Genomic DNA, 288,358 nt, shown 5'->3' with positions numbered 1-288,358 from the left:
GGCCTAAAAAAGACCGCTGTCCGTATGTCCGGCCTTTGAGCTTTCACCAGCTTCTGATTGTCTTGCTCTGCTGGTGGGTGCATAAAGGTGCTGTTTTTGAGTGTAGGAGGTCCTCTCATCGAGCTCCTTCTTTCTCCTTCCTGCACCCCCTGCACACTTGTTGTTTGTTCAGCAAACCCCTCTTCAGGGTCAGCCCAGAATTGACCCCCAGTACTCCCCTCTGACGAGGGAGATGCACTGTGCAGCCCTACATAAGGTGCTGCTGTGGGTGTTTTGTATAACCCATGGTGACTAGACTCCATCTCCCGGAGTCTGTCACATTGGAACATCTGCTCCATAAGCCGCTCCATTTGGCCCCAGCAACGCTGGTCCCCGCGGCATTTCTTGCAGTCCGACTTGTCAGAGTCAACGGCTCTGTTCCGTATAGCCTTCCCGCCCGGCCGTGGTGTTGATCTGGCCGGCGCGGGTGCCAAGTCGGTCACAGCTGATCCCACTCGCGATGATCTGGTGCCGTCAGCCGCTGCTAGCTGCCCGCAACTCCGCGGTTCTTTCCAGCCAGTGCAGCCCTTGTGAACTCTCGTCCATAGTTTCCCCTGTGAAAAACAGCACGGGAAACAAAAAACGACCGCAGAGTAATTCCCTTACCCGTCGGTCTCGGTTTTAAACTTGCCGCTGCGGGGGAACGCTCCCTCCGCTTGCCGTTTTGACTTGTCAGAGTCAACAGCTCTGTTCTGTGTAGTCTTCCCGCCCGGCCGTGGTGTTGATCTGGCCGGCGCGGGTGCCAAGTCGGGCACAGCTGATCCCACTCATGGTGATGCTGGTGCCTTCAGCTGCTGCTGGCTGCCCGCAACTCCGCGGTCCTCCCCAGCCAGCTTTAGACGCAGCCCTTGTGGACTCTATTTTTGTCCAGTTTCCCCCTGTAAAAAACAGCGCGGGAAACAAAAAACGACCGCAGAGTAATTCACTTACCTGCGGTCTCGGTTTCAAAATTACCGCTGTGGGGGAACGCTCCACCCCGCCTGTTGTTTCGCAATGCGTGAAGCGATATGACACGCATGCGTCCTGGCGGGTTCTTCATGTAGTCACTCACGTGACTCCGAAGTAAAATTACTGAGCTTGAAAGCTTGCACCACCAGACTCCGGAACTACTTCTTTCCCCTCTGTTATCAGGCTTTTTAAATGATCCTTCCCTAAGCCGGAATACAGACTGATTCTTCTCTCTCATTGTGGACAGTGGACATTGGACCTTGTCTCTGGAACACTTACATTACAACTGTGAGAATTATATTCTGTACGCTAAATACAGTATTTCCCTTCACTCTACCTATAATACGAGTTTGACTTGAATTGTATTTATGTCCAGTATCTGATTTGATTCGAGTCCATGCAAATCACAGCTTTTCACTCTACCTTGGTACACGTGTTAATAATAAACCTGAGCCTGAAACATAGCCCACATGAGATGAGTTGGTTTTATTTGTAAATAAACATAAATCTTAAGCTGACGATAGATACAAAATGCTGGAGTAACTCAGCGGGACAGGCAGCATCTCTGGAGAGAAGGAACGGGTGACATATCAGACTGTCTGAAGAAGGCTCTCGTCCCAAAACATCACACATTCCTTCTCTCCAGAGGTGCTGCCTGTCCCGCAAAGGCTCTTCATCTTTTTGTATCTATTTTCAGTGCAAAATGGTATCTTTCCATCCTACACATAGATCTTGAGCTGGCAATTTTGTGTGTTAAGCATTCTGGGTTGGGAACTGGTTTGGAGATGACTGATTTATGCTATTTTCCCCATGTAGGAGGAATAGTATTACTGGTGATAAAGGTCCCTGCGGCCCATGCGTTCCTATCTCAAGCTCATTCAGAACTGTCTGAATAGACATCAGCAATAACACTCAAACCACACTGCGATAACAGTGAGACCGGTTGTAACATTCCTCAATACACTGGTCGTAAATGGCAGTCGGTGCTGCCTCTCGCATGCTGGTGCCTTGATTCTGATGGCAAACTGATGCTCCAGAGAAGCAACATGATAAATGATTCATGCCTTTGCTCCGTAGGTCACCAGCCACTGCAACAACCCGCATGAGCATGGGCACATAAACAAGCACTGGGCAAGCATCAGATGCTCAGTCTGACCACATCTCTGCGAAAGGCAACTTGACCTGAGCTGCAGTAATGAAGAAGAATAAAGTGAGCCCAGTTTTGCATGTGTTGGGGACATAACCAGCAAATGAGCAGGGTGAGAGGAAAACTTTGGTGGCCTGTATGATCTGACCATTTACTTCCTTAAGTGAAATGCTGGCTAGGCTTAACTTGGCCGACTTCCTGAGGCTATTATTATTTCACATTGGCTCCCACACCCTTTGCCACAACATTTAATCTCTCCATCGTTTGCTGCCAAGCAGAGTGTCTAGTACTACTACTCAAGCAGGACAATTGTCCTTTGCTGCAGTTCTTGCTGAGATTTTATATACAGTAAGAATAGAGTTGCTCTCCATCACTGACCAGCCGGAGTAAACTTTGTTCCCAGCGTCTTTGAAAGGGGCCAGAAGCTTTTAACAGATGTGGCATGCAACATTTCAAAACCCTCTCCCCTGACTACCTCCTGCCCCATTGACAGCAAGTCCCTGAAATCACCCACCATGGAGTAGATGCTGTCTGTATCAGTAATTCAGACAGTTGTGGGATATCCCACTAGTTCGACAGTATGAGCAATGTTAACTTTGCTGATCCATAGGCAAAAAAAAATGGATGGGCGTATGGATATGCAGGGAATGGCGGGATATGGATCATGTTGGTTTTGGCATTATGTTCAGCACAAACATTGTGGACCGAAGGGCCTGTTCCTGTGCTGTACTGTTCTCTGTTGGCTGATCTATCTCTCCATCCTAACCCCATTCTCCTGCCTTCTCCCCATAACCCCTGACACCCATATTAATCAAGATAGTGGACAATGAGGTAGGGTATCCAATTTTGCAATAGGATATTGGTCAGTTTGGAAGATGGGCCAAGGAATGGCAAATAGAATTTAATTCTGACACGTGTGAAATGTTGCTCTTTAATACGTCAAACGTTCTATTGTGCTTGTGTTGCCACATATGATTGCACCAGTTACTGTGCTCTGAACTAGCCTAGTGCTGCTTCATTATGAATGGTGATTAGACTAGTATAAATATTAATAACGTTCTGGGTCATTGAACCTCTGCCACAAGGAGCTGGAAGTTCAAGGTGTGCTGATGCTGGGGATGAGAGGTGATGTGTGAGGTGGTGAGGTGGGATGGGAAGGGGATGGGTATTGTTCGGCCCAGTTGCTACAAAGTGGTGATAATTCATCCTGGAGGCCTAGAATTTGGAACAGATCAGTTACACCAGATTTAGACCAGACTCTAAAGTCTTGAATCAGAACTTCATCTGATACTTACTGAGTTATTAGTGCTGGGCCCCGTCGGAATAACTGTACTCGATACCTAATGATCCATAACCAGGTTAGTAATCCAGATAATAAGGTATAGGTTCAAACATCAATCCCTGGACAGTAATGACTACCATAATGGAGACAAAGTACTCATGAATGGTAATGATGGGTGTAGACAGGTTCTCTGGCTGGGAGGTACTTTTCCAACTCACCTCGAGTCTCTCAGCTAACAATTGTTTTTTAGCTTCCAGATCCTTGCAGATAGAACATTTGCTTTCCATGTTCTGGCTGTTCCAAGGACATGTTTTTCAATTGATTGGTGTCACAGCAGGTCATGTTGCTGCCTGGGATGCAAGCAGAAGCCTCCACGTGGCGCATCCTGGGCAATGCTGTTGACAGAAACTGTACCACAGTGACTGACTGAAGTAGCCAATTCTGCAACCACAGATGTGATATGGAAGATGGCCGGACACGAGGATGGAAGGATGTTGCTGCCTTACAGCTCCACTGGCCCAGATTTGGAAACATAGGGAATAGGTGCTGGAGCTGGCCATTCGGCCCTTCGAGCCAGCGGTTTGTGACCTTGAGTACTGTCTATGGTGAGTTTTCACATTTTGCCTTCGATCTTTTGGGTTCCACCAGGCAGCTCCAGTTTCTTCTCCTTTCATGATATTTTGCTGGTATTTTTAATTGAGCAAATTGCCCATTGGTGTGGGTAAATGGTTAAAGAGAATGAAAGAGAAGTTCATTGGGCATATGAGATGGAATAAGTTTCTGGTCTACATGGAGAGGGTATATGGAAGAGGCAGAGGTGAAATTGGACTGATGAGAATCAACATGAACCTGATAAGACAAGTGGCCTCTTACCATATGAAGCCATATGGTATGCTGGCCTTCATAGGTCAGAACATTCATAGGTCAGGTCAGGTTCACGAGGTGAATTCCCGGGATGGAGGGACTGTCATATGTTGCTAGAATGGAGCGGCTGGGCTTGTATACTCTGGAATTTAGGATGAGAGGGTGTCTTATTGAAAGATATAACATTATTAAGTGTTTGGACACGCTTGACGCAGGAAACATGTTCCCTATGTTGGGGGAGTCCAGAACCAGGGGCCACAGTTTAAGAATAAGGGGTAAGCCATTTAGAACGGAGATGAGGAAAAACTTTTTCACACAGAGGGTTGTGAATCTGTGGAATTCTCTGCCACAGAAGGCAGTGGAGGCCAATTCTCTGGATGGTTTCAAGAGAGAGCTGGGTAGAGCTCTTAAAGGTAGTGGAGTCAGGGGATATGGGGAGAAGGCAGGAACGGGGTACTGAGTGTGAATGATCAGCCATGATCACAGTGAATGGCGGTGTTGGCTTGAAGGGCCGAATGGCCTACTCCTGCACCTATTGTCTATAAGATCAGGATGTATGATGCAGCTATATAGGACTTTGGTTAGGCAACTTTTGGGATAGTATGAGCAGTTCTGGTTGCCTCATTACAGGGAGGATGTGGAGGCTTTGGAAAAGATACAGAGGAGTTTACCAGAATATTGCCTGGATTATCGACTATTATCTACAGGGAGAGGATGGACAGACTTGGATTGTTTCCTCTAGAACGCCGGAGGTTGTGAGGAGATCTGATAGAAGTGTATAAAATTATGAGATAGGGAAGACTGTCAGAACGTTTGTCCCAGGATGGAAGAGTCAAATACTAGAGGGCAAGATGAGAGGGGAAACGTTTATAGGAGATGTGAGAGGCAACTTTTTTTTCCGCAGAAGGTGGTGAGTGTCTGGAACATGTTGCTATGGTTGAGGCAAATACAATAATGGCGTTTAAGAGGCTTTTGGATAGGCATATGGATATGCAGGGTTTAGACGGAGATGGGAGGTAGACACAGAATGCTGGAGAAACTCAGTGGGACAGGCAGCATTTCTGGAGAGAACGAATGGTTGACGTTTCGGGTCAAGATCCTTTTTCACCCATTCCTTCTCTCCTGAGATGCTGCCTGTCCCGCTGAGCTACTCCAGCATTTTGTGACTATCTTCGGTGTAAATCAGCATCTGCAGTTCCTTCCTACACACGTAGAGGGGTATGGATTATGTGCAGGTTGATAAGAGATAATATTGGCATCATGTTTGGCACAGCCGAAGGGCCTACTCTTGCGCTGTGCCCTTGTAAGTTACCGTGTTGTAGTGAGAAAGAAGTCCCTGGATATTGGCACTAAAGATGACTCGTAACTCTTGCCATCTCACTTTGTCTCTGGCTTTCAAAGATACCATTAGTGTTTCCATACAAATGTAATATCCATCCAACAACTTTCCTTTTGGAGCACGTCGCAGAAATCCAAGCCAGCCAGTGAATTATTCAGAGAGAAATGTAAGTGTCCATCTGAGAACAGCCCCTCAATCAGAAAAAGGCAAATTAAATAAAACTTTATATTGGAAGGCTGGAACAAAAGCTTGCATCGAAACATAGAATCATAGACAATATGTGCAGGAGTAGGCCATTCGGCCCTTCGAGCCCGCACCGCCATTCGATATGATCATGGCTGATCATCCAACTCAGTATCCCATCCCTGCCTTCTCTCCATACCCCCTGATCCCTTTAGCCACAAGGGCCACATCTTAAGGGCCACAACTCCCTCTTAAATATAGCCAATGAACTGGCCTCAACTACCTTCTGTGGCAGAGAATTCCACAGATTCACCACCTTCTGTGTAAAAAATGATTTTCTCATCTCGGTCCTAAAAGACTTTGCTCTTATCCTTAAACTGTGACCCCTAGTTCTGACCTTCCCCAACATCAGGAATAATCTTCCTGCATCTAGCCTGTCCAACCCCTTAATAATTTTGTAAGTTTCTATAAGATCCCCCCTCAATCTTCTAAATTCTAGCGTGTACAAGCCGAGTCTATCCAGTCTTTCGTCATATGAAAGTCCTGACATCCCAGGAATCAGTCTGGTGAACCTTCTCTGTACTCCCTCTATGGCAAGAATGTCTTTCCTCAGATTAGGAGACCAAAACTGTATGCAATACTCCAGGTGTGGTCTCACCAAGACCCTGTACAACTGCAGTAGAACCTCCCTGCTCTTATACTCAAATCCTTTTGCTATGAATGCTAACATACCATTTGTTTTCTTCACTGCCTGCTGCACCTGCATTCCTACTTTCAATGACTGGTGTACCATGACACCCAGGTCTCGTTGCATCTCCCCTTTTCCTAATCGGCCACCATTCAGATAATAGTCTACTTTCCTGTTTTTGCCACCAAAGTGGTTAACCTCACATTTATCCACATTATACTGCATCTGCCATGCATTTGCCCACTCACCCAACCTATCCAAGTCACCTTGCAGCCTCCTAGCATCCTCCTCACAGCTAACACTGCCCCCCAGCTTCGTGTCATCCGCAAATTTGGAGATGTTGCATTCAATTCCCTCATCCAGATCATTAATATATATTGTAAATAGCTGGGGTCCCAGCACTGAGCCTTGCGGTACCCCACTAGTCACTGCCTGCCATTCTGAAAAGGACCCGTTTACTCCTACTCTTTGCTTCCTGTCTGCCAGCCAGTTCTCTATCCACATCAATACTGAACCCCCAATACCGTGTGCTGTAAGTTTGTATACTAATCTCTTATGTGGGACCTTGTCGAAAGCCTTCTGAAAGTCCAGATATAACACATCCACTGGTTCTCCCTTATCCATTCTACTAGTTACATCCTCAAAAAATTCTATAAGATTCGTCAGACATGATTTACCTTTCATAAATCCATGCTGACTTTGTCCAATGATTTCACCACTTTCCAAATGTACTGCTATCCCATCTTTAATAACTGACTCCAGAATTTTCCCCACCACCGATGTTAGACTAACAGGTCTGTAATCCCCATTTTCTCTCTCCCTCCATTTTTTAAAAAGTGGGGTTACATTAATTACCCTCCAGTCCTCAGGAACTACTCCAGAATCTAAAGAGTTTTGAAAAATTATCACTAATGCATCCACTATTTCTGCGGCTACTTCCTGGCCCTGGGGATTTATCAGCCTTTAATCCATTCAAATTACCTAACACCACTTCCCGGCTAACCTGGATTTCACTCAGTTCCTCCATCTCATTTAACCCCCGGTCCCTTGCTATTTCCGACAGATTATTTATGTCTTCCTTAGTGAAGACAGAACCAAAGTAGTTATTCAATTGGTCTGCCATGTCCTTGTTCCCCATGATCAATTCGCCTGTTTCTGACTGCAAGGGACCTACATTTGTTTTAACTAATCTTTTCCTCTTCACATATCTATAAAAACTTTTGCAGTCAGTTTTTATGTTCTCTGCCAGTTTTCTTTCATAATCTATTTTCCCTTTCCTAATTAAGCCTTTTGTCCTCCTCTGCTGAACACTGAATTTCTCCCAGTCCTCTGGTAGGCTGCTTTTTCTGGCTAATTTGTACGCTTCATCTTTTGTTTTAATACTATCCCTGCATTGCAAGGTGCCTGCTGAGAAAACAATTGCTGGCAATAAGTTGGGAATAGAATGTGATAAGCTCTGGAAATGCCCTGAGAAGCACCAAGAAAACAAGTATTAAAAACCATTTCTTATCTGCTGTCATTTATTTCTGGTTAAGAAATCTATTACCTCTCTTAAGTTTAGGAATATTGCACCAGACAACAAAATTATAGTTGTGAGTGTTTTAAGCACGGTGAAGCATAACCATTATGATTATAAACGGTGTCGTAAAGATTTAGAGTCATAGAATGATACAGCGTAGAAACATGCCCTTTGGCCCAACTTGCCCACACTGGCCAACATCTCTCAGCTACACGAGTCCCACCTGCCAGCATTCGGTCCATATCCTTCCAAACCTGTCATAGAGTCATAAGAGTGATACAGTGTGGAAACAGGCCCTTCGGCCCAACTTGCCCACACCGGCCAACATGTCCCAGCTTCACTAGTCGCACCTGCCTGCACTTGGTCCATATCCCTCCACACCTGTCCTATCCATGTAACTGTTTCTTAAACGGTGCCATCAACTTGTTCCATACACCCACCACCCTTTGTGTGAAAAAGTTACCCCTCAGATTCCTATTAAATCTTTTCCCCTTCACTTTGAACCTAGGTCCTCTGGACCTCGATTCCACTATTCTGGGCAAGAGACTCTGTGCATCTACCTGATCTATTCTGCCTTAAGCAAAGCAAGAATTTCATTGTCCTATACAGGGACACATGACAATAAACTAACTTGAACTTGAACTTGAACTTGAACTTAATTTGACAAAAGGAAGCAACTGACAATTTTGTCAAAATCGAGTTATTGTTTGTTTTAGGGTATTTGCGATATGCTCTACACAATGGTGAACAAAATAAGTCTTCTCTGAGTACAATTTGAAAATATTTATACCAGAGAAGTAGGAAATTCCATCACAGAGAGCTGAAAGAAAAACACATTTTCCTCATTTACAAGAAAACTCCTTTCTGTCAGTTGTTTCCTTTCGTCAAAGTAGGGCAGTATTACTCTCATGATTTTGTACACCTCTATAAGATCACCCCTCATCCTCCTGCGCTCCAAGGAATAGTGACCCAACCGACTCAACCTCTCCCTATAGCTCACACCCTCTAGTCCAGGCAATATCCTCGTAGATCTTTTTTGAACCCTTTCAAGCTTGACAATATCTTTCCTATAACATGATGCCCCGAACTGAACACAATATTCTAAATGCGGTCTCACCAACGTCTTATACAACTGCAACATGACCTCCCAACCTATATACTCAACACTGACTGATGAAGGCCAATGTGCCAAAAGCCTTTTTGACCACCTTATCTACCTGCGACTCGACCTTCAAGGAGCCATGCACTTGTACTCCTAGATCCCTCTGCTCTACAACACAACCCAGAGGCCCACCATTCACTGTGTAGGTCCTGCCCTTGTACGACATCCCAAAATGCAACATCTCACTCTTCTCTGTATTAAATTCCATCAACCATTCCTCAGCTCACCTGGCCAATCGATCCAGGTCCTGCTGCAATCTTACACAACCATCTTTAGTATCTGCAAAACCACCCACTTTTGTATCATCAGCAAACTTGTTAATCTTGCCCTGTATGTTCTCATCCCAATCATTGATGTAGATGACAAACAGTAATGGGCCCAGCACCAAACCGTGAGGCACAGCACTAGTCACAGGCCTCCATTCTGAGAAGCAATCTTACGCCATCACCCTCTGCTTCCAATTTGCTGTCCATTCAGCTATCTCTCCTTGCATCCCATGCGATCTAACCTACCACGTGGAAACTTGTCGAATGCTTTACTGAAGTCGATGTATACAACATTTACAGCTCTGCCCTCATCGACCTATTTTGTCATGTCTTCAAAAAAATTAAATCAGATTTGTGAGACACGACCTCCCACGTACAAAACCATGCTGACTATCCCTAATCAGCCCTTGCCCATCCAACTGCCTGTATGACCTATCCCTCAGAATACTCTCTAGTAACTTTCCAGCTGCAGATGTTAAGCTCGCCAGCATTTTCCCTGCAGCCCTTCTTGAAAAGAGGCACAACATTTGCCACCCTCCAGTCTTCCGGCACCTCTCCTGTATTTAACGATGATGCGTAAACCTACGCTGCACTCCCTCAATAACAAGAATGTCCTTTCTCAAATTAGGGGACCAAAACTGCACACAATACTCCAGGTGTGGTCTCACTAGGGCTCTATACAACTGCAGAAGGACCTCTTTGCTCCTATATTCAATACCTCTTGTTATAAAGGCCAACATGCCATTCGTTTTATTCACTGCCTGCTGTACCTGCATGCTTACTTTCATAGACTGATGTACAAGGACCCCCAGATCCCGTTGAACTTCCCCTTTTCCCAATTTTATGCCATTTAGATAGTAATCTGCCTTCCTGTTTTTGCTACCAAAGTGGATAACCTCACATTTATCCGCAAATTATCATTTGTGCCAACATGCACAACAACCTCCGGCTGCTCTCCCTCTCTCCCAAGGATGCCGTGCAGCCACTCCAACACGTCCTGGACCCTGGCACCTGGGAGGCAACACACCATCCCAGAGCCTTGCCTGTTGCCGCAGAAACTCCTGTTCGCACCTCTGACGATGGAATCCCCACCACTACGGCTCTGCACGACGTCACTCTTCCCCGTTGAGCCTCAGCACCAGAGTCACAGCCCTGGCTGCCACAATCTTGTCGTATCGTCAGCTCCCAAGAGGGTGTACCTGTTTTCAATAGGTGAAACCTATTCCCTTCTCTGCTGCAAATAGCCTCCTTCAATAAGTCACTGCAATAAGTCACAAATTGAAATATCGGAACACACTCAGAACGGATTCAAGTGTATCCTTCTCGCCTCAATAATAACTTGATCAATGAAAATAAAACACATAATTAAAATTGTTTCCCTTGCGATAATTACAAAGTGTCAACCCCGATTTCAAATGATTTACAGTGGCATGTACAGTACATACTTGTAACAAGCAGGTTACAAAATGCAACACACTATTTGAACAAAATGAAAATATAAAATGAAGTGGAGAGATATAATCATAATTTAATAACAGATTTTATTTCTCCTACTTAAAATTGAGTGCTGCCTTAAACTGATTATATTTCAAAATACAATAATCTATGAAATATATCTAATATTGATTGTGGTGTATTTACTGTAAGTAACCTTTAAATGAATGATGATATCAGAATATTCCAAGGCCAGTTGACAAGTTACCTCATCAAAGACAAAAAATAAATGAAGGCAAACTTTATTAAATTAGAATGGAAGGAAATTTGTTTCAAAGATATAAAATAGTAAGATTAAACGAGAACTTACCAGTTTGAAGTTTGATCTTTATTTTATGAGGAGTAACGTTGAGGGATTACGTGAAGAAATTGCCAGGACGCATACGTGTCAATCTTCAAAGCAGCGGTGTGAAATCACAGATAACAATAAATGGACTGAACATAGTAAGATTAGAGAAATAGGATACCAGTTGAACTTTATGATCGAGGGTGGGCGTGGAGGGCATGTAATCCCTCAACGTTACTCCTCATAAAATAAAGATCAAACTTCAAACTGGTAAGTTCTCGTTTAATCTTACTATTTTACTTCGGAGTCACGTGAGTGACTACGTGAAGATTTTAACGCTCTGTGATTTCATGCCGTGGAAATGAGTCCAGGCGTCATACACAGCATAAGTGGGCCAATGATGAGTGAACATTAATATAGCATTCAGACATGACATAGATATAGACATGTTGATGCTATTAATGAACAATAGTGGGAATCGTAACCTCCCTCAACCTGGAGGAAGTATGAACCATACCTACCATAGAGTTGACAAATAACCCCGATCTGGCAATGGGTTTATTCTGAATATTGTACAGATTAATAGTTTGACCATCCTGCAGCCGCTAGGATGTGGTCCATAAGCCTGCTGCTGAGGTATAGCGGTCCTGGTGGAGTGGGACTCAATTTCAATGTACACTCCTGTATATGCCAGACCCATTTAACCCTCTGGAGAAGGTTCGTAGTGATTCCTTCTAACGAAGTTTTATGTAACTAACAATATTGCTAGTCAGAGTCTATGAGGCTCTTAGGGACCTTGACATACTGGTGTAGATGCGTGTTCACACGCAACCCAAGGTCCATGGGATATGCAACATCTAGTTTAGTCTGTGTCCCTGTCTACTCTGCTTGACTAATCTTAAACAAAACATGTTATTATAGTCCACAGATATGATCATTCTATCCAGTGTAGCAATGACTGGACCCGTAGCGCTGTACTCAATGCTATGGCATAACCACTAGTACGTGAGTTTGACCAAGGACAGGGATGTTGCTGGTGCCTATCGGCGAAGTGACGTAGCACAATGTTAACAACCCATATCTCTGCGTCCCTAGGCCTAGGAGGTTTTTAGTTGACGATACCCTTCATAATCTAGATGTCAGAGGGTGAGACCGGAAAGAGTGGTTTATATACTCCGCAGCCAAATGATGAGGAGGCACTTCAGGCACAGTAAATGGAATTTTAACTTGATGTTATAATCCCATAAAACTGAATTTTAATGTTTCAGTAATCCGTGCCGAGTTAAACGTAAAGAAGAATAAACAATACTTCCCATCTCCTATTCGGTTTGTTGCTATTTGGTGCTATCCCTGCAATCTGCAGTGGGCACTCCTAATGCTTATGGTTAGACAACCCGAGCCGCAGGAACGGTCTCTCAGAGTCTGTAAGTCTATGAATTGATTATATCATGCAGAGGATGGTTTCAACATCACAACTGAACCAGCATCTTTTTTATCCGGATATAACCATGTAAGGTTTTATGCTCATTCCCCACATCAGCGGGAATCATGGGTATATAACCCAGGCAGGGACTATGAAACCTGGAAGTGGGAATCTTGCTGAATTTTGCAAGACCCGTCTATTGAGGCCAAATGGAGGCAGACATAAAGAACATTCCTCCCTTGTGTAGCGAGAATGCACCCTTTGCCACTAATATGCCTTGTATATTTTGCAACTGTTGATTGAATCTGGATGCAAGCATCTCAATCGTTAGTGTTCCATCGATCCACAATGTTATTAAATGCTTTGTGATCACACATTCATTCTGTGTTGTCATTGATTTTGCATGATAATACACCAGTGCTAAATGCGGTTAGGTAAAACTATCACAGGATACTTTGATTTGATTGTACCTTTGTGATTAACATATACCACCACCACCAAAGTGTATCACCTTGGACTTGTGCATGCAGGTTATGCATATCCACATGCCCTTTAATGCACAAAATGCACCTTGTGTCCATTGGCAGTTGATACCATAACTGAACACTTGATAACTCATGCTAATCCCATCAACCTCCGTAACTAGAGATGGTATTAGTAGATTTCCCATCTTTGGGCAATAACATCAGTTTGGAAATGACTGAAGATTTACAGATGAGAGGTTTTTAGAGGAGCAACACTGAATACTGTTCGTCCATCATTGTGACTTTGTTAGTTTCAGCTGAGAATAGCAGAGGTCTAATCTTTTGTCTCAGAGCCGATCCCAGACAAATAAATGGTTTGATTGTATCCCAATAATCAATAGTTTCAGTTGGTATCAACTTAATTTGAATTTAACTGGACGGGTGAGAACCTCAATTTCTCAAATATAGCTATGTGGCTGATAAGGCTAATTTAGTAAAATACAGTATGTTCAATATCATCCAGATTGGCCAAGCCACTTATTTGTTAGCTCTGTGCATTTAGTGATTTAGTAATAATCTGGAAACTAAAGTTGGCCCATTTTGCAATGCTACTGAGTGTATCATTGCCTCATCCAGTTAGTGTTGAAAGGCAAACTCCACCATACCTGTTGTGCAGTATAAACTAATCTTATGTTATCCCAAACCAGTGTAAATATTCAAACCAGTTTAAGATTATCAACTTGTATCAGTGACGGGAGACGTCATCGATGTGGCTCCATACCTTTATCCGGATGGGAGGACTTATGCAACCCGACCCAGGAGCTGCCTCAACCATGTGTGCTTGATTTTGCTCTTCTGCTCCTAGGAGGTAGAGGAGCTCGAGTACGGGGTTGGCGCATCTTCCAGGAAGGCCGTTCTGGGCTATGGCCTAAAAAAGACCTTTGTTCTGGTTGTACGGTCTACAAGCTTTCACCAACTTCAGTGCATCGTGCTTTGCTGGTGGGTGCGTAGGGGTGCTGCCGCCGGAGATGTGAGGTCTTGTGTGATGATGTGGCCTTCCTGAGCCCGATGGCCCTCGTCGAGCTCCTGCTGCTGGTTGTGTTGTTCCTGCACCCCCTGCACACTTGTGTCTTCAGCCAAACCCCTGTCTTCATAGTCAGCCCAGAAGTGATTCCTAATGCTCCCCTCTGTCGAGGGAGATGTATTATGCAGCCGTCAATAAGGTGCTGCCTTGTGCATCCTAGGGCCCCATGGTGACTAAATTCCATATACCGGAGCATGTCACATTGGAGCTTCTGCTCCATCAACCGCTCCATGCGGGATATGCGATCACAGTTACTCCCGCCGGCGGTGAGTCTTCACAGCCCGACTCGTCCGAGTCTTCGGCCTGTCCGACTTCTGCTTGGCCTTCCCACCAGTCTGTGGTGTCGATTCCGACTGTGCAGGTGCCAGGTCGGAGACTGCTGATCAATAGCGATCCAGGTGCAGTCTAATGCTGCTGACTGCCCACAATTCCGCGGTCCTCCGCAGTCAGTCTGGATGTGGATTCCTGTAACATATTCTCACAAAATAGCATAAAACGACCTTCGAGTAAGTAATTTACCTGCATGTCCTTTTTAAACTTTCTGCTGCAGGGCAAAGCTCCTCCTGAGCCTGCTCTCGTGGTCGTAGTTTGTTACAGCTGGGGTTCCCTCTGTGGCCCTTGTAGAAAGGCTTCCATTGCGGGTATTTCTCCCCCGAGCTTTCTCTCCGCAGTTCCTTATAGCAGGGCTTCCCCCCTAATCTGGGTATCCCCGCAGTAACTGCAGCCGGGATATCCCCGCGGTCCCAAAAGATAGCCGCGTTACAAAGTTGGGGGATGTTTCCTGCTTCGGGGAATGTGGGGGGTGGGGGAGGGGGGTATATCAGTAGCGACTTACCGGCGCCCGCTCCTCGCATCCCCGGTCTACAGAGCAGGTTGTCCAGGTGCCTCCGGCTCCAATATGAAGCCGCTGGCTCCACCGCCAGCGGCTCAAAGGCGAATCCACCGCCGCCCGCTCCCCGTGTTCCGCGGTCTCCGGAGCGGCTTTCCAGGTGCCCCTGACACCAATATGAAGCCGCTGGCTCCACCGCCAGCGGCTCAAAGGCGAATCCACCTCCGCCCGCTCCCCGTGTTCCACGGTCTCCCGAGCGGGTTCTCCACCAATATGAAGCCACTGGTTCTACCGCCAGCGGCTCAAAGGTAAATCCACCGCCGCTCGCTACCCGCATTCCGCGGTCTTCCGAGCGCCTAGGTCCGTGGGCGGGATACCCTGTGACCGGGGTTCTCTGAAGTTCGAGACTGGGGTCTCCCCTCCTTCCCGACTTTGCCCCGGACTTTTAGCAGGACCTCCAAGTAGAGGTTCCTGCAAGAAGATTTAACCTGAAAAGTTTTTTAAAAAAGTTGCTGGCAGGTGAATCACATTCTTGCCATAGCGGGAGTACAGAGAAGGTTCACCAGACTGATTCCTGGGATGGCAGGACTTTCATATGAGGAAAGACTGGATAGGCTCGGCTTGTACACATTGGAATTCAGAAGACTGAGGGGGGATCTTATAGAAACTTACAAAATTCTTAAGGTGTTGGACAGGCTAGATGCAGGAAGATTATTCCCGATGTTGGGGAAGTCCAGAACTAGGGGTCACAGTTTAAGGATAAGAGGGAAGACTTTTAGGACCGAGATGAGGAAATCATTTTTTACACAGAGAGTGGTGAATCTGTGGAATTCTCTGCCACAGAAGGTAGTTGAGGCCAGTTCATCGGCTATATTTAAGAGGGAGTTAGATGTGGCCCTTGTGGCTAAAGGGATCAGGGGGTATGGAGAGAAGGCAGGGATGGGATACTGAATTGGATGATCAGCCATGATCATATCAAATGGCGGAGCAGGCTCGAAGGGCCGAATGGCCTACTCCTGCACCTATTTTCTATGTTTCTATGTAACCTGCCAGTCGTCACGCAATGCGATAGACGATATGACACGCATGCGTCCTGGCGGGTTCTTCACGTAGTCACTCACGTGACTACGGAGGTTAATTGGTAATGTTCCTCAGGGTTAGTGTCAGACCATTAACCAGACATATAATTTATATATTGAACTGATCTTCATTTGGACACAGAGTATCAGAAAAACATAGTGGAGCATGAAAAAACTCAGAAAGAGTGCAAATGATTGCAGTTAATGAACTGTTTAATTGAGAAAACAAACAGAGGTTAGATGGAGCCACAAGCAACTGCAGAAGATGGAATCTTGAGCAAAAAGATTCCCCTTTGATATTCTTTTCAACCATATTCTGACTCAGGCTTGCTAATCACTTGCTAGACTTAAAGCCAAAGTCAATTCTATTTGTCACGTGCACCCGAAGTTGCAGTGAAATGAATTTGCCAGCAGCGATACACTTAAACCAACACAAAATCTATATTACTAAAAGTCTCATCTTGACCACTTCCTGTTTGCACTGCATATTGATTTTAGAAAAAAACGCTACCACTTATGGTTGTGATTTTTGGCCATCTTACTCAGAGTCACCCTTCGTTGGACAGGACAAGAGGATTTTTCCCATTGATTAAAAATAAAAGACTTATTAATGTTTACAAAATGCTGGGATTCTCTCTCCTGTCGATCATGCCATAAAGGCCACGCCCCTTCAGGTGGGAGGGGGGAGGGACTATAAAACCCGGAAGTGTTGAGTGCCTCAGTCAATCTCTGCAAGATGGGGGAGCGAGAGGGTCACGTCTTTCCGTCTGAGCTGTGAATAACACTGAACAGATGTCTAATGAACTGTGAGTGCCCTTAATGTGGTTTGAAAATGTAGTTTGAAATTGCAGTTTGAAAATGCAAAAGTTGTTTTTGGTTTGAAAATGCAAAAGTGTTTGTTGCTTTGAAAATGCTAATGTGTTGCTTGCTTTAAAAATGCTAATGTGTTGCTTGCTTTGAAAATGCTAATGTGTTGCTTGCTTTGAAAATGCTGAAGTGTTGCTTGCTTTGAAAATGCTGAAGTGTTGCTTGCAAGAGCCCACAGTTCATCCAGGACTAACCTGAAGAGGGGCATCAAGAAGGCCAAGCACAGCTACAAGCTAAGGTTCGAGGAGCACTTCAAGAACAACTCCGTCCCCCAATGCATGTGGCAAGGCATCCAGGCCATCACGGACTATAAACCCACCAACACCACCCCCACATCCAGCGACGCCTCCTTCCTTGAGGAGCTTAACCACTTTTATGGCCGCTTTGACAGGGACATCAAGAGATGGCCATCAAGGCTGTGTTCCCTGCTGATAACCAGCCGCTCACATTCACTCCCATCGACGTGTATGTGGCACTGAGCAGGATTAATGCACGAAAGGCTGCTGGCCCTGACGGCATCCCCGGGCGCGTCCTCAACGCCTGTGCTGCGCAGCTGACAGACGTCTGGACTGACATCTTCAACCTGTAACTTGCCCAAGCAGCTGTCCCCACGTGCCTTAAAACCACCTCCATCGTGCCGGTGCCAAAACACTCCACTGCGGCGAACCTCAACGACTTCCGCCCAGTTGCACTTACTCCCATCATCACTAAGTGCATCGAGAGGCTGGTCCTGGCACACCTCAAAGGCTGCCTACATCCCACACTGGACTCCTATCAGTTCGCCTACTGCAAGAACAGGAGTACGGAGGATGCCATCTCCACGGCACTTCACACCGCCCTCTCCCACCTCGACAACAGAGACACCTACGTGAGAATGCTGTTTAACAAATTTAGCTCAGCATTTAACACCATTATCCCCTCCAAACCTGATCACCAAACTCATCGACCTGGGCATCAACCCCTCCCTCTGCAACTGGATACTGGACTTTCTAACCAACAGACCCCAAACTGTTAGGTTAGACAAGCACACCTCTTCAACTCTCACCCTGAACACCGACGTTCCACAGGGCTGTGTGCTGAGCCCCCTCCTCTACTCCCTCTTCACCTACGACTGCACACCTGTACATGGTACTAACACCATCATCAAGTATGCAGATATACAACAGTGATTGGCCTCATCAGCGACAATGATGAGTTGGCTAATGGGGAGGAGGTCCAGCTCCTAGCAGCATGGTGCGCTGACTAAACCTGGCCCTTAACACCAAGAAGACCAAGAAGCTCATTGCAGACTACAGAGGTCTAGGGGTGGCACGCACACACCCATCCATATTAATGGGACGGAGGTGGAACGTGTTTCCAGCTTCAGGTTTCTGGGGGTCAACATCTCCGATGACCTCTCTTGGACCCACAATACCTCAACACTGGTCAAGAAGGCTCACCAGCGTCTCTTCTTCCTGAGGAGACTAAAGAAGGTCCATCTGTCTCCTCAGATTCTGGTGAACTTCTACCGCTGTGCCATCGAGAGCATCCTTACTAACTGTATCACAGTATGGTATGGCAACTGCTCTGTCTCCGACCGGAAAGCACTGCAGAGGGTGGTGAAAATTGCCCAACGCATCACCGGTTCCTCACTCCCCTCCATTGTGTCTGTCCAGAGCAAGTGATGTCATCAAACACTGCTCTCACCCCAGCAACAGACTGTTTACCCTCCTCACATCTAGGAGGCTCTACAGGTCGCTCTGTTGCCAGACCAGCGGGTTCAGAAACAGCTTCTTCCCTGCGGCTGTTACCCTACTTAACTCTGTACCTTGGTGATTGACAGTCATGCCCCCCCCCCCAGGACACTCCTTCCCCCAGTGACTGATCTCTGTCCCGAAATTTGCACCGCTGCTACTGTATATATATCTATATTACTAAATCTCTGTTCTTGACCGCTTTCGGCCTTCTGAGCTGCAATTTCCGAGAGAATGCCGCCACCTACGGCCGTCATTTTTGGCCACCTCGCGCAGAGCCCCCCTCCGCCGCATGTGTGCCGAGGATTTTTCCCGTTGATGAAAAATGACAGAGATATTAATGTTTTTACAAAATTCCCCTTTCTCTCTGCTGCCCCTGCTGGAGGGAGGGGGAGGGACTATAAAACCAGGAAGTGGTGTGCCTCAATCAGTATCTGCAAGTGGTGTGCCTCCTTCAGTCTCTGCAAGTGGTGTGCCTCAATCAGAGCTCTGAATAACACTGAACAAATGTCTCCACAGCTGTGAGTACCCATAATGTGGTTTGAAAATGAAAATATGGTTAGTTTGAGGGTAAAAAGCACTGCCTGCAAATGGTTGTTTGGGTTGAAGTAAAAAGGCACCCTCTCTCTCTCTCTCTCTCCCCTCCTCTCTCTCCCCACCTCTCTCTCTCCCTAACCCTCTCTCTTTCTCTCTCTCTCTCTCCCCCCTGTCTCTCTCCCTTTCTCTCTCTCTCTCCCTCCTCTCTCCCCCCCTCCCCATCACCCCCCCTCCTCTCCCCCACTCTCCTCTTCCCCCCTCCTCTCTCCCCCTCCTCTCTCCTCTCCTCCCTCCTCTCCTCTCTCTCCCTCCTCTCTCCCCCCTTCTCCTCTCCCCCCTCTCCTCTCCCACCTCTCCTCTCCCTCCTCTCCTCTCCCCCTCTCTCCTCTCCCCCCGCTCCTCCCCCCTCTCCTCCCCCCTCTCCTCCCCTCTCCTCCCCCCTCTCCTCTCCCCCCCTCTCCTCTCCCCCTCTCCTCTCCTCTCGCCCCCTCCCTCTCTCTCTCCCCTCTTGTTCTCCCTCTCCTCCCCTCCATCCCCTCCCCCACCGTCCCTCCCTTAAACCCCCCTCCCCTCCACACACCCCTACTACCTTCCCTCCACCCTCCATCCCCCTCCCTCTCCCTCCCTGCTCCCCACCTCTCCCCCTCCCCTCATCTCACTCCCCTCTCAGCACACCCTCTCTCTCCCCCTCACCCCCCTCTCTCTCCCTCTCCCCCTCCCCCCCTCTCACCCCTCCTCCCCTCCATCCCCTCCCCTAAACCCCCTCCCCTCCACACACCCTACCCTCTTCCCTCCACCCTCCCCCTCCCTCCCCCTCCCTCCCCCTCCCTGCTCCCCACCTCTCCCCCTCAACCCCCTCTCAGCACCCCCTCTCTCTCCCCCTCACTCTCACGCTCTCTCTCCTCCCCTCCTCCCCCACCTTTCCCCCCTCACCCACCCTCCCTCTTCTCCTCCTCTCCACACCCCATCCCTCTTGCCCCTCTCTCTGTGTCTCTGTCTCTCTCTCTGTCTCTGCCCCATCTCTCTCTGCCCTCACTCTCTAACCCTGCTCCCCCCCCCCCCCTCCCTCTCTAGATGGGACTGCAAGTTGGGGGCTATGCGTCAGTAGATAGGGTGGTTTTGGGGTAAAAGGAGCAAATTAATAATATTAATATAATATCAAGGTGGGTAATTAGCGTGAGTGCGGGGGGGGATAGTTAGTGTGTGATGCTGCATGCCGCCACCCCCCCCCCCCCCCCCCCCCCCCACAACCGCACGTTGGGGGAACAGACCCAACGGGTCTGCACTTGGTCTAGTATATATATATATTTTACTGTTCCATTATTCTGTGTTAGCACTTGTGGCTGAGATGCTAACTGCATTTCGTTGTCTCTGAAGTTGTACACTGCTCAAAGACAATAAAGTTTGAATCTGAATCTGAATGTTTGAAAATGCAGAAGTGTTGCTTGTCTTGAAAATGCTGAAGTGTTGCTTGCTTAATGGAAAATGGAAAAGTGGTTTTTGAGGGGGGGGTGGGGGTGGGGGGGGGGGGGGAGGGACTATAAAACCCGGAAGTGTGGGCGTGGCTCAGTCTCTGCAACATGGCGGAGGAAGAGGTCACGACTCTCTGTCTTTGGTGGCCTTGCACCCTGCTTGAAGTGGCATGAAACTACACTTGAATTTGGTGGCCTTGCACCCTGCTTGAAGTGACATGAAACTGCACTTGAATTTGATGGTCTTGCGCCCTGCTTGAAGTGACATGAAACTGCATTTGAATTTGGTGGCCTTGCACCTTGCTTGAAATGGAATTTCAAGGAATAGCCGTGAGTCAACTGCCAGCCCATCAGCCATGAGTGAGTGAGCTGCTAGCACAACAGGCTTGAGTGACTGAGCCGCCAGCCCAAGAATCAATACGGCCCACAATATCCATACTATCCCTCTGGAAACCAGTCCCTTCAGCCCACAACACCCATACTAGCACTCCAGAAAGCTCCCCCCCACCCCCCCCACTGGCCACCAGAATTATTGGGGAGGTGGTATATTGCGTTGGGGGACCAGCCCTCCCGTGTGAAGTTGGGACCCAGCGGGTCCCACTTAGTCTTGTACACAATAAGATATGTGAAATCGTGTGAAACTGCACTTGAATTTGGTGGCCTTGGACCCTGCTGGAAGTGGCATGAAACTGCCCCATCCTGGGAATTAACCTTGTGAACCTACACTGCACTCCCTCAATAGCAAGAATGGTCTCACGTGTATCGTTCTTTCAGAGAGTAACTACTGTGCAAGAGGTAAATCAAGAACCGAAATAGGCAAGTTGGCTATTCCCGTAATCATAAGATCATAAGGAATAGAGTTGAATTAGGCATTCGGCCCATCACGTCTACTCCGCCATTCAATCATGGCTGATTTATCTCACCCTCCTAACCCCATTCTCTGGCCTTCTCCCCATAACCTCTGACACCTGTACTAATCAAGAATCTATCTATCTCTCCCTTAAATATATCCACTGACTTTGTTTCCACAGCCTTCTGCGGCAAAGAATTGCACAGATTCACCACCCTCTGACTAAAGATATTCCTCCTCATCTCTTTCCTAAAAGAACATCCTTTTGTTCTGAGGCTCTGACCTCTAGTCCTAGACTCCCCCACTAGTGGAAACATCCTCTCCACATCCACTCTATCCACGCCTTTCACTATTCTGTTCATTTTATGTGAGGTCCCCCCTCATTCTTCTGAACTCCAGCGAATACAGGCCCAGTGCCGTCAAACGCAGAGATTGTGGCTGACCTGTTGTCCTGTCCACTCACAATAATCATTGCTTTTGAAGTATCTATCTACCTCTGCCTTGAGAATATTACGACTCCGTTTTCACCACTCTGAGGAAAAAGGTCACAATTGCTCGTGACACTCTGAGAGAAAAACATTCAGCCTCATCTCTTTTATATGGACAAACTCATACTTCCTTCTATACCAGACAATTGCATTATTTTACTAGGTTGTACAAACATACCCTTCCAATATTAGCATTGTAAAGGATTAAGATGCTTGAAGTTCATGAAAATGACTTGGAAGATACCACATTCAGTCATTAACAACTAATCCAGAAAGATCCAGCCCTACATACACAACTAATTTCCTGAACACCTCCACTCAGCCTGCCTCGGCCTACACAATCTCTCGGTTGCTAAACACTTTAACTCCCCCTCCCATTCCCACACCAACTTTTCTGTCCTGGGCCTCCTCCACTGTCGGGGTGAGGCCCAACTCAAATTGGAGGAGCAGCACCTCATACTTTGCTTGTGCAGCTAACAACTAAGTAGTATGAATATTGATTTCTCAAACCTTAACCCCTGCATTCCCTCTCATTCTGTCCCTCCCCCATCCTAGTACTCCGACTAGTTTAACTGTCCTCCTGATTAGTTTTACTGAATGTATGCCTCATTGTTACCTTCCCCTCAGCTAACAAGGAACCATTCTACATTCCTTTGATCATCGTCTGTTTTGATCTGTTTTCACACCTTACCCTTCCACATCTCTAGTCTCCCTTTCCCCTGAGTCTCAGTCTGAAGAAGGGTCTCAACGCAAAACGTCACCCATTCCTTCTCTGCAGGGATGCAGCCTGTCCCGCTGAGTTACTCTAGCATTTTGTGTCTATCTTCCACCAATTTCCTTAACGATTCCACAGCATTAACTTCTGGAATACACTTCCCATTCTTTGTTCAAGAGGTTAAGAAGGAACTGCAGATGCTGGAAAATTGAAGGTACATAAAAATGCTGGGGAAATGCTGGAGATGCTGGCTCCATAGATGCTGCTGCACCCGCTGAGTTTCTCCAGCATTTTTGTGTACCCTTGTTCAAGAGGAGTTCCTAAACACCAGGGCTAATTTTATCAGATTACAGCAATTATTATGTGTGATATTACCGCGGTGAAACTCAATACCTTTGCATGAAATTGCTCGATCTGCTACTTTAATAATATTAAACCATTTTCCTTTAATGACACTTATTCCTTTATGAGAGCAAACAAAAATCTCTTGAAAATCAATTATTTCTTGAAAGCTGTGACGATGATGCCACGGATCAGCCTTGTGACCATTCTCCACGTCTCCAGGGGATGAATGGCTCCTTTGTGCCCCAATGACCCAATTGGAACTGTTATTCAAGCGTAATCTCCCCTTCTTCACGCTGTTGCTGAATCATTAAACAACAACATTTCCTACTCGCCCATCAAGGTGAATCAGGCTGATTTAAAACTAATAATTCGTTTGTGGCCATTCGATTTATTTTTATTCACGGATGCCACCAATCAATGCTGTCCGGCATTAGTTGTTCTCAAAGCCCTGTCCCACAGTACGAGTTCATTCCAAGAGTTCTCCCGAGTTTGCCCTGATTCGAACTCGGAGATTTACGGTAATGGCCACTCGTCGGTACTCGGGGCTCTCGTGGACATTTTTCATCATCTTGAAAAATCTTCACGAGTCTTCCCGTGCTTACCTGCCGTTAGCGAGTCTTCTCGAGTACCTGCCGTTACCCCCCGAGTACCTCCCGAGCTCCGACGTACCCGCTACATTCATTCTCCGTGCTTTCCACGAGTTTGATTTTTTTTAAACTCGGGAGAGCTCTTGGAATGAACTCGTATCGTGGAACAGGGCTATCAGCCCATGCTTGATCTAGTCCACTGCCTGTTCCCGCCATTCACCCGCCACCTTCAATTTACTCATGGCACGGTGGTGCAGCGGCAGAGTTGTTCGCTTACAGCACCAGTAGATCTGGGTTCGATCCTGACTACGGGTGCTTTCCGTACGGAGTTTGTACGTTCTCCCCGTGACCTGCGTGGGTTTTCTCCGAGATCTTCGGTTTCCTCCCACACTCTAATGACATGCAAATTTGCAGGCTACTTGGCTTGGTATAAATGGAAAATTGTCCCCAGTGTGTGTAAGATAATGCAAGTCTGCAGGGATCGCTGGTCGGGGCGGACTCGGTGGGCCAAAGGGCCTGTTTCCGCGCCGTATCTCCAAACCAAAACAAACTAAAGGCCTATCATTTACTTTTTGGGGGCACAGACACTAATATTGAGCAGGTTTAAAATGGCACCTGAAGCACAGAAATTTCTCACACTTAACAGAGTATTAAATAACTAGCTATGTTGAATCAAATGTGGGAAGAACAGCAGTCACGACCACCAGCAGGATTGTGCTATTTAACAGAGTGCCATAACTTGTCTCATGTCCACTAGAACATTCAGGCATGGAATCAGTTCAATGTGTAGGAAGGAACTGCAGATGCTGGTTCAAACCAAAGATAGACACACAAAAAGATGGAGTAACTCAGCGGGACAGGCAGCATCTCTTTAGAAAAAGAATAGGTGACGATTCGGGTCGAGACCCTCCTTCAATTTAATGCCCTCTCCGCATGGGGAGAAGTGTCCTGTCTAATAATAATTGAAGCAAAGCCTAATGCAGCTGTGGAAAGAACGAGTGGCAGCTTTGAGGAGCGAGGGGTTTGGCCGTGACATCAGGATCGATTGATCAAAGTGCATATGGGAGCAGCCTTGTTGAGGTGATGTGCCTTGGAGAGGTAAAGTATGAGTCTTCGGCGAGGAGGCTGAGGTAAAGAGATTACGTTTAAATCAGCTCTGTGTGTGTTCCAATATTTAATTTAATAAGTGGCATTGCAGTGATGGCGGGCATGTTGTTGCAGTGTGTTTGTTGTAGGATGTGGGAAGTCAGGGACACTGCTGACCACTACACCTGTGCCCAGATGCTGCTCCTCCAGGGCTGAGTTTGGGAACTGGAGTAGCAGCTGGATGACCATCTGGGGAAACGAAAGCTTCATGGACAAGATTTACAGTCAGGTCGTCACTCCAATAATACAGGAGGAGCGATGGTTTGAAACAGCAGGGAAGGGGATTAAACGAGTGCAGGAGACCTCAGTGGATGTACCTCTTGTAAACAGGTACACCCTCTTGGGAACTGTCGGGGCAGACGGCACTTCCGGTCCGAGCGGCGGACAGGTCTGTGACTCGAATCCTGGCGCTGCGGCTCAGCCAGAGAGACCGACGTCGGGCAGAACAATAGTGGTGGGTGACTCCATCGTCAGAGGTGTGGACTGGAGATTCTGTGGCAACAGGCGAGACTCGAGGATGGTGTGTTGCCTCCCTGGTGCCAGGGTCCAAGACGTCTTAGACCGATCCGATTGCAAGGGCATCCTCAAGAGGGAAGAGGAGCAGCCGGAAGCAGTTGTGCACGTCAGCACAAACGTCATAAGTAAGAAGGGGAAGGAGGTTCTGCAACATGAGTATAGAGAATTGCTGAAAAGTAGGACCTCCAGGGTAGTTACCTCTGGTGTGCTTCCAATACCTCGTGCTAATGAGGGTAGGAATAGAGAGATATGGGAGATAAATATATGGCTGAGGAGTTGGTGCAGGGGGCAGGAATTTAGATTTTTGCACCATCGGGATGTTTTGTGGGGCAAGGGTTGACCTATATAAAAGGGACGGGCTGCACCTTAACTGGAGGGGACCAACATTCTGACAGGCAGGTTTGCCGGGGTGGAAGATTGCAACCTTCACGTGGTCTGCCCTGTTTCGGCGAATGCAATCAATCTGGCATGCACAATCAAGTAAGATCAAATAGAACAAGTTGTCCTACAACTTTAGGCTGTGCACGCCATACGCAAGAAGAAAAAGGCAGGTTTGCCAGTGCTACACGGGTGGGTTGAAGTCCCCAGAAATAACAGGACAGGAAGAGAGTAAGGTCAGTTAAAATTGGGATGGTTATGAGAGGGGGGGGGGGGGGGGCAACACCAAATTGATGGTATTATATTTGAATGCACGTGGCATAAGAAATAAAGTGGATGAGCTTGTAGCACAGTTGGAAATTGGTAGGTATGATGTTGTGGGCATTATGGAGATGTGGCTGCAACAGGATCAGAACTGGCAGCTAAATATTCAAGGCTATGCACCCTATCGCAAGGACAGGCAGGTGGGTGGGCAGAGGGGGTGGGGTAGCACTGCTGGTAAGGAATGAAATGGTGGGCAGAGGGGGTGGGGGTAGGGGGTGAGTGTGGGTGGGTGTGGTAGGGGGAGGGGTGGGGGGAATGGGGGGGGGGTGAATGGTGGTGGTGGGGGGGGGGGGGGGGGGTGGTGGGGGTGGGGGGTGGTGTTGTTGTTGTTCTGGGATGCCAGAAGCAGCTGTTGAGTCTTCCCGAGGTGTCATGGGCCTAACTCAACGAAACACCAATGAAGGGAGGTGCCCACTTGATAACCCCAATGATATGCTTGCATCTACACAATCAGTTTTTTTTAAAGAGCTAATTAATATATAGGCAGCTGGGGTTTTTTTAAATATGGAGTCATTTACTGTAAATAGGTGTATTTGGTTTGATAATACTTTGGTTTTGTCTTGGTTTTCTTTGTTGAGCGCTTATCCTGGAGTTATAGCACAAGTACTTTGTGTTTTCATTGAAATAATGAAAGACATAGATAGAGTGGATGTGGAAAGGATGGTTCCACTGGTGGCAAATTCCTAATTCCTCATAGCCACAGAATTAAAGGGTGCTCCTTTAGAAAGGAGGTGAGGAGGAACTTCTTTAGTCAAAGGGTGGAACTCATTGCCACACAGAGGGCTGTGGAGGCCAAGTCAGTGGATATTTTTAAGGCAGATAGACAAATTCTTGATTAGAATGGATGTCAACGGTTATGGGGAGAAGGCAGGAGAATGGGATTAGGAAGCAGAGATCAGCCATGATTGAATTCTACTCTTATAACTTGTGGAAGCTGAGGTTGCAAATTAAACGTACGCCTCTTTCTCAGCATGGAATGCTACCAGACCACACAACTAAAGCATTGTTGTGTAGGAAGGAACTGCAGATGCTGGTTTACACCAAAGATAGTGTAGCAACACCTGCTGGTGCCTTGGGGTAGTCAAACCCTCAGATTGGCTATCTCAGTCACGTGGGCGCGGGGAGGGGGTTTTCGCGCGCTTTTGGGCAATCCCATTCATTCTGATCACCACCGTTGTGGTAGCGACATCGTTATTTAGCCGACTACAGACTCTCGTTGTTTTGTGTTTAACCTTCGTAATAAAGTTAATTGAAAATCAACCTACCGTCTAAGATAGACACAAAATACTGGAGTAACTCAGCGGGACGGGCAGGATCTCTGGAGAGAAAGAATGGGTAATGTTTCGGGTCGAGACCCTTCTTCAGAAGTAGTACCCGATGCAGCTGGCCAGTTGAAATAAGGTCCTGATTGCTATAGGAAAAGTGTACTGTTGTGTTGAGGGCAGACCTGATCATTAATTCTTTTTCAAAACCACATCTTGAACATACTTTTCAGAATAGAGATTGGGGTTCTTAGATGGACAATAGAAGCAGCAGTTGGCTCCAAGGTCCACCAAGAGGAAAACTGGGCAGTGTTGGAAAATCTGTATCGTCTCAGCAACTTCAGTGAAAAATATGTCCATTTAAGATGGAAACTCTGTCTAACTGGGAGGAAACCAGAGAGACGTTCCTTCCTACTGGTCAGTGCAAGGGTTTGGATCTATCTGATTAGATTTAGATTTTAGAGATACAGCGCGGAAACAGGCCGTTCGGCCCACCGGGTTTGCGCCAACTACCGATCACTCCGTACACTGAAACTATCCCACACACGAGGGACAATTTACAATAGTTAATTAACCTACAGCCCTGTACATCTCTCTAGTATGAGAGGAAACCAGAGCACCCGGAGAAAACCTTCATGGTCACAGGGAGAGGGTACAAACTCTGTACAGACAGCACCCATGGTCAGGATCAAACTAGGGCCTCAGGCCCTGTGAGGCAGTAACTCTAACACTGCACCACCGTGCCGCTCTATATGAGCCATGGTTATCGTTAAAGATTTTGAAAGCTCTCGTTGGATCTTTGAAAACTAGGGCCTGAAGGGTGTCTCTTGCTACAAGTGCTGGAGGGTCACACAGGCCTCCTAGTTCCCATAGCTTTGTACTGGCCAGGGAACATCTAAATTTACAGAACGCCTGGTATAACAAAACGGTGGCGCAGTGGTAGAGTTGCTGCCTTACAGCGAATGCAGCGCTAGAGACCCGGGTTCGATCCCGACTACGGGTGCTGTCTGTACGGAGTTTGTGCGTTCTCCCCGTGACCCCGTGCGTGGGTTTTATCCGAGATCTTCGGTTTCCTCCCACACTCCAAAGACGCACAGGTTTGTAGGTTAATTGGCTTGGTAATGTAAAAAATTGTTGCTAGTGGGTGTAGGATAGTGTCAATGTGTGGGGATCGCTGGTCGGCGCGGACCCGGTGGGTCGAAGGGCCTGTTTCCGCGCTGTATCTCTAAACTAAACTGAACTCCCAGCTAGTCAATAATTCCCCTTGTTTATATCAAGCCTGTTTGGTACATTGTTTAATAGAGTATCATTACACCAGTGTCGATCTAAGCAATTGCTTGTCACTTTCAATGGCCTCCCTCAGTGTAACTAGCAGCCCAAGCCCTTACAGAGACAGTAGTGACTGATTCACTATGCACTATGAATTCTCCATCCACTAGGACTGCAATCTGCTATAAAGAGGTGCATAATAACTAAAGTAAACTGTTATTCTCTACAGAGTAAATCTTTAACTCTCACTCATAGAAAATGGATTGGATAGCGCACAAAAATATGGAGTTACACCATCTAATTTCTACGCAAACATTTTGTTAAATAACCAATTGTGAGTTAGCTAACCCAGACATGGAGATAGAGGTCAGATGATATTTTAGACCTTAAAGCGGCATGGCGGCACAGCAATAGAGTTGCGGCCTTACAGCGTCGGAGACCCGGGTTCGATCCTGGCTACGAGGGTGCTTGTCTGTACGGAATTTGTACGTTCTCCCCGTGACTGCGTGGGTTTTCTCTGAGAACTTCGGTTCCCTCCCACACTCCAAAGAGGAACAGGTTTGTAGGTTAATTAGCTTGGTGTAAATGTAAAGATTGGCCCTGGTAGTGTTAATGTGTGGGGATCGCTGGTCGGCGCGGACTCGGTGGGCCAAAGGGCCTGTTTCCGCACTGTATCTCTAAACTAAACTAAACTTTGGACTGCCCTGCTTCTTTGCTTCCCATCATAGCTGATAAGTGATTCTGGTGACATTTGTCCTCCCTTTCCCAGTAACTGTCCTGCATTCATTGTTGCTGCTGCCAGCTAGTATGGAACCGGTGAAAACTGGGAATTTAGTCAATTCAATGCACAGCATCATATTTAGAGCTCCGTGCACTCAAGATATTGCATCACTGCGCCCATGCTTTCAAAAGAGTATTCCTTGTGCTCTCGACAAACACTTGCGTCATTGGGGTTTGATGTTTGTAGTTTGACTGGGATTTTAATCAGCTATAATGACTAACTGAAACATACTCTGGCAATCTTTAAATCTCTCTGTTGAAACACAGAGGTGTACAAATGGCCCATTCAAGGCTGCGTCTACTGGTCAAAGGAATCTGAAGCCTTTCTGCTTATTATTATATTTCTGAATAACACTGGAGATATAATTAAAACCGAAGGGGAAGGCACGGGGAGTAGATGGTGAACACACACACAGTCAGTTGGGGAGTGTGTCTGTTGGTTTTCTCTCCTCCTACAATGACAGAGCTCGCTGGGTCAATGGGAAGGCATTTTTTTCCCCAGCCAGTCCCATTTGCTGTTGGATATCATCTCACCAGGATCGATGGGTTTTCTTTACCTCTATTTGGCAACTTACACTTAGAGACCTTCAAAAATAAATATTTTCAATGGTGCAGAATGCTTCTCAGGAGATAGATGAGCTGAAATGTTACAATTCTAAACGTCACCTATTCCATTTCTCCAGAGATGCTGCCTGACCCGCTAAGTTACTCCAACTTTTTGTGACTACCTTCTGAGATTTTATGTTCTTATATAATTGAAAACTTCGCAAGGAATTTTGGAAAATTCCTCGTCTTCAGAATTGCCGCAATGCGCCCAAGTGGTGAAAAGCCTGCAGAATGCTGTGCCCAGCTATCTTAGAGTAACCCAATCTCTAATTGGGCTCTCAATTACATTAGTGCCACTCTTCAGTATATTCATGACCTAAGGGTCCTTGAACCAGATGATGAAATTCATCCAAAGGCAATAAGTACGTTACAAACGTTCTCAATGTTTGAGGAAGGACCCACAAAATAGTTTGCTCATTTACCTCCTGTCTTTCCACTCAAAAACTAAGCCCAGCAATCTCCAGTCTCCACTCCAAACCGCTGCTTAACCTCCTATACCAACTACAGATCATCTGGCTGGACAGTTCAAATGAAATGCTTGCATAGAGTTGATGTGGAGAAGATGTTTCCACCAGTGGGAGAGTCTAGGACTAGAGGTCAGAGCCTCAGAATTGAGGGATGTTCCTTCAGGAAGGAGATGAGGAGGAATTTCTTTAATCAGAGGATGGTGAATCTGTGGAATTCTTTGCCACAGAAGGCTGTGGAGGCCAAGACAATGGATATTTTAAAGGCAAAGATAGATGGATTCTTGATTATTACGGGTGTCAGAGGTTTATGGGGAGAATGGGGTTAGGAGGGAGAGATTGATCAGCCATGATTGAATGGCAGAGTAGACGTGATGGGCCGAATGGCCTAATTCTGCTCGTATCACTTATAAATGGCAGCTTCCAGGAGTTAGATTTCATTACATTCCCAAACACCAGCAAGGGGCAGTTTATGGCAGACAGGCAGAGTCTTTAAACTTAAAATGTGCATATATATATAAATGGTTTAAAATATTTAATGGATTACTTGAAACTCATGAAAAAAATCTCTGTATTTGTTGTCAACCATTTCTGCTTCATGATGAGATGGGGGGTCATAAACAGTATTCTACACAGGGAAGAATTGTTACATTTTTCAGCAAGTCTACCTGATGGTCTAAAAGATATCCCTCTTAAACATTAATGACAGTTAAACAAGGAATGAATTCACTTTCTGGAAACAACTGGTTATAATCAAGCCTAAACTTACTTATACATGAGGTGCATGCTATTTACAGCCTTACAGAATGAATGTGGCTCAGTTCTTTCTGCTTCTGAAATTCATTCTGAGAAATGTTTTACATTGCTTCATATTTTCCTGTGTTCTTGGGTTGCATTGAACAGCTGAAACTTTTGATAAATGAGCCTATTTGGAGCTCTGCGTTGTTCAATCAATTAGGCAGTGACATTGCCGGATCACATGTGAAGTCATCTGGCTTTGCAGCATAACCACAGCTTCTGCTGAGTGGAAATTGAGTTCAATAACACATGTAATAGGACTGGCCTCATACAGGATAGTCATGAATGCAATCAATAGACAATAGACAATAGGTACAGGAGTAGGCCAATCGGCCCTTCGAGCCAGCGCCACCATTCAATGTGATCATGGCTGATCATTAGACTATTATCTAAATGGTGGCCGACTAGGAAAAGGGGAGATGCAGCGAGACCTGGGTGTCATGGTACACCAGTCATTGAAAGTGGGCATGCAGGTGCAGCAGGCAGTGAAGAAAGCGAATGGTATGTTAGCTTTCATAGCAAAAGGATTTGAGTATAGGAGCAGGGAGGTTCTACTGCAGTTGTACAGGGTCTTGGTGAGATCACACCTGGAGTATTGCGTACAGTTTTGGTCTCCAAATCTGAGGAAGGACATTATTGCCATAGAGGGAGTGCAGAGAAGGTTCACCAGACTGATTCCTGGGATGTCAGGACTGTCTTATGAAGAAAGACTGGATAGACTTGGTTTATACTCTCTAGAATTTAGGAGATTGAGAGGGGATCTTATAGAAACTTACAAAATTCTTAAGGGGTTGGACAGGCTAGATGCAGGAAGATTGCTCCCGATGTTGGGGAAGTCCAGGACAAGGGGTCACAGCTTAAGGATAAGGGGGAAATCCTTTAAAACCGAGATGAGAAGAACATTTTTCACACAGAGAGTGGTGAATCTCTGGAACTCCCTGCCACAGAGGGTAGTCGAGGCCAGTTCATTGGCTATATTTAAGAGGGAGTTAGATGTGGCCCTTGTGGCTAAGGGGATCAGAGGGTATGGAGAGAAGGCAGGTACGGGATACTGAGTTGGATGATCAGCCATGATCATATTGAATGGCGGTGCAGGCTCGAAGGGCCGAATGGCCTACTCCTGCACCTAATTTCTATGTTTCTATGTTTCTATGTTTCTATCCCCAATCAGTACCCCGTTCCTGCCTTCTCCCCATATCCCCTGATTCCGCTATCTTTAAGAGCCCTATCTAGCTCTCTCTTGAAAGTTTCCAGAGAACCGGACTCCACCGAATTCCACAGAATTCCACAACTCTCTGTGAGAAAAAGTGTTTCCTCATCTCCTTTCTAAACCAAACTAAGCTCAAGTATCAAAAGAAAGCCAGAAGAGGTTTGAGGTCCCCACTTAATCCACACACCCACCCACTCCCAGGGAAATTCCGAATGATTTGCAAAGGTGGCCTGTTGACAATGTACTGCCAAGGTCTGAGATCCTATCTCAGATCAGATCCAGGTTTCTGATGGATGATGGGCACCTCCTCCAACATCATCTACTGCCCATTTGGTGCTCCCGATGTGGCCTCCTGTACACCGGTGAAACCAAGAGATGGACTAGGTAGAACGTTTGCACTCGATCCACCAAGGTCTGCTCGATCTCTCGGCTGCTAACGCTTTTAACTCCCATTCCCAGGCTGACCTTGCTGTCCTGGGCCTCCTCCATTGCCAGAGTGAAGCCACACACAAATTGGAAGAACGGCATCTCATATTCCGCCAACGTAGCTTAAAGTCTAACAGTATAAACATCAAATTCTTCAATTCTCCCACAAACTAACCTACTGTAACTCTCTGCATTCCCCGCCCACCCATCTTTTTCATCCTCTCTCTTCCCTGTGCCCCACTTAGATTTGCACCCATTTCTCCCCTTCCACTTACATTCTTTCCTCTGGTTTCACAATTCACACTTCTTTCCTTGTCCCACACTTTTTGTCTTTTCATCTCTGGCCTTTGTCCAACCATCTGCCAATCAAACATTCCCCTCACCTGTATCCAAACCAAGCCGTGATGCATCCCGATAAAATGCTTCCTACGGCGCATCTGTAGAAGTTGGTGAGAGCTCTTGGAGACATGCCGAACTTCCTACGCCATCTACAGGGCCTGTCCCACTTACGCGACCTTTACAGGCAACTGCCGCCACCCGTGATAGGCCGCCAAATTTTCAACATGTTGAAAATTCAGCGGCGACCCGAAAGACGCTACGACTCTTTGGAGACCTCTCACGACCATAGGAGACCTCTCACGATCATGCAGGCGACCCCTGGTGACATGTCGCGGGTGACCTCTTACGGCCATCGGAGACCTCTCATGAACATACCGCCTGTACGGTCGTGAGAGGTATCCTATGATCGTGAGGGGTCTCCAAAGAGTTGTAGCGTCTTTCTGGTCGCAGCTGAATTTTCAACATATTGAAAATTTCGGCAACCTATCACGGGTGCCGGCAGTCGCCTGTAAATGTCACTTAAGTGGGACAGGCCCTTAAGGAAGTAAAGGCTTTCTTGTGCTTTCTTGGTTGTTGCTTCAATATGGGTGGTCCATGGGAAAAATTGTTGGTGATAATGACCCCTAGGAATTTGAAGTTTTTAACCATCTCTGCTTCGGCGCCGTCAATGCAAACTGGGGTGTGTGCACCGCTTCACTTCCTGAAGTTGATCACTATCTCCTTTGTCTGGCATTTATCTGGAATCTGGCATTGATTTTGAGGAAGAATATGCTGGCTCTGGAGAGGGTCCAGAGGAGATTTACAAGAATGATCCCAGGAATAATGAGCATTTGACAGCACTGGGCCTCTACTTGATGGAGTTTAGAAGGATGAGAGGAAGGGGGGGGGGGGAACCTCATTGAAACTTACAGAGTAATGAAATAGTGGGTGCGGAAAAGATGTTTCCACTGGTGGGGGAGTCTAGGACCAGAGGTCATAGCCTCAGAATTAAAGGGCGCTCTTTTAGAAAGGTGGTGAGGAGGAACTTCTTTAGACAGAGGGTAGTTCATCTATGGAACTCATTGCCACAGAGGCCTGCGGAGGCCAAGTCAGTGGATGTTTTACAGCCAAATTTAGAACGGGTGTCAAGGGTTATGGGGAGAAGGCAGGAACATGGGATTAGGAGGAGGAGATCAGCCACGATTGAATGGCGGAGTAGACTTGATGGGCCGAATGGCCTAAATCTACTCCTATGACTTGTGAACACGTGATTGTGGAATAATCTTGGCCAGGATACCAGATAGAAGACTTCTGCCATTCTGTAAATGCTATCAACGATCCTGTACATCCTAAGAATGCAGACAACACCTCCGTTTAACACCACGTCTGATCATGTTGCACTGAAAAATGTCAGCCTTGACTTTTGTCCCCAATTCTCTGCAGCAAGACTCAAAGCCACAATCTTCAAATGTGAGAGTGTTGACCCTGAGCCATAACTGGCCATTGACTCAGCTAATTCTTTATTAAAAAATGGGTCTGAACGTGTTTATTATCTAAAATCAGTCATTTAAATCGAGTGTTAAAGCTAGGCTGTATGTCTCCTTCAGTGTCAATGACTATATAATTGCTACATGTTTACAATATTACCGTATGAAGCAAGATATTGACTTTTTAAGGTTGTCATGTTCATTTATTGGAATTACATGGCAAATTATGTAATTTATTAAAAAATATGAAGTGCACAGTACTTAGTAACGATTTATTTGTCTAACTTGCATTAACAAAGTTAACTATTTCTTTTGTATTTTAATAGCCTAATGCAATAAGAAAAATGATAATCTCAGTATATCATTGCGTTAGCCGCTTGATATGAAGAATAATAATCCTTCCTGTTTGTTCATGTCATTTGCTTTCTGTACCTTCTATTTATACACAAGGTAGTCAGACAACCTGGTATGTGTTGATTCTGTCGAGCAGGTGGATCATCTGCCATTGAGGGATGCTTCATGAGGAAAGTCAGCAAATTCCTGCAAGACAAGGTTCCTTCATATCAGATTGCTGCTTGGCCCCCATTTGGTCCTGCCCTCAGAAATCCAAATTAATCGCATTGCCCCAATAGATAAGTTATTTTTAGTAATTCTATATGGTGAAATATTATAATAATAATAATAATGGATGGGATTTATATAGCGCCTTTCTAATACTCAAGGCGCTTTACATCGCATTATTCATTCACTCCTCAGTCACACTCGGTGGTGGTAAGCTACTTCTGTAGCCACAGCTGCCCTGGGGCAGACTGACGGAAGCGTGGCTGCCAATCTGCGCCTACGGCCTCTCCGACCACCACCAATCACTCACACACATTCACATACATTCACACACAGGCAAAGGTGGGTGAAGTGTCTTGCCCAAGGACACAACGACAGTATGCACTCCAAGCGGGATTCGAACCGGCTACCTTCCGGTTGCCAGCCGAACACTTAGCCCATTGTGCCATCTGTCGTCCCTATATAAAGTACTATCTTTATACAGAGCTGGCTGTACTTGTTGTGAAGGCTCTGCTCCGTCAACGTCTGCAGTAAGATGATGCAGATGTTCTACCAATCAGTGGCTGCCAGTGCTATCTTCTTTGCCGTCATTTGCTGGGGTAGCAGGGCGGCAAACTGTGGAGCATCTTGGACAACACAGCTCACCCCCTCCATGACACACTGGACAACCTGAGGAGCACCTTCAGCAACAGACTGGTTCCACCAAGATACAGTGCAGAACACCACAGAAGATCCTTCTTCGATGTGGGTATCAAACTGTACAACTCCTCCCCCTTCTGTTGTGCGGTAGACTGACTCCCCTTCCCCCTTGTGTGCAATCACCCTGTCCATTCCCTTCATGGTTTTACACACCTCTATAAGATCACTGCTCAGCCTCCTGCACTCGAAGGAATCCCTAGCCAAACCTCTCCCTAGTTGTAAAGCTATGCAGCACAGAAAGAGGCCATCAGCCCATCTCATCCATGCCGACCAAATTGCCCAACCAAACTAATCCATACACCTGGCCCATAGCCCTCCAGACCTTCCCTATCCATGTATCTGTCCAAGTTTATTTTTCCTCAACTACTTCCTCTGGCAGCTCGTTCCATTTACACACCACCTTCTATGTGGAAAAATAAATGCTCCTCGGATCCCTTTTAAATCTTTCACTTATCACCTTAAACCAATGCCCTCTAGTTTTAGACTCCCCTACCCTGAGAAAAAGACTGTGACCATTCACCATATATACACCCTTTGTGATTTTATTTACCTCAACAAGGTCAACATTCACCTACCTACATATGGTGTGGGACCAGCATTCTGGCAGGCAGGTTTGCCACTGCTACACGGGTGGTTTTAAACTGAATAAGGGGGGTGGGGTGTCGAATGGGCTAGTGGAGGATGGAGTTAAAGGGAAAGGGTTTCTTAAATGTGTGAGCGTAGAGACAGAGGGGTGTAAAATGAGGGTAGAAGCAATAGGTAGCAAGGTGAAAAGTAAAAGTGGCAGGCCGGAAAATCCAGGGCAAAAATCAAAAAGGGCCACTTTTCAACAAAATTGTATAAGGGGTAAGAGTGTTGTAAAAACAAGCCTGAAGGCTTTGTGTCTCAATGCAAGGAGCATTCGTAATAAGGTGGATGAGTTGAATGTGCAGATAGCTATTAATGACTGTGATATAGTTGGGATCACGGAGACATGGCTCCAGGGTGACCAAGGCTGGGAGCTGAACATCCAGGGATATTCAATATTCAGGAGGGATAGAGAGAAAGGAAAAGGAGGTGGGGTAGCGTTGCTGATTACAGAGGAGATTAACGCAATGGAAAGGAAGGACATTAGTTTGCAGGATGTGGAATCGGTATGGGTAGAGCTGCGAAACACTAAGGGGCAGAAAACGCTGGTGGGTGTTGTGTACAGGCCACCTAACAGTAGTAGTGAAGTTGGAGATGGTATCAAACAGGAAATTAGAAATGCGTGCGACAAAGGCAAAACCGTTATAATGGGTGACTTCAATCTACATATAGATTGGGTGAATCAAATTGGCAGGGGTGCTGAGGAAGAGGATTTTTTGGAATGTATGCGGGATAATTATCTAAATCAACATGTAGAGGAACCAACGAGAGAGCAGGCTATTTTAGACTGGGCATTGAGTAATGAGGAAGGGTTAGTTAACAGTCTTGTTGTACGTGCCCCCTTGGGCAAGAGTGACCATAATATGGTTGAGTTCTTCATTAGGATGGAGAGTGACATTGTTAATTCAGAAACAATGGTTCTGAACTTAAAGAAAGGTAACTTTGAGGGTATGAGACGTGAATTGGCTAAGATGGACTGGCAATTAATTCTAAAAGGGTTGACGGTGGATATGCAATGGAAGACATTTAAAGACTGCATGGATGAACTACAAAAATTGTTCATCCCAGTTTGGCAAAAGAATAAATCAGGGAAGGTAGTGCATCCGTGGATAACAAGGGAAATCAGGGATAGTATCAAAGCGAAGGATGATGCGTACGAATTAGCCAGAAAAAGCAGCATACCGGAGGACTGGGAGAAATTCAGAGACCAGCAGAGGAGGACAAAGGGCTTAATTAGGAAAGGAAAAATAGATTATGAAAGAATACTGGCAGGGAACATAAAAACTGACTGCAAAAGTTTTTATAGATATGTGAAAAGAAAGAGATTAGTTAAAACAAATGTAGGTCCCTTGCAGTCAGAAACAGGTGAGTTGATCATGGGGAACAAGGATATGGCGGACCAATTGAATAACTACTTTGGTTCCGTCTTCACTAAGGAAGACATAAATAATCTGCCGGAAATAGCAGGGGACCGCGGGTCAAAGGAGTTGGAGGAATTGAGTGAAATCCAGGTTAGCCGGGAAGTGGTGTTGGGTAAATTAAATGGATTAAAGGCCGATAAATCCCCAGGGCCAGATAGGCTGCATCCCAGAGTACTTAAGGAAGTAGCTCCAGAAATAGTGGATGCATTAGTAATAATCTTTCAAAACTCTTTAGATTCTGGAGTAGTTCCTGAGGATTGGCGGGTAGCAAACGTAACCCCACTTTTTAAGAAGGGAGGGAGAGAGAAAACGGGGAATTACAGACCAGTTAGTCTAACATCGGTAGTGGGGAAACTGCTAGAGTCAGTTATTAAAGATGGGATAGCAGCACATTTGGAAAGTGGTGAAATCATTGGACAAAGTCAGCATGGATTTACAAAAGGTAAATCATGTCTGACGAATCTTATAGAATTTTTCGAGGATGTAACTAGTAGCGTGGATAGGGGAGAACCAGTGGATGTGGTGTATCTGGGCTTCCAGAAGGATTTCGACAAGGTCCCACATAAGAGATTAGTTTACAAACTTAAAGCACACTGCATTGGGGGTTCAGTATTGATGTGGATAGAGAACTGGCTGGCAAACAGGAAGCAAAGAGTAGGAGTAAACGGGTCCTTTTCACAATGGCAGGCAGTGACTAGTGGGGTACCGCAAGGCTCAGTGCTGGGACCCCAGCTATTTACAATATATATTAATGATCTGGATGAGGGAATTGAAGGCAATATCTCCAAGTTCGCGGATGACACTAAGCTGGGGAGCAGTGTTAGCTGTGAGGAGGATGCTAGGAGACTGCAAGGTGACTTGGATAGGCTGGGTGAGTGGGCAAATGTTTGGCAGATGCAGTATAATGTGGATAAATGTGAGGTTATCCATTTTGGTGGCAAAAACAGGAAAGCAGACTATTATCTAAATGGTGGCCGACTAGGAAAAGGGGAGATGCAGCGAGACCTGGGTGTCATGGTACACCAGTCATTGAAAGTGGGCATGCAGGTGCAGCAGGCAGTGAAGAAAGCGAATGGTATGTTAGCTTTCATAGCAAACGGATTTGAGTATAGCAGGGAGGTTCTACTGCAGTTGTACAGGGTCTTGGTGAGACCACACCTGGAGTATTGCGTACAGTTTTGGTCTCCAAATCTGAGGAAGGACATTATTGCCATAGAGGGAGTGCAGAGAAGGTTCACCAGACTGATTCCTGGGATGTCAGGACTGTCATGAAGAAAGACTGGATAGACTTGGTTTATACTCTCTAGAATTTAGGAGATTGAGAGGGGATCTTATAGAAACTTACAAAATTCTTAAGGGGTTGGACAGGCTAGATGCAGGAAGATTGCTCCCGTTGTTGGGGAAGTCCAGGACAAGGGGTCACAGCTTAAGGATAAGAGGGAAATCCTTTAAAACCGAGATGAGAAGAACTTTTTTCACATAGAGAGTGGTGAATCTCTGGAACTCCCTGCCACAGAGGGTAGTCGAGGCCAGTTCATTGGCTATATTTAAGAGGGAGTTAGATGTGGCCCTTGTGGCTAAGGGGATCAGAGGGTATGGAGAGAAGGCAGGTACGGGATACTGAGTTGGATGATCAGCCATGATCATATTGAATGGCGGTGCAGGCTCGAAGGGCCGAATGGCCTACTCCTGCACCTAATTTCTATGTTTCTATGTTTCTATGTTTCTACTCCAGCAAAAAAAGCCCAGGCCTATCTCTCCTCTTATAACTCAAGCCCACCAGTCCTGGTGAATCTCTTTTGAAGCCTTTCCAGTTTTATGACATCTTTTCCATAGCAGAGTCTTCTTCTTTTGTGTCCATCTTCCGTGTTTCAAATGTTGACATCGCTGTCATCGTCGGTCCTGAAAAGGACACAAGCTTCCGGCGACAATCAATGGGAGCCATCACGTGTTGCAATAGATGTTGGTGGTAGCAGAATTAGCTCAGGATACTTCCAGTCTCCAGCCCTGCGACGTGAACGCTTCTGTTATGGGGCCCATAGCAGAGAGACCAAAATGGTATACAGTGCTTTAAATGTGGCCTTACTAATGTCGTGTACAGCTGTGACATGATGTCATACCGACTGATGACTTCATGCCCTGACAGATGAAGTTAAGTGTGCCAAACGCCTTATTTGCCACACTGTCTATTTATGTTGTCACTTTCAAGGAACTATGTCTTTGCACTACTCTTCACTATGTTCCATAACACTCCGCAGGGTCCTGCCATTTACTGTGCAAATCCTGCCCTGGGTTGTCTTACCGATTGTCTTGCAAGGCAATCTTTCTTTAGGATGTCTCAGGAATCCAACCTTTCCTCGAAACTGTGAAGGAGTAACATTGTACAAAGCCAACATAGAACGGGTCTGATTATTTGCCATGTCTCACATACCCAAACCATTATTAGCATGCAGAAACAGACTGAAAGGTTGAGACACAGGGAACTGCAGATGCTGGAATCCTCCACAGATGCCATTGACCCTCAGAGTTACTCTAGCACTTTGTATTTTGCTCTTTGAAGGATTATGTGCTCTCTTCAAAATCCACCTTCATCAGAGAACAAATAGTGACTGAATTGTTATATGGAAGGAAACTTGGTTGGTCTATTAACTTATGGCCCTTATACAATTTTACATTATAATTCCTTACTGTGAATGTCTAGGGTTTCCCCAGAATATCTAGGCATTAGAAAATGGGCAGTTTTCAGGTGAGTTCAACAACTGACTAATATTTGAACTTCTCATTATCTGAGAACAAGATTCATTTTCACCAACACAGTTCAGTAGATCTTCTCATTTTGATTTATGTGTAACAAAAGTCATATAGCTATTCTTTAGAGAATAGGTTCATGATTTTGTTGTGTGCAGTGTGTGGAGATGTAGAAAATGATTCTACATTTTCCTTGATCTTGTTCCTCTTAGTCTCATTTTCACACCTTACTTTTCCTTGTCTCTGCATCTCCCTCTTCAGTCTAAAGAAGGGTCTCGACCTGAAACATCACGCATTCCTTCTATCCAGAGATGCTGCCTGTCCCGCTGGGTTACTCCAGCATTTTATGTCTATTTGGTAGTGATGATGCTGTTCTTCCTTGCCCCCAAACAATGACATAACAATATTACCTTACGGACCTTTGCTGCTCCCGGGTTGTTCTAAGCCAGACAAACCTGGCCCCTGTGATAGAAAATAGTAAGATTAAACGAGAACTTACCAGTTTGGAGTTTGATCTGTATTTTATGAGGAGTTACGATGAGGGATTACGTGAAGAAGCCCGCCAGGACGCATGCGTGTCATTCTTCAAAGCAGCGGTGTGAAATCACAGATAACTGTAATGACTAAACAAAGTAAGATTAGAGAAGAGATACCAGTTGAGTATATGATCAAGGGTGGGAGCGGAGGGCACGTAATCCCTCATCGTAACTCCTCATACAATACAGATCAAACTTCAAACTGGTAAGTTCTCGTTTAATCTTACTATTTTACTTCGGAGTCACATGAGTGACTATGTGAAGATTTTAAAGCTCTGTGATTTCATGCCGAGGAAAGTAATCCATGCATCACGTCTGCCTTGATGACTGTAGGAGGAATTGTGTTAACATAATTTGGACATGAATTCGACATTGAAATCATAAAATTTATTAACACAAAATTATAACCCCTTTTTATGGGTTTAAATTAATTTACAGAACTTAAAATTGTTTCTGCAAATGTTCCACGTTTCATTACTGGTTTGTTGTAAAATAGTTGGAATGTTTTTTCCCCCTGACCTTCCTACTGCCTTGAGCATTTGGTCCATTGGTACATCCAACTGTATCGCTGCCAATGTAGCTGCAGCCCTGGTGGAATGAGATTTTAAAATATTAGTATCCACCCCAGCCTGTGTTAGCACCTGTTTCAGCCATCTTGAGATGGTCTGGACCGTCACTCCAAAAAAAACGAGATGAGAAGAACTTTTTTCACACAGAGAGTGGTGAATCTCTGGAACTCTCTGCCACAGAGGGTAGTCGAGGCCAGTTCATTGGCTATATTTAAGAGGGAGTTAGATGTGGCCCTTGTGGCTAAGGGGATCAGAGGGTATGGAGAGAAAGCAGGTACGGGATACTGAGTTGGATGATCAGCCATGATCATATTGAATGGCGGTGCAGGTTCGAAGGGCCGAATGGCCTACTCCTGCACCTAATTTCTTTGTTTCTATGTTTCTATGTTTCTTTTGTGTGGTTGCTTGTGGCTGACCAGAAGTGCCTTCTCATTGCCTCTTATGAATTTTGTTTTCTCCATGTATAACGACGGATGTCTTATTATACACAGACGGTCATCTGTTGGGTATGACCTAAATTGTATATTGAGGCCTGCTGATCCCTGTCTGTTCTGCTTACTAATTCATAGATATGAAACGTAATATTTTCAGTTGAGGAAGTCATGTTGTCCAGTCTTAGTTTATGCAGTGACTGTACCCTCTGTGCTGTGACCAATGCCATTAGCATGACTGTTTTTCATGTCAGTCTGTGTAGGGACAGAGCTGTTGCTGGAGACCAATTCCTGAGCATCTTCAGGACAATACTTACATCCCATATTTGGGAGTACCTGGTTCTTGGGGGATTAGTATTAAAAATTCCCCTCATAAGTTTTGTTACCAGTGGGTGAGTCCCAACAGAGTAACACTCTGTCCCCTGCCATAGGTAAGTCGATAGGGCACTTCTGGCGCAGTTGATGGCACTGTAACTGAGCCCCTCATCATAGTGGAGGCCTGCCAGATATTCCAGAACAGACGGGATGTTCATGTCTCTGTGGGTGATGTTGTTTTTGTGACAATGCATCTCCCACTTCCTGATATAGACCAGATACTGTTTTTTGGTTGACTGTCTTTGGGCCGCCGAGATCATGTTCACTGTTCGGTCCGTCAGTCCCAGTTGTAGTAGAGGTATTTTTAAACTCTACAAATTAATAAGTTCAAATGGTTATGGCATGGGTGGCTATCCCATGTTACGGGATGTAGCAATAAATCTGGTCTATGTGGGATGGTGATACATGGTTCTAATACCATGTTTAGTACCACTGGGAACCATGGTTGAGTAGGCCAATCGGGTACTACCAAAATACCAGACGCAGAGACGTTGTATTTTCCTTAATACCCGACTGATGAGGCAGAAAGGAGGGAATGCGTAAATAAACAATTTCCCCCAATGCAGCGAAAATACATCTGTCGCCGCTGCCCCAGGGTCTGGTTCCCATGAAACATAATTTGCTAACTGGTGGTTAAGTCTGGATGCGAATAGATCGATATCTGGTGTTCCATATCTTGCTGTAATATCAGCAAATACTTTTTTATTCAACATCCATTCGGTGTTTTCATTAAATTTGCGTGACCTGGTGTCTGCCACTAAATTTAGTCTTCCTGGTAGGTAAGTGGCTGATATCCAAATATCGCTCTGGATACACCATTGCCAAATTGTATTAGCCAGATTGTCACATGATGTCGATTTGTTTCCACCCATGTGGTTAATGTATGCTACCACGGTGGTATTGTCTATCTGTAGTCTAACATGCTAGTGATATGACCCGGTACAATATGACTTTAGGCCATGGAATGCACCCAACATTTCCACGTAGTTTATGCCCAGTGTGAGTAATAATGATGCCTCCTGAGCAGTCCATCTACCTCCACAGCTGGTGATGGTATTGGTGGCTCCCCACCCAAGTGCACTGGCATCAGTTTGTAGTACCATGGAAGGGTTACTGACAATGATTAGATTGGAACAAAGCCAGATGTTATCTATCCACCATTTTAGTTCCATTTTAGCTTTGATTGGTAGTTTCATAGGTCTGTCAAAGTGACCTGCATTAATTTAGAGTGCTTGTATTTTTGCTCTCTGTAAGTTTTGGTAATGTAGAGGTCCAAATTGTTTGGCTGGAAAGGCAGCCACCATTTTGCCAATTACTTTTGCTACCAATCTGATGGATGGTTTGCTGATGTCAATGAGGTTATTGCAAGCCTCTATTAAAGCTCTAGCCTTTCCCTTAGGCAGAGTCACCGACATGTGAACTGAGTCAATGGTGAACCCCAAATAGTCCATAGTAGTGGAAGGCGTTAGTTTAGATTTAACTGGATGGATAATAAATCCCAGTTTTTCAAATAACTGTTTTGTGGCTGTTACGGTTTGTTTGGCCAATTCCAACGTTTTGCCCACAATGAGTATGTCATCTAAATATGCCATGACCATGTGTTTTCGTTTCCGTAGAAACGCTAGGGCTGGTTTCAAAATTTTTGTGAACAGCCTGGGGGCTGATGATAACCATTGGCAGTGCTTTATACTGCCATAGTTGTCCCATCCAGTTGAATTTTAAGTAGCATCTGTGGTCACCTCGTATAGGCACTGAATAGTAAGCATCTTTTAAACCGATGCTGGCCATGAAGTAACCTTTGGAAATTAATTGTTTAGCAGTAACAAAGGTTTCCATTTTGAAGTGAATATATTGTACAAATGTATTCAATTTTGTCAGATCTATGATGATGCGACAACCACCATCTTTTTTGTTTTTGGTAAATATATTGGACACGAATTCTAATGGTTCGTGTTGAGTTTGCTCAATTACACCTTTTACGTAAAGCCGCTCCAGTTCAGCTTGCGCTTCTGATTTTTCTTTATCAGAAAGCACGAACATTCGGAACATATGTTGAACTGGAGGGCTGTACTTGTGTATAAACTTTATTGTATATCCCTGGATACTGCTTAAGATGTAAGTATCGGTTGTTAACATGCTCCATGCATTCAGAAAAGAGTGTAATCTTCCACCAACCTCCATGCTCCCTGTATTTTGTAGGGAACCAGACCCACCTACCTCCATAGTTACCAGTGGCAGGTTTACTTCTTTTTGTAGGTTCTTCGCTGCTGTTGTTGCGCTGGTGTCTGGATTTGTGGTTTGGTTGGCGTTGGAGGTCCGCGCATCTTCCAAGAAGGCCGGCCTGGGCCATGGCCTAAAAAAAAGACTCATGTTTTGAGTACCGGGCCTTCGAGCTTTCACCAGTCATTCTTGTTCTGCTGGTGAGTGCGTAGGGGTGCTAGGTGTCTTGATGTGGTGTCCAGTACAGCCTGTTCTTGTAACTGATTTAGAGACATATAGTCTATACTGGCAGCTAGCTTTGGCTCCAGATTTTGACCAGTCTGGTCTGGCTGTATGAAGTTGGACACCATGTCCAGTAGGTGTTCTTGTTCCTGCACCCCTTGCACACTTGTCTTTCCTTCTGCGAACCCCTCTTCCAGGTCAGCCCAGAACTGACCCGCAGTGCTCCCCTCTGATGAGGTAGAAGCACTGTGCAGCCCTTCAAGAGGTACTGCATTGGGTTTATCATAGGGCCCACAGTGACCTGACTCCATCTCCCGGAGTCTGTCACGTTGGAGCAAAGCTCCATACACCGCTCCATCCGGCTCCAGCGCTCACGGTCGCTGGCCGCCCGCGGTTGTTCAAAGTCGGACTCCTCTGAGTCCACGACCTTGTTTGTATTTTGTCTCGCCTTACCGCCCGGCCGCGGAGTGGATCTGGCCGGTGCGGAGGCGACGTCGGGCACAGCTGATTCCATTATAGGTGATTCAAGTGCCACTGGCCGCTGCTAGCCCACCAGCTTTGTCGCAGCCCGTTGGTTTCTCCACCTGTAATCAGCATGGGAAAACACAAAAAGACCGCAGCTCTTACCTGCAGGTCCTGGTTTAAATTGTCGCTACGGGGGAACATCGTTCCACCCCGCCTCCTGCCGTTTTCGACTTGTCAAAAGTCGACGGCCCCATCTGAATAGACTCCCGCCCCGGCGTGGTGTTCTGGCCGGCGCGGGACCAAAAGTCGGCACAGCTAATCCCTTACGGGGCTTGTGCCTTCAGCTGCTGCTGGCTCCCGCAACTTCGCGGTCCTCCCCAGCCAGCTTCACTCGCAGCACTTGTGGACACTATTTTGTCCAGCTTCCCCCCCCGTGTAAAAACAGCGCGGGGACAAAAACTACTGCAGAGTAAATCACTTACCTGCAGGTCGCGGTTTCAAACTTACCGCTGCGGGGGAACGCTCCACCCCGCCTGTCGTTTCGCAAGCGTGAAAGCGATATGACACGCATGCGTCCTGGCGGGCTTCTTCATGTAGTCACTCACGTGACTCCGAAGTAAAATAGAACAGTTAAATGCAATGTCTTCATTAAAAGATCTCATCTCCTTCATCCTGCCTCAGTCACAACACAACATAAAAAAGAGACAGACCATTCGGCCCAACTTCTAGCTTCATCCTATCTTTGAGGAACATGTGGACAGACTGGTTTCTATTCAAGATCTTATTTTTACCTCAATCCATCCATTTTCCTAATAGGAATCCATTGATTCAACCTTAAGTCACCTTTGAGACTACCGTTGCCATATTAAAGCATGCCACTTCAACTAAATATTTACTGGGAAGAATACTTGCATTTATTTGGCATTCCAAAGAGTTCTACAGATAACAAAATATTTATATTTGAACTTTGCGACCAATTTGCACACAGCAAGATCCCACAAAACAACAATGTGATCAAGGATCCTGGTTTAACACTGCAACCAAAAGAAAAGCCTCTCTCCTTTATGTCAGAAAACGTTCTGCTTTTATTGTCCATTGTCCATGATAAAACATTGTTTTAATATCATAGTTTTCAGGGATATCCATTCACCCTACAAATTGTAAACATGTTCTAAAAGTACATCAAAGTATCAAATAGAAATTATTTACAATATACAAAACAAAGAAATTCTTATCAATTTCTAGATGGTCTAGTGAATATTAATAAAGCTTATGGAAAGGGCTACAAATGTTTATTTTTTAAATTTACAATAAGGGAGAAATTCTTGGAATTAGATAAATGAGGCTATTTCAGGGGGAAAAAAACAGGATAACAAAAGATACCTTATCATGAGAGATGTGGCAACCTAAAATTTAAGTTCTAAAATCTAATCTGCTGTTCACTGGACAGAACAGTCCAAAGGTGGGAGGTACACAAAATTGCTGGAGAAACTCAGCGGGTGCAGCAGCATCTATGGAGCGAAGGAAATAGGCGACGTTTCGGGCCGAAACCCTTCTTCAGACTGATCAAAGGTGGGAGTGGAGTTGGTGCAGAATTGACATTATAGAGCCCGCATAGTATAGTTTTCATAACAATTTGCAATTCATTTTGTATGTTGGTACCCATGCAACATAGGCTTGCCTTCTGGAATTCTGACCTTGGCATTCCCTTTCTAGGAGTCTAATTGTTGATTCACAGTTCTCTGACCATGCTGGGATTGATCCTTTAGCCCTGCCCATATTGCAGCATATTCATTAATATTTAACTTTTGGGTACTCCTACCCAGTCTGCCCATTTGGTTAGTAGTAGGTTTTTGATTATTGGAGTGACTTTTGCTGCTGATGTAATTGTGTTTCAAGAAGAAAACAACTTCTATCCTGTTATGGCTGGAATGGTTTGTTATTAATACAATTTAAAAAAAACTGTTTCTCTATAGCCCTGTCCCGCAAGACTTAAATCAGAATCCATTCTCTTCTGAAGTGTGGAGATTTAAAATCATTCCGAAGATTTAAAGTTGGACAAGGCTTCTGTATAATCATTTTTAGGTTTCTGGTTAAACCAATATTGTGCATTCTCTTAGATAGACCACAAATATTCAGCCCAACATCAGATTAAGTACAAAAAGGTTCAGGCGACTGATGCAATGCCATCCCAATTACCAACATGTTTGCTTATACTTAATTTGCACAAAAAATTCCCAAACTCTTGCTCTACTTCACTTCATGGAGATTTGTTTCTTGCTGTTACCTCTCCCCCGTTCCAGCCATTACAATTCATTATAAAAACTAAATAAAATTATTCACGTTTATAATTTTGCCCACTAAATTAGCGATGTCCTTCACTTTTCACACTTAGGATCTACACCAATGATCAAGGAGAGGCATCTTGTTCATTCTTTCCTTTAGGCCATTAAATAGAACATAATTTAGATTTTCTCCAATTTGTCCAAGCCTTGTCCATTATATGATTATTTTGGTTGCAGGTGTCCCATTGTTACATAATTGCTCTCCCACCCTCTCATTCCCCAAAATCCTAATTGGTTGCTAAATGGATTTGACAAGCAATGGTGTGAGATTTGTCAAAATGCTTATAGAATAATTGGGTGATGCTGTACGTGCTGGTTTTTGGCTCTTTAAGTAACAATTGATAAACAATCTATAGAAAGCTCATCATTGGAGTATCTCCAGCCTGAAGATCCAACAAAGGGTTGGTTTGAGGGTTGTTGTATTGGGACACTCCATTAAAGCTCCTTTGGACATTTGCTTTGCTGCTTTGAAAAAACCATGTATTAAAACATTGTATTAAAGACAGCAGTTTGAAATGTTCTGCATGTTTTCCCATTGCCTTGGTGCATGGTGATATTGTAGCACAATTAGGCCTTGGGTCAACTGGTAACAACCTAGTTTATTATTTCTGAGGCCCACTGAAAGATTTGCAGCCTCATCTCTAACCGTTTGGAATTGGCCAGTCACGGTGGCGCAGCAGTAGAGCTGCTGCCTTACAGCGAATGTAACACCGGGGACCCGGGTTTGATCCTGACTGCGGGTGCTGTCTGTACGGAGTTTGTACGTTCTCCCCGTGATCTGCGTGAGTTTTCTCCGAGATCTTCGCTTTCCTCCCACACTCCAAAGACGTACAGGTTTGTAGGTTAATTGGCTTGGTAAGTGGGAAATTGTCCTTAGTCGGTGTAGGATGGTGTTAATGTGCGGGGATCGCTGGTCGGTGCAGACCCGGTCTGCCGAAGTGGCTGTATCTCTAAACTAAACTAAGCTAAAAAAAAAAGCTATGCAGGTGAAGAGTGAGATAGCTGAATCCGTGAGGTGTTGCAGGAAGGCCCATGGACACAGTGTACTTCCCATAGCATCTGATTACTTGACATGGTGCTAACATAGGCCCTCATTCCACTAATTCACTGGAGATCTGCGCAATGCTAACAGCAAAGTTTTGTATTCCATACACGGGGCATGAGATTCATGGTTTCATGCATTCATCAATTGGTTTGCATCTCTGGAGTGCAAATATTAAGGTACATTTATGAATGGAAATATATTCTCTGCAGAGCTGTCAGAACAGATGGAATGGGTAGATAGACACAAAATGCTGGAGTAACCCGGAGGGACAGGCAGCATCTCTGGAGAGAAGGAATACAATACAATACAATACAATTTATTGTCATTTGAGCCTCAAACGAAATTCTGTTTCCACAGCCATACAAACAAAGACAATTTCCTAGACATACACACAATTTAATTCACACAAACATCCATCACAGTGGACCCACTGTGATGGAAGGCAAAGTCTTTTCTCTCCCCTGTTCGCCACTTCTCTCCCGATGTCCAAGCCACAGGCGGGCGATGATAAGTCCCACGGCCATTTTAGGCCATGCCCGGGCGATTTACGACCCTGCTCCTGGTCCAAAAGTCACAGAGTTGGAGCCCCCGGCGGGCGCTGGAATGTCCCACGGCCACGGTCCCACGGAATGGGTGACGCTTCAGGTCAAGAGGCAGGGTCTCGACCCATTCCTTCTCTTCAGAGATGCTGCCTGTCCCTCTGAGTTACTCCAGCATTTTGTGTCTACCTGAAAGACTAGAAACTGTTTCTCAAATTTCGCAAGAGTCACCCAAGGATCATTATTATAAGTGTATCTTGACTGGTTCTTCCATTTTTGATACTATTATATAACCTGTTTATATAACATAGGTTGGAATCATTTCACGTTTCACATCTCCTTCAGTGGGGCTACATGTTACAGAGTTTGATTCAACAAAGATCTCCATGCCGATCACTGATGTGTGTGGTTTGAATATTTGTGAATATACAGATTGATTTTCTCTTTGAGGATTTGAGTAATTTGACTGGATTTACCTTGGCACATGGGATTAGACAGCAAGGGGGTACATTTCTGGCAAGTCATGTGCTTGCCTGCCAGTCATAGAGTGATACAGTGTGGGAACAGGCCCTTCGGCCCAACTTGCCCACACCGGCCAACATGTCTCAGCTACACTAGTCATACCTGCCTGCGTTTGGTCCATATCCCTCCAAACCTGTCCTATCCCATGTACCTGTCTGTTTCTTATTCGTTGGGATAGTCTCTGCCTCAATTACCTCCTCTGGCAGCTTGTTCCATACACCCACAGCACCCTTTGTGTGAAAATGTTACCTCCTCAGATTCCTATTAAATCTTTTCCATTTCACCACGAACCTATGTTCAAGTATGTAGACAATTTTAATTTGGAAAAATGGTTGAATTTGGAATCAAATCAATATGGTATGGTGGTGCTTTATTTATCACCTGTACCAGGCACAGTGAAATTCATTTTTGTATAGAGTCCAGCACAAGTATCACTGTACATACGCACTTAGAAACATGGTAGATAAGCATCTAAGATGCAGTACAAAATCCCACTACTCCTTCTATCACCTTTCATATATTAACACAATTTGACCAAGAAATAAACTACAAATAAACGGCTCAACTTTTCATTATAGCACCCGAACTCTCACTGAAAAGTTCAAAAGATGTCGGACAAATAATTCTTAAGGCGACAAATATACCTTCTTTGGTGAAATAAAATAAAGTCACACTTGTCTTGCGAAACTGTACACAAACTATTCATTCATTTGTTTTCAATGTTGCTGGCTGTCTGGCAGCGTTTACCACCAGCAAGTTCGGTCAGGAGGGTGCAAATAAGTAAGGAGGCTGTGCAAAAGGAAGGTAAACAGATCAGTCTGAAGAAGGTAGACAAAAAAAAATGCTGGAGAAACTCAACGGGTGAGGCAGCATCTATGGAGAGAAGTAAAGAAGGGTCACCCCTCTATGTTCTCTAGAGATGCCGCTGAGCAGCTGAGCATATCGTATCTTTTATTTTGCAAACCTGCATCTGCAGTCCCTTGTGTGTGTGTGTTTTTTTTAAAGGACAAATCGCCTTGTTTGCTTTGGTGAGGGTTTTTGGATGTCCCGTTCATGGGCCAAACACCTCCTAAGCTCCCACGCTCCCTCCCATCAGCGCAGAGCGTCTCAATTGTCATCTCCGAGGAGCTGCTGCCTGTCAGTGTTCGCATTCCCCCACAGCCAGTACTAGTTTGCTGATAGCTACATTTTTTTTGGGGGGGGGTAACAATTGAATTTCTCCTCACATCCTCCCCACTCGCTATTTTTTGTCTGTGTTTTTTAGGCTGCCGGCTGGAAACCTCATCTTTCAAACCCGGCCTCTCCGCAAGTTGCGACGGGCGGATGCCCGGTGGACTTTTTCCTCACCAACTTGTTCACACACGGGGTTGCGCAATTAAACTGATACAACCCAGCCAGCCAGACGGCGAGCGAGAGGGCTCAGTTAGCAGCACATGGCTCGGGTCCAGTGCAGCAGCATCTGAGAAAAAGAGTGCGATTGCTTTCTCAAGTCACTCGTTTCGCAGAAGGCATCACTAGAGGACCAAGTGCATCTGCACAGACCCACACGCCGAACAAGAAAGCCATTGCGGAAATCGGGTGTCGTTGCTAGTGGGGGGAAGTCGACAAGCAGGCGGGTCAGCGGCGAAACCAAACCGGGTGAGTAATTCATCACCATGTCTGTTTCATTAACCGGTCGCTTACACGGGGGAGGAGGAGGAGGGGGGCAAATGTCACCAATTTATTGATTGTAAATCCAAATCACATGGCCTTTTTAATTATATTTTGTGAGCCGTTCTCAGTTTATTTTTAAATATTCATCTTGTTCCCCCTAACCTCAGACACTAACCAATTTGTCTAATCACACCTCAGATACTAATCAATTTCTCTGACCTAACCTCAGATAGTAATCGATTTGCCGCGCTTTATAATTTGCAAGTTTTGGAAGAGATGCAATATTTGAAAAAAAAAAAAATGAAATCCATAATCGCCGCATAAACTTTTCGCTCTCCCTTTCAGTCGGCCTTAGAGCGTCATGAGAGCGGAGAAAGCTATTCCAATAATCAATGGGAAGCCAGAAGATACGATGGAGATCGAAGCTTCCAACGTCAATTTAGTTCGTTCCAACGACAAGAGAGTGTCAGAAAGAGGCCAATGGAATAACAAAGTCGAGTTTGTACTGTCTGTGGCGGGGGAGATCATTGGATTAGGGAACGTCTGGAGGTTCCCCTACCTCTGCTACAAGAACGGAGGCGGTATAATCACATAGCTTTTCTTTTTAAAAATCCTAACTAACATTTTCAATGAACATATTAAAGCCAATCGTGTGGGAATTTGCACTGGTTGAAGGCGCCAAATGTGCAATTTAAAAAAAAAAAGCTCTTCGGATGTGTTATGTGGAGTGCGACTGGGAAAGTGTGGAACCGACAGGAAGCACTTTTAATCAGGCAGTCAGTCCCGAGTGATAGCTGGTAACATGTGGTTGGGTAGGAAGGAACTGCAGATGCAGGTTTAAACTGAAGGTAGACACAAAGAGCTGGAGTAACCCAGCAGGTCAGGCAGCATTTCTGGAGAAAAGGAATAGGAGATGTTTTGGGTGGGGACCCCTCTTCAGATTATAGTAGGGGTTGGGTAAACGAGGGGAGTGTACTAACCTTGTCTTTAACTAGTGGTGTCTAGTTCTCAGTAAAGGTTATTGTTCTCTTTACTTCCAGGGGCATTCCTCATCCCATATGTAATTTTTTTCATCGGCTGTGGTATACCTTTGTTTTTACTGGAGACTGCCCTGGGCCAGTACACCAGTGAAGGGGGAATTACATGCTGGAGGAAGATTTGCCCCCTCTTTGAAGGTAATCTTGAAGCATTGGTACTACTCTCTTCCCTCTGACCATTCAAGAATAATTTAAAAGAATAAGCAACAGCAACTAACAGAAGACTTATTCATTGGCAGGTATCGGATTTGCTACCCAGGTGATCGAGGCACATTTAAATGTGTTTTACATCATTGTTTTGGCTTGGGCCATATTCTACCTTTTCAATTGCTTTACAACTGAACTGCCTTGGGCCACCTGTGGACATTATTGGAACACAGGTAAGATGTGAGAATGCTGTGCCTTAAAGTAAACGTTAAAGGGTCACAAATCTGATATATATGCATCAACCTTCATTAGTAACTACTCTTTTAATCATGGATTGTCTCTTTAATCCCCTTGAAGAAAACTGCTTAGAGTTTCAGAAGCTGAATGCCACCAATTCCAATCATACAGCCGTACCAAATGCAACTTCGCCGGTCATTGAGTTCTGGGAGTAAGTATAGGATAATCTGATTAAAACAAAAATGTATTATGCAGTAATATTAAAACATTCTTGTTAGTATACAAACTTAAAGCACACGGCATTGGGGGTTCAGTATTGATGTGGATAGGGAACTGGCTGGCAAACAGGAAGCAAAGAGTAGGAATAAACGGGTCCTTTTTACAATGGCAGGCAGTGACTAGTGGTGTACCGCAAGGCTCAGTGCTGGGACCTCAGCTATTTACAATATATATTAATGATCTGGATGAGGGAATTGAAGGCAATATCTCCAAGTTTGCGGATGACACTAAGCTGGGGGGCAGTGTTAGCTGTGAGGAGGATGCTAGGAGACTGCAAGGTGACTTGGATAGGCTGGGTGAGTGGGCAAATGTTTGGCAGATGCAGTATAATGCGGATAAATGTGAGGTTATCCATTTTGGTGGCAAAAACAGGAAAGCAGACTATTATCTAAATGGTGGCCGACTAGGAAAAGGGGAGATGCAGCGAGACCTGGGTGTCATGGTACACCAGTCATTGAAAGTAGGCATGCAGGTGCAGCAGGCAGTGAAGAAAGCGGATGGTATGTTAGCTTTCATAGCAAAAGGATTTGAGTATAGGAGCAGGGAGGTTCTACTGCAGTTGTACAGGGTCTTGGTGAGACCACACCTGGAGTATTGCGTACAGTTTTGGTCTCCAAATCTGAGGAAGGACATTATTGCCATAGAGGGAGTGCAGAGAAGGTTCACCAGACTGATTCCTGGGATGTCAGGACTGTCTTATGAAGAAAGACTGGATAGACTTGGTTTATACTCTCTAGAATTTAGGAGATTGAGAGGGGATCTTATAGAAACTTATAACATTCTTAAGGGGTTGGACAGGCTAGATGCAGGAAGATTGCTCCCGATGTTGGGGAAGTCCAGGACAAGGGGTCACAGCTTAAGGATAAGGGGGAAATCCTTTAAAACCGAGATGAGAAGAACTTTTTTCACACAGAGAGTGGTGAATCTCTGGAACTCTCTGCCACAGAGGGTAGTCGAGGCCAGTTCATTGGCTATATTTAAGAGGGAGTTAGATGTGGCCCTTGTGGCTAAGGGGATCAGAGGGTATGGAGAGAAGGCAGGTACGGGATACTGAGTTGGATGATCAGCCATGATCATATTGAATGGCGGTGCAGGCTCGAAGGGCCGAATGGCCTACTCCTGCACCTAATTTCTATGTTTCTATGTTTCTAAGTATGCATTTAGGAAGTTTTGAATTGAAAATATGTATTTAACAATGAAATTAATTATTTTTCTTAAATTTTGAAATTAATTTAAAAGATTGTGCGTTCTATTTCTAGAATCATAGAGGGTTATCGCTGTAAGAGATGACTAATGTGTCTGTTAATACAGTTATTATTTGTTTATTGGGTCGTGTAGATAAAAAGTTTACTCATTTCATATTTTTCCTTTGTTTTATGGATAAAGTTAAAATGAACAGTAGAGGTCTTGAGAAACACAATATTTAATACAAAGCTAATTTTGACCCATTAAATTTTTATAAATAATTCATATCTAATTATGGCTTTTCAATGCACTATTATATGTTGTAATGTATTTAATCTTTTAGATAAAGCACCAGTGTTACCATTTCATTGTTAATTTATCCCGTATGTTTTTTCTTGGAGAGATTAGTGCACTTATGGAAAATCCGTATTTCAGGAAAGGAGTTCCATGGAAGTGCTGTGGTCAAAGAGACTTGTGCATTCATGTTTAAACTTTTCACCATAGATTACTTGGCATATCATTTCTCACTAATTCTGCTTAGGAAAATGTACTGCCTCTAAATGTTGGACCAGATTGGACTTGACCCATCCATACTTCATGTTGCCCCCACCCCCACCCCCAGCATAATACCTAAATTTGTATGACCCCTCCCCCTACGCAGATCAAATTGAACTCAAAGCCCTTGTGGTGTATCCATTCCATGCAGAAGAGCACTCCTTAGGCAGTGACCAAACCTCAAGGAGATGTCCAGCCTGTTGACTCCATGCATTTAATAACAGTTTGGTGAGATTTCAATTATTTTTAAGTTGGAAATTATTATTTTTTAATATTAGTTCCTTTATTTAAATACATGTTTAATGGATGCAAATCAATGGAAAAATATGAATATTACATTAAAGTGGGAGGAGTGAAACCAAGCAGTTACTTTTTTCCCATCCAGCTTAGCTGGCTGTGCCCCTGGACTCAGTGGTGAGTTCAGTGGCAGAGGGCAGATCAAATCCACTAGAATTTGACCTCCAGCTCATTATTTGCCTTTTGCTCTACACTACACAGATATTGAAGTCAAAGGTTTGCTTCACAATGGTGGAGAGGTGGGATAAGGTGGGGGGGGGGGGGGGGGGGGGGGGGGGGGGGGGAGGGGGAGGGGACTGTTGATGGGTGGCAGTATCAGGGGCGGAAAACCCGGGGGAGGCAGAGGGGACACATCCCCCCATGTTTTGAGAGGTGGGCGACATCCCCGCCAGGTTAACCTGCCTGGACCTGCGGGAAATATGGCCAGCGCGGAGAAGCAGCACTGGTGTCCCGTCAGTCCAGACAGGGCTGTAGTTAACCCGGTGAGACAGGCAGTTGAGCTGCATTTAGCACTGGATTGAGCCTCCGAAACCTCGCGCGCGTGTGTGAGTGTGCGCATGCGTGCGCGGGCCGCCAAAAAAATGTGTCCCCCGTCCCCTCCATGTTTTGATAGTGAGTTCCGTTCTTGTATCATGGTCTGTTTTGTGTTTTCTTAATGGCACCTCTAAATGGCATCGTCATTTTCTAACCATCACTTGTGAGAGGGGGTTCTGGGTGCATCGTCAGGTACGGCAGACTGGAGTCGACACCCTCAGGAGATCGAGCAAATGTGAACATTGTTTGAAGGAATCTGCAAAGTATTTTCAGAAATGCTCATCAGAGATCTGTCCAAGTTAATATACAAACAGTAGGTTCCTCTTCTTCTTCTTCTTCTTCTTGCGAATGAAACGTAAATAAACCAAAGGAATAGTTAGATCTCAAGCCGGGTGTTGAGCAGGCAGGTTGTTGTCTCTGCGTCAATGTCTGCCGGGCCCTGAGCTCCATTTGGTGGGTGGTAGAGCGGGCACCCAGAGATGACATGGTTGGCTGTCTGTTGTTATGCTCCGCATTCACAGGCTGGGCTCTGGCGGAGCCCCCATCTCCACACGCTGTCATTGAAACGCCCAACTCCAGTACCAAGTCTGTTGAGCTTCACGCATGCTCCTCTGGGGAGGTCAGACTCTGGGCAGCTTTTATCTGGTGAAGAGATGTAGCTGTTTAATGGAGATTAGGTTGCCTTCTACCCCTGTGACCACTTGGTTCCTCTGATCTGTAAATAAGCAAACACATTACACAGTTATCAACATACTGCTGTGTTCAAGAAGGAACTGCAGGTGCTGGAAGATCGAAGGTACACAAAAATGCTGGAGAAACTCAGCGAGTGCAGCAGCATCTATGGAGCGAAGGAAATAGGCGACGTTTCGGGCCGAAACCCTTCTTCAGACTGATGGGGGGTCTCCTCCCATCCCCCCGCCCTCGGGCTCCTCCTCCTCCCTTTTTCCTTCCTTCTACCCCCCACCCCCCATCAGTCTGAAGAAGGGTTTCGGCCCGAAACGTCGCCTATTTCCTTCGCTCCATAGATGCTGCTGCACCCGCTGAGTTTCTCCAGCATTTTTGTGTACCTATCAACATACTGCTTCTGTCTGATAACTTAGACTTGGACAAAAGCCAGGCTTCTTTATCGCTGGTAATTTACAGTAATTAAAGTGCGGTACTATCAAAGAAATTGACAAAGGACTTGCCAGATTAGTTGAAACTTTTGCTATTGTCTTAGTGATACTGTCTCGTGTAAAACAGTTTAGTCTAATGTCTTCTGAAAAGTAATTTTGTTACCTGGGACAAGTGCTATTTAAGCACGGTGAATACTGCCTTGTGTGTAGAAGGGTCCAAAGTGCTAACAGAGGTTCCATATTCTGTAGGGTGAATGTGATGAATGACTCGTTGATGATCAGGGGCAGGATGATGGGTCCAAATGTGAAATTGACATTTGGATTCGGGAAGATTTCATTAGTCTGTTGCGTGTTGCATTCGTTGGAGAAATGCAGAGTTGATGAAAATATTTTCTCCTTGTATTCCAAAACCACAGCCTTTTGGTTTGGTAACCAGAAAGCAGCATGTGTGCAGCTAGTGGAGGACAGTTAACAAATGGGAGAAATTGTATCTTTTGGAGGGGTTTATTGAGGAAGGGAAGCAAATGTGTTAAAGCATCAAAAAAATCTTTAGCAGCAAGCATGAAAAGCCTTAAGCAGCAACTGTCAAGAGCAGTGAGTTAATATGCCTTTCACAGCCATTCATTCTACTGTACTTAATTTACTGTGTGAGTTCAGAATGTTATAGACAAGTTGTAGATTGCAGTTCCTTTGTCCGATTAATTGACTGCCTCTCATCATGGTCTTATTTAATCATTTTTTCCCAGCAGCTGCAGTTCCTATTATTTTTTTCAATGCAGTTAGTTATCACATCACTTCCAAATTGATCACTAATGATAAAAGTTAAATTGAGATTTATTTTGAATACAAATGGTTATACAGGATGCCTCATTTCATTCATGATATATTAAGGGCCAGGGTGTCATTTCCGTATCTAACAGGTTATTCCACTTCCCTTAATGCTAATTTTGAGTGTGGGGGATTATTAATTCTGTCTTCTGAATGCACTCTTATTAGAAGCCATTTCCACAGTGACCCAATGCAAATCTTGAAGGTAATTTGCTAATTTTGTAATGCTTTGAGTCATCCAATTTGGCACTATTTTATGGTAGACATGCTGTTAACTTTGAACATCGAATTAGTGACAGAACTGATTCTCATTAAAATGTATTGACTGACAGCAACATGGCCAATTGCCATTCCATTCATGTTTGTGAATGAACAAGTTATGACAAGAGTTGTTTTGGTGTCGGTGGCAGGTTTGTGGAGTTTCATTGACTCCTAGGCAGAAGGTTATGGATTTGTAGCTTGTCCCAAAGTGTTTGTGCAGTTCTGCGAGAATGCTTTGCAATTGGGGATGCTGACTTTTACGTTGTAAAAAAACCTGCGAGTTAGTAATAAGATTCCATGCATAATTTCTAACTAGAGAAGAATCTTCCCACGGGTATACTGGTATCACTGAACTAATATCTCTGGATTTAGTCATTATTACTTGTAGAGGCCTAACTAATGCACACTGTGTGCCTTTTGTACCAACAAAGGCATTCACTCAAGCAGCAACATGTCTTCATGCCAGTAACTAATATCTAACTAGTTCAGCATTAAATGAGTGTATCATTTTCTGTATTACAAAAATCCAACCTTGCTATGTCAGTTCAGTCTGTTTCAATTCAATAACTGCAAAGTACGTTCAGGCAAGCTCCCATTTCTTTCCTAAATATGCATCACCTTGGCAGTCACAGTGTGAGCTGTCGGAGGCACAGTCTTGCGTTTGAATCATTGAGCCAAAGTCCTATCAACTCAGCTGTGTATGAGTTGACCTCTGCCTGAAGTTCTATTTTTGAACCAATGCAGCCGTGGGAAACAAAATCCCTGCACCTACCTTATCAAGCCCTGTAACTGTTTTTGTGTTAAAATCAGAGACCATCTCACATTCTTTTAAAGTCAAGTGTGTACAGACCAAGTTTACTGAAGCTCCCTTCATATAAGTCGCCTTCCTGGCCATCACTTGACTGCTTATCAAATCCTTTAATGTACCTTTTCAGGTGATGATAACTATCTACCTCATGCTTTGTTCGTTCGCTATATTCGGACCCTGGTTTTGGATTGAACTGAATCATTTTTTAATTTATTTAGCCCAGAACTAGATGTGTTCCTCTCCTCAAAATCCTACAAATTCTGTCCTTCAAGTTCAGATCCGGCTCCCTGCAAGTAAATCTACCTTAACGTCTGCCCTTGGCGATGTATTCCATACCCCAACCATTTGTTTCTTGTTTTTTTTGTTCTAGCTTCTCATGTCTAGTGCATATGGTCTGAATCTCCTAGTTATTGATCTGTCTGCTAATGGAACCAGTATCTCTCTACCTGCACCATTTACGACTTTAACCACCTATAGCAGATAACCATATAACCATATAACAATTACAGCACGGAAACAGGCCATCTCGGCCCTACAAGTCCGTGCCGAACAACTTTTTTCCCTTAGTCCCACCTGCCTGCACTCATACCAAAACCCTCCATTCCCTTCTCATCATATGCCTATCCAATTTATTTTTAAATGATACCAACGAACCTGCCGCCACCACTTCCACTGGAAGCTCATTCCACACCGCTACCACTCTCTGAGTAAAGAAGTTCCCCCTCATGTTACCCCTAAACTTCTGTCCCTTAATTCTGAAGTCATGTCCTCTGGTTTGAATTTTCCCTATTCTCAAAGGGAAAAGCTTGATCACATCAACTCTGTCTATCCCTCTCATCATTTTAAAGACCTTTATCAAGTCCCCCCTTAACCTTCTGCGCTCCAGAGAATAAAGACCTAACTTATTCAACCTATCTCTGTAACTTAGTTGTTGAAACCCAGGCAACATTCTAGTAAATCTCCTCTGTACTCTCTCTATTTTGTTGACATCCTCCCTATAATTGGGCGACCAAAATTGTACACCATACTCCAGATTTGGTCTCACCAATGCCTTGTACAATTTTAACATTACATCCCAGCTTCTATACTCAATGCTCTGATTTATAAAGGCTAGCATACCAAAAGCTTTCTTTACCACCCTATCTATATGAGATTCCACCTTCAAGGAACTATGCACGGTTATTCCCAGATCCCTCTGTTCAACTGTATTCTTCAATTCCCTACCATTTATCTTGTACGTCCTATTTTGATTTGTCCTGCCAAGGTGTAGCACCTCACATTTAGCAGCATTAAACTCCATCTGCCATCTTTCAGCCCATTCTTCCAAATGGCCTAAATCACTCTGTAGACTTTGGAAAACCTCTTCATTATCCACAACACCCCCTATCTTGGTATCATCTGCATACTTACTAATCCAATTTACCACCCCTTCATCCAGATCATTGATGTACATGACAAACAACAAAGGACCCAACACAGATCCCTGAGGCACCCCACTAGTCACCTGCCTCCAACCCGACAAACAGCCATCCACCATGACCCTCTGGCTATTAAAGATCCATCGGCTGGCCAAGTCTGCACCAACCATCAAGCACCCATTACACTAATGCCCCTGTCCCACTTAGGAAACCTGAACGGAAACCTCTGGAGACTTTGCACCCCACCCAAGGTTTCCGTGCGGTCCCGGAGGTTGCAGGTGGTTGCCGGAGGTTGCAGGTAGGGAGACTGACAAAAACCTCCGGGAACCGCACGGAAACCTTGGGTGTGATGCAAAGTCTCCAGAGGTTTCCGTTCAGGTTTCCTAAGTGGGACGGGCATAATACAACACTCCCATGTGATTCTCCCAATATTTTGGGCAGCACGGTGGCGCAGCAGTAGAGTTGCTGCCTTAAGGGCCTGTCCCACTTACATGTCCTTGGCACGCAAATTACGCGACCCCGTGGTTGCATTGAGGCGCACGGGCATTACATAGCCGCACGGGGCCGGTCCCACTTAGAAGTGCGGAGGGGTATGTAGTTGTGCGCGACATCGCGCAGGGCTCCGAAATTTTTGTAGTGAACAAAATCTTTGCGCACCAACGGCCTGTCGCGGAACTGACGGCCAAAGTGGGACAGGCCCAAGACCCTGGCGTGACGCAACGTCTCACCTTCAACAGCAGCAGAAGCAGGCAAATGATCGCCGAACTCGGCCTGGGGCTCACGGCCGTTGCGGTCCGGATCCGCCCCCATTTCTACTCCCAGAGCAAGGCTAAGAAAATTGAAGATAGTCGCAAAATGCAGGAGTAACTCAACGGGACCGGCAGCATCTCTGGAGAGAAGCAATGGGTGACGTTTCGGGTCAAGACCCTTCTTTCAGACTGAAGACGAGTCTCGACACGAAACGTCACCAATTGCTTCTCTCCAGAGATGCTGCTGGTCCCGCTGGGTTACTCCAGCTTTGTGTCCATCTTCAAATGATGTCACGTGCTCCAGACAGCTGTGCGTACGCATGTAATCGTGCCCGACCATCGCGGGACCGTTGCGGATCAACGTGCCAAGGATACGTAGGTGGGACAGTCCCTTTACAGCACCAGAGACACAGGTTTGATCCTGACTACGGGTGCTGTCTGTACAGAGTTAGTGCATTCTCTCCCTTAACACCATCTTACACACACAAGGGACATTATACCAAGCAAATTAACCTACAAACCTGTACGTCTTTGGAGTGTGGGAGCAAACCGCAGATCTCCGAGAAACCACAGGTTGAGAAGATACAAACTCCGTACAGACAGCACCCGTAGTCAGGTTTGAACCCGGGTCTCTGGCGCTGAAAGTGCTGTAAGGCAGCAACTCTACCGCTGCACCACCGTGCCTCCCATTCTGTGTTTCTGATTGGAGGCTCATGCCCAGTGCAGTGCTGCAGGGGTTGATGCTGGGTCTGTTGTGGTTTGTGTTATACACTAACAATTACAATGACAATTTGTTAACATTGTTAGTAAATTTAAAGATGACACCAACATTGGTGGTGTAGTGGACAGTGAGGACGGATATCCAAGGATAGAGAGGATTTAGATCAGTTGGGATGTGGGCTGAGGAACGAAAATTGGAATTTAACTCTTGACGCATGTGAAATGTGGCAATTTAGTATGTAAAATTGTGCAGTCATTGGTAGAACCCTGGAGTGTGTTGTAGATCACAGGGATCTGGGATACTGGTGCATGGCTCCATAAATGTGTGAGTCAGTTGGACTGTGTGATGAAAGCGTTTGGCATATTTGTCGTCATTGGGTAAGGTATTAAGTGTAAACGTGAACGCATCAAGTCAAGTCAAGTCACTTTTATTTCTATAGCACATTTAAAAAACAACTCTCGTTGGCCAAAGTGCTTTACATTGGTGGAGGTACTAACGTTATACAACAGTGGTTCATAGATTAAGTACATACATAAATACATACATCTTGAAATTTATTCGGAACCGCACAGGGAGCTAGTGGAGAGAGGCCAGGATCGGGGTGATGTGGTCCCTTTTTCGGGTGCCCATCAGGAGTCTCGCTGCGGCGTTTTGGACCAGTTGCAGGCGCGACAGGGAAGATTGGCCGATGCCAGTGTAAAGGGTTGCAGTAATCTAGGCGGGAGGAGATAAAGTGTGGAATCATAATGCAAATCGTAATGCGACTATAGAAGTTGTTGGTGAGACCACACCTGGAGTACTGTGTACAGGTCTGGTTGCCCAGCAATGGAAGGATGTCATTAAGTTGGAATGGGTGCAGAAGAGATTGACCTAGATGTTACCTTGGCTGTCAGCTTTGAGTTCCAGGGAGAGGTTGAATAGGTTGTGGCTTTTTTCTTTGACGTCTGAGAGGCTAAGAAGTGTAAGATCACGAGGGGCATGGATAAAGTGAACGCTCACAGTCTTTCTTCCAGGGTAGAGAATTCTGAAACTAGTGGGCACATAATTAAGGTGGAGGGGTGTGATTAAAGAGGAACCTCGGGGGTAACCTTTTCTCAGAGGGTAGATTGTATCTAGAATAAGCTGCTAGAGAAAGCTAGAAACGCAGATAGAATTACAACTTTGAAAACACATTTAGACAGGTGTATTGAAAGGGTGTTTAGAGGGTTATTGACCAAATGCCAGGTAAATGGGACTAGCCCCGTATGCCAAATTGGTCAGCATGGATAGGTTGGGCTGAATGGCCTGTTTCCATGCTGTACCACTCTACGATTCTATAACTTCCCCAGATTCTAGCGTTCACCAAGCTGAGATGTACAGTGGTCAACCAGTTTATACATCTTTGGAATCGGGGTAGAAATTGGAGAACCTGGAAAAAATCCACGTGGCAACAGGGGAATCATGCAAATTCCACATAGATAGCATTGGAAGTCAGGATTGACCTCTGTTTGCTAGTTGTGTGAGACTGCAGCATTGCTAACTGTGCCCCGAATGGCCTCCTGCACCTATTTTCTATGTTTCTATGGGTTATTGATTGGGGACGATCAGCCATGATCACAATGAATGGCGGTGCTGGCTTGAAGGGCCGAATGGCCTCCTCCTGCACCTATTTTCTATAACCTCCAATCAATGAATGAATGAATGAATACGTTTATTGTCATTGCACAATACTGTGCAACGAAATTCCATTACATCAATCAGCTTTGTTCCAAGGAGATAGATTTAGAACATAAATGGCTCCTCAAAAAATATGCCCCCGCTAACGTTCATTTCAATGCAATTGTTACCTTAGAAGCTTGCACCCCCCCCCCCCCCCCCCCCCCCCCCCCCCCCCAATAGCATTATCATTAAACCAATACTGGTTCAATGTGGAATGTACAAGATCACCAGTTAGGGTTAAAAAAAAGAGATGCTTTTCTGATGAAACTACAACACAGAACTATTAGTGTGCTAAGGCATTAAACTATTAAAAGAATTAAAAGATTTTGCAACCAATGTATCAGATCAAAGCTGTGCAGTTCCCTCGCATCTTGCAGTGAATGGTGGTGGCCAATTTTACTTCGGTCACGTGAGTGATTCCGTCCGAGCCCAGCCCCGCTAGCGCCTGAGCAGCGGGCTGGAAGTAAAGCCACGGAAGAGGCGTCCGGCCGGTGGCTCCGACTTGTCGGACGGGGACGTCTCTCCACCCAGGCGGGGGAGAGACAGCCGCCTGAGTCGCATGGAGCGGCTCTTGGAGCAGGAGCTCCAGCGAGGTGCACCCCAGGAGGGGCGCTCTCGCAGAGGGGGGTCAGGCACTCCCTCCACAGTGCCTTGTGGACTGTCCATTGCTTCCTCCTTTCCAGAGGATAGCTTTGGTGACCAGGACTGGGCTGGTCAAGAACAGGGGCAATGGCTGAAGATCTCGGGAGTATGCAAGGGGTGCAGGAACAGGAAGAGCTGCTAGGTGTGGTGGACAGCTACGTGGCAACCCCACGTGCAGGAGGCCGTGAAAATCCTGACGTCAGCCATCACATCGTTTTCCTCGTTCCATGAACAAATACGGAGATGACCACAACCTTCGTAAACAAGTCATAAGACCTGCCATAAAAATCCTACATTTGCGGGGTTGTGCATACCCCAGCCACTGAGCCAGACCCACTGCTCTTTGGCAAAAACCTCACAAAGCATATGAAGGACATGAAAGAGGTTTTACAAAACTTTCGGCTCATGAGGGCAGGGCCGGGACGAGCAAACCAAAAACAGTAATTCCTACGCAGCAGCACCCCATCGCATCCATCAGTCAACGTCTACCATATGGGACTGATGAAAGCTCGGGGTCCGCATTCTATCACCGAAAGTCTTCTTTAGACCAGGGCCCAGAGCGGACCCCATGGAAAATGTGCCACCCCCCAACGTCACCGCCACGTCAGACAACGTGCAATACTCGTTGGACCGGCAGGAAACAGATGAATACCCATAACCATGGAGGTAGGTGGGTCTGGTTCCTACCAGTATATAGAGTAATACTAACACATGGGAGTCTATCACGAGTGATCAGTATATACTCAATGGCATTAGTGAATACAAATACATTCATACTAGAAAAATGGCCACCAGGTCAACATTCACCCCAGAGGGTATTTTTCCCCTCTCCGTTAAAGAAACGAGAGGGACAAGCTGAACTGGTGAGACTAATTACAAAGGGTATCATGGGAAAACCTGAACCCTTGCAATTCGTATCAAATATATTCACTAAACCCAAAAAAGATGGTGGATGTCGCATCATCATTGACTTAACTTCACTAAATATGTTTGTTAAGTACATACATTTCAAAATGGAACCGGTTGTTACTGCCAAACAACTAAATTCCAAAGGATACTTCATGGTAAGCATTCATCTTAAGATGTTTACTATTTAGTACCATTCACAAGGATCATCGCAGATACCTGAAATTTACCTGGATGGGGCAGCTATAGCAGTTTAAAGCATTACCCAATGGGTTCACATCAGCCCAAGATTGTTCACCAAGACACTAAAACCAGCTCTGACAATATTCAGAAGACAAAAACATATTGTCATGGCATATCTTGATGATATCTTAAATGGTAGGCAAGACCATGGAATTGACTATGTTAGCTGTATCAGCTACCAAACAGTTATTCAAAACCCTGGGATTGTCTTACATCCAGATAAATCTAAGTTGAAGCCATCCACTATCATGCACTACTTGGGCTTCACAATTAATTCAGTCTACGTGACTGTAACATTGCCAAGAGAACGTTTGGCATAGTTTCAGCCTATTATCATCACTAACCCTACGTCAGTTATCCAAACAGATGCCAGTGCTCAAGGCTGGGGAGCAACTAACTCTATATCCAGCACAAGTAGTAGATGGACTAACCCAGAGTCATCGTTACCACTTACACTGGGCATTAATTATCTAGAGATGTTGGGTGACTTTTATGGTTTAAAAGCATATGCATAAATATGTATCACTTGCATGTACGGTTACAAATAGATAATATTACGGTGGTGGCCTACATTAACCATATGGGCGGCATAAAATCGGTATCATGCGACAAGTTGGTCAACACAATTTGGCAATGGTGTGTCCAAAGACATATTTGGCTATCAGCAACTTACCTGCCAGGTAAGCTAAATACAGTGGCAGACACCAGGTCACGTAAATTTAATAACAACATCGAATGGATGTTAAAACCCCCAAAAAAAAAAAAAGTTTTCGCAAAAGTTATCAAGCAATATGGCACGCCAGATATCGATTTATTTGCATCAAGGCTAAATTACCAGGTACCTATGTATGTCGCTTGGGAACCAGACCCTGAGGCAGCAGCGGTAGATGCGTTCGTGCTGGATCGGGGAAATTCTTCTTCTATGCATTTCCTCCCTTCTGCCTCATCAGTCGGGGACTACGCACAATACAAATGGACTCTGCTTCAGGTATTTTGATAGTACCCGACTGGCCTAAACAGCCATGGTTCCCAATACTACATGACATGGTTGTTGAAGCTCCGATGGTATTCCCCAGTGACCCAGAGTTATTAACACCCAGTGTCGGGCACAAGCCACCCGTGCCATGAAAAAATCAAACTCCCGGGTTGCAGATTCTGCACAAACCACTTCTGGGACTGGGATTATCATAACAAACCGTCGACACCATGTCAGCATCCCTCCGAACATCCACTAAAAAACAGCACTTGTCCAGCATCAAAAAATGGGAGAAGTACTGCTTGGATACAGGGACCACCTACTCAACCGCTACAGTTACCAACGTACTGGAATTCCTGGCGAACCTTCACCACGATGAAGGACGCAGCTACAGAGCCATCAACACAGCTAGAAGTGCCCTGCCTGTCTGTTTAAAACCAGCTCCAGGACAACAGGCCATGAGGTCGCAACCGCTGGTGGTCAAACTAATGAAGGGTATTTACAACTCTAACCCCTAGACCAAGGTACACCCATACATGGGATGTCAGTGTGGTCCTGACATACCTCAGGGGATGGCCACCAGCCAGATTCCTCAACCTGGAACAATCTATGCTCAAAAACACTCATGTTGATGGCACTTGTATCTGCACAGAGGGTCCAGTCACTACACCTATTGCGACTGGACAGCATGCTCACAGCTCCAGACCAGATCTCTGTCGTTATCCAGAGACTGATCAAACAGAGCAGACCAGGAACACCTAATCCAGTCGTGGAATTCCGGGCTTACCCACCAGAACCACGGTTATGTGCCATGACCCACCTACTATCCTACATAGACACAACCAAAATATTCGAGGGAGATGAAAAGCCTTGTGGGTCAGTCATAAAAAACCTTATGGTCAGGTGACCAGCCAAACCATTTCGAGATGGCTCAAGCAGGTGCTAAAAACTGCTGGGATAAACACTAACATGTACAAATTTTATTCCACCAGGGCAGCCACGTCGACGGCTCAAAGAATGGGTGTGCTTATAGACCACATCCTGGCTACAGCAGGATGGTGGGGGGGAAAGACCGTTCAGAAATTCTATAATAAGCCGTTGGCAAAACCTGTTTTATTTGCAGGAACATTTTTACAGACTGCGAATATTTAATTTAAGCCCAGGGGAGCAATTTAATTTCTTTGTTGTTATTGTTAAAAAATACCGTTGTGTTTTTCTACAAACAGATTCATTGGTTGATTACGATAACACACTTCCTCCCTCAAGGACTTCGGCAGTGAGTGAAATAATACCTGTTATACGGTTTGAAATCACAGAGCTTTGATGTCTTCACGTAGTCACTCCCGTGACTCCGAAGTAAAATAGTAAGATTAAACGAGAACTTACCAGTTTGAAGTTTGATCTGTATTTCATGAGGAGTTACGATGAGGGATTACGTGCCCTCTGCTCCCACCCTCATAATATGGGTCAAACTGATAAACTGATGTCTCCTTGTCTTTACTATGTTTACTTCAATAACTGTGTCTATCTGTGATTCCACACCGCTGCTTTGAAGTATGCCGCGCATGCGTGCTGAGCGGGTTCTTCACGTAATCCCTCATCGTAACTCCTCATAAAATACAGATCAAACTTCAAACTGGTAAGTTCTCGTTTAATCTTACTATTAAACAGCACAAGGAATGCCCATGAATATCCCAATCCTTAATGACTGAGATACATGACTGAGATTGAGAGGAGAGCGAGATCTATTGGAATTGAAGACCGTGCAATCATAGGCCAAAACATCTCCGGTAGTTGCAGTTTTGCCTGTCAAAAAATTGAACGTCATAGTAGCTGCAGTCACCCGTGGTCAATCACAGCCCCAGGACATTATTTCAGATGTTCCAGGCCATTGCTTAGGTCTTATCATCTTCTGCTAGTTCATCAGTGACTTTCCTTCCATTATAAAGTTAGGTGTGTTAGTATCCCATTTCATTCATATCACCTCAGATCATTACTGCAGAACCATCTCTGGCCGCCTCAAACCTACACGACCTGTTACTGCTGTGTGGTATTGCACCCCCTCCAATCAGAAGAGCAGTATCCTCAAAAGGGGAAGGCAGCAAGCAGGAGGATGATCCTCGTCACCCACTCTTCCAACTCGTCCAGGCACCAAAGTGGTTAAAATCCAGAAATAGCTTCCTACATGCAGTTCAACCCCTGAATGATAACCCCCGCCCGCACCTGTAGGATAGATGCTTGGGTGACACACCTCCAATCAAAACCCCACACACTGACTCTATACCCCAAGGAGACCCTTCCATTGGTAGTGAAAGAGACATGGTCAGTCTGGCTCTGCCTCAGTTGCCTCAGAACACGGGCCGGACGGTGCAAAGCCCTCATGCAGAAGTGGGCATGGGTCGAAATCCCGAGGTGGGGGGTGTGCGGGACAGGGACACACACGTCCCCTCCATGTTTTGAGAGGTGGGGGACAACCCCCCCCCCCATGTTTTGTAATCCGGATTTTGAAATTCAGTGAAATAAAATATATTAAAAACCTCCGCTTTCCGCGAGACAGTGGGGGTGGGACTGATGGTCGAAGGCGCCGATTTGACGAGAGATGCGTCAGTCAGCAGGCAATGGGGGGGGGGGGGTGGGACATGATGATTGGAGGAGGGAGGTGTCGGTCAGAGGCAGAAGTACGGGGGTGGGACTGAGGATGGAGCACGGTGATTGGAGGAAGGAGACGTCCTGGTGGAGCAAAGAATTGGCCCGTTCGTGGGGCCTTTCATCGCCCGGAGCTGCTTAAAATCGGCCGCGGGATCTTCCACCGCCCCGCGATCAAATTGCTGCATTGAAGCGATCGAGGTTCCTGATGTTGAAGCCCCCGCCGGGGGATGGAAATCCCGCGGCCAGTTTTAAGCCTCGTCGGGCTGATTCAAGCCCCATGATTCGGGGTGGACGAAGCTGCTGTTGCTGGAGTTCGGAGTCGATCACCCACCAGGTCAGCTCCCGATGTTATCGTCCACAGGGCCCACGGCAGAAGCCTTGCGTGTGTGTGTGTGCACGCGGCCGCCAAGAAATTGTGTCCCCCTCCCATGTTTTATAGCAATTTCCTTCCTGGATGTGGGGGTACAACAATGATGGGCCAACCGAATGTGACTGCGGGGAGGCAACCCAAACTATGGAGCACTTACTTACCTTCCCCCTCCTCCCAGAGCCCTGCAAACCAGAAGATCTCAAGGTCTTCAACCCATGTGCAAGAGCCTGCGTTATGCAATGGCTTGGAAAAGTCTGGTGACATGACGAAGAAGAAGACCTCAGATCATCGTCGATTTAAGATAAAGCTAAACCTTTAAAACTTGTGGTGATGTGGCAAACAACACTTGGAGTTAGAGAATCATTGAGATATACAGCGAGGAAATAGACCCTTCAGTTCATCTTGGTCCATGCTGACCAAGTTGGCATTCTGGGCTGCTCTCATTTGCCTACAATATACAATACAATACAATTTTACAATACAATACAATACAATACATTTGGCCCATTGCCCTCCAAATGCTTACTATCCATGTATCTTTTGGCCGTTGTAATTTTATCCATTTCTATAGCTTCTTTTGGCAGCTTATTCAAGATACAGACAACTTCTGAGTGAAAAATTTGCTCATGAGGTTCCTCAAATCTCACTCCTCTCTCTAGGGGAAAAACTCTGAATGATCACTTTATCCATGCCACTCATGATCTTCTACATCTCAATATAGTCACCCCACAGCCTCCTACACTCCAAAGAAAGAAATTCCAGCCTCTTCATCCTCTCCCTACAACTCAAGCCCCCCAAGCCCAGGTAACATCCTGGTGAATTTCTTCGGCACCCTTTGCATCTCGAGCCGTTCTCATCACCAACTTGTACATCAATGATGTGCCAACTTGGCATCATGATGTTCCAACCTCTGTGCTCGATACTCTTCGCCACGAAGGCAAGGGTGTCGAATGCCTTCTTCACCACCCTGTCCACCTGACTTGCCACCATCATAGAACCATGCACCTCTACTCCCAGATCTCTCTGCTAAGCAATGACCACCTGCAACATGAGACATTCCAATCACGACTCCTCAGGTCATATCAACACTGCTATTACTGAATCCCTCAGCATCAATATCTTGTGAGCTTGATGGTGTAGAATGCAACAAGGGCTCACAACCATTTCATGGCTGCAAGGCACGATTTTGCATTGTGGTGGAATATTCTGAACTGGCTTTGACGAGTGTGATTGCAGAAAACACTGAAGGGGTTCAGTTGAATCAAGGACAATCAGAGAAGTCTACAATCCATCTCTCACCTTAGATGGTTGGTCTTTCTGTCTTCACTATTATGCAACACAGGAACCCTTTTATAGCACATCGCAAATCTGCAATCATATGAAAGTCACGGGTTCAAAATCCTGGAACTCATACACGACTGTTTCGTGGGAATACCTTTAGCACAGAGGCTGCAGTGGTTCAGATGACAACTCAAACCACCTTCCAAAGGGGAGCTAGAGATGCACTCATAGTCTTGAATGTGACTTCTAAACCACATAAATGAACTAAAATATCCAGCAATTCTCAAATGTGGATCATGGATCTCTTGAACCTTGAAATATAAGAGATTTGCTCTTTGTCAATTTTTTCTGCGGTGCACTAATATAGGAATGTATCTCAGCAAGTGCAAAATCTTGCTCTTCTGCATTGCAAACATTCTTTGTAGGTAACATCACCTTTAGCCCCTATCACCAATAATATGCAACTTGGTAATTGAACACTTGGATTAGTTTATTGGCTCCAATAGCATGCTTCCCCGCAATCTCTTTCTGCTGTCATCATTAAACATTCTGTAAGGGTAATGTATATGCATTGTCACCATTATCATTGTAGCTTTATCTTTGGTAATCCTCCAGTCATTGCTTCCCAAGTCTCAGGTATCCTGGGATTCAAAAATGACACCATTGAGTAAAAGAAAACCAGGGAAATTATGTTGACCATGGTCAAACATTGCAGTGTTGCATCCAATTCTGATATTTTGTAATATATATGAAGGTTTTAGAAAGCGATAAATATAATAACAGGATAGGTCTGGGATAAGGGTTTCTGCTATTTTGTCTGAGTCGGGTACTCCTTCGAGCAAAGAAGGCTGAGAAGAGATTTGATAGAGATTTGATATTAATGTGTAAGAAGGAACTGTAGATGCTGGTTTAAATCGAAGGTAGACACAAAATGTTGGAGTAACTCAGCGGGTGAGGCAGCATCTCTGGAGAGAAGGAATTGGCGACGTTTCGTGCCGAGACCCTTCTGGCTGATGTCAGGGGAGGGGGCGGGACAAAGATAGAATGTAGGCGGAGACAGTAAGACTAGTGGGAGAACTGGGAAGGGGATGTAGAGAGAAAGCAGAGGCTATCTGAAGTTAGAGAAGTCAATGTTCATACCGTTGAGGTGTAAACTACCCAAGCGAAATATGAGGTGCTGTTTTTAGAAAAAAAAATGATATTAATGACTTGAACAAAATGCGTAACAAACCATCTCTTCATACAACAAAATACGTGTATTAAAATGCTAATGTCCTAAGTTCTAAAGCTACACAAACAGTATTGCATTATAGGGAATCAGGAATATTAGATTTTGGAATTGGAAATATCTAATTCATTATCGTATTATAGTCATAGAGCATGGAAACAGGTCTTTAATCCCAACTTGTCTGATGGCCAAGATGCCCCATCTAAACTAGTTCCATGTGCCCACATTTGCCCATATACCTCTAAATGTCAACCACCCATACACCTGTCCACACCTTCTATTATCTCATCATAGACGTCCATAAATGCAGATTTAGAATGTATTAATTTCAAATAAGTAGCAACACCAATTAAATGTATTTATAGAGATATTATGTTCATTTTTTTCCAGACACATAGCTTTTGGCTAAAAAAAATGATAATTGCCATATTGTTACTAATTTATCTGGTACTCTTTGCAGCATTTTATGCAAAATAAGAATGGTTGAAATATGTTTTTGATAAAATGTTATTGATAATTCTCAGACGTAGAGTGCTTGGATTATCTACGGGAATTGACAAGATTGGAAGTATACGATGGGAACTGGCTCTGTGTCTTCTTGCTGCTTGGGTTATCTGCTACTTCTGCATTTGGAAAGGACCAAAGTTCACTGGGAAGGTAGGTTTAAATTTACACACTTGGGTTCTATTCAATCCATGCGACTCTGAAATATGGGTGGCCCTGAGCACTGCATTAAAGAATTAATCGAAGAATCCAGTTTCCTCGTAGGACGTATATGTTGCCTTCTTAGCAATGGTATATGATGCAGTTTGCCATCACTGAATCGAGTTCTGCAGCAGGCGATGTTTAAGAAGGAACTGCAGATGCTGGAAAATCAAAGGTAGACAAAAATGCTGGGGAAACTCAGTGGGTGAGGCAGCATCTATGGAGCGAAGGAAATAGGCAACGTTTAAATGTTGCCTATTTCCTTCGCTCCATAGATGCTGCCTCACCCGCTGAGTTTCTCCAGCATTTTTGTCTACCTGCTGCAGGCTATGATTCTCTCAGTTATTATGGTTGTTTCTGATAATTTCCTTTGTGATACCAATCAGTGCAATGTCTCCTAGTAAAATGACATTATGAAAATGCTCAGTGATTGCAGTCTGTGCCCTTAAAGTAGTCCAACTTAGTGGAAATTACTTGGTATTGATTCTGATCTTTAACACTGTTAAATGTATTGCATCCTGCTTCCTTGTTAGTTTCTGGTCTTAAGGATGTGAATGTATATGGTATGATGCACTGATGTACAGTTTTATCATAGATTGGCCTCTCACATGTTTAATGTTGCTGCTGGATTCGCTAGGCCACTCAATGCTATCTCATCACTGCCAACCTTCCCTCTTTAGGTGGAAAGGAAGAATTGCCAAAGCTGAGCATTGATTCATGGCCGTGATAAATAGCATTCAGTGGTCGCACGGCCAACAGAGAGAGCCAGTGTTCCTCCTCGCCACGTGAGGAGTGTCCTGCTTCATGTCTAGTTCCCTCTGGCAGCCTGTTAAACTCCATCCCAACTTGCTCACTCAGAGCTGCCTGGGCCAAATCTGAAATATAATCCCCCTAACTCATTGCTTCATTGGTTTTTGGCTGTTTAATATAAATGGAAGGCTGAACATGTAACGTGAAGTATTATTTATGGACATTTTTTACAAGATCTATAGATGATAAAGAGCAGGGAAGTTACAAACCCTTTGCCAAATGACAGCAACTTATTACTTGCTTATGGATACACAACCCATAATTCTGGCAGCAGAAGGAGATGGAATGGTGACTTCAATCAGTAACTTTTACAGTATTGGTAGGAAATTAAATAATGGGCTGGTGAGAAGCAGTTTATAATAATTAGTTGAAAACCTCTCTGAGAGGACACTTATAAATGCGTCCACTGCAGGCATACTTGTGTGATGGTGCAGGGAAGCTTTGGTTGAACTCCATTCCCCATGTGCGTTTACAAGCACAACAATGGTGTGCTCTGCATGGAAGGTGCAGTAACTTGTTTGATTGCAGTGAAAACAACTGGTTGAGCTTGTGAAGGTTTTACAATGAGTCACAGCTTGAATGAATAATTCCACAAGAATGACAGAAACAAAATCTATTGTACTATCAATGCAGACATGATTTATAGGTTGGCATCACTCTTCCTACATGAACACCACTGGGCAGCCCTTGTGCCCAAATTAGGCCGACACGGTGGCGCAGCGGTAGAGTTAATGCCTTGCAGTGGCAGAGACCCGGGTTCGATCCTGACAATGGGTGCTGCCTGTACGGAGTTTGTACGTTCTCCCCGTGACCACGTGGATTTTCTCCGCGACCTTCGGCTTCCTCCCACACTTCAAAGACGCACAGGTTGGTAGGTTAATTGGCTTGGTATAAATGTAAATTGTCCCTAATGTGTGTAGGGTGGTGTCAATGTGCGGGGATCTATGGTCGGTACAGAGCCAGTGGACCGAAGGGCCTGTTGCCGCGCTGTATCTCTAAACTAAACTATTATGCCCCACTACTACTCGATCACTTGCTGTGTTGCTTCAAAATAAGGAAACGATGTTATCATTTCAGAGTTAGATAGAGCTCTAGGGGCTAGTGGAATCAAGGGATATGGGGAGAAGGCAGGCACGGGTTATTGATTGTGGACGATCAGCCATGATCACAATGAATGGCGGTGCTGGCTTGAAGGGCCGAATGGCCTCCTCCTGCACCTATTTTCTATGTTTCTATGTTTTTATCTGTGAAATTATTTCAACTGGGAAGTCCTTCCTATGTTAGGCAAGCTCTTGCTTGTATCTTTTATTCTGTATTTCTGTATTTGAGTTGACTGAACTGATCAGTTAAAACGTCAATTAAGTATAAACATTTCTGGAAACACACAGCAGATCTGGCAGTATATTGCAGAAAGTAGAACAGAGATTTCAGGTTAGGACCTATCATCCGAACAGTAATTGACTGATGTTTTAGTAAATTGAACTGCTTCATGTAGGGGGTAGCTCGGAGACCCGGATTTTATCCTGACCACGGGTGTTGCCTGTACGGAGTTTGTACTTTCTCACGATGATTGCATGGGTTTTCCACGGGTGATCTGGTTTCCTCCCACACTCCAAGATGTACAGGTTTGTAGGTTGATTGGCATTGGTAAAATTGGAATTTGTCCCTAGTGTGCAGTGTGTGCTCGACTAATGGGGGTGGCTAGTCGGTGCAGACCCAGTGGCCAAAGGGCTTGTTTCCAAGCTGTATCATCACCAAACTAAACTAATCTAAACTAAAAAAAGTTGCTTTAAATTACCTCCAATTCATAAAAGGTAGACAAAAATGCTGGAGAAACTCAGCGGGTGAGGCAGCATCTATGGAGCGAAGGAAATAGGTGACGTTTCGAGTTCCTCCTTCTTATCCAATTCATAAAACATCACTGATTTTGTGAACGTTGTGAAATTATTACATGCTTCTTCACTAGAATTGGGTTACACAATGACAACTATTTGAATCATGCCCTCCTTGGTCTGGTGACCCTGTTTTAGTCCTGACCTTGGCTGCTGTCCATGCGGAGTCTGCCTGTGACCGTATAGATTTCTGCCAGGTACTCCAGTGTCCTCAAAAAAGCTGGAGAAACTCAGCGGATGCTGCAGCATCTATGGAGCGAAGGAAATGGGCAACGTTTCAGCCTTCTTCATGTAAATAAAGAGAGAGAGGAACTCATGACATTGGAAGGCTGGTAGCCCAACTCGATGGGCTGAATGTCATCATCAGTAAGTGAACCATCACTGCCCAAGTATAGGTGGGTGATAGTATTTTTAAACACCTTAGAATGTGCTGCTGCAACCAAGAGAGAAAGCTGAACAGCATCCTTTGATTACCTTCAAATTTGTCCTGTTTCTCTTGCCTCAGAAGAAACCTTCCTTGCCTTAATGCCAGCAGTTCAAACTGGCTGCGTTGAGAAAGGGTTTTAAAAAGCACACTATAATGAGCTTAATGGATTCAATGAGGCATAAAGGAACACTGAAGAAAGGAAAAGAGATGTGTGAAAAAAACCCCGAAAGAGCTACATTGTAATGGCCGAGGAAAAGGAGCTAGGCAGCACTGATTATATCTCCTGAAGTGTCTTTTGTTTCCGTTTGCGGCAACCACAAAGAATGGCCCTTCACGGAGAGCCATTAATAGTAGGGCAAAGATTGATCTCTGCTTTCACAGGAGGGAAGATGAATGTTCATGAGATGCATGCAGAGTTTCTGCTCTCCAACCTCCCCTATGTGAGGAATTAAAGCAGCCTCTGAAAGATTTATTTTTTTCCGCTCCAGATCTAAACATTCAAGGCAGTCTCCAGGCTGTTTGCTGGATGTCTTTGTTTTTGTGATTGGAAAGGTTTGTGCATATTTGTTGACTGGGGAGTGAGCAGTAAAACGCAACTCTGAAGTAAATAACTCTGGCTTAACAGTCTAAAATACAAAGATATCGCACAGCTATCGTGGCTCTGACATCAATGCCTTTTAGATTAGCGGAAAAAAGTCAATCAGGGCTTTCAAAAACAAATTAGATGATGATTTGTAGGATTGGGAAGTGGTTGACTGGAATGCACCATGAATATACGGCCTAGATTCAGTGGGTCGAATGGCCACTTTCTCTCAATGAAAGCCATTTAGAACAGAGATGAGGAAACACTTTTTCACACAGAGAGTTGTGAGTCTGTGGAATTCTCTGCACAAGAGGGCAGTGGAGGCCGGTTCTCTGGATACTTTCAAGAGAGAGCTAGATAGGGCTCTTAAAAATGGCGGAGTCAAGGGATAGGGGGAGAAGGCAGGAACGGGGTACTGATTGGGGATGATCAGCCATGAGCACATTGAATGGCGGTGATGGCTCGAAGGGCCGAATGGCCTACTCCTGCACCTATTGTCTATTGTCTAAATGGAGTCCTGAACACTTGGCTGTTAATAATAGCTTTTAATAATGAGAAGTTATAAAAAGATATAAACTTCAAACAGGAACACTGTTGAGGACCGTGGGGAGCGGGCAAAAAAACAGGATTAAACGTGGTATATATACAAAGAGCCTGTATAGCCAGGCAGGGATAAATACCCTGCTTTTGCACTGTTGTTCCATCATTTGATATATGAAGCTACACGCCTTCAATTTGTAATACTCTGCTAGGGTCAAGTCAAGAGTCAAGAGAGTTTATTGTCAAGTGTCCCAGATAGGACAATGTACACTAGGGCCTGCAAAGTAGGAATAAATCGAGCATGAAACTAAAGCTAACATAACATGAAATACTAAATAATAGCATTATATAACAGGGTTGTCCAACTTTGAAATGCCAAGAAGGGGAGCAAGTTCAGCTGATAAAAACTGTGTGGCATCTAAAACAATCGGATATTTGCAGGTGGATCGGAAAAGACTGCCTGTGTGGAGTTTGCACAGTCTCCCTTTGACCGTGTGGGTTTCCTCTGTGTTTTCCTCCCAATCCCAAAGACGTGTGGGTTTGCAGGTTAATTCGCCTCTGTAAAAACTGCCCCAACTGTGTCGGGAGTAGGATGAGAAAGTGGAGTAACATAGAACTCTTAAGGGGTGTCCCACTTGGGCGTCATTTGCGCGTCACGCAGGTGGCGCGCGAGGATTTTGAGAATCCCATAATACTGGGGCGCCGAGCGCTACCGCGCATCACTGCCTATGTCACCACGTGCCATGCGCGTGTAATGCATGCCATGCGTGCGTCAAGCGTGCATTACGACGTGCGTGTCGTGACCATGCGTGAATGATGTTGCGTAAATGAAGCCCAAGTGGGACAGGCCCTTTATGAACAGACGATTGATGATCGGTGTGACCTCGTGGGCCACAGGGCCAGTTTCCATGTTGTAACTCCAAACTAACCTAATAGATTTAAGGTATAAAACTATTCTGTATTGTGTATAATGAATTGGTGCATTTTTTCTAATCACAAAATGCTGGAGTAACTCAGCGAGATAGGCTGCATCTCTGGAGAGAAGGAATGGGTGACGTTTCATGTCGAGACCCTTCTTCAGACATCTCACCTGAAATGTCACCCATTCCTTCTCTCCAGAGATGCTGCCTGTCCTGTTGAATTACTCCAGAATTTTCTGTCTATCTTCAGTTTAAACCAGCATCTGCTGTTCCTGCCTACACTGTGCATATTTTAAATAAATCTAATTAATATGTTTCTAAAAGCAATGAAATCACTCAATGTGTAATGTGAGAAATAGTTCCTCATTTACAGAAGGTAGCTGAGGAAATTTTTGTTGTTGTAAAATCTCATAGATACAGAGACAATTGTGTAGTTCTTCAAGCCTGCTTTGCCATTTGATCATGAATGAAGCTGAGCCTCAAGTCCACTTGGTGGTCTGATCACCATATCCCTGATGCCTTTAATGCCCAGACTTTCATTAACCTCAACCTCGTCCAAACTCAATGGCCAGACATTCACCGCTCCCAGACTTGCAGCATTCCAATGGCCATCTGAGGATGTGTTCTCTTATCTCAGTCTGCTCTTAGTTTTATTGATTTAAGACAATGCAACAGGGGGTTCAGAAGCACAGGAAAGTTTAGTCTTAGAGACTTTAGTCAGAGAGTTGTGAGTCTGTGGAATTCTCTGCCTGGTGGAGGCCGGTGGAGGCCGGTTCTCTGAATACTTTCAAGAGAAAGCTTGATAGGGCTCTTAAAGATAGTGGAGTCAGGAGATATGGGGAGAAGGCAGGAACGGGGTACTGATTGTGGATGATCAGCCATGATCACATTGAATGGCGGTGCTGTCTAGAAGGGCCGAATGGCCTACTCCTGCACCAATTGTCTATTGTCTATTAACCACCGTCACCAAGGCCGATGTGAGTTTTCAGACTCCCGATGGCAGGAGTGAGATGAGCAATTTGCCAGGATGGTGAGGGTGCTTGATGAGGGAGGCTAGTCCCTTTTTGAGGCAGTGCCTCATTAAATCACATCGATGGTGGGAAGCCCAGTACCTGTGGTGGACTGGGCAGTGCTCAGCACTTCATGTAATCTCCTTTGTTCCTGGGTGTTTGAGTTGTCGAACCAGACTATGATGCAACCAGTGAATATGCTCTCTGCCGTACACCTGTAGAAGTTCAAGTGAATATTTAGATCGTCATACTGAACTCAATATTCCAAGGAAGTAGAGGCCTTGGTGGGCTTTCTTCATGATTGCATCAATGTACTGAACCGATAACAGTTCTTCAGAAACATGCATACCCAGGAGCTTGAAGATGTTGCCTCTCTCCATCATCAACTTGGTGAAGAAGACTGGTTCATATTCCTCCGCCTTCTAAACTCAAAAATCAGCACTTTGATCTTATTGACTTGAGAGCAAGGTGGTTGTTCTAGCATCATTCAAGATCAAGATCAATAGATCAAGAGACATTTATTGGCATATACACCAATTGGTACAGTGAAATTTGGGGTCACCATACAGCCATGCGAATAAAAAAGATGATCGATTAGATGATCGATCTCCATCCTCTACTCTGACTCATTATTACCCATAATTTGTCAACAACGGTGGTGTCATCGGCGAATTTAAAGGCGGAGTTGCGACAGTGTCTGGCAACACGCTCATCGGTGTAGAGGGAATAGAGCAAAGAATAGATCACTCAGCCGTGAGGTGCTCCTGTGCAGATGGTTATTGAAGGAGGAGTGTTGTTGTCAATTTGTACTGATTGTGGTCTGTAGATGAGAAAGTCAAGGATGCACAGAATCCCAATTCCCTGCGCGTGGTAACGAGTAACCAAGGGGATGACGGTGTGGAACGTTGGGCAGTTGTGGATGAACAACTGCCTGGCATAGGTCTGTCTCCAGTCCTTTATCTTTGATAAGGAGTCCTCAGCTCCTATTGATGACACCTTTTCCCATTCTCCAACGTTCCTCCTCATCGCGGACTTTCCCTGCTGGCTTTCTACCCTCTTTGGACCTTTTAATTTCCAACTGATACTGCGACGTCAACCATCTTGACTTCTCCCAATGCTTTCTCTGTTACATCGACAACTGCAACGGGGCTGTCTCGTGTGTAGAACTAATTCATTTCGTTAATTTTATCGCTAATTTCCACCCTGCCCTGTCTCCATCACAGGGAATGGACTATCGACTGACGTCTACTACAAATCCATCAACTGCCACAGTTATCTGGACTACACCTCCTCCCACCCCGCATCTTACAAATATGCTATCCCCTACTCTCAATTTCTCTACCTCCACTGCACCTGCTCCCAGGATGAGGCTTTCCGTTCTCGGCCACCTGAGATGTCCCCTTTCTTTCGTAAGCATGGCTTCCCCCCCTGCTGTCATGAATTGATCCCTCACCCACATCTCCCCTGTGTCCCGTGGTTCTGCTCTTGCTCTCCCTCTCCCCAGATGGAACAAGAATAGACCTCCCCTGGTCCTCATCTTTCACACCACCAGCTTTCACATCCATTATATTTGACATCCCTGACATTTCCGCCACCCTCAACATGACATATCTTCCCTTCTCCACCTGCCGCCATCTTCCACAGAGACCGCGCCCTCCACAGTCACGGTGGGGCAGCGGTGGAGTTGCTGCCTTACAGCGAACGCAGCGCCGGAGACCCCAGTTTGATCCTGACTATGGGGTTCTGTCTGTACGGAGCTTGTACCTTCTCCCCGTGACCTGCGTGGGTTTTCTCCGAGATCTTTGGTTTCCTCCCACACTCCAAAGCCGTGCAGGTTTGTAAGTTAATTGGCTTGGTAAATGCAAAAGATTGTCCTTGGTGTGTGTAGGATAGTGTCAATGTGCTGGTCGACGCGGACCCGGTGGGCCGAAGGGCCCATTTCCACGCTGTATCTCTAAACTAAACTAAACTAACTGCTTTGTTCACTCGTACCTTCCCATCCAAACCACCCCCTCTCCAGGTACTTTTTCCCCCTGCAACCACAAGAGATGTCACATCTGTCGCTATCCCTTCCCCCACACATCCATCTAGGGACCTCAGGAGTCCCTGCAGGTGAGACAGAGGTTCACACACACCTCTAAACTCAACTACTGTTCCCAACATTGGCTCCTGTACATCAGCGAGACCAAGTGTAGACTCGCCGACCATGTTGCTGAAGACGCGCTCGGTCCACCAGGGCCTGCTGGACCTCCTGGTTGTTGACCATTGTAACTCTCCTTCCCATTCCCACACTGACAGTTCTGTCCTGGGCCTCCTCCATTCCCAGAGTGAGGCCACAAGCAAACTAGAGGAATAACATCTCATAATCCATTTTGGTAGCTTATGACTTGACAATATGAACATTGAATTCTTCAATTTTAGATATCCCACGAACCACCCATCCACTCTTTTCTCCCCAACTTTCCCGCTCCCCCTCTGTTCCCTGTGTCCCAGCTGGACTGACCCACTATTCCCCTCCCCACACCCTCTGTCTATATTCCTTCCTCTAGCTTCACAATTCTCACCTCGTCCATCCTCATTTCACTCCTTTGGTCTTTTCATCTTGGCCCATGTCCAACCATCTGCCTATCAAAAACCTCCACTCACCTGTATCCACCTATCTCTTGTCAAGTTTGTCCTGCCCCTCCTCTCTCCCAGCTTTCTCTTCCCCTACCACAACCAGCCAGAAGAAGGGTCCCAACCTGAAACATCCATGTTCTCCAGAGATGCTGCCTGACCACTGTTTTACTGCAGCATTTTGTGTTTTTTTGTTAGCCTGATCCATGCTCTTATTGTCGAAGTGGTCCAGTGCAGAGTGGAGAGCCAGTGAGATTACAGACCTTGTTGATCTATCGTGGCAGTAGGCAAACTGTACTCGGACCAGGTTCTTGCTAAAGAAGGAGTTGATGTTCTCCATAACAAACCAACTACCTTCATCACCACGGGCATTAGTGCCACCGGTCGGTTGTCAATGAAGCACGTCATTGCTTATTCTTCTGGGGCACCGGTATAATTCATGACCTTTTAAACCAGGTGGGAACATCAGACCTCAGCAATGAGAGGTTTAAGAATTCCACAAAAGCTTCGGCTGGTTGGTCCGCACGGGTTTTCAGAACGCGACTAGATAGTTTAGTTTAATTCAGAGACACAGAGCGAAGGCAGGCCCTTCAGCCCACCGAGTCCGCACTGACCAGCGTTTCCCCGCACGCTAACACTATCCTACACACACTAGGGACAATTTTCAATTTTACCGGAGCCAGTTAGCCCACAAAGCTGTAGGTCTTTGGAGTGTGGGAGGAAATCACAGTTCCGGAGAAAACCCATGCAGGTCACAATAGACAATAGGTGCAGGAGGAGGCCATTCGGCCCTTCGAACCAGCACCGCCATTCAATGTGATCATGGCTGATCATCCCAAATCAGTACCCCATTCCTGCCTTCTCCCCCTATCTCCTGACCACTATTTTTAAGTACCCCATTCCTGCCTTCTCCCCCTATCTAGCTCTCTCTTGAAAGCATCCAGAGAACCTGCCTCCACCACCCTCTGAGGCAGAGAATTCCACAGACTCACCACTCTCTGTGAGAAAAAGTGTTTCCTCGTCTCCGTTCTAAATGGCTTACTCCTTATTCTTAAACTGTGGTCCCTGGTTCTGGACTTCCCCCACATCAGGATGTTTCCTGCCTCTAGCGTGTCCAAACCCTTAATAACCTTATATGTATCAATGAGATGCCCTCTCATCCTTCTAAATTCCAGAGTGTACAAGCCCAGCCACTCCATTCTCTCAACATATGACAGTCCCTCCATCCCGGGAATTAACCTTGTAAACCTACGCTGCACTCCCTCAATACCAAGAATGTCCTTCCTCAAATTAGGGGATCAAAACTGCACACAATACTCCAGGTGTGGTCTCACTAGGGCTCTGTACAACTGCAGAAGGACCTCTTTGCTCCTATATTCGATTCCTCTTGTTATAAAGGCCAACACTTTCTTCGCTTTCTTCACTGCCTGCTGTACCTGCATGCTTACTTTCATAGACTGATGTACAAGGACCCCCAGATCCCATTGTACTTCCCATTTTCCCAACTTGACGCCATTTAGATAGTAGGAGAACGTACAAACTCCGTACAGACAACATCCAAAGTCAGGATTGAACTCGGGTCTCTGCCGCTGTAATACAATACAATACAATACCGTTTATTTGTCATTTGAACCTCACATGAGGTTCAAACGAAATTTGGTTTCTGCAGTCATACAAGAAAAGAACCAAGACACACTCCAACACAATTTACACAAACATCCATCACAGTGAATCTCCTCCTCACTGTGATGGAAGGCAAAGTCTTGTCTCTCCCCTGCTCTCCATTCTTCTCCCGATGTCAGATTCAAAGCCCCCGGCGGGCGCTAGCAAGTCCGCGGCCATTTAAAGCCACGCCGGGCGATGTAAGGCCCTGCTCCGGGTCTTGATGTTGGAGCCCCCGGCGGGCGCTAGCAAGCCCGCGGCAATTTAAAGCCGCACCGGGCGATGTAAGGCCCCGCTCCAGGCCACTCTCAACCCCGCAATTCGAGCGGGAGACGTCGTCGTTGCCGGTGCCCCGCAAAGCGGTCTCCCAGCAGGGACCCGCGAGCTCCCGGTGTCACCATCCACCGTAGTCGGGTCGCAGCTGCGCGCCACCGGAGCTCTCCACGCTCCGAACTCTCCACGTAAGGCAGCAACTACTGCTGTGCCACCGTGCTGTCCCTCTGCTACACCATCAGGTCCAGTTGCTGTCCGAGAATTCACCCTCATGAAGGATCTTCTGACATCGGCCTCGGTGACTGAGATTACAATGCCTTCGGGGGGGCTATGTGGGCCCGCGATTTTTGAAAGAATTTCCTCTACATCCACATCCTTGTGCAGTGCTCAGTAACTATGATGACATGATTTTTACTCGGCTCCTATCCATCAGCTGAGTGTTAGTTTTGATACATTATGGAAATGCAAAATTGATCTGCAGTTCCATGCTCACAGATTGAGAGCACTTTATATCAAATGGCTGTATGATGAGATAGATTGTGTTGAGAGCTTTTCCTGCTGTGATCATTTCTTCCTCTGTACTTTTGATGTATCTATCATTCCCACTTCATAGCTCAGGAGTAACTAAACCCAGTCATTACTCATGGAACTGAAGGTCGCATGTGATTTGCAAATTCATGGATAAGCTATAGATGGTTTTGGAGATTATAAATTTGTACAGCATGGAAACATGCCCCTCATTAATCCCACACTCATCCCACTTAATTCTCTCCATATTCAATCAACTCCCCATAGATTCTGTGACTCACCTAAACATTAGGGGCAGACAATTGACCCATCAACCCCCATGTCTTTGGGACGTGGGAAGGAACCAGAGCAGCCAGAGGAAATCTGTGCGGCCATATGGAGAATGTGCAAACTCCAGGTTAGGTCAGGATCGAATGCAGGCCACGGAAGCTGTGACGCAGCAGCACTGCCAACGGCAACTGGAACAGCATCATCTGGAGATGAAGGAAAGATGGCGTTCTTAGTTCAGACTTACCTGCACTCGTGCTTCCTAGATCATCATCAGATTCCTTCAGGGAATTGGGCATCATCACTCCCTGAATCTCAGATGCACTGGAGCTACCTCCCTGCTGTGTATAAACTGAGTGCAAACACAAAGGGGAAGCTGCCTGGGCTGTATATTGAAGACAACACATACATAACATAGTCAAAAGGAAGAACCATCACACACTGATCCATAGTCTGTTCTTTTTGTCTATCCAAAGCTCTGAGGGCCCAGTACAGGTTAATATATTTAAACAGCACAGCAACAGGTTCATCAGCTCCAGAGACAGAGGGAGTGAGAGACAGACAGAAAAAGAGACAGGGAGAGAGAGAGAGAGAGACAGAGAGACAGTCAGACAGAGAGAGACATTCAGAGAGGGAGACAGAGAGAGAGACAGCGAGAGGCAGAGAGAGAGGCAGAAAGAGAGACAAAGAAAGAGAGGCAAAGACAGAGAGAGACAGAGACAGAGAAACAGAGACAGATGGCAGAGGGCAGAGAGAGAGAGAGATAAAATGCATTTAATTATCATATGTACCGAAACAGAATAATGAAATTCTTACTTGCAGCAGTACAACAGATGCATAAACACAATACTCGGTAGATAATATAATCAAACAAAGATAAATAGAAATTCAATAAACATGAAAGAGCAATATAGTGTAAAACAAAACAAAAGCAAACATGACAGTTGGTGGTTAGAAGTTTAGTTGCTGTTTGTAGTGTTCAGTGTCCTGATGGTTATTGGGGAAAAGCTGCTTCTGAACGTGGAGATCACTTTTTTTTCAGACACCTTTACCTTTTTCCTAATGATATAAATGACATGTGAGCGTGGCCAGGGTGGTGTGGGTCCTTGATGATTCTAGCTGCCTTTTTGAGAATGCCTCCTATAGATCCCTTTGATGGTGGGGAAGTTAGGCCCTCGTGACGGGCTGGCTGGCTGGCCTGTGTCCACTGTTGCTTGTAATCACCTTTGTTTCTGGCCATTGGTTGCCAAACCAAGCCGTGATGCAATCAATGAATGTGTTTTCTACCGTACGCATGTAGAAGTTCAAAGGAGCATTTGTTGACATACCAAATCTCCTCAACCCTCGAAGGGAGTATGTTCGTCAGCAGGTTCATCAGCTCCAGAGACAGAGAGAGTGAGAGACAGAGAGAGAGAGAGACACAGAGAGAGACAGACAGACAGACAGACAGACAGACAGACAGACAGGCTTTCTTTATGATTGCATCAATATGCTGGGTCCATGACAAATCTTTGTGTATATGGATGCCCAGGAAATTGAACATGTTGACTGTCCACCAGTGACCACTTGATGGAGACGGGCATGTGGATCCTCGGTATTCCTCTTCTAAAGCATGGAAGACCCAGCCTCCAGGTGCCCCTATGCAGATGGTTATTGGTGCCAATTCATATCGATTGTGTTCTGTTGATGAGGAAGACGAGTGTCCAGTTGGAAAGGGATGCGCAGAGACCCAGTTTCCTGAGCTTGGTAACCCGTTTAGAGGGGACGTTGGTGTGGAATGCCGAGCTGTAGTCAAGAACAACTATCTGATGTATGTGTTGTTAATGTCCAAGTGGTCCAGTGCAGAGTGGAGAGCCAGCAAGATTGCATCTCCTTTGGACGAGTGTGGTGCTAGGCAAATTGTAGTATGACCTGGTTCTGGCTAAGGTAGGAGTTGATATGTGCCATAACCAACCTCACCATGCAGGCCAAGCCAAACTCACCCATGAAGGCCTATCTCATTTGCCTGCATTTGTCCTTTATACTTCTAACCTTTTCCTATACATTGACTTCCACAAATATTTTTAAATGCTGTAACTATACCCACCTCTATCACTTCCCTTAGAAGCTCATTCCATCACCTCATGTGTCCCTCATACCCTTTTAAATATATCCCCTCTTCAACCTGTGCCCTTGAGTAAAAAGACTGTGATTATCATCTGAGGAAGGGTTTCGACCCGAAACGTCGCCTATTTCCTTCGCTCCATAGATGCTGCCTCACCCGCTGAGTTTCTCTGGCATTTTTGTCTCCCTTCGATTTTCCAGCATCTACAGTTCCTTCTCAAACATCTATATGCCCCTGGTACTTCTATACTCCCAAGGGCCCTGCCATCCATAGTGTATGTCCTGGCCTAGTTTAACTTTCCATAATGCATCATTTTATATTTATCTGAGTTAAATTCCATCTGCCATTCCTTGGCCAACTTTCCCATATTGATCAATATCTTGTTGTAACCTTAGACAAACTCGTACCACCAATATTGTAACTGATTTGATTTATCTGAATTCAATTATGTTTTTAATGTTGAGAAAGTAGAAAGTACACGTGTGAATGCCAATAAATGAAGACAAAATTGACAGAAATATTAGTTAGTAGTAAATCAGAATAGTCACAGGGTGCTTACAATGCATATGACAACTGTTGTAGAGTTATATCCTTCCAGTTCTGATTCTTATATTTGATAAAGCGATATTTTCAAATGGCAATTGCTGGACGTTTAAAATAATGTAATATTCCAATAATTGTTGGTTAGAACGATCTATTCCACATATCTTGGAACCCTGCTGGAAAATGATCTACTAATCATTATAATTAATAATTAATAACCTGTAAGTTGGAGTAAAACACACTAAATCGCAAGACCAACGTAAGAAGGGTCTCGACCCGAAACATCACCCATTCCTTCTCTCCAGAGATGATGATTCATGTTGTTATCTGAAGCTGTTTAACTGTGCTGCACTAATCTTATTGGGTTTATTTAAATTGGTAATCAATATGCAGTCAACCCGTGTGTTATATAATTGAGAGATACTTTTTATTTAGTTAATCTTCTGTTCATTTATTTTGTTGATATACACTGTCAGAAGGCGGCTTGATAAATCATATTGGCGTGTTTGTTATCTCGGTTGATTTCAATCAATACGATAAATGTTAGATATGCTTACAAACTCATGTTAAGGATTTCAGTATAGGAGTAAAGAGGTTCTTCTGCAGTTGTATAGGGCTCTGGTGAGACCACATCTGGAGTATTGTGTACAGTTTTAGTCTCCTAATATGAGGAAGGACATCCTTGTGATTGAGGCAGTGCAGCGTAGGTTCACGAGATTGATCCCTGGGATGGCGGGACTGTCATATGAGGAAAGATTGAAAAGACTAGGCTTGTATTCACTGTAGTTTAGAAGGATGAGGGGGATCTTATAGAAATATATACAATTATAAAAGGACTGGACAAGCTAGATGCAGGAAAAATGTTCCCAATGTTGGGCGAGTCCAGAACCAGGGGCCACAGTCTTAGAATAAAGGGGAGATAATTTAAGACTGAGGTGAGAAAAAACTTTTTCACCCAGATAGTTGTGAATTTGTGGAATTCCCTGCCACTGAGGGCAGTGGAGGCCAAGTCACTGGATGGATTTAAGAGAGAGTTAGATAGAGCTCTAGAGGCTAGTGGAATCAAGGGGTATGGGGAGAAGGCAGGCACGGGTTATTGATTGGGGATGATCAGCCATGATCACAATGAATGGCGGTGCTGGCTCGAAAGGCCGAATGGCCTCCTGCAACTATTTTCCATGTTTCTAACCCTACTGTGAGGAAATGTACCTGTGTTTGCGACAGAAGAATAGTTTGCAAAGGCAGTTTTAATCATGATTGTAAAATGGATAGTAGGAGTGTATGGTACATCCAAGATTGTGGGAACTCGGGTATCCCTGGGAGGGATTGTCTTGTATATAGAACAAGAATCGGTTTAATGGTAAAACTCTGATAGTTCACTATCCATTCTTCAGATATCCTGATGCTTCGGTATTTGGCTCACTGGGTGCGGGTTCCTGCATTCCCATTGTTTGTATTGATTTGCTATTGGATCATTATTGTACTGAGATACAGCCGGAAACTTTGTTTTGCATGCAATCGAGGCAAACCATATAATGCATGAGTACAGTCAGACAGCATGTGAGGGCAACAATGTAACGGAAACAGAGTGCGAAAGATAGTATCAAGACTTCACTTGCTCTGTCCCTTTAACTCACAGGTGTCTCTTTAAGGTCATAAGTGATAGGAGCAGAATTAGGCCATTTGACCCATCAAGTCTATTCCGATCTATCTCTCCCTCCTAACCCCATTCCCCTGCCTTCTCCCCATAACCCCCGACACCCGTACTAATCAAGGATCTATCTATCTCTGCCATAAAAATATCCACTGACTTGGCCTCCACTGCCTTCTGTGGCACAGAATTCCACAGATTCACCACCCTCTGATTGAGCACACAGGGACACACGATATACCGTGCTCTCATTTGCACAACTTGGCCGTGATTCCCGCGCTCCGGTTTAATTCCCTGTGGCCCTGATTTTAAACTCGCTGTGAACCTGTTCCCACATTACTTTAACACACTGAGGCCCTGCTTCTAGTGCCCCCTTCAAACTCCTATCGGCCCCAGTTCTTGCACTCCCTTTACACTCAAAGTTTTGTTTCCTGCGCTCCCTTTTAAACTCACCAGGGCTGTTTCCCACGCTTCCTTTAAACTTACGGGATTGCTGGAATCTTGTTTATTCTGCCGTTCTAACATGGAGAAAGAACTGAATGAAACGGAGTGCTAATGGGAATATCGTCTAATAGTGCGAAACATCTGCAAGTCCAGTGCCACCAAAATCCCGCGTCTCTGGGTTAGAAACATACTTTAATCCGCATGCAACCTGTCCCTCTCATAACAATCTTCTGTATGGAAAGGTTGCCGCTACTTTGTACGACTTCAGATTCATTGTAATTTAAAACAAATTGATATTTTTTTCAAAAAGGAAGTAATTTCAGGAAGTATCAGGAGCTGAATGATGTGTTGGATTCATGTTTAAATATTGACCTCTGCGTGGAAGCTTGCTAGAATTTGTCATTCTCCCAGGGTTTTGTTGATGCGGGCAGAGATTAATACAAGGAAACCTTTCCCCCCTCTTGCAGCTTAGTGGGTGTCCGTGAGCAATGTGTTCCTCTAATTGAATGGTTTATGATTTGTTTTGTTTTCTTCACAAGTTTGGAGAGTAGCCAAGAGCTAGACCATAGAGCTGCACTGTGAACCGCACTCTCACTTCGTCAGTGAGAGGAATTTTATTAGTGGGGCAACCTTAATTTTATTTATTTTTTAAATTAGGTTTTTACTTTAAAATAATACAACTCCGTAAGGTATTATTTCAGTGTCTGCTTTGGATCTGTTCCCTCAGCGTTGAGGATCTTTCATTCGTACTGCTGCAGACAAATACTCCACTTTGTTCTCCTCTCCATGACAGAGCTGCCAGTTTAGTTTGGAACTCTAATCCTTTCACTCAAAGGGAAGGGTTTTTTTTTCTCACATAGTTCTTAAGACTTGTTTGGACTGTATCAGGAGATCCTGTGAGCTCCTGTGATTTAAAAAAAAATATCCAGTGGTGTCCACATCCTGAGAGTGTTTTCATTCACAGGACGTGGACATCATGGCCAATGCCAATATTTATTGTCCTTGAGTTAAAAGTCAATCGCATCGGTAGGCTTGCACTCACTGACGGACCAGGCATGGAGAGGGCCACAGATGTTCTCCCCCCCAAGTGGCAAACAAGCGTTGAGTCCAAACCGCCACTACTTCTGCTAGGTGACTTCAATTGTATACTATTACATTTACTTGAATTTAAAATTACCAGCTGCCTTGATGGGAGTTTAACTCGCACATTTGATTCAGTTGTCTAATCATAGAGTGATTCAGAGTGGAAACAGGCCCATCGGCCCAACTTGCCCACACCGGCCAACATGTCCCAGCTACACTAGCCGCACCTGCTCGCGTTTGGTCCATATCCCGCAAAACCTGTCCTATCCATGTACCTGTCCAACTGCTTCTTAAATGTTGGGATAGTCCTTGCCTCAACTACCTCCTCTGGCAGCTTGTTCCATACATCCACCACCCTTTGTGTGAAAAAGTTACCCCTCAGATTCCTCTTAAATCTTTTCCCCTTCATCTTAAACCTATGTCATCTGGTCCTCGATTCACCTACTCTGGGCAAGAGATTCTGTGCATCTGCCCGATCTATTCCTCTCATGATCTTATACACCTCTTTAAGATCACCACTCATCCTCCTGCGCTTCAAGGAATAGAATCCCAGCGTACTCAACCTCTCCCTAGAGCTCAGACACTCAAGCCCTGGCAACATCTTTGGGATACTATTCTGGTAACCAAAACACCATGTTAAAGTCCCACTACGCATATGGTTTTCATTCCTGTCTAAGTAAACTATTCAATTGGCCAGATGGTTATGGAATCTAGAAACAGAGACACAGCCAATATTAAAAATAGATCTGGCATCCCAGTTCAGGCAGGTGATCAGGGGTTGGATTACATCAATGGATTTGTTTTTTTTTATGATGCAAGTCCACATTGAATTACCATTGCATGCCTGTCACAGATACTGCCGGCCATTCACACAAATCTCACCAGTTGTTAAAGTGATTAATGGGGGTGAAGGATTTTCTCGACCAGTTTTGTGTTTCATTATATTGCCAGTCAGCAAATGCCAACACTTAACCCTGATGACATACCTATTTGTTATAAAGTCTGAAAAAAAAATCCTGGAGCATGCAGCATCTAATATAACATTAAAGTAACTGGAGCAAATTTAACATTAAAATGCTGAAGCAACTCAGTGGGTGAGGCAGCATCTATGGAGAGAAGGAATAGGCGACGTTTCAGATTGAGACCCTTCTTCAAACTAATGGTGATTTGGACTCTACCCTGCTTTTGGAAAAAAACAGGAGGTGATGTTTCACCTCAAAGGTTAACTTTGTTTTCCCTTCCATAGATACTACCTGACCTAATTTAGTTTCAATTCCCAGCACCCATTAAAAAATTTTTTTGTCAGTTTCTATAGCATTAGCTCAAATTAAATCAGAAATTCACTATTCACCAAGAAGTCAACACGAAGCACCTGTCTGAAGAAGGGTCTGGAGCCGAAACGTCACCCATTCCTTCTCTCCAGAGATGCTGCCTGTTACTGAGTTACTCCAGCATTTTGTGTCTATCTTCGATTTAAACCAGCACCTGCAGTTCTTTCCTAAACAAGAATGTCTAGGCTGGTGTGTGGATAGCTGAAGGCAATGGTTGTCTTCAATTCATTCAAGTATCGGACGATCACAGTAAGAGCGGTTCGGCTTTTTGCTGAGGACGTGCCACTGACAGAATGAGCGATTTTGTGGTTTTACCAGCATCAGTCTGGTGACTGTTTACCACAGCCAACTGTACTTCATTTGGTTACATAAATGCCTCCAGTTCAGAAAGCTGTGTGCTCAAATCTCCCTCGAAAAACCTGAGTACAAAAATCCAGACTGGGATTCCAGTACTGCACACAATGCTGCCTTGTAGATAAAGCATTGCACCTAGGCCTGGTCCACTCTGTGAGATAGCCAAGAGGCCAAGGTGTGTGTTGTCTCTGAGAGGTGCAAGGGATTATACCAGGCCAATATTTATCTCTCATCTAACATTGCAAGAAAAATAAATCACATTGTAATTTTCACAATGTAATTGTGAGCTTGCCACACATAAATCAGCTGCTGTAGCATGAGATCACTGTAAAAGTGGTTATACTTTAAAAATTAATTCATTCCCCCGTGAAGCACTTTGGAGCATTGCAAGAGGTGCCATGGCAACACAGTTCCTTTTCTTTAAAGACAGGGCAAGTGAATGAAGGAGCCATCTTGATTCATTATTCTCTATAACTAGAGGACCTGGTCAGGGGCTCACAAGATCTTCACATTTCTGTTTACTTTTGGATCAAAGACAATTATTCATTTTATTGCTATTTATTTTATTGCGATTGCGTTTTCCTTAAACTGGTGTTTCTAAAGAGGTGCCTTCCTCCCGTTGATAAATGAGGGTGTTGCTTATTTTATTTTTATTTTATTGTATTGATGAAAACATTGGGCTGCAGATCCACATCCATGGAAAGATTACTTGTTGCCTAGCAACCACAAAATAATCCACGCGAGTATTTGCAATTTTTCTGTCTTTAGTTTCATCTAGTGATACAGCGTGGAAATAGGGCCTTCGGCCCATCGAGTCTGAGCCGACCGCACATAAACACTACCCTACACACACTAGGGACAATGTTTACATTTACCAAGCCAATTTACCCACATAACTGTATGTCTTTGGAGTGTGGGAGGACACCGGAGATCTAGGAGAAAACCCAAGCAGGACACGGGGAGAACGGATAAACTCGGTACAGACAGTACCCGTAGTCGGGATCGAACTCGGGTCTCCCTGGCGCTGTGAGGCAGTAAGCACTGTAAGGCGCCAGTGTTGGGTGATTAACTGAGAGGACTACCATGTGATTCATGGGAGGAAAATCAGACATAAAGACAAGTTCAGGTGAAGGCACTCCAACCAAAACCTGCTCGAAACACAAACAAACTGGACGACTGGAGAGGGGGCAGAAGAAATTCACCAGCATGCTGCCGAGATTAAAGAACGTTAATTATGGTGAGAGGTTGTCCAGGCTGTACTTCATTCCCCCCCGAGTGAAAGATCCTGTGGATTGAACTGATAGATATATTAAATAACAAGAGGCACAGATTGGTGAGTTAGGCAAACGGTTTAACCCACGATAGGGGTTTCAAGGAAAAAAAGGCCATAGATATAAGGAGAGAGGAAGAAGTTTTATAAGAGATCCACAGAGGAAGTACTTTTACACAGGACGTGATTGATAGCTGGAATATGCTGTCAGAGGAGAAGATTGAAATAGACACAATTATAATATTCAAGTGATATTTGGACAGAAATAGGCAAGGCAAATGTAAGGGGAAGTGTACCGTTAATGGCAAGACCCTTAACAGCACTAGTGTACAGCAGATCTTGGGGATCCAAGTTCACAGCTCACTAGATGGAAACACTGGTAGATAGAGTGGCAACGAAGGCGAATGGAATGCTTGCCTTCATTGGTTGTGGCATTGAGTATCAGAGTCAGGAAGTCATGTTGCAACTTTATGGAGTATTGTGTTCAGGTCTGGTCACCTCATCACACCAATGATGTGACAGTCTTAGAGAGGGCGGAGAAAAGGTTTACCACAATGCTGTCCGCCTTACCGGGTATTAGCATTAAGGAGTGGTTGGACAACTTGTTTTCTCTGGAGCGTCGGATGATGGAAGACTTGATAGGAGGGGCACGGATAGGAAAGACAGCCAGAACCTTTCTCCCAGTGTGGAAATGTCAGGCAGCTGAGGGCAGAGCTTTAGGGGGAGATGGGCAAAGTTTAAAGCTGATGTGCGGAGCAAGATGTTTTACACAGAGAGTGGCGGGTGTCTGAAATATGCTGCCTGGGGTAATGGTGAAGGCAGATACAATAGTGGCATTTAAGAGGCTTTTTGATAGGCACACGGATATGCAGTGTGCTCGCCCTCTCACTCTCTCCCTCTCTCCCTCTCTCCCTCTCTCCCTCTCTCCCACTGTCTGTCTGTCTGTCTGTCTCTGTCTCTGTCTCTGTCTCTGTCTCTGTCTCTGTCTCTGTCTCTGTCTCTGTCTCTGTCTCTGTCTCTGTCTCTGTCTCTGTCTCTGTCTCTGTCTCTGTCTCTGTCTCTGTCTCTGTCTCTGTCTCTGTCTCTGTCTCTGTCTCTGTCTCTCTCTGTCTCTCTCTCTGTCTCTCTCTCTGTCTCTCTCTCGCTGTTACAGAAGGTAATTGACAGTAATGATCGATGTGCAGGCAGGTGATATTAGTTTAATTTGGCATCTTGTCCACATGGACATTGCAGGCCAAAGAGCATGTTGCAGTGCTGTACTGTTGTATGTTTTATGCTGTAAGGCAGCGAAGAACACAGTCACAATGGGATTAGTGTTGATTGGCAAATGGTGGGCATGGATATGGTGGGACAAAAGCATACTGCTGTGCGGTACCACTCTACGACTATGAAATGAATTAGTGGGCCAGATAGCTCGCACCCTAGGCTTCCTCTGGTGCATAGATCAGATGTAGCTCTACAACTCCACTCGAGTGGAAACTCTGGCCATCATGACTACTTGCAAAATGGTGGTTGCTGGTGTGGTAACTAGGCCGTGGAGCCCGAGGCCCACATCCCAACGCTATCTCCGGTCAAAGGAGTTGACCTGTTTTTTTAATGTAACTTATAACCAAAGAAAATTAACAATTTTAATTGTTATCAAATAACAAAAAAATAACACTTGCAAAGCATGTAAATCATTTAAAAAAAATAAATTCACTGCATCATTTAATCTGATAGATTAATCTAATTCATTCACAAAGGTGAAGAAAAATAAGGGAAATCTAGGGAAAGCTTTAACTGCGCTTACATTTTGTACTCAACATTAGTGATCACGTTTAGTTTTGTGTGGGCTTTCACTACACACATCAGGCATGGCTGGTTTAAACCTAAGGGGCCACATATAAACTGCATTCACCTCCTTAGTTCAGGATAGAGCTGAGGCCAGTCCCACAGCGAGAAGTTAAAGGTGCTGGTGATTGATATCCAGCTTCTTAGAGTGATACAGTGTGGAAACAGGCCATTCGGCCCAACTTCCCCACACTAGCCAACATGTCCCAGCTGCACAAATCCCACCTGCCAGCATTTGATCCACATCCCTCCAAACCACAGGTTCTATCCATGTACATGTCTAACTGTTTCTTAAACATTTGGATAGTCCCTGCCTCAACTACCTCCTCTGGCAGCTCATCCAATACATCCACCACCCTTTGTGTGAAAAAGATACCCCTCAGATTCTTATCCACCTTAAACCAATGTCCTCTGGTCCTCGATTCACCAACTCTGGGCAAGAGACTGTGCATCTACCCGACCTATTCCGCTCATTGAGTCATTGAGTCTTCTTGACTTCTGCATTGTGATGCACAAGACACATACAGAACCCAAGTGATGGGTGGCCCATGAAAGGTTTGTCACCAATGGTTTCTGTGGCGCTACCAGCCACAGCTGATGAGGTTTCATCTGCAAGATGGCTCGAATGTGACTTGTTTGAATAAACTGCACTGTGAAGGGAGAAGTTTGTGAAGTCAATATGAAATTCTATCTGCACCTATTGCATTTTTAACATCAATATAGTCAACACATCAAAATAGTCTGAAGAAGGGTCTCAACATGAACTGCCACCCATTCCTTCTCTCCAGAGTTGCTGCCTGTCCCACTGAGTTACTCCAGCATTTTGTGTCTACCTTTGGTGCAAACCAGCATCTGCAGTTCCTTCCTACGCATTACCCATCCATGTTCTCCAGAGATGCTGCCTGACCTACTGAGTTACTCCAGCACGCTGTGTCCTTTTGTGTATTAACCAGCATCTGCAGTTCGTTGTTCCTCAATGTAATGAGGTCTTCTTTCCACTTGACACGGTGCATGTGAGCAGCTTTTCCCTCAGCATTAGTATGACTGACGCTGATCCATGTACAATGATGGGCCTGTCCCACTTGGGCGACTTTTTAGGCGACTGCCGGGGACTAATTTTAATAGAATTCACCTACGACACCTGGCGACAACCTACGACAACACCTACAACAACCTACCACAGCAAAAATTGTCGCCACTGTGGCCGAAAAAATGTCAACGTGTTGAGAATTTTGTGGCATTCGCCTGTAGTCGCCCAAAAAATCACCTAAGTGGGACAGACTTGTAAGGGGCAGCTATAAAATGAGAATTCACTACCAAACTCAAAGTCTTCGTGCTGCTCTCTTGCTTTTTGTCACTGAAATCACTCTCTTGCCATACATCTGAAGCTTTTTGTTAAACATTTCCCACCTCTGTGGGTATATTTATTCCAGATGGTGCAATCTGTAATTCAGATTGTTCTACCTTAGATTTATCAGCACTGATCGAAGTTCCCTGCATAAGCTGCCATATAAGACATGGGCGTTTTTGAACTACACATTTCAGGGGGTTGTGCTGTCCGTACACGTTTCTGTTTTACAGCAGTCCAATAATGATTTGGTTTGAAGAAAGACACAAAGTCTGGAATGCTCTGCCTCAGAGGGCGGTGGAGGCAGGTTCTCTGAATGCTTTCAAGAGAGAGCTAGATAAGGCTCTTAAAAATAGCAGTCAGGGATATGGGGAGAAGGCAGGAATGGGGTACTGATTGGGGATGATCAGCCATGATCACATTGAATGTCGGTGCTGGCTCAAAGGGCCGAATGGCCTACTCCTGCAGCTATTGTCTATTGTCTATAAAAGCTGGAGTAAATGTGTAAGAAAGAACTGCAGATGCTGGTTTGAATCGAAGGTAGACACAAAACGCTGGAGTAACTCAGCAGGTGAGGCAGCATCTCTGGAGAGAAGGAATGGATGACGATTCGGGTCGATACCTTTCTTCAAACTGATGTCAGGGGAGGGGGCGGGACAAAGGTAGAATGTAGGCGGAGACAGTAAGACTGGAGGGAGAACTGGGAAGGGGAAGGGGAGGGAGAGAGAAAGCAAGGGCTATCTGAAGTTAGAGAAGTCAATGTTCATACCGCTGAGGTGTAAACTACCCGAGCGAAATATGAGGTGCTATTCCTCCAATTTCTGCTGGGCCTCCTCTAGTGTCAGAGTGGACAACGGAGGAGGCCCAGGACAGATTGGGAATGGGAGGAGTTGTTGAAGTGCTCAGCCACCGGGAGTTACTCCAGCATTTTGTGTCTGTCCAGTTTAAACCAGCATCTGCAGTTCCTTCCTACAGCATAGAAGGAGGCCATTTGGCTCATTGGGTCCTTGCCGGCTCACAATCAAGCAATCCCATTGTGCCATTCCAGCTAGCCATGGTTTAATTCCCTACAGCCCTAATGCTTTCTTCTCTTGCATGCACACTCCTTTAATTATTTTGTAAGGTGCGGTTTTCAAAACCCAGTTAACCTACATGTACATCATCAGGATGTGGGTGGAAATACAAGCATCCGGCGGAAACCTGCAGAGTCACATGGGGAACGTCTCAGCTGCATTCCCACAGGCGGGTATAAACCCAGGCCTTGGAACGGTGGGGTAGCCGTACTAACTGCTGCACCACCATGCCATCCAAACCTGGTCAATGTGTCTAATGCTGGATGGCAGATATCTGCTGAGCTGTGGGTGAAATGGAAGGGGGGTCAGAGTATGAGTGCAAGTTTAGAGTCATGGAATTATATAGCATGGAACCAGGCCATCATAACCAAACCGACCTTCATATACCTACCTACAATCATCCCAATGGGCCATAGCCATCTATGTTTAGCTATTCAAGTGTCTAGTCAAATATCTTTAATGTTGTGAGAGTACCAATGTCCATCATCTCAGGCTGTGTGCTCGAGATTGCAAAAACCCTCTTGGTGCAAAAATCATCCTTTTATCCCCTCCAGCTCTCTTACTCCTCTCCCGCATGTTTTAGACTTCTCAGTAGCGGGAACAGGTTTCTCATTATCCTATTCGGTTATGCCTTCGTAGTTTTGTATATCTCTATCAAGTGCCCCCACAGCTTGCTCCACTCCAGGGAAAATAAACTGCCTATCCAGTCTACCCTCAGAATTAAAACTTTAATTCCCAGGCCAACATGCCTGCTGTATCTGTGTGGGGAGCATGCAGGTACAGCAGGCAGTGAAGAAAGCGAATGGCATGTTGGCCTTCATAACAAGAGGAGTTAAGTATAGGAGCAAAGAGGTCCTTCTGCAGTTGTACAGGGCCCTAGTGAAACCACACCTGCAGTATTGTGTGCAGTTCTGGTCTCCAAATTTGGGGAAGGACATTCTTGCTATTAAGGAAGTGCAGTGTAGTTTCACAAGGTTAATTCCCGGGATGGCGGGGCTGTCATATGTTGAAAGAATAGAGCGGCTGGGTTTGTATACTGGAATTTAGAAGGATGAGAGGATATCTTATTGAAACATATAAGATTATTAAGGGATTGGACACGTTAGAGGCAGGAAACATGTCCCCAATGTTGGTGGAGTACAGAACCAGGGGCCACAGTTTAAGAATAAGGGGTAGGCCATTTAGAACTGAGACGAGGAAAAACATTTTCACCCAGAGTGTTGTGAATCTGTGGAATTCTCTGCCTCAGGCCAATTCTCAGGATGCTATCAAGAGAGAGTTGGATAGAGCTCTTAAAGATAGCGGAGTCAATGGATATGGGGAGAAGGCAGGAACGGCGTACTGATTGTGGCTGATCAGCCACGATCACAGTGAATGGCGTTGCTATCTCGAAGGGCCGAGTGACCTACTCATACTCCCATTGTGTATTGTCTAAACCCTCTCCAGGGCAAACATGACCTTTTTGTGATGTGACAATCAGAGCTGCTCACTGTACTTTGGCGGTGGCAAAACAAAGGTTTGATAACATTGCACCTTGACCTCTGTGCTCCAGTATTCTATTTCCCAGCTAATAAAGGTGATTATCCTGTCCCCTTCCTCACCATCCTGTCTGCCTTTGCTGCCACCTATAGGGATCCATGGACCTGTACACCGAGATCTCTCTGTTCCTCAATACAATCTAGGATCCCATCATTCGCAGCAGCTTAGTTTAGTTTAGGGATACCACGTAGAAACGGGCCCTTTGGCCCACCGGGTCCGTCCCGGCCAGCAATCCCCATTGCACTAGTACACACCAGGGACAATTTATACCGAAGCCAATTAATTTGCAAACCTACACCTCTTTGGAATGTGAGAGGAAGCCAGAGCACCCGGAGAAAACCCACGCGGGTCACCGGGAGAATGTACAAACTCAGAACAGACAAGCACCCGTAGTCAGGATGGAACCCGGATGTCTGGCGCTGTAAGGCAGCGACTCTCCCGCTGCACCACCATGCCGCCTGTGAGTACATATCCCATTCTTCTTGGATCTCCCAAAATGCATAACTTTTTCTCTTATTGGGAGCAAATTCCTTCTGTCATATCTTTGCCAGTGTGGATTAATTCTGTCGGTCAGGATTTTCTTCCTTGCAACTTCTCAGCTACTGACATCAGTCTCACCGGCCCGCAAATACTTGGCTTATCCCTGCTGCCTTTCTTGAATAAATGACATTTGCTGCGAACCAGTCATCCGGCACCTCACCCGTGGCTAACATGGATTTGGAAATCTCAGCCTAAACCCCAGTAATCTCCTGCCGATTCTGTCACAAGCCCTGTCAGATAATAACTGGGTGATGTTTCGTTTTCATGCAACAGTGTTCTTTCAACTTCGAGCAGGTTAAATTCCACATGTTTCTGACTTCCCTTACAATAAGCGAGTTCGGTATTCCATTAAACGCAAGGAATCATGGGATTTGTCAAAGGTCATTCGAGGAAAACAAAGTGAACGGGGATGCCAGGTAGCGGGAGAGCGGGGTGTAACAGCGAGAGAGCGAGGGAGAGAGGGGGGGCAGATGCGATGTGGAGACGGTGAGAGGTGGGGGAGGGAGAGCGGGGTGTAACAGCGAGAGAGAGAGAGAGAGGGGGGCAGATGCGATGGGGAGACGGTGAGAGGTGGGGGAGGGAGAGCGGGGTGTAACAGCGAGAGAGAGGGGGGGCAGATGCGATGGGGAGACGGTGAGAGGTGGGGGAGGGAGAAGGGGGTGAAAGATGTGCGTATTTGTGTTTTTGCTCACAGATGTGTTTAGTTTAACATTCCACAGGGAGTGCCGGGGTTTGCACGTTGATTGCAGAGGCGGGCAATGTCCCCCAGTCCCTCCCTCCAGTCCGGGTCAGGGGGATTGGGGGGGGGGGGGGGGGGGGGGGAGGGATTGTCCTAGCGCCAGGTAGTACTTGCGGAGACGGGGTGTCCGGGACCTGCAGTGAAGCCGCGATAGAGAGTTCCTCTCTCCCCATCTCTCCCTGCCGCCTCGCCTTTACCCGCAGACAGGCGTCGCTCTGTAGGAAGGAACTGCAGATGCCGGTTTACACCAAAGTTAGACACAACGTGCTGGAGTAACTCAGCGGGACAGGCAGCATCTTTGGAGAAAAAGAATAGGTGATGTTTTGGGTCGAGACCCTTCTCCAGAGATGTTGCCTGACCCGCTGAGTTACTGCAGCATTTTGTGTGAATCTCCATTGATGACTGGTGCTTGGCTTTCGCCGGCACTGAGGGGGTTAACCGACAGCCACTGGATCAGGCGAGAGGTACAGCTGAAGGTCCCCGGTGGGGAACGGGTTCCTCGGGAGTCGGATTCCAGAGTTGAGCTGGAGTTAGCGCTTCTTCTCCACACTCGCTGTAAGCCTGGGGCCGCCACTGCTCCGGGCCGGTGTCCCGTCAGTCCAGGGTCACCCCGGACATCTCCGGCCACCCCCGGACAGGGGTGGGACACTCGGGAGGGGGCAGGGACGATAGTGAGACTCCGTTCACAAATCTGCCTCCTGGGGTTATGCAGGAGAAGGGGATTAGTGTCGCTAACTCCAGTAACAATTCAACAGCGCTTGCAGCGCCGGAGACCCGGTTCGATCCTGACTACGGATGAAACGCAAGTCTATATACACGCAGCAGCTCAGCTGCCGAGAATGTTTATCTCGAGTGACCTATGACCTGGGCATGCGCAGTTGAAATACCGAACTCACTTACTGAATCTCCATTCCTCTTCTGGTCTTATTTCCACCCCCCCTCCCTGGTAGCACATCACCCCATCCTCAACTCCAAATTGCCAGAGGAGGTTTACAAGAATGATTCCAGGAATGAGTGGGTTGGCACATGATGAGCGTTTGACTGCACTGGGCTCCACTCACTGGAGTTTAGAAGGTTGGGGGGATCTCATTGAAACTTACCAAATAATGAAAGGCATAGATAGAGTGGATGTGGAGAGGATGTTTCCACTGGTGGGAGAGTCTAGGACCAGAGGTCATAGCCTCAAAATTAAAGGATGCTCTTCTAGAAAGAGGGTGAGGAGGAACTTCTTTAGTCAGAGGGTAGTTAATCTGTGCAACTCATTGCCACAGAGGGCTGTGGAGGCCAAGTCAGTGGATGTTTTTAAGGCAGAGATAGACAAGTTATTGATTAGAACGGGTGTCAAGGGTTATGGGGAGAAGGCATGAAAATGGGGTTAGGTGGCAGAGATCAGCCACGATTCAATGGCGGAGTAGACTTGATGGGCCGAACTCCACTTCTATAATTTGTGAACTTGTGGAAGCTGAGGTTACAAATTAAACGTACGCCTCTTTCTCAGTATGGAGTGCTACCAGTCCACACAACTAAAGCATTGTTGTGTAGGATCGAACTGCAGATGCTGGTTTACACCGAAGATAGTGATACAAAACGCTGGAGTATCTCAGCGGGACAGGCAGCACCTCTGCATAGAAGGAATGGGTGAGGTCTCGGGTCGAGACCTTTCTTCGGACTGAGAGTCAGGGGGAGAAGGAGACACAGAGATATGGGAGGGTAAGGTGTAAAAACACTGACCAAAGGGGACGATGTCCAAATTGCCATATCTGCTTGAGATGAGATTAGCCTCAAGGAACTCCTGCACTCTCTGCCTGCTCTAACTGCTTTGTCTGGTGGGGTTCCTGCCTGGGCAGCCATTGTGTGGAGTGTCTTGTTCATTAGACATACTATCTCAGCATCTCGGATGCTTCATGGTGAATCCTTCTGCACCTTTATCCGAGCAATATAGTTTGTCAGAAACTGTGGCTGGACACAATTCCCTGGCTCAAGGTCACACTGGAAAAGTGTCCCCAATTTCCTGCATGTATACAGGAGGAGCATTAATGTGGCCAAGTTCTCCAGTCATAAATCACCCTTGAATTACCTGAGTTCCTGCACCAGCCCTGCTATAAAGTGCCGATTTGTGGATTGGTTTTGTCGTGACTGCCGTTAATCATCCCATACTCAAACGCTCCTTGTCAAAGTACTTGCTCAGAATTTAGAATTTTACCAGTATTTAGTTTTATGTAGGAAGGAACTGCAGAGGCTGGTTTACACCGAAGATAGACACAAAATGCTGGAGTAACTCAGCGGGACAGGCAGCACCAGTCTGAAGAAGGGTCTCGACCTGAAACGCCATCCATTCCTTCTACCCAGAGATGCTGCCTGTACGGTTGAGTTACTCCAGCATTTTGTGTCTATCTTTAGTTTAGTTTATTGTCACATGTACTGAGGTTCAGTGAAAAGCTTTTGTTGCATGCTAACCAGTCAGCGGAAAGACAATATATGATTACAGTCGAGCCATTCACAGTGTACTGATACATGATAAAGGGAATAACGTTTAGTGTGAGATAAAGTCCAGTTAATTCCAATCAAAGAGGGTCTCCAATGAGGTAGCTAATTCAGGACTGCTCTCTTGGTGTGGTAGGGTTATTCCATTGCCTGATAACAGCTGTGAAGAAACTGTCCCTGAATCTGGAGGTGTGCTTTTCTACACTTCTATATCTTTTGCCTGATGGGAGAGGGGAGAAGAGGGAGTGGCCAGGGTGTGACTTGTCCTTGATGATGCTGCTGGCCTTGCCAAGGCAGCGTGAGGTGTAAATGGAATCAGCGGAGGTTGGTTTGTGTGATGGCCTGGGCTGCGTCCACAATTCTCTCCAAGTATGAACGGTGGATGGTGAAGATGATCATGTGGAAGCTGGAGTAAGATCTGTTTATTTTTTATCTAAAGTGGATGATGTTGTCATTATAATGATATTTCATTAACAACTTTACGGCCTATAGAAATAAATCTTACATTATTAGTTTGAAAATAAATATCATATATAAGTGTCTATTACTTTTATCCATCTCTGGTTTGGTCTTGCGATGTATGATTTTTCTTCTTAATCAAACTACTGTAAATTAATTGCATGCAAAAGAAATAGATTAATTTCAATTATGTGTCTCACTTATTTAGGCTAAAGAGTTGAAGTTAACTGATGTGCGGAGTTTGATTAATAAATAATTTCTCATGCGTGTCATAACATTCAGTGCTGGTAAATAATTAAATCTGATGAGGCTAGAATGATATGGATTATAACTTGCCCGAAGCTTAAAGAACACTGTTGCATAAGAAAACGAACAGCCATTTAGTTCTCTGCCATCCATCATCACTCAGTTATTATTTGGCATGGCTTTTAATTTAGGTATTTACCTATTTGTTGCCATTTTGTGAAAGTCGTGTATATTTTTTGTTTGATAGCTAGAATGGGGGTAAAAGGGCTGAATGGTCTGCTTTTCTGCAAAGGTCAACAAGAATAAACATTACATACCTTGCATGCAAATAGTGTGAATCTGCCGGCAGAATGTAACTTTTTTGTTTAACCGATAAGCAGTTCAGATTTGTTTAACCGATAAGCATTTCAGATGCCTCACCCGCTGAGTTTCTCCAGCATTTTTGTCTACCTTCGATTTTCCAACATCTGCAGTTCCTTCTTAAACATTAAGCAGCTCAGATTTATCGGCCAGTTAGAAATCAGTTTGAAGAAGGGTCTCGAACCGAAACATCACCCATTCCTTTTCTCCAGAGATGCTGTCTGGCCCGCTGAGTAACTCCAGCTTTTTGTGTCTATCTCTAGAAATTATTATTTTCCTGCTTCACTGATTACCACAAATTTGAAACTGTTTTTGAATGCTTAACGGAGTAAAACAAGACGATCAGTACTGGAATGTTTTGCTGTCACATTCCCACTGGGGTTGTATGCGGCTGCAATCTGCATTCAGGCATCGCATATACCTGCACAGAGCATATGATATTATTATGTGCTGCTGCTTTGGACAGATTGCCTGCAATAGACAGCTGCTGCAGCTATTGTGCCCTTTCTGCACTGACCCCATTATTCTGAATAATTTGCCAGCAGCACTGGGCCTGAAATGATAAATTCTCCCAAAAGGCTGCAGCCTTTTGAAAATATCTACCAGCTATCAAAACACTCAGCTGCCATGCAGACCCAGGGGGAAGCATGGCCAGAATAGAGGCTTATTTAGTTTGTCTGCGATTTCATTTGGGAAAACCAGGGCCGGGTAGTAATTCATCCTCTCCCCAACAATTGACCTTTCTGGTGGGATGCAGGTCTTGTACAGTTTTCCTTCAATAACAATTAAGATCTTATGTCTTAGGTAGGAAACTAATATGAAAATTTAACCAGGGGGGCCTCATCCCATCCAGCGAATTTTAACACAGAGCATGCCGTCTCCAGCCAGACTTTCTTTGCAACCATCATAATTTGAGGAAGGACATTCCTGCATTTGAGTGAGTGCAGCGTAGGTTCACGAGGTTAATTCCCGAGATGGAGGGACTGTCAAATGATGAACGAATGGAGCGACTGGGCTTGTATTCACTGGAATTTAGAAGGATGAGAGGGGTCTTATAGAAACATAAAATTATTAAGGGATTGGACACGCTAGATGCGAGAAACATGTTCCCTATGTCAGGGGAGTCCAGAACATGAGGCCACAGTTTGAATAAGGGGTAGGCCATTTAGAACTGAGATGTGGAAAAACTTTTTCACCCAGAGAGTTGAGAATTTGTGGAATTCTCTGCCGCAGAAGGCAGTGTTGGCCGATTCACTTAATGCATTCAAAAGAGAGTTAGATGGAACTCTCGGGGCTAGCGGAATCAAGGGATATGGGGAGAAGGCAGGAACGGGGTGCTGATTGTGGACGAACACCCATGATCATGTTGAATGGCAGTGCTGGCTCGAAGGGCCGAATGGCCTACTCCTGCACCTATTGTTTATGTATCGTGTAGCCATCTTTCCACTGAGATAGCAGATAGCAGATTGAGGGTTCAAATCCCACTTGAGCATAAAATATTTAGAATATTTAGGCTAAAATTATTTAAACTATATTAAAATATTTAAGGCGGCGTATATTACAGTGTTTGACACGCCGGAGACCCGGGTTCGATCCCGACTACGGGTGCTGTCTGTACAGAGTTTGTACCTCATCCCCATGACCTGCGTGGGTTTTCTCCAAGATTTGCGGTTTCCTCTGCACATTCCAATGACACAGAGGTTTGTAGGTTAATTGGCTTGGTATAAATGTAAGTTGTCCCTAGTGTGTGTAGGATAGTGTAAATGTGCGGGAGACGCTGGTTGGTGCGGACTCAGTGGGCCAAAGGACCTGTTTCCACGCTGCATAAACTAAACTAAAAAATAAACATGGCAACATTTCAGAGATAACAATGTCGTGATCGCCAGATAACCTTTTTCTAATGATGGTGGTTGACTGAAATAATATTGGCCAGAACTCTTAAGTCCATCGGGACTGGAGGGCTTAAGTTCTCAAGAGAGGTTGGATAGACTGCGACTTCTGTCCTTGGAGCATAGACGGCTGAGGAATGACCTTGCAGAGATAGATAAAATAATGAGTGGTGTAGATAAGGCGGATGTTCAAGGTATTTTTTCCCAGGGAAGGGGTGTCTCAATCTGGAGGACATATATTTAAGGTGAGGGGGAAAGATTTAAAAGGAACTTGAGGTTCAACTTTTTCCACACGGAATGCGGTCCTGAGGTCATAAGTGATAGCAGCAGAATGAGGCCATTCAGCCCATCAAGTCGACTGCCATTCAATCATGGCTGTTCTATCTCTCCCTCCTAACCCTGTTCCACCATGCCCTTCTGTGTGTGGATTGTCTGCCAGGTTTTTACCATGAAAATGCCCTCAGTTCAATCTCACGCCACTTGTTGAATACTTTTAATCGCCAGCACAGGATTGACCACTATCTGTGTGGAAAAGGATAATCTTTTACATCTTTCCCCTCTCGCCTTAAATAGGTGCCCTCCAGATTGAGACACCTCTGCCTAGTGCAAATTGGAGGAACAATATCTCATATTTCGCTGGGGCAGCTTACACCCCAGTGGTATGCCTTTAACTTCAAGTAACCCTTGCTTTCTCTCTCTCTCCATCCCTCCCCCTTCTCAGTTCTCCGACTAGTCTGACTGTCCTCATTTACATTTTATATCTGTTTGCTTTGTTGTTTCCTTCTCCTTGCTAACAGTGATCTAGTCTAAATGTTCCTTGATCTACACCCCCTTTATCTCTTTTTCACACCTCGCACTTCCTTACCTCCGTATCTCCCTCTCCCCTGACAGTCTGAAGAAGGGTGTCGACCCGAAATGTCACCCATTCCTTCTATCCAGAGATGTTGCCCGTCCTGCTGGGTTAATCCAGCATTTTGTGTCTCTGCAGTCCACTAAGTAATATTGTTGCTTCACGGGTATTGTTCTTTGTGGAGTTTCTCCCAGTGACTGCGGGTTTCCCCCGTGTGCTCCAGTTTCTTCCCACGTCCCAAAGGCATGCTCGTTGCTACGTGCCAATTGATTGCTGCAAATTACCACTGGTGTCGGTGGGCAGAAGGAGGATCAAGGAGGAGTTGATCAGCTTGAGAGAGAGAAGGAAGAGGTTACAGGGAAATACGTGGCTGAACAGGGAGTGAAAAGCAAACTGCTGGGGGCTCGGTGGGCCGAGCAGCGTCTGTAGGGGGGAGAGGGGAGGCGATGGTCGATGTTTTAACTGGAAACCCTGCCTCGAGACTGGTGGAGTGGGATTGCTCTTAGAACAGATATAGATTTCATGAGTCAAATGGACTCCTTTTATGACATGAGGAATACAAGAAAGACCTTTATTTACCTCGGGGAAACCCGTTCCTTTACATAATAATTGCTCATGCTTCCAGATCTGAAAATTAAAAAATATATATTCCTTGTAGGGATGAATAAGCAGAATGTCAACTCCTACCTGATGTTTATACTCCCAATTGATATTAGACGTGGGTGGGATGATGATGCCACTGTAATAAGAAGCAGCATTCAGTAGTAATCCAGATGATGTATTCAAGAGAGAGTTAGACAGAGAGCTCTTAGGGCTAATGCAATCAAGGGATATGGGGAGAAAGCAGGAACGGGATACTGATTCTGGATGATCAGCCATGATCACATTAAATGGCGGTGCTGGGTCGAAGGGCCGAATGGCCTACTCCTGCACCTATTTTTTATGTTTCTATGATCTCTCGGTAAGAAGCAGTTCAGTGATGTGTTAGTAAAGTGAAGTACAATAAACCATGATGGAACATGATGGCCATTGTATCACGATGGCATCAACTGTTGATATTGGTCAGATTCAATGAAATTGTAGAACCGACTGAAAAACAGCGAGAGCCACCAAAAATCTATGACGTTGTGGTCGATACTTTCTTTATTTCAGTGACATGGTCCTCTCATGGCTAAATATAATTAGCAGGGCTCGAAATTAGCGGTTGCCCGGGTGCCACTGACCACCCAAAGCGCCGCCGGGCAACCTAAACACCGAGTCATTTTGCCCGGCTTGGCAACCAGATACTGGTTTGTACGAAGATAGACACAAAAAATTGGAGTAACTCCGCGGGGCAGGCAGCATCTCTGGAGAAAAGGAACGCAACGTTTTGTGTCGGCGGTGACGGCTGTATTGCGTGGGAAAGATACTAGGTGCGTGGTGACGAAGGGTCGGAGCGAATGACGGGCCCCGCACAGTGGCAGCAGCGGCCGCGACAGCGGCTCCATCTCCTCCTCCTCCCGCCCCCCGCCCGCCCTGATAGCGGCCGCTGCTTGCAAACCCGCTAACGGCACTTTAAAAAAAAAAACCCACCCGCACGCCAAGGCCGAGAGGAGGGAGGGAGGGGAAGGCCTCGGCGTGCGGGAGAGGTTTTTTTTTTTAAAGCGCCGTTAGCGGGTTTGCAAGCAGGATGGAGGAGGAGATGGAGCCGCTGTCGCGGCCGCTGCTGCCGCTGTGCGGGACCCGTCATTCGCTCCGACCCTTCTGAAGCAGCTGCACCAAAGATACCATAGCTATAGGATCTTTGAGCTGCCCCGCACCTTGCTGTTGGCTGGCGGAGGCGGTGGCGAGGAAATCCCAACGGCCAAGGCAGCGGGGCGATGTTGTCCGAGGAGCGCTGACCTTCCTTCCTCCCCACCTCTCCCCCCTTCTCTCTCTCTCTCTCTCTCTCTTGTACGCCGCCTCCACTCCCCCCCCCCCCTTAATCCTGGGACCCCCTCTTCTACATCCTGCACTGATCCCCATTCCCGCCTCTATTCAGTCCTCACTGACATCCCCTGTGCTCCCCTCCCCACCCCCCCCCCCAATCTATTCATCCTGCGCTGATCACCCTATCCACCTCGCATTGATTCTCCTGCCACCTTGCACCTTCCCCCATTCATCCTGTAGTGATCCCCCATTCATCCTACACAGACCCTCCGATCCACACTGTACTGACCCCCCCCCCTCCCCATTCATCCTGCGCTGATCTCCCCTCCCCCCGATCCATCCTGTACTGATCCTCCCATTCAAGAAGAATGGGTGGAACAGTCTGAAGATGGGTCTCGACCCGAAACGTTGCCTATTTCTTTCGCTCCATAGATGCTGCCTCACCCGCTGAGTTTCTCCAGCACTTTTGTCTACCCCCATCCATCCCGTACTGAACCCCCCCATTCAACACCACTGACATCCCCCATGCTCTCCCCTCACAATTTTACCTACTCCAACCAACACGTACTAATTCACCTGCCTCAATCCATCCATTCTGCACCGACTGCCTTCTAACCCCCCACACCCCCACCCCCATCCCTCCCCACCATCTATCCACCCCGCACTGATTCACACACACACCCCCCTCCCTGACCCTATTGGCCTGGAAATGTCTTCAGAGCGAACATTGACTATGTTTGATAACAGAATGCAATCAAATGTGTTTTAATTCCCAATGTTATTATTTGTTTTAATCCATAAAGATGGATTAATTCAATCGTGAACACGTGAAACATTAAAACCGCAGTGTTCGATAGTCACTGCTGCCGTTGACATGTTATTACAGAATTCATTTTAACGGCAAATCAATGCTCTTAATATGGAGTATCAGTACTGTAGTTATTTAATGAGCAACATTCACAACTATACGTACGCATATATGTTACCATGGTCCAGGATTTATTGACACAGGTTGATCATACGCTGAATAATCCAACCACATTTTTGTTTGGAAGTGGAAAGAACTAATAGAAATTGCATTAATTGCAATGTGTAAAAAGAGTTGAGATACTGTCTTATAATGTTTGCTACATGTCATTGTGGGATATATCATGTCTTGAATGGTGAATTAGTTTGTGACTTTATTTGAAGCAGAAATAATATGTGAATGCTTAATCGAGTATAATTCCGACTGGTATCTGCGCGCTTCGTCCGAGCACATTATCGCACGCGTCATGCAAGCCATCTTAAATGTCCACCTAAACTGTTATTTGGCAACCTAAAAAGCTGCCAAGGTTGCCCGGCTGGCAACAGGGAAAAAAGGTTAAGCAAGAGCCCTGATTAGGTCTTAACCCAAAACATCACCTATCCATATTCAAGAAGGAACTGCAGATGCTGGAAAATCGAAGGTAGACAAAAGTGCTGGAGAAACTCAGCGGGTGAGGCAGCATCTATGGAGCGAAGGAAATAGGCAATGTTTCGGGCCGAAACCCTTCTTCAGTCTGAACAAGGGTTTCGGCCCGAAACGTTGCCTATTTCCTTCGCTCCATAGATGTTGCTTCACCCGCTGAGTTTCCCCAGCACTTTTGTCTACCTATCCATATTCTCCAGAGTCTCCGGAGTAGCACGGTGGTGCAGCGATAGAGTTACTGCCGTTCATTGCCAGAGACCCGGGATCGATCCTGACTACGGGTGCTGTCTGTACAGAGTTTGTAAGTTCTCCCCGTGACCTTCCTGGGTTTTCTCCGGGTTCCCCGGTTTTCTCCCATATTCCAAAGACGTGCAGGTTTATAGGTTAATTTGCTTGGCATGGTTGTAAATTGTCCCTGGCATGTGTAGGACAGTGTTGGCGTGCAGGGATCGCTGTTCGACGAGGACTCGTTGGGTCGAAGGGCCCAGTTTCTGCTCTGCATCTCTGAACTAAACTAAACCTGCTGCGATAGTTCAGCATTTTGTGTCCTTTTGCGTATTAACCAGCATCTGCTGTTCCTTGTTTCCAAATATAACTCCTCACACTTTCTGCCCTGTGCAGGCGCTGCAGCATGGCGACGATCAGGAAACACAATGTATTTCCAACTCGGCACCATGTGGGCCTCAGTGGAAAATCACAGCAGTTGTTGTTCCCCTACATGGTTTTCCCCTATTGTTGGGGATGGGAATGTTCATATGCCATATGTATGCGGTCATATGTGATAGGAGTAGAATTGGGCCATTCGGCCCATCAAGTCTACTCCGCCATTCAATCATGGCTGATCTATCTCTCCCTCCCAACCCCATTCTCCCGCCTTCTCCCCATAACCTCTGATACCCGTATGCGAATGTTCTTGGAACTCCCCTCATTACCTTGGCAGTTGGGGCCAAGGAAAGAACATTCACGTCGCGGCCCTGTTTCCACCAATCTTTCCACCATCATGCACAAGAAGCACAAGAAGCGACAAGACAGACACCATTGCATGCAGATGTCGAGAAGTGTGTTCAGCTCTGGCTGAACAACTTCTAATTTTGTGTGTGGACTCTATAAGAAGAAGAAGATCTTGGCTGTTTAACCTGTTCAGTGCCACCCCCAAGTATAATCAGGTCAGAGTATACAAGTGAAAAAAAATCTTGGTTCTGAACAGGTTAATTGTTAACAGGATGTGGTAAGCGTTGATCTGGTTTGATTGTTATGGGTTTTTCAACTCTTCCACACGGCTGATTCCATTCTATTGTTTAGCAGGACTGTAGTCCCCTGTTGTTGCTTCTGGGTCTCCAGACGTTTCGCCAGTGCTGAGATTTTCAGCTTTCCTTGGTTGCTCCTGAAGTCTCCAGGTCTCTATCCACAGGTCCCAAGGCCTCTGGCCTCCTTGGCTGCTCCATGCTTTTCCAAGTCCCGAAGTCTGAAGAATGGTTTTGGCCCGAAACGTTGCCTATTTCCTTCGCTCCATAGATGCTGCTGCACCCGCTGAGTTTCTCCAGCACTTTTGTCTACCCATGCTTTTCCAATCCTCCTTTCTGCCAGACTGGAGATCTCAGCTTTCCATCTTGGCCGGGCCCTAAATCTCCAGCCTCCCTCTTGTCCACATCTGAAGCCTCTGCCTCTTTTCCTGCTGGTCTCCACATCTGTCCTGACCACCCATTCCTGACCGATCTATTCTTTGGAGCAGACATTTAATAGCAAGTAATTATTATTTCTGCTCTATATTAATGTCTTATCGAAAACTCCACCACGATGTTTGGAGCCCATCCCACCATTCATGTATCCTGAGCGATGTTACCTCCTGATAATTCCTTTTAAGGTTTTAGTGTGAGGATATTTGGTTCTTAAACTGATGCTTGTAATTTTATCATCTTGCAGTGTTGCTAAACATGATTACCCATAGGAGATGAGACCAACCTTATATCGCTGCCAGATTGAGGCCGCAATAACTATGTTCTGGCAACATGGGAACATCTTTAGCGGAGAGAAAAGAAGCTACTTTTCAGCTTCAAAATGTCGTTGCCTTAGAATTAAAGGACGTTCTTTTAGGAAGGAGATGAGGAGAGATTTCTTTAGTCAGAGGCCACAGAAGGCTGCGGAGGCCAAGTCAGTAGATATATTTAAGGCAGAGATAGATAGATTCTTGATTAGTATAGGTGTCAGTCAGAGGTTATGGGGAAGAGGCAGGAGAATGGGGTTAGGAGGGAGGAATAGGTCAGCCATGATTGAATGGCAGAGTAGACTTGATGGGCTGAATGGCCTAATTCTCCTCCTATCATATGATCTTATAAAAACTTTATTTTAGTTTAGAGATACAGTGCGGAAAAAGGCTCTTCAGCCCACTGAGTCCGCACAAATCAGCAATCCCCGCACATTAACATTGCCCAACAAACACCAGGGACATTTTTTACATATAAACGGCTGTTTAATCTTACCTTACCATCAAACAAGGTCCATTCTGAACTGTGTCTCTTGGGTTGCGTGGACAATGCTGACTCTGCTTGTTATATCCAGCCAGACTCCCTATACAGTTTGGAATTGGATTTCCCCCTGTCCCATGCAGGATAGAATGTGTCGTCTGGGCTTGTGTTCACTGGAATTTAGAAGGATGAGAGAGGATCTTATAGCAACATATAACATTCTTAAGGGATTGGACAGGCTAGATTTGGGGAAAATGTTTCAAATGTTGGGGGAGGCCAGAACCAGGGGGTCACAGTGTAAGAATAAGGGGTAGGCCATTTAGGACTGACTTTTTCACCCAGGGAGATGTGAATCTGTGGAATTCTCTGTCACAGAGGCAGTTGAGGCCAATTCACTGGATGTTTTCAAGAGAGAGTTAGATTTAGCTCTGGGCTAATGAAAACAAGGTTTATGGGGGAAAAGCAAGAATGATTTTGGATGATCAGCCACAATCATATTGAATGGCCGTGCTGGCTCAAAGGGCCGAGTGGCCTACTCTTGCACCTATTTTCTATGTTACTATAGCTTTCTTTTCCTGGAACTGCTTTCTTGGATTTCCTCCTGCCCTTTCCTGGATTTCCTGCATTAGCAGGTCCAAATATTTGCATTGTACAAGTATATCAGCTCACACCTACAAGAAAGAAAGATCATCTCGACAGGAATTTTCTTTCATGATTCTGTTCCTTGCTCTCCTTCCTGGTTGCCCCACCTCTACAAATGTGGAAGTAGAACTTTGTAGCCAAGTGAACCGAAATAACTCCTGGCTTTCATGCTTGCAAAACGTGTCTATTGGTTCCGACATGCTTGCAAAAAGTGTCTTTTGGTTCTAAAATGCTTGCAAATAGTGTCTCTTTTGGTTCTAAAATGCTTGCAGAAAGTGTCTCTATTGGTTCTAAAGCTTGCAAAAAGTGTCTATTGGCTGTTGTTGGTGGTGGTAACTGCTTTGAAAGGCTGCCCTGCAAAAAAAAATGGCTGTTGGTGGTGGTAACTGCTTTGAATTTTGAATTTGAATTTGAATTTAGTTTGAATTTAGTTTTATTTGTATAGGGACAGTGCATATTAATAAACATTTACATGTAATATGCAAGATTGTAGCCAGTAGCTAATTTCCATCTTTAGTCCCTCTGGTAAACAAGGTAAACACATCACAACACAATCAATCAATAAGAAAAGAGACAAAACAAAAGACAAAAACAAAATAAAACAAACAATATGGTTTAGCCTGCAGTCATAACATAGAATAAATAACAAACACTCAACACAGTTTAAAGTCCCAAAGTCATTGTCACTTCCCTCCTTGCTCTCCCTCTGCGCTGAGGCAATCCAAGCCTCCGATGTTATGACCCGCCGGGTGATGGTAGGTAAGTCCCGCGGCTGAATCCGAGCTCCGCAAACGGGCCGGTTCAAACTCCGCGGCCCGGGGCGGTCAAAGCTGCCGAAGCTGCCGTCCTCCAATCCAGCGGACGCAGCTGTAGTTGCGGGAGCTCCGGAAAACAGAACTCGAGCTCCCGATGATGTCGTCCACTGGCCCGCGGCCGAGCCTCCGAGGCTCCAAAGGCGGGTCGGAAGCTGTGTCGCACTGCAACCACAGCCCCGAAGTCGGCCAGGCTCACATTGGTAAGTCCTGGCTCTGCCTCCACAGCCTCGAGGTCGGTCGCAGTTGGAGGCCGCCAGCTCCGCGATAGGCCTCAGCGCAGACGGACACGGAGACGGGGATACGGCAGGAAAGGTCTCATCCCCCCGAAGGAAGTCAAAAAACATGTTACACCCACACCCCCCCCACACATACACAGCTAAATAAACCAAAATAAACTGTAAAAAACAGGACAAAAGAAAACAAAAAACAGAATAGACAAACGGACTGCAGGCGAGCCGCAGCTGCAAGGCAGCGCCGCCACTCCCACGCCTTTAAAAGGCTGCACTGCAAATAAAATGGCTATTAGTGGTGGTAACTGCTTTGAAAGGCGGCTGCACTGCTGAAAAATGGCTATTGTTGGTGGTGGTAACTGCTTTGAAAGGCTGCACGGCAAAAAAAAATGGCCGTTGTTGGGGGAAACTTGACAACTTCCTGTTTGCACGAATATTGATTTTAGATAAAACACTACCTCTTATAGCTGTGATTTTTGACCATCTTACTCAGTTCCTCGCCACTCATCAGGTGCAGAGGATTCATCCCATCAATTAAAAATAAAAGTGGTGTTAGTGTGAAAAAGCATTTTTGAGAATCTCTCTACTGTCAATCATGCCATGAAGGCCATGCCCCTTCCAGTTGGGAGGGATTATAAAACCCATAAGTGTCGGTGTGGCTCAGTCTCTGCAAGATGGGGGAGAGAGAGGTCACGACTGTCTGAGCTGTGAATCAACTGAACACACTGAATGTCTACTGAACTGTGAGTGTGGTGTTTTGTGTGGTTTTATAGTGGTTTCTATGTTGGTTTCACCCTGATTGAAATGGTATGAAACTGCATTTGAATGTGGTTGTCTTGCACCCTGCTTGAAATGGCATGAAACTGCACTAACATTTGGTGGCCTTGCACCCTGCTTGAAGTGACATGAAACTGCACTTGAATTCGGTGGCCTTGCACCCTGCTTGAAGTGGCATGAAACTGCACTTGAATTTGGTGGCCTTGCACCCTGCTTGAATGGCATGAAACTGCACTTGAATTTGGTGGCCTTGCACCCTGCTTGAAATGGCAGGAAACAGCACTTGAGTTTGGTGGCCCTGCACCCTGCTTGAAGTGGTATGAAACTGCACTTGAATTCGGTGGCCTTGTAGCCTGCTTGAAGTGGTCGGAAACTGCACTTGCATTCGGTGGCCTTGCACCCTGCTTGAAGTGGTCGGAAACTGCACCTGAATTTGGTGGCCTTGCACCCTGCTTGAAGTGGTAAGAAACCGCACTTGAATTTGGTGGCCTTGCACCCTGCTTGAAATGGTAGGAAACTGCAATTGAATTTGGTTGCCTTACACCCTGCTTGAAATGGAATTTCAAAGAATGGCCGTGAGTCAACTGTTAGTCCACCAGCCCTTAGTGAGCTGCCAGCACATCCGGCTTGAGTGACTGAGCTGCCACCTCAAGAATCCATTTGGCCCACAATGTCCATACTAACCAGTCCCTTCAGCCCACAGTACCTATACTGCATCGGGGGACCAGCCCTCCCGTGTGTTTGGGTCCCACTTAGTCTAGTATATCTATATAATTAAAAGTCTAAACTTGACCACTTCCTGTTTGCACTGTATATTGATTTTAGAAAAAACGCTACCACTTACGGCTGTGATTTTTGGCCAGCTTACTCAGAGTCCCTCTCCAGCTGTCAGGGCCAGAGGATTTTTCCCATCGATGAAAAATAAAAAACTTATTAATGTTTAAAAAATGTTGAGAATCTCTCTCCTGTCAATCACGCCAGGAAGGCCATGCCCTTTCTGGTAGGAGGGGGAGGAGCTATAAAACCCGGAAGTGTGGGCGTGGCTCAGTCTCTGCAAGATGGGGGAGGGAGAGGGTCACGACTCTCAGCCTGAGCTGTAAATCTACAGAATACTGAGAATACTGACCTGCGAGTGCCCTTTATGTGTTTTTAAACTGTGCCTTTTGCACCTGTGTGCCTTTTGCAACTGTAAAAAAAGATGAAAATGTCTAAAATTGATTGTCCACCCTCTCCCCCTTTTCTCTCACAGTCTCTCACCTGTTTTCGGCAGAATTTCTGGCAGTTTCTGAGCTGCCAGCCTGCCAGGCCTGAGTTAGTGAGCTGCCAGGCGTAACTAACTGAGCTGCCAGTCCAAAGAATCCATTCGGCCCACAATGTCCATACTAGCCCTCTGGAAACCAGTCCCTTCAGCCCACAACACCAGTGCTAGCACAACAGAAAGCCCCCCCCCCCTCCCCACACTGGCCAGCTATCTTGGAATTGGTGGAGAGGTGGAATATTGTATTGGGGGACCAGCCCTCCCGTGTGAACATGGGACCCAACTGGTCCCACTTAGTGTAGTTATCTATATAATTAAAAGTCTAATCTTGACCACTTCCTGTTTGCGCTGTATATTTATTTTAGAAAAAACGCTACCACTTACGGCTGATTTTTGGCCATCTTACTCAGAGTCCCCCTCCACTCATCAGGGTCAGAGGATTTTTCACATCGATGAAAAATAAAAGACTTATTAATGTTTAAAAAATGTTGAGATTCTCTCTCCTGACAATCACGCCATGAAGGCCCCGGCCCTTCCGGTGGGAGGGGGGAGGGACTATAAAACCAGGAAGTGTGGACGTGGCTCAGTCTCTGCAAGATGGGGGAGGGAGAGGTCACGACTCTCAGTCTGAGCTGTAAATCAACTGAACACACTGAATTTCTACTGAACTGTGAGTGTGGATTTTATGTGGTTTTTATGTGTTTTTTTACGTGGTTTCTACGTGCTTTTATGGTGGTTTTATGGTGGTTTTAGCCTGCTTGAAATGTTATGAAACTGCATTTGAATTTGGTGGCCTTGCACCTTGCTTGAAATGGCATGAAATTGCATTTGAATTTGGTGGCCTTGCACCCTGCTTGAAATGGTATGAAACTGCACTTGAATTTGGTGGCCTTGCACCCTGCTTGGAATGGTATGAAACTGCACTTGAATTTGGTGGCCTCTGGAGAGAAGCAATGGATGACCGGCAGCATCTCTGGAGAGAAGCAATGGATGACGTTTCAGGTCAATACCCTTCTTTTCAGACTGAAGAAGAGTCTAGACACGAAATGTCACCCATTGCTTCTCTCCAGAGATGCTGCCGGTCCCGCTGACTTACTCCAGCTTTGTGTCCATCTTCAAATGACGTCACGTGCTCCAGACGGCTGTGCGTACGCATGTAATCGCGCCCGACCTTCGCAGGACCGTCTCGGCTCAACGCGACCACAAGGTCGTGTAATGTGTGTGCCAAGGACACGTAAGTGGGACAGGCCCTTAAGAATTTCATTGTTCTGTCTGGGGACAATGACTATGAAGAACTCTTGACGCTTGATCAATATCTCGCCATTCCCTGTTGTTGATTGCAAGGCAGGCATTTTAGTAACAAAGCAAGGGTTTCTTCGTTGTCAGTGTAGATACGAGCATTTTAGTCCAGATTTAGTCAAATTAACTGAATTTTGTTTTCCAACATACCAGGCAAGATTGGAGATCAGACGTCTGGGTCATAACTGCTGGCCTTTGTGTTATTAGTCCATCATCAAATGATATTTCTTGGAAGCAATGAACTTAAATAAAACCAGCTTGCTACACTTACGGTTGGAATTGGTGACCAATGCCATGGGCAATTGAACCAACTGGCCCCTATTACTTAGGGTCTCCGTCCCTCCCCCTCCCTAGTCGTGTTAGTTTCACTGGCATCCTGGTGAGTTTCATTGTCTAAAACTCATTTTCACCTAGCCCACAGCTAACAATGGACAGTTTCCTTCATCATCATTACTTTTTTGCATGTCTTTCATTTCTTTGTTTTATATCTCTCTACATCGCCATCAATATATTTTGTTTTCCTTTCCCCTGACTCTCAGTCTGAAGAAGGGTCTCGACCCGAAAAGTCACCCATTCCTTCTCTCCAGAGATGCTGCCTGCCCCGCTGAGTTACTCCAGCATTTTGTGTCTGTTGTTGAATTACTTTTGTTGTTCCCAGTAGACGTGAGTTCCCATCCTTTGTTTTTAGGGATAATTCGGCTCAGAGATGTTCAGGACTCCTAATGTCCTTGACCAGACCTGCCCTAAAACCCTTCATCATCACCACTTACTTTACAAGTGGCCTCCTGTTTAACACCATCAATTATATGGTGACGCAAGCAACTGCTGGAACCTTGGTGGAAACTTGAGGAAAACACAACGTGCTGGAGGAACTCAGCGGGTCAGGCATGGTCAGTGGAGGGACATTCTTCAGACTGATTCAATCCAAAGAACTGTTCCAACCTGCAATGTCTCCTCTCTGTTCCCACCCCACAGATGGTGCCTGACCTGCTGAGTTCCTGCAGCATTTTGTGTTTTGGCCATCAATTATAACTGAGCTACCTCGACGGTATCTACAAATCAGTGCTCCTAAGTCAGGAGTGCCTTGAACAAGTGTGTGATTAGTGGACAGTATACTTATCACAAAAATATAGCCACATATGTGCGGCAAACAATTTTCAAATCTTATGTTCTATACATTGTCGGCGGCATGTCTGCATACTGCTGGCGTGTACAACTCTCACAATCATGCGCAATTGGTAAAATTCCTCTTGTAATGTTCCAAAATACCCAATTGATACCAGCGTACGTGTATGGAATAGCCATAGGTTTGTAACATTTGCCTCTTCAAACTATGAATGTTCTTGCAATTTCTGGAATACAAAGGGCAGCATGGTGGCACAGCGGTAGAGTTGCGGCCCTACAGTGCTTGCAGCGCCAGAGACCCGGGTTCGATCCCGACTACGGATGCTGTCCGTACAGAGTTTGTACGTTCTCCCTGTGACCTGCGTAGGTTTTCTCAGAGATATTCGGTTTTCTCCCACATTCCAAAGACATACAGGTTTGGATGTTAATTGGCTTGGTATAAGTGTAAATTGTCCCTCATGTGTGTAGGATAGTGTTAGTGTGCGGGGATTGCTGGTCGGCGCGGACTTGTTGGGATGAAGGGCCTGTTTCCGCGCTGTATCTCTAAACTAATTGGGAATGTGGAAATCTTGAAACTGTCTTTCATGGGGGTTCCTGCTCCTCCGTGTGGAATGGCCGTGCCAGCTCTCCAAGCAATCCTTGAGTTTTCTCGCACAGTTGTGGTAGCTTCCTTTATTACAAATATTTATCCAACCTGCCTTATTGCTATTATTTTGTGCCTCAACCACCTCTTGTGACAGAGCCTTCCAAACTCCGGTAGGCCTGTCCTGGGAAATAAACCTCCGTTAATTCAGGCTTCAGCGGCAAAACTCTTCTAAATGAAAAGATTTTTCCATAATTTAATTTTCCTAATGAGTTGTGGAGTTTATGAAGTTTATGTGATAGGAGAAGAATTAGGCCATTCGGCCCACCAAGTCTACTCCGCCATTCAATCATGGCTGATCAATCTCTCTCTCTAAACCCCATTCTCCTGCCTTCTACCCATAACCCCTGACACCCGTACTAATCAAAAATCTATCTCTGCTTTAAAAATATCCATTGACTTGGCCTCCACAGCCTTCTGTGATTCACCACCCTCTGACTAAAGAAACTCCTCCTCATGTCCTTCCTGAAAGAATGTCCCTTAATTCTGAGGCTACGACCTTTTGAAGCTAAGAAGTAGCTTCTATTCCCCACGTTAAAGATATTCTCTTGCTACCAGTGGCATAGTTATTGTGGACTCATCCTGGTAGCGATATAAGTTTAGTCTCATCTGCTATGCGGATGAGATGTCTAGCCACACTGTAACATGATAAAATTACAAGCATCAGCTTAGGAATCGAATATCCTCACACTAAAACCTTAAAAGGAATTATCAGATGGTAACATAGCTGCAGGCTACATGATCCCAAAATGGTGGTGGAGTGTAAACATTGTGATGGAGTTTTCGATAAGTCATTAAAATAGTGCAGAAATAATAGTTACTTGCTATTAAATGGCTGCTCCAAAGACAGATCGGTCCAGAAACGTCCTTTACCTCTTAGGCTATGACCTCTGGTCCTAGACTCTCCCACTAGTGGAAACATCCTCACCACATCCGCTCTATCCAGGCCTTTCACTATTCGGTAAGTTTTAATGAGAAGTGTAGGAAGTGTGTTTCTATAAGTAGTCCACAAGAAGAATTGATGCTGATTGAATATGCTTTACAATAGTACTGTGCATCCAAACTGAATCTATTGAAGTCAATGGAACGGAATTTTGGGGTGGTTTCGGTTTAGGGTTTAGATTTATTATTGTCACGTGTATCAAAGTACAGTGGAAAGCTTTGTTCTGCATGCTATCCACACAGACAGGTCATAGAGTGATACAGTGTGGAAACAGGCCCTGCGTCCCAACTCGCCCACACCGGCCAACAATGTCCCAGCTACCCTAGTCCCACTTGCCTGCGCTTGGTCCATATCCCTCCAAACCTGTCCTTATCCATGTACCGTATGCCATACATATACGCAATAAACTTAAACACAATAGATAGAACTAAGGTAACGATACAGAATGCAGAATATAGTTCTTAATGTAGTGCACCAGTTCCATAGACCAAGTCCAGTGTCCACAATTAGGTTAATCAGACAGTACCCTGCCCATTGAAAAGAGCATTCAAGAACTTGATTACAGTGGTTTAAAAGCTGCTCCTGAGTCTGATGTGCATTTTCAAGCTTCTGTGCCTTCTGCGGGATGGGAGCTGGGAGAGAATGAATGAATGAACTAATACTTTATTGTCACATGTGACAAGTCACAGAGAAATTCTTTCCTTGCATATACCCAAGGTATGACCGGGGTGAAACAAGACTTTGATAATGTTGGCTACTTTTCTGCGGCAGTGTGGAGTGTAGATGGAGTCAGTGCTGGGAAGTCTGGTTTGGGTGATGGACTGGATTGCATCTACAACTCTCTGCAATTTCTTGTGGTCTTGGGCAGAGTTATTCCCAAACCAAGCTGTGATACAACCGGACAGTACGCTTTCTATGGTGCATCTGTAGATGTTTACAAGAGTAACATTGGTGTGTAATATTTAGTGCCATTAACTGTAGATTTTGTTTTTGGCAAAAACACAAAGTGCTGGAGGAACTCAATGGATCTGGCGGTATCTGGGGAGGGAATGGACAAGCGTTGTGTTGGTGAAGATCTTTCCTCAGACAGCTTGAAGAGTCTGAGGCAAGGTCCTGACCCAAAACGTCATCTGTCCATTTCTTCCCCAGGTACTGCCTGACACGCTGAGTTCCTCCAGCACTTTGTGTTTTGCTCAGATTGCAGCACCGGCACTCTTTTGTGCCTCTATTAATCTTTTGGCAATGGACTTTTCTGTTTAAAGGAGAACGGGGCAAAAATGTGCGGGTTTTCTTCGTAATCTGAACAGCCGTAGCCGTGCATTTCTGAATGACATAACACGTGTAATAGAATTTTGCATTTTTCTAATATCACTTCACATAGTCCAGGCATTTTTTGAATTGTGAATTATGTGAAGCTATCTTTGGAAAAAAAAAACACACACAACCACAACTTTAATTGTGTCTGCCAACACAGCAGATGATGCATGAGATGGAACAGGCAGCAGATAATTATAGGCCGGATCTCACTGACTTGACAGCCAGGAGTTGTGAAGGGAACTCACTGACTTGACAGCCAGGAGTTGTGAAGGGAACCTCCAGCTATTAGACGTTGATACACCAAGAAGTCTCAAATTTCCGTTCCTGTGCCATCAAACACAGATGTCCACTGCTTGCCAAAGGTTTGATGCCAGTGTATCTGACTGTCTGTTCTGTTGTTAGACTCGCAACTGAGATCAGTGGTGGGGCAGTGATTCCCTGAGGAAACTCTTGTGCATTTTGCACCTAGCTTTCATCTTTAGGGTAGGCAGAAAGGGCAAGAGATTAAAGACTCCATTAATTTGAGTGGGGTCACCAACCCCATGGAAAAGTAAGTGAGTGTAAGTGTTTTATGTAATTTGCTGTATTTTTTAAAATATTTTAATTTATTCGTTGATGTATTAAAGTATTTTTAGCAAAATGCATTTTCTAAATTAAATTCTGAATAGTTTTCTAAGCAGGCCAATATTTTTAATGAGAGTTAATACTGTTAAAACGTTTATGACAATCAGCAAGCTGTGAAACGCAGTCAGGACCTTGTGAAGGACTGCAGATGCTGGAACCTTGAGCGCTAGAGTAATTCAGTGGGTCAGGTGACATCTCTGGAGTGCCTGAACCGTCTAAGACCTCAGGACATGTGGCCCAAAGCCCACTTTCAGCAGAAAGCTTATTCTACCTAGAAAGGCAACTATCAGTCATAGTCATAGAATGATACAGTGTGGAAACAGACCCGTCGGCCCAACTTGCCCACACCGGCCAACATATTCCAGCTACACTAGTCCCACCAGCCCTTGTTTGGTCCATATCCCTCCAAAGCTGTCCTATCCATGTACCTGTCTATCTGTATCTTAAACGTTGGGATAGTCCCTGCCTCAACTATCTCCTCTGGCAACTTGTTCCATGCACCCACCACCCTTCGTCTGAAAAAGTTACTCCTCGGATTTCCATTCAATCTTTTTCCCTTCACCTTGAACCTATGTCCTTTAGTCCTCGATTCACCTACTCTTGGCAAGAGACTCTGTGCATCTAACCCAGTCTATTCCTCTCATGATTTTATACACTGAAGAGTTAGCTTGTTCAGCCGCCCTATCCACAAAAGGTGTGTGTAGACCAAAGGGACTGTGGGCTGAAATTTACTCAGTGGGCCTTGTCCAGGAATATTAGCCTATTATGGTTTCACTGGAGAATGGTTGAAAGGCAGAGCTAATATGTTGTACCTTTTGTTCCTAGGTGGTGTATGTAACAGCAACGTTCCCCTACCTGATGCTGCTGGTTTTGTTGATTCGAGGAGTGACTCTACCTGGAGCTTCAGAGGGAATAAAGTTTTACCTTTATCCAGACATCTCCCGTCTGTCAGATCCTCAGGTAGGAAGAACAAGTGCAAATATTATTTATCAGTTCCCTCTTCACCCTTCTGGTAATGAACAGAGGTAATATTCCAACCTCATACGTGAAAGTTAAAAACCGAGAACACAACTCCTGTAAGTATAGTTTATTGAATGCATATTGTAAATAAAATGGCATGCAATTAATCACCTGCTTATACAGTTGTTGTGGTAATTATGTTGCATTGAAGATTAATAGCCTGAAAGCAGACGAAGACTGCACTACAACATGTTTTTTTATAAATTAAATAGTTTACTCTTTTTAATCCACAATGCTGAAGAAGGGTCTCGACCCGAAACGTCACCCATTCCTTCTCTCCAGAGGTGCTGCCTGTCCCGCTGAGTTAAGGGCCTGTCCCACTTTCACAACCTAATTCACAACCTTTTTTGCTCGTGGACATTTTTCATCAGGCTAGAAAAACGCCCCGACCTACATGATGCCACGAGTACCTACGACTAGCAACACAACCTACCTACGACTTACTTACGACCTCATGGCGACCATGCTGCAAGTATGAGTCAAGGGCAAACTCGGCAGAGGTCGTGAAAGTGGGACAGGACTTTTACTTCAGCATTTTGTGTCTATGCTGGTTTCTTGTTCACTTCCCGACAAGCGAACACACTAATTCTCAACAAGCATTTATGGTCATATTGGAAAATAAAAATTTCTCTTACAGGATTCTTTTGTTACCTTCAACTGTGATTATAATATTTGGTTACGATTCTCTGGGATATTTGCATTTTCTGTTGTTGGTTTTATTTGAGTCTTGCCGAGTAGAATAGTTAAATGAATCTAATTAGTTAAATTAAGGAATCATCGAGTCACTGGCAGACAAAAACTGTGTGTGGGCTTAGTGTAGCTTGTAGCCTGGTGAAAGACAAAGTATGATCCAATAGACCCAAAGTACAGTTGTTCTTATAAATATTTTAACACAAATAAATTAGTTCCTATTTTTTAAGACTTTCGGCTCATAGAATTCCTTGAGTAACGATGGTTGAAAACAACTCTCTGTCTCAACTTTGTTTAATTTGCAGGACCCTTTATACTGAACAGCAATAGCCATGTTAAATCAGATAATCAGTTGCCAGATCTCTTATGGTGGCTGTCTCCTGCTGTCATGTGGGAAAATAATATGTGACTTTCCTTTTGAAATTTCAATTGTGATGATTTCTGACCTCTTCAGTGGCGTTTCTTGTCACGCGAGTCAAGGTCGGGAACAGAGGTCGGGAACTGTGGGTGAAGCAGGCTTTTGCAAGGGGTAAATTACATAGAAAGCAGAACAGCACAGCACAAGGTCAGGCCCTTCGACCCACAATGTCTGTACCAAACATAATGTCAAGACCATCACTCATCTCTGACCAAACATCACTTACCTGCACATAACCCTTATCCCTTCATTCCCTGCATCTCTACATGCCTATCCAAAAGTATTTTAAATGGCACTTATGTACAGTGCCCTCTATAATGTTTGGAACAAAGACCCATCATTTATTTATTTCCCTCTGTACTCCACAATTTGAGATTTGTAATAGAAAAAAAAATCACATGTGGTTAAAGTGCACACTGTCAGATGTTATTAAAGGGTATTTTTATACATTTTGGTTTCACCATGTTAAAATTACAGCTGTGTTTATATATCGTTCCCCCCATTTCAGGGCACCATAATGTTTGGGACACATGGCTTCTCAGGTGTTTGTAATTGCTCAGGTGTGTTTAATTGCCTCCTTAATGCAGGTATAAGAGAGCTCTCAGCCCCTAGACTTTCCATCACCTTTGGAAACTTTTATTGCTGTTTATCAACACGAGGACCAAAGTTGTGCCAATGAAAGTCAAAGAAGCCATTATGAGACTGAGAAACAAGAATAAAACTGAGACATTAGCCAAACCTTAGGCTTACTAAAATCAACTGTTTGGAACATCATTAAGAAGAAAGAGAGCACTGGTGGGCTTACTAATCACAAAGGGACAGGCAGGCCAAGGAAGACCTCAACAGCTGATGACAGAAGAATTCTCTCTATAATAAAGAAAAATCCCCAAACACCTGCCCAACAGATCAGAAACACTCTTCAGGTGTGGATTTGTCAATGACCACTGTCCGCAAAAAACTTCATGAACAGAAATACAGAGGCTATACTGCAAGATGCAAACCACTGGTTAGCTGCAAAAATAGGTTGGCCAGGTTATAGTTTGCCAAGAAGTACTTAAAAGAGCAAACACAGTTCTAGAAAAAGGTCTTGTGGACAGATAAGATGAAGATTAACATATCAGAGCAAAGTATGGAGGAGCGAAGGAACTGCCCAAGATCCAAAGCATACCACCTCATCTGTGAAACACGGTGGTGAGGGTGTGTGGCCTGGGCATGTATGGCTGCTGAAGGTACTGGCTCACTTATCTTCATTGATGATACAACTGCTGATGTTAGTAGCATAATAAATTCTGAAGTGTATAGACACATCCTATCTGCTCAAGTTCAAACAAATGCCTCAGGACTCATTGGCCAGCGGTTCATTCTACAGCAAGACAATGATCACAAACATACTGCTAAAGCAACAAAGGAGTTTTTCAAAGCTAAAAATGGTAAATTCTTGAGTGGCCAAGGCAATCACCCGATCTGAACCCAATTGAGCATGCCTTTTATATGCTGAAGAGAAAACTGAAGGGGACTAGCCCCCAAAACATGCATAAGCTAAAGATGGCTGCAAAACAGGCCTGGCAGAGCATTACCTGAGATGACACCCAGCAACTGGTGATGTCCATGAATCGCAGACTTCAAGCAGTCATTGCATGCAAAGGATATGCAACAAAATACTAAACATGACTACATTCATTGCTGTGTCCCAAACATTATGGTGCCATGAAATGGGGGGACTATGTATAAACACTGCTGTAATTTCTACATGGTGAAACCAAAATGTGTAAAAATGGCATTGAAGAAAATCTGACATTGTGCACTTTAACCTCATGTGATTTTTTTTTCTATTACAAATCTCAAATTGTGGAGTACAGAGGCAAATAAATAAATGATGGGTCTTTGTCCAGAACTTTATGGAGGGCACTGTAGGTGACATTCCGGGTTGAGACCCTTCTTCTGACTGCCTGCCCTATCTATGCCTCTCATAATTTTATATACTTGTGTCAGGTCTCCTCACAACCTCTGGCATTCCAGAGAAAACATTTCAAGTCTGTGCCATCTCTCCCTGTTGCAAATACCAACTAATCCAAGCAAGATTCTGGTAAACCTCCTCTGCAGCCTTTCCAAAGCCTCCACATCTTTCTTGGAGATGTGACCAGAACCGCTCACTACATTCCAAATGCGCCCAAATTAAAAGCGTATAAAGCCACATCATGACTTCCTGACTCTTATATTCAATGCCCCAACCTATGAATTCAAGCATACCATTTGCCTTCTTCATCACACTAGCTACTTGTCTTGTACTTCAATTCAATTCAATTCAATTCAATTCAATTCAATTCAACTTTAATGTCATTGCACAAATACTGAGTATGGGTACAACGAAATGCAGTTTTGCGTCAGTCCGTAGTAGTGCAATATAGAAATTAATAAAAATAAAAAATAAAAAAAAAGGATACAGAATAATAAAAAATACAGAATAATTAAACAATGGGGACGGAGGGACCGGAGGAATCTATCGGCGGGACTCCGAGTTCAGCAATGCGACGGTATGATTGTAGAAGCTGTTCCTCATCCTACTGGTACGAGACCTGAGGCTCCTGTACCGCCTCCCTGATGGGAGGAGGGCAAACAGTCCATGGTTGGGAGTTTTCAGGGAGTTATGGGATTGGACCCCAAGATCCCTCTATACATCGATGCTGTTCAGGGTCATGCTATTAATTATTTATTTCCCCCATACATTTGACCTCCCAAAATGCACTTGCTTGGATTAGGATTGACACAAAATGCTGGAGTAACTCAGCGGGACAGGCAGCATCCCTGGAGAGAAGGAATCTGTGACGTTTCGGGTCGAGACCCTTCTTCAGACTGAGAGCCGGGGGAAAGGGGGACTAGATAGATGGAGGGATAAGGTGTGAAAACAACAGATCCTTCTCTCGAGAGATGCTGCCTGCCCCGCTGAGTTACTCCAGCATTTTGTGTCTATGATTTAAACCAGCATCGGCAGTTCCTTCATACACACTTGCTTGGATTAAACTCCACCTGCCATTTCTCTGTCCTTTTCAGCAGCTAATCTATATCCTGCTGTGTACTTTGACAGACTTCCTTACATTGGTGTCATCTGCAAACTTACCAACCAGCCCGTCTACATTTACGTCCAGGTCATTTATATGTATATATATATATATCACAAAAGGCTGCAGTCTTCTCAAAATAATTCTGGTCACGGACTTAATGGCATCTCAAACTTGCCTACGTCCATGCCTAATGAAAGTGGGGCAATGATCGAATGGCCAATCCACTTGTGGACTAGATGTTTAAGCATTATGAAGAGACTACAGCCTTCAGTCAAACATTGAGTTCATTGTTAGCTGCCAACAGCCGTGTTTCCCCAGAAACATGGCAATTGGACCCATGAGTTAAAAGTCTTTATCTTATTGCTGACACATCAACAAGAATAATGGGCGGCACGGTGGCACAGCGGTAGAGCTGCTGCCTTACAGCGCCAGAGACCCGGGTTCGATTCTGACTACGGGTGCTCGTTTGTACAGAGTTTGTACGTTCTCCGCATGATCCGCGTGGGTTTTTAATTCAAGGTGGTCGGTTTCCTCCCACACCCCAAAGACGTACAGGGTTTGTAGGTTAATTGGCTTGGCAGTGTGTGTGGGGAAGTGTCAATTTGCGGGGATCGATGGTCGGTACGGACTCGGTGGACCGAAGAGCCTGTATCTCTAAACTAAACTAAACAGAAGGTACAAGATTCTCAGCAAATTCTCCCTTTACTCCTCTGATCAATCTGCTCTCTTCCCCCGTAACAACACTCGACCTCCAGCTTACTCTTGGCAAGACATGTCCAGGAGGACACATCTGCAACCCTATCTCCCACCACAGCCTCAGTAACATCCATGACCTTTCTTACCTATCAGCTCTCATGGGCTTCAGCCTTTTGTAAGAACAGGTTAATTGTTTCAATGTCTGGGCCAGTGTCTGTTATCTTACATAGAAACATAGCAAATAGGTGCAGGAGTAGGCCATTCGGCGCTCCGAGCCAGCACCGCCATTCAATATGATCATGGCTGATTATCTAAAATCAGTACCCCGTTCCTGCTTTTTCCCCATATCCCTTGATCCCTTGATTCCTTTAGCCCTTAGAGCGAAATCTATCTCTTGAAAACTCTTGTGCAATGTGGTACTTTCTTTATAGACCGTATGGTTCATCAGTTTAGTTTATTGTCACGTGTACTGAGGTACAGTGAAAAGCTTTTGTTGCATGCTAACCAGTCAGCAGAAAGACAATACATGATCGAGCCATTTACAGTTACATGATAAGGGAATAAGTTTAGTGCAAGGTAAAGCCAGCAACAAGGTAGATAGTAGGCTCTGCCAGCTATAAATTTGCAGGCAAGCTTACTTGGTTTTCATGAAGTCTCCATGAATTACTTCAAAGAGCCTTTGAGTAGCACACAGTTATTCCAATGAGCAGCATCTTGCAGCATGTTCATTAACAGAATCCAGATGTGAGCAGAGTCAATGTATATATGTGCAATGTGCATATATTGAGAAAACTATGCTTGAGGCATCTCCGAGAATACCTGATTTAATTCTTGTCAAGAAAAAGAGAAAAAATTGCAAAGACGAAAGGGCAAAGGTTTATGAATGTCAGAGCCCATCAGAGCCATCAATTCAGAAAAGGGGAAATCAGTGTGACCGTCAGAGAAACTGGAGTGTGCTAAAAGTGGACTCGCATTGAGGCCAATGAAAAGCATTAGCTATTCAAAGCTCTGTGGTGGAACGTACAGAAATGGGAGGAGTAACAGGGACAATTTAAAGGTAAGCCGGCTGCATTGCAAAAAACAAATGAAGAAACAGTTAGCCAAAGATCACAGTTAGCCATGTCTTCTGGAGGACTGCTGAGAAGCCGAGGCTGGAGCCTCGCCGGTCAGAGGTGGAGCCTCGCTGGTAGAAGGTGGAGCCTCGCCGGTCGACGAAGCCCACGGCCAACGGCCCCAGGGTCTACAGAGCCCGCAGCTGGGGCCTGGGTCGTTGCCACGGAGGCGTCCGGAAGGGACCCAGTGGTGATATGGAGAGATTGGTGCGGCATTTGACGATGGCGCCGACCGACGGACGAAGACGGACCACGTGGAAGTGAAGACGCCGCTGCCGGGGGAAGGAATAAAGGAGGAACCAGCATGGGGCGTGGTGGGTGGAGGGGGAGGGGGCAATGAAGCATGGTTATGGTAGCCGATAAACTACAAATTAAAAAATCAAACGCGACTTCATTTTTCATTCACAATTGCCGGTTAGAGAAATGAGCACAGTAGATGTTTTGTTGCAGTACAACAACAGCATGAACTCATTGCAACCATGCTCTAGACTTAGCTGGAATGACTGGCATTTGGGTGCTTCTACAAAAAGGATGAAGGGACACCAGACAGCAATGTGTTCTATGTAAACCTCCTTAGCAAATAGTCAGCCGTTGTTTCTTGCTGAGAATCCCAACTGGATTTTGAAGTATTTCCTTAAGCTTTTACCACATGTTCATGGCGAATAGTGTAATGACTTGAACTACACATCTTTCATCTGAAGAAGGGTCTTAAACCGCAACGTCACCCATTCCTTTGACCCAGAGATGCTGCCTGTCTCGCTGAGTTACTCCAGCTTTTTGTGTCTATCTTCGGTGTAAACCTGCATCTGCAGTTCCTTCCTGCACACTTCACTTCTTTTCCAATTTTCTGTAGCACGGAAGGAGGCTATTCACCCATCAAGTACATGTTAGCTCAGAGAGTGCACCCTTCAGTCCCACACTCCGAGTTATCTCCCTCCTACTCCATTCTGATTCTCATGGGGCAACTTACAGTAGTCAATTAACCTGCTAAATTTAAATTTAAATTTCTTTATTTATATAGCACATTTTTAGTCAACTTGCATTGACCCCAAAGTGCTTCACATAATTACATTCACACACACAGGCAAAGGTGGGTGAAGTGTCTTGCCCAAGGACGCACACAGGCAAAGGTGGGTGAAGTGTCTTGCCCAAGGACACAACGACAGTATGCACTCCAAGCGGGATTCGAACCGGCTACCTTCCGGTTGCCAGCCGAACACTTAGCCCATTGTGCCATCTGTCGTCCCATTGCTAGCATGCCTTTGGATTGTGGGGGTAAACCAGAGCACCCGGATAAACTCATGCATTCACAGGGAAAACATGCAGACTCCAGATACTCAGCACACGAGGTCAGCATCGATTGCAGATTGCTGGAGCTGTTTTGGAGCATCTCTACTCGTGGCGCCACTCTGCTGCCCGTGTGTCCATGTGCCATCATGATCCTGGCACAACCAAGGTCAGGGCAATGCCTCAGTGCCCTTTTGTCGTGCTTGACAGCTACTTGGGGACTATAGCTGTAGACTGTAGTAGACTATATTAGACTATATTGGACTATATCAGATTAGACATTTGTAGAAGAAAAGTCTCCAGAATTTGTGAGAAAATAACGGGAAGATAATGGGAAAATTTGTGAGTGAAAATAACCTTCACTCGTACGCTGCAGTTCTCCAGGTAAGTGATTCTTCTTCTGTTGTATGTCTTTTAGACCTGCAGCTCTGTTGAGGTGAGCCAGGCCCACGTGTCATCGTCCAGGTCAATCAGACCTCGTTGACCATTCGGTGGCTGGTGTTTGGGGTAACTGGTGACTATGTGCTCCACTGTCTGTGTTGGGTCCCCCACACTCGCAGGAGGCGCTCGCTGTCCACGAGGCCCCACCTCTTCATCGCTACTCCATAGCGTCCGATGCCTGTCCTCAAGCAGTTGAGGGTTGTCCACTGCTTTCGGGGCAGGTCCTGGCCAGGGACGTCCATGGGGTCATTGATGTAATGGTGTAGCCTAGATGGTTCCGCTGACTTCCACTGGTCTCTCCATCTCGTCTTGACCCAGGCGGCCTTAGAAGCATCAGCCGGTGTTGTGCAGAGCAGCTCTTGGGCTTGCGTGGCAAAGGGGCGCCGTGACTTCAGGCGCACTCGTGGTAACAAGTTGGGATCCCCGCTCTTTACGGGTGACTCCATAACCACAATCCAGAGCACTAGTTCATCCCGTGAAGTTGTGGCAATTTTGCAGCCCTGACATGGTGAATCTGCCATTGAACCCAAGTCAGGTTAGACCATGTGCAGGAACAGCAAGTCCATTCAGAGAAGAGAAACAGTGACAAGGGAGCGACCAATATACCGGGTCATTTACATCTTTGCATCAGTTGGGTTTGTTTAAAGCGTTGCACATTTTTATGCAGCATTTAGCTATTCTGATGCATTTTTTCAATTTGAATAATTAATAAATATATTTTGTGTGCTTTTTAATAGTTTTCAACATCGGGGCATGGAATAAAATTCATTGCAACTTACAGGTTTGATGGCTGGTTAAACCAGTGAACATGGTTTAAATCACCAATACATTGTAGACAGGTTTAAGGCAAGGGGTGCGGAACTTAGAGAACATCTAAAGGGGACCTTTATTACCCAGACGGTGGTGATTTCCTGGAATAAACTGCCAAGAGAGAGTAGAAGTTGAGTCACCAACTACATTTAAGAAATGATTGGACAAGCACTTGAATTACATAGGAATAGAACGTTACTGGACAAATGCCGGACGATGAGATTAACGTGGACGGATGCCACTGGTCGGCTTGGACACGGTGAGCCAAATTTTAGAGTTTTTAGTTTAGAGATACAGCGCGGAAACAGGCTTTTCGGCCCACCGAGTCCGCGCCGACCAGTGATCCCCGCACATTAATACCATCCTGCAATCTTTACATTTACCAAGCCAGTTAACCTGCAAAACTGTTGGAGTGGGAGGAAACAGAAGATCTCAGAGAAAACCCACGCAGGTCATGCGGAGAACGTACGAACTCTGTACAGATAGCACCCGTAGTCAGGATCGAACCCGGGTCTCGGGTGTTGCATTTGCTGTAAGGCAGTAACTTTACCGTTGCGCCACCGTGCTGCCCATGGCCTGCTTTCATGCTGTATGGCTCTATGACCCACAAGGCAGATTGACATTGTTCTTCATCTCTACATCATCATCTATATCTATCGTTTCCTTTACTCCTAACCAGTGTGAAGCAGGTTCTCGACACAAAACGTCACCCATTCCTTCTCCCCAGAGAGGCTGCCTGTCCCGCTGAGTTATTCCAGCAACTTGTGTCTATCGTTCCTGCGATCATTCTCGTAAATCTCTGGAACCACATCCTTCCTCAGATATGGGGCCAAAAATTGCTTACAATATTTCAAATGTGGTCTGACCAGCGCCTTATGGACCCTCAGCATTATAACCCTGTATTTGTTTGAGCTAAGGTTGATGGCCCAAAGTAATATACCTGCTGGTGACTGGGTTAAATTGAGTTTAAATTAGCCCAGTCCTGAATATCCTACACTATTTGCAATAAAAACCTAGTAAAATCAATTTGCCATTAAATTTATTTTACTTGTAATTTGATGGTGATGTAAAAATATGTTACTGCTGCAGGAATTTAACCGATTAGGAAGGTAGACACAAAATGTTGCAGTAACTCAGCGGAACAAGCAGCATCTCTGGAGAGAAACATAGAAACAGAAATTAGGTGCAGGAGTAGGCCATTCGGCCCTTCGAGCCTGCACCGCCATTCAATATGATCATGGCTGATCATCCAACTCAGTATCCTGTACCTGCCTTCTCTCCATACCCTCTGATCCCCTTAGCCACAAGGGCCACATCTTACTCCCTCTTAAATATAGCCAATGAACTGGCCTCGACTACCCTCTGTGGCAGAGAGTTCCAGAGATTCACCACTCTCTGTGTGAAAAAAGTTCTTCTCATCTCGGTTTTAAAGGATTTCCCCCTTATCCTTAAGCTGTGACCCCTTGTCCTGGACTTCCCCAACATCGGGAGCAATCTTCCTGCATCTAGCCTGTCCAACCCCTTAAGAATTTTGTAAGTTTCTATAAGATCCCCTCTCAATCTCCTAAATTCTAGAGAGTATAAACCAAGTCTATCCAGTCTTTCTTCATAAGACAGTCCTGACATCCGAGGAATCAGTCTGGTGAACCTTCTCTGCACTCCCTCTATGGCAATAATGTCCTTCCTCAGATTTGAAGACCAAAACTGTATGCAATACTCCAGATGTGGTCTCACCAAGACCCTGTACAACTGCAGTAGAACCTCCCTGCTCCTATACTCAAATCCTTTTGCCATGAAGGAATGTGTGACGTTTCAGGTCGAGACCCTTCTTTCCTTAACAGATTTGGACTTGGGCAATCAGATGCCAGCAGGGTCAGTGGGATTTTCTATCAATTGGTACAAAGTGTTGACATTACCTTTTAAGTGGTTATATCAAAACTTGACATGATGCTCGACGTCGGTGTAAGAACTGCCAATTTGTATGAGATTTGGCAATTGTGTGTGAATATTCCTTGTGTCTACCATCAGAGTTAATATCCAAGTTACAAGAGCTTTGTTTGTTTCATGGTTAAAATATAAACGTTCGATGCAAGTTACATTTGGCGGCCTCAGACAAATGAGGTGGGGCCACACACAAACAGCTGCTAAATGCAATGGTCGCACAAAAATATCCCTGCAGTTGCTCACCCCCATACTTGGAACTGGCCACGGAAACTATTGCAAAGTTCAACTCGGTTTTGGAATAGATTGATTTATCCTGCTGTTATTAATCATTAAACAAAATCATAATTATAATCATACTTTATTGGCCAAGTATGTTTTGCAACATAAGAGGAATTTGATTTGCCATACGGTTGGGCCCTCCGCGTCAGGGCGATCAAGCTCCCACATCGGGGGGGGGTCACAGCTACCCCGCGCCAGGAGATCGGACCCCGGGTCGAAGCTAGTCGAACCTCTTGCGACTTTGGAGCTTCCCGACATCGGTCTCTACCCGAGACTACGAGCTCCTCGATGTTGGAATCCGCAGGCCGTGGTTGCAGCATCGATCCCAGGCAAGGGATCGCAGGCTCCGATGGTAAGTCCACGGCCCCACAGTGGGGCTCAAATTTATTCTCGAGCAAGACCTCCAGCTCCATGATGTTAGGCCGCAGAGCGACCGGAGATACGACCTGGAAAAAAATTGTATTTCTGGCAAGGTAAGAGATAGAAAAATAGTTTCCCCCGACCCCCCCCCCCCCCCCACATAAAACAAACCAGAGAACATTAGCACATACTTTTTAAAACACACTAAAAATAATATAAAAGACAAAAAGCCAGACAGACCGTTGGCGAGGCTGCCATCACTGACAGTGCCACCCATTATTAATGATTGCAACATGTTCTCAACCTCGGCTGCAAATCCGCAAGAGTTGAAATTCTTCCAGATGAAGGTTTTGGCAAGGTTGTTGTCTTAACTAAATGTCCCAATTTGTTAAAAAGTCCCAGCAGTGGAAAAAAAAGTAAGAATGAATTTAGCTGCTTGCTTACATAAAGAAATGTTGTTATCCTTATTTTATATCTGAGGGCATTCCTTGCAACATAGCTTGAAACTGCTTCATATCCAGCAGCGTTAGGTGACAAATGTACCATCTTTGCAAACACTTGACTTTCAGCTGGTGCACTCAATCTTACCACACATTTATTGAAGCACTTGGTTTTGAAAGAATATGCATTTGAAATTGCAAAATAAAGTAACAAGGAACAGGAAAAAACGATGACAAAGTTGGCTATTTACAGGTGATATCGGTGTATGGATGTGAAATTGGACTGTTGGACATTTTTTGCAAATTCATTGGCACCGCGAACAAAGGTCTTTAGAAGAGGAGTGTAAACTTGTGATTTTGTCCAAACAGGAGTTGATTATGGTTAAGAGATGTTATTACTCTAGAAAAAATGTAGTGTGTTGCTGCGGGGAAAACACTGAGAACAGTTTGTCCTCTTTAGAAGAAATATTGCATAATAATTTCACAGCCTTTAAAAATGATTTCCTGAAGTGATTTGGATATATGATTGATTCAGCACATCTGGGTAAAGCAATCATGAGACTAGAGTAGGGATCATCTCTCAAGTTGCTGACAGATAACTGATGGGGGAAGAAGGCGGTAGCTGAAACAATCAAGATAATTGATTTGCGTAGGAAGGAACTGCAGATGCTGGTTTACACCAAAGATAGGCACAAAATGCTGGAGTAACTCAACGGGACAAGCAGCATATCTGGAGAGAAGGAAGTGGTTGACATTTTGAGTCAAGACCCTTCTTGAGACTGAGAGTCAGGGGAGCGTGAGACCAGAGATATGGAGGAGTAGGGTGTAAAAATGACAGATCAAAGCAGACGATGATAAGGAAATGCAAATTGGTTCATTGTTGGCTGAAGGGAAGGCGACAAGGAGGCATACAATTGGTAAAATTAATCAGACGGACAGTGAAACTAGTCCGAGAACCAGAGTGGGGGAGGGATGGAGAGAGGGAGAGCAAGGAAATACCGCTGAGTTGTAAGCTGCCCAAGCGAAATATGAGGTGCTCTTCCTCCAAGAGAATTGATTTGTTTGCGAGTTAATGTTCTCAGTCGAGAAATGTAATGTTCAGTAATATGTTCAGGCATATTAAGACAGGAAATGGCAGTTGGCTGAGAACAGCTAAATTGGAAGAATACTCCATTAGAATCGAACAGGAGCGTATAATATCTTGGTACACATTTATATAAGGGGTTAAATAAGCACTGGGGAATGGGGAAGGATCAGCAGAAAGAAGAGGCATAATGTCCCTGCCTGGGTCTATGACATGAAGATGGGCACAAAAAGCTGGAGTAATTCAGCGGGAAAGGCAGCATCTCTGGAGGGAAGGAATCAGTGATATTTCGGGTCGAGACCCTTCTTCAGGCTAGAAGTCCCGCTGAGTTACTCCAGCTGCTTGTGTCTATCTTCAGTTTAAACCAGCATCTGCATTTCCTTCCTACACATTGGATCTACATATAACATGATCTCTATTACCTTTAAAAGCAATTCCTCATGAAATGTGCTGACGTGACATTATAACATAATATCTAAGTTTGACAAAGGGGAAGGAGGCAGCAATTACAGCATGACCTTGCTCCAATCACCTCTGTCGGGAGCACATATGGGAAGTGTCCCGGCAAAGCCACCTGCCATTTGGTAAATTGCATCCTTTTAAGGGAGGAATTCACTGAAGTTGAACGTTGAATTATCAACAAGTATTGTATATGTCACTCAAAAAAAAATGACGGCTTAAGTTGCAAGTTGCTGGGCTAAAGCTCTGACATCCTACAGTGTAGACCGGCTAATAATATTTGCAAAGAAGTGAACACTCTGTTTTCAACAACCTTAGAGGGAGCTCCACACTTGAATTCAGAATCAGTCTTAACAGGCAACAGGCACTTCTTCAAATTACTATTTTCCTGACATTTCGGTTGTGGGAAGCACATTAATAATTAATTATGGAAAAATATTAACTGCATTTTGCAGCAAAAAAACTGATATTGCTGTTTGTACAAAAATGAATTATTTTGTCACAATTGAAATGTCAAGAATTGGAGGTTGGAAACAACATTAATAATACTTGCTTTGGATTAATTCAGACACTTTAATTACATTTTCAATGACGGGGATGTTTTGGATGTGGCCGATTTTACTTTCGGCCTGACCGTCAGCTGTACGCTCTCAGTAGGTCAAGTTGATGCGGATTTCAATCAACATTTCTATTCATTTGGGTTTGGTTTAGTTTAGTTTAGGTCATAAGGCCATGTGATAGGAGTAGAATTAGGCCATTCGGCCCATCAAGTCCATTCAATCATGGCTGATTTATTTCTCCCTCATTCTCTTGCCTTCTCCCCATAGCCTCTGACACCCGTACTAATCAAGAATAGTAAGATTAAATGAGAACTTACCAGTTTGAAGTTTGATCTGTATTTTATGAGGAGGAACGTTGAGGGAATACGTGAAGAATCCCGCAAGGACGCATGCGTGTCATTCTTCAAAGCAGCGGTGTGAAATCACAGATAACTGTAATGACTAAACATAGTAAGATTAGAGAAGAGATACCAGTTCAGGATATGATCAAGGGTGGGAGCGGAGGGCACGTACTCCCTCAACGTTCCTCCTCATAAAATACAGATCAAACTTCAAACTGGTAAGTTCTCGTTTAATCTTACTATTTTACTTCGGAGTCACGTGAGTGACTACATGAAGATTTTAAAGCTCTGATTTCATGCCGTGGAACGAGTCCATGCATCACATCTGCCTTGATTTTTGGGGAGAATAGAGTTAACATCATTAGACATCAATACGATATTGAAATCCAACAGTAAAATATATTAACACCAATTATTGCCCCTATTTATGGGTATATTATATTACAGAACTTAAATTTGTTTCTGTAAATGTTCCAGGTTCAATGACTGGTTTGTTATAAAGTCGTTGGAAAGTTCCTCAGTTGGCCATCCTGCTGTCTTGAGGATTTGGTCCATTGGTACGTCCAACTTCACAGCTGCCAATGTAGCTGCAGCCCTGGTGGAGTGAGATTTGAAATGCTAGTTTCCACTCCAGCCTATTTAGGACTTGTTTTAGCCATCTAGAGATGGTCTGGACTGTCACTGTTTTGAATGGCTGTTAGTAGCTGATTAAAGTGACATTCCTTCCCTCTGATGATCTTAGTATACTTCATGTATGATAGTAAGTGTGTTATAATACAGAGACGACCATCTGTAGGGTAGGCTCTGAATTCTGTTGTTTAGGCGTGTTGACCCCTGTCTGTTCTGTATGACTATCACACTGATGTAAACTTTAAATTCCAGATGAATTAATCATGTTGTCCAACCTTATTTTCTGTGGTGACTGGACCCTTGTGGCGTGACCAGGACCATCAGCGTGACTGTTTTCATAGTCAGATTCCGTAGGAACAGAGCTGTAGCTGGAGACCAGTTTCTTAACATGGTCAGTACAATGCTCACATCCCATATTTGGGAGTACCTGGTTCTTGGGGACTAATTTTAAAAATGCCCCTCATGAGTTTGTTTACCAGGGTTTGTCCCAACAGAATGCCGCTCTGTACCTTCGACAGGTATATTGACAGAGCACCTCTGGCGCAGTTGATGGCACTATGACTGAGCCTCTCATCGTAATGGAGGCTTGCCAGGAATTCCATAACAGACGGGATGTTCATAGATCTGTGGGTGATGATTATTGTTGTGACAGTACTTCCCATTACTAGATGATACCAAGTACTGATGTTTAGGTGGACTGTCTGTGACCCGCTGAAATAATTCCGCATTCGGTCCGTCAGTCCCAGGTGTAGAAGAGGTGCTTTCAACTCTAAATAAATAGGTTAATATATAATAGTGACATAGGTAACTCCCCTTGTTGCGGGAAGACCCAGTAAGTTAGGTCTATGATGGATGGTGATGTATGGTTCTGACCCATGTTGATATCACCACTACCCCTGGTTGCGTAGGCCAATCAGGTATCAAGATTCGAGACGTTGGAGTCTATAGTTTCTTCCTAAATACCCGACTGATGAGGCAAAGGGAGGGATGCATAAATGATCCCCCAATCAGCGAAGATACATCTGAACCACTGCCCCAGGTTCTGGCTCCCAAGAACATAATTTGATAACTGGTAAGAGCATGGATGTGAATAGGTCGTTATCTGGTGTTCCATACCGGCTGTTCTAGCAATACATATTTTATCCAACATCCATACAGAGTTTTTAGACTTAGCGTGACCTGTTGTCTGCCACTAAATTCAGTTTCCCTGGTAGTTGGAAGCTGATATCCAATCTCTATCTGGATACGCTATTAATCCAGATTAATAGAGACAGTAACTCTAAGACTATTGCCTGCATCACAGTGTGGAGGTACCCGGTGAACTCACCGCGGCGGATGCCAGCCTGTGTCCATTGTGTGCTGCTAGTATTACATGTATGGCTGCAGGCAACAACATCTCGTTCAGACCGAAAGGTCTGATTGACAAGAAAGGATTCAATTCAATCCAATTCACAAATAGTGTTGGCCAGATAGTCACATGGTGTCGATATGTTTCTACCCATATGGTTGACATATGCTACCCCGGTGGTGTTGTCAATTTGTAGATTAACATACTGGTGATATAACCCAAAACAATATGACTTAAAGCCATGACTAGCTCTCACTTCCCCAGGTATATATGCCCAACGTTAGTAGTGATGCCTCCTGAGCATTCCATCTCCCCCACAGCTGGAGATGGAATTAGTAGCATCCCAATCCTAGGCCCATCAGTATGTGGTTCCATAGACGGGTAACTGAGTTTGGTTGTTTCATTAGTCTGTCAGAATGACCCCCACATAATGTCTTGAGTGACGCGTGTTGCGCTCTGTACTATGATTATGTAAAGGTCCGATATCATGTGGCTGTCACACAGCCCCTAATGCCAATTATTCTACTACCAGTCTGATGGCTGGTTTAGTTCCCTGGAAACCTCCATAAAGGCTGTACCCTTTCTTACGGCAAAGTTACTGCCATGTGAAGAGTGTTAACGGTGGACCGCAGACGATCTGTTGTGTTAAATACATATGTGGGCACCTTCAGTGAGTACTATATAGCAAGCGTATTTTAATACCATGCTTGCCATGTAGTACCCTAGGATCAATCCCTTGGTTGCACCAAAGGTTCCCATCTGTAATGAATATAAAATACAAAGTATTCAAATTAGTCAATCTAAGATGAAGTGGCAACCACCTCTAAATTATTATAAGGATATTTAGGACACGAATTCCTGTGATATGTGTTGGATGTCCTCCATAACTGCTATAATATATGGGCACTGTAGTTCAGTATGCGCTTTAGTTGATTCTTCAAGTTCAAGTTCAAGTGAGTTTATTGTCATGTGTCCCTGTATAGGACAATGAAATTTTTGCTTTGCTTAAGCACACAGAAAATAGTAGGCATTTACTACAAAACAGATAAATGTGTCCATATACCATGATATAAATATATACACACATGAATAAATAAACTGGTAGTGCAAATAACAGAAAGTAGTTGCTAATAATCAGAGTTTTGTCCGAGCCAGGTTTAATAACCTGATGGCTGAGGGGAAGTAGCTATTCCTGAACCTGGTTGTTGCAGTCTTCAGGCTCCTGTACCTTCTACCTGAAGGTAGCAGGGAGATCAGTGTGTGGCCAGGATGGTGTGGGTCTTTGATGATACTGCCAGCCTTTTTGAGGCAGCGACTGCGATAAATCCCCTCGATGGAAGGAAGGTCAGAACCGATGATGGACTGGGCAGTGTTTACTACTTTTTGTAATCTTTTCCTCTCCAGGGCGCTCAAATTGCCGAACCAAGCCACGATGCAACTGGTCAGCATGCTCTCGACTGTGCACCTGTAGAAGTTAGAGAGAGTCTTCCTTGACAATCCGACTCTCCGTAATCTTCTCAGGAAGTAGAGGCGCTGATGAGCTTTTTTGATAATTGCGTTCGTGTTCTCGGACCAGGAAAGATCTTCAGAGATGTGCACCCCCAGGAATTTGAAGTTCTTGACCCTTTCAACCATCGACCCGTTGATATAAATGGGGCTGTGGGTCCCCCTCCTACTCCTTCCAAAGTCCACAATCAGTTCCTTGGTTTTGCTGGTGTTCAGGGCCAGGTTATTGCGCTGGCACCATATGGACAGTTGCTCGATCTCTCTTCTGTACTCTGACTCATCCCCATCAGTGATACGCCCCACAATAGTGGTGTCGTCAGCGAACTTGATGATGGAGTTCGCACTATGGTTCGCTACGCAGTCATGGGTATAGAGTGAGTACAGCAGGGGGCTGAGCACGCAGCCTTGAGGTGCTCCCGTGCTGATTATTATTGAGGCTGACACATTTCCACCAATACGAACAGACTGTGGTCTGTGGACGAGGAAGTCGAGGATCCAGTTGCAGAGGGATGCGCAGAGACCCAGTTACCCGTTAAGCATGAACATTCAGTTCGGTACATGCTGAACTGGAGGATAATGGAATGAAGAATTCTAAGGTATACCCCTGTACTTCTGAATTTTAAGTGTCGGTAGAATAATTCTATGCATACAGATAGATCTGTTATCCACTACCAACCTCCCTGGTTCCTATTAGTAGGTTAGTTACTATTTCGGCATCCTCCGTGGTCGTTGAGGTGCCGGTGTCTGATGAGGGTAGCACATTTCTCAGGAAGTAGTTTTTAAAACGTTCCTTAATGTGTCCCAGAGTTCCCTCTATGTGAAGATCTTTCCCTGTTAAGATAAGATGCCTCCAAATTTTAATATTGGAGGTTGGGAGGTTCCAGGTTATCATCTGTTAGGACTTAGAACATTCTTTCATTTCAATTCCCTGCCCTACCATGTTTTGGTTGATACTGGGAACATTCAGGTTTTGCAGTTCCCTGATGGTAAGTGTTTTTCCATAGGTTTTCCGCACCCTAAGTGTACTAGGGGTATGTTCTGCTCCCCTGTTCAAGTGCAGCCCAAAATTGACCCCCTATACTCCCCTCTGATGAGGGAGAACACTGTGCAGCCCTACAAGAGGTACTGCTGTAGGACTTACTAGCTGCCCCTCTGTGACTAGTCTCCATCTCATGGAGCTGCCACTTACATGCTCCAACAGCCGCTCCAGCTGGTCCCGATGCTCTCGGGCACCCAACCGGCTCCAATGCACATGATCACTGGCCATCGCGGCTGCTCCTGAAGCCGTTACTCCTGAGGCCGCTCCTGCTCCAGTTCCTGCAGCCGCTCCATCCGGCTCCAATGCTCACGGGCACTGGCCGTCATGGCTGCACCTGAAACTGCTCCTGTTCCAGCTCCTGCAGCCAGCCCAGGATTGACTTTCGGTGTTTCCCTCTGATGAGTGAGAAACTCTGTGCCGCCCCACAAGGAGTATTGCTGTGGGGCTTATTAGTTGCCCACTGTGGCTTTGCCACTTTGGAGTATTTCCACTCTGCAGCCCCATAAGGGGTACTGCTCCTGCAGCCGGTCCAACCGGCTCCAATGCTCTCGGGCACTGGCCACTCCCGGCTGCTCTTTATCCTGCATGCTGCAGCCGCTACAACCAACCTCGGTGCTCACGGATACCGGCCGCTCACGGCTGCTCGTCATGCTGCAGCCGCTCCAACCGACCCCGGTGCTCACGGGCACTGGTCGCTCGCGGCTGCTTAATTTCTCCTGTAGCCGGTCCAACTGGCTCCAATGCTCTCGGGCACTGGCCGCTCCCGGCTGCTCTTTATCCTGCATGCTGCAGCCGCTACAACCGACCCCGGTGCTCACGGGCACTGGCCGTTCACGGCTGCTCGTCATGCTGCAGCCGCTCCAACCGAACCCGGTGCTCACGGGCACTGGTCGCTCGCAGCTGCTCCTCTCCCGACCGGCCGGGGCCGGCGCGGGAGCGAAGTCGGGAGCGAAATCGGGCACAGCTGTTCCCATTACGGGAGATCAGCGTGCCATTTGCTGCTGCTGCTGCCGGCTGCCCGCAATTTTGCGGTTCTCCCCCGCCAGCTTTCCCGCAGCCTTTGTGGAAGCAGTCCATGTCTCCACCTAAAAGGTAAGTGGAAGGAACTCAGAGTCTTCTTACCTGCTGTTCCTGGCTTTCAAATTTTGCCGCTAAGGGGAACGTCGTTCCCCCTGCTGTGACTCGTTGCAATGCGTGTAGCGATATGGCACGCATGCGTCCTGGCGGGGTTCTTCACGTAGTCACTCACGTGACTCCGAAGTAAAATCTATCTATTTCTGCCTTTAGTTTAAAGATACAGCGCGCAAACAGGCCCTTTGGCCCACTGAGTCCACACCGACCTGTGATCCCTGCACATTAACACTGCCCTACACATTCTGGGGACAATTTACACTTATACCAAGCCAATTAACCTACAAACCTGAGATAGACACAAAAAGCTGGACCTGAAGGGTCTCGACGCGAAACGTCACCCATTCCTTCTCTCCAGAGATGCTGTCTGCCCCGTAGAGTTACTCCAGCTGTTTGTGTCTATCCTCGGTTTAAAACAGCATCTGCAGTTCCTTCCTACACAGTTCATTGACTAATGGCTGAATTATTTTCTGATCCAGTCTCTGTTTGCTCGGTTAAAGGTCATTGCATAACCTTTGTGACCTTACATTGGAATTTGTGGGTGGATTTTCCAAATACACAAAGATACGAGGCATTCAAACCTAGTAAACGTAGCATTCAATTAGATGGGTATATTATTGGTCTAATAGAATGGGAAAATATGGATTTCAAAGTAAAACAAATAGACACAAAATGATGGAGTAACTGAGCGGGACAGGCAGCATCTCTGGATAGAAGGAACGGCTGACGTTTCAGGTCGAAAAATCTGAAGAAGGGTCATGACTCAAAACATCACCCATTCCTTCTCTACAGAGATGCTGCCTGTCCCGCTGAGTTACTCCAGCATTTTGTGTACAACTTCAGTGTAAACCAGCACCTGCAGCTCCTTCCTTCACATAAGACAAAGTTAAGTCACCCACTTTGAAGCAATAAAGAATGGAACAGAATGCAATCCCCAGGTTCAAAGCTCAAAGCCGTGGAGGCCCTCTCTTAAACTCTGTGGCTGTCCCACTGTACGAGCTAATTCAAGAGCTCTCCCGAATTAACAAGTAACAAGTAACAAGTAGCCTTTATTGTCATTCAGACCTTGCGGTCTGAACGAAATTTTGTTGCCTTGCAGTCCTACATATAGTAAAAATGACAAAACACACAATAAACACAAATTAACATCCACCACAGTGAGTTCACCAGGTACCTCCTCACTGTGGTGGAAGGCAAAAGTCTTAAGTCTTTGTCTCTTCCCGTCTTATTCTCCCTCTGCGCCGAGGCCGCTGCCGCTGTCCCAGCCGCCGCTGTCGTCCAATGGGCTCGCGGTCGGGTCGAGTGGCAGCTGCCGCCAGAACGTGCCCCAGCTCCGAGTTTTGGTCGCCGCTGCCCCCGCTCCGAGGCCAGGCCGCCGCTGTCGCTGTCCCCGCTCCGAGGCCAGGCCGCCGCTGCCGCTGTCAAAGCTGCCGCTGCCCAGCTCTGAGTTCTGGTCGCCGCTGCCGCTGTCCCAGCCGCCGCTGCCGCTGCCCCAGCTCCGAGGCCGCCAGCTCCGCCATTAGGCCTCGGCGCAGGCGGAGACGGGGGATACGACAAAAGAAGTCGCATCCCCCGAAGGAAGAGACCAAAAACGTGTTCCCCCTCACCCCCCCCCCCCCACATACACAACATAATAAACCAAAAATCAACTAAACAGGACAAAAGAACAACACAAAAAAAGAAAAAAAACAGACAGACTGCAGGCGAGCCGCAGCTGCTAAGGCAGCGCCGCCATCTTTTTGTAGCGGGTACGTCGGAGCTCGGGACGTCACTTAGCGGCTCGTAACGCTAACAGCAGGTACTCGGGAAACGCGGTAAGCTCGTGAAGACTCGTGAAGACTTGTGAAGATTCTTCAACATGTTGAAAAATGTCCACAAGAGCCCCGAGTACTACGAGCGGCTATTACCGTAATTCTCCGAGTTCGAATCATGGAAAACTCGGGAGAACTCTTGAATTAGCGCGTACAGTGGGACAGCCCCTCCACCAAGACTAACGGAAGGCCGTACATCTTGAGATCCAGAATACAGAGGGACAAGTACACAAACACCTATCGGGGAAAGAGTTGAGGGCGTCACACCTTAGCAAGGTTATTGCTGATGTATGCAATCTGTTGTTATGCTTTTTTGATGACTATTGCGGGCAGGGTGTGTGTGTGAATCCTTATGTGTTCCCACATGCACATGTCCATGCTACTGCGATGGAAATAAACGTATAAACTGCGAACAGCACCCAGCACAAGGCTGAGAAATTGAACTATTCTGATCCGCTTCTAAAGCTGCACCGTCAAAGTCTATTAAGTACAAATATAGTTTGGAAACAAGATGTAGCGTCTGCCAAGACTGGATTTACATTTGTTTAGTTTAGTTTAGTTTAGAGATACAGCGCGGTAACAGGCCCTTCGGCCCATTGGGACCGCGCCGACCAGCAATCCCTGCACATTAACACACCCACGAGGGACAATTTTTACATTTGCCAAGCCAATTAACCTACAAACCTGTACGTCTTAGGAGTGTGGGAGGAAACCGAAGATCTCGGAGAAAACCCATGCAGGTCATGGGGAGAACGTACAAACTTCCTACAGACAGCACCCATAGTCGGGATCGAACCTGGGTCTCCGGCACTGCATTCCCAGTAAGGCAGCAACTCTACCGCTGCGCCACCATGACCTCACTAGATTTTTTTAAGAGACTATGAACCAGCCAGCCATTCTTGAGTCATTCCATGGTCTGAATGATGGCCAGGCGTGAAAGGAGCTGGATTTAGAATCGAGCTGGATTTCTGTGTATAATACAGACATTTTTAACTGCTGAAGAAAATTGACCTGAGATGCTGCCAGATTATCACTTTCTAAATACCAAAATTAAGCTTTTATTTTTGTTTTGAAATCTCCAACTCCTGTGGTATTTAAATGGACATCTTGTGAGAATCAGAGGCATTTCCCAAGTAAGATCTGCCCATGTTTAGTTTAGTTTCATTTAGAGATACTGAGCGGAAACAGGCCTTTCGGCCCACCGAGTCCGTGCCGACCAGCGATTCCCACACATTAACGCTACCCTATGCACACTATCGACAATTTAACATTTACAGCCAGCCAATTGACCTACAAACCTGTACGTCTTTGGAGTGTGGGAGGAAACTGAAGATCTCGGAGAAATCACACGAGAACGTACAGACTCCATATAGACAGCATCTGTAGTCAGGATCGAACCCAGCTCTTTGGTGCTCTACTGCTCTACTAGCTCTACTGCTACCACCGTGCCGATCTTGGTGTTGGCAGATCTGGACAACCGGTCCTTATAAGGCAGCTTGCTGTGTTTGAACAGGTCTTGTTGAAAGCCAGTTTGTTTTTATTAAAAGGCCTTCCCACTTGACCTACGCTATTGACACATTTTTATATTTGGTCCATGGCAGATTAAAAACATTACATTGGGGAAATTGATCTTACAAAGATACCATTTAGTCAAACAAGGAGCCTGATACAGCAGTTTCTGATCTGACCAAGCATTAAAATATTTTTAGGAAGTTACTATAAAAACCCGCCCCAAAAAATGCAATGTAGTGTCAAGTGATAAACAGCCAAATAGATAGATATATGTAGGAGGGAACTGCAGATGCTGGTTTAAACAGAAGATAGATACAAAAAGCTGGAGTAACTCTGCGGGACAGGCAGCATCTCTGGGCCACCTAAGGGTCTCAACCCGATACGTCACCCATTCCTTCTCTCCAGAGATGCTGCCTGTCCCACTGAGTTACTCCAGCTTTTTGTATCTATTATGGAGACAGAGATAGATGGATATAAATAGATCCAGATGGATCTAGATCTAGAGACAGAGAGACAGACAAAGTTGCTGCAGTTTGAATGTAAAAATTACACAGTCAATGTTTTGAGGTGAATAATATTTTTTATCATGTTCACCACACCAATATATCTCCATTTGAATATTACATACATGGACATATGTATGTGGGAGGCCAATGCCCCATGTAGATAGGATGAACAAAACATCAGCTACCCTTTAATCAAATCTTAGAGGCAGCACGGTGGGTGGTGCAGCGGTAGAGTTGCTGCCTTACAACGCCAAAGACCTGGGTTCAATCCTGACCACGGTTACTGTCTGTACAGAGTTTGTACGTTCTTTCAGTGACCCTGTGGTTTTCTCCAGGTGCTGTGGCTTCCCCACACATTCAGGTTTATAGGTTATTGGCCTTCAGTAAAAATCGTATACTCTCCCTAGTGAGTAGGATAGGGACAGTGTCGTGCAGTCGGCGCAGTTTCAGTGGGCCGAAGAGCCTGTTTCCGTACTGTATCTTTAAAACTGAAAAAAAAAACTAAAAACAAAGTATTCTGTCCAGCACCCGAATTCAAACTTCCCAAAGTTTGGTGCAGCTGTTTCACTAGAGTGATAGGGCATACCCCTTTCCACGAGTAAAGGGGTAAATGGGTGCATACAACACAAGTACAGTCGGCTGGGATATAGAAGTTGCTGAAACAATAATCACTTTCTGCATGTAGCAGTTACATAGGAATAACTACTTTTTTAAGTTCAGTTGATACCATGGATGCCTTTACTCAATGTAAAATCTTTTTAATCACCAGACAGACTTATACATTTTTGATCTGTGAAGAAAGCTGTCCTTGAGTTGTCTGAGCAACAAACATCGCCAGCAACATTCATGCTTGTTTGCAAATTAAATTAACACCCCGCTTCAAGTTTCAGCTTCAAGTGCTATTCTGAGTATAGCTGGTAAAGCTGCCATCTCATAGTGCCAGAGACTTGGGTTTGATCGTCGGGTGCTGTCTGTGCAGAGTTTGCATGTTCTCCATGTGACCACGCGGGTTTCCTCCAGGTGCACTGGTTTCATCCCACACCGCAATGACGTGCGGGTTTCAAGGTTAATTGGCCTCTGTAAATTGCCCCTGGTGTGAGAATGGGATAACAGAACAAGGGTGAACGGCTGATCGATGGTTGGCATGGACTCGGTGGGCCGAAGGTTCTGCTTCCATGATGTATCTATAAATTAAACTATAGTATAGATTGAATCTTTTCAACTCCAGTGTTGTGATGCTTCCACAGAAAGTTTCTTGGAGGCACTTCAAAATATTTGAATATGACCCAGTTTATATCAGGGAAGAGAAAGGATCCTTTCAATTTGGACATGATGGCTGCAGCTATTTTTAAGACGTATTTTTGTTAAGAAAACAGATGTCGGTGCTCAATGTGAACATTTATCATTACTTTTTAACGTGAAATAATGTCCATAATTGTACAATTAATGTGCTGATTAATGTGACAGTGTGTGCTAACATCACTTTTAACAAAATGAGTGAACAAAACCATCTTAAAACGACACAGAACGGGGCCATTCAGTCCATCGTGTCCATGCCAGGGGAGCAAGTCCATCAATCTCATTGTCCCTTGCCCTTTTTCTCTGTACCTCTGCAACATAATCTCTCTCATACACATGCTCATCAAATCCCTTCTGATTCTTCTTGCTATTAACCTGCACTGAATGATAATGTAAATTGGCTTATTAACCTACCAGCACACAGGAGAAAACATGCATTAGACGGCACTGGGCCTCTACTCACTTGAGTTTAGAAGGATGAGTGGTGACCTCATTGAAATGTACCGTATACTGAAAGGCTTGGATAGAGTGGGTGTGGAGAGGATGTTTCCACTTTTGGGAGAGTCTAGGACCAGAGGTCATAGCCTCAGATTTAAAGGAGATTCCTTTAGGAAGGAGATGAGGAGGAATTTATTTAGTCAGAGGTAATTTAGACAGTAATAAGTCAAAGGTGTTCAGGGCTGTAACATAATAACTTTGATGATAAATAATAAATAAAAGCTCAATAAATCAATAATCCCAAAACAGCGAAGCAAAAAAACTCCTTTGTGCAACCAAAGACATTTTCCTTGAACTGCATCTCTTTTGATGTCTCGTTTTCGCACCTTACCCTTCCTTATTTCTATGTCTCCCTCTCCCCTGCGTCTCAGTCTGAAGACGGCGTCTCGACCTCAAACACCACCCATTCCTTCTCTCCAGCGATGCTGCCTGTCCCGCTGAGTTACTCCAGCATTTTGTGTCTATCTTCGGTGTAAACCAGCATCTGCAGATACTTCCTACACAGTCCATAGTACACCAGTTAATGTTGTGTAGTGTTCAACAGCCTAATGGTTATTGGGAAGAAGCTATTCTGAAACTTGATGGTGATGGTTTTAATAAATATAACACTAAATACAGCAATGCATGAATGAAAATGAACCCTGAAGTTTATAGCCATCATGGTTATTGTCAGTTTTAAGTAAACATTCGTCATAAACCCCCCCAAACAACAGTTTTTAACTGTCTTGCCAATGCAACTGGTCTGGCTTTCAACTACATTTTTTATTGTTGACGTGGACGGAGGTTGAAAACGAAAATTTATATTTTGCTTGGAGTAAAACATTTATCACAAAATTAATTATAGTATGCAAATACTTAGATCCCTGCCAAAAGAGGTTTAGACTCCAGCAGTTCTTGGACCAAGTCATCCATTAGTTGCATTTCCTCATTATGCAGAGAACACAAAACCAAGTTATGGGCCTGTCCCACTTTCACGACCTAACTCACGACCTCTGCCGAGTTTGTCCTTGACTCATACTCGCAGCATGGTCGTCACGAGGTCATAGGAGGGCGTAGGTATTTCTTAGGAGGCTGTGATTCTAGTCGTAGGTACTCGTGGCATCAAGTTGGTCGGTGCGTTTTTTCTAGCCTGATGAAATATGTCCACCAGTAAAAAAGGTTGTGAATAAGGAAATTGTGCCCCCATATATGTACTCTTGAATGCAACGAGCTTCTCGGAATTAGTGAAAGATTCTTGGAGTAGCAGTGTGTCATTCGCTGGGTATAGTCAACATGCAACTTAATAATATATGCACATTACACTCCTCTGAAAATCAAGTTCCAGTGAATTCTGTTGATCAAGTTTCAGTAGTAGAGTTCAATGTGCAAATATTATATCACAGGACAGAGGAAGAAATTGTGTACTGTGACTTTCTATATTTTTGTAACAATATACTACAAAAGACAAGAAGCATGAGGGGAGACCTCATTGACACTTACCCAATAGTGAGAGGACTGGATAGAGTGGATGTGGAGAGGATGTTTCCACTAGTGGGAGAGTCTGGGACTAGAGGTCATAGCCTCAGAATTAAAGGATGTTCCTTTAGAAAGGAGATGAGGAGGAATTTTATTAGTCAGTGACTGGTGAATCTGTGGAATTCTTGGCCACATACAATACAATACAATACAATACAATACCGTTTATTGTCATTTGAACCTCAAATGAAGTTCAAACGAAATATGGTTTCTGCAGTTATACAAGAAGAAAATTAAAAAAAAACCAAGACACAATTTACACAAACATCCATCACAGTGAATCTCCTCATCACTGTGATGGAAGGCAAAGTCATTGTCTCGCCCCTGTTTTCCATTCTTCTCCCGATGTTAAAGCCCCAGCAGGCGATGGCAAGTCCCGCGGCCGTCAAGGCCGCGCCGGGTGATGTAAGGCCCCGCTCCGGGTCTTGATGTTGGAGCCCCCAGCGGGCGAGGGTAAGTCCCGCGGCCATTAAAGCCACGCCGGGCGATGTAAGGCCCCGCTCCAGGTCACTTTCAACCCCACAATTCGGGCGGGAGAAGCTGCCGTTGCGAGAGCTCCGAAAAGCGGTCTCCCACCAGGGACCCGCGAGCTCCCGATATCACCGTCCACCGGGCCTGCGGCTGGAGCCTCCGAAGCTCCGGAGTCGGGTCGCAGCGGCGCGCTACCACAGCTCTCCACGCTCCGAAGCTGGCCAGCTCCATGTTGCCGATGGTGAGTCCGCAGGCTCCGCGACTGGAGCTCCCAGGTCGTTCCGGTTGGAGGCCGCTCCACGGTGCTAGACCCCAACAACAACGGAGACCCGACAGGGAAAAGTTCGGGTCCCCTGTACAGGGAAGAGCTTTAAAAGTCGTCGTCCCCCCCCCCTGCCACATATACACAGCTAAAAACTATATATAACTACAACCAAACTATACACTCAACAGGACAAAAATTAAAAAAAGACAGACGGACCGCAGAGGCCGCTGCCGCGAGGCACCACCATCTTTAATAAGGCTGTGGAGGCTGTCAATGGATATTTTTATGGCAGAGATAGATAGATTCTTGATTATTACTGGTATCGGGTTATGGGAGAAGGCAGCAGAATGGGGTTAGGAGGGAGAGATAGATCAGCCATGATTGAATGGCGGAGTAGACTTGATGGGCTGAATGGCCTAATTCGGCTCCTATCACTTATGTCCTTATGTTCTCCAAATTTCCCAGTCTATAAAAAGTAACAATGTTTGCAATTTTCCCTCCACATCCATTGAAAGCAATGCAAAAATCCTACCCCGGACAAGTTTTTCCAGGAAAATTAGGCTATTTAACTGAAGTGTTTTTTCGTGTTTATTCGGTGTTTCAAGTTTTCCTTAGTGGTGGCTGCAAAAATCATTCGAGCTCTTTATCTGAATCATGCTTTCAGGATTTGACATTTTTGTAACAACGTCTTTTTGTACAGTGTTCTGAATAAACAACCAGAATGTGTTCAGAGAAGAAAAGCAATTAATAAGAAGGCAACCATAAGACCGCAATTACTAATCGCTTTTGCAGGGTTTTAGAGTTAAATGCTTAAATTAAATTCCAAATTGCCTCGGTGATGGCACTTGGAATAAGTGCAGATCATGTGAATACTCAGGAATTAAGGGGTTCCAGCAGAACAGGAATGTGTTTTTACTGTAAGAAAGATTATTAAAAATCGCCCGTCATTCAGAAGGTAGAATGGTTCTTAGTTCCTTAGTTTATTCCTTTGTCCATTAGTTTATTTTCACGTGTACCGAGGGACAGTGAAAAGCATTTGTTACTTGTTATCCAGTCAGCAGAAAGACAATACATGATTGCAATCAATCCTTTTACAGTGTATAGATACATGATAAGGGAATAACATTTAGTGCAAGGTAAAGCCAGTAAAGCACATATTTCCCCAACCAGTTTTCTCTCACTTCTTACTCAAAGCCTGTGTTCACTTTGGTTTTTCGAAACATCCTTTCTTTCGTTAAATTATTGTCTTCAAAGGAAAAACACCAGATTTTCATTTGAGGATTTACCATCACTGCCTCTATTGAAACCAATCTTGGGTTTAGTGCAAGGTAAAGCCGGCAAAGTCTGATCAAGGAGAGTCTGAGGGTTCATCACGGAGGTGTTAGATTTTCAAATCAATTTAATGTTATCTTATGATTTGGAGATTTTTTTTTGAATTTAGTGATATAGCTTGAAGGATTTTCAAGTTATTGTGTGAACATTTTCTTGTCTGTCTTTCTAAGGCTCAGTGGAATAAATGTTTCATGCGAACAGTCGTTGGTTAATTACCGTGTGTTTTTCCATTTTGGCTGCGCTATGATGGTACTAGAAGGCTGACCTTGCTCTCACACACTGGTCGCCGTTGGATTCACAAACTACTCATAGCACAGACTCATTTCTAGCTCCATCTGTCTCCATGAAGAGGCACTGTAACATTCAATTATACCTGCACTGCCTCTTCAGTTGAAGGATTATGATAAATATTTCAACAGAGTACGGTCAGCCAGCAGATAGAGAAATGGGATTGACTTTCAATTTTGATAAGTACATGGCCATAAGTCAACGGCCAAAGCCAGCTCTAGACAAGAGGAGTGAGAAATTGTCTAGCACTCCGATCTTGACTGCAGAGGAAGTAAAGGAAAACAAAAGTGAGTCTCTTCAAACTTTTTGAGGACTGTGAGTTTGGTATCCCAGAATGCCTGTCTGCAACACTGTTTATTATTTTACTTTAGATGAGGGACCAAAGTGAAAGCGGTATTAGACCCACCGTGGCCTTTGAGAGCCTGCAGAGGAACACACATTTTGAGGAACAAATTGTACTTATAGAAAGCATTTTATCGTGATGCATCGCGGCTTGGTTTGGGAACAAGGTACACAAAATTGCTGGAGGAACTCAGCGGGTGCAGCAGCATCTATGGAGCGAAGGAAATAGGCGACGTTTCGGGCCGAAACCCTTCTTCAGACTGATGGGGGGTGGGGAAAGAAAGAAGGAAAAAGGGAGGAGGAGGAGCCCGAGGGCGGGCGGATGGGAAGGTGGGAGGAGACAGCTAGAGGGTGAAGGAAGGGGAGGGGACAGCACAGGCTAACCAAATTGGGGGAATTCAATGTTGATGCCATAAGGGCGCAAGGACCCCAGACGGAATATGAGGTGCTGTTCCTCCAATTTCCGCTGTTGCTCACTCTGGCAATGGAGGAGACCCAGGACAGAGAGGTCGGATTGGGAATGGGAGGGGGAGTTGAAGTGCTGAGCCACCGGGAGGTCAGGTAGGTTAAGGCGGACTGAGCGGAGGTGTTCGGCGAAACGGTCGCCCAACCTACGCTTGGTCTCACCGATGTAAATTAGCTGACATCTAGAGCAGCGGATGCAGTAGATGAGGTTGGAGGAGATACAGGTGAACCTTTGTCGCACCTGGAACGACTGCTTGGGACCTTGAATGGAGTCGAGGGGGGAGGTGAAGGGACAGGTGTTGCATTTCTTGCGGTTGTTACAGGTGAACCTGGTTTGGGAACAGCTCCATCCAGGACTGTAAGAGATTGCAGTGAATTGTGGACGCATTTACACCTCGCGTTGCCTCGCCATGGCCAGCAGCATAATCAAGGACAAGTCGTACCCCGGCCACTCCCCTCTTCTCCCCTCTCCCATCAGGCGAAAGCTATAGAAGTGTTAAAATGCACACCTCCAGATTCCTCCACCATTTTATACCCATTCCTTCGCTCCATAGATGCTGCCTCACCCGCTGAGTTTCTCCCGCATTTTTGTCTACCTCCAGATTCAGGGACATTTTCTTCCCAGTTGTTATCAGGCAACGGAATCATCCTACCAAAACCAGAAAGCAGTGTTGAACTATTATCTACCTCTTTGATGTCCCTCGGACTATCCTTGACCGGACCTGGCTGGATTTTCCTTGCACGAAAAGTTATTCCCTTATCATTTATATATACACTAATGGATAATGGATCGATTGTAATGATGTATTGACTTTCTGCTAAAGGGCATGTACCACTTGGGCGTTATTTGCTCATCAATAACCCGGCACCATTTAGGAGTCACGACGCGTGCATGCCGTGCATTACGCGTGCATGCCACGTGGTGAGGCGTGGTGGCGTAGGCAGTGATGTGCAAAATACGCCCGTGGGACAGGCCGTTAACTTGGTTAGCACGCAACAAAAAGCATTTCACTGTACCTCGGTACACGTGACAATAAACTAAACTGGACTGTACATGGCCATGTGTGCAACCTCTTGGCCCCATCCCACTTCCTGTGAGACTCTGGCGTTGTTGATATTACTCCCTGAAGCTTTTTTAAAGAGGAACTCCAGAAACACATGGATCATTATGTGCGCTCTGATCTCAGGGATTTGAGCAGCTATTGTATGAATACATTTGTTTGCAAATCGCATTTTGTTCCCCCTGTGAATTATGGTTTAAAATGGGTTCAAAGTAAGGGCACTGAGAATCGGCAGAGGATGAACAAAAGGGTGTCTGTACTCATACAGTTGCTGGCAATGGATTTATTCATTAGAGTTGATGTCCAGCTAAAGTAAAAACACCGAAAGCCAACTGCCTAGCAACCTAAATAAATCTGAAAATGGAGGGTAAAAGAAGTCACTTTCATGCAATGGACTCTTTTTAAAAATGCTGTCAAGTGTGTAGCATGAAAGCAGCTGTTCCTTTATTGGCCCTGATATACTTCTCATCTTAACAGGATTATGTTCAACCATTTTCTCAACTGAGGTCCACTAGTCAAAGACTTCAATCTTTGTGCAAAGTCTACAAATTAACACCATGTTTGCGGAAGAGTTCTGTTGCTTTAAAACACCATCAAATCCCTCCATTTGCAGCTCGTCATTAGAAAGATAAGGGAGTGTGTTACAGTTCAGTGCTCCCAGCTGTCCCAGAGTTGCTGCCTTACAGCGAATGAAGCGCTGGAAACCTGGGTTCGATCCCGACTACGGGTGCTGTCTGTACAGAGTTTGTACATTCTCCCCATAACCTGCGTGGGTTTTCTCCACGATCTTCGGTTTCCTCCCACACTCCAAAGACGTGCAGATTTGTAGGTTGATTGGCTTGGTAAATGTAAAAATTGTCCCTAGTGGGTGTAGGATGGTGTTAATGTGCGGGGATCGCTGGTCGGTGCGGACCCGGTGAGCCGAGGGGCCTGATTCCACGTTGTATCTCTAAACTAAACTAAACTAAACTCATCCAGCCTGGCTCTTAATCTGTGTGATTCTCCATCCACCTCATGTTAAGCATTCATGGGAAAAGTTTGAGTGTCCTGACTTCCATTTACAAATTCCCCAGTGGACTCCCCTTACATGCAAATCTACAACGGGAGAATCAAAGGACAGAATATACCTGTCCTGATGCACTCAACATCCATAGTTCCTTGTGAGTACCGGGAGCAGTTGCATCTGCACTTTGCATACAAAACACCCTTTCTGAAGAGAGCATTGAAGACATTTGGGCAGGAATGAGTAAAGATAAAGCAGGTGACATCTGTTATGATCATGAGGTCTCGTGGACCTCAACATGTTCTTGCAGATGATTATTTGAGCACAAGCTCAGTCACGATCAATTACTGTTGTTCTCAGGGGATCTGGACCAGGACCAGGGGAATGGCTGTACCTCTGAGTCTGCGAGTGGTGCCTCACATGCCCTACGTTTCACATAGAAACAGTAAAGAGAAGATAAGCACATTATTGGAATAAACTTTGAATGTTCTTGAGATGATACCAAGTGCTTCTCAATGTTTTTATTTTGTTAAATTCTCCAGCCTATATGCGTTGAGATATCACACTTGGGGAGAAATGAGTGTGGGTGCCAGATGAACAGTAGTTTTACATGTAAGGGCCGATCCTTGTCAAAGGATGGCACCTCAATTGTACTGCTGGAGAATTTAACAAAATAAAAATATTGAGAAGCACTTGGTATCGTCTCAAGAACATTCAAATTTTATTCCAATAAGTCAAGTATCCTTTATTGTGATTCAGACTTTTCAGTCTGAATGAAATGTTGTGCCTTGCATATAACATAGAATAAAATAACAAAACACACAATAAACACAGATTTAACATCCACCACAGTGAGTCTCCCAGGCCCTCCTCACTGTGATGGAAGGCAAAAGTCTTAAAGTCTTTGTCTCTTCCCTCCTTGTTCTCCCTCTGCGATCCAAGGCGATCCAAGCTTCCGATGTTATGACCCCGCCGGGTGACGGTAAGTCCCACGGCTGAATCCGGGCTCCGCAAACGGGCCAGTTCAAACTCCGTGGCCCGGGGCGGTTGAAGCTGCCGAAGCTGCCGGCCTCCAGTCCAGCGGACGAAGCTGTTGTTGCGGGAGCTCCGGAGAACAGGTCACCAACCTGTGACCTGCGAGCTCCCGACGATGTCGCCCACTGGGCACGCGGTCGAGCCTCCGAGGCTCCGGAGTCGGGTCGCAACGCCACCACAGCTCCGAAGTCGGCCAGCCTCGCGTTGGTAAGTCCTGGCTGGCTCTGCCTCCGGAGCCTCGAGGTCGGTCCCAGTTGGACATCGCCAGCTCCGCCATTAGGCCTCAGCGCAGACGGAGACGGGGGATACTACAAGAAAAGGTCGCATCCCCCCGAAGGAAGAGACTAAAACCATTTCTGCCACCTCCCCCCACACATACACAACTAAATAAAACTGAAACAAACTGTGACAACGGGGACGAGAAAACAAAAAATAGAAAAAACAAAGACGTGGGTGGCGCAGCTGCTAGGGCAGCGCTGCCACTTCCGGATTGTGCCAGAAGCACCGCCACTTCCGGAAGATAATGTGCTTATCTTCTCTTTCCTGTTTCTATACCATTTTCTCTTCCTGTTGTTGAACTGTCTGGAAATGTACTTAACGTTTGATTGCAGTGAAACAAAGTACTGTACCTAGCTGTGTTTGATTTGACAAATTTAAACCCAAGAAATAAGTACACATTGAAACATGTAAAGTTAATTTGAAGGGCATATGCAATATGTTCTACTTTGTACACTATTTTCAATCAATGGACATCTGTGAGCTATCTATAAGAACAACAAAAACAGTTAGGGATAGATAGATGATTGAGAAGGAACTGCAGATGCTGGAAAATCGAAGGTACACAAAAGTGCTGCAGAAACCCAGCGGGTGCGGCAGCATCTATGGAGTGAAGGAAATAGGCTACGTTTCGGGCCGAAAAGTTGCCTATATCCTTCGCTCCATAGATGCTGCCGCACCCGCTGAGTTTCTCCAACACTACCAGGGATATTAGATGAAATTGTTTCTCATATATCAACCACAACCTTAGAATAGTTTCACTTTTTATTTATTTGTTAGTAAAGGGCCTGTCCCACTTTCATGACCTAATTCACGACCTCTGCCGAGTTTGCCCTTGACTCAAACTCGCAGCATGGTCGTCACGAGGTCGCAAGTAGGTCGTAGGTAGGTCGTGATGCTAGTCGTAGGCATCAAGTAGGTCGGGCCCTTTAGTGGGAGCATTTGGGCATGGTCGACATTTAACATCCTTTTCTATGATTTTAGCATTATTAATAGAATCTTATTGCATGATTCAAGGTTAAGAACAAAAGGTTCAGCTCACAAAAGCAATTGGGAAATGATCACCAATTCTCAATTGGGACTACAAATTCATCATATCTTTTAGAATAAGGACAGGCACCATTGCCTTCCTGAGCTGGCTTAAAACGTTTATGGATTTAGAAAGGCGTTTTCATGAGACCTTTCTTTAAAATGGTCACTTTTCCGAAGGATTTTGCATTCCCCATCTAGCTCTCTCTTGAAAGTATACAGAGAACCGGCCTCCACTGAGGCAGAGAATTCCGCAGACTCACAACTCTCTGTGTGAAAAAGTGTTTCCTCATCTCCGTTCTAAATGGCTATATTCTAAACTGTGGCCCCTGGTTCTGGACTCCCCCAACATTGTCATGTTTCCTGGCTAATATGCTGATAAGGTGAACATATTAATATTTTAATACATTTTAATATGTTACTATATATTAATAATTCAAAAAATGATTGCACTAATTGGCATCACGTTTGACACAGACATCATGGGACAAAGAGCATGTTTCTGTGCTTTAATGGACCATGTGTAGGAAAGAACTGCAGATGCTGGTTTAAATCGAAAATAGACACAAAATGCTGGAGTAACTCAGCGGGACAGGCAGCATCTCTGGAAAGAAGGAATGAGTGGCGTTTCGGGTCGAGACCCTTCTTTAGACTGAGTCAGGGGAATGGGAGACACAGAGATATGGAAGGGTATGGTGTGAAAACACAGCCCCGCACGGACAGGCAGCATCTCTGAACAGAAGGAATGAGTGACGTTTACTCAGCCTGATGTCAGGGAAGTGGGCAGTACAGAGATAAAATATAGTCGGAGACAGTAAGACTGGTCGGAGATATGAAAGGGGGAGGGGATGGAGAGAGAGTATCTATACTATTACTAAAACTCATCTTGACCACTTCCGGTTTGCGTTGTATTTAAATTTGCGCAAAAACGATCCCCCATAGCGCTACGATTATTTGTCACCTTAATCACCGTTCTCCTCTGTTGCAAGTCAAATAAGCTTTCGATGAAATAGTACAAAAGTTATGATTGATTGATTATACCTTTAATAATCCTTTTCAGGAAATTACAGTGCCACGACAGCTTCAAGACAGACATAACACCACACATTTCCTCAAATGGCTTCCATACTTAACAAGTTAAAATACAAGTTAAAATACAATTAATTTAAAAAAAAGTGCAGTTATTTATGCGCATTGTATAATCTTATAGCAGCTGGTAAACAGGACTTCCTATGTCTCTCAGTTTTGCACATTGGTGCAATCAGCCTCTGACTGAAGATGCTGCTCTTGATCACCTTCAGGGCATGGAGTGGGTGAGTGGGGTTGGTCATTATAGAACCCAGTTTGTTCAGAGTTCTGGCCTCTGCCACCTGCTGGACCGTTCGTTGCTCAGCCCCGACCACTGAGCCGGCCTTCCTGATTAGTTTGTCCAGTCTGTTTTTATCCGCTATACGGGCGCCATCTCCCCAACAGGCCACAGCAAAAAACAGAGCACTGGCCACCACTGAATGGTAGACACTGCACAGTAGGGGTTGGCAGATATTAAATGACCTCAGCCTCCTTAAAAAATACAGTCGGCTTTGTCCCTTCCTGTACACCGCCTCCATATGACACTTCCAGTTCAGCTCACTGTCAAGCTGCACCCCAAGGTACCTGTGATTAGCGACCACCTCCACCTCAGTGCCCTTAATGGTGATCGGCGTTGCTTGAGTCCTCCTCCTCCCCCTCCTGAAGTCCACAACTATCTCCTTTGTTTTTTTGGTGTTAAGATGGAGGTTATTGTGTGCGCTCCACTCCACAAAGTTACTTATTATGTCTCTATACTCCTCCTCATTGCCCCCTTTAATGAGGCTGACAACAGCTGTATCATCCGAAAACTTCTGCAAAAAGCAGCTGTTGGTGTTACATTGGAGATCCGCTGTGTAGATGGTAAACAGGAACAGAGCCAGCACAGTTCCTTGTGGAGCCCCTGTGCTGCTTAAGATGGTGCCCGAGACACTGTTCTGTAGGCGCACGTACTGTGGTCTGAGGGAAAGGTAATCCAAACACCACAGTACCAGTGATGGATCCACTTTCATCTTCTCCATCTTCTCCCCTAGCAGTCGGGGCTGAATTGTGTTGAAGGCGCTTGAGAAGTCAAAAAAAGTAATCCTTACAGATGCATCAGTAGTGTCCAAATGTGTGTACACCCTCTGCAGCATGTAAATGAGGGCATCATCGACACTGATGTTAGGCTGATATGCAAACTGTAAAGGATCCATTTGATTTGACACACTAGTCCTGATGTAGGAAAGGACAAGTCTCTCAAATGTCTTCATTATATGTGAAGTGAGCGCTACTGGTCTGTAGTCATTGTGGAGAGTGGGATGGGTCTTCTTTGGGACAGGTACCAGGCAAGATGTTTTCCACAGCCTTGGAACCTTCTGTAGACGCAAGCTCAGGTTGAACAGGTGTGTTAGAATACCACACATGAAGGTTTAAAAATCGTGAAAACCGCCCCTTCCGGAACCCGCTGTCACTAACGCGGCGAGGAGAATAAAAAGCTGAAGGGGCGGAGTGTGTTGAGCAGCCCGCGCCGAGTGTGCAGCCCGCGCCGAGTGTGCAGCCCGCGCCGAGTGTGCAGCCCGCAGAGAGTGAGCAGCTCGCGGAGAGTGAGCAGCTCGCGGAGAGTGAGCAGCTCGCGGAGAGTGTGCAGCCCGCAGAGTGAGCAGCCCGCGGAGAGTGTGCAGCCCGCAGAGTGAGCAGCCCGCGGAGAGTGAGCAGCTCGCGGAGAGTGTGCAGCCCGCAGAGTGAGCAGCCCGCGGAGAGTGAGCAGCTCGCGGAGAGTGTGCAGCCCGCAGAGTGAGCAGCCCGCGGAGAGTGAGCAGCTCGCGGAGAGTGAGCAGCTCGCGGAGAGTGTGCAGCCCGCAGAGTGAGCAGCCCGCGGAGAGTGTGCAGCCCGCGGAGAGTGAGCAGCCTGCGGAGAGTGAGGCCTGGTCCCCCAACAACTCCTCTCCCTCACCCCCTCCTCCCCCATACCCCACTCTCCCACCACCCCCCCCCCCCCCCCTCCGCCCCACCCCACACCCCCTCTCCTGAGTGGTGGAATATTGTGTTGGAACGGTTTGCATAGGGGGAACATGTGAGTGGTGGAATATTACGTTGGGGGGACCAGGCCTCCCGTGTGCCTGGGACATAACGGGTCCCACTTAGTCTAGTAAGTTCCAAAGTTAAAAAATTCACATGGTAAATACATCAATCATTTATCCTGCATAATGTAATTGTTTTAGTTGGCTAATAACGTAGTTGACATACTTTGCTAATAAAGTATGATTATGATTAATATTGGTATTTAAGAACTTTGGTAGCAGGATAATTGGGATATAAGTTTAAATGCTCAAGTACTTTGGTGATCATGGTCCAGAGATCAACTCCCACCCCATTAATGAAGTTGCTGATTGTACCTTGTTACACTTGCTTCCTTAAGGGCCTGTCCCAATTGGGCGTCATTTGCGCGTCATGCAGGTGGCGAGCGAAGATTTTGTGAATCCCCAAATCCTGGGGCGTCGCGCGCAACCGCGCGTCACTGCTGACGCCACCACGTCTCACCACGCGCCATGCGCACGTCACGATGCGCAAATGATGTTGCGTCGTGCGTTGTGACGTGTAAATGTTGTTGCGTAAATGACGCACAAATAACGCCCAAGTGGGACACGCCCGTTACTTTATTTCAAGGAAACAGCGGAATAAAGAATGGCAGTGCAAAGTATAACTGTTACTATAGTAACAATGGTATTTCAACAACATCAAGACAGAGAAACAGTTTTCACAATTTGTATTGATAAAGTCACTGGGGAACAATGAGTGCGGACATTTTAGACTCATTTTCTTCGATGACAGCGTAACCTTGTGGCAGACTAAGCGTTGAGAATTGGAAGCCAAGTTTCGCAACAGTTTCCCCATGGAATTCCTGCGTACTTTTCCACTGAGTGCCTTAAGGGCCTGTCCCACTTGGCGATTTCTTCGGCGACTGCCAGCGTCATATCAGTGTCGGCAAATGATTTTGAACATTTCAAAATCCAGCGGCGACAAAAAAAATGTTGCGACACTTGAAAAAACACCGCGCGTCGATACGTCATCACGCCGTGTCACCACCGCATCACGCCGCGTATTTTTCGGCGACCTGATACATCAGTCAATGATGCCGGCAGTCGTCGTAAAAATCGGCAAGTGGTACAGGACCTTTATGCATAGCTGTGAGTAGACATGCGGCAGGAAGAATCTGAATTCCTTGGAAGAATACCACAACCTTGTATTTGAATTACCAAATAACAGCTTGATGGTAGGCACATTGCTTTGCAGATATTTTTCTGGATTGCGCAATCAGTGATATGTAAACCTACAACATGGCATTATGGGATAACTGAAAGAATAAAGTTACATAAGAACATAACACAAAGCATAGGAAATTGGAGCAGGACTAGGCTATTCACCCGCTCAAGCCTTCTCCATTCTGCTCCACCATTTTCCTGCACTATCCTCATGCACTATCCTCGCGATTTCCTTAATATTCAGCAAATAATGTGTTCTGATTTATCTGTGGCATCCTTCAGATTCTGCGCTAAGGAATTCCAGAGCTTCACCACTCCCCGAAAATAACTTATCTCAGTCCTCAACAGCCTAGCCCTCGTTTTGAGACTGCCAACCTGGTGAAGATCTGCAAGAAATTTGTATGTTTCAACGAGATCATTCATTCTTCTAATCTCCAAAGAATAAAGATCTACACAGTTCCAAAAAGGTGGACACAAAATGCTGGAGCAACTCAGCGGGACAGGCAGCATCTCTGGAGAAAAGGGTCGGGTCGAGTCCCTTCTTCTTCCTCCTCCTCTTCAGAGATGCTGCCTGTCCCGCTGAGTTACTACAGCATTTTGTGTCTACTTTTGATTTAAACCAGCATCTGCAGTTCTATCCCACACCTCTAGACTTCTCCACGTTTTTGCAGGTGCCAAACCCTCCTTCCTGGAACTATACCGGTTATTTATTTCTGCACTTTTCCTTTGGTAAGCACATCCTTGCTCTTCACCTAACAGAAACATGCTGCTCCTGTTCTCACTTTTGAAAGTCTCCCACTTGGCAAATGGCTCTTTATTGGTGAACAGAGTCACTCTATCAACCTGTGCAAGTTCCCACTTGATGACTCCAAAATCGAAATCACCTATAATATATCGAGTATTATGTGGTTGAAAATTTTACAATGATAATACATGAAACTGAAGCATCAAGGGAGTCTTTTAATGTCATATGTACCAAAATGAGACATTATTTTATAGCCTATGAAGAAGCTGCTCTTAAACCTGGGCGTTATAGCTTTCAGACTCCCCTGCTGTCTTCCCATTTAGTTTAGGATAGAGATACAGCATGGAAACAGGCCCTTTGGCCCACCGAGTCCGCACCGGTACTGCAGCACCATCATGCTGCCCGTAAGATGTTGTTTTGCCCATCCTATTTACAAGGGGCATTGGCCTCCCACATACATATATGTCTATGTATGTAATATTCAAATGGAGATGTATGGCTGTGCTGAACATAATCAAAAATATTATAGAATTCAATAAACTTCACTGTGTAATTTTTACATTCAAACTGTAGCAATTTCACACATCTAGCTATCTATCTAGATCTACATTAGTTTAGTTTAGAGATACAGCACGGAAACAGGTCCTTCGGCCCACCGGTTCCGTGACGACCAGCGATCGCCGCATATTAACGCTACCCGACACACACTAGGGACAATTTTTACATTCGTACCCAGCCAATTAACCTACAGACCTGCACATCTTTTGAGTGTAGAAGATCTTGGAGAAGTCCCACGCAGGTCATGGGGAGAACATACAAGCACCTGTAGTCAGGATTGAACCTGGGTCTCAGGCACTCTAAGGCAGTAGCTCTACTGCTGCACCACCATGCTGCCCATTGACAGGAGTGACATGGAGCATGGCCACGCTGGCGTGGGGGCTGCCTTTTTGAGGCAGCGACTCCTGCTGATCCCATCGATGGTGTGGTGGTCATTACCTGTGATGGACTGAACAGTCGTCACCTCTATTTGCAATCTTCTTTGTTCCTGGACGTCAAATACTCTGAGTGAAAAGGAAAGGAGCTATGAGTTGACTTTGATTTCGAACCACAATTGGATTAGGGGTTGATTGGAAAATGTGAACATCTCACTCTGCCAGTCAAGCTCTCACCAAACCCCTTTACATCTATCATCTTCTGTAGCCCTTCTGCTCCTCCTGACTTCCCCCTGTTGGTTAGTCTATTTTCATACTATTTCTCTTTATATCTCACGTCCTCCTCTGCCCCCTCCCCCCACACAGAATGTAACCCTTTCCACATTTTCTGAAGCTGAGAACACAAACTACTCATCATACAGTAAGAATAGACCCATCCACACAAACACTATCTACAAATAGATCAGGCTTTAAGGGAAACCATCCTGTTTCTTACAGCCAGACATGGAGACACAATTTTGGCAGAGAAATGTGTTATCTGCTTCAAACACATTGTCGAGACCGAGCTGCAGATTATGCTCACTTCCCCCACACATGGGGCCAATGCCACCAATCAGCTGATAGATTACTACATTGTGTAGGAAGGAACTGCAGATGCTGGTTTAAACCGAAGATAGACCCAAAAAGCTGGAGTACCTCAGTGGAACAGGCAGTACACAAAAGGCTGGAGTAACTTGAAACATCACCCATTCCTTCTCTCCAGAGATGCTGCCTGTCCAGATGACTACCATTGGCAGATAACACTCGCGTAATGATTTACCGTTGTCGAGCTAAGAAAAACTCTTCTTGTGTTTTTGAAGAACCAATTGACTCAGAATAGCTTATGCAATGTGTCTAATTGTTTTCCAGAATAATATTAAAAAATACTAGAGCAAAACTGCTGAGAACTAAAGAAAATATATCCAATTGAAGATAGGCACAAAATGCTGGAGTAACTCTCTGGATAGAAGGAATGCGTGACGTTTCGGGTCGAGACCCTTCTTCTTCTGTCTGAGAGTCAGGGTAGAGGGAGACCCAGAGATAAAGAATGTGTAAGGTGTGAAAATGAGATTTCAAAGGGGATGATCAAGGAAAATGTAGAATAGATCAAGTCAAGTCAAGTTTATTCGTCACATACACATACGAGATATGCAGTGAAATGAAAAGTGGCAATGCTCGCGAATTGTGCAAAAAAACAAACAAGTAAACTACAAACAGAATGGAACAGAATCACATATTCACATATTACATATTTGTGGGAGGGAAGAAAAAGGAAAAAAAACAGCAATTTTAAAAAGACACCACACAACAGTAAAATGGCACAGTAAAGTTAGTCCCTGCAACTAACGATAATGATCCCTGGATCATTGTTAGCAAAGCGATAACGAAGCAACAAATGTGGTCAAGGGGATAGTCAGACTGGTCAGAGAACTAGGATGGGGGGGGGGGGAGGGGGATATTTTGTCTATCTTCACAGTAAACCAGCAACTGTAGTTCCCTCCTACACAATAAGTATCTCATTGTTATTCTTCCCTGGAGAGCATTGATGTATTTTGGGAAAATAGATGGCACCTATTCAGGGTGATTTCAACTCGGGTGTGAACAACTAAATAAAATGCAATTTGTGGAGGTAGGCTAAGGAATTCAAGTACAAATGGTATAATTATGATGAACGTATTATAGGTTAGTTTAGTTTATTGTCACGTGTACCGAGGTACAGTGAAAAGTTTTTGTTGCTTGCTAACCAGTCAGCGTAAAGACAGAGATTTTGCACCGATGAAGGGCCTGTCCAACTTAGGCGATTTTTAGGCGACTGCCGGCGACAGTGACAGTCGGAGCGGGACGCCGAAATGGACCCACCCTACGACAATGCCTTCGATAAGCTACCACCTAGTTGACGTCAAGCTACGACAACCTACGACACAATTACTTGCGACTTGGGACGTCCACCTACGACAACCACGACAACACCAACGCCAACCTTCGACCACACAGGTGACAACCTATGAGAACCGAAGCCAACCTACCTCCACCCGCGACAAGCTACGACCCTGTCGGCGACAAATGAAGACAACTGAAGACTTCTCTTGACGCCGGTACTGTCGCCGGTTGACGTAGGATGACGTAAGTTGTCGCCAATGGAAATCACCGAGGTCATCACCCGGCGACAACCAACGTCACCTGGCGTCATCCTGGCGACAACCTACGACAGCTTATGACTGGAGTAGACGGGCAACGTCAAGCCCACTGTCGCCGAAAGGTTTTGAACATTTCAAAATCCAGCGGCAACAACTTACGACACTTGAGGAGACAACTCACGACAATACAGGCGTCACCCCACGACCATTTGGCGACAGCTTATTTTCCGGCTGTTGCCAAAAAAAATCGCCAAAGTGGGACAGGCCCTTAATACTGGAAACTCCAGTCACTATATGCAGCTATTGTAGCAATTTCATGAAAAAAAAAATGTCTTTGATGGTGGAATGAACAACATCAGCAACAATTTGATGAAGGCCCTTCCCATGAAGCATGCTCACATTTTATGAGCACAGTTTCATGTCAATTACCAATTGTAAAGAGTAAAACACAAAGTGATGGAGGAACTCAGCGAGTCAGCATCTGGGAAGGGATGGACATGTAACGTTTCACATCAGAACCCTTCTTCAGACTGAAGTAATGGGGGGAGAGAGGTGGAAAAGAGAGCTGAGAATCAAAGCAGGCGAGGTTGGTATGGATTGACCGACTTATTCCACCCGTCAGCTAATCAAACCCCACTCAGCAGTATCCACCTACCACTTGCTGGGATAGACGCAAGATGCTGGAGTCACTGGAGATCTGAAGAAGGGTCTCGAACCGAAACTTCACCCATTCCTTCTCTCCAGAGATGCTGCCTGTCCCGCTGAGTTACTCCAGCATTTTGTGTCTATCTTCAGTTCAAACCTGCATCTGCAGTTCCTTCCTCCCACTTGCTAGGCTTTGTCCCACCCACACCTGTAATTTTTAGAGTCAAAGATCCATACAGCGTGGAAGCAGACGTTTCAGCCCAACGTGCCCACACTGACCAACATATGCCATCCACACTAATCGCACTTGCCTGCGTTTGGCCCATAGTCCCTCTAAACCTGCCCGATCCATTTACCTGTCTAAATGCTTCTTAAACTTTGTGAAAGTACTTGCCTCAACTACCTTCTCCGGCGGCTCGTTCCATACCTGGTCACCCCTCAGGTTCCTATAAAATCTTTCTGTCGTAGGGGAAAGAATAGGGCTAATCACTAGTAAATAGGGATGTGGGTGAGCGAATGTGACAGGGAACCACATCTCTATAGAGACATGTAGAGACACACACAGTAGAGACATGGAATGCAACAGTGACGATACCCAAGTTATTATGTAGATTATGTTATAGCGTGCACTCGTCAGTGTAACAGAGAGTTGGATCTATTGTCAATAAAGTTAGACTTGTGGATAATTATTGGGGCCTAATTTTGCTATTAATCAACTTTCTGTGTGATTTTTTTAGTTTTAGTTTTAGAGATACAATGTGGAAACAGGCCATTCAGCCCACCAAGTCCGCACCGGCCAGCGATCCCCGCACATTAACATTATCCACACGCACACTAGGGGCAGTTTACATTTAAACCACAAACTTGCACGTCTTTGGAGAGTGGGAGGAAATGAAAGATCTCAGAGAAAATCCATGAGGACACAGGGAGAACATACAAACTCCGTACAGACAGCACCCGTAATCCATCCAAGATCAAACCCAGGTCTCTGGCGCTGTAAGCACTGTAAGGCAGCAACTCTACCGCTGCACCACCGTGCTGCCTGTAATCTTATCTACTGAGAATATAAAATCTGTACCCAAGTCGTGCACAGTAAATCAGCTTTGACTGGTCTCCTGGGTACACAAAATTGCTGGAGAAACTCAGCGGGTGCAGCAGCATCTATGGAGCGAAGGAAATAGGCGACGTTTCGGGCCGAATCCTGTTGTGCATCATTTTGCTTAAGCTTCCAGCATCTGATGTTTCTTGTGTCACCGATTGTAAAGGTAGCCCTATAATTATGGATCACCTTCATTTTCAATGCTAAACAGCAAAGGGGTTCAATATTTTTGAATATGTTTAACACAATAAGCACGTGTGGATTGGGAATATTTTTTTGAAGCATTATTTTAGCCAATTACATGGCTTTGCTATGATTTACAGAACTGGTTAGCAATGCTGGAAACATGGCAGTCGTAATCACATTATAATAATAATAATAATAATACATTTTATTTATGGGCGCCTTTCAAGAGTCTCAAGGACACCTGACAAAAATTGAGCATGTAGAGGAAAAACATGTAAGGGGAATGAAATAAATAGTAGAGACATGACTAGTACACAAAGTAAAGACAGAATTCAATACAAAACACAATATGAGGCAATTAATGCACAGATGAAAAGGGAGGGGGACGTGGGGCTAAAGATAGGCAGAGGTGAAGAGATGGGTCTTGAGGCGGGACTGGAAGATGGTGAGGGACACAGAATTGCGGATCAGTTGGGGGAGGGAGTTCCAGAGCCTGGGAGCTGCCCTGGAGAAGGCTCTGTCCCCAAAACTGCGGAGGTTGGACTTGTGGATGGAGAGGAGACTGGCTGATGTGGATCTGAGGGACCGTGAGGGTTGGTAGGGGGAGAGGAGGTCAGTGAGATATGGGGGGGCCAGATGGTGGAGGGCTTTGTAGGTGAGGATCAGGATTTTGTAGTTGATCCGGTGGGAGATGGGAAGCCAGTGAAGTTGTTTGAGGACTGGAGTGATGTGATGCCAGGATTTGGTGTGGGTGATGAGTCGGACGGCTGCGTTCTGGACCAGTTGGAGTCGGTTGATGTCGGTGGAGCTGATGCCAAGGAGAAATGAGTTGCAATAGTCCAGTCGGGAGGAGATGAAGGCATGGATGAGTCTTTCAGCAGCGGGAGGTGTGAGAGAGGGTCTGAGTTTGGCGATGTTGCGGAGATGAAAGAAGGAGGTTTTAATGACATGGCGGATGGGAGGCTAAAGGGAGAGGGTGGAATCAAAGATCACGCCAAGGTTGCGGGCCTGGGGAGATGGGGAGACAGTGGTGCCGTCGATGGTGAGAGTGGGGTTATTAATTTTGCTGAGTGTGGCTTTGGAGCCTATGAGGAGGAATTCTGTCTTATCGCTGTTGAGTTTGAGGAAATTATGTTGCAACCAGGTTTTTATAGCTGACAAACAGGAGTTGATATGGGAGAGGGGGGGGTTGTGGGGGGATTTGGTGCCGAGGTAGATCTGAGTGTCATCAGCGTAACAGTAGAAGTCCAGGTTGAAGTGGCGGAGTATCTGACCAAGGGGGAGGATGTAGATGATGAAGAGGAGAGGGCCGAGTACGGAGCCTTGGGGAACGCCTTGAGTGACTGTGGCTGTAGCAGAGGTGTGGTTGTGGAGAGAGATGAAGTGGGATCTGTTGGAAAGGTAGGAACGGAGCCAGCTGAGTGCAGAGCCTTCAATGCCAAGGTCTTTGAGTCTGGTAAGCAGGATGTTATGGTTCACTGTATCAAAGGCTGCGCTCAGGTCGAGGAGGATGAGGATGTTGAGGGAACCAGTGTCAGCAGAGGTGAGGAGGTCGTTGAGGACTTTGAGGAGAGCAGTTTCTGTGCTATGGAGGGGGCGAAAGCCAAAAATAACACCTTTTCCCTAACTAGTCTGAGGAAGGGTCTCGACCCGAAACGTCACCCATTCCTTCCCTCCAGAGATGCTGCCTGTCCTGCTGAGTTACTCCAGCTTTTTGTGTCTATCTTCGGTTTAAACCAGCATCTGCAGTTCCATCCGACCCTGTAATAGCACTTTGTCCAAGTAATGAGTGCTCGCTGATGGATGAGATAGTTGTGACATATATTACTGTTTAAACCTTGTGCCATTTTTTTCATTGAGATAAATGGAGTATAGAAATGTTTCTTTGCTGTCAGTCTGTACTAGTGAGCACCATGTCACACCAACCAAAATGAGATACATTGCAAAGCAAAGAATTATCGTAAAGGGGGTCAAACTTCCACTTCCTGTAGTTTGTTTTCTTGTCTCATGATCCTTGGTGTGATCTGTTTGTTGTCGTGTTAGGTGCATGCTTGAATAACAATCGCCTAAAGCCTCCTTGAAGAAAAGACTGCTGTTCCCTCGTCTGTGGAGCTACATTGAATAAACTGAACATTGTTTTATTTCGATCTGGCGATATCAATTCTAGCTAAATTAACATTGCAAGTAGCAGCAGAATGTTAATCCAAATTTTCCTCTAGAAAACTATTCTTTCCGGTCAGATTTAGTGTACTCTCATTCCAAACTAGAAAATGAAAGCAAATATCAAGGTGTAATTGTTATAATGGAGCTTATATAAGAAATCCTATTTCTCAAAATAGTGAAATATTGCTTTTTCATGAATTTATTGTGACACCCTGGGACAGATGGTAGAAACATAGAAACATAGAAAATAGGTGCAGGAGTAGACCATTCGGCCCTTCGAGCCTGCATCGCCATTCAATATGATCATGGCTGATCATTCAGCTCAGTATCCTGTACCTGCTTTCTCTCCATACCCCCTGATCCCTTTAGCCACAAGGGCCTCATCTAACTCCCTCTTAAATATAGCCAATGAACTGGCCTCCACTACGTTTGAGCTACTGTCTCTCAGCGTGTGAGACCCAAGTTCAATCCTGACCTCCGGTGCTGTTTGTGAGGTGTTTGCACGTTCTCCCAGTTATTGCATGGGGTTCCTCCGGGTGCTCCGCTTTTCTCCCACATCCCAAGGATGTGCGGATTTGTAGATTAATCGGCCCCTGTAAGTTGACCCCTAGTGTGTATAGAGTGGATGCGAAAGTGGGATAACATAGAACTAGTGTGAACGGGTGATCGATGGTCGACTATGTGGTCTCTTTTAGGGTAGACAGTCAGAACTATTTCCCCCAGAGTGGAATCGTCTCACACTAGAGTGTGTAGCTGTACGGTGAGGAGGGGGAAAGTTTAATGGAGCAGGGCGGGTCGATCTTTTACACACAGGGTGGTGGGGGCCTGGAATGCATTGCCAGGGTGGTGGGGGCAAACACCATAGTGGTGTTTAACAGGCTTTTAGATAGGCACATGGAAGTGCTAGGAATAGAGCCATGTGGATCATGTGCAAGCAGATGAGATCAGTTCATCCTATTCCAAGACATCCTGTATGTGGACCAAAGGGCCTGGCCCTGTGCTGTAGTTGGACACAAAAAGCTGGAGTAACTCAGCAGGACAGGCAGCATCTCTGGAGAGAAGGAATGGCAGATGTTTCGGGTCGAGACCCTTCTTCAGACGTCCCTGTGCTGTACTGTTAGTTCTATGTATTATGTTCTATGAATTGAGTATTACTCATAATACTTTCTTTGAGTTTTAAGTCTAAGTGTGAGCATTCATTAACTCATTTTTCAAACCCAATGAAGACTCCAAAGAGTTACCACGGAGAGGTCTAAGGATGAAACAAGCTATCAGGCTTGGTAGATAGCATTTCTGTTCCCATAGGGGCGAAACCTTCAATGGAAATGAATCAAATATAAACCCTTGTTGAAAGTTACATATTGTACAATAATTTGTATTAGTACAGTGGTTTTATCAGAAGGAAAATGCATCCATGTATCTCATTGAAGATGCCTTTTGATAACAGTGCCGTGTTATGAACAGAAACATTCAGGCCTCAGTGTGGCAACATAAACAGGTTAACAGCAGCTTTCCAGTTAATGCCACAATGTCTGCCTTCATTATTTTCCGTTTTGTTGCATAATATTTGTATCAAAACTGGCTTGATATTGACCTAAATCTCCTCACTTCATCAACCTAACAATATCCGCAACTATTTTGCATCTTTGATTAACGGAATATGTTCCTTCAGTGATGACGAGGACGCTGCAGATTCTGCGGGCTGTGAAGAGGCTAGATGCGATCTGAGTGTAGGAAGCCCTTTCCCATGCATTGGAATGCATGTCAGTCCATCTGGTCTGCCTCACTATTGTGCTTGTCACACTAATTATAACAAGTAGATGCTGTTTACTTGCAGCTATTTATAAGAGAGGAAGTGTTGGCAATGAAGCAGAACCAAACATAAACCTGATATTTGAAATAGCACTGGTGTTGCCATAGAAAAAAGTGATGATACGCACGTGACCTGTAATTAATTCTAACCACTGCTGCATGCTCGGATTTCAACATCTGCAACACCAGCTGTCTCTTCTCCCTGCAGAGCATGCATATTAATTGTATTGTATTGTATTGTATTGTATTTTTTAATGACCACACAGCCAGGCTGGTGGAATTTGTTCTCAGTACAGCTCGATACAGGTTCCAACATTTCATCAAACATTCAACTCGTAACGTAGATATACATACAAACAGACACATTTCATAATACATAAGGGCCATGCTTATTCGTATTTCCTCACCGTACGGAGTTTAAAAAGTCAATTGCGGTAGGAATGAAACTGTTTTGAAACGGGTTGTTTTGGAGGCAATTGACCTGTAACGCCTCCCAGAGGGCAGTAGCTGAAAGGCATAGTGTGCAGGGTGAGTGGGGTCAGTGATGATCTTGCGGGCTTTGTGAAGTGTCCGTTTATGGTAGAGTGATTCAAGTGATGGAAGGGGTAAGCCAATAATTTTGGAAGCTCTGTTTATAATGCGTTGTAGTTTCTTCCGGGAGAGTGAGTCGAGGCTGCCGAACCAAACTGTGATAGATGAAGTGAGGATGCTTTCAATAATGGCTGTATAGAAGCAGAGCATCAGATGAGGCCTTACTCTGAACTTCCTAAGCTGCCGAAGATGGAAAAGTCTTTGCTGGGCTTTTCCATAAATGTGGTCTGCGTTTGTCCTCCTGATATTTGAAATAGCACTGGTGTTGCCATAGAAAAAAGTGATGATACGCACGTGACCTGTAATTAATTCTAACCACTGCTGCATGCTCAGATTTCAACATCTGCAACACCAGCTGTCTCTTCCTGCAGAGCATGCATATTAATGATTAGATATCAACCGCTAAGCAATATAAGGTGGAGTTAAGTCTATGTCTGACCTTTGGCTTTTCTCAGCTGCAAGGTTTCGGTTTCTGTTCCTGTGTCGCATCTCAGCTGGAAGGCATCCTTTCCCATCCGTTTAGTACATTCTGCAGTTTACGGCTGATTATTAATTTTCTTAGAAGCCACAATGAATATTCTTTTTTTGTTTCTAAGTTACCTTTACATTCTTTTATTCCTTTTTATCTTTCACTGAGAGTGAAAGATATAAAGAAATGAAAGACCTCAATATTGTAACATTATAGTGGGCTACTTTAGTATGGTCAGTTTATTTCACAAACTGTTATTGGAAGGAGAGGAAAATTGCTTGAAAGGCTGACTGACAGCCTGTGGTCAGTACACTTTGATGCGCACAATTTGTGTGGTCCCCTAGTCACTCAGCGGCATTTGTGGTATGCACGGCCGACATCCCAGTGTTGTAATTATTAGAAGTACATCCAAGAAAAACATAAACTATATTCACATCAATTTTCATGAGTGAACAAAGAACCAATATTGATTCAGTCACCGTACATAATGCAAATATTGATTAATACAGATAGTTTGGTGGTTGAGTAGGCATATTGGCATTTTGATTAATTAGTTTCAGACGCAATAAATCATGCAAAATTAATCAACTGGACTTGTGAGGGGATAATCAGAAAACATTAAATGTGCATTATTCTAATCTTAGGAAAGTGGTGGAATCCACTAGGGGCGCTGCACTGGCAGCAGCCTCTACCTACAGCCTGTCTGTTATTTCTATCTTTTTTTTTTATTTTTAGTTAGTCTAAAGTTTTGTGTTGGGGGAAACTTTTACTTTTCTATGTGGGGGAGGGGGCAGGGTAAGGGGGAAACCGTTTCCCAGTCTCTTCCTGGCGGGGGCGCGACTATTTCTCCGAGTCGCGTCCTCGCCCCCCACCTCGCGGCCTACCAGCTGGATCGGAGCGGCCTTTCCTGCGGGAACCGGACCAGGGCTGCTACAGCGGCGGCGCAGCGCTGGAGTCACCGCGGAGCGGGCGATGCATACCTGGGTCGCCGTTTGGAGCTCCGAAGCGTTGAGCCGTTGCTCCAACATCGTGGAGCTCTGGTGCGGAGAGCTTCCAACGCGGGCGGCGCTGAACAACATCGTGGAGTCCTGGGGCGCCTTGCAGAGGGTCTCCAGCAGCAGTCTCCACCCGGCGCGGCCTGCGGACTTTGGAAGCCGCCGACTCCGGTAGGAGGGGGCCGACTCTGGTGTCCACGCCGCTGAGGACGTCCCGCAGCCCCGACGTCGGACTTACAACACCCCAGCGAGCGGTCCTGAACATCGGGCTGCCCGTAGCGGCAACTGCGGAGGGCACGGGGAGGCCCTGACCACGGGGAACAATGGAGGAAGAGACTGACTTTGGTGCCTTCCCACACAGTGGGAAACTTTGATTCTGCTGTGTGGGGATGTTTTATGGCAAACCCTATAATGTGTTGTGTCCCTTTTTTTATTGTATGGCTGTATGGGAATTACATTTCACTGTGCCATCTAGCACATGTGATGAATAATTCTATCTTGTATCTTGTGTCTGAATGCTGAAGATTTTTTTGAGTATTGTAATCTTTACACAATTTTACACGACTATTCTGTAGATAACTTAATCTTTAATGGTTTCAAGTTGGGAAAAGGGGAAGTACAATGAGATCTGGGGGTGTCCTTGTTCATCAGTCACTGAAAGTAAGCATGCAGGTACAGCAGGCAGTGAAGAAAGGGAACGGCATGTTGACCTTCATAACAAGACGAGTTGAGTAAAGAAGCAAAGCGGTCCTTCTGCAGTTGTACAGGGCCCTAGTGAGACCACACCTGGAGTATTGTGTGCAGTTTTGGTCTCCAAATTTGAGGAAGGACATTCTTGCTATTGAGGGAGTGCAGCGTAGGTTCACAAGGTTAATTCCCGGGATGGCGGGACTGTCATATGCTGAGAGAATGGAGCGGCTGGACTTGTACACTCTGGAATTTAGAAGGATGAGAGGGGATCTTTTGAAACATGTAAGGTTATTAAGGGTTTGGACACGCTAGAGGCAGGAAACATCCTGATGTGGGGGAAGTCCAGAACCAGGGGCCGCAGTTTAAGAATAAGGAGTAAGCCATTTAGATCGGAGATGAGGAAAAACTTTTTCACACAGAGGGTTGTGAATCTGTGGAATTCTCTGCCTCTGAAAGCAGTGGAGGCCAATTCTCTGGATGTTTGAATTAACACCTAGATCAGACAGTTTGTCCACTATTCTGCTGGGGATGATAGCATTAAATGCAGAACTAAAATCTACAAATAACATCCGCACATATGAGCCAGGACTCTCCAGATGTGCCAGTGCAGAATGTAGAGCTGTGTTGATGGCATCTTCCGTTGATCTATTTGCTCTATACGCAAATTGATGCTGATCCAGGGTGAGTGGGAGTGAGGACTTAATGTGGGCCAGGACCAGCCGTTCAAAACATTTCATCACGGTCGAAGTGAGAGCAACAGGTCTATAGTCATTCAAGCTCGTAATGAATGTTTTTTTGGGTACAGGTACGATGGTAGCAGTCTTAAAGCATTTAGGGACAGTGCACGTTAACAGAGAGAGGTTAAAGATTTTGCTAAAAACCTCCGCCAACTGGTCTGCACAGTCCCGCAATACTCTCCCTGGGATGCCATCTGGGCCAGCAGCCTTCCTGGGGTTGACCCTGCGGAGTGTTCTTCTGACGTCCTCCGTACTCACAGCGAGTGGCGGGTTGTCAGTGCTGGGTGCGGCTGCAGGTGCAGGCTCTGCCTCATTCAGCTCAAACCGGGCGAAAAAAATGGTTGAGCTCCTCAGCTAGCGAGTTGTTACTGCTGCAGATGATCGGCCCCCCCTTGCCCTTATAGTTTGTGAGTTGCTGAATGCCCTGCCAAACACGCCGAGGGTCCCTCTTGTTGAAATACCCCTCTAACCTTCTTCCATAGGCTGTCTTTGCCTCTTTAATGGCTCTCTTTAGTTTAGATCTGGCAGTGCTGCACAATTCATCACTGCCATATCTAAAGGCTGAGTTCCGTTCTCTCAGCAGGTTCCTGACATCCCTGGTCATCCATAGTTTATTGTTTGGGTAGCACCTGACCTCCCTGTTGACAGTGACGTTGTCAATACAGTTCTGTATATAGAACATGACTGTGGATGTATATTCATGTATGTCCTGGTTTGCAAACAAGTCCCACTCGGTGCGCTCAAAACAGTCCTGAAGTTGGGCGGCAGCGCCCTCGGGCCAAGTCTTTATGCTTCTCACACTGGGCTTGGTTCTCATAATGAGAGGTCTGTATGCCGGGGTGAGAAAGAGTGATAGATGGTCAGACTGGCCGAGGTGAGGGAGAGAGGAGGCTTTGTATCCATCCCTAATGTTGCTGTATACGTGATCCAGTGTATTTTGACCTCTCGTCGGACACGTGACATGCTGGTGGAATTTAGGGAGGACAGTTTTTAGATTAGCCTGATTGAAATCTCCAGCCACGATGAAAATCCCATCAGGGTGCGCATTCTGTAATTTGTTGATTGATGCTAGCAGGGTGTTCAGTGCTAGCTTGATGTTGGCACTTGGTGGAATATAAACAGCCAGAATAACAACAGCTGTGAACTCCCGCGGCAGGTAGAAGGGTCGACATTTCAGTGTAATAAACTCCATGTCTGGTGAACAATGTCTCTCGACAACGTTTACATTCGTACACCACTTGTCATAGGAGTAAATACATAGCCCCCCCCCCTCTGCTCTTACCAGAGTCACTGCTCCTGTCGGCCCGGTATGCTGTGCGACCTACCAGACTGATGGCCTCGTCCGGGATCCCAGCATGAAGCCAGGTCTCAGTTACCACCATGAGAGAGCAGGTTTTTAAAGTTTTGTTTTCTTCAGTGATCAGCTCCAGCTCGTCCATCTTGTTGTTGAGCGATCTGGCGTTCGTCAGAAAGATGCTGGGTAGCGCTGGTCTGTAAGGTTGTCCGCTTACAGTTGCTTAGAGGCTATGACTGCCTCGGTGTTGTTCTGGGAACAACCGCGGAGCCACGCTCATACCTGGTCAGTGTTGACAACGGCATCTACCGACGCACCCGCCAACACCTCCTCCCGGTTCAGGAACCGGCATCTTCCCGTCCTTATCCTGACCAGCCTGTCGGTTTACCTTCACGCTCCGCGAATGCGATTCCAGCGACTCCTCTATCGATGCCAGCGCCATCCCTGCCTTCCCCGGTGCCCCCATCTCCACCGGTGTCTTCTCCTCCGCGTTCACCCGATAAGGGACTTGCTTCCTCAGAGAAGGATGAGGCGCACGAGGGGTACTACCATACACGTGCAGGTCGTGTCTGCAAGCCAAACCCGCTGGTTGGAACATTCACCGGCTATACTTGAACTGTGCATGATCTGTTTTGTTTTATGTGCTCACATATGTACAAGTATGTACAAGTAAAATAATAATGCACACACTTTATACTGGTGTTTTACAATATGTACTCCACTAACCACTCTAGATATGCTTTGTTTTTTAAGAGGAAGGATGTAGATTAACACTTATTAATCTATGCCATTTATAATCACCACCACACATATGTGCATGCCACCCACTACATGGTATAACGGTACTACACGGTACTACACTAACAAGTTCATCCAGCTCTCAAAAGCCACGCCGAGCTGGGAATGCAAGGCTGGCAATTTGAATGTTCTGTATTGCTTATGGAATAAAGACTAATGTTTCACCATGTATCTTGTTGTGGATCATTCATAAACATGTTTCCTCATGGTGCTCCGGTTTCCTCCCACATTCCAAAGACGCACAGGTTTGTAGGTCAATTGGCCTCTAAATTGTCTCGAATGTGGAGGAAGTAGAAGCAAAAGCAGGTTAACATCAAACTCGTGTGAGCAGGTAATTGAACATAGCCGAGAAGATAGACATAAAATGCTGGAACAACATCTGTGGAGAGAAGGAATGGGTGATGAGGAGAGAGGGAGAGGAGAGAGGGGGGGGGGTGGGGAGAGAGGGGGGGTAGAGGAGAGAGGGGATGGGGAGAGAGGAGGAGAGAGAGAAAGGGAAAGAGACAGGGGGGAGAGAGAGAGAAAGAGAGGGAGAGGGATAGGGAGAGAGAGCGGTGGGGAGAGAGAGGAACCCAAATCCCCCCAAACAACCATTTGCAGGCAGTGCTTTTTTATTTCAAACTAACCATATTTTATTTTCAAACCACATTAAGGGTACTTACTCACAGGTGTGAAGAAATTTGTTCAATGTCATTCAGAGTGCCCTCCATGTTGCAGAGTGATTGAGGCACACCACTTGCAGAGACTGATTGAGGCACACCACTTCCTGGTTTTATAGTCCCTCCCCCTCCCTCCAGCAGGGGCAGCGGAGAGAATGGGGAATTGTGTAAAAACATTAATATCTCTGTCATTTTTCATTGACGGGAAAAATCCTCGGCACACATGCGGCGGAGGGGGGCTCTGAGCGAGGTGGCCAAAAATGATGGCCGTAGGTAGCGGCGTTCTCTCAGAAATCGCAGCACAGAAGGCCAAAAGCAGTCAAGAACAGAGATTTAGTAATATAGATATATATATAATTGTGTGTGTATATAATGGTATGTGTGTGTATATGTGTTTGTGTATGTATATATATATATAATAATCATAATCATACTTTATTAGCCAAGTATGTTTTGCAACATATATATATATATATATATATACACAATATAATATACACACACACACACACACATATATATATATATATATAATTTAAATATGTTATATATATATATTTAATATGTTTTATATATATATATACCATAATGTTAAATTTATTTTTAAGAATATAACTGCACAGTTATATTCTTGAATAAATGCTGTGACTGTACGCACAGCTCTGTGGGGCTGGGAGTTCAAAAATTTCACTGCCTTTCACATGAATTCATGTCTCCTATATATGTACAGCTCAGCTACTGGAAGAATGAGCAGAGGAGAATGGAAATCACAGTACAGATTAAATTACTTCATAAATTCAAAAGTATTATGTCACAGAGGATCTGGCCACATAATCAGATAGTGTAGGACACATCAGTGTTAACAGGAATACATTCTGCAATAACATGTATACATTAATAGATACCAGTGCATGGAAATAATACAAATAATACTAGATGACAAAATAAGAAAGAGGAATAGATTTAGTAGGATTATATATAACTTTATAATAGACCCAATCAATTCTAACAGTATTACAGAAAATATTAAGATTTAACGAATAGTTAAATTTGAACATCAATTATGTACAACTTTTGACTTCATAAGCAAATTCTAAATAGCAAACATATTGTTTATTTTTTTTAGAATATAGCTGCACAGGGAGTCTTGAATAAATGCTGTGGCTGTACGCACAGCTCTGCGGGGCTGTGAGTTCAAACGATTCACTGCCTTTCGCATGAATTCACGTCTCCTCAATCATCCTAAATGGCTGACCCCTTATCCTGTAGCTCTGCCCTCTATTCCTAGCATGAAAAGGTTAGATTGGAAAAACACAGGGCTCTAAGGGTAAGTAAACATATAAAGATTGGTGGCAGCTTTGTTGAGACCTTGGTACAGCTACCATCATTACCTTTGCAAGAGTCAAGAGTATTTTATTGTCACATGTACCAAAACAGATCAATGACTTTCTTACCTGTGTATTATATTTTGTAGCAATGTTACAAAATTTTGAGATTTAAAAAATCAAATCTGTAATTTATCCCATCAGATAAAGCATAAAAATAAGTTTAATTTGACACCTAATTCACTTTCATATCTCAAGTATTAAAAAAGTTATGGCCATTTTCATACTCGGAAATGAGCATCTTGTTCCCTATTGATTTTCTATGGACATAACAAAAAAGCTGTGATCGTGAACAGTCAAAAGCCCATAACTTTCTTAAAAATTAAGAGAACTGAATGAAATTTTCAGTTATCATAGATTGAAGCATTCTGAAACAAATATAAAATAATCTTACTTGGATGACCTGAAATTAAAGCATATACTTAGTCAGTTACCTAATTGTAGCTAATTTCAGACTTCAATTACTAGATCTAAACATCTATCCATTTCTTAATAAATGATTAACATTTTTAAATAGCCTAAATGTCCAAATAATATTCACAAATAATTCACAATAAAACATGATTTTTAAATCTCATTTACATTAATTTATAGACCAAATGGAAGGAATTCAGTGTTCAATTGCTGTAAATAAATGCCCATTTAAATCAGCTTTCCAGTGGGTCCCTGTGGAACGCGCTGGTTTAGAACGTTCACATTGCGGTAGATTTGTGCCCCAAATGCCCAGAAAAATACTGCGGGATATAATGGGCCCAAAATGAGCTACTCGCAATATTAAACTTTGTATAAAGGGATCTTTAGAAGCCCTTTTTAATGTAAAAATATACAGTCTAACTTCAATTATTTGCTTTATGAGACCCTGCGGTTGCTGGCGGTCGCGGGTTTAGAGATTGATTTTTAAACTACTATAACTATTATACGAGGCCTTTAAAACTAATAATAGCTTTTGCGACGGGGTCTTCCAGCGATTTTTCGTTAATAATTAACTAGGCTGAACATCTTCGATTTGAACAGCCTAGAGAAAATCGCGTTTTAAACCCGCCCCCTCTAAACGGCGCCAAAATCGCGCACACACGCAGCGGCAGATTTTCAACGACGCTTCAGGTAGGCTTTGCAACATACCTATATTTTGGAGAATTACTTACACATTGACATCATAAAGAGAAATTTGTTACCTCTTAAAAAAATTGCAGGGAGATATTTGCCTCTCGCACAATTAAAAAGCAGCGTGGCACATCAAATTGTACATTGTGGAGAGAACAGAATGAATTGCCCTTTTTGGATCCATAATTTCTCAGTTCACATTTCTTTTAAGTTCAGTATTTTTATATGGTATACAGAGCAGTCTTTTAATGTCCATGGAATAGTAGCCATTGCAAAGCATGGCTCTCTTCTGAACCAGCTTCGTCTTAGACAAGAGGGGTAATTCAGAGTAACTGGAGTCAAAGGGCATTATTCATCTTTATCTTTTGGATGATCAGCCATGATCATATTGAATGGCGGTGCAGGCTCGAAGGGCCGAATGGCCTACTCCTGCACCAAATTTCTATGTTTCTCTGTTTATAATTGTGCAATCACTGCAATCAATGTGTGAAAAATCAGTATCAGAGGTTGATAGATCTGTAATGCAATGATGTCAGAAAATAAGATGAGGAGCAAGAGAAGCAAACTCAACATGTTTTATGTCATCATCAAATAGCATAATTACTAATTATTGTCTTTTATCTGAAGGTGTTATTTTTATTTGTCATGTTATACAACATTTTGGAGTGGAACTGTGGGTGAGTGCATAGGACATCAGCTTTGCTGCCTCGGAAATGATGCTCAGTTTATATTAACTCATGGGCTTCGTTAACTTGTTGCTGGCTGAGATTCCCCAGAAACACACCAGTTGTGGTGGACAATGACACAGCCCGAGGCTGCCTGCAGTCTGCCTGGGCAGGAATGTGGTGATGGCTGATGGGTTGCAGAGCCTAAACTTTGCTTGTGGGGATAGACACAGTAAGCTGGAGTACCTCAACAGGTCAGACAGCATCTTTGGAGAGAAGGGATAGGAGACCTTTTGACCCGAAATATCACCTATTCAATTTTCGACCCAAAACGTCACCTATTCCTCTTCTCCAGAAATGCTGTCCGACCCACTGAGTTACTCCAGCTTTTTGTGTCTATCTTCGGTTTAACCAGCATCTGCAGTTCCTTCCTACTCATGTTGCTTTTGGGGCCCAGCAGCTCTCTGCTGCTTTCATTCCATTGCAGCTTAATACCTTATTATAGCCGAGCAGTATCGCTGATGATGATCTTTCTTGCAAGTATTTTCTGGTGATGAAATTGAATGTCTATTACTGAAGATGGCTGACAACTTGTCTCTCTTTTCCCAGGTCTGGCTGGATGCTGGCACCCAGATTTTCTTCTCTTATGCAATCTGCCTTGGATGTCTAACTGCATTAGGAAGCTACAATCCCTATCACAACAACTGCTACAGGTAAGACAATACGTTAAGTAGGTTTCTGAACATTCAAGGCACTAGCTATTTTTCAATCGTTACTATATTCGTTGACCTATACAAAAGCCAGAAAGGACTAGTTTCCAAAGACCCGCCATTTTTACCAGCAGTGTGTGCTGCCTCGGCAAGGCCAATAACATAATCAAGGACGAGTCGCACCCTGGTCACTCCCTCTTCTCCCCTCTCCCATCAGGCAAAAGGTATAGGTGTGAAAACGCACACCTCCAGATTCTGGGACAGTTTCTTCCCAGCTGTTATCAGGCAACTGAATTATCCTACCAAAACCAGAGACTATCTACTTCATTGGTGACCCTCGGACTATCCTTGATCGGACTTTGCTGACTTTACCTTGCACTAAATGTTATTCCTTTATGTATCTAAACACTGTAAATGGATTGATTGTAATCATGTATTGTTTCTCTGCACGCAAAAAAATATTTTCACTGTACCTCGGTACACGTGACAATAAACTAAACTGAGATAAAGTTCTCGCATATTGTTTTCCACAGTGAAGGAAAACGATTGCTTTAAAATTTGTAATTGAGCTCTCCAGCTCTCCAGCCTCCTCCAGCAGCTCATCTGGATATCCTTGTAAAGGATTTGCCCAGCAGGTCCCATTTAAATCATTTTTCCTTAAGCCTATGCATGCCCTCAATGTTTAGACTCCCTTACGGTGAGATTGTACCCATCCACCTTATCTCTAACACTCAAGATTTTATATACCTCCATAAGGTCATCTCTCAACCTCTGACATTTCAGGGCAAAAAGTCCCATCCATCCCAGTCCCAAAAATATCCTCTTGAATCTTTTTATCTTTCACATTAGCATTGAATAATATTGTGCTATTATGTAGAAGCATTTTCAATTCTGAAGCATGAATAGATAAACTCCATTTTTCGCGTCCCGATCTCCCCAGAGCTGTTGTGTGGTGTCTTTTTAAAAAACGCTGTTTTTTTCCTTTTTCTTCCCTCCCACAAATATGTAATATGTGAATATGTGATTCTGTTCCATTCTGTTTGCAGTTTGTTTGTTTTTTTCCACAATTGCCACTTTTCATTTCACTGCACATCTCGTATGTGTATGTGACGAATAAGCGTGACTTGACGATAGCAATGGAGTGATGTTGGTCCTCATCTTTCACATCTTCACACCCAACGCATTGACTTTCACCATCTCCGCCAGTCCCATTGTGATCCCACCACCACTCTCTGTGTCACTCCCTGGTCTGATCATGTCTCGCTACCTACCCCACCCTATCCCCGAGCACTTCCCCCTGCAACTGCAGGAGATGCAACATCTGACCCTTCACCTACACCAGCCAGTGTCAAAAACAGCCCATCCAGGTGAAGCGGAGGCTCACCTGGATTTCTTCTAACCTGATCTACTGCATTTGGTGCCTGTAATGTAGTCTACTCTGCATTGGTATATCCAATCATAAACTAGGCAACCATTTTGCAGTGTAGGAAGGAACTGCAGATGCTGGTTTAAACCAAAGATAGACACAAAATGCTAGAGTAACTCAACGGGACAGGCAGCTTCTCTGGGGAGAAGGAATGGGTGGCGTTTCTGAAGAAGGGTATAAACCCGAAACGTCACCCATTCCTTGCAGAGCACCTGCCCTCTGTTGCAGTGGTCTTCAGGAGCTTCCCGTTACATGTTATTTCATTTCACCTTCCCACGCCCACATCGACCTTTCTCATGTCTGTTGCTCGGGAGAGGAAAAATGCAAATTGGAAGGACAACATCACAAAGTGTCCAAACCCGTAATGTCGTCTGCCCATTTCCTTCCACAAACGCTGCCTGACCCACTGAGTTCCTCCTGTGGTTGTTCTTTGTTCAGGATCCCTACATCTGCAGACTATTGTGTCTCCATCTCACGTTCTGCTTGGCTAGCTTACAACCCATCTTTATGATGATTGATCTTTCCTATTTCAGGTAACACCCACCCACCGATACTCCCTTGGATGTGGAGAGGATGTTTCCACTAGTGGGAGAGTATCGGACTAGAGGTCATAGCCTCAGAATTAAAGGATGTTCTTCTAGGAAGGAGATGAGGAGAAATGTCTTCAGTCAGAGGGTGGTGAATCTGTGGAATTCTTTGCCACAGAAGGCTGTGGAGGCCAAGTCAGTGAATATTTTTAAGGCAGAGATAGATCAATTCTGATTAGTACGGGTGTTAGAGGTTATGGGGAGAAGGCATGAGAATTGTGTTAGGATGGAGAGATAGATCAGCCATGATTGATTGGCAGAGTAGACGATGGGCTGAATGGCCTAATTCCATATGACCTTCCACAAACTCACATGGCTGTCCATTTAGTTTTCTTCTCTCTTTATTTACTGTATGTCCATCCTCTCCCTCTGCTCACCTAGATCCATGTATCATCCACCCCCTCGCCAACAGCTTTCAGAGTGACGCAGCCCAATGCACCCATGACAACCAATCTGAACGAGCCCCAATTGTTTACATTTTACCCATGTCCCTCAAAACCTTGTCTGTCCATGAACCTGTGCAATAAATATTTTTAACATTGTAATTGCACTCTGCAAATCTGCAGCTTTTCTCGCAGCTCATCTGGATACCCACCACTCTTTTTGGTCTTACCTTCCACTTCCTGCAACCTGCGGCAACCACCTTCAACTAGCATCGCAACCGGCTTCGACTAAAAAATTACCGATTTTTAAAACGGCAACTTATTTTTAGTCACGGCCGGTTTTGAATTTTTTGAAATAATCGCCGGAACATAGAAGAAGCGGAAACCACTTTCGACCATTAGGGAGACTGACAAAAACCTCCGGGAACCGCACGGAAACGTCGGGTGGGGCGCAAAGTCTCCAGAGGTTTCCGTTCAGGTTTCATAAGTGGGACAGGGGCATTAGCCTATGTCCTCAAGTTTTAAATTCCTTTACTGTGCGAAAAAGAGTGTGACCATCCACCTTATCTATGCCCCTCATGATTTTATATAATTCTACAGGGCCATCTCCGAGTTAAACTCTATAGGGCTAACTTCAGTGTTAAATCTGTCACCTCGTACTCTCCGTTCCCCACTTGACTGCATCTCCCCTCATTTCCTCCTCATCCGGTTCCATCTATCACCGTGTCAGAAGGAACTGCAGATGCTGGATTAAATCAAAGATACACACAAAAAGCTGGAGTAACTCAGCGGGACAGGCAGCATCTCTGGAGAGAAGGAATGGGTGACCTATTCCTTCTCTCCAGAGATGCTGTTTGACCCGCTGAGCTTCTCCAGCTCTTTGTGTTGGTCTTCCATCTATCACTGACCACTTCTGTTCCTCCCCCACCTCCATGAGCCTATCATCCCCGTCCTGCCTCATACTACATATTGCCTACCAGTATCTGCCCCCAACCCCTCAATGTGCTACTCACTGGCAATTCTACTCTTCCCTCTCCGTCCTGATACAGGGAGATGACTCAAAATGTAACCTTGTTCCTTCTGCCTCCACAGATGTTGCTTGACCTGCTGATTTATGCCAGCACTCTTGTTTTTGTTTCAGTTATCAACTGGTGTTTATTTTAGCTCACCTATCTGCTCTGAAAATTATTAATGATGTCCGATAATATTATGATGTTGCAATATGGTTAGAATATGATCACTAAAAGCTAACTGCCAGAATCAGACAAATTAACAGGAGATCCACGAGCTGGAACCCCAAACAAATTGGTGAACTGAATTACATACACGAACACGACCGGCACGGTGGCGCAGCGGTAGAGTTGCTGTCTTACAGCACGTGCAGCGCCGGAAACCCGGGTTCGATCCCGACTACGGGTGCTGTCTGTACGGAGTTTGTACATTCTCTCCGTGACCGCGTGGGTTTTCTCCAAGATCTTCGGTTTCCTCCCACACTCCAAAGACGTACAGGTTTGTAGGTTAACTGGATTGGTAAATGTAAAAATTGTCCCTCGAGTGTGCACGTTAGTGCTAATGTGTGGGGGTCGCTGGTCGGCACGAACCCGGTGGGCCGAAGGGCCTGGTTCTGCACTGTATCTTTAAACTAAACTGAAATACCCTATTGGTTTAAGATAGTAGTGTATTTTCAGCACATTCCAGAGAGATACACATTTTCAACATTTCAATAGACAATAGGCGCAGGAGTAGGCCATTCGGCCCTTCAAGCTAGCACTGCCATTCAATGTGATCATGGCTGATCATCCCAATCAGTACCCCGTTCCTGCCTTCTCCCCATATCTTTAAGAGCCCTATCTATCTCTCTCTCGAAAGTATCCAGAGAACCGGCCTCCGCCGCCCTCTTTCAATTGTGGAACACAGGGTGAAGATTAGCTTAAGCTGGCAGTGACGAAGCTGAGGCATCTTTTAAAGAGCATGGACACAAAATGCTGGAGTAACTCAGCGGGACAGCAGCATCTCTGGATAGAAGGAATGGGTGACGTTTCAGGTCGAGGCCCTTCTTGCATCTCTTGTTGAAGGTCGTGCCCTTGGTTGACAGATCATCAAGTCGGTCCTCCATAGGGGGTTGACAGTGGGGAAGAGAATAATACTTTTTTGGCTCTTTAAATTAAATGGACACACTACAGGAGGTTATGTAGAACAGTGAGACTGAGGCAGAAAGCTCTCTAATTTTCCAACACAACCAGTTTGATAATGAGTCTCCTCAACTCAAGAAGGACAGAGATTGTGTATTAGTTTTTAAAGTTAGGAGCAGTTATATAATCGGGTGAATCAGACATTTGAGACTGATGTTGTGTTTACATCTGCTATAGACACAAAGGAAAACAGTTTTAGTTTACTTTTCTTTAGGCCTTGCCTTGTCTCAGTGGTTGCTAGCTTTCCTTTAAGAGGAGAAAATGTGAAAACCTGTGAATAACCACAGTGTCCCATGCACCGAACAAGGAAATGTAAGAACAAGACCTAATCTGCGAGTTTGCCCTCGACTCATACTCGCAGCATGGTCGACACGAGGTCGTAGGAGGTCTTCGCAACTGCCCTTCATGCTCGAGTGTGGTCTCCGCGTACTCGAGGCCTCAGCTAGGTTGCGGCGTTTTTTTGCAATATGTTAAAAAATGACCGCGAGTAAAAAAAGGTCGGCATGGAAAAAATCGATATTTTTTTTACTCGTTGGTTTAGTCGTAGTAGGTCGGCATGTTAGTCGTAGGTAATCAAGGGTAGTCGAAGGTAGTCGTAGATAGTCTTCATCATAGTCGAAGTGAGGTCGAAGGGAGATCGAAGGAGGTCGTCTTCACTCTCTACTCCAATTGGTGTCCAATTTTCCCAAAGTTAGTCGTAGCTAGTTGGTCTTCAACGTAGTCTAAGGAGGTCTCCAACATAGTTGAAGAAGGTCTTCAACATGTCATTTTTTCAAACTCTTCTAAACTCGCCAATTAGGTCGCCGAAGTGGGACAGCCCCTTCACAGGTCCACAGCCTGTAGATATTAGATTGGTATAAGTACTGGTGAATGGATGATAATATCCAGTGTGAACTTGAAACTTGCAATAATACTCAAATGATTGAAAATGGTTGAAATATATAAATGGTTGAAGTTTATCAAATAATAACTTCCAGCTATCTAGAATTGTACGACAGAATTCTTGTATCACAGAAGGAGGCTACAGAGCATGCTAAGTGTACCACCCATTGTAGAGCAATCAAATCTGCCCCAATACCCCAGATCTTTCACCAGAGTTCTGTAAAATATTTTACCTCCAAATATTTATCTAATTCCCTTCAAAATCTGCAGTTGATTCTGCACCATTCTCAACGATAATAATAATAATAACTTTATTTATAAAGCACTTTAAACAACCGCAGTTGCCACAAGGTGCTGTACATGAGAACTCATGGACAAAAAATTATTACAAACCATTAAAAACCGTAAAACGAAGGACTAAAAAACAGTAAAAATTAAAAGACATTAAAAGCACTAAGAACAGGAGCAATGTCTCAGCCAGTGTCGAAAGCCAGAGAATAAAAATGAGTTTTTAGGGAGGATTTGAAGATGTGCAACGGCAAGGTGTTCCAGAGTGCCGGAGCAGCAACAGAAAAGGCTCTATCCCCTCTGAGCTTCCGCTTAGACCTTGGTACCTCAAGGAGCAGCTGATCAGCTGACCTGAGGCACCGGGCAGGAGCATATAAGTGGAGCAGCTCAGAGAGGTAAGGCGGGGCAAGCCCATTCAACGATTTGAAAACAAATAAAAGAATTTTAAAATGAACTCGAAAGTGCACTGGGAGCCAGTGAAGGGAGGCCAAAATTGGCGTAATGTGCTCCCTCTTTCGAGTTCCGGTTAAAAGGCGAGCGGCAGCATTTTGAACCAGCTGGAGACGAGCCAATGAAGCTCGTGCGACTCCAGAGTAGAGTGCGTTACAGTAATCCAGCCTAGATGTAATAAAGGCATGGATTACTGTTTCAAAATGCTGCCGCTCGAGGATGGGCTTCACCTTTGCCAGCTTCCTTAGGTGAAAGAAGCTGGACTTAACCACCACGCCTATTTGTTTATCTAGTTTAAAATCACCGTCCATCCTAAAACCCAGGTTTAAAACTGTTGGCTTTACGGACAATGCCAGTGGACCCAAGTCAACAAAGGGAGGTTCACGGCAGCCATTGGGGCCAAACAAAATCACCTCTGTCTTTTTTTCATTAAGTCCCAGATGGCTCTCTCAGCCTTTCAAATTGTAACGTTGGCTCCCACCTGACTGTCCTGTCCCACGACAGCCCTACTCACAGGCCAAAGCACAACCCAAGAAGTTTTGCTCTTTGTCCAACATGAAACCAGGCTTTCAAACAGCACTCAGTCTGTTCTGGGGTAGGCCGCCCTGTGCTGGAGGTTTGGTACAGGCACATGCCAGCTCTCTGGTCTTAATTTTTCATTAATGTTAAGAACAAGGTAGATTGGCAGAGGTCCCTGGAGACCACATGCCCAGCCCTAGTGCCCCATGTCCCTGCATCTCTATGGAATGTTCCTACACGACAGGGACAGCTGCCATTTTGTTGTCTTTGTGTCGTCCACTGAATCAGCTTCCAGGGTAAATCAATCAGAACAGAGGCCCCTTAATGCAGACTTTTGTCCCATGGAATCTTTCTGTTATTCCCAGCCCCTGGAATGTTGGACTGACAAAGAACAAAGAAAATAAAAGTCTTCCAGTTGACTCGAACCGACCTTGGAATAAGAGCTGGAGCATCAGATAATGATTAGTGTGAAGCACAAACTCCAATTGACTTTGGTTGAACAGTAACAAATGAATGAACAATTCCATACAGGTGTGATGGAATTATATGTTGATTGGGTTAAAAGCAAGAACTGTTACGGGGCTGTCCCACTTGGGCGACCTAATCCATGAGTTCTGGCGAGTTTTCCCTCGACTCATACTCGCAGCATGGTCGACATGAGGTTGTAGGAGGTCTTTGTAACTCTCCTTCATGCTTGAGAGTGGTCTCCGCGTACTCGAGGCCTCAGCTAGGTCGCGGCGTTTTTTTCAATATGTTAAAAAATGCCCGCGTAAAAAAGGTCGCCATGGAAAAAAATCGATATTTTTTTTACTCGTAGGTTTAGTCGTAGTAGGTCGGCATGTTAGTCGTAGGTAATCGAGGGTAGTCGAAGGTAGTCAAAGGTAGTCGTAGATAGTCTTCATCATAATCGAAGTGAGGTCGAAGGAAATCGAAGGAGGTCATCTTCACTCTCTACTATTCGGTATCCAATTTTCCCGAAGTTAGTCGTAGTTAGTCGAAGCTCGTCTTCAACATAGTCGAAGGAGGTCTTCAACGTGACATTTTTTTCAAACTCTCCTAATCTCTTCTAAACTCGCCAATTAGGTTGCCCAAGTGGGACAGCCCCTTTAGTTGATCATCAAGCTTAACAGCCCATATTATGCTTTGAGCGTCAAAGGCACTCATTGTTAATGGAAGAAGAGGTGGTTTGATGTCCTAATGTTTGTTGAGTGGTTGGTATTAATTCTCTCCTGTATCAAATCAAAAAGTTGGCAATGCACCCGAGAATGCCCTGCAAATATAAACCATGAGCTACTACAACAATGGCAGCTTACATTGTTCCACCCACGTCTCATTTAAGTGACAGATTGCAAATGACTGACTGTCAAATGGATGCTTTTGAAAATTGCTATGTTTATAACCATATATCCATATAACAATTACAGCACGGAAACAGGCCATCTCCGTCCTTCTAGTCCGTGCCGAACACTTACTCTCACCTAATCCCATCTACCTGCACTCAGACCATAACCTTCCATTCCTTTCCCATCCATATACCTATCCAATTTATTTTTAAAAGATAAAAACAAACCTGCCTTCACCACTTCCACTGGAAGCTCAATCCACACAGCTACCACTCTCTGAGTAAAGATGTTTCCCCTCATGTTGCCCCTAAACTTTTGTCCCTTAATTCTCAAATCATGTCCCTTGTTTGAATCTTCCCTACTCTCAATATGTTTTTCTTCAGTTCCATCTTCAAAGGAATTTATGCTAGCATTTATTTCAAGAGGGTTAGAATACAAAGACAGGGATGTAGTGCTATAAGGCATTGGCCAGGCCGCATTTGGAATATTGTGAGCAATTTTGGGCGCCATATTTGAGGAAGGATTTGCTGGCTCTGGACAGGGCCCAGAGGAGGTTTACAAGAATGATCCCAGGAATGAGTGGGTTAACATATGATGAGTGTTTGATGTCACTGGGTCTGTACTTGCTGGAGCTCAGAAGTATGAGGGGGGACCTCATTGAAACATACAGAAGAATGAAAGGCTTGGATAGTGTGGATGTGGAGAGGATGGCTCCACTAGTGGGAGAGTCTAGGACTAGAGGTCATAGCCTCAGAATTAAACAATGTTCTTTTCCGAAGGAGATGGCCTTTAATCAGAGGATGCCTTTAATCAGAGGATGAATTTGTGGGATTCTTTGTCACAGAAGGCTGTGGAGTCCAAGTTGATGGATATTTTTAAGGCAGAGATAGATAGATTCTTGATTAGTAAGGATGTCAGGGATTATGGGAAGAAGGCAAGAGAATGGTGTTAGGAGGGAGAGATAGATCAGCCATGATTGAATGGCGGAACAGACTTGATGGGCCGAATGGCCTAATTCTGTTCCTATCACGTATGACCTCATGACCTTGTGCCTACACCAATGGAAGCTTACCTTATCAAACTCATCTCAGTTAAGTGAGAGATTGCAAAGGACGACTGTCAAATGGATGCTTTCGAAAATCACTATTTTTTTTCTTCTTTTCCATCATTTAAGTAATTTGGAGCAGATAATGAAATTCAGATGAATATTTCTGAATTTTAAGAGCATCAGGTCATAAGGTCATAAGTGCTGGAGCAGAATTAGGCCAGAATTAGGTTGCAATCAATTCTGATCTTCTGAAGGTGGCTCCCATTACCTTCAGGAGATCCCACAGCATTTTACAGCCAACATAATGCTGAAGGAATCAGGAATGGAAGGACTCTTTAAGAAAGAACTGCAGATGCTGTAAAAATCGAAGGTAGACAAAAATGCTGGAGAAACTCAGCGGGTGAGGCAGCATCTATGGAATTAACTATGAAGAAGGGTTTCGATCCGAAACATCACCTATTCCTTCACTCCATAGATGCTGTCTCATCTGCTGAGATTCTCCAGCATTTTTGCCTACCTAGGAATGGAAGGACAGTCAGTGCCTCTGGGGCAGCTGCTATAAACAGTTGTGGTTCAATAAACAGCTCCACGACACACTGGAATTCTGTGCCACAGAAGGCTGTGGAGGTCAGGTCAGTGGATATTTTTAAGGCAGATTGATGGATTCTTGATTAGTGCGGGTGTCGGGGGTTATTAGGCGAAGGCAGGAGAATGGGATTAGGAGGGAGGGATAGTTCAACCATGATTGAATGGCGGCGTAAACTTGATGGGCCGAATGGTCTAATTCTGCTCCTAATAGGTGCAGGAGTAGGCCATTTGGCCCTTTGAGCCAGCACCGCCATTCAATGTGATCATGGCTGATCATCCCCAATCAGTACCCCGTTCCTGCCTTCTCCCCATATCCTCTGACTCCGCTATTTTTAAGAGCCCTATCTAGCTCTCTCTTGAAAGCATCTTATGATCTTATGATTCATAAGGAACCTTATGATCCATAAGGAAACAAAATGGTATATGAATATGCAGGGATTGGAGGGATATGGATTATGTGCAGGCACAAAGCTCTTAAAATTCATCTGAGGGAATTATGATCCATTCACATGAAATTAATTTCAAGGCCACAGAGATTGGTAAGTCGTCATAGTAGAAACAACGAATTGCAGATGCTGGCAGTCATTGTAGTTTAGTACATCAATGCAGACGACATTGCACATGTCAAAAAAGCTTGGAGATACAAGGAACAGCAGATGCTGGGGTTTGTATAGAACACATGGTGCTAAGTGCTAAATCTCTAAGATGCTGCTTGACCAGCTGACCTATTCCAGCACTTTGAGTTCAATTAAAAAAAAAGCTTTGTATCTTCAAGGATTTTTACAGCAAGACTTGGTCATAAACACTAAATGTTCTCATAGATTTCTGAAGACTGTACCAGAGAAGACTACTAAACCATATAACCATATAACAATTACAGCACGGAAACAGGCCATCTCGGCCCTATTTTTTTCCTTTAGTCCCACCTGCCTGCACTCATACCATAACCCTCTATTCCCTTCTCATCCATATGCCTATCCAATTTATTTTTAAATGATACCAAAGAACCTGCCGCCACCACTTCCACTGGAAGCTCATTCCACACCGCTACCACTCTCTGAGTAAAGAAGTTCCCCCTCATGTTACCCCTAAACTTCTGTCCCTTAATTCTGAAGTCATGTCCTCTTGTTTGAATCTTCCCTATTCTCAAAGGGAAAAGCTTGATCACGTCAACTCTGTCTATCCCTCTCATCATTTTAAAGACCTCTATCAAGTCCCCCCTTAACCTTCTGCGCTCCAAACATCGCACTTTGCAATGGATCACTGACAACAATGACCCCATGACAGTGGATATCCACACATGAGCATTCTCCATAGTTGCTGTGGAAGGTTTGCTCATTGTGATAACGACCAGTGATTTTAAGAGAAGTGTAGAGAATCTTGTTTAGTATTGTATCCAATGCTAATAAAACAATCTTATGATCTCAAGATTAAGCAACAATTGCAGGATTTTTTAATCTTCTGCTATGAAAGCTTGGGAGATCCATATAATGGCCCAGCATTTAGTTTAGTTTAGAGATACAGCTCAGAAATAGGCCTTTCGGCACCACTGAGTCCGCATCGACCAGCGACCCCCGCACATTAACACTACCCTACATACACTTGGGTCAATTTACATTTATACCGAACCAATTAACCTACAAACCTGTACGTCTCTCGATTGTGGGACGAAACCGAAGATCTCGGAGAAAACCCACGCAGGTCATGGGGAGAACGTACAAATTCCATACAGGCAAGCACCATAGTCAGGATTGAACCCGGGTCTCTGGCGCTGTAAGGCAGCAACTCTACCGCTGTGTCACCGTGCTGACCAAGATGTTTTCCTGGGAGTGGTGGGATACTGGAACTTGCTACTTCTCTGCCCACTAGCCCAACAGCAGATCCTCCAGTGGCAACATCCTAACTGAAGCTGGCTCTAACCAAATTGTTGAGGCCTTGCGAAGTCAGGACAGTCTGATGTATATCACTCAAAAATGTTTTAACAGCTGATTAACTTACATGCAAAATGAGCTGATCATCAAAACCACCAAACAGCTAGAATTTTTGCGAATACATCTAGCATCCATAAACGTTCAAAAGCTTTTAAAATTGCTTTTACTTAAACTCTTCACTTTCCTTAATTATTAAAACAAAATTAAATTCAAGAAAATTGTAAATTACCTGAAATCTGCCCTGTGTCTTCACACCTAACCATATCCATTGTAACTTTGGGAATGACAGGTGAGTTACAGGTATGTTACCTGGTCTGAAGACGGACACAGTGCTGGAGTAACTCAGTGGGGCAGGCAGCATCTCTGGAGAAAAGGGACCGATAAAACCAGCAACTGCAGTTGTGAGGGCTATGGTGATCTCTGAGGAGACCTCATTATTCATATATTCGTAAGCAGGAATCCCAAATTGTTAAATAATTACTGCCTTCACTACTCAGGAATATCTGGGACATTTTATTTCAGTGTCCGATATCAGAAGATCTCTTGATAAGAGATAGGAGTAGAATTAGGCCATTCGGCCCATCAAGTCTACTCCGCCATTCCATCATGGCTGATCTATCTCTCCCTCCTAACCCCATTCTCCTGCCTTCTCCCCATAACCTCTGACACCCGTAATAGTCAAGAACTTATCAATCGCTGCCTTAAATATATCCACTAGCTTTGCTTCCACAGCCTTCTGTGGCAAAGAATTTCACAGATTCACCACCCTCTGACTGAAGCTTGATCCAGAGCTTGTTCATTTGCTTCTTGATTTTCCTACATTTATAATATGGAAAAATGTGCAATTGTTTTCTCTAGAGATGCTGTCTGACCCGCTGAGTTACTCCAGCATTTTTGTGTCTATGTTCGGTTTAAACCAGCATCTGCAATTCCTTCCTACACATTTGCAGCAAGCCTCATGGCTGTATGTAGACCTGTTAGGCACAGTGGCGCAGCCAGAGACCTGGGTTCAATCCTGATCACAGGGGCTTGTCTGTAGAGAGTTTGTACGTTCTCTCCGTGACCTGCGTGGGTTTTCTCCAGGATCTCCAGTTTACTCTCACACTCCAAAGACGTACAGGTTTGTAGGTTAATTAGCTTGGTATAATTGTAAATTGTCCCTAGCACGTGGAGGATAGCGTGAGTGTGCGGGGATCATTGGTCGGCGTGCACTCAGTGGGCCCAAGGGTATGTTTCTGCGTTGTATCTCTAATCTAAATTAAACCTTTAATTTTTTAATGTTGTCATTATTTGGAAGTCCAATAGATAATATATGTTGTTACAAGCATGTCTACCGATGCACTCTATTCTTGGGTCCCTTTAAGATCGGATAATTTCCTATAACTATGGAACTAAAAAATATCAACCACACAGAAACAAGGATGAAATTTGCTTATACTGGACCTTTTGAATTTATGCTTGGATGTACATGCTGTGGCAGTACCATGTTGCACATGTGACAGTAGTAAATTGAACTGTTGCTTCCTCTTAGGGAGCACTTTCCAATGTTTTGTTGTTTCAAAGGTGCAAATTAAATAGGTTATTATTGAAATTTGATCATTTTTACTATTTTCATGATTTTGTGCAAAATGGGACATAGGTAGAAACTTAAGGCAGATTGCTAAATATGCAGTTGTTAGAGACATCCAGTAACTACTAATTGCGATGGCATTGGAAATATGACTGGTTGATATTGTTACTATGTGGATGAACTGCTCAATGGGGAGTATATACCAGATCTGTCTGCATACTGAGACAGATGATACTGAGCTCTTTCAGCTGCTTTTGCAGGCAGGTGCAGAGATATCATGGTGTCTCCCTAACTGCAGATTTTCCAGTTCATCAGGGAAATAGCAGCAACTGTAACTCAGTCTGTTTTCAGGATGCCTGCGGGTGGCATACGATATTTTCCCCCTGGTACTCAATACTGGCTGCGCTCAGCTCTCAGGTCATACCTGGCATAGATTCATTAACTTCAATGGAGAGGAACAGCTGTGTGTAGTGTCAGCCGTAAGCTTTAATTCTCTGCATCTGCCTTATGCACGGGATCCTGGATTTTGGAGCCAAACGTAAACCCTCCCCCCTATGCACATTGCCCCCACTTCACTAGTCTTCAGACAGATGGGTCGTCTATTGGCCTGCTCTATCCCAAAATCTCTATTTCCCACCCACACTGCGAATGTGAAAGTAAATAGCTTTTCCACCAAGTTTGGAAGGGGTTTACAGGGAAATAGATATATCAATTTAGCAGCCCTTTTAAGAATTATCATCTGTGTTTGGCCATTTTACTTCCCTTGTTAGTCCCACATAATTTTACAAAAAGTGAGCTTAAACAATAAGAAGGGCAAAATAGTGACAAATAAAAATGCATGATTTTTACACTGGGGTCCAGATAGACATTCACCCCTATTCTGTCAAAATGAAGTATTTTGGCGCAAACTTAGTTTCTTCTTCCTTACACAGACACAAAATGCTGGAGTAACTCAGCGGGACAGGCAGCATCTCTGGAGAGAAGGAATGGGTGACGTTTCGGGTTGAGACCCTTCTTCATGCTTCCTTAAGGGCCTGTCCCACTTTCACGACCTAATTCACGACCTCTGCTGAGTTTGCCCTTGACTCATACTCGCAGCATGGTCGTCACGAGGTTGTAGGTAGGTCGCAGCAGGTCATGATGCTAGTCGTGGGTACTTGTGGCATCAAGTAGGTCGGGCCGTTTTTTCAATGATGAAAAATGTCCACGAGTAAAAAAGGTCATGAATTAGGTTGTGAAAGTGGGACAGGCCCTTTAGACTTGCTGTCTGCTGTTAGCTGGATTGTAATACAGGTGCCCCCTCTGGTAGTCAGCAGGGAGGTGGAAATAACCATCGAAAGTGGCAAGAATACTATGGTCATAATTGTGGGAGATTGTAACTTTCCAAATATCGACACAGACTGTCATAGTGCGAAGGACTTGGATAAGGTGGAATTTGTTCATGCGTACAGGAAAAAGTTCTCAATTAATATGTGCATGGCCCTATGAATGTAAAGTGCAAAGTTTGACCTCCTCTTGGGAAATAAGGCGGAGCAGGTGACTTAGGTGTTGGTGGGGGGAGCACTGTCAGACCGGTGGCCATGATTCTATTAGTTTAAAAATAGGTCATAAGGACAAAGATCATAAGGATTAGGAGAAGAATTAGGCCATTAGGCCCATCAAGTCTACTCTGCCATTCAATCATGGCTGATCTATCTCTCCCTCCTGACCCCATTTTCCTGCCTTCTCCCCATAACCTCTGACACCTGTATGAATCAAGAAATAGTTATGGAAAAAGACAGGACTGGTTCAAAAATTGAAATCTTGAATTCGGGTCAATTTTGATGGCAATAGACTGGACCTTTCAGAATTTAATTTGGGGTGGCAGATGCAGGCAGTGGAAGTCTGGTAAATGGGAAGCTTCTAAAAGTAAGGTAACAAGAGTTCAGGGCCAACATGCCCCTGTTGAGTGAAGGACAAGGCTGGTAGGAGTAAGGAACCTGGGATGACATGAGATATTGAGGCCATGGACAAGAAAAAGACTGAGGCATATGTCAGGTACAGGCAGCCAGGATGAAGTGAATCCCTTGAGGAGTGTAAGAGTACAATTAATAGGGAAGTCAAGAGTGCAAAAAGGATATATGAGATAGCTTTTTGGCAGATGAGGTAAAGGAGAATCCAAAGAGGGTAGACAAAAGTGCTGGAGAAACTCAGCGGGTGCAGCAGCATCTAAGGAACGAAGGAAATAGGCAACGTTTTGGGCCGAAACCCTTTTTCAGACTGAGAATCCAAAGAGATTTCTCAAGGACATTAAGGGAAAAAGAGTTACCAGGCGGTGTCACTAAGAGTTACTCGGGGGCGGTGGGGGCACTGCAAGCCTGCTGCCCTGCCAGCAGCATGTCAGTTTTTTCTACTTTTTTTGTTTTTTTAGTGTGTTTAAATGTATGTTTTTAATGTTTCTCTGTGTGTTTTGTGTGTGGGGGTAAGGGGGAAACCGCTTCGGTCACATCCTCCGTGGCCTAACATCAAGGATTGGTGCGGCCTATCCCGGAGACACGCCCGGGGCTTCAGCAGCGGGCGCTGCTTGGACTCTCGGCGTGGAGCGGGCGGGCCCTCCGTTCGCTGGCTCGCGGCAGCCTGATGCCGCGGTCTGCAGAGCTCCAGCTGGTGCGGCATCCGCAGCCTGGGATCCCTCGTTGGGGACCCGGGAGAAGAAGAAGCTCCCACCGCTGGACCGTGGCCTACTTTTACCACTGATGTGACGGGGACTTACCATCAGGAGCGGGGTCCCTCGCCGGGGACCACTGGAGAGGAGCTTCGACCGCCAGCCTGCGGCCTAAACCAACCTGAAGCCGCTGGGGTGGGGAGACACCGATTCAGGACTTACCTGGACTATTACTCATCTGGACTCCCGCAGCAGTGGCTGCGGAGGGTTGAGGTCCCGACCATGGGGAAAAATGGAGGAGGACTGTGATGAATGCTGTGGTGGATGTTTGTATTGAATTTATATTGTGTTTTTGTACCGCTGCTGGCAAATTCATTTCACTTGCACATAAAGTGCAAAAACGAATAAAACTGATTGATTGATTGATTGATTGATTGATAGATAGGCAAAGACTGGGGCACCTTAAAAGATCAATTAGGTCATCTATGTGTGAAGGTACAGGAAATTGGGGCGTGAATGTTAACTCTAGGAATATTTTTCATCTGTATTTATTGTGGAGAAGGACATGAATGCTTGGAAACACATAGAAGTTAATAGTGATGGCTTGAAGAGTGTCCATATTAAAGATGAGGTTCTACAGGTCTTAAAATGCATAAATGTGGATAAATACCTAGGGCCTGATCAAGTGTATCCTAGGACAGTATGTGAAGCTGGGAAAGAAATTGGGCCATTGGCACAGATATTTGTAACTTCGACAGCCTGTAAACTGCAGGGTGAATAATTATGTACCTCTATGTAAAAGAGACTGCAAGGAAAAGCCTAGGAACTACAGACCAGTGAGCCTTACCTCAGTGGTGCAGAAGTTACCAGAGTGGATTCTGAGAGATATGATCTTCATGCATTTGGAAAGGCAAGGACTGATAAAAGATAGTCAACGTGTTAGTCAGCGATAGTTATGCGTGCGGAATCATGTCCCATCAACTTGAATGAGTTTTTGAAGAGGTGACCAAGAAGATTTATGAAAGCAGTGAGGTAAACGTGGTCGATAAGGTACTGCATAGTGGACTCATCTGCAAAGTTACATTGCATGTAATCCAAGGTAGCCAAAAATGTTGGAGAAACTCAGCGGGTGAGGCAGCATCTATGGAGCGAAGGAATGGGTGACATTTCGGGTCGAGACCCTTCTTCAGACTGATGAGCGGATGGGGGGGAGGGAAGAAGAAAGGAAGAGGCAGAGACAGTGGGCTGTGGGAGAGCTGGGGAGGGGAAAGAGGGAGAAAGCAAGGACTTCCGGTAATTGGAGAAGTCAATGTTCATACCGCTGGGGTGTGCTAAAGTGAAATATGAGGTGCTGATCCTCCAATTTACAGTGGGACTCACTCTGGCCATGGAGGAGGCCCAGGACAGAAAGGTCGGATTTGGAATGGGAAGGGGAGTTGAAGTGCTGAGCCACCGGGGATGATCAGGTTGGTTATTTGCGAATTGAGCGGAGGTGATTGCCTAGCCTGCGCTTGGTCTCACCGATGTAGAGCAGTTGACACCTAGAACATCGGATGCAATAGATGAGGTTGGAGGAGGTGCAGGTGAACCGCTGCCGCACCTGCAAATACTGCTTAGGTCCTTGGATGGAGTCAAGGGGGGAGGTAAAGCAACAAGTGTAGCAATTCCTGCGGTTACAAGGGAAAGACCAGTTCAACTGCATGTAATCCAGATGAGCTGGTCAATTGAATACAAAATTGGCTTTAAGGTCGGAAAGAGGCGGTGGTGATAGAGATAAGTTTTTACAGACTGGAGGTGAGTACAAGTGGGATTAGTGATCCATAGGGATTAGTGCTGAGTCCACATTGTTCACTATTGATATTAATGAACTCGGTGGCAATGGCATGGAAAGTAAGGTTGCAGATGTCACTAAAACTAATGGTATAGTGGACATTTAGAAAGGTTATCCAGAATTACAGTGGGATCTTGATGAAATAGGTTAATAGGCTGAGGAAGGGCAGATGGGTTTCAATTCTTATAAACGTGAGGTGTTGTATTTTGGTAGGAATTTCTTTGCACAAATTTACAGATTAATTATGTTTTAACATAATTGATTGACGGTGAAGTACTTTGGAACATTCAGAAGCTTTATAAATGTATATCTTCTTAGAAGAATCATCGAGACATTCAACATAGGCTCTGCGACGCACCCTGGCCGCACCAACCATCAAGTCCCATTTACCAATAGTCAATAGTGCTTTTTATTGTCTCGTATGTTAATTGTTCCTTACAAGCAATCCAGTAGTATCACCATACCCCCGTGCCCCGATCAGCGAGTGTACAGGAACAATCTACTGAGCCACATGCAGGAGGCACCATGTTTTAATGCCATGTTCAAAGTCCACACTCTAGCTCTAGCTGTCTCCCTCCTTGGACGCCACTTCCCTCTTCTCACCCGTCCTTTGTTCCCTGGGGTGCCTCCCGCAGCCGACCACAAGGGGGCGGTAGGCTAGACACCGGTTCCAGTTCCCTCCACTCCTCTCCTCTCCTCTCCTGTTCCATATCCAGCCTTCTATGTTTTGCCAGTTCAGGTTTTCATCTAGATATTTTTTATTGATGACCTTTTTATTGGTGACAGGGTCATTACAGTTTAATCTACATGCTGATGTTAAAGCTACTTCCTTCTGTTTGCACTGATAAATGCACACTCCACAGCTCATAACACTTTCAATACTAATTAGTTGGCCACCTGAAAACACAGTTTCTCCAAATACATCATATCTTATTATGAATGGATGATGAATGCCAGACTACTGTTAACAAAGTCTGCCTTTGCCTGATGCAGATACCCTTAACGCAGTGCATGGTGTTCCTCTCCTCATGTCAGCAATTCAGCTGGTAAACACCTTGGACCCATTAACCCTTTGCTAGCTGTTGATGGCCAACAATGGCAGACTTAGCCAGAGAACCAGAACAATTTACAAATGATTGTGTTTCCTATCATTGGCTCTGGTGCTCCTATTGCAGTAATCAGACGGTGTCACTGTTTAGTTGTTTCAGGTTAGCCGATGTGTGAGATAATTTGGGAGTATCTCAGAGGGGAGTTTAGTTCAGTTTAGTTTAGAGATACAGCGCCGAAACAGGCCTTTCGGCCCACAGAGTCCGTGACGGCCAGCGATCCCCGCACATTAACACAATCCTACACCCACTAGGGACAATTTACATTTATACCAAGCCAATGAACCTACAAATCTGTACGTCTTTGGAGTGTGGGAGGAAACTGAAGATCTCGGAGAAAACCAACACAGGTCACGGGGACAACGTACAAACTGCGTATAGACAGCACCCGTAGTCAGGATCGAACCCGGGTCTCTGGCAACAACTCTACCGCTGCACCACCGTGCAGAGATTATCATCTTGATTTTGAAGAGAGGGAAAGAATGCTCCTTTATTCCAACCCTCGGCTTATCATAACCTTTTGGTTGAATTTCAGTGAATATTATCTGAACTGTTTACTGGTGAACTGATAAGTGTTTTTTACACATAGAAGCTGTTCTGAGCATTAAATACATGTTGTTGTTTTGCAGGGATTGTATCATGCTCTGCTGCCTCAACAGCGGCACCAGCTTTGTTGCTGGTTTTGCGATTTTCTCCGTGTTAGGATTCATGGCTTTTGAACAAGGAGTGCCGATAAAAGAAGTGGCTGAATCAGGTGGGTTGCACGCAGTCGTGTATATTGAGAATGATCTGAAACAAGTGAGCTTGTCTGAATGTGACCAGCCAGAAAATGTCGAAGGCAGATTTGGGCACATACTGGTTTTTACATCAATTCTTAATGCATGTGCTGTCAGTCATCCTTTGTATCTCAATTTACTATTCAGTTCCCTTAAGGTCAGTGCAACTGGAGATCTTAGTGGGCCTGTAAAAGGCAATCAGAATAACATTTCAGACTGAAGACAGGTCCCAACCCGAAACATCACATATCCATGTTCTCCAGGGATGCTGCCTGACCCGCCGAGTCACGCCTGCACTTTGTGGTTTTTTTTCAGTATAGGAATTCAAAAGACAATAGACAATAGGTGCAGGAGTTGGCCATTTAGCCCTTCGAGCCAGCACCGCCATTCAATGTGATCATGGCTGATCATCCCCAATCAGTACCCCATTCCTGCCTTCTCCCCATATCCCCTGACTCTGCTATTTTTAAGAGCCCTATCTAGCTCTCTCTTGAAAGCATCCAGAGAACCTGCCTCCACCGCCCTCTGAGGCAGAGAATTCCACAGACTATGTAACGCCACTGTAGAACATGAAGTACAACATATTGCTGTTAATTTTTCTCCCCCAATCTGCTTTCCTGGGTGAACATGTTTAACCCAATCTGGGAAGTTCCACAAAGTCATCAATGCTACCGGTGACCTGTTGGGAAGGAATGACCATCTGTGGTGCAGGTCTAACCCTGATTGTGTTTGTACCTGAGAGAGTATGGTGAAAGTGTGCAGACTTAAGGGCCTGTCCCGCTACGGCGACCAAATTTGCGAGTTTAGAAGAGTTTGCGCTCGCCACAAACTCGCAGCATGGTCGACGCGTGGTCAGAGGAGGTCACTGTAACTCTCCTTCATGCTCGAGAGAAGTTCTTGCATATTCGCGGCCTCAGTTTGGTCGAGGAAGATTTGTCAACATGCTGAAAAATTTTCCGCGAGTACAAATTGGTCGGCTTGGTTCTTTTGAACTCGTAGTGCAGTGGAGTGGGGTCGCCGTGTAGTTATAGGTAGTCGAGGTAGCCGTAGGAAATCTCCTTTGCTGACCGGGCATTTTAATTGACTCATTGGGGAAAAAAACGTAAGCACGAGATTTCAGAACCAACGAAAACCGACCGGTAATGTTAAATGCCCGCTAAACTTTATTAAAAGTTGTTCGGCTTCTTAAAAGTGTCTCCACTCCTCCCCCCCTTCTTTCCCCTTCTACCCCCCTTCTCCCCTCCCCCCTCCCCGCTCTTTTAAATTACTTACCGTACTAGCCGTCTGTGCTAGTGCTAGCCGTCATTTACCTTCCTGTTCATCGCGGGTATCACCTTGGCTTTGCTCCGTGTGAATTTCAGACAGCACTCCCCCGATTTCCCTGGCCCCCGCCTTTGCGATGTGTTTGTGTGTGTGCAGACGGTTCGCGGTCTCATCGCAGACGGTCGATCCAGCTCACGGTTTTTCAGCCGAGTGCCCTCGAGCTTAAAGGTCGAAGACAGTCGCTGAAAAGTCGTGTCAGTGGGACAGGCCCTTTAATTAAAGGCCAAAAGTATATCTGGGAATAGTCACCAAGTAACTGTGAGAAAGAGACAATGTTAATATTTCAGCTCAACTTCCATTCATTATCACTCACCTGTTTATAGTTCACATTTCCAGCATCTGCAGAATTCTACTTTAGTTTTATTAACCAGGTAACAATGAGGGTGTCTAAATGAAATCGAAAGCTAATACCCCTGTCCCACTTAGGAAACCTGAACGGAAACCTCTGGCGACTTTGCGCCCCACTCAAGGTTTCCATGCGGTTCCCAGAGGTTGCAGGTGGTTGCCGGAGGTTGCAGGTAGTGGAAGCAGGTAGAGAGACTGACAGAAACCTCCGGGAACCTCCGGGAACCGCAAGGAAACCTTGGGTGGGGCGCAAAGTCTCCAGAGGTTTCCGTTCAGGTATCCTAAGTGGGACAGGGGCATAAGTTTCAAACCTTGCCATCTAAGGAATGGGTATCCGATGCCACCTTTCTGGGGAAATGATGCAAATATTTAAAGTTATTCCTGATGACTACTGGTTGGTGTTGCCTTCATGCCTGGCCTGACGTCAGCAAATTTATTCCTTCTGGGAGACATTAAGCTGGTTGGTGCAGCCACTGTTCATTGTAATGTAATGTTAGTAAATGGAGATTTTGCGATCCACCCTTTCAAACCAGCATAGGCAACTAGGCTAGCAGTACAACAGAGCAGCACTGACAAACAGTGCAGTGCTTGGCTCAGTTCCAAAGACCCATTAATCTGTCAGTGTGGGATTCCAGGATGTGTTTAGTTTAGAATGATACAGCGTGGGAACAGGCCATTCAGCCCACCGACCAGCGGTCACCCGTACTCTAGTTCTATCCTACACTCTAGAGACAATTTACCGAGGGCCAATTAACCTACAAACCTGCACGTCTTTGAGATGTGGGAGGAAACAGGAGTACCCAGAGAGAACCCATGCGGTCACAGGGAGAACCTGCAGACTCCATAAAGACAGCACCTGTGATCAGGATCAAGCCCAGATCTCTGGCATTGGAAGGCAGCAACTCTATCGCTGCACCACTGTGCTTCCATTTCACTCATTACCAAGATTTAACTCTCCCACCTCTCTCCAATTTTAGGCATTCTCACTTCATATAGCCTCACCATCACCTTGTATTTTCTGATCATTCTTTCTCTAATTTTTCCCCAATATAAACATTCTGAGCATTTGCAAAAAAAATTCTGTTGGTTTTCTTAAATGATTATTTTGACGTTTTTATTTCCTTTTGGTCAAATTTCCATTCATTCTGCAAGAGCCTGACAAGTTGGGTCAGAGATCAGTAAAGGTCTGTAAGGGATGGGACTAGGAGCAGAAAGGAGGTGGGGAGATGAATGAATGAATGAATGAATGAATGAATGAATGAATGAATGAATGAATGAATGAATGAATGAATGCTCTATCGTCAGATGTGACAAGTCACAGTGGATTCTTTACTTGCGTACCCAAGGTATGCAAATAGTCACCACATAAAGGGCGCTGACAGTTACAAAGTATCCCTTGTCAGGTCAGGTCCCTTCGTTCCCCTCCCCCCCCCCCCCCCCCCACCTTGACAGCGAGTCCTCCTTTGTTCCTCCCCTCACGGTGGTCTCCCCCATGCCAAGCCCCCCCTTTGTTCCCGGCAGCACAAGGTGACCAGGGTTATTGGGCAGAAAGTGAACCAGATCAGTTGTTCCATTCCGTTGTTCTGTTGCTGTGCTTCAGCTCAATTAAGCTGAGATTTAGCACAATGCCAAGAAGTCCAAGAATAATGTGCCTTCATTCACAGGTTTACAGCCACATATATTTACATGTCGAAACAGTGCACCATCAAGTGGCAACATTGAGAAACGGCTGTAAAAACCAATAAAGGAAATAGATTTTTCATGGAAGACATGTAAAAGATTTTATAGTCCGCCCATTAAGCACTGCTTGAATTTGAAAGAAAATAATAAAATAACTCTGCTTTGTTTTCTTCACGTAAGAATGCCAAATAAAATCACATCTTCCCTCTAACTGGACATGTAATGTGCAGGGTTTACCCTGACAATCTACATATTTGAGGTTGATGAATTTAGATAGACATTACTAAGCAATGCAACATTGAAGTAATGAGGATCCACAGTTTCCACTTTACACATTGACAAAGAAGGTGCATCTATCTAACTTAAAAGAAACTTTAAGCGGAAGTTAAAATGGATTTTCTTCTGCACTTCACCCTGAATCTAGACTGTGTCCTGAAATGTATTCATTAGTGTTGTCATGCAAAGGTAAACTTAGCTGCTGAATACCTCTTTATGGCCCTGTCCCACCGTACGAGTTCATTCCAAGAGCTTTCCTGAGTTTAAAAAAAAAATCAAACTCGTGGTAAGCACGGAGAATGAAAGTAGCGGGTACGTCGGAGCTCGTAACGCTAACGGCAGGTAAGCTCGGGAAGACTCGTGAAGATTTTTCAACATGTTGAAAAATGTCCACGAGAGCCCCGAGTACCGACGAGCGGCCATTACCGTAAATCTCCAAGTTCGAATCAGGGCCGTGGGACAGGGCCATAAGGCCTCTTAAAGACACGTCAGTGTATATTCACAGGAGGCATGTACACTAGTGAAAAGTGCGGTGGTAATGTCAGTGAGCTGATTGCACAGCCCTAATGAAGGTTTAATTCTCCTGCCGTTGCCTTTTCTCATGAGATTAGAGCATTTGGGTGCAACAAGGGTTGTTGTTCGATGATCAGTGACTAAGATAACTGTGACAAAATGTGGCCAAACTTTATCATTATTTACCATAAAAACCCCCAGGAAGTGCCCATAGACTGCCAGTGATGTTCTTAGAAACATAGAAAATAGGTGCAGGAGTAGGCCGTTCGGCCCTTCGAGCCTGCACCGCCATTCAGTATGATCATGGCTGATCATCCAACTCAGTATCCTGTACCTGCCTTCTCTCCATACCCCCTGTTACCTTTAGCCACAAGGGCCACATCTAACTCCCTCTTAAATATAGCCAATGAACTGGCCTCAACTACCTTCTGTGGCAGAGAATTCCACAGATTCACCACTCTCTGTGTGAAGAGAGTGTGTTCTTCCTTAGGAGTTCTGGATTTACATTGGAGGAGGTAATACCCCCACCTCCAATCTCCAGCATCTCCTTATATTAGGCATTGAAGAAAAGGGCGGCACAGTGGCGCAGCAGTAGAGTTGCTGTCTATAGACCCTGTCCCACTTAGGAAACCTGAACGGAAACCTCTGGAGACTTTGCGCCCCACCCAAGGTTTCTGTGCGGTTGCAGGTGGTTTCCGGAGGTTGCAGGTAGTGGAAGCAGGTAGGGAGACTGACAAAAACCTCCGGGAACCACACGGAAACCTTGGGTGGGGCGCAAAGTCTCCAGAGGTTTCCGTTCAGGTTTCCTAAGTGGGACAGGAGCATTACAGCGCTTGCAGCGCCGGAGACCCAGGTTCGATCCTGACCTCAGGGGCAGTCTGTAAGTAGTTTGTACGTTCTCCCCGTGACCAAGATCTACGGTTTCCTCCCACACTCCAAAGACGTACAGGTATGTAGGTTAATTGGCTTGGTATAAGTGTAAATTGTCCCTAGTGTGTGTAGGATAGTGTTAGTGTGCGGGGATCGCTGGTCATCGCGGACTCGATGGGCTGAAGGGCCTGTTTCCGCGTTGTATCTCTAAAACTAAAAATTAAAAAACTATAAGAAAATCGAGAAGACGGCCCGGCCACTGTGGATTGACAACAACATAAAAGGGATGAAGATACAGGAGCAGAAATCCAGAGGTCTGGCCATTTGATTCAGAACTATGTTAGAATTCCACCATGGCAGCGACAGCATATTATAAATTGGTTATAGTGGTATTTGAATTGTTGTACAAAACTAAGCTGAATCCTTTTTGCGATAGATATTACTGCCCTACCCCAGCCTGACCTGAGGCTCGTGACTGGCTCTGATATGTATAAGTCCTGTTGGTGGTGGGTAGGGAAATGCAGTGGTGTAGAGAAATAAAGAGTGGGTTTTTATGGTATTATTCCTGTGGGAGTTGGCATAGACGTGATGGGCTGAATAGATTTGTCATAAGGTCATAAGTGATAGGAGCAAAATTAGACCACTTGACCTATAAAGTCTACTCTGCCATTCAATCATGGCTGATCTATCTCTCCCTCCTAACCCCATTCTGCTGCTTTCTCCCCGTAACCTCTGACACCCGTACTAAGGTGCTCCTGATAAATGAGAAGATAGGATGAGAATAAAATGCTGGCTTTGCATGTCTCAATGAGTAAAAATATAAATAAAGAGATATCTAGGGCTTTCATAGAAACATAGAAAATAGGTGCAGGAGTAGGCCATTTGGCCCTTCGAGCCTGCACCGCCATTCAATATGATCATGGCTGATCATCCAACTCAGTATCCTGTACCTGCCTTCTCTCCATACCCTCTGATCCCTTTAGCCACAAGGGCCACATCTAACTCCCTCTTAAATATAGCCAATGAACTGGCCTCAACTACCTTTTGTGGCAGAGAATTCCACAGATTCACCACTCTCTGTGTGAAAAATGTTTTCCTCATCTCGGTCCTAAAAGATTTCCCCCTTATCCTTAAACTGTGACCCCTTGTTCTGGACTTCCCCAACATCGGGAACAATTCAGAATGGAATTCTGAGGTAGCAGTCTTATTTTAAAAGGGTTGCTTTGCTTTTGTTTTCTTTTCCCAGTCCCGATGAGCACCCTTTAACTGAAGCATTTAACATGTTTCTCTTTCCACAGATACTGCCTGATCTGTTGAGTACTCACAACGTTTTTTCCTTTCATTACTTATGTAGGTTTTCAAAAGACAATAGACAATGGGTGCAGGAGTAGGCCATTTGGCCCTTCGAGCCAGCACCGCCATTCAATGTGATCATGGCTGATCATCCTCAATCAGTACTCCGTTCCTGCCTCCTCCCCATATCCCCTGACTCCGCTATTTTTAAGAGCCCTATCTAGCTCTCTCTTGAAAGCAACCAGAGAACCTGCCTCCACCGCCCTCTGAGGCAGAGAATTCCACAGACTCACCACTCTCTGTGAGAAAAAATGTTTCCTCGTCTCCGTTCTAAATGGCTTACTCCTTATTCTTAAACTGTGGCCCCTGGTTCTGGACTCCCTCAACATCGGGAACATGTTTCCTGCCTCTAGTGTGTCCAAGACCTTAACAATCTTATATGTTTCAATGAGATATCCTCTCATCCTTCTAAACTCCAGAATGTACAAGCCCAGCATTTAAAATTTACTAGACTAAGTGGGACCCGTTGGGTCCCAGCATCACACGGGAGGGCTGGTCACCAACGCAATACTCCACCTCTCCACCAATTCCAATATTGCTCACCAGTGGGGGGGGGGGGGGTGCTGTCTGTTGCGTTAGCATGGGTATTGCGGGCCGAAGGTACCTGTTTCCAGAGGGCTGGTATAGACATTGTGGGCCGTATGGATGCTTGGGCAGGCATCCAACTGTTGCAACGATTTTAAAAGCCACGGCGAGGCAAACAATTGGGCTGCAGACACCTGACAACCAAAATTCATTTTGTGAACACAAACTTTTTTTAAAAAGGTGAGGCAAACAATTGGGCTTCAGGCACCCGCCAACCAAAATTCATTTTGTGAACATAAACTTTTTTAAAAGGGCTGCAGCTGCTTTACAGCCTTATCGAGGGGTATCACCATGAAGTTGACGTGCGTTCAGTGTTATTCGCAGCTCAGTCTCTGCCAGACCCTCTCGTTTCCTGGGTCTGGCAGAGACTGAGTGAGTCCCTCCCCCTGCCGCCAGCGGGGGCAGCAGAGAGAATGGGGAATTGTGTAAAAACATTAATATCTCTCTCATTTTTCATCAAAGGAAAATATCCTCCGCACTCGTACGGCGGAGGGGGGCTCTGAGCGAGGTGGCCAAAAATGACGGCCGTAGGTGGCGGCGTTCTCTCGGAAATCGCAGCACAGTCGGCCAAAAGCGGCCAAGATCAGAGATTTAGTAATATATAGATTATTACATGAATGCCTCACAATTGGCTAATTTCTAATTACCCCCATTAAAACAGTGTATTGCAGTAAGTTCTATCAGTTTCATTGTCAGCCTTTGGGATAAAGTCAATTAAACCTATTTGTTGAAACAAAGAGAAATAAGACCCGATAGAGCACAGAAAATAAACAAGCAGTTCAGCTGACATTCATGATAAAGATTTTAAAAAATCAACACCGGTTTTTCAACTTCAATTCAGTTCCAGTTCAGAAAAGAAATCTATATTTCGGTATGTTATTGTACTTTAAATATGTTAGTGTACTTTAAATTACACTGCCTGTTCAGAATCAGAATCCTTAACCAGTCTGAAGAAGGGTCTCGACCCAAAACATCACCCATTCCTTCTCTCCAGAGATGCTGCCTGTCCCGCTGAGTTGCTCCAGCTTTTTCACCTCCTACAAGGCGAAACCAGGAGGCAGCACGAATGTCGGTGAAACATCACTCCCTGACGAGCTCAATGCATTTTACGCACGCTTTGACAGGGAGAATACTGATGTGCCTTCCCGATCCCCCATTCGCTGTGATGGGATTTCAGTCTCAGTCACAGAGGCCGACGTCAGGAAATCCTTCAGAGGGGTGAACCCCCGAAAAGCACTTGGTCCTGATGGTATACCCGGTCGTGTTCTAAAAACCTGTGCAGACCAACTGGCGGGAGTTTTTACGGACATTTTCAACCTCTCACTTCTGAGGTCTGAGGTCCCCACCTGCTTTAAAAGGACATCAATTATACCGGTGCCCAAGAAGAGTAAGGTGACGTGCCTCAATGACTATCGACCAGTGGCACTAACGCCGTTGGTGATGAAGTGCTTTGAGAGGCTGATCATGGAGCAAATCAACTCCTACCTCGACAAAAACCTGGACCCACTGCAGTTCGCTTACCGCCACAACAGATCAACGGTGGATGCGATCTCGCTGGCCCTCCACTCCGCACTGGACCACTTGGACAACAAAAACTCGTATGTCAGGCTGTTATTCATCGATTACAGCTCGGCATTCAACACAATCATCCCCTCCAAACTGGTTACCAAACTCGCAGAACTGGGTCTCTGCGCATCCCTCTGCAACTGGATCCTCGACTTCCTCATCCACAGACCACAGTCTGTTCGTATTGGTGTAAATGTGTCAGCCTCGATAACAATCAGCACAGGAGCACCTCAAGGCTGCGTGCTCAGCCCCCTGCTGTACTCACTCTATACCCATGACTGCGTAGCCAACCACAGTGCGAACTCCATCAGCAAGTTCGCTGACGACACCACTATTGTGGGGCGTATCACTGATGGGGATGAGTCAGAATATAGAAGGGAGATCGAGCAACTGTCCATATGATGCCAGCGCAATAACCTGGCCCTCAACACCAGCAAAACCAAGGAACTGATTGTGGACTTTGGAAGGAGTAGGAGGGGGACCCACAGCCCCATTTATATCAATGGGTCGATTGTTGAAAGGGTCAAGAACTTCAAATTCCTGGGCGTGCACATCTCTGAAGATCTTTCCTGGTCCGAGAACACTAATGCAATTATCAAAAAAGCTCATCAACGCCTCTACTTCCTGAGAAGATTACGGAGAGTCGGTTTGTCTAGGAAGGCTCTCTAACTTCTACAGGTGCACTGTAGAGAGCATGCTGACCGGTTGCATCGTGGCTTGGTTCGGCAATTTGAGCGCCCTGGAGAGGAAAAGACTACAAAAACCAGTAAACACTGCCCAGTCCATCATCGGCTCTGACCTTCCTTCCATCGAGGGGATTTATCGCAGTCGCTGCCTCAAAAAGGCTGGCAGTATCATCAAAGACCCACACCATCCTGGCCACACAGCCATCTCCCTGCTACCTTCAGGTAGAAGGTACAGGAGCCTGAAGACTGCAACAACCAGGTTCAGGAATAGCTACTTCCCCATAGCCATCAGGCTATTAAACCTGGCTCGGACAAAACTCTGATTATTAATAACCACTTTCTGCTATTTGCACTTTATCAGTTTATTTATTCATGTGTGTATATATTTATATCATGGTATATGGACACATTTATCTGTTTTGTAGTAAATGCCTACTATTTTCTGTGTGCTTAAGCAAAGCAAGAATTTCATTGTCCTATACAGGGACACATGACAATAAACTCACTTGAACTTGAACTTGAACTTGAACTTTTTGTGTCCTTCCCAAAGCCATGCTCCATCACAGGGGAAAATATCGTGCAGATGGGCATCTGAATTACAAGGAGAACATGCTGGACATACTCAGCATGTCAGGCAGCATCCACACAGCGAGGGGCCAAGTCAATGTTACAGACTGATGACCTTTCATCAGCCCACAGCACATTCAAGCGCCTTGAGTATTAGAAAGGCGCTATATAAATCCCATCCATTATTATTATTATTATCTCAATCATAAACTGAATTAAAGAAGGGAAGGATCAAACACAAGAAGGTCGAAGGAAATTTTTACATAAAGCTGCAGATGCTGGAGATCCAAAATAGAACAAAATATGCTGGAAATACTCAGCAGGTCCGGCAGCATCTTAGATGAGAAACAGAGCATTGTTTCACGTTGAACTTGTATATCGAAGAGTCTTTTACCACAAACATTAATTCTGATTCTCATTCCACGGACTTGCTGAAAGTTTTCTATTTGAATTTTGCACCTTTTTTGATTCCCTGTTTAGCTCTGCAAGTGAATTTCAATTCCTCATCACTATCCTTCAGAATTATGACTGAGATTTTAAAGATACGTCTGGCTGCCTCAAATTTTGCCTCCGTTTTGTCCATTCTGCCTATCATAATCGAGGCCTTTGTGTTTCTCCTCAGGTCCTGGGTTGACTTTCATTGCCTTCCCGAAAGCGGTCACTATGATGCCTCTTGCTCCGTTGTGGGCCGTCCTCTTCTTTCTGATGCTCATTTTCCTTGGACTGGACAGTCAGGTAAAATAAACATGGAAATGCTTTCACGTTGAATAATGCACAAACCATTAAAAATGAGCTGGAGTCAGAGCTGCAGAACCCTCTGAGATTGAATTGAGTACTTTATTGTCACATGTGACATGTCACAATTAAATTATTTGCTTGCATATCCAAGGTATGCAAATAGTCAGTTACAAAGTTACTTTTAAAAAGTTACCTGTGTCCCCTCGCCACGTCCCCCTTTTTTCCTCCCCCCTCCCCCTCCCTCACAGCTGGGTCCTCCATCGTCCATTGCTGTTCCCACCTCCCTCACGGCGGTTCCCGCACGCTGGGTCCTCCTTTGTTCCTTCCCCGGCAGCGCCGTCCTCGCTTCCACATGTCCGTCCTCGTCCGTCGGTCGGTGCCATCATCGACCGCCGCACCGACCTCTCCACCAACGCCGCCGTGTCCTCTCCAGACACCTCTGCCGCCGGCCCAGGCCCCAGCCGCAGGCTCCGTAGACCCAGGCACCGATGGCTGCGGGCTTCATCAACTCGCGAGGCTCCAGTTCCGGCCTGCGAGGTTCCAGCCCGTGAGGCTCTGGCCTCAGCTTCTCAGCGGCATCTCCGGAGCGAGACTGCAAACTATTATCATTTATACAGGGCAATGCATTGGTTGGAGCATTTATCTGTGGCATGGAAGATTTTCTGCATAATTTCCAATTAATAATTCTTTTTAGTAATGCCAGATATCTCCAATGTAACTTTTTAATTAAAACATTTCCAATTTGTTAAAAAATCCTTACGCAGCTGTTCTGGATGTCAATTTTCATTCAAAATTTAAAGACCTTCGCTTGTAAAATTCATACACTGCAAGGGCCAGGAAGCGAGCGGGCAAGATCATCTCTGACCCCTCTCACCCTGGCCACAAACTCTTTGAATCACTTCCCTCTGGAAGGCGACTCCGTACTGTCAAAGCTGCCACAGCCAGACATAAAAAAAGCTTTTTTCCACGAGTAGTAGCTCTACTCAATAACCAAAAATCTGTAGCCTCCTTTAACTCTGGTATTTTATTTAATTCACATGTTTAATTAATAATGTTTTATTATTAATGTTTTATGTATCATTTCTAACTGTTACTGTATGTCATGTTGTCATTTGCGGGCGGAGCACCAAGGCAAATTCCTTGTATGTGAATACTTGGCCAATAAACTTATTAATTCATTCATTATTCATTCATTCATACCTCTCTGAGCTTGTGAGGTTGATGACTTCCTTGGCGGGTGGCTATTAATTGAGGAAATCCATGAATCATGCTTAGTCAATGCTCCCTTTAGCCTTTATGAATGGAACGCATGGTTTTAGTAGAGACAGTGATGGTAAATCCTCAAGTGAAAATCTGTTGTTTCTCTTTTGAAGACTAGAATTTAACGAATGAAAGAATGTTTCGAAAAACAAAAGTGAATACAGCCTTTGCATAAGTAAAGAGAGGAAAGTGTTTGGGGAAATACGTACTTTACTGGCTTTACCTCGCGCTAAACGTTATTCCCTTAGCATGTATCTAAACACTGTGAATGGCTCGATTGTAATCATGTACTGTCTTTCTGCAACAAAGGTTTTTCACTATATCTCAGTACACGTGACAATAAACTAAACTGAACTGAACTGAACAGAAAATCTCTGGTGTCTGCGAAGGAGATCCAGGGGTTTACATGGACATGTTAATATAGCAGCTGCTCTGAAGATTGAAAAAATACTAATTCCTGCTTCCACTCTCTCCTCCCTGCCAAGCACCTGGCTACTTCAGGTCCTCCATTTAATGGCCATTCAACTTCATCGGAGAAGTATAAAACCGCACTATTGCTAGGCTATAGTCCAGCTATTTGTGGGCGGCACAGTGGTAGAGTTGCTGCCTCACAGCGCCAGAGACCCAGGTTCAATCCTGACTACGAGTTTGTCAGTACGGAGTTTGTACATTCTCCCCGTGACCAAGGGGTTTTCTCCGGGTGCTCCGGTTTCCTCCCAAACTCCAAAGACGTATACGTTTGAAGGTCAATTGGCTTCGATTAACATTATAAATTGACCCTAGTGTGTACAATAGTACTACTGTACAGGGATTGCTGGTCGGTGCGGACTCGGTGGGCCGAAGAGCCTGTTTCCACGCTGTATCTAAACTAAAATCTAAAACCTAAGAGCTTGAAAACAAAAATGCCTGGATAGCAATTACTTTTAAAACTTTTTTTATAATAGACGGTACTGTGTGGGATTGCCACCATATTACTGGTGGACTTTGGATCAGTTGGTATCCAGAGAGCAAGGACTCAGAAATCCAAATACCTCTCAAAATATCTTACATATAACCATCACTCTTATTTCCCGTGAACTAGTTCATTGTCTTGCTGCACCCTCTTGCAGCAATGTATCCCAATCTCAATTAGACTGTAGTGACTGTGGGCTCCTCTATTGTGGTTTACATAAGCAAATAATCAGAAGGTGAGCTGTTTAGTTTAGTTTATTGACATGTGTATTGAGGTACAGTGAAAAGGTTTTGTTGCGTACTAACCAGTCAGCAGAAAGACAATACATGATTACAATCGATCCATATACAGTGTATAGATACATGATAAAGGAATAACGTTTAGTGCAAGGTAAAGCCGATCAAGGATAGTCCGAGGGACATCAAAGAGGTAGATAGTAGTTCAGGACCGCTTTCTGGTTGTGGTAGGATGATTCAGTTCCCTGATAACAGCTGGGAAGAAACTGTTCCTGAAGGAAGAGGGGAGAAAAGGGAGTGGCCAGGGTGTGACTCGTCCTTGATTACGCTGCTGGCCTTGCCGAGGCAGCGTGAGGTGTCAATTGAGTCACTGGAAGGGAGGTTGGTTTGTGGACATAATACATCCATTACTGAAGGCAGCATTAGGAAATGGTGGCGGTGCTGAGCTTGCACGACTAGTCAGCAGACCCAGGTTGAAATCCTGCCATTGCAGCTGTGGAATTTAAATGTAATTAATAATCTAAAATCCTATTCACCTCTGACCACTGTGAAATGCCTATGAACTGTGAAATGCCATTTCCTTTGGTAAGTTGTGGTTTGGCTGACTGACTGTGCTGGAGGCCTCTGTTAATCGGTCCGAGCTGCCCCATCAATGTGTGGTGCCTCCACTTGGTGCCTCCATTGCTCGAGCCACTTGATAACGCAAATTCCCAAACTCTCCTCGGTGCTCTGTCCCGTGCGGGTCCGCGCCTCAACGTGGTGGAACATTTTGTGTTCAGTGCAAACTTGGAAAGATCCTTTGTTGACGGGAATGTAACAAAGTCGTGTCAACCAGTTTAGCTTGAAGCTGCAATCCGAAATAGGGACACCAAACTCTTTCACATGTGGAAGGTGGACATAAAATGCTGGCAGACACTTTCAAGCTTTTGTAGTTTCTGCTCAACAGAAGGGGAGGAGAGAGAATGAACCAGATGAGAGTGGTCCTTGATTGTGTTGCCTGCTTTCCCAAGGCTGCGTGTAGTGTAGATGGTCTGGTTTACATGATGTACTGTACTGCATCCACAACCCTCAAGTATTTCAACATAACTTCTGTTTCCTTGCAGTTTGTCTGTATGGAGAGCCTGGTGACTGCTATAATAGACATGTATCCCAAGGTGTTCCGTAAAGGATACAGAAGGGAGCAGTTAATTTTCGTTATTGCACTTATATCTTACTTGTTTGGATTAATAATGGTAACGGAGGTAAGCTAATTAAACTGAAGCTTCGTGTTCATATTATAAATTTATGCAAGACCGAGTCGGGGAAATTATCTTTCATTTATTTTCACTTTAGAGCAATAATTATATTTGAAATCTGATATAAGAGTAGCAATTTAATTTTTCAAAGGAGTTTTAAATAGTAAAATGTTACATTGTGGTAAAAGCCAAAAATATATTGACTAAGCTAAACGAGGAGAACTGGGATGATGAGATAGGAATTAAGAAACCTTTGCGGAATCCACAACATTAGATCACAAAAAGGAAGGTCTCCATTATGGAAACTACTGCACAAAGCTACTCCATATTTTCCCTATCACCTGCAAGTTTTGCTCCTAGAGTGGTGATCTATTTTCCTTTTGTAAGCCATGATTCACAATGCTTCCACTCTCTTTACAGGTGATGAGTTACAAATCATTATCCCACTGTGCTTAAAAATGTTTTTCCCTTGTGTGACTTTAAACTTTCTGTCCCTTTGTCCTTGAATCGTCCACGATTGGGAGCAGCTTCATTTCATTTAGCAAATCTAAAATGCTCATACTGTCCACTTCCATCAAATGTCCTCCCGCTGGGTTTTTTTTTGTTGCCCCAAGAGAAGAGCTCCCATTGTACTTGACTAACTTGTGGCCAATCTTACTTGGTCTGGAGCAATTCCCTCATAGAGAAAGCCACAAGAAATCAGTGAAGAGAGACTGATAGCACCAAAGACTGGGTAGGATGGTAGGAGAGATGGCATCGATGCAAGGGTTGGAGAATTGATGTGACGGCTCAGATTTGGCAGAGAGAGGAAGGCAATGAATGTAGAAAGAGGCAAAGAGAATCTGAATTTTTGACTGAGTTTGTGTGAGATGATCGACCACTCAATGCAGGGCATCGAAGGGTGAAAAATATAAGGCACTATAGCTGGAACTATTGGATGGATCTTGGGTTGTAGACGGTAGATGCTAATGGTTTTAAGTGGAAGTGCAGAAGATGGACAAGTTAATCTTCTAGGAGGCTGAGAGAGTACCAGAACCATATAGGAGAAAGACTCATAGAGTCATGGAGTCTTACATCGTGGAAACAGGACCTTTGGCCCAACTTGCCCACACCGGCCATCTACAATAGTCCCACCTGCCTGCATTTGGCCCATAATCTCTCTAAACCTGAGATAGACACAAAATGCTGGAGTAACTCAGCGGGACAGGCAGCATCTCTGGAGAGAAGGAATGGGTGACATTTCGGATTGAGACCCTTCTTCAGTCTGAATTCTCAGACTCCTTTGTCCTATTTTCACACCTTACATTCCCTTATCTATGTATCTCTGTGTAAGAAAGAGAGATAGGTTTGAAATAAGTAATGAGCTCATCGCCAAAGCTTCTGCCAAAAAAAAGAATGGCACTTGACAACATAGATTTAAAAGACAGACATTAAAAGAGGAATTCCCTGGTTACAAAAGAAACGGCAAATTTATCCCAGGAAGACTGGAGGTTTGGCCAAATAGCCATCCGGGATTGATCCCGGAGACCAGCAGAGTTGGTTTTAGAAATGCACCAGCAGATGAAGTGGAGATGAAGACCAGCAGAAGTTGAGGAACAATGAAGGAAGTAGGATAGTGACACAGATAACTCCCTGTGTCAGTACAGAGAGGGTAGTGATCCAAGGAACAGCTGTAGGGAGAGGGGAATATATAAAAGACCAGGAATAATCTGCTCACAACTCAAAATCTTGGTGACATGGCGACAGACCGTGTTTTATGAAGTGCATTTGTACAACATAAGATGCAAATTTTATTATGTTTTTGGACCATCGACTTGACACGAGTTGAATGGGAACTGCTTCAGCTGATTACACTTGAAAAACAATGAAGACAATTATAATCTGAAATATGATGAGTAAATCTTAATAATCTCCCTGAACTCATTTTACAAGCTCTAATTGCACAAATTGGAATTAGATGATTTGAATTTACAACTTTATTGACTGAGCTTTATAAAGCTTTATGCGTAGAAATGAAACAAAATCAGCTCCCATTTAAGCGTGGCCCAATATCATTTATTTGGCGTATGTAAAAATGGACATGAACTATTTTAAAACATATATGCCAAGATAATATTAAAACGAAATAAATGTGTAAAACTAGAATCTGAAGTATGAAAAATCCTGAATTGGCCTAGAATTCGCAATTGACCTGGCAGTGGTGCAGCGGTAGAGTTGCTGCCTTACAGCACATGCAGCCCCGGAGACCCAGGTTCGATCCCCACTACGGGTACGGAGTTTGCTCGTTTTCCCCGTGACCGCATGGGCTTTCTACGAGATCTTCGGTTTCTTCCCGCACTCCAAAGACGTACAGGTTTGTAGGTTAATTGGCTTGGTATAAGTGTAAATTGTCCCTAGTGTGTGTAGGATAGTGTTAATGTGTGGGGATCGCTGGTCAGCGCAGATTCAGTGGGCCGAACGGCCTGTTTCCGCGCTGTATCTCTACACTAAACTCTTGTCCAGGGCAGGGGAAGTGAGAACCAGAGGACATAGTTTAAGGTGAAGGGGGAAAATTTAATAGAAATCTGAGGGGTAATTTTTTCACACAAAGGATGGTGGGTGCATGGAACGAGCTGCCAGAGGAGGTAGTTGAGGCAGTGACCATTGCAACATTTAAGGAACAATTGGACAGGTACATGGATACAACAGATTTAGAGGGATATGGGTCAAACGCAGGCAGGTAGGATTCATGTAAATGGGACATGTTTGTTGATGTGGACAAGTTGGGCCAAAGGGCCTGTTTCCATGCTATATGACTCTATGACACTGCCCTCTAGTTCTTGACTCCTTTACCCTGGGAAAAAGACTCTGTGCATTCACCCTATCAATTCCGCCCATGATTGTGTACACGTCTATATGATCAACCCTTCAGCCTCTTTTGATCCAAGGAATTAAGCCCTGGAGCTTAGATTCTTGAGTCCAGACAATATCCTCATGAATTACCTCTGCACTCTTTCCAGGTTAATGACATTTTTTTCCTATAGCAGAGTGACTAAAATTTGGACACAATACTTCAAATACATAGTATTTACCAACATCGAAAAATAGAACATAGAAAATAGGTGCAGGAGGAGGCCATTCGGCCCTTCGAACCAGCACCGCCATTTATTGCGACCATGGCTAATCATCCCCAATCAATAACCCGTGCCTGCCTTCTCCCCATATCCCATAGAAACATCTCGTACAATTGTAACATAACGTCGCATAACGTATGTTCTGAATTCCACGAATGATGAGAGCCAGTATGCCAGAAGCTCTCCTCACTTTCACTTTCAGGGAACTATGTACTTGTCCTCCGAGATTCCTCTGGAACATAACACTCTCCAGGGCCCTACCGTTCACTGTGACGATCCTGTCCCGGATTGACTTCCCAACGTGCAACACCTCAAGGGCCTGTCCCACTTGGCGATTTTTTCGGCGAATGTTGGCATTATTGACTGACGTATGAGGTCACCAAAAAAGTTGTGGCGTGATTCGGCGTGACGTGGCGTGATGACCTATTGATGCGTGGTGTCTCCTCAAGTGTCACAACATTTTTTTTGTCGCCGCTGGATTTTGAAATGTTCAAAATCTTTCGGCGACCCTGATACGTCAGTCAATGTCAATGGCACGGCAGTCGCCGAAAATATCGCCAAGTGGGACAGGCGCTTAACACGTACCTGAAGTAAACTCTATTAGTCATTCCTCGGCCCACTTGGCCAGCTAATCCAGATCCTGCAGTAGTTCTTGATAACTATCTTCATTGACTACAGTAGCCCATATTTTAGTGTCATCTGCAAACTCACTAATCATGCCTTGTGCATGCGCATCCAAATTGTTGACATGGATGAGAAACAGCAATGGGCCCAGCACTGATTGCTGAAGCACTGTATGAGTCGTGGACCTCCAGTCCAAAAAAAACACCTTCCATCGCCACCCTTTGTTTTCTGACATGAAGCCAATTCTGCACTCATGTTTACAAAGTGTCACTATTCTGGAGAAGCTTCTGATCTGTGTCACAAAGTGAATCAATGTATCCCGCATTCCAGGGCAGCCTTCACTTGAGTTTATACATTCATCAATGGATATCCCTATCCAAGCTGGTGTCCTCTCAAGCCAAACTCTGTTACTGCTACTGCACTCGGCATTCAAGGGAAGGTTTACAGACTAAAATAAGATTCTTCTCATTTTACAGGGAGGAGCTGGTGCGGTAGAGTTAGTCAGAGGGTAGTTAATCTGTGGAACTCATTGTCACAGAGGGCTGTGGAGGCCAAGTCAGTGGATATTTTTAAGGCAGAGATAAGACAAATTCTTGATTAGAACGGGTGTCAAGAGTTATGGGGAGAAGGCATGAAAATGGGATAAGGAGGCACTGGTCAGCCATGATTGAATGGCGGAGTAGACTCGAAGGGCCGAATGGCCTAATTCCACTCCTATAACTTGTGAACTTGTGAAGTTGAATTTTAAATTGGGCAAGATAAGGTAATTGAGATCAATTTTGATTAATTGAATATGTTTCCAGAAAATATGCACTCAAAAAAAAACATGAATACAATTTACCTCAAACGTCATGGCTGGATCGCCAACCATTCCCCTTAACGCCTACCTATTAGGTTGAAGTTCCACCTGCTGGAGATGTGCATTGTGCTCACATCCCAGAGGAGTGCTGAAGGTCATAAGTGATAGGAGCAGAATTAGGCCATTCGGCCCATCAAGTCTGCTCCGCCATTCATGGCTCATCTATCTCTCTCTCCTAACCCCATTTACCTGATCTCTCCCCATAATCCCTGACACCCGTACTAATCAAGAATCTATCTATCTCTGCCTCAAAAATATCCATTGACTTGGCCTCCACAAACATCTGTGGCAATGAATTCCACACCCTCTGACTAAAGAAATTCCTCATCTCCTTCCTAAAGGAAAGCCCTTTGATTCTTTGTCACCATCAAGCTAGAAGTGTTGACGGCTGTGCTTTCAGCTATCAAAGATCACAACTCTGGAATTTCCTCCTTGAACTACTCCACCTCTCTGGCGTATGTTGATGCACTCCTTATACTCATCTTCTTTGACGAAGCTCTTCACCATCTGCCCTACCCTCTCCTGCTGTGTTTGGTGAAAGATTTTACTTGGCAATGCTCCTGTGAAACAGCTCTAAACATTAGATCATATTAAAAGCACTGTAGAAATACAAGTTGCTGTTAGTGCCCAGTTTTTTTTTGGTGTGTACGGGATAGAACTAAGAGGAACATCCACTGACTTGGCCTCCACAGCCCTCTGTGACAATGAGTTCCACAGATTAACTACCCTCTGACTAACTCTACCGCACCAGCTCCTCCCTGTAAAATGAGAAGAATCTTATTTTAGTCTGTAAACCTTCCCTCGAATGCCGAGTGCAGTGATTTATGGGTTACATTTATGCCCAAGAAGATAATCTATTTTGTAAAGTGTAGGGAGAAACTGCAGATGCTGCTTTAAATCGAAGATAGACACAAAAAGCTGGAGTAACTCAGCGGGACAGGCAGCATCTCTGGAGAGAAGGAATGGGTGACGTTTTAGGTCTGAAGGTCTCGACCCGAAGCGTCACCCATTCTTTCACTCCAGAGATGCTGCCTGTCCCGCTGAGTTACTCAAGCGTTTGAATCTATTTTGTAAATGTATTTGCAAACATTATGTGAACGTGTTATGAAAAATGAAGTGCCTAACCAATTTTCTTTGTATTTGAAGGGAGGAATGTATATTTTCCAGCTGTTCGATGCTTATGCTTCAAGTGGCATGTGTCTGCTGTTTGTGGCTTTTTTCGAGTGCATTTGTATAGGTTGGGTCTATGGTATGTTATTCATAGCTTCTTCTATATTTACTGACAAAGTTAGTCTTTATTTGTGGATTACCGAGTGCTAAAGTAGAATGAGATAAATTTAGATGTTTGTATCCCATTCAATGGATATATGCTTATAGATTGATGAAAGAATAATATTTGATGTCGGGATGTCAGATGTCCCATAACTGGAAGCAGGAGAGTCAGCAACTAAATACAACACAAACATCTCAATGACATGCCCCCCTTTGCCAAATTTTATGAAATGTTCGGGACATGGCTACAATACGATACGATAGAACTTTATTTATCCCAGGAGGGAAATGGAACTGCCAACGGTCATAAAACACAAGATACATGAAACAGGATATTAAAGTGACGAGTGGAAAGGATTGAGGATGTGCAAAGATTGGGGAGGGGGGGTCGAGGGGAGTCAGTCTACCCCACGACAGAAGAGGGAGGAGTTGTACAGTTAAATCAGTTGTACGCTTATAATACAATACAAAGGTAAGATACAGCTTTATTCATCCCCGGAGGGAAGTTGGTCTGCCGACAGTCACAACACACGACAAGGCACACGAAAACTTGAAATTAAAATTCAATTAAAAGTAAATTAAAATTGAAAACAAAAAGGAAAAGCCAAGCGACTGTTGGCTGGCTGCCGTGTGCACAACGCCTTCACCGGAACGACCGAACAAACAAATAAACAAACAAATGCGGACTTATCCCCTGGGCAGAGGATTCTAAAACTAGAGTGCCCCCTCCACCCCCCCACACCAGGTCCCCCTTTGTTCTCCCACTGTCCCCGCACGCCGGCTCCCCCATTGTTAATCGTATATTATCTACCGCTACGCCACTGTGCCGCACTCTTTTTTTAAAGATTGGCATGAAGACAATGGGCCAAATGGCTCCCTTTTGTGCTGTCAATATTTAATTCTCTTGGTTTTATCAAAGATTTGTTGAAAATTATTCCGTGTTATGTTCAGTGGAATGAATTCAGGGTGCCAATATGTCCTTGACTCTATGCCTCAGTTGTGGGTGGCAGAGAGAGTGGATTAGTACCATTACTGTTGCACAATTAGAACTATACTATCTTTCGTATCACACACGCACACACACAGACAGGATAAACTATATACAAGACATCTGCCTTTGTCCTGTGCAGCGTCACCTGCTGCACGGGAGGAGCAACGGGTCCTCCCACCCCACACAGTCCACCAAACATCACACTATCAGTAATGATTAGTATTCAAAGCTGCCTTACGGTGTCACATTCAGTAATATTTATGCGTAAAGAATACTAAATATGTCTACGTACCTACTTTAATATACCCAGAAAGACTAAAGGAGAAAAAATAGATGATCAAGTAAAATCCACTGTAGGTTTTTAATATCATTATCTTCTTTCCCTTTTTGTCGTGTGAGACCAATTATTTTATAGTCAGCAAGACAAAGGAATGAGGCTGGTGCGGGAAGGGGTTGTTAGGAGGATAGCAACGAGAATGGTGGGCTGGTAAAAGAGAGATGCACGTATACCACTTACTGCTTATAAATCAGAAGAGTGTCTAGATTATGGAGGAAGATGAGATGAGTGGAACTGGACTAGGCATGGATACCATCACGCCAGCTCTAGCTCCAGTTGGAGGATCATGTCATAAGTGATAGGAGCAGAATTAGGCCATTTGGCCCATCAGCTCTATGTTATTCAACCAGGGCTGATCGATCTCTCCCTCCTAACCCCATTCTACCCCATTAACCCCATTATGTTCAGGTCAGGTCAGGTCGGGGGGAGTATGTAATCCCGTGCTACCTGCTCTGTCGTCGGATAGTCAGCGACTAAACCGTCTCTCCCACGTGGTTTGCCAGGTGAGGAGGTGGCTGGGGACCCCCAGCAGGACCAAAAACAAGGCCTCTTCCCCCATCTCCCCCCTCCCAATGTCATAGATAGGTCCCTTACCTACATCTCTTCTATTCACTGTAGTTCTGCTCTTATTCTTTCTCCCCAGACAGAACAAGGATGTAGTTCCCCTGGTTCTCACCTTTCACCCCACCAGTCTCCGCATCCAACACATCACTCTCCAAAGTTTCTGCCACCTTCAGCGTGATCCCACCACCAGTCACGTCATCCCATCCCCGCCCCTCTCCACCTTTCGCATAGACTGCCCCCCTCGGCAACTCCACAAGGGCGGTGGTTCACGCGCCCCTTCTCCTACCTCATCCACCGCATCCGATGTTCCCAACGCAGTTCCCAACACAGTGGCGCAACGGTGGAGTTGCTGCCTCCCAGCACCAGAGACCAGGTTTCAATCCTGACCGTGGTTGCTGTCTGTACAGAGTTTGTTCGTTCCCCCTGTGACCTTGTGGGTTTTCTCTGGGTGCTGCCACTTCCTCCCACATCCCAAAGACATGCAAGTGAATTGGCTCCTGTAAATTGTCCCTTGTGTGTAGGATAGTGTACAGGGGATCGATGGTCGGCTCAGACTCGGTGGACAGAAGGGCTGGTTTCCACGCTGTATCGCTAAACTCAACTAAAATCCTTGTTTCACTCATCTCTTCCCACCCAATCCACCCCCTTCCCAGGAACTTTCACCTGCAACTGCAGGACATATAACACCTGCCCCAATACCTCATTCCTCACGTCCATCCAGCGACCCCAGCAGTCCTTCCAGCTGAGGCAGTGGTTCACGCGCACCTTCTCCTACCTCATCCACCGCATCCGATGTTCCCAACGCGGCATCCTTTACATCGGCAAGAATAAGCTTAGACTAGCCGGCCGTTTGGCTGAACACTTGCACCGGGTCCACCACGGCCTATCAGATCTCCCAGTTGCTAACTATTCCCATACTGGCCTTTCTGTCCTGGGCCTCCTCTATTGCCAGAATGAGGCCACACACAAACTAGAGGAACAACACCTCTTGGGTAGCCTACAACCTAACAGTACGAACATTGAATGCTCCAATTTTAGATAATTAACCTGTCCTCCAGAGATGATATCTGGCCCACTGTGTTACTCCAGCAAATTGTGTCATTCTTGTGATATAAACACACGTGGTGATCCAATAACTGTGTTCAGAGCCTTTACTCAAATACATGGATGTTTACAAGCCCAGAGGGAGATATCCATGCTAGAGGGCTATAGGTGGCGCTGTTGCTAACCAAACTACATTTTTCTCACCTTTTAAGATACCTGGGTGAGGAAAGAAAACAAAACATCTTTTGAAATGAGGATCTGAGATTTGCCTAACTCCAAATCACTGATTTCTTTTTAAATTACTTTGTGAAATTATAGCTCTCTCTTCTCTGGGGAAGCTAGCATTTGCCTAGAAACAAAGGGCTGATGATTCTAGTCACAGAGCCTGCCCACAGCCTTACTGTTGTCTATTTTCCTCAGCCAGTCTCTCTGGGTAGTTTAGGAGTGATGGATACCAGAGTAAATCACCTTTGGCCAGCAAGGCTGTGCAGATGAGATAAAAGTGGATTTCACGAGGATGATACCGAATATTTAATTCCTCTCCTTTTTGTTTTCCTTGGTCCTCCAGGTGTATATCGCAACACGTTCACACAGATGAGCAAGATTGTTAAGAAAGAAAATGAATAAGATTGTGTTAATAAGAATCATAACAATAAAAATATAAATTGTGTCCTAATCATATATCATGCTCTCCAAAATATTGACTGGTTATTAAATAATTTTGTTTTCTTAAAATGCAAGAGTAATTACCAACCGAGCATTTTACTCTTTTAGGCCAGTTAATGATTGCAAATATTGCAATAACAAATGATTGCAAAATATTGCAATAACAGCAAATCAGGCAATTTGATGATTTGATATTATTTTATGCAAATTGAAATAATTGATATTATTCCAATCTCTCTAATGTCCACAGGAAGTAACCGGTTTTATGATAACATAGAAGACATGATTGGATATAGACCATTCTTTCTGATTAAATGGTGCTGGTTAATCATCACCCCTGGTATATGCACAGTAAGTTCTTCATCTCTTTCTCAGTCTTTTAATAATTGCTTCATCATTTGATTAAGAAAAATATTAATCACATTTCCTTCAAAATTAAGGAAAATGGCAAACGATCAGAGGACTTTTATCAACTATTTGCAGTCATTTCTGCACCATTTTAGATGGAAGGTACCTCTTTGTTTTTTAGATTCTATTCTTTAGACACCTGCACCAAAGGGATTTTTATGTCCTCTGATATTCCTTTTCTTTAAATTGTGTAGGTTTCTAGGTTTTAGAATTTTGTGCTTATTCTTTACTTCACCAAATATGAATTGTTATTTTTTTTTAATACTGAAGCATGTCCTCTGATTTATTTTTATTAATTAGTAGAAAGGAACTGCAGGTGCTGGTGGAAACCAAAGATAGACACAAAGTGGTGGAGCAACTCAGCGGGTCAGGCATCACACATGAAGGAAAGGACCAAGTGACGTTTCAGTTCGAAGAAGGGTTCCAACCCGAAATGTCACCTATTCCTTTCCTAACCAGATGCTGCCTGGCCCGCTGAGTAGCTCCAGCACTTTGTGTCTATCTTTTGATTTTTATTAAGAAAGGCATGCACAGGGCAAACTGAAAGCTAGTACCAAAGCAAAATACTGTGGAAATCTGTGAAAAAACAACAGAAAGTGTTGAAGAACTCCCGTCAGGTTAGGTAACATCTAATGAGAGTAAAATAAAGTCACTGATATTGATATTGGTTGATGATTGTGAAGAGCATTAAGATACAATGAAGTACTTTGTATTTTGTGTCATCCCGTCACATTGTACTATACATGAGGGGTTTAGGACAAGGGCCTTTGCTCAGATTAAATAAAACAATACTAAGTACAAATTGCATCTCAGAGCCAGCAAAGGTCCAACGAAGGCTTGAAATTTAGGGACCAGAACATGTTGGAGACATGCCAATTCATGAAGAACCCATTTTGAACAACCTTTTTCTCAATTTACTCTAATCAATATCTCAGCATCATAAACGTTGCATGGTACTAGATAAGAGTCCTGCTGCATTGTGTAATCATGTTTCCAATGGAACCCAACATTCATGCATTCTACAGTCGGGTTAAGGCCAGAGTAAAGGCCCTGTCCCACTTGGCCATTTTGCCGGCTTCATATCAGGGTCGTCAAAAGATTTTGAACATTTCAAAATCCAGCAGCGCCAAAAAAAATGTTGCGATACTTGAAAAAACACCGCGCGTCATACATCATCACGCCGCATCATACGTCATCATGCCGCATCATACGTCATCATGCCGCGTATTTTTTGGTAATCTGATACGTCAGTCAATGAGGCCAGTAGTCGCCATATAAATTGCCAAGTGGGACGGGCCCTTAACACTGTTACGTATTCAAGACTGTTGAACACTAGTATTGCTGGTTTATTATTGTCGTGCGTACCGAGATAAAGTGAACATCTTTAATTTGTGAGGTGTTCTGGTCGATCAAACCATTCTTGAATGCAATTATATAATGCATGAATACAACAGGTAGTGCACAGGAGAAAATAAATAGAGTGCAGAATAAAGTGGTATAGCTACAAAGGGAGTGCCGATAAAAATCTCATGCAAGGGATGTAACCAGGTTGACTGGAAGATCGGGAATACATCCCTGACATATGGGATGCCTGTTCATCAGTATGATAAAGGTGAGGTAGAAGCAGTTCTTCAATCTATGGGGACCTGCATTTGTATCTTCTGCCCGATGGGAGAGGAGAGAAGAGGGGATGACCAGGGTGTGAGTGGTTCTTGATAATGTTGGCTGCTTTCCTGAGGCGGGAGTAAATGGTATGAAATAATTGCACCTTAAGTGTAACATTTGGGAACCAATTGAAGTTCTTTAAATTGGAGAGAACAAAGTGGAACCCGGCATGGAGGGTGGGTGGGGGGGGTGCACCAAGAACAAAGGGGGACCATTGAGGACTAAATTAAATACTTTGTAACATTGTTGTCGCCCTTTATGTGGTAACTCTTTGTATACCTTGTGTATGTAAAACAAAGAATCTCACTGTGACATGTCACAAGTGATAATAAAGTATCATTTATTCATTCATGAATATCACTCATAATGTGTAGGAAAGAACTGCAGATGCTGGTTTAAACTGAAGATAGACACAACATGCTGGAGTAACTCAGCGGGACAGGCAGCATCTCTCGGAGAGAGGGAATGGGTGATGTTTCGGGTCTAAAGAAGGATCTCGACCCGAACGTCACCTATTCCTTCTCTCCAAAGGTGCTGCCTGTCCTGCTGGGTTGCTCCACCCGCTGAGTTGCTCCAGCAATTTGTTTCTAATAACACTCATACTTAACTATATAGGAATATCTGAAATAATGAACCTGAATGTCACTAAATTCTTCTTCTTGCAGGCAATTTTCGTTTTCTTTATTGTGAAGTATAAACCCCTCAAGTATAACAATATATACGTTTACCCAGACTGGGGTTACGCACTAGGCTGGGCCTTGGCTCTGTCATCCATGATCTGCATACCTCTGGGTTTTATCATCAAAATATGGAACTCTGAGGGTACCTTTTCAGAGGTAAGCATAGATTTCAATGATATCACTTGTTTTCTGCCATGTTTTTTTCTCTGCAGGACTCCAGCTTTGAAATTCAATCACAAGTCATTTTTTTCACCATTGTACAATTTAAAGCATTTTATAATTTTTAGTTTAGTTTAGTTTTGTTTAGAGATACAGCGTGGATATAGGCCCTTCGGCACACCATGGCCGCACCGACCAGCGATCCCCGCACATTATCATTACCCTTCACACACCAGGGATAATTTTACATTCATATCAAACCAATTAACCTACAAACCTGTACATCTGCGGAGTGTGGGAGGAAACCGACGATCTCTGAGAAAACCTACACAGGTCATGAGGAAAATGTGTGGACTCCATACAGACAAGCACACATAGTCAGGATTGAACCTGGGTCTCTGACACTAAGGCAGTAGCTCTAACGCTGTACCACCGAGCTGCCCTTTGCGTGAAAAATGACAATGACTATGTGCAGCCTATCAGTGTCATTTTGCTCTGGAATTTGTCCCAGCACTTCTCGATATGAGTCCTCATTGTGACCCTGAGGTGAGTTTCATTTCATGGCACATGGGATGACATAACTCCCCATGCAATGCTCCTTTACGAGGATGTTGCCAGAATGCAGGAGGATGAGGGGTGCTCTTATAGAGGTGTACAAAATCATGAGAGAAATGTAGATGCACACAGTCTCTTGCCCAGAGTAGGGGAATCGAGGACCAGAGGGCATAGGTTCAAGGAGAAGGGGAAACGATTTAATAGGAATCTGAGAGGTAATTTTTTCACTGAAAGGGTGGTGGGTGTATGGAACAAGTTACCAGAGGAGGTAGTTGAGGCTGGGACTATACAAACGTTTAAGAAACTATTGGACAGGTACATGGAAAGGACAGGTTTGGAGGTATGTGGGCAGGTGGGACGAGTGTAGCTGGGACGTTTTAGCTGGTGTGGGCAAGTTAGGTCAAAGGGCCTGTTTCCACACTGTATCACTCTATGACTCCATTGCAGGTCAATTAGACCTTGCCAATACTTGATTAGGGCTTGTGTCAGATAAACCCTGTATTTATCTTACACATTGTACCACCCCCCCTCTCCCCCCCCCCCCCATCTCCTTCACCTTTCCAACCGTTGATCTCACATTAGGGTGGCACGGTGGCGCAGCGGTAGTTTCCACCTTACAGCGCCAGAAACCAGGTTTGATCCTAACTATGGGTGCTGTCTGTACGGAGTTTGTACATTCTCCCCGTGACAGGCCCCTACTTTCTGAACTATTGACCTCCAACAGGTATGTCAATGGGCGCCTGTAATCCTGCTAACCCAGTGATTCCCCCAAAGCCCTCTGTGGTGGCCTTATCATCAACCATCTCATCACCATCCCATTCCTTAGACCCAATCGCGGTATCTGAACATTCCCTCATTCCCACTCTTTTCCTGGCTTAGACTCCAGTCCCAATTGGCCTTCAACTGCTGACGAGCCCCCTAGCTTACCCCCAAACCCACACGTGTTTGCAACTCATAGATGGCACAGTTTCCATACAGAAAGTGTGCAAAGTCCACTTGGTTTCATCTGGAGATCTGCCCCTTGCTAAAATGGCATCTGTTGCACCAGGCTGAATAAACAGTCTGAAGAAGGGTCTCGACCCGAAACGTCACCCATTCCTTCTCTCCAGAGTTGCTACCTGTCCCGCTGAGTTACTCCAGCATTTTGTGTCTATCTTCTGAAGCATCCATCTGGATGTTTTGGGATTTCTGACCCTGTTTCCTTGTCCCTGCTTTGGGCTCAACCAGTACACAAGATAGTTATCGACTTTGTGAATCTTGCCTTGGGCCAGAAGCTTGTACATTTTGATAAGAAAAATTATGTTTAAATTTTTTGTGCAAAAACTTGGTGTTGCTTATAGAAGGTTTAGTCAGAAGGCTGGGAAGGAACCATAAACTAACAGAAATAGGAAGATAAATGTAGGTTTGAAACTGGTAATTTCTGCCTCCCATCATTTTAGTTCCTTTTTTTTTGTTTAGCAAATCCCACAATTTTGCAGTAAACACGCATTGCACAAAGATGTTTCATCTGAACATAACTGCTACATAACTGTCACATTATTTCAACTGGACTCATCCTATCAGAGTTATTCCCTTTGTTCTGTCCAGCCCTTGCTCACATCCTCTCACACTAAGAGAAGTAAAGCCCTGCCCCACTTTCCCGAGTTACTCACAAATTCTCCCGAGTTTTCCCCTTGATTCAAACTCGGAGAATGTCCGTAGGAGTCCGTAGATATTTCTCAGCAGCTCGTAATGCCAACCGTAGGTTCTCGGGGCATATAAGTCGGGACGTTTTTTCAGCATGATGAAAAATGTCCACCAGTAAAAAAAATAGCCCCGAGTACCCACGGCTGACTATTACCTTAATTCTCCGAGTTTGAATCAAGGGGAAAACTCGGGAGAATTCGTGGTATCTCGGGAAAGTGGGACAGGGGCTTAACTGGTTTTCTCTCTCTCCCACTTCTGATAAAGTATTCTAGGCCTGAAACGTCAACTGTTTCTCTCTCCACAGACACTGCTTGACCTGCCCAGTATTCCTATAATTTGCTGCTTTGATTTATTTTATTTTATTCAATGTAAATTTACCATCTTTCTCCTGCCTTTTTGCAATGGCTGCTCCAAATTAGTATTAAAATAAAACTTATTTATTCCAAAAGCTTATTATAGCTTCTACAAATGAGCCTATGCCGTGGATTAAAGGCACAGGGAGACGAGAATTGCAGATGTAAGGTGCGCTTACTTGATATCAATACAAGCATTAGCGAGAAGTTAACTGTAGGAAAGAACTGCAGATGCTGGTTTAAACCAAAGAGAGACACAAAATGCTGGAGTAACTCAACGGGGCAGGCAGCATCTCTGGAGCGAAGGAATGGGTAACGTTTTGGGTTGAGACCCTTCAGCAGACTGACAGTCTGAAGAAGGGTCTCGACCCAAAACGTCACCCATTCCTTCTCTCCAGCAATGCTGCCTGTCCCTTCGGTCTGAATGACAATAAAGGCTATCTAATCTAATTTTGTGTCTAAGAAAGAACTGCAGATGCTGGAAAAATCGATGGTAGACAAAAATGCTGAAAAAATTCTTCTGTCTGAAGAAGGGTCTCAACTCGAAACACCACCTATTCCTTCGCTCCATAGATGCTGCATCACCCGCTGAGTTTCTCCAGCATTTTTAACTACCAGCATTTTGTGTCTATCTTCAGAGATATACGATACGATACAATTTATTTGTCATTTGGACCCCTTGAGGTCCAAACGAAATGACGTTTCTGCAGCCATACATTACAAACAAATAGACCCAAGACACAACATAATTTACATAAACATCCATCACATCGCTGTGATGGAAGGCCAAAAAACTTATCTCTCCACTGCACTCTCCCCCCCGATGTCAGAGTCAAAGTCAAAGCCCCCGGCTGGCGATGGCGAATTGTCCCGCGGCCATTAAAGCCACGCCGGGTGATGCAAGGTCGCACACCGGGTCTTGTTGTTAGAGCCCCCGGCGTGCGCTCGCAAAGTCCCGCGGCCATTCCAAGCCGCGCGGGACGATGGTGTAAGGCCCCGCTCCAGGAGCTCTTCAACCCCGCAACTCGGGCGGGAGAAGTCGCCGTTGCGGGAGCCCTGAAAAGCGGTCTCCCAGCAGGGACCCGCGGGCTCCCGGTGCCGCCGTCCGCCAAACCCGCAGTTGCAGCCACCGAATCTCCGGAGGCTGCAACTGCAACTCTCATATCTGTTATAGTTTGGATACAAGAATTATTAATGGTGAGTATTTGAGAGCTCATCAGATTTGACCATGACCATTTCAGTGAGAATGGTTGACAGGAGACGACTGTCCCAGCTTAATTCATTCTTTCATGGCCTGTCTCAGTGATGCCTGTTCCATTCATGACTTGCCTTATCTGGTAACTATTCTTCACCAACAGACACAATCTATACCTCTGTATCATTGATTCAGCAGCAATTTCCCTATCCTTCGGACACAGTTCCAGCGTTCAGTCTCAGAGTTTGCACTTTCTCCCCATGGGTTTCATGTCATAATAGGAGCAGAATTAGGCCATTCGGCCCATCAAGTCTACTCCGCCATTCAATCATGGCTGATCAATCTCTTCCTCCTAACCCCATTCTTCTCCCCATTCTCCCCATAACCCCTGACACCCGTACTTATCAAGAATCTATCTATCTCTGCCTTAAAAATATCCACTGACTTGGCCTCCACAGCCTTCTGTGGCAAAGAATTCCACTGTTTCACCACCCTCTGACAAAATAAATTCCTCATCTCCTTCGTAAAGGAACGTACTTTAATTCTGAGCCTATGACCTCTAATCCTAGACACTCTAATAGAAACTCACTAATGGAAACATTCTCTCCACATGCCTTTCATTATTTAGTATGTTTCAATGAAGTCCCCTCTCATTCTTCTAAACTACAGCGAGTACAGGCACAGTGCCGACAAATGCAGAAAATAGTCGATGTCTTTATTCCTACTACCAAAATGCATGACTCCACACTTTACGACAATATATTCCGTCAGCCACTTCTCTGCCCACTACCCCAATCTGTCCAAGTCCTTCTGCAGAGTCCCTGCTTTCTCGACACTACCTGCCCCGCCACCTATTTTCATATAAATCCGCAAACCTGGCCACAAAGCCTTCAATCCCCTCATCCAAATCGTTAATATACAACGTGAAGAGTAGCGGTCACAACACTGATCCCTGCGGAACTCCACTTGTCACTGGCAGCCCACCAGGAAAAGTCCCCCTCTGTTGACACTCTTTGTCTTCTGCCGCCCAGCCAACCTGCAATCCATGCTGGTATCTGCCCTTTGATACCATGGACTCTCATCTTCCACAGCAGCCTCATGCGTGGAATCCTATCCTCCAATTAAAGGGTGGTGGAGTTAAACAGAATGGAAATAGGCCCTTCGGCCCAACTCTGCCATGCTAAGTTGCTTAACTGAGCTTGTCCCACTTGTCTGTGCCTGGCCCATACACTTCCAAAACTTTCCTAGCCATGTACATATCTTAATATTTGAAGCGTCGTAGTTGTACCCATCTTGACCATTACCTCTGGCAGCTCGTTCTATATATTGGCATTCGGGTCCCTTTTAAACCTTTCCCCTCTCACCTTAAACCTCTGCCCTTTAGTTTTAGATTTCACCCCCCCCCCCCCCCCCCCCCCCCCCCCCCCACACACACACACTCTGTGGAAAACACTGTGGCTATTCACTTTATTAATATTCCTAATAATTGTATAATTTACACCAACATCCCAAATCCGTGCAGGTTCTTGTAGGTCAATTGGCCACTATCATTTGCCCGAGGAGTTTAAGTGAGGGGGTAGGCCCAGAGGAAGGGGCAACATAAATTAGGATAAGTGGAGCATTAGTGCAAATGGTTGCTTGATCGTCAGTACAGGCTCGATGGGCCAAAGGGCCAGCTTGCTCCCACATGACTGTGTGACTCTTAACTCATCAATGTTCCTTAGGTGTCAGTGTGTCTCACTTGATAACGATAAATACAACAGACTGTGTCCATAGTAGCAGTCTGCTTCAACAGTAGTGGCCTGTTTCAGTACAGCTGTCAGAATGCATTTTGTTGTCTCTGTACTGTACATTGACAATGACAATAAAGTTGAATCTGAATCTGAATCTGAATAGTTGATAGTGATCCCTGAATCTGTACTTGTAATCTCATTTACCGCTGCTGCTACAATGTCAATGTAGTTTGCCACGGTAATGAAATGGATTGAAGGGATGCTGATTTATTTTTAATAGTTCTCAGTGCTCCTCCTTCTAAACTGTATCTGCAGACTACATTTTCTGCTAAGTCTACCGTATTCTGGTCTAAATTCACTGCCTTGCACGCTAAAGTGTTTCATTAAAGCTGTCTTGTTGAGTCTCGTCTGTAACTCGTTTTCACCTGGCCCGCAGCCAACAATGGCCTGTTTCCTTTATCATCGTTACTTCTTTGCATTTCATTCATTCATATAGAAACATAGAAAATAGGTGCAGGAGTAGGCCATTCGGCCCTTCGAGCCTGCACCGCCATTCAATATGATCATGGCTGATCATCCAACTCAGTATCCCGTACCTGCCTTCTCTCCATACCCCCTGATCCCATTAGCCACAAGGGCTACATCTAACTCCCTCTTAAATATAGCCAACGAACTGGCCTCAACTACCTTCTGTGGCAGAGAATTCCAGAGATTCACCACTCTCTGTGTGAAAAATGTTTTCCTCATCTCGGCCCTAAAAGATTTCCCCCTTATCCTTAAACTGTGACCCCTTGTTCTGGACTTCCCCAACATCGGTAACAATCTTCCTGCATCTAGCCTGTCCAACCCCTTAAGAATTTTGTAAGTTTCTATAAGATCCCCCCTCAATCTTCTAAATTCTAGCGAGTACAAACCGAGTCTATCCAGTCATTCTTCATATGAAAGTCCTGACATCCCAGGAATCAGTCTGGTGAACCTTCTCTGTACTCCCTCTATGGCAAAAATGTCTTTCCTCAGATTAGGAGACCAAAACTGTATGCAATACTCCAGGTGTGGTCTCACCAAGACCCTGTACAACTGCAGTAGAACCTCCCTGCTCCTATACTCAAATCCTTTTGCTATGAATGCTAACATACCATTTGCCTTCTTCACTGCCTGCTGCACCTGCATGCCTACTTTTAATGACTGGTGTACCATGACACCCAGGTCTCGTTGCATCTCCCCCTTTCCTAATCGGCCACCATTCAGATAATAGTCTACTTATGTCCTATATCTCTCATTTCCCTTTCCCCTGACCCTCAGTTTGAAGAAGGGTCTCGACCTGAAACGTCTCCTATACCTTCTCTCAAGAGATGCTGTCTGACCCGCTGAGTTACTCCAGCTTTTTGTGTCTATCACCGGAAAACAAATGTGGATGTTAGGAGTGTCTTTGGGTCTGCCACATGGAAGGGGAAAGATGCAGTCAGATTCTCGCACAAATCATGGTCGAGAAATTCGGCTATTAAACACTACAACCTCAAATAAGCTTTGAACTACATCGAAGAAAGGTCTCGACCCGAAACATCGCCTATTCCTTCGCTCCATAGATGCTGCCTCACCCGCTGAGTTTCTCCAGCATTTTTGTCTCTCTTACATACTTATTGTTATTATTGCACTATTATTTATTTTTTGTGTGCACATCTGTGTGCGTATATATATAGAGAGAGATATAATCTATATGTGTACGTGAGTATGTGTATATATTCACACACTAAACTTTTTTTCTCCCTCGTTTATTATATTGTTTACAGTGTACTATGTTCACATATTCTGTTGTGCTGCTGCAAGTAAGAATTTCATTGTTCTGGGACATATGACATTCAAACACTCTTGACACCCTTGACTATATGAAGAAATCACACCACTTGCTTCCTTCCTTTAATGTGTTCATTTTAAATTTCATTTGAACATGATTTTCACAATTGTGAACATGACCGTGATTTTTTTGAGCTAGTTTTCCAAGAAAGAAACTGCAGTAATCAAAGCCAGAAAGGGTAGGATGGGGCTGAAGCCCAGTGTTTAGACGATGGAATGTTTTTTTATCATTCCATTAGAATGATTTTCCAGTGGTAATTAAACTTCTTTTTTTTTCACTCCTAGTTTTCTTTACATATTTTAGGATGTTCAAAAAGTTGACTAAAATAAACACTTTAAAAATGAGTTAATTTTTTGCTCATGTGACAAAATAAATGATGTATAAAATTATACACTAGGAAGAATAAGACGAAAATTACCAAAAAACATAAGAACATTCGCGAGGGTGAATGAAATTTTGTGATAAAAACTCAAGACTGAATTACACTGAAATAGTTTAAGAAGAACTGGGTTAACCTATGATGAGCAATTGCCGACACTGGGCCTGTACTCGCTGGAGTTTAGAAAAATGAGGGAGGGCCTCATTGAAACATACAGAATAGTGAAAGGCTTGGATAGAGTGGATGTGGAGAGGATGTTTCCACTAGTGGGAGAGTCTCGGACTAGAGGTCATAGCCTCAGAATTAAAGGACATTTTAGGAAGGAGATGAGAAGAAATTTCTTTAGTCAGAGGGTGGTGAATCTGTGGAATTATTTGCCACAGAAGACTGGAGGCCAGGTCAGTGGATATTTTTAAGGCAGAGATAGATAGATTTTTGATTAGTACGGGTGTCAGGGGTTATGGGTGAGGAGGCAGGAGAATGGGGTTTGTAGCGAGAGATAGATCAGCCATGATTGAATGGTGGATTGTTGGGCCGAATGGTCTAATTCTACTCCTATCATTTATGACATCAACTAGTGATTTTGGCATTGATTTTAAATTACAGGTTGGAAATAGAAATAGAAACCGTCGGATTCCAAGCCGACTGTTGTTCATCTGTTTACTCAAATTCTATATTATCCTACTTTCACATCCACTCCCTATGCACAAGGAACAATTTACAGAAGCCAATTAATTTACAAACCCGCACATCTTTGGGATGAGGAAACTGGCGCACCCTGAGGAAACCCCCGCGGTCGCAGGGAGAGCACGCAAACTCCACCCAGGCAGCACCCGAGGTCAGGATCGAATCGGGGTCTCTGGTCTGGTCTCTGCGGCTTTGCCAGCTGCCCCACTGTGCCGCCTCTATGTGTCCTCATTGCTAGGGACCAGGGTATTTTTTACCTTAAAAAGAAAAGAGAAACTGAACAGGTTCATCGGCTCACATTCATGTAATTATTTTGAATTCTTTCAGAGAATTAAAAAACTTACCACGCCCAGTGCAGAGCTGCGAAGAAAAGGGATGGGGTTATCGAATGAGGACACATTGAGCAACGCAATGAATGACTGTGATCGTAAGCTTAAAGACGATGAACGCATTCCCACCATCACGGAGAAGGAGACACACTTCTGAGCAAATCCCTCAGTCTGTATTGTAAAACGACAGCAAAAATGATGCCACTTAATTATAGAGTCCTGCTTGTTTTGCACAAACTTTATTATTAACTTGTTAATTCAAATTAAACATTATATACTTGTTTTTTAAAAAAGGTGACTTTTTAATGATTGTATGAGTAACTGAACAAATATATAGTGCATATTAGTGAGCTCGTGCAATAATGTGACTGGTAAATGTTTTATAGAAATGTTAGTGTGCAATCAATACATAATGTGATATAAAACTTTTATACTTGGAACTCTTCATTATGGAAGGCACAGTGTTTATGGACATTTATGCTCATCTGTAAGTACCTTAAAAACCATTGCAAGTCACAGTGCATGTTTGTGGAGCCATTATATTTGAGTCACCTCCCCACATTGACAAGAGAAGGTACGACAACAGTCTCCTAATGTTAAGGGAAGCTCATAAATCCACTTCTTAACTCACTTCTCAATAATTTTGATGGAATTTTCTTATTTAAGGGCATTTTAAATTTACAATATTTCTATAGCTATGACTTTCCACTGTATATTTTCCCTAACCAAAGCCCCATAAACATACATATATGATTGGTCTGGTCCCAAATGTGATATCACTAAAGTGCTCTGCTTGTAAATGTATGCCATGGACAAAGTAACACACTACTGATATTTTTTACAACTTTCCTATGTTTATTTGTTATTTCTCAGACATATATTCAAGAAACTGTGGGGAAAAACAGATCATTTTAGTTCCTGTAAAAAACAATGTATTTGGTACATAGTGAGGTCAAGTATTCTGCCCTTTTTAAAAGAATCTGCAATATTAGGTGTGGTGCCAAGTTTCACGCACTGGAGAGTTTTGTGGCACAGGATTTTGTTTGCTTACTTATCATTTTTAAAGGTAAATAAAGTTATCAATTTACTTCACTGCTGCTTGCTATTCTTTTGTGGAGTGAGAGGGCAGACGTACATCACTGAAAACATTATGACAACATGTTCAAGGGGAAGGGAAAGTTCCAAAGCTAAATATTTTTATTAATATTCTGTGAAATAGTTGCACACAGCTTGAGAGCATCGACTTTAGACCATAAATTTCAACCACCACTCTATTTCATCTTCTAAGAAAGATACGCAACTTGATCCATTTGCTTCTTTGAATATTTTCATTGGATGTCCCAGAATGTTCTCTCCTCTTACATTTCAAGATTACCTGTAGCAATGAGATATTTAGTTACTCGACTAACATTCAGAAGACTGCCGGTTGATTTAGTTCAGTTCAGTTTAGAGATACTGCGCAGAAACAGGCCCCTCGGCCTATTCAAGCCTGCGCCGACCAGCAAATCCCCGCATTTTAACACTATCCTCCACACACTTGGGACAATTTGCATTTATACCAAGACAATTAACCTACAAACCTGTACGTCTTTGGACTGGGAGGAAACAGAAGATCTCGGAGAAAACTCCCGCTGAACGTGCAAACTCCGTGCAGACAGCACCCATAATCGGGATCGATTATGTAAGGCAGCAACTCTACCACTGCGCCACCGTGTCGCCCTCTTATGATCTGGACATATGATTCAAATACTGAATTTAACTACATGTAATCAAATGAATAAGCTTGTATCAGTAATAATCACAAAATAATCAAATTGTTGTCATTGTGGTCAATAATAGCTTATTGACCTCATAGAGTGATACTGAGTGAAAAGAGGACCTTCGACCCAACTTGCCCACACCGGCCAACATGTCCCAGCTACACTAGTCCCACCTGCTCCATATCGCTCCAAACCTGTCCTATCCATGTACCTGTCTAACTGTATCTTAAACATTGGGATAGTCGCTGCCTCAACTACCTCCTCTGGCAGCTTGTTCCATACACCCACCACCCTTTGTGTGGAAAAGTTACCCCTCAGATTCCTATTAAATCTTTTTCCCTTCAGCTTAAACCTATGTCCTCTAGTCCTTGATTCCCTTACTCTGGGCAAGAGACTCTGTGCATCTACCCGATCTATTCCTCTCATGATTTTATACACCTCTATAAGATCACCCCTCATCTTCATGCATTCCAAGGAATGGAGTCCCAGCCTGCTCAACCTCGCCCTATAGCTCAGATCCTCTATTCCTGCCAACATCCTCGTAAATCTTCTCTGTACCCTTCCAGCTCCGTCTGGTGTCTGAAGGATACGCCGTTTTCACCTGGTCTGGTCATTGGTGGTTCCAGAAGTGAGTTTCGTAAAAGGCACTCAGTTCAGTGCTTTGAAAAGGGGTCCTCACCCGAATCGTCACCAATCCATGTTCTCCGGGGATGCGACCTGACCCGCTGAGTTACTCCAGCATTTCGTGTTTTACTTTGGTAAACAGTAGCGGCATCTAGTGGTGAAGATGGGTATTCAGAACCCTCGTCATTGGTCGGGACAGTCACGTGACTGGGAACAGTATGTTCAGTAGCTGGTGCTCCTCACCATTACAGGAGCTTGAATCGTTTATTCCTGACCAAGTATGCGTGTAGTTCGAGTGTTGTTCCGCTAATAAAGAACTTTTTGCTCTACCTGCCTGGTCTCACTACAAAACCAGCATTTGCAGTTCCTTCTTTCTCAGTTCAAGGGGTCCACAGGTGTGGATGGATGATAAATGCAAGCCCTTCCAGCAAAGACCACATCCAGCAAGCAAACAAAATACAGTGAATAAACAGAGCAGTGAGGGTGACACAAAGTGTTTTTCACACAGAGAGTGGTGAATCTCTGGAATTCTCTGCCACAAAAGGTAGTTGAGGCCAGTTCATTGGCTATATTTAAGAGGGAGTTAGATGTGGCCCTTGTGGCTAGGGATCAGGAGGTATGGAGAGAAGGCAGGTATGGGATACTGAGTTGGATGATCAGCCATGATTATATTGAATGGCGGTGCAAGCTCGAAGGGCCAAATGGCCTACTCCTGCACCTATTTTCTATGTTTGGAGCAACACAGTGGGTCAAGCAGCATCTCGGGAGAAACGAGGGGTGACGTTTCGGGTAGGGACCATTTCTTCAATCTCCAGCACTTTGTGTCTATTTTAGGTATAAGCCAGCATCTGTATTTCAAAGAGGGGCAGACAGAACAAGAGTGCCTTCCTGGACCAGATGCAAATCTCCGATCGGTCTTTAAGGAAAGTGGAAAAACAGAGACACTGTTTCTTGCTGTCCAAAGCAGCAATGAGGCTGGAATGCTTCCTGTCCCACATACCAAGGAGGTGACCCTAACACTGTGTAGCATCCTCCCCTACACCGGAGAGCATGTTGTCGCCCACAGCCTGCACCTTCTGAGATTGGAAGCATGTGTGGTGAAATATAAATCAACATGGATGTCATTCATGTGTAGAAAAGAACTGCAGATGCTGGTTTAAATCAAAAGCAGACACAAAATGCTGGAGTAACTCAGCGGGACAGGCAGCATCTCTGGAGAGAAGGAATGGGTGACGTTTCGGGTCGAGACCCTTCTCCAGACTGTTTCTTGGGTCGCGACCCAAAACGTCACCCATTCCTTCTCTCTAGAGATGCTGCCTGACCCGCTGAGTTACTCCAGCAATTTGTTTCTACCTTGGGTGTCATTCAATGTACTCTTCAGGTTTCAGCAGCATCAGACCAAGGGAATGGAACAAAAACAGAAAATACTGGAAACACGCAATCAATTTCAATGAAAGATCAGCAAAATTAAACATGAATTCTTTCCATTACAATACATCTTACCTGAGTTTTTCCAGGCATTTCAGCTTTTATTTCTGATTTACAGCATCTGCGGTATTTTATTCCTCGATGGGATCTCTGTATGAAAAGTCAACAACTCAGATCAGTTCCGCCATTATGAAACTGCATGATTTGTGATGTAACCATATTGATGCCTCTTCTGTCTCCTCTGCTCCTTGCCATCCTTGTCTTATTGATCCTCACCACCTCCATCGCCACCATGAGATGAACAGAAGGGTGTTGGCCCGAAATGGTCCCTATTTCCTTCGCTCCATAGATGCTGCCTCACCCGCTGAGTTTCTCCAGTATTTTTGTCTATCTTCTTGATTTTCCAGCATCTGCAATTCCTTCTTAAACATATATGAATGTAATGAGCAGTTTCAGACAAAAGCAAACCACAACAATGAAGGTTTTTAGTTTTAGAGTTACAGCGCGGAAGTAGGCCCTTTGGCCCATCAAGTCTGCACAGACCAGCGATCCCCGCACATTAACACTACCCTACACACACTAGGGGCAATTTTACATTCATACCAAGCCAATTAACCTACAAACCTGTACGTCTTTGGAGTGTGGGAGGAAACCGAAGATCTTGGAGAAACCCACGCAGGTCACGGGGAGAACGTACAAACCCCGTACAGACAGCACCTGTGGTCAGGGTCGAACCCGTGTCTCAAGTGCTGTAAGGCAGCAACTCTACCGCTGCGCCACCGTGCCACCAAAAGGCCTTTAGAATTGGAATTCATTTCTGAAATTCAGGAAATAGGTAACATACAATTCATAGGGTATTATTCACAGCACTCGTAGCTGTGTCTATCACATAGCATTATAATAAAGTTCCCAAAGTGCCGCAATGATGTGATCAAGTGTACCAATAAAGGCCCAGGTATTCATTTAAATTTGATTGGAAGTGGGATTAATGCCAATAAATTTAAATTATTAATCTCAATGTAGGCAAAGTATAAATCCTGAATAGCTTAACAGCGATGTTTTACAGCAACATTATGAAACGTTCCACTTGTCAAGGCAAGTGCGATGCTTAATCAATTTTGCAATGAACTTCAGGGTATTTGCTGTCAGCATTAATCAGTGAGGTGTCCGTTCTTTAGGAAGATGACCCGTAGCAGCACCTCCAAAGGGAAGGGGAGTTAAAAGGTGGAAGGTGACACTCATGGGCCTGTCCCACTTTGGCGACTTTTTAGGCGACTGCAGTAGACCATGCAGTCGCCACATCGTTGCCACATGTTCGCGGGTGGTTACCGGGGAGTCGCCTTCATGGCCGAGATGAGTTCCCGCATTCTGGGAACTAGTCACAGCCTCATTATGGTCGCTGTGAATTTTTCAACATGTTGAAACATTAGCGGCGACTAGAATGAAGCTGCCATGGAGAGTAGCGAGAATTCTCGAGCCATAGGTGGGTCGGCAGGAGGTCCTAGTAGATTGCCAGGAGGTCGAAAGTTCTTGTAGGTTGTAGCCAGTGCTGACAGGTGAATTTCATTGGCTCATTGGGGAAAAAAAGGTAAGCAGTAGTTTTCAGAACCAAGGATAACCGACCGGTAATGTTAATGTCCGCCGAGCTTCACAGCCGTGTATCTCTGGCTTCTTAAAATTTGTCACCACTCCTTCTCCCCGCTCCTCTCCCCTTATGTCCCCCCCCCCCCCCTCACTTTTTTAAAGGACTTACCGTACACTGTGCTTCCGCCGTCTTTTTACAGTGCCAACCTTCCTGTTTTTAAGGTGACTGCCGGTAACTTGACAGTCGCCAGCAGTCCGCTGAAAAATCGCCTAAGTGGGACAGGCCCATTAGTGGGTAGCAGAGGAAGAGAAGAAATGGCACAGTGCAGTCTCTCAAACTCAAAAGTCAAGGTCAAGTCAAGAGTGTTTTATTGTCATATGTTCCTGATAGAACAATGAAATTCATACTTGCAGCAGCACAACAGAATATGTAAACATAGTGCACTGTAAACAATATGATAAACGAGAGAGGAAATAAAAGTTCAGTGAGTATATATACACATACTCACAAGTACACTCACACACATATATATATATATATATATATATACACATACACATATGCTCAAAAAACAAACAATAGAAGTGCAATAATAACAATAGTCTTGTAGTTGAGAGCTTATTTGAGGTTGAAGTGTAGGGAAGAAGCTGTTCCTGAACCTGGACGTTACAGTTTTCATGCTCCTGTACCTTCTTCCCGATGGCAGGGGTGAAATGAGAGTGTGGCCAGAATGGTGTGGGTCCCTGATGATGCTGGCTGCCTTTTTGAGGCAGCGACTCCGATAAATCCCTTCGATGGTGGGGAGGTCAGTACCGGTGATGGTCACATCTTTTTGCAGTGGTCACAACCTTTTGTAGTCTTTTCCGCTCCCGGACGTTCAAGTTGCTGAACCAGGCCATGATGCAACCAGTCAGCATGCCCTCTACTGTACACCTGTAGAAGTTCAAGATAATCCTCTTTGACATGCCGAATCTCGTTAATCTGCTCAGGAAGTAGGGGCGCTGATGTGCGTTCTTTCTAATTGCATCAGTGTGCTGGGTCCAGGAAAGATCTTTGGAAATATGCACTCCCAGGAATTTGACGTTTTTGACTCTCTCCACCATCGTTGATATAAATCCACTTGAACGTTGATATAAACAGGATTGTGGATCCTTGTGGTGCGACTTTCTTTCAGTTTCACTTAACAGCAGCTCATAACCCCTCAGAGTCCCAAAAAAAGGACCACCACGACTACACAATTGGAGTTTGTGGGTGAACTATGATCTTATAGAAGTGTATTGATCTTATCGAGGTGTATAAAATCATGAGAGGAATAGATCAGGTAGATGCACAAAGACTTTTGCCCAGAGTAAGGGAATCGAGGATCAGAGGACACAGGTTCAAGGTGAAGGGGAAAACATTTAATAGGAATCTGAGGGGTAACCTTTTCACACAAAGGATGGTGGGTGCATGGAACAAGCTGCTAGAGGAGGTAGTTGAGGCTGGAACATTTAAGAAACAGACAGGTACATGGATAGGACAGGTTTGTAAGGATATGGACCAAACGCAGGCAGGTGGGTCTAGTGTAGCTGGGACATGTTGACCGTTGTGGGCGAGTTGGGCCGAAGGGCCTGTTTCCACACTTTATGACTCCATATGACTCTATAACTACAACAGAAGTGGCACCGCTGAAATGCCACTTGTGTCGTTGCACCAGCAGAGAGGTTTCTTGTCATACTAATCAGCTCACCACGAGCTGTGCTCCAAAGTACTGTCCAAAAACTATTCTTCCGTAGTAAGTGGACTCTTTATATTTTACTGGAAAACATGTAAATAAAAATGTGACCAGTCCTTAGTAAACCTTCATCCGTGCCAGCAAATTAATATCAATAAAATTGACATAATTCTAAAGCGATTACATGTGTTGGTCAGACAATATACAAGCCGTTGTTCTCGTTGTGACATCCAAATCGATGGGTTTAGTCCATATTGCTACCCATTGAAATATCTTACATTTTCCCATCATTGCATCACAGTGCTTTTGTCCGAAATTCCAAACTTTCAATGAATGCTAGTGTATTTTGAATGGGGAAAATGGCTAACTGTAAGCTTCCCATTTGTTGAGGTCAATAAATCTTACATATCTTCCAAATATAATTACATGTAACTGAACACAGGAAATGGGACCAGTGATTACCCTTTGACATTGAAAATATCTGTAAGGGAATGGCTTAATTAAACTGGAATGGTTTTCATCGAGGCAAAAGTTTGCAGATGATGCAAAGATAGGGAGAAAAGTAGCCTTTGAACAAGACATTAAAAGGATAGAAAGGGAAATACATAGATGACGCAAAGATAGGGAGAAAGGTAGCCTTTGAACAGGACATTGATAGAAAGGGAAATACATAGATTATATAAGTGGACAGTAAACTGAGTATAAATAGTGTATAATGTGGGAAAATGTGAAATTCATTTTGGCAAGGAAAAAGAAGAGAGAATTGTAATCTAGATGGTGAGAGATTGCACACTTCTGAAATCCAATGGAAGGTGGGTGTCCTAGTGCAGGATTAGCAAAAGGCTAGTATGCAGGAACAGAAAATAATTGTGAAAGCTGATGGAATATTATATAGTTTATTGGCAGGGGAATTGAAAACAAAACTAAAGAGGTTATGCTACAGATACATATGATGTTGGTGCAACCACTTTTGAAGTATTGTGTACCATTGATTGCTCATTTAAGGAAGCATGTTGAAAACAGCTCAGGTTAGGCTTACTAAATTAATATCAGTTCAGTTTAGTTTATTGTCACGTGTACCGAGGTACAGTGAAAAGCTTTTGTTGCATGCTAACCGGCAGAATGACAATACATCATTTCAATTGATCCATTTACAGTGTATAGATACATGATAAGGGAATAACGTTTAGTGCAAGGTAAAGCCAGCAAAGTCTGATCAAGGATAGCCCAAGGGTTACCAATGAGGTAGATAGTAGTTCAGCACTGCTCTCTGGTTGTGGTAGGATGGTTCAGTTGCCTGATAACAGCTGGGAATAAATTGTCCCTGAATCTGGAGGTGTGCGTTTTCACACTTCTGTACCATTTGCCTGATGGGAGAGGGGAGAAGAGGGAGTAGCCATCACTATTTAAATGTAAGGAATCTCCCATGGAGGGCAGAATTGAATTGAATTGAATTGAATCCTTTATTTGTCATTCAGACCTTTCGGTCTGAACGAAATGTCGTTGCCTGCAGCCATACATGTAATAATAAACAACACACAATAAACACAAATTAACATCCACCACAGTGAGTTCACCAAGCACCTCCTCACTGTGATGGAGGCAAAAGTCTTAGGGTTACTGTCTCTTCCCTCCTCGTCTCCCTCTGCGCTGAGACGATACCCCACCGGGCGATGGTAAGTCAGTCCCGTGGTTCAAGCTCCGCGGCCCGGGGGTGGTCGAAGCTGCCGCCCTCCAGTCCAGCGGACGCAGTTGTTGCCACGGGAGCTCCGGAAAACAGGCATCAACCTGTGACCCGCGAGCTCCCGACGATGTCATCCACTGGCCCGCGGCCGAGCCCCGGATTCAGGTCGCCGCCGCCAGAACGCCGCCTCAGCCGCCAGAGCACCGTCTCCGCCCCGCACCGGGCCGCCCCCACGGGAGCGCCTTCCAGCCGGGAGCCGGCCGCCCACATGGGAGCGCCTTCCAACCCCGCACCGGGCCGCCCTCACAGGAGCGTCTCAGCCCCGCACCGGGCCGCCCACACGGGAGCGCCTTCCAGCCGGGAGCCGGGCCGCCCACACGGGAGCGTCTCAGCCCCGCACCGGGCCGCCCACACGGGAGCGCCTTCCAGCCGGGAGCCGGGCTGCCCTCACAGGAGTGTCTCAGCCCCACACCGTCCACCCTCATCGGAGCGCCGAGTCGTGCCGCTGCCCGAACGCTGCCGCAGCTGGCTCTACCTCCGGATCCTCGAGGTCGGTCGCAGGTTGGAGGCCGCCAGCTCCGCCATTAGGCCTCAGATCAGACGGGGGAAGAGAAGGGGGATACGACAAGAAAGTCGCATTCCCCCAAAGGGAGAGACAGAAAGCCCTGTTTCACGCCCCCCCCATACATAACACAACCTAATAACCAAACGTTTAACTGAACAAGACAAAAAAAACAACACAAAAAAGTAAAAACAGACAGACTGCAGGCGAGCCGCAGCCATTTCACAGCGCCGCCACTTCCGGACTGAGGACAGAAATGAGGCAATGTATTTTTTTGTCAGAAGTTAATGAGTCTTTGGAACTCTACCCGAAGGAATGGTGCAAGTAAAGTCCTTGGATGTTTAAAGCCAAAGTCGGTAAACAAGGACGTGGAAGGTTACTGTTGGTAAACAGGATTGCTGAGCTGAGATTATATTCAGATCAGCCAATGGCTGAGCAGGTTTGAGGGGTTTATTGGACAATGTGGTCCTAATGTGTTTGCTTTGATGTTCAGATAAACTTCAAATGAAACTATTGCATAAGTAATAAGAAATGCTCAGGAAGGAACCTCGGATGCTGGCTTACACCGAAGATTGACACAAAATGCCGGAGTAACTCAGCGGGACAGGCAGCATCTCTGGAGAGAAGGAATGGGTAACGTTTCGGGTCGAGAAGCAGTTTCGACAAAGGGCCGACAAAGTCTGGAAAAGAGTCTCGACCCGAAACGTCACCCATTCTTTCTAACCAGTGATGATGGCTGTCCCGCTGAGTTACTCCAGCATTTTGTGTCTATCTTAATGAGAAATGCCATCAGACTTCACCATGTTCTCGTGATTTATCGTTCCATGACATGTGTTGACCCAGATGTATCCTGATCAATTCCACCATGCACCGTTCCAAACACCACATCTTGCAATACCAAGGTGCAGTGGGCTGCATCATGGAATGGGCATCATCAAGGGCTTGCTCTGGAGGTGAACAGTATCCTCCACAAGCCTTATAGATGGAGTGGAGAAAGCTGCCTGAAGGCTTCATCATTTTAATTTATCATATAACGCTACAGAGAAACCAGGGATGCATTCCATTTCCACCAGTGTCAATTTAAGATCCAACAACAAGTCTTTTTACTATTCAGCAATATATGTCAGGGTGCCCTCGAAGGATGATAACTGTTTAGAAACATAGAAACATAGAAATTAGGTGCAGGAGTAGGCCATTCGGCCCTTCGAGCCTGCACCGCCATTCAATATGATCATGGCTGATCATCCAACTCAGTATCCCGTACCTGCCTTCTCTCCATACCCTCTGATCCCCTTAGCCACAAGGGCCACATCTAACTCCCTCTTAAATATAGCCAATGAACTGGCCTCGACTACCCTCTGTGGCAGGGAGTTCCAGAGATTCACCACTCTCTGTGTGAAAAAAGTTCTTCTCATCTCGGTTTTAAAGGATTTCCCCCTTATCCTTAAGCTGTGACCCCTTGTCCTGGACTTCCCCAACATCGGGAGCAATCTTCCTGCATCTAGCCTGTCCAACCCCTTAAGAATTTTGTAAGTTTCTATAAGATCCCCTCTCAATCTCCTAAATTCTAGAGAGTATAAACCAAGTCTATCCAGTCTTTCTTCATAAGACAGTCCTGACATCCAAGGAATCAGTCTGGTGAACCTTCTCTGCACTCCCTCTATGGCAATAATGTCCTTCCTCAGATTTGGAGTCCAAAACTGTACGCAATACTCCAGGTGTGGTCTCACCAAGACCCTGTACAACTGCAGTAGAACCTCCCTGCTCCTGTACTCAAATCCTTTTGCTATGAAAGCTAACATACCATTCGCTTTCTTCACTGCCTGCTGCACCTGCATGCCCACTTTCAATGACTGGTGTACCATGACACCCAGGTCTCGCTGCATCTCCCCTTTTCCTAGTCGGCCACCATTTAGATAATAGTCTGCTTTCCTGTTTTTGCCACCAAAATGGATAACCTCACATTTATCCACATTATACTGCATCTGCCAAACATTTGCCCACTCACCCAGCCTATCCAAGTCACCTTGCAGTCTCCTAGCATCCTCCTCACAGCTAACACTGCCCCCCAGCTTAGTGTCATCCGCAAACTTGGAGATATTGCCTTCAATTCCCTCATCCAGATCATTAATATATATTGTAAATAGCTGGGGTCCCAGCACTGAGCCTTGCGGTACCCCACTAGTCACTGCCTGCCATTGTGAAAAGGACCCGTTTACTCCTACTCTTTGCTTCCTGTTTGCCAGCCAGTTCTCTATCCACATCAATACTGAACCCCCAATGCCGTGTGCTTTAAGTTTGTAAACTAATCTCTTATGTGGGAACTTGTCGAAAGCCTTCTGGAAGTCCAGATACACCACATCCACTGGTTCTCCCCTATCCACGCTACTAGTTACATCCTCGAAAAATTCTATAAGATTCGTCAGACATGATTTACCTTTTGTAAATCCATGCTGACTTTGTCCAATGATTTCACCACTTTCCAAATGTGCTGCTATCCCATCTTTAATAACTGACTCTAGCAGTTTCCCCACTACCGATGTTAGACTAACTGGTCTGTAATTCCCCGTTTTCTCTCTCCCTCCCTTCTTAAAAAGTGGGGTTACGTTTGCTACCCGCCAATCCTCAGGAACTACTCCAGAATCTAAAGAGTTTTGAAAGATTATTACTAATGCATCCACTATTTCTGGAGCTACTTCCTTAAGTACTCTGGGATGCAGCCTATCTGGCCCTGGGGATTTATCGGCCTTTAATCCATTCAATTTACCCAACACCACTTCCCGGCTAACCTGGATTTCACTCAATTCCTCCAACTCCTTTGACCCGCGGTCCCCTGCTATTTCCGGCAGATTATTTATGTCTTCCTTAGTGAAGACGGAACCAAAGTAGTTATTCAATTGGTCCGCCATATCCTTGTTCCCCATGATCAACTCACCTGTTTCTGACTGCAAGGGACCTACATTTGTTTTAACTAATCTCTTTCTTTTCACATATCTATAAAAACTTTTGCAGTCAGTTTTTATGTTCCCTGCCAGTTTTCTTTCATAATCTATTTTTCCTTTCCTAATTAAGCCCTTTGTCCTCCTCTGCTGGTCTCTGAATTTCTCCCAGTCCTCCGGTATGCTGCTTTTTCTGGCTAATTTGTACGCATCATCCTTCGCTTTGATACTATCCCTGATTTCCCTTGTTATCCACGGATGCACTACCTTCCCTGATTTATTCTTTTGCCAAACTGGGATGAACAATTTTTGTAGTTCATCCATGCAGTCTTTAAATGTCTTCCATTGCATATCCACCGTCAACCCTTTTAGAATTAATTGCCAGTCAATCTTGGCCAATTCACGTCTCATACCCTCAAAGTTACCTTTCTTTAAGTTCAGAACCATTGTTTCTGAATTAACAATGTCACTCTCCATCCTAATGAAGAACTCAACCATATTATGGTCACTCTTGCCCAAGGGGGCACGTACAACAAGACTGCTAACTAACCCTTCCTCATTACTCAATACCCAGTCTAAAATAGCCTGCTCTCTCGTTGGTTCCTCTACATGTTGATTTAGATAACTATCCCGCATACATTCCAAAAAATCCTCTTCCTCAGCACCCCTGCCAATTTGATTCACCCAATCTATATGTAGATTGAAGTCACCCATTATAACGGTTTTGCCTTTGTCGCACGCATTTCTAATTTCCTGTTTGATACCATCTCCAACTTCACTACTACTGTTAGGTGGCCTGTACACAACACCCACCAGCGTTTTCTGCCCCTTAGTGTTTCGCAGCTCTACCCATACCGATTCCACATCCTGCAAACTAATGTCCTTCCTTTCCATTGCGTTAATCTCCTCTCTAATCAGCAACGCTACCCCACCTCCTTTTCCTTTCTCTCTATCCCTCCTGAATATTGAGTATCCCTGGATGTTCAGCTCCCAGCCTTGGTCACCCTGGAGCCATGTCTCCGTGATCCCAACTATATCATAGTCATTAATAGCTATCTGCACATTCAACTCATCCACCTTATTACGAATGCTCCTTGCATTGAGACACAAAGCCTTCAGGCTTGTTTTTACAACAATCTTACCCCTTATACAATTTTGTTGAAAAGTGGCCCTTTTTGATTTTTGCCCTGGATGTTCCGGCCTGCCACTTTTACTTTTCACCTTGCTACCTATTGCTTCTACCCTCATTTTACACCCCTCTGTCTCTACGCTCACACATTTAAGAAACCCTTTCCCTTTAACTCCATCCTCCACTAGCCCATTCGACACCGTTTGTTGAGTGATGTTGATAACTTCATATGTTCATAAGTGATAAGAGCAGAATTAGGCCATTAGACCCATCAGGTCCACCTCGCTATTCATTCATGGCTGATCTATCTTTCCTTCTTGACACCATTCTCCTGCCTTCTCCAAATAACCCCCGACACCCATCCTAATCAAGAATCTATCTATCTCTGCCTTAAAAATATCCATTGACTTGGCCTCCATGTCCTTCTGTGGCAATGAATTCCACAGATTCACCACCGTCTGACTAAATAAATTCATCCTCATCTCTTTCCTAAAGGAATGTCCTTTAATTCTGAGGCTATGATCTCTAGTCCTAGACTCTCCCACTAGTGGAAACATCCTCTCCACATCCACTATATCCAGACCTCTCTATTCCCCACCACATTACTTTCTTGGACCCTGTTGAAATGTTACAAATTGCCAACAATCTGGTACTCGGATGCAAAGGCGATCAATGAAACCAAAGGTAAGCAAAATAAACTGGGATTTAGGAGCATGGTAAATAGGCTGTGGGCCGAGGAGAGTCTCTCACCTCCCTTTCCAGAGAGCGGACATTCGACAGGAGAATGGATGGGAGCGGTGTCCTCCACGGGTTAGCCTTTAACCTCGCCGTTAGCCCACCTCGACAGCCCCGCTTCCGTCTTCTGTAGCGCCGCTTCCGTGTCCTTCTGTAGCGCCGCCTCCGTGTCCTTCTGTAGCGGCCAGTGTTTGTGAATGTCTCCGCGGCTCTGCAGGCCGCTGGGTCCTCCCGACGCAGCAGTCCGAGACAGTGCAGGCGTTCCTCAAGTTCAACGTCCACGTAGTCTCTACTGCTTAACTGTTGTAATTCCAGTAATGACCCATGATCGTACGTTAACTTGCAACTGGCCCGCTGCAAGTTATGAAGCCGGATTGTAGAAAACTTGTCGCTATCCCTATTGAGAGTCAATGCTGCCGCAGCCAACCAGGGCGCCGCCATTTCCCGAGGAAATCCCGAGGAAATACAAAACTTGGATTTATAACAGCTCATGGGCCATGGCTAGCCGCTAATGAGGAGGCGCAATATTTTAAACTGCCCCGGGCGCTCAAAACCCACCCTACGCCACTGCTCTGGCTCGCCCAGTCTCCTTCCGTATCTCAAAGTCATGTGGGTTTTGTAGGTTAATTGGCCTCTGTAAATTGCCCCTAGAGTGTAGGAAGTGGATACAAAAGTGGGATAACGTAGCACTGGCGTGAAAGGGTGATCCATGGTTGGTGTGGACACACTGGGCCAAAGGTCCAGGTTCAATGCTGTACCTTTCAATTTAATTCAACAGATTGGTGATCTGCTGAGTATTTTCTTCATTTTCCGTTTTTACTTAACACACTTACATCAGTGAAGATCCATTTCCCCGTTTGTTCCATAAATGGTCCACTACATTTTTGGAGAAGAGGTGCATAGAAGTTTATTTTAAACAAAGAGGAATACTTTCTAGTCACATAAATTCCAAGATATCTGAACTTATCAGTAACTATTCTGAAAGGAAATTGTTCTTTTATTGGCATGATTTCACTTTTATTCCAATTTATTCTGTATCCAGAAAAAGAACCAAATGTTTCTATAATGTTTAGAAAATTTGGAATATTAACGGGGATTAGTAATGTATAAAAGTACATCATCTGCATATAACAACATTTTATTGAAGGTATATTTGATATTATATCCATAAATGCCTGAATGGGACCTGATACTCTAGGCAAGAGGTTCTATGGCTAAAGCAAATAAACATTGGAGAAAGAGCACATCCTTGTCTGTTACCCCTAGATAAAAAAAATTTAGGTGGAAGCATTTGATTTGTCAGTATTCCAGCTGTCGGATTAGTGTATAAAAGCTTCACCCATGAAGTAAAGTTTTCTCCCAATTGGAATTTTTCCAACTGTGAAAAGATAAGACCATTCCACTTGGTCGAAAGCTTTTTCTGCAATTAGAGAAATAATTGTTAGATCTTGGTTTGGCATTCTCTGCGAATATATTATGTTAAACAAACGTCTCAAATTATTAAACGAGTGTCGTTTAGGTATAAACCCAGTCTGATCTGGATATATTAATTTACTGATAACTAATCTTAATCTACGAGCCAAAGTCTTAGCTAGTATCTTCTGATCCGTATTTAAAAGGGCTATTGCCCTGTAGGATCCAGGGCATTTTTTTGGAATTAATGTAATAGTTGATTCAGCAAGTGTTTGTGGTAAAGTCTGTTCTTTAAATGCTTGAATGTAAAGGGCTTGTAAGCGTGGAGAAATTAAATCATTACATTTATAATAAAATTCATTACTAAACCCGTCCGGGCCAGGAGCTTTTCCACTTTTCAATGATTGTACATTGTATTTTGTTGTTATCTCTGCACCTAATTCATCCCGTTCCCCCTCATTAAGAAATGGGAGATAATAATAATAATAATAATAATAATAATAATAATAATAATAATAATAATAATAATAATAATAATAATAATAATAATAATAATAATAATAATATTTTATTGTCATTGCACGTCAGTGCAACGAGATTTAGTATGCAGCTCCAACCGATGAAAAAGAAAAGTAAAATAAATAAATAAGCTGTGTGTCGTGACCATCCGAGGGAGACAGTCCATGGGGGGTGGTGGGCACTCAGCAGGGCCGGTTCAGAGCCGCTATAACTCTTGGAATAAAGCTGTTTCTGAGTCTGGAGGTAGATTGCAATTCTCAAGAAAGCTTTTCATGTTTGCAGGATCGACTGTTGTTGTTGATGAGTATAGTGTTTGGTAGAATTGTAAGAATCTTTCATTAATATTTTTAGGCAATGTAAGCAAATCTCCTTTTTCTGATCTAATTTTGTGTATTGTACGGTCATTCTCTAATTTGCGGAGTTGACGTGCTAGTAGCTTGTGTGGTTTATGATCAAATTCAACATTTTTTTGTTTAATATATTGAAATATCCTAATAACTTTTGCTGAGAGAATCTGGTTTAATTTAAATTTTAATGCAGCTATCTTATTATGTTTTGCAATGGTTGGGTCAGCCTGATTTAAATATGAATTTTCACTAATGCCTAAAGAACAACAGATTGTTGTAAAATGGTTTGGATTGAAAGGAGTGAGGCATTTAGGTTCATAAGATCATAAGATCATGAGATCATAAGTGATAACACTAGAATTAGGCCATTCGGACCATCGTCTACTTTGCCATTCAATCAAGGCTGATCTACCTCTCCCTCCTAACCACATTCTCCTGCTTTCGCCCCATAACCTCTGACACCCGTACAAATCAATAATCTATCTATCTCTGCCCTAAATATATCCACTGACATTGCCTCCACAGCTTTCTGTGGCAAAGAATTCCACAGATTCACCACCATCTGACGAAAGAAATTCCTCCTCATCTCCTTCCTAAAAGAACGTCCTTTAATTCTGAGGCTATGACCTCTAGTCCTAGACTCTCGCAGGTTGTGGGGAGGGAGGTGGTGAGGGGGAGTGGTGAGTATGGAATTATGTAAATACAAGGCAGGACCTAAATATGCAGCCTGAAGAAAGATCTCGACATGAAACGTCACCCAATCCTTCCCTTTGGAGATGCTGCCTGTCCCGCTGAGTTACTCCAGCATTTTGTGTCTATCTTCAGTTTAAACCAGCATCTGCAGTTCCTTCCTACCTAAATGTGCAGTTCTTCATGCTGTCCCTGCTGCTGCTACTGAGGCTGATTGGTGGGGTTTGATGTGGCTGTAAAAACATTACGGCAGTTCAAACCTCACGTGTAAGCTTCTGGCAAGGCCGTACAATGTGGTTCTGACCACATCCATCACAATATGTTTTTTCATTGCTTTTCACTGTACCTCGGTACACGTGACAGTAAATTAAACTGAACTGAACCGATGTTTGCTTATGCATCATAACCCGGGCCAACCACAAACCTTGGATTACTGCAGAGGTGCGTGCCATGCTGAAAGCACGGAATGCGGCTTTTAAATCTGGTGATTTGGGGGCTCTGAGAACAGCGAGAGCCAACCTCAACCGTGAAATAAGGAAAGCAAAGCGCGCCCACGGACAGAAAATCCAGGGTTTCTTCCAGGATGATACCAACACCAGGAACATGTGGGAAGGCATCCGGGCCATAACAAACTACAAGACCCCTCAGATGTCTTGTAAGGATGACACAGACTTTCTCAATGAACTCAATAATTATTTCGGCAGGTTTGAGGCACTAAACACCACTACAGTAAGGAAATTAGAGCCTCAACCAGGAGAACAGACACTGTCTTTTGAAACTGCTGAAGCCCGCAGAATCCTAGAGGGCATTGACAAGCGAAAGGCAGCCGGACCGGATAATATACCGGGGCGTCTGCTTAGGGGATGTGCCGACCAGCTGGCTCTGGTTCTGACAGACATTTTTAACACCTCCCTGAACCAGGCCATTGTTCCATCATGTTTCAAGACAGCCACCATCATACCAGTCCCCAAAAAGTCTACAATAACCTGCCTGAATGATTACCGCCCCGTAGCACTCACACCAATAATAATGAAGTGCTTTGAGAGGCTTATTAAGCAGCACATGGTCTCTAAACTCCCCTCCAGATTTGACCCGTTCCAGTTTGCTTATCGCCCGAACCGCTCCACAGAGGATGCTATCTCCTCTGCAGTCCACCTGAGCCTACAACACCTGGAGGAGAAGAACACCCACGTGCGGATGCTGTTTGTTGATTTCAGCTCAGCATTCAATACGATAATCCCCCAGCATCTGGTGAGCAAACTGGCACCCCTAGGATTCAATACCACACTATGCAACTGGATCCTGGATTTCCTTTCTGAAAGACCCCAGTCTGTGCGGGTGGGGAAGAACACCTCCTCGGTCATCACACTGAGCACCGGCTCCCCTCAGGGCTGTGTCCTGAGTCCGCTGCTCTTCACATTGATGACACATGACTGTGTCGCCAGGTCCACTACTAACCATATCATCAAATACGCCGATGACACAACAGTAGTGGGCCTCATCCGCAATAACGACGACCAGGCATATAGAGAGGAGGTGGAACAGCTGGTGAGCTGGTGCAGCAGGAACAACCTTCTCCTAAATGTGAACAAAACCAAGGAGATTGTCGTCGACTTCAGAAAGAAAAATCAGCCCAGTCACACTCCGCTGTGCATCAACAACTTAGCAGTGGAGCAGGTGAAAAACATCAAGTTCCTGGGAGTGCATATAACGGATACCTTAACTTGGACTACAAACATCACATCTCTGGTAAAACGGGCACAGCAGCGTTTGTACTTCCTCCGCAGGATGAGAAGATCACACCTCCACCCTCCCATCCTCACCACATTCTACATAAGCACCATTGAATCAGTCATGACCAGCTGCATCTCTATGTGGTGCGGCGGCTGTACAGCTGCGGACTGGAAGTGCCTTCAGAGAGTGGTGAGGACAGCGGAAAAAATCATTGGGACTTCTCTTCCTCCCATCATGGACATTGGTTACAAACGCTGTCTGACAAGAGCTAAGGGCATTACCAGAGCCCCCACACACCCACAATATGGACTGTTTACACTGCTGAACTCTGGGAGGAGGTACCGCAGCATGAAGAGCGGGACAACCAGGTTCTGCAACAGCTTCATCCCCCAGGCCATAAGACTATTGAACTCACAATCAAACCGATGCCATAACTTTCTTATACATTGCCACTTTTAATAACTTTCCTACATATCTATTTTACAGAACTATGCACATGAAGCACTTTTTATGGACACACTAAGCACTTTTACTGATCGCCTGATATAAATGTTATATTCTGCTGCTACTTTGAAGTCAATGCAACGAAATTTCGTTCAATGTGCACTGTGTCTATGTGTATATCTGAATGACAATTAAAGTTAATCTATCTATCTATCTATCTATCTATCTATCTATCTATCTATCTATCTATCTATCTATCTATCTATCTATCTATCTATCTATCTATCTATCTATCTATCTATCTATCTATCTATCTATCTATCTATCTATAAATATTGCGCCTCCTCATTAGCGGCTAGCCATGGCCCATGAGCTGTTATAAATCCAAGTTTTGTATTTATTTTCTCAACCTAACAAAAAGATGGCGGCGCTGCCTTAGCAGCTGCGGCTCGCCTGCAGTCTGTCTGTTTTTTTTTTGTTTTTTTGTGTTGTTCTTTTGTCCTGTTTAGTTGATTTTTGGTTTATTATGTTGTGTATGTGGGGGGAGGAATACGTTTTTGGTCTCTTTGGACTTCTTTTGTCGTATCCCCCGTCTCCGCCTGCGCCAAGGACTAATTGCAGAGCTGGCGGCCTCGGAGCTGGGGCAGCGGCAGCGGCGGCTGGGACAGCGGCAGCGGCAGTGGCGGCCAGAACTCGGAGCTGGACAGCGGCAGTGGCGGCTTTGACAGCGGCAGCGGTGGCCTGGCCTCGGAGCTAGGACAGCGGCAGCGGCCGCCCGTCATCGGAGCTGGGACGCCGGCGGCAGCGGCTGGGACGGCAGCAGCGGCAGCGACAGCGGCGGCCTGGCCTCGGAGCTGGGGCGGTGGCAGCGGCCACACGGCATCGGAGCTGGAGCAGCGGCAGCGGCGGCCTGGCCTCGGAGCTGGGGCGGCGGCAGTGGCCGCCCGGCATCGGAGCTGGGACGGCGGCGGCAGCCACACGGCATCGGAGCTGGAGCAGCGGCAGCGGCGGCCTGGCATCGGAGCTGGAGCAGCGGCAGCGGCGACCTGGCCTCGGAGCTGGGACAGCGGCGACCAGAACTCGGAGCTGGGGCACGTTCCGGCGGCAGCGGCCACTCGACCCGACCGCGGGCCCATTCGACGACAGCGGCGGCTGGGACAGCGGCAGCGGCCTCGGCGCAGAGGGAGAATAAGAAGGGATGAGACAACGACTTAAGACTTTTGCCTTCCACCACAGTGAGGAGGTGCCTGGTGAACTCACTGTGGTGGATGTTAATTTGTGTTTATTGTGTGTTTTGTCATTTTTACTATATGTAGGACTGCAAGGCAACAACATTTTGTTCAGACCGCAATGTCTGAATGACAATAAAGGCTACTTGTTACTTGTTACTATAATTACACTTGCAAAAATTTATTTATTTATTTATAAAATAAAATTACTTCTTTGCAGCCATTAATATTTATTTCAAAATTGTAACAACATTTTACAGGTTCCAATAAAAGTATTACAAAGTGTTCGAATAATAGGGAAACTGAACACATTAAATGTTAGACATTGTCAGTATATTACATTTATTTAAAATCTTCTGGATTTTATTCTTGCAAATTTTTCAATTACACTATCAAAATTTACATGAAAATTTATCTCAATAGACAAAATTGCAAGGTTACTTCATCTTTCCTGGCTCATTGTTGATCGCTGATATGTCTTTATTAACTTTAATTTGGAGAAACCCCTTTCACAACCAGCATTGGACACAGTAAATTCTCAGTGCCACAACAATATTAGTTAAACTTTCTTGCAGCTTCCACTTAATTATCCAGCAAAGCAAATCTAAAGCTGTCCATGTAGAAATGCTCTCTTCTGGATGAACTTCTTTAAATAAAGCAATATGGCGTCTAATACGATGTACTTCAGCAGTCATAGCTGTAGCATTCGTCAGAATATTTCACACATAAATGCTGAATGTGTCGAACAATTGTCATCTTTTTCTGCATCTAACAATGTTTGAATTTGCAGAAAAGCAAATAGCTCATGAAGTGTATTCATCTGTACTGTATGTTTTGTAATTTCAGCTGTTAGCTTATCTACTACCTCAAGTTGTTCCCGACGTGTTTCCTGAATTAAACTTAAGCCAGAATCACTACTTTTTTCACCTGACACCTTCTTTCGTCTTCCAATTCTTCTTTCTGTAGAAATATCATATGTATTGCATATCTGCATAGCTCTCTCAGCTGCCTCTGTGACTAGAGAATCACGCTTTTCCTCACAAAATAGAGTCAATGCTTTTAACTTTTGAACACATTGATCAAGTCCAAGTCCTCTTTGTTGTAGGTATATCTGAGCGTCATTCACTTCAGTAAGCACTGGGCTCCAAAAATAAAGGAATGCAAAGAAAGGATAGGTCATAATGCAAACTAACAAACTGCCTGCATCTCCTTTGGTTTTTAAGGTTTCTTCTAATCCATCCCTCAAGACTTCCAAAGCTTCTATTATTGTTTCAGTGTACTCAGCAAGAACGTGTACAGCTTCATGCTTTGAACTCCATCTTGTGTCACAGGATCGCTTCACATTAACTGGCACATGTTCTTTAAGAACATCCCACCTGTGTGTAGAGCTTGAGAAAAATGTGTACACTTTTTGCACAGTGCCAAAAAAAGTCACAGATTTTGTTCCAACACTAGCTGCATGTAAACCAGCAAGATTAAGTGAGTGATTGTTACATGGCACAAACACTGCTTTGGGGTTTACATCTAGAATACGTTTCTGAACACCACGTATGTGGCCAGCCATAGTTGCAGCATTATCATATCCTTGTCCATAGCAGTACTCAAGTTTTAGACCATCTGCTTGCAACTTGTCACAAATTTGTTCTGTAATTTCATTAGCTGATTTCCCATGTAACTGAATGAAGTCGATAAAGGACTCCTCAACTGTGACTTCTGTATCTTCAATATGCACATACCAAATTACTTGGGACATTTGGTCAGTATGAGAAATATCTGGTGTACTATCAAACATGATAGAGTAATACTTGGCCTTTAAAATTCTTTGAAAGATATCTGTTCGGATGTGATCACCAAGTAGTTGGATGAACTCATTTTGGCTCTGTGGAGAAAGATAAGACACGACATAGCCATCTGCTTGTTGAACTTTGTGAAGATGTTGATTAGCAACTGGGCCATATTTGGCAACTTGAAAACTTCAAGGAAATTTCCACAGTTATCACTTGCACTTAGATCTTCTGAGTGGCCACGCAAGGGTAAGGATTGTCTGGCTAAATACAGCACACAATCAAGAATTCTTGGTAATACAGCTTTCCATTTCTCAAATGACTTCTGTTGTTCTATCTGAACAGCAGCATCGATTGTTTCACATTTCTGTAGTCGCATTTCAAGTTCTTTCCACTTTTCAAATGCTTCGACGTGATGGCAACTTTTTTCATGATCTAATACTCTGGGGTTTAGCTTTTTCCATGTTTTAAATCCATCTGGCTGTGCAAAAGAACTTCTTCCTTTATTTTTTTGAAAAAGCATGCAAGGAAAGCAATATACAACACATTTCACCGGAGAATACAGCAACCATGTCCTTAAATCTGTCTCACCATTATCTAAATTCATATAAAACCAATCCTTAGAGAATGATCTGCCATTATTATCTCTTGGAAAAAATGCATCTTCAATCTGTAGTTCAGGCGTCCCTCTCTTAACAAGTTCATTTTTCAAAGTTTGATCTACATTTTCTGGCCAATAACCAATATCAGTGAAAACTTTCATATCAATATGCCCTGAAAGAGCACTTGCCTGCCCAGATGTTGAAGCATGTTCAGGCAAAGCTGTCTCTGCTTCTAAAGCAGAAAGTGAACAGTTTACAGGCAGTGGATTATCTGGACATACAGATTCTGGTGTACTTTCATCACTGGTGCTATCAGCAGTGTTCACAATAAATCTGTCAAGACTTCCAGTTAGTTTAGCAAGCTGTTCTTGTTCTGTTTTTCGTCTTTTCCTGCCCTGGGCACCAGATTCCTTTCTTTTAGACATTATGGCTGAGATATATTCTGACTACGGGTGCTGTCTGTATGGAGTTTGTACGTTCTCCCCATGACCACGTGGGTTTTCTCCGAGATCTTCGGTTGCCTCCCACACTCCAAAGATGCACTGGTTTGTAGGCAGTAGGCTAATTGGCTTGGTATAAGTGTAAATTGTCCCAAGTTTGTGTGCGGAGATCGCTGGTTGGTTGAAATTGTTGGATAAAAAAAAATTATAAAATGGCATTATACAATAATTCAGGGGAAGGCTGCCAAAGAGGTGCAGCGTGCCTTTAGAACAAATTTTTTTGCCATTTTATAAAAAATTTTTATCCAACAATGTTTTTGGGCCCCTAAAAATTTAGCGCCCGAGGCAACCGCCCCTCTGGGCCCCCCCCCACGCTACGCCACTGAGCCAGAGAAAACCCACCTGATCACATGAAGAAACTGCAAACTCCACAGAAACAGCATCCCAGATCAGGATCAAACGCAGGTTTCTAATACAATGAGGCAGCAGCTCTACCAGCTGTGTCTCTGATGCTGCCCGACATGTGCATTTCCACCATTTTCCGTATTTAATACATATTTCTAGCATCTTTTAATTTATATTTCAATGTTCAAATGTTTTTCAATGAAAAATAATAGCTCTTCTTTTGTGGTATTTTTGCATTACATGGCATGGCCGTGCATCTTTCAATATTCTCCTTTCTACAATCAGTGTCAGTAAATGGAACTCATCTGTGCTGTGGAGTCCACTCTTCTTATATAATCTTATAGAAACATCTAAAATTCTTAAGGGGTTGGACAGGGTAGATGCAGGAAAAATTCCCGATGTTGGGAGAGTCCAGAACCAGGGGCCACAATTTAAAAATAAGGGGTAGGCCATTTAGGACTGAAATGAGGGAAATCTTTTTCACCCAGAGAGTTGTGAATCTGCAGAATTCTCTGCCACAGAAGGCATTGGAGGACAATCCACTGGATGTATTCAAGAGAGAGTTAGATATAGCTCGTCGGGCTAACGGAACCAAGGGATGGAGGAGAAAGCCAGGAACGGGGTACTAATTTTGGATGATTAGCCATGATCATATTTTTTATTTATTTATTTATTTATTTATTTATTTTTAAATATTTTTATTAGAAGTAGACATATTATAAAATATAGTTACATATTATCGTAAAAAAACTTTTCATATACATCAGTCATACATTATTAAAATTTTCCATTATCAATTACTTCTGCTTCTAGTGTTTTTATTTTTTATAGAAAGAGAGAGAAAGAGAGGGTAGAAAGTTACAAAGAAAAAAGAAGAAAAACAAAAAACAACAGAAAAACAAGGGAGGTGGAATGGGTTACCTGTAATACGTCAATGGAGATAGGTTCGTAGGTTATAAAGTATAGCTTTTCATCTGGTCCTGAGTTCAAGTTTCAGTTGGGTCCTCGTGCTGTGCCAATCTGTCCCTTCAGATAGTTAATGAATGGAGCCCAAATTTTATGGAAAAGATCTTGTTTGTCCATTAAGACAAGTCTAATTCTTTCTAAGTATAGGGTCTCCGACATTTCCGTAATCCACATTTTAATTGTGGGGGTTGTAGGGCCTTTCCAAAATTTTAATATTAATTTTTTCCCGGTTATTATACTGTAGTCGAGGAAATTTCTTTGGTTTGTTGTGAGTGTTAAACTTGTTTCTGATATTCCAAGTATTATTAATTTTGTGTCTGGGTCCAGTTTTGTATTAATAACTTCTGAAGTTATTTCAAAAATATCAGTCCAGAAATGTTTAAGTTTTATACAGTTTACAAACGTATGTGTTAAATTAGCCTCTAGATGTAGACATTTATCACAAATAGGAGAGATTTGTGGGAAGATTCTATTTAGTTTTATTTTAGAGTAGTGTAGTCTATGTAAGACCTTGAATTGTATTAAAGTATGTCTGGCATTTAATGAACATTGATGTATTTGTTGTAAACTTTCGTCCCACATATCTTTCGTTATAGGGTGACCTATTTCATTTTCCCATTTGTATCTATATGGTTCGGTCGGTGGTACCTCGTTGTTTAGTAGGGTGTTATAAATATAAGCTATTAGTTTTTCAGTATTAGGATGCTTGTTCAAACATTCATCAAGAATTTCTGATTCCCTATTCCTGTAGACTTGTGTATTAGATTTAACATAATCTATAATTTGTAGATATCTGAAGAAATTATTTGAGTGCAGTCCATAATTCTGTTGTAACTCTTGAAATGAAAGAAAAGTACCTTTCCCATAAAGATGTCCTATATTTTTGATTCCATAATTTTTCCATTTTGTGAAACCTTTGTCCATAAAGGATGATTTGAATAAAGGATTATTTACAATGGGAAGGCAGAGTGGTATATTATTCAATTTTAAATCTTTTTTTATTTGTTTCCAAACTCGTATTCCACTATGTATTATGGGGTTTTCTTTATAGGTTTTTTTGTGCAGTTTTGTGGGGGCAAATATGATCGGTCCAATTTCAAAACGTAGACAGTCTTCCTTTTCCATCATTAACCAATCTGGTTGTTGTTCCATTTCTTCCAGCCAGAAATTCATGTTTTTAATATGGACTGCCCAAAAATAAAATAAGAAATTTGGCAAAGCCAAACCTCCATTTATCTTTGACTTACATAAATGTTTTTTACTTATTCTATGATTCTTATAATCCCAGACAAAACTTGTAACAATGGAGTCGACTTTCTTGAAAAAAGTTTTTGGGATATATATCGGAATTAATTGAAGTAGGTACAGCAGTTGCGGTAAAAAAATCATTTTTATAGCATTAATTCTCCCAAGCAAGCCATGATCATATTTAATGGCAGTGCTGGTTCGAAGGGCCGAATGGCCTACTCCTACACCTATTTTCTATGTTTCTATGTTGCTTCATCTGATTCCTCGTGTATTCCTTGCACTGAGCACCTTCCTGGCTCATTTAAGTCCGTAAACATATGCAGAGAGAACCACTTAACATGCAAATAAGCTGACTGCAGAGTTTCCTCTGTGACTGTTGTTTGTAAATTGATTTCTCGTTGTCTTGTTTAATGCAGCAAGCTTTGTTCACATGGATCCCAGTGCATGCGATCGCAATTTATATGCAAATGGAGAGCTACAAGTTACAGTTAATCACTGTCGAAGGCTTTTAAGTGAAAGTGAAAGCATTGTTCTTATTCTGTTGGTGCAGCGGGGTATGAACATGGCTATAATCGTAGCGACATGACCAATGCCCTGCTGAGCAGTTGATGAAAGATTCCACTTCCCCGACCACATCAACCTTTGTTTGTCAATTTCGTAAGTGAGTGGAGTTCACAGGATGGTCCGCACAACAACGCTGAAGTTCTTATATCAAACAAATTATCATTTGTGGAATATCCCTCACAGGATATGTATTTATAATTTTTTCCCCCACCCCTTGATGTTCCAAATGGTTTCTGTACTTCGCTAAATCTATAACTTTCTTTCATTTCCATTGCAAATTAAATGGGTGACAGTAGTTGATAAGGACTGATGTAGCCAGAAAATGAAGAAATGTATGCACAGAAAGTGATTCCCAGTTAGTTCTGCTCCATGCCCTGCTATTGCATTACACTCGGCATCCAAAATTACTTCCATTGATTTCAATGGAACGTATTTAAGATGCTCTGTATAACCTCAGTATCCAGCATGAACATAAATGTCTAGCATTAAAAGTGACGAGTGGTTATAATCATGACTAAGGTAACCTACATTTATATAGCACACGTGCAACTAGGATGAGTTGCAAGGATGGTTTATGTTTAGATTTAGATTTAGTTTTATCATTGTTATGTGTACCCTAGGTACAGTGAAACATTCTTTGCATGATATCTAATCAAATCAGATCACATCAATCAAGCCTAGCTCAAACTGCAATAGGTAAAGTGATGGGAAAGATACAGATTGCAGAATATAGTTCTCATCTTTGTAGATGATTCATTCCCGAGACCAAGTAGAATGTGTGAAATGAGATAGAGGAGAATCAGACTGTACTCTAGCTTAGGACCATTCCGAAGCATGATAACAGAGGGGAATAAGTTGTTGCTGAGTCTGGTGGTGCACATTTTCAAACTTTTGTATCTTCTGTCGGACGGGGTGGGAATGATCTTTGATTATATTGGCTGCTGTCCTGAGGCAGTGTGAAGTGTAGGTGGAGTTAATGGCAGGGATTCTGGTCTGTGTGATGGGCCGAGCTACATCCAAACTGCTCTGAAATTTCTTGTGGTCTTGAAAAAAACCCGGCAGAGAGTTGTGGGGGTAGTCCAATGACATATCCTCTCAAGCAATGCTTACTGAAGAAGCATTTTGGGCCTACCTTCTTTAAAGCTTACTGATACTCCATATTTCATCCGATTAATGATTGGGATGAAAGAATAGAGATGTGTTTGTGTCTGCTAACACCTGCATCCTGCAGATGAGAGCAGAAACATGCAAACGTTCTGAGAACGTGAGTGGGTAAAACTATGTCAAATGGACCTAATGTGAACATGTAAGAAGCTCATCTAATTTGAACCCAGAGAAAGAAAAACTAAAATATTTGTTAAATGCTGTAAAATCTGAAATTTTGCAGGATTCAGAAATCCTCGGAGCCAAAGGATTAAAAACCAGTCAACAGGTACAAAAAGCAATCAAAAAGTTAAGTTAAATGTCAGTCTTTACTTCAAGGGGCTGTGGTATAAATTATATGAATCTACTAGACTAAGTGGGGTCCCAGCATCTACTAGACTAAGTTGGGTCCCAGCATCACACGGGAGGGCTGGTCACCAACGCAATATTCCACTTCTCCACCAATTCCACTTTTGCTCGCCAGTGGGGGGGAGGGGGCTTTCTGTTGCGCTAGTATGGTTGTTGCAGGCTGAAGGTACTGGTTTCCAGAGGGCTAGTATAGACATTGTGGGCCGAATGGATTCTTGGCTGGCAGCCAACTGTTGCAACGATTTAAAAAGCTAAGCCAAGGCAAACAATTTGGCTGCAGCTACCTGACAACCAAAATTCATTTTGTGAACACAAACTTAAAAAAAAGGCGGGCAAACAATTGGGCAGCAGCCACCTGACAACCAAAATTCATTTTGTGAACACAAACTTTTTTTAAAAGGCGAGGCAAATCAATCAATCAATCAATCAATCAATCAATCAATCAATCAATCAATCAATCAATCAATCAATCAATCAATCAATCAATCAATCAATCAATCAATCAATCAATCAGTCAATCAGTCAATCAATCAATCAATCAATCAATCAATCAATCAATCAATCAACCAATCAATCAATCAATCAATCAATCAATCAATCAATCAATCAACCAATCAATCAATCAATCAATCAATCAATCAATCAATCAATCAACCAACCAACCAATCAACCAATCAATCAATCAATCAATCAACCTTTATTGTCATCTTGCAAAGCAACAGTTGTACAGTGCAAAATGAGAGGACGTTTCCCAGGGAATACCGGAGCATCGCACATGAAACTTAAAACATTTCACACATAATAACAGTAAAAACAATCCAGTCCCTGATGAAACAGTATAAATAGTTAAAAGCAGGTAAAACAGCAACATTAAAATCCAGTAAAAACAGTCATTAAAATGTCCATGGCAGCTGATTTGAGTGGCCAGTGCCAGAGTTATTTAAATGTCAGTGCAAAGCCGCAGAATCAGGTGGAGTGACTGTTTAGCAGCCTCACAGCCTGTGGCAGGAAGCTGTTTAGCAGTCTGGTAGTCCGGGCTTTGATGCTACGGTATCTCTTACCTGATGGTAGGAGATCCAGGTGTGTGTGGAGGGGGTGCAGTTTGTCCTTAGCTATTCTCAGAGCTTTTTTCAGACAGCGGCTCTGGAACAGTTCTTGTACCGAGGGTAGGGAGACGCTAATGATCCTCTCTGCTCCCCTCACTACCCTCTGCAGAGCCTTCCTGTCTGAGCAGTTACAGTTGGAGTACCACGTGTTTATGCAGTACGTGAGTACAGACTCCACCGTTCCCCTGTAAAAAGTCCTGAGGATGTTGGTGGGGAGTGAGGCCTGTTTGAGTTTCATCAGGAAGTGCAGTCGCTGATGGGCCCGTTTGACAATCCCAGTGTTGTTCCTGGACCAGGTGAGACTGTCTGTAATTTGGACTCCGAGGAACTTTATGCTCTCCACTCTCTCCACCGTGGTGCCACTGATGTTGAGGGGTGTGTGTTTTGGCTGCGAACTCCTGAATTCGACAATCATCTCCTTTGTTTTGTCGACGTTTAATGCTAGATTGTTGTTGCTGCACCAGTCCACTAGTTGTTTCACTTCCTCCCTGTACATTGATTCCTCATCTCCGCTGCTGAGTCCCACCACTGTTGTGTCATCTGCGAATTTTATGATCTTATTGTCCCTGAATCTGGCAGCACAGTCATGTGCGAGCAGTGTGAACAACCGCGGGCTGAGCACACAGCCTTGAGGGGAGCCGGTGCTCAACATGATCGAGCCCGAGGTGTTCTTGCCAACACGGACTGACTGCGGTCTCTCTGTCAGAAAGTCCAAGATCCAGTGACACAGGGTGGTGTTGAGGCCCAGCAGGGTTAGTTTCTCCACAAGTCTCTGTGGGATGATGGTATTAAAAGTTGAGCTGAAACAATTGGGCAGCAGCCACCTGACAACCAAAATTCATTTTGTGAACACAAACTTTAAATAAAAAGGCAAACGATTTGGCAGCAGCCACATTGAGGGGACTCACCGTGGAGAAGACGTGCGTTCAGTGTTATTCACAGCTCAGAGAGCCGTGACCCTCTCGCTTCCTGGGCCTGGCAGAGACTGAGTGAGGCATGACACTTCCGGGTTTTATAGTCCCTCCCCCCTCCCCCCTGCCGCCAGCGGGATCAGCAGAGAGAATGGGGATTTAAAAAAAAACATTAATATCTCTCTGATTTTTCATCGACGGGAAAAATCCTCTGGTCCCGGAAGGAGGAGGGGGACTCTGAGCGAGGTGGCCAAAAATGACGGCCATAGGTGGTGGCGTTCACTCGGAAAACGCAGCACAGTGGGCCAAAAGAGGTCAAGATCAGACTTTTAGTAATATAGATACTGGACCAAGTGGGACCAGTTTGGCCCCATTGAGCCCCATTTCCCCAACACAATATTCCACCACTCACCCGTAGCCCCCAACTACGCAGGTGAAGCTCATTTCCCCTCATCCCCAGCACTCCGAACCCCCTCCTTGTCACCCACCCTCTTCTCTCCCCTCCCCTCCTCCCTTTCCCCACTCCCCCACTAAACACAATGTTTAAATAACATTTCTACTCCACCCCCCCCCCGACCTAAACCTTTTGGAAATTGTCTGCTTCTATCTGTCAATGTAATTCTTTCAACATTTTATGATATCTGAGCAGGAGGAACATAAGACACTATTCAAGACTTGCTGGTGAAGATGAAGGAGAATATAGTTCTTGACATAGGAATAAGTCTCTAGGCAAATGACTGGACCAAATTGTGAGGGAGTTAAGGCATGATTGAATGTGATAATTGTAAGAAGATGCCCCTCGACCACATTGATTAACTTTGCAACATCCTTACCAGGAAATGCAGCTATCTCCAAATCGATGCATGCATGATATTGCCAATCCAATGGTGAACGATCACCCAAGAGTGTCTGCTCTTCTTCCACCAAGAAGTAGGGGCTGCTGCCAAGAAGCTTACTTCCACCCCCTTTACAACTCTCCTCAAATATACCTCCATCACCAAGTATTGTCTGCCCTCTGAATGGATCTGTCATAAGTCACTGAGCCATTGTCAGCTCTTTGTGAGCTGATAGACCTGCACTCTCCAGTGTGGCACTTCATCAACCACAAGCTGAAGCCGACTAGTGGGGTCTTTGATCGACTGCATCATCTGTTTTCTGTCTTCCTCTGCTTTTTCCTTCCAGTTTAATAGCCTTAGCCGATGGAATGCACATGTTTTGGCATTTCTAATTCCTGTGTTACAGCTCCAGCTTGATAGGAAATTCTAGCTGTGAAAATGGCATAAATCAAAGAGATAATGATGTCAATTACATGGCATAGAAGACAAACAGCTGGAAGGTTTGACTTGAATAGCATTAGAAATAGAAGCAGAAGAAGGCCATTCAGTCCATCGTGCCTATTCCGGTATTCAATAGAAATGTAGATAGACACAAAAAGCTGGAGTAACTCAACAGGACAGGCAGCATCTCTGAAGAGAAGGAATGGGTGACGTTTCGGGTCGAGACCCTTCTTCAGACCCATGACCCAAAATGTCACCCATTCCTTCTGTCCAGAGATGCTGCTTGTCCCGCGGAGATACTCCAGAATTTTGTGCGTATCTTCGGTTTAAACCAGCATCTGCAGTTCCTTCCTACACATTCAATAGGGATGTGCCTTATCTTTTACCTGAGTGCCACTTTCCAATGTTTCATCCATTTCCTTACCACCTAAAAATCAATAGATAGCCTTGTCAAATATATTCTGGCAATGAGGCCCTGCAGCCACCCATGAGTGGAGAACTTCAAATATTTGATACCCTCAGGCTGAAGAAACCATCCCATCTCAATGGCTGACCCTTTCTTTGAGAAATGTGTAGGAAGGAACCGCAGATGCTGGTATAAACCGAAGATAGACATAAAATGTTGGAGTAACTCAGTGGGACAGGCAGCATCTCTGGAGAGAAGGAATGGGTGACGTTTCGGTTCGGTTTGAAGAAGGGTCTCTACCCGAAACGACACCCATTCCTTTTGCACTGATCCTTCAAATGAGAACGACATGTCCCCCAACAGAGGGGCTACCCCGCCCTGAACACCCCCATACACCCTACTCGATAGATTCTGAGAAATAACCAAATCTTGTTCCATCGATTTTCAACCAAGCTTGAAGCACTCTCTTTGTGCACAGGCTTTGGGAGGGAAACTTTAGCCATATTCACCAGTTTCCTGACAGGGTATGTGTACATTTAACCAAAGAAAGACAGGTGAAACATTGAAGCCTCTGAGGACTCAAGGGCCTGTCCCACTTGGCCGTCATTTACGCGACAGGCCGGTAGTGACTGACGCGCCCCAGTCGAGCGACGGTCGCGCGCATCATCATGCGCCTTCAAATATTTTATTTGCACTGCAAGGAGAGTCAGCGTATTGACATCATTTGTTGAGAGAAACACTGATAAAATTGTTGTTCACTGGAAAACTTGCCCTCCCCGTTACAATGTTAACATATGACAGGACTCCCAGTCCAATGAGCGATTTGTTACATTATTGTAAGGAGAGGGAGCGAGTGGGGGAGGGGAGGAGTAGAAGTGTTATTTAAACATTGTGTTTAGTGGGGGAGTGGGGAAAAGGAGGAGAAGAGGGGAAAGAAGAGGGAGGGTGACAAGGAGGGGTTCAGATTGCCCGTAGCCCCCCCACAGTTGGGGGCTACGGGCTACATCATGAATGCAAGATTAAATGTAAAAGTTTCAAAACTTAGAAGCAAAACTTCTTCACACGAGCAATTCTAATCATTTCACAAGCAGACTGAGACAGAAACTATCTCAATACTGGAGATTCGATTAAAAATATAGATTAATTAGAAGTGGTCACAAATTATGGGAAGTGAATTGTTAAATGGGATTTAAAAAAAATGTTTTCCATAGAAGGTAGATATCAGAGCAATGTATCAACATCCATTGATTTTCATATCTTTATGGTGAATCACCCCACCCTCTCCTCATCTGCTTGTTTCAATTACACGGCTGTTCCTAGCGCATAGCTGGGGCAGAATCAAGGCCCTTTCTTGCAAAACCATACGATTCTATTGCTCTGAATGAAAATGGCGAACTGTGACTAAGGTAATTAACTGCTGGCTGCGCTGACACTTTGTGTGCAAAACTAGTAAATATGGCTTTAACAATGTTGTATTTTTCCTTGATCTTTGGGCAATGTTTGGACATTGGATTCAGTTTCTACTACACATTTTCAATCCTGTAAAATTCAATGCAATTCTATCTTCTAAATTAGTCCTTAGTTTGCTCAACCGGTTCAGTTCAGTTCAGTTTAGTTCGGGTACAGTGAAAAGCTTTTGTTGCGTTTTGTTCTTTAGTATCTGGGCCAATGCATGGCAAAACACTCAACTGTATTCAAATTGTACAGAAAGTATTTGAATTCCTGATGAAAATATATGCTTATCACAGTTTAACATGTGTAATATAAAGCAACAAAACAAGCATTCCAACTAGTAAACGCTTTCTGCTCAACGCAAGGACCATTAGTCCAGTAAAGGTAACTTGGATTGATATCACTCCATATGGGCTTTACAGGAGAGAATGCATCGTGATTATAACATCATCCAATATCAAGATGCTAGGGCAAAAATCAATGACTGATGCTTGTTGTTAATATACATCAATGCATCAGAGCAGATGCCAAAGGATTTTAGTTTATTTTGGTCTAACAAGTTACATGACCAGTTCAGAGATCAAGGCTGATTTGCTGCGGCATTTGTACTTTATTTGGAGCGATTAGTCTGAAGAAGGGTCTCGACCCAAAAACGTCACCCATTCCTTCTCTCCAGAGATGCTGCCTGTCCCGCTGAGTTACTCCAGCATTTTGCGTCTATCTTCAATTTTGAGATAATAATCTAAGCATGTTCCCGTTATCCTATATGATCATCTAGAGAAATATTTTGAAAAATGTTAACTTTAAAGATTCCTAAACTAAACTTGGTTCTGATATTTCAAAAGATAGATTGGATAAAAGGTGAACATATATCAGGAATTGTGGTAGTGTTTTAGTCTCCAACCTGGTCAGAGTCATAGAACATAGAACAGTACAGCAACATGGTGCTCTTTTTAATGCTTTATATTCCATAGTATACGGCGTTATCTGTTTAGTCTATAAGTTAAGTAAATGCACACGGTATTTTTCCTTGGGAAGAAATCATAAACTAGAGGATAAAGATTTAAGGTGTAAAGGGAAAGATTTAAAAACGCTCGAAGAGCAACTTATTCACTTGAGTTTAGTGTGAGAACGAGCTGCCGGGGAAAATAGTTGAGCCAGGAACATGGTTAGGAGAGGTTTAGTAGAATATGGATCAAACTTGGGCAAGCTTAGATGTGTAACTTGGTTGGCATGGACAAGCTAGGCCAAAGATTTGTTTTCATGCTGTGTTACTGATGTGATTATGATGTTTATAGCAATTTTTGAAACAATACAGTGGGCATACCAGAAAATCGTCTGCACCACAATACAGAAAAAAACTGCATTGCGGAAAAGACGATAAGATTTTAAATGAAATGTCATTCAAAATAGATGGTGTATAGTTGAAGATAGACACAAAATGCTGGAGTAACTCAGCGGGACAGGCAGCATCTCTGGAGAGAAGGAATGGGTGACGTTTCGGGTCGAGACCCCATCTACAGATTGTATATTCCAGATTCAAACCGTATGTTGCATAAAGGCATCTTTTCATTTATCTATTACTTTTTAAAACTTTTTATTTAGTACCTGTGATTTCATATCCTTGACCCCTTCCCAACAAGAATGATCTTTATGATCTTTGCTGGTGTGACAGTCTTAGCTCAATTCTGTTCTCCTGACCTGGAGTACCTGATCATAAAATACCATCCCCCTTATCGATGTGAGAATTCACCTCTACTGTGGGATTTCACCTCTACCATCTTGGTGACAGTCTATGTGACAAGTCAATACCATTGAATGAATCATACTGGGATGTCAACTCAATTTAGACGGCAAATCCTGATGCCCTATTCATCAACGCTGGTGTAGAAGCAAAATGGAAAGGTCTCGTGGAGTTGGTGTTTGAAGTGTAGTCTAGATAGCTATGGGAGTCAGTGAGTTTAAAATAGACTAGACTAAATGGGACGTGTTGGGTCCCTGTCACACGGGAGGCCTGGACCCCCAACGCAATATTCCACCACTGGCTCGTTCCCCTAACGCAACCTGTTCCCGCAACACAATATTCCACCACTCACACATAGCCCCCAACTGCGCAGGCACGACTCATTTCCCCTCATCCCCCAGCACTCCCTCCCCTCCTCTTCATCCACCCTCTTATTTCCCCTCTCCCCCTCCCCTCTCCCCCTCCCCTCCCCAATCCCTCCCTCACCTCTCCCTCCCTCTCCTTTCCCCTCAACTCACTCGCTCCCTCCTTCCCACTATCCCTCCTCACCTTGCCCCACTGCCCTCATCTCCATCTATTTCCCACTCCCTACCTCCCCCACTCCCTATCCTCTACCTCTATTCCCCCTCCTCCCCTACACTCCCTCCTCACCTCTCCCACTCCCCCCCTCTTCCTCCATACCCCCTCCTCTTCCTCAATCCCCCCACTCTACCACCTCAGGATCTCGATGTAAACCACCGCGGCCCCGTTTTCTCCAGCAGGGCAGGGATGAAGTTGTAATTGAGGCGGGGGCTGTCGGGGGTGGGGGTGGACGAGGGTCCTGGAGCCGGGCGGGGGGGGAGGAAGAGATGGAGGCTGCGGCCTACCTTGCCCTGTATGCTGCTTCTCGGGGCGGGGGCCATCGGGGGTGACGGGCCGAGTGGCGTGGAGCTGGGGGAGGGAGATATAACCATATAACCATATAACAATTACAGCACAGAAACAGGCCATCTCGACCCTTCTAGTCCGTGCCGAACACGTATTCTCCCCTAGTCCCATATACCTGCGCTCAGACCATAACCCTCCATTCCTTTCCCGTCCATATAACTATCCAATTTATTTTTAAATGATAAAAACGAACCTGCCTCCACCACCTTCACTGGAAGCTTATTCCACACAGCCACCACTCTCTGAGTAAAGAAGTTCCCCCTCATGTTACCCCTAAACTTTTGTCCCTTAATTCTCAAGTCATGTCCTCTTGTTTGAATCTTCCCTACTCTCAGTGGGAAAAGCTTATCCACGTCAACTCTGTCTATCCCTCTCATCATTTTAAAGGCCTCTATCAAGTCCCCCCTTAACCTTCTGCGCTCCAAATAATAAAGACCTAACTTGTTCAACCTTTCTCTGTAACTTAGTTGCTGAAACCCAGGCAACATTCTAGTAAATCTCCTCTGTACTCTCTCTATTTTGTTGACATCCTTCCTATAATTAGGCGACCAAAATTGTACATCATACTCCAGAATTGGCCTCACCAATGCTTTGTACAATTTTAACATTACATCCCAACTTCTATACTCAATGCTCTGATTTATAAAGGCCAGCACACCAAAAGCTTTCTTTACCACCCTATCTACATGAGATTCCACCTTCAGGGAACTGTGCACAGTTATTCCCAGATCCCTCTGTTCAACTGCATTCTTCAATTCCCTACCATTTACCATGTACGTCCTATTTTAATTTGTCCTGCCAAGATGTAGCACCTCACACTTATCAGCATTAAACTCCATCTGCCATCTTTCAGCCCACTCTTCCAACTGGCATAAATCTCTCTGTAGATTTTGAAAATCTACTTCATTATCCACAACACCACCTATCTTAGTATCATCTGCATACTTACTAATCCAATTTACCACACCATCATCCAGATCATTGATGTACATGACAAACAACAGTGGACCCAACACAGATCCCTGTGGCACCCCACTAGTCACTGGCCTCCAACCTGACAAACAACCATCCACCATTACTCTCTGGCATCTCCCATTCAGCCACTGTTCAATCCATCTTGCTACAAGTACAAAATATGCGGAGGCTGTGGCCTATATTACCCTGGGTGCCACTCCTCTTCCTCCCCATGTTCTTCCTTTCACTGCGGGCCACGTCCTCCGGCGGGTGCCGCTGTGGCTGTGGCCATACCCTCTGTCAACTGTAACCATCTCCTCTGGCCGCTGCTGACCGACTGAAGTGGCGGGCGCCGCCGGTGACTGTCAGTGGACACGGCCAATCAGTTTGGCAATGGTGCAGGAAGGGGCGTCGCCGTCCCGGCCGTGGCGGTGACTGACAGGAGAGGAGACTAATCTGCACGTGCGCGGTTTTTAAGATTTTTAAACCTTAATAACTTTTAAAATATACCATAGATTGGAGCAAATGTATTGCACTTGCAGCACAGGAGAATGGTAAGTAAGGTGTCCAAAAATCGTAATGTTATCATGTACCGTTTTTGCGCAAATAGAAAAACAATAACCTGCCTCTTTTCGATCAACAGCTTTTCTGGACTCAATTCCTTTTCTACTTTCAGCTTTATTTTTACTACGTTCAATTTGTTATGACATTGTCAAGGTCCTCTTCAGTGAAGATAATGCAAAGTACAATAAAACATACAATGTGCAGGAACTAAGTGCAGATGCTGCTTTATACCGAAGATAGACACAAAAAGCTGAAGTAACTCAGTGGGACAGGCAGCATTTTTGGAGAAAAGGAATAGGTGACGTTTCTGTTTGGGACCCTTCTTCATTGTGTATATGTCATTGTATAAATTTGACAGAAGATCATATGTTTTCAATTAGTCCACAAAGTGCAGATTATTGCATGATAAAAAACATATCCAACTCAATTTATTTCATATCCAAAGGAAGTATTAAACTTAGAGCGGCAAAACTCCATATCAGAGTATACATAAAATACTATTAAACAAAATCAGTCTAATAATTTAATTTCAATTTGTCATCAATTTAACATTGAATTTTTAATCAAACCTTGTTCATGGTCATTGTTTCTTATCAAAGTTTAATAGCAGAATGAAGTGGCTTGAATAGTAATGTCTGAAATTGTATGTTAGAATTCATTTTTCCAATGTGCCATATAAATATAGCTGGAGCATAGAGCACAACAGTGTAAAAGTCAGGGTAGACAAAAATGTTGGAGAAACTCAGTGGGTGAGGCAGCATCTATGGAAAGAATGAATAGGCGATGTTTTGGGTCGAGACCCTTCTTCAGACTGATGTCGGGGGGTGGGGGGGGGGGGGGGGGGGCGGGCGGGAAAAATAAAGGAAGAGTCGGAGGCAGTAGGCTTGTGGGAGAGCTGGGAAGGGTGAGGGGAAGGAGGGAAAAAGCAAGGACTATCTGAAATTGGAGGTCAATGTTCATACCGCTGGGGTGTAAACTACCCAAGCCGAATCTATCTCTGCCTTAAAATTATCCATTGACATGGCCTCCACAGCCTTCTGTGCAAAGAATTCCACAGATTCACCACCCTCTGACTAAAGAAATTCCTCCTCATCTCCTTCCTGAAGGAACGTCCTTTAATTCTGAGGCTATGACCTCTGGTCCTAGACTCTCCCACTGGTGGAAACATCCTCTCCACATCCACTCTATCCAAGCCTTTAAGGTAGGTTAGAATGCGGATCTAGCTGCAACAAGGGGCATATCAGATGAATTGTACAATGGCCGAGAAATACTACCACAGCCTGCAGTACCAGACAAACCACTAGTACAGCTGTGTGTTGCATCCTGCTTCTAAAAATTCATTCCATTGAAATCAAACGACTAATAATGCATTACAAGACCAATGTAACACCAAAACGCCAACAAATGGCCTGAGACCTTCAGCAAGTAGGGACTAAATCTCCATGTTGAGAGGGGGTTAAAACACATACTGAGCAGGGAGAGGGGATATTAGAAGAGGTGGCAGTAGTCTTTCAATCCACTGATTATAGCAATGATCATCAATAACCATGAATGCTCCTTTACATGAATAGCAAATGCAAGAAATGGCAAACATACACTTAGCAGCACATGCATCAGTGATTTTTGCATCAAGGCCACTAATTGGGAGGCTGGCTATACATCTCGCAGGTGTTGCCCAATTATCTAAGCAATTATCTAATGTTAATGAATGATATTTAAACCAGTAATAGAGACGCGCTTATTCTTTTAAGAGAGGCCAGGGTGAAAAAGATGCACGGGCAATGCAGCTGGTTAATGGAGGTGAACGAGGGTGCCCCTATCAAAGGCAAACCACTTTCACATCTGCAACTCCTATCTAAGCCATTCTGAAGCTGCTGAGATGCAGAGAAACTAACCTTGAGGGAAATGAATAGATGTGCTCACAGAACTAAGATGCAACTGTGCACAGTAAACCTAGAGAGAAAAGCAATTGTTAAGAGGCCAAATGGATCGCCGATATTTTTGAATCAAAGTCATTAACAACAATCTGGCGTTGGAGACAAATGTTGCCAGATGAAAAGATGTTGATTGAAATCAGACTTTAAAGAGAGCTGAGTGATCTGCAACAAGAACAGACAAATTATCTTATTCAACTTGCTCTGTCAGTTCATCCAGATTCTCTTTTCAAGATCTGCACAAATAATTCCTTTCTGTTCCTTTGGCACCAAGTCAAGAGCTAAGATTTCATGTTGAAAGCTTCTGATCAATCATCAGTCACCATTCACTGCAGTCAGTGCCAGTCTTTCTAAAGTTAACAACTCTGAACTCGAGAGTGAACAAATTGCTGCTCAACTCACAGTCTGCGTCAGCTCCATCAGTATTTCAAGCAACTTCCCCAACTGAAGGAGAAAGGAGCGGCCATGAACTCTGGAAAGTTAATATCATTTGTGAACCTTGCTCCTTAAAGATTGGATACTTGCTATTTGTGAGACATTAGGAGATAACCAAAGGAAGAAACGCACTGTCCAGAGTGTCCAAAATATTGATACTTATCAAAGGACAATCTTGCAATTTTTTTGTGCAGAAACAAAGGGTGGCACGGTGACACAGCAATAGACTTGCTGCCTTACAGCGCTTGCAGCGCCCGAGACCCAGGTTCAACCCCGACTACGGATGCTTATCAGTACGGAGTTTGTACGTTCTCCCCATGACCGCGTGGGTTTTCTCTGAGATATTTGGTTTCCTCCCACACTCCAAAGACGGACAGGCTTGTAGGTTAATTGGCTTGTCTTTGTATACTTAGTGTAATTGTAAATTGTCCCTAGTGTGTGTGTAGGCTTGTGTTAAAATGTGGGGATCGCTGGTCGGCGTGTACTCGGTGGGCCAAAGGACCTGTTTCCCAGCTGTATCTCTAAACTAAACTATGCTACATTGGTGACCACATGAATAGTTGTATCAATCTGATGCCAAATGTCTGCAATTGATGATTAGTGGAAGGCAGTGCTACATTAGAACTCCAACTGGACTTTGAAAACATATCAGTTCCAACAGTTGGATGGCAATGTGACAAGGGCTGGTTAACCTAAACTATTGCAAAGATAACCACAAGAACATGGGGTGCTACTTAATGTTTTACCTGGGACGGTATAGAACAACTTGGAAAAAGTAAGACTGCTCTTTATAATGCTGACATTGAAGCAAATAGCCGTTCATAAACCAAATTCACTTTAATTACAGAACCAATCTTCAATGAAAGAACCTGCATTGATCTTATTGATGTGTAAGACCTCACGAGAGGAATAGATCAGGTACATGCACTGATTCTCCTGCCCAGAGTAGGTGAATCGAGGACCAGAGGACATGGGTTTAAGCTGAAGGGGGAAAAATATAATGGGAAACTGAGGGGTAATTTTTTCACACAAAGCTAGGTGGGTGTATGGAACAAGCTGCCAGAGGAGGTTGTTGAGGCGGGGATTATCCCAACATTTAAGAAACAGTTCGTGAAGTACATGGATAGGACAGGTTGGGAGGGATATGGACCAAATGCAGGCAGGTGGGACTAGTGCAGCTGGGACATGTGGGCAAGTTGGGCCGAAGGACCTGTTTCCATGTTGTATCACTCTATGACTGTCTATGATATTAAAATGATACTAAAAAACTGAAGTAGAACAGAGAATGCTGGAAATATTCAGTCAGGTTAGCAGCGTCTGTGGAGAAAGAAATAGTTAACATTTTATCAGTTCTCCTGAATGGTTATTAACCAGACGTACTAACTGAGTTCAACATCTGAAAATGTGACTAGATAGTTCAGGGTTTAACTGAAGGATATTGAACTGATGAGACTATGATTTACATGCAGCTAATATAGATATATCTACCTACCAGTGCTTGAAGCATTCTGAGACAGGGTGGTCAGTTGGATTTCACCTTTGGATTTGACTTGTAAAATGGGAACACTGTTTGTAACATGCAATGTGTACATCTGTCAGAACAGGAGACTTCACTGAGAAATGCAACTGAACCTGCTGTGCTTTGATTAAATAAATCATTATTCTTACTTAGTTTCTCTAAGCTGCTCATCTCAGTGAAGCACAGAAGGAAGCTGTGCAGAATTTTTCCCCTTTGGAAACTTGCCGGTCCTGCTTATCTTCTTCGAGAGGTTGAAACAACAGATTGCATAGCTTGGGGCTGTAGGCAGAAAGTCGACTTGCCCCGATGTCATCTCAGATATGGAACTTTCTTTTCAGTCATGGTTTATCATTTAGAGGAAGGTGAAATGGTTGACAATGTAAATTAAAAAATAACTTTCAAATGTGTGCAGGAGCAGAATTTTTTTAAATCTCTGATTGGGTAACACGGTGGCGCAGCAGCAGAGTTGCTGCCTTACAGCGCTTGCAGTGCTGGAGACCCAGGTTCAATCCTGACTACGGGTGCTGTCTGTATGGAGTTTGTACGTTCCCCCTGTGACCTGCTTGGGTTTTCTCCGAGATCTTCGGTTTCCTCCCACACTCCAAAGACGTACAGGTTTGTAGGTTAATTGGCTTGGGTTTGTATACTTGGTATAAGTATAAATTGTCCCTCGTGTGTAGGTTTGTGTTAATGTGCGGGTATCGCTGGTCGGTGCGGACTTGATGGGCCAAAGGGCCTGTTTCCACGCTGTATCTCTAAACTGTTTAGTTGTCTAATGCACTAGCTATGAACAATGACATTCTTGCTGCTGCATCTTTACAGGCAATTAATGCAACATCACAACAAACTAAATATACAATAATCAATAATACAATGTTATCAGTTATTACCAGGTAACCAGACGATGATAGTGCAAGCCGAATTATATAGTGCAACCTATATTTAGTTTAGTTTTTACTTTAATTTAGAGATACAGCGCAGAAACAGCCTTTTCGGCCCAAGGAGTCCTCACCGACCTTTGATCCCCACATATTAACACTATCCAACACACACGAGGGACAATTTTACATTGATACCAAGCCAATTAACCTACAAACCTCATCTTCATTAAACAGCTACATCTCTTCACCAGATAAAAGCTGCCCAGGGTCTGACCTCCCCAGAGGAGCAATGGTGAAGCTCAACAGACTTGGCACTGGAGTTGGGCGTTTCAATGCCAGCGTGTGGAGATGGGGGCTCCGCCAGAGCCCAGCCTGTGAATGCGGAGCAGAACAACAGACAGCCAACCATGTCATCTCTGAGTGCCCGCTCTACCACCCACCAAATGGAGCTCAGGGCCTGGCAGACATTGACGCAGGGACAACAACCTGCCTGCTCAACACCCGGCTTGAGATCTAACTATTCCTTTGGTTTATTTACGTTTCATTCACAAGAAGAAGAAGAAGATTCATCCAAAAAGGGTTTTGTCAGGTTAGTCCAGCATTATGAGACAATCATTCATTCATGGGATGTGAGTCGACAATAGACAATAGACAATAGGTGCAGGAGTAGGCCATTTGGCCCATCGAGCCAGCACCGTACAGTTGGCAGGGCCAGAAACTACTGCCATTAACTTGATTTCATGGTAACACAGTAACATTTCAGGGGCCCTGAATATTTTATTTAGAATAATTAAATAACTGCATTCATAAGGCCCAGCCATCTTGGTGAGATTCAGATTGCAGCTCCAGTCTCACAACATAATTGGTAGATAACTGTATCTGAGCAGTTCAATTTTTCTCATGGGCAAGATTTTACAGGGATCATTGTGATGAGAATATCCAGCAAATGTTAATAATTATCCTTATAATATGATGGAGATGAATTAGAACTACTTGTTGTCCATTCCCAATGGCTTCTGTGACCTGCTCATATCAGAGGTTCAGTTGAGAGTGAACAGCATTGCTGTGGCTTTGCAATCTAGACCATACTGGACAAGGATAGGCCACTTCCTTCCCTGATGGACATCAGAGATCCTCTTTTCAGTCAGAAGCTTTTCCCAGTCTGGAAATATCAAGGACTAGATGGCATAGCTTTAAGGTGAGAGGAACGGTTTGAAGAAAATGGGCGGGGCAGGTTTTTTTCTATGTTCTAATCAGTTTACAATAATCTGATCAATCATGCTCAATGTTAACAATACATTTTTTCTTTTTAAAGGGCAATTAATCTCACATGTGATTAAATCGGAAAAAAAAAAGTTAAAAGCAAGTAGTTCTGTTGAATTCCTGAATTTATTTAATCAACCACAATTTGAACAGGGTGGCGCAGCTGTAGAGTTGCTGCCTTACAGCGACAGAGAACCAGGTTCGATCCTGACTAGGGATGCTGCATGTACGGGGTTTGTATGTTCTCCCCATGTATTTGCTCCAGGAGCTCCGGTTTCCTCTCTCACTACAAAGACCTACAGTTTTGTATGTTAATTGGCATAATTATAAATTGTCCCTAGTGTGTGTAGGATTGTGCTAGTGTGCGGGGATCGTGGTCAGCGTGGACTCAGTGGGACAAAGGGCCTGTTTCCACGCTGTATCTCTAAACTGAACTAAACTAAACTAAATTACTTTAGTCTAGTCTCACTAGCCCTACAACTCAAGCACAATGCTGCAGTGACCTGTGGAATCAAACTGTTTTCATCTAATTCATGATCCATTACTTGCAGCCTAGCCTGGACTTTCATTGTTCAGTCACCAAACCACTATGCTCTGCCAGACCACTGGCTCAATTGAAGAATGAGGGCAGTTCAATCTACCTGTATCTAGGAACGCTGGAGAAGTCTAGGGATCGAATGAAAACTGGAAATTGAAAATAAACACAAGACTAAAATAAAATGATCGGTTGAGAAAATATAAAAAGATAACGATAAACCAGCTTTGAGCCATAACATGTCAACGGAAAGGGCAAAGTGTTTTTCACACAGTAATCCATACATTAACAAAAAAGTACTTCGGAACCTCTGTAGAATGGAATAGCAATAACACACAAGATCATAAGCAGATATATGACGGAGAGATTAATGCGACAGCAGTATTTAAATCAGAAAGAAGGACATTTCTTGGATGCATAATTGGTTTGATTCTTGGAGGTTCTGATTGAAAGATGCAGCTGGGCTCACACACTTTTCAGCTAAAGATAGATACACTTCCTTTAACAAAACCTCTCTTTGTCCAGCCTCTACTGCAAATAAAACTTCATTATTTAATTTTATTTGAATTTTTATGGTGAATGAAATTGAAACAAATTATGCCATGAATGATAAACATATTAGTAGAGGAAGAGAAGGCAATACACAAGGTAATTGGATGATCCTCAGATGTACATTTCTGTTACTGCCAATGTCCATATTGGTTTTTTTTGCTTAGAGTCTTAAATCAAATTGTCTCAACCTTGAATATATTTACACACTATGTATCTACAATTCTATGGATTGAGAAGCCCGAATGTTTACAGCCCTCAAAAAAACTATATCTCCATCTCAGTTCTAATCCTTGATCCTCAGACTAAGCCCTATATTCAATTGGATATTGATAGGTCAGTGCAATGTGTGAACTCGTGGAAGGTGGAATTTAAGAAAGAAACAAATGCTATGTTTTACATCATGGTAGGGAAAATGGGGAACAGCAATAGAAATTAATGTTAAGCCCCTGTCCCACTGTACGAAGTAATTCACGAGTTCTCCTGAGTTTTACCCTGATTCGAACTTGGAGAATGTCCGTAGCGGGTCCGTAGGAGTTCGTGGGTGTCTCGTCGCGGCTTGTAATGCTAACGGTAGGTACTCGGGACATCCGGTAAACTCATGACGTTTTTATCATCCATGTAAAAAATGTCCAGGAGTAAAGAAAATACTTGTGATGAAAAAAATTGTTACATTTTACTCGTACGTGCCGCTACGAGACATCCACGAACTCCTACGGACCCGCTACGGACATTCTCCGAGTTTGAATCAGGGGAAAACTCGGGAGAACCCGTAAATTACCTCGTACAGTGGGCAGGGGCTTTAACATTTTTCAAAGAGAGAAAAGAACAGAGACATTGTGAGATATTTCTGTATAAATTATTGAAAGTGGTAGGGTAGGTTGAGGAAGAGTTTTTAAAAAACAAAGAGGGGTCCTGAGCTTTATTTTTTTAAAGAGAAAGAGTATGAGAGTGGGGAATCTTGAACGTATAAAACATGAGTTCAGATACAAGTGGAGGTTTGTGTTCAGATCTGGGCACAAGATGAAGAGAGGTATAAAAGATTTCTCATAGAGAAGGTCCAGAAGAGCTTTACCAAGATGGTGCTGGGATGGAGGGGACATAATTATGCAGACATATCAGAGAAGTGGCTCATTCTTCCAAGATATTGCAAATGAACATGGGTGAGATTTTTAAAATTACAGAGGTTCGACTGAGCAGATGGAAAGGGTCACTGGTGTAAGGGTCAAGAGCTAGAGGGCATAGAATGAAGCTGTTTGGCAAATGAACCAAATGCACCAAGACGGAAAGGTAGCAGGAAATGGTTTGGAGGAAGAATCCCCTGATTTTGCCTCCACTACTCCAGGGAGTGCAGTGAAGATAAAATCAATAGGAAGCTGTATTAGCGCAGGGAGCAGAAGTGTGACTAGTTGAAATGCTTGTCTTCCTTTCAGTACCTAAAGGGCCTGTCACACTCAGGTTAATTTTTTTCGGCGACTGCCGGCAACTGTCGTAGCAGGTTGCCGAAAAAGTGGCAACTGGACCCCCCCCCCCAACGACAATGTCTACGACAAGCTACGGCAACCTACCACCTAGTCGACGTCAAGCTACGGCAAGCTACCGACAACCGGCGACCCATTAGGACGTCCACCTACGACCACATCTACGACAACCTACGACCACACAGGCGACAACCTACGACAACCAGAGTCAACCTACGTCCACCCGCGACAAGCTACGACCCTGTCGGCGACAACTGAAGACAATTCTGCTGTTGCGGTACCTGTCGCCGGTTGACGTAGGTAGTCACCAACGGAATTCACCAAAGTCATCACCCGGCGACAATTAACGTCATCCTGGCAACAACCTATGTCATCCTGGCGACAACCTATGACAGGAGAAGACAAGCTACATCAAGCCCACATTCGCCAAAAAGTTTTGAACATTTCAAAATGCAGTGTTGACCAGAAATACGTTACGACTTGAGGAAACAATTCGCGACTATACAGGCGTCACCCCACAACCATGTGGCAACAACCTAGTCACCGGTAATAGTTTAAAAAATTGCCTAAGTGGGACAGGTCCTTAACTGTGATTCTGTGAAATTCCATTCTCTTCAGCCAGGGCAACAGCCTCTTGTATAATTAAAAGATGATGGTGGAAGTGATTCTTTTTTTTTTCTTTTTTTCTTTTATTAGAAGTTAATACAATACAAAACACCTAATTTTAGGTGCCAACTATGTCATAACGTAACACATTCTATGTACAACCTCTAGTTTTATGTTTTTGAAAAGAGAGTAAGAAAGACAAGAAAAAAAATAGAGAAGAAAAAGAGGAAAAATAGATAGTAGAAAATAGAAAAACGTGAAGTGTGTGTATAAGAAAAGAAAAAGTAGAAAGTCGAAATAGGAGAGAAAGACCCTTAAAAAAGAATTTTTCAAATCTTTATTCGGAGATGTAGATCTATCCACGACCTGACCTGAAATCAGTAATCTTTATGGTACCTGGGCCCTCACCCCCTCATCTTCACCATGGATGTCCGGTCACTCTACACCTCCATCCCCCACCAGGATGGCCTCAGAGCCCTCCGGTTCTTCCTCGACCAGAGGAGCAACCTATACCCAGCCACTGACACTCTCCTCCGCTTAGCGGAGTTGGTCCTCACCCTCAATAACTTTACATTTGACTCCTCCCATTTCCTCCAAACACAAGGCGTAGCTATGGGCACACGCATGGGCCCCAGCTACGCCTGCCTCTTTGTCGGGTACGTTGAACAATCCTTGTTCGATGCGTACCAGGGCCCCATCCCCGACCTCTACCTCCGCTACATTGACGACTGCTTTGGTGCCACCTCCTGCACCCACACACAACTGACTGACTTCATCCACTTCACCACCAACTTCCATCCGGCACTCCAATACACCTGGACGATTTCCGACACTTCCCTACCATTCCTTGACCTCACCATCTCCATCGCAGGGGACAGACTCCTGACCGACATACATTACAATCCCACTGACTCACATGGCTATTTGGACTACACGTCTTCCCACCCTGCCCCCTGTAAAGACTCCATCCCCTACTCCCAATTCCTCCGCCTACGCCGCATCTGTTCCCAGGATGAGACATTTCATACCAGGGCATCGGAAATGTCCTCGTTCTTCAGGGAACGGGGATTCCCCTCCGCCACCATAGATGAGGCTCACACCAGGGTCTCATCCATACCCCGTAACACTGCTCTCTCTCCCCATCCCCGCACACGCAACAAGGGCAGAGTCCCTCTGGTCCTCACCTTTCACCCCACCAGCCGGCAAATACAACACATAATCCTCCGCCATTTCCGCCACCTCCAACGTGACCCCACCACTCGCCACATCTTCCCATCTCCCCCCATGTCTGCCTTCCGCAAAGACCGCTCCCTCCGCAACTCCCTCGTCAATTCTTCCCTTCCCTCCCGCACCACCCCCTCCCCGGGCACTTTCCGTTGCAACCGCAAGAAATGCAACACCTGTCCCTTCACCTCCCCCCTCGACTCCATTCAAGGTCCCAAGCAGTCGTTCCAGGTGCGACAAAGGTTCACCTGTATCTCCTCCAACCTCATCTACTGCATCCGCTGCTCTAGATGTCAGCTGATTTACATCGGTGAGACCAAGCGTAGGTTGGGCGACCGTTTCGCCGAACACCTCCGCTCAGTCCGCAATAACCTCCCTGACCTCCCGGTGGCTCAGCACTTCAACTCCCCCTCCCATTCCCAATCCGACCTCTCTGTCCTGGGTCTCCTCCATTGCCAGAGTGAGCAACAGCGGAAATTGGAGGAACAGCACCTCATATTCCGTCTGGGGTCCTTGCGTCCTTATGGCATCAACATTGAATTCCCCCAATTTGGCTAGCCTGTGCTGTCTCCTCCCCTTCCTTAACCCTCTAGCTGTCTCCTCCCACCCTCCCATCCGCCCGCCCTCGGGCTCCTCCTCCTCCTCCCTTTTTCCTTCTTTCTTTCCCCACCCCCCATCAGTCTGAAGAAGGGTTTCGGCCCAAAACGTCGCCTATTTCCTTCGCTCCATAGATGCTGCTGCACCCGCTGAGTTTCCCCAGCAATTTTGTGTACCATCTTTATGGTACCGCTGCATCACATGATTCCAAAAAGTCGATGAAAGGAGACCAACTCCTTAAGAATTGGTCATATTTATCTATTAGTCGGAGTCTCATTTCTTCAAGGTGTGCTATGTCCATCATATTTCTAATCCACATTTTAATAGTTGGTATAGCTGTATTTTTCCCAAATTTAAGTATCAATTTCTTTCCAATTATTAACCCATAATTAAAAAAAACTTTTTGATCTTTATTTAAATTGATATCTTCTACTATTATTCCAAATATAATCCATTCCGTTTTAGGTTCTATTCTTAACTTGAAAAGCTTTGTAAATATATCAAATATATCGCTCCAAAATGTATTCAACTTTGTACATCTTACAAATGAATGTGTTATATTAGCGTTTTGAAACATGGTGGAAGTGATTCTGAGGAGTTTATTGAAAATAAGCACGTTAGGTGAGATACTGGTAAAATGCAAAGTTGTGAGTTCTGCAAGACAGTGAAAAGAAAAAGATTGTAAAAATAAATTCAATACATTGGTGCAAAACACAATTAGAAAACAAGTCCATGGTAGTACAAGAGGTGGTCCACAGCGTCCTGTTGCTCGGGTAGTTCAATGTGATGTGCAGGTCAATTCAAGTACCCGATGATTGTAGGAAAATAGCTACAATGTCAATGGAAACATAGAAACATAGAAAATAGGGCAGGAGGAGGCCATTCGGCCCTTTGAGCCAGCACCGCCATTCATTGTGATCCTTGCTGATCGTCCCCAATCAATAACCCGTGCCTGCCTTCTCCCCATATCCCTTGATTCCACTATCCCTCAGAGCTCTATCTAACTCTCTCTTAAATCCATCCAGTGATTTGGCCTCCACTGCCCTCTGTGGCAGGGAATTCCACAAATTCACAACTCTCTGGGTGAAAAAGTTTTTTCTCACCTCAGTCTTAAATGGCCACCACTTTATTCTACGACTGTGGCCCCTGGTTCTGGACTGGCCCAACATTGGAAACACGTGCTAATTTGCCAATTGGACTATAAACTAACTTACAGTATACAGTACGTGGCAAACCTCCTGCCCCACCACATAGTTCAGTTATTCTGACCAATATTAGTATCAGATAAGATACACTGGAAAGAGGGAAGAATCATCTCATATGGGAAAGAAAAAAGTTATTTGGAAAAATACTGGGATTACCTGCTCGCACTACTGCTCTGGGAGTGGGTAAAGTTATACTTAAATTGAACTTTTTATATTGAAAAATCCAATATAAAATTCAATATAAATTATTTTCATTAAAAAAAAACACTTTAATAAAGCAAAGAGAGTCACAAAAAGCTGGAGTAACTCAGTGGGTCAGGCAGCATCTCTGGAGAAAAGGAATAGGTGATGTTTCGTGAAAGTCCCTCTCCCCTGACTCTTAGCCTGAAGAAGGGTCTTGAAACATCACCTATGCCTTTTCTCCAGAGATGCTGCCTGACCCACTGACTTCAACTTTTGGTGTTGCATTGACCCATTGGGACCAAGACTATGAATCCATTCACTCCAACAATTTTGATTGCCCCTACCAGCATTCTGCCAGCTCAGAACTCCTGGTACGACATAATTACCTGACCTTACTTCAGAGCTCAAGGTACCCAGATTTAATCCAGACTTCCAGTGCTATGTGGAATTTGCATCCAGTGGCTCTAATCTCTGTGACTCTCTAATGGTTAGAGTAGAGGCAATAATGCCATCCATTGAGAGCAGGGAAGATTCAAACAAGAGGACATGATTTGAGAATTAAGGGACAAAAGTTTAGGGGCAACATGAGGGGGAACTTCTTTACTCAGAGAGTGGTAGCTGTGTGGAATGAGCTTCCAGTGGAAGTGGTGAAGCCATAAATTGGATAGGTATATGCTCGGGAAAGGAATGGAGGGTTATGGTCTGAGTGCAGGTAGATGGGACTAGGTGAGAGTAAGTGTTCGGCATGGACTAGAAGGGCCGAGATGGCCTGTTTCCATGCTGTAATTGTTATATGGTTATATGGTTATCCCAGGGTAGATGTGAGAATTAGGGCACTATAATTTGTCTTTCTATCTCCTTTTCTGTCCGATACATTCTTCATTCTCCTCTTTACATAGAAAATAGGTGCAGGAGGAGGTCATTCATTGTGATCATGGCTGATCGTCCCCAATCAATAACCCGTGCCTGCCTTCTCCCCATATCCCTTGATTCCACTAACCCCTAGAGCTCTATCTAACTATTTTCTCCCATTTCTCCCTCCCTGTACTGTCCTCTGCTTGTCCCTTCTCTTATCCCCTGCATTTCCTCTGTTCCTTCTCCACTCTGCTCTCTTGCTGCACCATCATTGATTACAGATATTCTCTTCTCTAGTGACCTACGTCACTATTTCCTAATCATCCAGGATTGTTTTCCTATTGTACTCCGACATCCTCTTCTCCTGGACTCTGACCATGTTCGATAGTATGACACACCCTCCCCATCCCCCATCAAACTATGTGAACTCTGCCTCTGTCCCATCAGCTTTTCATTGTACCTGCATCTCACAGTACTTGTGCGCATGCGCATAAACTCAACTTGACTCCTAACACTTACTTCTACCATCACATTTTAATTATACAGGATTTGTTTCATCTCTCCGATCTCCACTTCCCCTACTTCAGAAACCCCTACATGAAGATTCTCTCTGAATTCTGTTCCATTATTGCTCTGTCCTCAAATCCCACTTCATCTGAAGATTACCTGATCCTCCATGTGGAATAGCACAACTTATCAACCAAGCCCAGCGTAAATTGGAGGAACAGCACCTCATATTTTGCTTGGGCAGTTCACATCCCAGCAGTATGAACATTGGCTTCTCTCACTTCAAGTAACCCTTGCTTTCCCTCCCTCTCCATCCCTCCCCTTTCCCAGTTCTCCGACCAGTCGTACTGTCTCCAACTACATTTTATCTCTGCTTTGCTGTTGCTCTCTCCCAACTAATAATGAATTATTCTATATGTTCCTTGATCTTCATTCCCCTTGTCCTGTTTTCACACCTTACACTTCCTTATCCATGCACTTCCTCATCTATGTACCTCCCACTCCCCTGACATCAGTCTGAAGAAGGGTCTCATCCCGAAACCACCCATTCCTTCTCTCCAGAGATGCTGCCTGTCCCGCTGAGTTACTCCAGCATTTTGTGTCTATCTTTGGTTTAAACCAGCATCAGGAGTTCCTTCCTACATATTTTATCAACCAGTTTATTGTAATGCTCCATTGGAAAGAGTCTACATGAATCAGAATATTTTTCTTCCATTGATAGCTTCTTTACAAAACCGCTGCATTTTCCTCACATAAGATAGCATCGTTAGACGTTATTGTTCATTACTAATAACACTTAATGTGAATGGTTTGAAAGCCCATCCCCTAGAAAAAAATGAGAATTAACCACACTGTAGTTGTTTTGGTGACATGCGTAGATCTCACTGGATAATGTCAAATTTCTCTCCTTATTTTTTTTTTTTTTTTTTTTTAATAATTTATTAGAAGTAAGTACAATAATGTGGCATCTTTTTCAGGTGCCAAATATATATTGGCATGTCACATTTTATGTACAGCTTCATTTTTTTTTTAAAGAAAGAGAGAAAGAGAGACTAGATAATAGAGAATAG

At 44.7% G+C, this 288,358-nt stretch overlaps 1 protein-coding gene across 1 annotated transcript; it reads left to right on the top strand.

Annotated features, from left to right (window-relative positions):
- Positions 1 to 51,053: 51,053 nt before the first annotated feature.
- slc6a11 (solute carrier family 6 member 11) lies at positions 51,054 to 237,208 on the top strand. Its single transcript, XM_033037252.1, has 15 exons — positions 51,054 to 51,637; positions 51,998 to 52,233; positions 52,693 to 52,827; positions 52,929 to 53,069; positions 53,194 to 53,284; positions 72,341 to 72,473; positions 122,508 to 122,642; positions 181,113 to 181,216; positions 200,631 to 200,755; positions 211,164 to 211,276; positions 214,831 to 214,968; positions 220,705 to 220,807; positions 224,683 to 224,783; positions 227,171 to 227,341; positions 236,115 to 237,208. The coding sequence occupies exons 2-15, from the start codon at positions 52,014 to 52,016 to the stop codon at positions 236,271 to 236,273; spliced, it is 1,869 nt and encodes a 622-aa protein (XP_032893143.1). The 5' UTR covers positions 51,054 to 51,637; positions 51,998 to 52,013; the 3' UTR covers positions 236,274 to 237,208.
- Positions 237,209 to 288,358: the final 51,150 nt, after the last annotated feature.

Source organism: Amblyraja radiata, chromosome 18 (assembly GCF_010909765.2).
Source record: "Amblyraja radiata isolate CabotCenter1 chromosome 18, sAmbRad1.1.pri, whole genome shotgun sequence".
NCBI classification, from domain to species: Eukaryota; Metazoa; Chordata; class Chondrichthyes; order Rajiformes; family Rajidae; genus Amblyraja; species Amblyraja radiata.
This window is presented reverse-complemented; position numbering and strand designations above follow the sequence as displayed.

Excerpts from the sequence above, each read along its gene's own strand:
- slc6a11 (XM_033037252.1), top strand. The coding sequence starts at position 52,014 with ATGAGAGCGGAGAAAGCTATTCCAATAATCAATGGGAAGCCAGAAGAT. Across the intron at positions 122,643-181,112 it reads CCCGTCTGTCAGATCCTCAG|GTCTGGCTGGATGCTGGCAC; the intron begins GTAGGAAGAACA and ends CTCTTTTCCCAG. Across the intron at positions 181,217-200,630 it reads TATCACAACAACTGCTACAG|GGATTGTATCATGCTCTGCT; the intron begins GTAAGACAATAC and ends GTTGTTTTGCAG.